Genomic DNA, 262,500 nt, shown 5'->3' with positions numbered 1-262,500 from the left:
CATCATCATCACCACCATCATCATCATCACCATCATCATCATCATCATCATCATCATCACCACCATCATCACTATCATCATCATCACCACCATCATCATCATAATAATAATCATCACTACCATCAGCATCATTATCATCATTACCTTATCATTATCACTACAACCACCACCGTCATCATCATCACTATCGTCAACATGATCAGCAGCAGCAACAGTAGAAACCTGTCATTTTATTTTGTGACCACTGTGCTTTGTGTGCAATCTTTACAGGCATTTACATTTATCTTATCACTAAGTGTCTAATATATGGAGGTTTTCCCGCTATTATTTCAGAAAAACCTGTGTGTCGTAAACATTCCTAACAACCGACGGCAACAGGCTTTCAACCGTACAACTGACACAAAGTATCTTATGAAAGAACACGTGTTTAGTACAAATCGCTAAATTTGTTTGACGATCCTCCTCTCGCAGTAATGTACTATGGGTTTGTTATGTATGATGTCAGAAAGAAAAAGAAAAGGGTATACATTTGTTTAATGATACCCAAGCATATAATTTAATTAAAAGTTATTTCGATCTTTAGGGTGGAGAGAGAGAGAGAGAGAGAGAGAGAGAGAGAGAGAGAGAGAGAGAGAGAGAGAGAGAGAGAGAGAGAGAGAGAGAGAGAGAGAGAGAGAGAGATAAGAGATAGGTACATAGACAGTCAGGCAGACAGGCATAAACGTTTGGTTCAGAAAACGCGTGACACAGAGAACGAGAGGCAGAGACACAGAACGAGAGGCAGAGAGACAAAGACAGACAGACAGACAGAGAAAGACAGACAGATAGGCTATTTTTCGTTCTAGCCAGTGTACCACGACTGATATATCAAAGGCCGTGGTATGTGCTATCCTGTCTGTGGGATGGTGCATATAAAAGATCCCTTGCTACTAATGGAAAAAAATTTGACATCCAATAACCGATGATTAATAAATCAATGAGCTCTAGTGGTGTCGTTAAAAAAACTACATTTTAAAACAATCTTGAAATAAAACTCTTTTTTTCTTTCGTCTATACTTAATCGAGTACTCTACTATTAAAATACGTACATCCCGCCCCACGTAAGATGTGGGTCTGCCTCGGCACAACCTGAAAGTACAACGTGCACGGCGACACCCCCTTTGCTCTTGTTCTTCACGGGTGTAGACGTTCACGCCGTTACATCAACAATATCACGATTCGACGGACAGATTCAAACTGCCGTTGACCCCCTACGACGACTGTTTATTGACTTAGGTTCGTTCAGCGACTCCCACTACAGATCGACTTGCGTTTGGCTGCATCTATACCCCTGAGGTATGCGTGTTCTTGTTACAGAGACCATCGCCAGAACCAGACTTTAGACTACCGGCATTCTTGATGGTCAAAAGTTTTACACAAAATACTTCAGAAAGGAGATGACATTATAAATACCCCGCCATTATCTGCATAATAATTAAATGACCATTTCCGCCGAGGTCAAGCTGTTTTCGCCCCGTCCACCGTGTCCGCATGAATACGTTTTAAAGTTGAATAATTACAGTTCTCCGCTTGTTGAGTAATTGAAATGGTATCCCACACAGATATTATAGCAACAGCTCTTTTCAGAGAAATGGTCTTACGGTAATTGCGCATAGCTGGTACCTGAGGAGTTACGAAAAGCTGTAAATATTTTCTATACCTTAAGTTTTCTATTAAACTCAAATACCTGAGGTCCTATTGAACAGAAAGTCCAATTCAGGCTGCGGGTGGGTGAGTCGGTAGGGGATCATGTTTGTATCAGCGTGTTGATATACCGGGGGCATTTATTTGTTTGGTGATGGAGAAGGTAGAGGGCGGATTTAATTCCTTAAACATTTGACTATTATCATGAATTCTTAAAAGGTTTTTGTTTTGTTTTATTAATGATACCACTGGAGCATATTGGTTCAAACACTATTTATTGCCGTTCTCTTTGCAGTCTGGGGTTAGACTATATTAAGGCCTCTCCCAGTTAAATATTATTTTGTTTAACGACACCACTAGAGCACATTGATTTATTCATCATCGCCTATTGGATATCAAACATTTGGTAATTCCGACACGGAGTTTTAAGAGAAAAACGTGTCCTTTCAGTAACAAGGGATCTGTATATGTATTTGACACACATACTGGACAGCACATATCACGGCTTTCAGTAACAAGGGATCTGTTATATGTATTTGACACACAGACTGGACAGCACATATCACGGCTTTCAGTAACAAGGGATCTGCTATATGTATTTGACACACAGACTGGACAGCACATATCACGGCTTTCAGTAACAAGGGATCTGTTATATGTATTTGACACACAGACTGGACAGCACATGCCACGGCTTCCAGTAACAAGGGATCTGTTATATGTATTTGACACACAGACTGGACAGCACATATCACGGCTTTCAGTAACAAGGGATCTGTTATATGTATTTGACACACAGACTGGACAGCACATATCACGGCTTCCAGTAACAAGGGATCTGTTACATGTATTTGACACACAGACTGGACAGCACATATCACGGCTTCCAGTAACAAGGGATCTGTTATATGTATTTGACACACAGACTGGACAGCACATATCACGGCTTCCAGTAACAAGGGATCTGTTATATGTATTTGACACACAGACTGGACAGCACATGCTACGGCTTCCAGTAACAAGGGATCTGTTATATGTATTTGACACACAGACTGGACAGCACATGCTACGGCTTCCAGTAACAAGGGATCTGTTACATGTATTTGACACACAGACTGGACAGCACATATCACGGCTTCCAGTGGACAGCACATATCACGGCTTCCAGTAACAAGGGATCTGTTACATATATTTGACACACAGACTGGACAGCACATATCACGGCTTTCAGTAACAAGGGATCTGTTACATGTATTTGACACACAGATTGGACAGCACATATCACGGCTTTCAGTAACAAGGGATCTGTTACATGTATTTGACACACAGACTGGACAGCACATACCACGGCTTTCAGTAACAAGGGATCTGTTACATGTATTTGACACACAGACTGGACAGCACATATCACGGCTTTCAGTAACAAGGGATCTGTTACATGTATTTGACACACAGACTGGACAGCACATATCACGGCTTTCAGTAACAAGGGATCTGTTACATGTATTTGACACACAGACTGGACAGCACATATCACGGCTTTCAGTAACAAGGGATCTGTTACATGTATTTGACACACAGACTGGACAGCACATATCACGGCTTTCAGTAACAAGGGATCTGTTACATGTATTTGACACACAGACTGGACAGCACATATCACGGCTTTCAGTAACAAGGGATCTGTTACATGTATTTGACACACAGACTGGACAGCACATATCACGGCTTTCAGTAACAAGGGATCTGTTACATGTATTTGACACACAGACTGGACAGCACATATCACGGCTTCCAGTAACAAGGGATCTGTTACATGTATTTGACACACATACTGGACAGCACATATCACGGCTTTCAGTAACAAGGGATCTGTTACATGTATTTGACACACAGACTGGACAGCACATGCCACGGCCTCCAGTAACAAGGGATCTGTTACATGTATTTGACACACAGACTGGACAGCACATGCCACGGCCTCCAGTAACAAGGGATGTGTTACATGTATTTGACACACAGACTGGACAGCACATACCACGGCCTCCAGTAACAAGGGATCTGTTTTGACACACAGACTGTATTTCTGACACACACAGACTGGACAGCACATATCACGGCTTCCAGTAACAAGGGATCTGTTACATGTATTTGATACACAGACTGGACAGCACATATCACGGCTTCCAGTAACAAGGGATCTGTTACATGTATTTGACACACAGACTGGACAGCACATATCACGGCTTTCAGTAACAACGGATCTGTTACATGTATTTGACACACAGACTGGACAGCACATATCACGGCTTCCAGTAACAAGGGATCTGTTACATGTATTTGACACACATACTGGACACCACATATCACGGCTTTCAGTAACAAGGGATCTGTTACATGTATTTGACACACATACTGGACAGCACATGCCACGGCTTCCAGTAACAAGGGATCTGTTATATGTATTTGACACACATATAAAAGATCCTTTGTTAAAATGTAGCAGGTTTCCTCCTTAAGACCGGCCTAGGTGGCGTCGTGGTTAGGTCATCGGTCTACAGGCTGGTAGGTACTGGGTTCGGATCCCAGTCGAGGCATAGGATTTTTAATCTAGATACCGACTCCAAACCCTGAGTGAGTGCTCCGCAAGGCTCAATGGGTAGGTGTAAACCACTTGCACCGACCAGTGATCCATAACTGGTTCAACAAAGGCCATGGTTTGTGCTATCCTGCCTGTGGGAAGCGCAAATAAAAGATCCCTTGCTGCCAATCGGAAGAGTAGCCCATGTAATGGCGACAGCGGGTTTCCTCTCAAACTCTGTGTGGTCCTGAATCATATGTCTGACGCCATATAACCGTAACTAAAATGTGTTGAGTGCGTCGTTAAATAAAACACTTCTTTCTTTTCCTCCTTAAGACTATGTAAACATTACCAAATGTTTGATATCCAATGGTCGAGTATTAATACATTAATGTGATCTAGTCGTTAACAAAACAAACTTTAACTTTTTTAAAGGTTTGAATTTTTGGATGTTTTTATTTATTTATTTACTTGTTAAAGGTAACTTGTAAAGAACATCAGTAATTTACCGTTCACCGAGTTTCCGGTCGTACTGCATCATTAGGGTCGGACACTGACTTGGACTTAGCTTCATTTGGTAATTGCCGTCGCTCTCGATTTTTTACGACGCTGTTATGTGTAGCGTCTGAATAAATTTACGATCTTAGCCCAAATAACTCATGTCGCGCGCTATAACATCATTTCAACCAGTTTTACGTTGCATTTGTTTGCACCTGTGTAATCTTTATCTTTATTCTTTCATCAAAATCCCCTTTTCCCCTATTTTGTTTTTGTTTTTTCCTTGATGTTTGGTTTTTGTTTAACGACACCACAGGAGCACATTGATCATCAGTTATTGAATGCCCAAATATTTGGTCATTTTGACATATAGTCTTAGAGAGGAAACCCGCTACATTTTTCCATTGGTAGCAATGGATTTTTTATATGCACCATTCCACATACAGGATAGCACATACCACGGCCTTTGATGTACCAGTCGTGGTGCACTGGTTGGAACGAGAAATGGCACATTCGGCGTGCGCTTTACCACATTGCTTTCTTAATCATCAGCTATTAGATGTCAAACATTTGGAAACTTTGTTGTGAAGTCTTACTGAAGAAACCCGCTACATTTTTCCATTAGTAACAAAGGATCTTTTATATTCACCATCCCACAGACAGGATAGCACACACTAAGGCACTGGTGCACTGGCTAGAACGAAAAATAGCCCAATGGACATTTCCTCCTAGAAGTCCATCGATTTCTCCTAATTCTGACAGCACCTAGTATTTTCATCGCTATTTCCTACCTTACTCCACGATCCTAGCCTTGTCTCGTGTTTTAGTTCATCAATTAATTAATTAATTAATTAATTAATCAATCAAATAAAGAATCAATCGATTAATTAACAATTAATTAAACAAGTGATTAATAAAGCAGACAGTTATCAGTCGATCAATCAATAAAATATCCGTTCGTCCGTCCGTCCGTCCGTCCATCCATCCATCCACCCACCCATCCACCATTCCATCTTTTCATTCATCCATTAATTCATCAACTCATTCAATCGTTCATTAATTCATTCATTCATTCATAAGCACACAATTAAATTATTCTATAATGTGATGTGCTGTGCTGTGCTGTGCTGTGCTGTGCTGTGCTATGCTATGCTATTCTAAATGTTGCATACATGTACTTAAATTCATTGTATGGCTGTTTTGCAAGGTATATTGGGGTTGGCAGAACTACGTATATATATACACATGTATATATATATATATATATATATATATATATATATATATATATATATATATATATATAAAAGGTAAGAGAGCTGGATGTAGCCCAGTGGTAAAGAGCTCGCTTACTATGTGGTCGGTCCAGGATCGATTCCCGTCGGTGGGCCCATTCGGCTATTTCTCGTTCCAGCCAGTGCACCACTACTGGTATATCAAAGGCCGTGGTATGTGCTATTCTGTCTGTGGGATTGTGCATATAAGACATCCATTGTTACTAATGGAACAATGTAGCGGGTTTCCTCTCTAAGACTTTACGTCAAAGTTACCAAATGTTTGACATCCAATAGCTTGGGATTAAGACAGCAATGTGCACTATTGGAGTCGTTAAACAAAACGAAGAACGAGTGCTAATATAAATGTAACTGTCATATGACGCCACCATTTTCTTGCAATGTATTATTTGGTTTGTTTACACTGTTTTCGTGAAACCATACGCTATTCATATCAGTTTAATGGAACACGTTAAACTTATCAGCAATCTGAATAGATTCGGTGTAGTGGAACCTATCGTTATTACGAAATGACACCACAGGAAGTGTACTTGTAATTCTTATATTGCAGATATCACATCTAATTCAGACAAGAATCTCGAAAAGAAGTCAGGGTCAGATGTTGAGGTATATCATTCGTATCTGCTGTATGTCAAACGCGTCTGCCATGTTTTTATAGTTATCCTTGAAACTAATCTTCGTTTTCTCTGTACAGATGTATTTAAAACAGTTACAGCACTATTCCGTGTCTTGTTAATGCGCATTAACCGAATTTCTTCAAAGGGAATCCATCTGTCCAATTTAAAAATGAGTTCACTTGAGTTGGTGTCATATTTTTGACAATGGATATATTTTACACGCCATTTACACTGGTTTTATTTTCGTATTTTTATATTTCTATTTTTACTGAAAATAAGCCACACACATTTAATACAGATACAAAAAGATATTTGTTATGACATCACAAACATAAACAGAATCTTAATGAGATTATGTATAAAGCCGTAGTTTCCGGTTTCACACCACCATTTATCGTGTCGTTATTTGTTGCAACATTTTAATATAGTCCGGTTTAGGAAATAGTTCCTCAAAATAAATGAATAAATAAATAAAAATAACAAATTAAAAAATTGTAATGTTTAAAAATACTACTAATAATACTATTTATTTTTGTTGCTTACAAGTAGGTTGACCTCTGTAGTAATTTAAATAACCCATTGGTTTTAAGTTACTTCTCATATGTAATACTAACTGATAACAATTGTGTCGTTTTGAGACGGCCCCTGGAAGACGGAATGGCTGAGTGGGCGATCATGTGACGCAACGTCACGATATAGGTCGGCGAACTTAGAATTCTGCTGTCCGGAGTTTGCCGAAGCTTAGCTGAATGTGGGTGCTGTCGGGTTTCTTTCTGTAGTGTGTGTATTAGTGATTAATATCTGATTCTTTTTTAATCAAGTAACTCGAAAATGGTCGATGTAAATGTATTTGACGTCAAACATAGGATTGTTGTGGTATTAGAGCAAAAATCTTTGACAACGTTTTGGTTGTCGACAATTGCCAAAAAAATACATAGCTTGGTCTCTGACTGTAATGAGAGCGTGTTTATGTCCAAATGTCCGTCTAGCTCTTTTACAGTCAGAGTACTCGGGCTAGCTTTACACCTCCACATGGCGACTAGCGGTGAACTCACTCTGGTTTGGAGCCGGTTCTGGAATGAAAAAATCCTCTCACCGTCTCAGGCAGGACACGGACCCAGTACCTACCGGTCTCGGTGGCGCAGTGGTTAAGCCATCGGACTACAGGCTGGTAGGTACAGGGTTCTTAAGGGCTCAGTGGGTAGGTGTAAGGCCACTACACCTTCTTCTCTCTCACTAATCACTAACCAACTAACAACTAACCCACTGTCCTGGATAGGCAAACCAGATAGCAGAGGTATATGTCCAGGACAGCGTGCTTGAATCTTGATTGGATATAAGCACGAAAATATAAGTTCACACACACACACACACACACACACACACACACACACACACACACACACACCAGCTTCTTTACTTAATAACCCATACATCCAATTTTAACTAGAGTGGTTTCTTTTTTGTTCGACAATAATGTTACTTTATTCGTTATAACGGTGTTTAGATTTGGATAATAAGCTTTAAAGCTCTAATCTAGCCTCACCATCTTATAAACATCTTCTACTAAAGTAAATACAAACACAACTGCACTTTTATTAAACTCGTGTGGCTTCGCTGTCAGAGTTTATGGCCATTAGCCTTGACACGGGATATAGTTTGTCGCCATTTTTATAAAGCCTTGTTACATTAAAAGGCGAAGAAAAAGCTTCAGTTTATTATAGTTTGTTTTGTTTAACGACACCATTAGATGAATTAATCATCAACTATTGGATGTGAAACATTAGGTAAATCTCAATACAGGAAACTCGCTACATTTTGTTTCCATTAGCAGCAAGCGATCTTTTATATTCTGTTTCTCACAGACAGGACAGCACATACCTTTTAGATGTCACTCAGATGTGTTTAGTGGTTAGTTGTTGGTATTCAGTGAGAGAGAAGTCAGTGTAGTGGCCTTACACCTACCCACTGATCCATTAAACATTGCTCTGGGTGACAGCAGGTACCGGGATGCGAACCTAGTACATACCATCTTTAAATCTGATTGCTCTAGCCATTACAATACCGAGGCCGATCTTCGTGAGTTGAGGGGTGTTGGCAATTTTGGCATGCTTCATTCACAGAATTGTTCAAGCACACCTGTCGTGGACACAGCCTCTGACTTCACCAGGAAGCTCCATCCAAGGCAGGACTCGGGGATTTGGGTGGATGACTTTAAATATGCTCGACCTAAATAATACATTCATTTTGTTTTTCTTTCTCCTGACGCCATTAGCATTGGACGATTTATTGAAATTGCAATACATACAAATTAAGCCACGGAACATATACCTGCGTGAAATGATGTATTTATGGTACAATAATCCACTGAACGTATGAATATTCATCTGTCACACAATAATGTCAGACACGCTTTAATATGCAAAGGGAGGAAATTACGAAAACCAATATAACCAGCTGCATTATTTTATATATGGTTATGGTTATGTTAAGTGATTGAAACATGATTGTTGAAAATGCTGGCACGATCAAGAGAAAGGTGCTGGGGTGCGTACTACTCCTCTCCCACCCACCGAAAAAAGTTAAAGTTTGTTTTCTTTAATAACACCACTAGAGCACATTGATTTAGTAATCATCGGCTATTGGATGTCAAACATTTGGTCATTTTGACGTATAGTCTTAGAGGGGAGACCCGCGACATTTTTTCCATTAGTAGCAAGGGTTCTTTTATATGCACAATCCCACAGACAGGATAGCACATGCCACGGTATTTGATGTACCAGTCGTGCACTGGCTGGAACGAGAAACAGCCTACCGACGGGGATCGATTGTAAAGCGACCGCGCATCAAGCGAGCACATTACCACTAAGCTATATCCCGCCCCTTTCCTACCCACAGATTTACGAAATGACTGGACAATCCTATGTGTATCAGAGGAATATAATGATTTCATTGTTACTAGGCGACGTATACTATTTGGTCGGCTTGGCGTTTCACGGGAAGATTTCAATATTGCAATGCCTGTTAAATACTTAGAAATACTGTGCCCTTTTAAAAAGTTACACCCCTCCCTTAATACTCTAAGCACACACACACCCTTGTGGGCGTACGGTCTTCCATTTTTGTAGGGGTGGGGGGCAGGCTGGTTTTTGCCCGAATTAAACGAAAATGCTCTATATAGGGTTGCAAACGAATCACAAAGCATTTTTACATGCATGATATCTAATAATATTGTCTGTATAATGATGAATACATGGTGAAAAGGTTTCAGGCCAGCTCATTTTGCTCGAATGTCTCCATCGTTTGTGTTCCAATTCAAAGATCTGCTCTAGCACTAGGGGAGGGAGGGGGTGGCATTTTCCCTTCTCAACCCCTGTATGTTACGTTTATGGCCCTAGAAAAATCCTGTATCCGTTCCTGCTGGTGTACGTGACAAATTAACCAAACGAGATTATGGATATGCCACGATGTGACGTGAACTACGACCCTGTATAAGAACCACCACAAAGACCCTAGCAACAAACCAGTTTAATGATGTCGATGTTAAGCCAAATAACTATGAAAGTTGGAAACAACTAACGAGAACATCATTCGACTCTAGCACCTTGGATTATTTAGTCTTAGCGACCAAAACCTGTATATTCATTAGATATAGCTTTACAGCCCCGATATCGATTTTGAGGTTAAATTCTTGCTTCGCCAGTTAATACTTAATAATGAAAACTGCAGATGCATCAATAATTTTAATAAACCCACATGTTATCGTTATCAACAGTTACAGGCACGGCGGAGCAGGGAGGAGGGCTGGGAGACTCTAGATACCCCTCCCCCAGTAATTCTGAACAAAAACATTATTGGTAGTAAATCTTAACGCAGATATGAATTTTACTTGTAGAATGCAGGAAATCGCATTTCAGGGCATCTAGTTTTCAAATGTTTACGGGGCAGCATACCCCCGAACCCTTTAGAAACTTTGCTTTGCGTCCTCGCCCAATGTCTACTTACTTTCGCCGTGCCTGAGTTATCGTATGAGAGAAGATCTTCTAAAAGCCAAGGCATTATTCCATACAGTATACTACATGTATAAGGGATGGAGCCTTGACTTGCGAAGATGACGAGACAACAGAGAACTTTAGTTGTTTCCTAAGGCCGTTATTGCTCACACAATAGCATACAAGGAACATGTAACATAACATTTCGTAGTGACAAGATGGGGTCTACAGGAGATAATAATATAATAAGCATTCCCTCTCTCTCTCTCTCTCTCTCTCTCTCTCTCTCTCTCTCTCTCTCTCTCTCTCTCTCTCTCTCTCTCTCACTATTTCTGCCTCTCTCTCCTTCCTTCTCTTACTATCTCTCCCTCTCTCTCTTACTCTATTTCTTTCTCTCACTAACTCTTTTACTCTCTTTGCCTCTCTCTCCCTCCCTCCCTCTCTCTCTCCCCCTCTCCCTCCCTTTCTCTTTTACTCTCTCTCCCTCTCTTTTACTCTATGTCTTTCTGTCTCTGTCTCACTCTCTCTTTTATTATCTCTGCCTCTCCCTCCTTCCTTCTCTTACTATCTCTCCCTCTCTCTCTCTTACTCTATCTCTTTCTCTCACTCTCTTTTATTCTGCCTCTCTCCCTCCCTCTCTTTCTCCCCTCCCTCTCTCTCTCCCTCCCTCCCTCTCTTTTACTCTCTGTCTCCCCCTCTGTCTCTGTCTGTCTGTCTGTCTGTCTGTCTGTCTGTCTCTCTCTCTCTCTCTCTCTCTCTCTCTCTCTCTCTCTCTCTCTCTCTCTCTCTCTCTCTCTCTCTCTCTCTCTCTCTCTATATATATATATATATATATATATATATATATATATATAATATATATAATATCTCTCTCTCTCTCTCTCTCTGTCTCTCTGTCTCTCTGTCTCTCCTCCCCTCTTGGTAGGAATAGCCTATATGGTGACCAGCTCCCTTCATTTCTCTCTCTCTTCTCGCTTTCCAACTCACTCTCAACAAAGTTCAGTCTCAATAATAAGTGATTTGCCCTAAATATCCCCCTCCCGCGTCCAACCTCTCATTCGTCTTGTAGAAGGTTTTGCATACATGTTCAGAATTCAGCAACGTATCCGCCATCTAATGTGAATCATATGTTTGCCTTAGTAACACACTAACTGGAAATGCGCTTTGAGCAGACAGCATATCGATACATAATAAACATACACGCATATTCCGGTATTGACCGACATAATTAATAATAATAACGCGTCATCGTGTTACATATATATTATGTTACAGTACGCCATGTTACTGAACTCAGTGGTTCATTAACTAGCGATTTATTGTAATCCTCCATTTAATGAATAACACATGTTCGCTTTTGCGATCCCGAGTGCAGTTTAGTCCAGTGGTAGAGTGAGCGTAAGTCCAAGGTGCTAGAAATGTTGGTATCAGCCCAATCCAGGACAGTTCATGAAATGGTAATAAGGCCTTCCCTACCCCCTGAGATCATTTCCGGAACAGCCCTGAAACAGCTATCAGTCGTTCTACTAGAGTTTCTTTCCGTTCCAGGTATCAGTGTACGGAAGCCCATTGTGAATATATATGCAATACCTAGGTGAATATACGCAAGACGTTTGCAAATATATACAATACTTTTTCAAATATACACAATACGTTTACATATTTACACTGTATTTTTGCAAACATACCCGATGTTGTTGAGGTTTGGGTTTTTAAAAATGTTTTTGTGTGAATATAGGTCATATTATTTTGCAAAAATACGCAAATAATATAAAGGCTGCAAAAGTAGTTGATGTTATGATATCACACGGCAGTAATTCACATATGTGTGCCATGGATTTAAAGACATTTGATTGGCTTCTTCGCGGTGATCATCCGGTCATCACAGACATATCATCCGATGACCGAAATTGATTGTTTTGTGACGTATAAGCTAAACTTGAAACGGATTGCTCTTTGATGCATTTGCGCAAGCGGGAGCGGGGTTTAGCTCAGGCGGTTAAGTGCTTGCTTTAGGTGCTTGCGTCGGAGGATCGAACACCTCGGTGTTAGGCTCAGACTACCAACTGCCAGCAGAAAGTTGGCCAACTCGACGGTTGCGTTGTAATTTGCCCAACTCCCGACTTACGAAGGGTGCGTTCAGGTTAACAACTAATGGACTATACGACGATAATCGAATTGTAAGAGCGCTATAGACAGTCGTAGAAATCGTGACAGCAGAAAGTTGGCCAACATTTTTATGACAGTTGGTAGTCTGACACTAACATTAGATACAAAATAATCATTATCTTGTAACTCATTGTTTAAGAAGGTATTCAACTGGTGTTCGCTCGTTAAATGAACAGTACCAAAGGGCCACTCGTGTAGAATTCTCTATGCATTCATTCTGAACGTCAAATTGTACAGTATCATAAAATACCATAGGCGTCGGAAGTGGGGTGGGTTGGCACGGGTCACTGGTCCTTCCGATTCTGATAATAATGCACCTCCATCCCCGCTGAAAGGTGATTTGCTGGTCCATCCAGATGCTGGAATCTCCCGACCCCTGTGAAGACCGTTTAAATGTTTTGACAAGAGTTTGTTTTGTTTAACGACATCAGTAGAACACATTGATTTATTAATCATTGACTATTGGATGTTTATATGCACCTACCCATAGAAAGGATAGCACATACCACAACCTTTGATATACCAGTCGTGGTGCACTGGAATGAGAAACAGCTCAATGGGCCCACCGATGGGGATCGATCCTAAACCGACCGCGCATCAAGCGAGTGCTTTACCACTGGGCTACGTCCCGTCCTCTTCGTGTTCGAGTGCACGCGTGTAGCGTTTTCTAGACCGTGAGTGGTCGCGGACGGGCATGCCACATCGATTCAATGATCATGTATATTAAATCGATCGCCAACGCTTGTCAAATTCCTCCTCCTAAACACGTCTCTCATACATGAAAATTAAAGTTCGTTTTTGTTTAACGAAACTGCTAAAGCACATTGATTTATTAATAATCGGCTATTGGATGTCTAACATTGCCATGGGTAATTTCTGACATAGAGTCAGAATCTTAGAGAGGAAACCCGCCACATGTTTCCTGTCCTACACGAATGACATATGATATAATTCGACTCGGAAAGCTGAACTCTAGACATCTGAAAAACTATAAAACTCCAAGATCAACATTTCGCTTTAGTATTTTTTTTTTTTTTTTTTTTCCCCGGATACGGGTTTGGCCGGAAGCGAACTGCCCGTATAATACCAGCTGGTTAGTTAAAAACTAATTCTCGAGCTGTACACGAACACGTAATTGAAATACTGGATTATCCAATCAGAGGGTCAGTGCGTTCAAGTGTCGTCGCGACCTTAAGGCACGCTTTAACGGGCTGACTTGTAGTAGCGATTTGTAAATTGACATCCACAATATTATCCAAATCCAATAATCTGCAAGGTGCATATTAATAGTTCGAATGTTTATGTCTTCAATATACAATGCATATCAAGAAAGAGAAACTAAGCTTTCAAAATGTTTACTTAATTTCGTGTATTAAAGCTATGGTGCGAATATAAGGTGTACCACTACTCCAATTAATTTCTAATCTACATGAAGTTGAATTCACATATTTTAGTGATTCACCATGACTATAGTCCGTCATTAGGAATCTCTAATGTGTGTGTGTGTGTGTGTGTGTGTGTGTGTGTGTATGTGTGTGGAGGCTGGGATGGGGGTTCGTTTGCGAGCATCGAGGACTCTAAGAGCCCGAATTCACCAGAAAGGTCCAGAGGAAAAAATACGAAAATATTATGTTTCTTCTGAAGCCATTTCCTGCTTTCTGGGTAAAGAATTAGCCCCATTACCGATGCGAAGTTTTCGGTTATCAAATCCTTGCGCAATTAACCATCTATTATGGACTGCATGCTTACTAAGAGCCGGGTTTGTATAACACGCCCCAGTGTAGACCCAACGAGAAGATTTCCCATTTCTTTATAATATAGCCTACACAAAACGCGAAACAGTTACCGTTCTAAATGTATATTATATTATATTATGCAATATATGCTTTGTTGGCTGTTAACGTTGTACAGGGTGACATTTAGCTACAACATTGACGAATAATTAAAAATGGAACAGGGCTTGAGAGCACTTTGTGTTACAGAGTGTCAATTTTTGACAACCAAATATTCGCCACGTATTGCGTCTAAAATATACATATTTTCCTAAATCTGATACCACATACCTCTAATTCGATTTCTTTTGAGTTTACTAATAACATTAAATTTATGTGTTAGTGACTAGCACAATTGCTACAAGGAGAAACCTGACGCCCCTATCCAAAACCGGCTCGGTGTTTCTTCTTGCACAGCGTTCGTACTAATCAGAAACACAAAACTTTAATGATAAGGAAGGAAGGAAATATTTTATTTAACGACGCACTCAACACATTTTATTTACGGTTATATGGCGTCAGACATAATATGGTTAAGGACCATACAGATATTGAGATAGGAAACCCGCTGTCGCCACTTCATCGGCTACTATTTTCGATTAGCAGCAAGGGATCTTTTATATGCACCATCTCACAGACAGGGTAGTACATACCACGGACTTTGATATACCAGTCGTGGTGCACTGGCTTTAATGCTAAGAGTGAACTGTAAAATAATCAGACTAAAGGTTTGTGACTTTAGATTTAAGAATCTATGTATTTGAGACACAGTATTTAACAATTGTTTGGTTATTAGAGACTCAGAAACTTCGAATTTGACAATTTTAACACTGAAAACACTCTAGCCTTTTTCTGACATTATATAAACGGAATAGTAGGGCTAGATGATTACTTGAGATAAACGATAAGATGAAGGGTGCTGACAATGGAACACCACATACAATTTTAATTTGTTGGTTGAAAACTTTGAAGAAAAAAAAGTATTACATGTAATTCGGAACAAGCTGTCTAATGGAAGGTGACTGGTCTGCTGTCTTCTGTTTGTGAACCGTGCTACTCTCTCTCTCTCTCTCTCTCTCTCTCTCTCTCTCTCTCTCTCTCTCTCTCTCTCTCTCTCTCTCCCTCTGTGTGTGTCTGTCAGTCTCTCTCTGTCTCTCTGTCTCTGTCTCTCTCTCTCTCTCTCTCTCTCTCTCTCTCTCTCTCTCTCTCTCTCGCTGTGTGTGTCTGTCTGTCTCTCTCTCTCATTCTCTCTGTGTGTGTCTGTCTCTCTGTCTCTGTATGTGTGTGTGTGTCTGTCTCTCTCTCTCTCTTATTCTCTCTCTGTGTGTGTCTGTCTGTCTCTCTCTCTCTCATTCTCTCTGTGTCTGTCTGTCTGTCTGTCTCTCTCTCTCTCTCTCTCTCTCTCTCTCTCTCTCTCATTCTCTCTGTGTCTGTCTGTCTGTCTGTCTGTCTCTCTCTCTCTCTCTCTCTCTCTCTCTCTCTCTCTCTCTCTCTCTCTCTCTCTCTCTCTCTCTCTCTCTCTCTCTCTCTCTCTCTCTCTCTGTCTCTCCCATTATATCTGCTAGGTTAGTATTTGAAGATTATGGATGTATCCATAGTTTCACATATATGGTGTTTTGAGAACGGATACTGATGAAGCACATGCTACAGACACTTTACCTCAGATTTATTTACTGAACGGCTGGAGTTAATTTAGTCCAGAGTAGGGTTAATTTGGTTTTGATACAGCTACAAGCACTCCTTTTTCCTTTCACAATTGCAGTTTTTGTAAATTATCACACGTGTGGCGAACAAAACATCAACATCAACAAAGGATGGTGTTCACCCACACAAAATATTCAATATCAATAATAAAACGACGGGGTGCACTCCATAAACATTCAACATCAAAAACCAAAAGGTGGTACACCCCCCCCACCCCCACAAAACAAACGTCAACAATCAAAGGATGGTGTGCACCCACAAAAATATTCAATATCAATAAGAAAATGATGGGTGCACTCCATAAACATTCAACATCAACCAAAGGACGGTGTACAGGAAAATATTATCCAACATTAACAAAAGGTGGGTGCGCACCCCAAACACATTCCACATTAACAAAAGGTGGGTGCGCACCCCAAACACATTTCACATTAACAATCAAAAGAAGGTGTGCACTTACAAAAATATTCAATATAAATAATCAAACGACGGGGTGCAATCCATAAACATTCAATATTAACAATCAAAGGATGGTGTGCACCCCAAAAACGTTCAACATCAGAAATTAATAGATGGGTGCGCCCCCATACACATTCAAATTTAACAATCAAACGAATATTCAATATCAATAAGCATACGAATATTCAACATCAACAATCAAAGATGGTACACACTTAAGTAACATTCAACATCATGAATCAAAGGATGGAACGCACCCAAAAAATCATCCAACATTAACAATCAAAGGATGGTGCGCACCTCGAAAACATTCAACATCAACAATCAAAAGATATCCACAAAAAAAAAAATCAATATCAACAATCAAATAATGGTGCTCACCCACAAAAAAATATTCAATATCAATAAGCAAACGACTGGGTGCACAATATAAACATTCAACATCAACCATCAATCAAAAATCAAAGGATAGTGCGCACCACAAAAAATATAAAAACATCAACAATCAGATGGTGTGGACCCCAAAAGCTTTCAACATCAAAAATAAAAGGATGGGTGCGCACCCTAAACCCATTCAACATTGACAATCAAAGGATGTGTGCACCCACAAAAACATTCAGTATCAATAAGCAGACGATGGGGTGCATTCAACATCAACAAAAGACGGTGCGCACCCCAAACATTCAACATTAACCATCAAAGAAAATCCCAAAAGTAAAATTTGAATGCTCGGCCAAAAATGTTTCAAGGTGATTTGAACAATTTTGACGGGCTGTCAAAATAAAGTGCGTCGGACTGTTTACCCAAAAAAATAAACATAAAATTTTGTACTGCAGCAAAAAGTTTTAAAGTCCGACTAAGCCCTTACCTGGAGGTAAAGTTCGCTGAAAGGTTGGCGCCTAAGGAGATGAGATGAACTGTCTGCCGTGGAACTGTGGCACAAGCTTCTTCCACCTGTGACTAAGCGGGGTTTTACCTCGCTCGACGTAGTGGGCGCCAGCGATGATCTTCAACACTCTGTGGACGGTGTTGTTATCCATATCCCTGATGGGGATCCCTTGTCTGTAAAGACCATCGTGGCGCCATGTCACCACAAGGCAGATAGTTTCATCGCGTAGGTCTGTGTCGTGGATCGCCACCTGACTACCGTCGGGGAAGCACTTGAAAGTTCCCTTTTGGATGCCACCCGGCAGTGAGTCCACATTGGTGGTATCGCCGACCAAGAACTTAGAGTACTGGTTGTTGATCTTGCTGATCTGTAAGCTCCAGGAGGCGAAGTCCCTGCCTCGGCCAGACGTACAAGGCCGTACCTTGGCTGGCTGGTCACTCGGGGGAGTGGCGGCCTTCCTCTTCGTAACTAATCCAGGCCCGGACTTGACGGGGGTCACCTCCCGTGGGGGAGTCGGCACCGCTGGAGTCAGTTGGGTCGAAGCTGGAGCGGGAGTAGCAGCTAGGCGGTTCCAACATCGCTATGTTGAGGTCCACCGCTGGTGACTTGGTCCTGGCAGGCTTTATCCAACATCAACAATCAAAGGATGTACGCACCAAAAAACATTCAATATCAATAATCAAAGGACGGTGCGCACCCCCCCCCCCCCACCCCCCCAAAAAACCCAACCCAAACAAACAAAACAACAACAAAAAACAAAACAACAACAATAAACAAACAAACACAACAACAACAACAACAACAAAAACACCATACAAACAAACAAACAAAAAACCAACCATTCAGCATCAACAGTCAGTGGATGGTGCGCACCCCAATATTGCCCGGACTTTTCAAAAATAAGTAGATGCTGAAATAACTTTAATAATTATACTGTCACGGGGATCCTATAATACCCATAACTGAATGAAACACGATTATCCAAATATCTCTTCTAACTGTATATCTATTAGATCTCTCTGTATCGGGCAGTATATACCCGCGTGGCTCGTCTCTAGGTATGAACAGAGATAAGATCTTATATAAAGTATATATAATATAGCACGTTTAGTTCACTAGAAAACACAAAAAAAACCACAATACACTTTGGAATCTGTATTAATCTACGCTGACAAATGTACTGCCGCAGTAGTTAATTAACAACAACAAATAGTAACAACCCAGAACTGATCACTTAATTAGTTAATCACTAGGTGTCTAGTTTATACAATATTATAATCACTTCACCGTGACACAACACCCACACGTGTGATTAATACAGGAATTACAACTCTATTCCTACCTGGTTAATTTTTAATTAACCCTTATCTACTCATTCAGTAACCTTGTAATACAGAATTAATACTGATACCTATCACAATAAAGACAATAACCTACAGTTTACCTAGGTCCTCTAGGATGACTGGTTAAGCTTTATATATATTAGAACAGTGAGCCTACAGTTTACTGCGTCAGATTACCGGCAGCACCGTCTAAATAATATTGGTATATTAAAATATTTAAAGTAACATCAATCACATCAAGGTTATACAACAGAGCAGAAATAATATTTACCAAGTCCAAACGGACGCGTTCCCTGGAAGCCTTCCAATATGTTTCTCCCTCATATCTCTAAAACCCTAGCTATTTATTAAAAAACCGAATATCGCCTGGGGGTACATCGCGGCACCGAATACCTACAAGTGATATTTCCACAGGGACCAAGACGGCAATTTTCTCTTAGATGGCCAGACTCACTGTCGCCTAGTCGCCAAAATCACGGTCGTAAAAACCGCACTCGCGGAGGTATTACGTAACTACTGGCCACATGGCCTCTGCAACTTGTCTGGGTGTGTATTGAAAACAGAACGACCACCGTCGCGCAAAGGTATTACGTAACAAAGTGCCCATCTGGGCTTAAGTGCATATTGGAACTGCACACGGCCCTCTAAAACAATTAATATTGCCACAGGCGAAAACAAATTTAAGAGCATGTTCCGTCACACACACCCACCTCAAAAAGGATATTTCCTCTACTCTAGGAATAGGGATATATACTACATTAAAACAAAAGGTGCGTTAACCGACGCATCCGGGCATTTATAACACATAGTAATAAGGTGACTACCAGTAATCACACTGAGTCTCTGAGTCCATGGTATACAATAAAATATATAAAAACAACACAGAAATCAAGAATATCAACACATTATCATAACGTTCAACTTCGGGACAGGGCATCAGCGATTACATTAGAAGTGCCCTTGATATGTTCAATGGTAATTGGGAATTCCTGCAGAAGAAGACTCCATCTCAAAACTCTGGTTGGTGGCTTTCAATCTGTGAATGAAAGTGAGCGGATTATGGTCCGTAAAGACCACCACTTGATGCACTGCCGATTTCACGTAGCTCTGAAAATGCGTCAGAGCTTGTACCATGGCCAAAGCTTCCTTCTCTATAGTGGAATAGTTCACCTGGTGTTTGTCAAACTTTTTGGAGAACAAACTTACAGGATGGTTCAGTCCATTTTCGTCTTCCTGGAACAGCACAGCTCCAGCTCCCACGTCACTGGCATCCACAGCCATTCGGTAGTCTGGTGCTGCCATCACGGGAGACGAGGAGAGCATCTGCTTGAGACGGTTGAATGACTTCTCGCATTCATCTGACCACTGGAACTTCGTTTCCTTCTTTTTCAGTGTCGCACGTTTTCCAGGTTTTCTCCGATAGGCATGCTGTCGAATCGGTGTAGCATTGGGTTCCAAGCGCACATCCTGGCTTAAGGTATTGGTAACCGTTGGAAGGTTCTGACAAATGAAAACATTGTCTTGTATCAACGTAGTCAGCTTTGCTCGCTGGGGGCTAAAGTCTGCTAGAATCTGGCTGTTGGTTAATTTGATCTCTGCAGTCTTGACGTCATCACAGGAAATTGAGTGACTCTCAATTTGGACCGGTAACTCTGGAACTATCGGCAGTCTGTCAAAATAACCTTTTAGCAAATTGATGTGACAATACCTACTTTTCCTAACCCTATCAGGAGTGTTTATCACATACCCTGTCTCATTAACCCGTTTGTGCACAACATAGGGCCCGAAATACCTGTTCTGCAATGAACCCCGTTTAATGGGAAGGTACAGCAGCACTTTATCCCCTGGTTTAAATTCCTGACTCCTAGTCTTCCTATCAAACACTGATTTTATTTTGCTCTGAGCATGGCTCAGTTGCTTCCTAGCCTTCCTATCTCTAACTCTCTTATTCATTAATACACCCTTGGCCTCAGTTAACAATATAGTGCGAGCTGCCAACAAACTTGGATCAGCCCCCAGCTCTAGGATTAACTCTTGTCTATTACAAGGTAAGTCCCCTCTATCAAACACAACTGGTTCATTTCCCCTCTGCGGGAGATCAACAGGTTCCACCACATTTAATTCCTCAGTTGACTTATCTACCATTTTACTGATAACCTCATCCACTCCAATTTCATGGCTCACACCCGTATCAGACAAATCACAAATATCCTCTGGGTCTCGTGTTACCCTTCTGGCCATAGCCCTAGTCTTTACACACGCAGGATAACTAATCTCATCAACCTCACACTCTTCTATTGGTAAAGGGCTGTCTTTAATTAACAATTGGTCACATTTCGGCTGACAACACTGACTAGTCAAATCATTACCCAACAAAACTCCTATGTTTTTAACAGGCAAGTCCTTCACAGCACCCATAATGACTGGTCCCGTCACAAACTTCGAACACAAGAAAACGTTATGTAACCGGACAACCATATGTTCTCCAGTAACCGAGGTTAAAGCAAAACTACGTCCTGTATCTGAATTCTCAATACCAGTTAAACACTCTGACGTTATCAGCGACTGACTACACCCGGTATCTCGATAGATTGATATTGCCTTTGGACTCAATTCTTGTTTCACATCACAAACCATACCAGTGGACACATACGGGTTTACTTTCTCTGCCATGGGACTAACCATTAACTCTCTCGCTAGCGGAGCTGCCCTCACTAAACCGACCACTTGCGCATTATCGCGTTTCCTTTTAAAACAGTCCCCGACAAGATGATTATCCTTTTTACAGTAACTGCAATGTGGACGAAAAGTTCGTGCATTGGCTGATAATGCAGGCCTATCCTTACTTTGCCCACCAGGTACATTCCTTGCCTGACTAGCTGACCAACTAGAAGACTCTCCCCGATAGTTACTTTCCCGGGAAAAACCTGGCTGAAATTTCTTCTTATCACCCTGTTGTAAAGAGCTACCCTGTACTGCCTGAGCTTTGTGTATTAACACGTAATCATCTGCCACTATGCCTGCCTCCTCTATCTTTTTGACATCACGATCCTCTAAATGAATACGTAAGCTAACTGGTAATCCATTTTTAATGTCCTGTAAGATCAACAACTCCCGTAACTCGGTATATGACTCTACCTGATGAGACACCACCCATTTATCAAACATTCCTGCCTTCTTAGCCACAAACTCACTATAAGACTGACCCTGCGTTTTTCTCAACTCGCTATACCGTAAACGATAATCCTCAGGTCGTAATTCATACGCCCTCAACACTGCCGCCTTAACTAGGTCGTACTGACTTGCTCGCTCATCACTCATTGAATTATAAGCTACACTAGCCTTCCCCTTAAACTTAGACACGGCTAACAATGTCCACTTAGACTGCGGCCAATTTAGCTGCTTAGCGACCCGTTCAAAAAGTTGGAAGAACATATCTACCTCCTGGTCATCAAATACAGGCACTGATCTATAAGCCTCCGACATGTTAAACCCATTTCCTGCTTCTCGTCTAACTTCTTCAGTATTCAATTTTAACTCATGTTCCACTTTTAATTTTGCTAACTGGAATTCTCTATCCCTCTCCTCTCTCTCTCTCTCTCTCTCTCTCTCTCTCTCTCTCTCTCTCTCTCTCTCTCTCTCTCTCTCTCTCTCTCTCTCTCTCTCTCTCTCTCTCTCTATCTCTCTCTCTCTATCTTCTCTATCTCTCTTCTCTATCCCTCTCTTCACTTTCTCTCTCTCTCTCTCTCTCTCTCTCTCTCTCTCTCTCTCTCTCTCTCTCTCTCTCTCTCTCTCTCTCTCTCTCTCTTCTTTTTCTCTATCCCTCTCTTCTCTTTCTCTATCTTTCTCTCTATCTAATGCACGTTCTTCTCTTTCGTACTCAAGTTTTTTAAAAGCTAATTGTTGTTCCACACTTAACTCATTTGTCTCTATCTCTGGAACAATCTCACTGTCTTCCATAACAAGCCTATCACCAAAAACTTCCTGGATAATAATTGTCTTTATATCACCTAAGGTTTTAGCTGATGTTAAATCAATTTCTCGCTCACCCGCGATTTCAACTAATTCGGCCTTACGTGCTCGCTTAATCTCCACTACACTGAGCGTAGGCCTATCCAGCTAATTCTTATCCATGTTTAGATATGACGCACTTATTATTAATTAATTTTCTAGTGAACAACGTTGCTACTTCTAGTTATTTGTAAAAATAATTTATAAAGTCCCCATTTACAAACAATACTGTTTTAAATATGCATGTCCCGTTTCAGATCCCGGACGAGCCCCCAATTTTCACTCGTGTCACGGAGATCCTATAATACCCGTAACTGAATGAAACACGATTATCCAAATATCTCTCCTAACTGTATATCTATTAGATCTCTCTGTATCGGGCAGTATATACCCGCGTGGCTCGTCTCTAGGTATGAACAGAGATAAGATCTTATATAAAGTATATATAATATAGCACGTTTAGTTAACTAGAAAAAAAACAAAAAAAACAACAACAACAACACTTTGGAATCTGTATTAATCTACGCTGACAAATGTACTGCCGCAGTGGTTAATTAACAACAACAAATAGTAGCAACCCAGAACTGATCACTTAATTAGTTAATCACTAGGTGTCTAGTTTATACAATATTCTAAACACTTCACCGTGACACAACACCCACACGTGTGATAATTGAGAAACGCTTCCAGGGGAACTTAATTAATAAAGGAATTACAACTCTATTCCTAACTGGTTAATTTTTAATTAACCCTTATCTACTCATTCAGTAACCTTGTAATACAGAATTAATACTGATACCTATCACAATAAAGACAATAACCTACAGTTTACCTAGGTCCTCTAGGATGACTGGTTAAGCTTTATATATATTAGAACAGTGAGCCTACAGTTTACTGCGTCAGATTACCGGCAGCACCGTCTAAATAATATTGGTATAATACAGTATTAAAATATTTAAAGTCACATCAATCACATCAAGGTTATACAACAGAGCAGAAATAATATTTACCAAGTCCAAACGGACGCGTTCCCTGGAAGCCTTCCAATATGTTTCTCCCTCATATCTCTAAAACCCTAGCTATTTATTATAAAACCGAATATCGCCTGGGGATACATCGCGGCACCGAATACCTACAAGTGATATTTTCACAGCGACCAAGACGGGCATTTTCTCTTAGATGGCCAGACTCACTGTCGCCTAGTCGCCAAAATCACGGTCGTAAAAACCGCACTCGCGGAGATATTACGTAACTACTGGCCACATGGCCTCCGCAATTAGTCTGGGGGTGTATTGAAAACAGCACGACCACCGTCGCGCAGAGGTATTATGTAACAAAGTACCCACCTGGTCTTAAATGCATATTGGAACTGCACATGGCCCTCTAAAACAATTAATATCGCCACAGGCGAAAACAAATTTAAGAGCATGTTCCGTCACATATACTTTTATAACTGACGAGTTCCACGTTTGTTAGAGAAATACACGTGTGCGTCGATACCATAAACAAACCTAATATTATATCGATTATTAGATAATAATATTGCTGTAACAAAAATGTTTTAAAACACAACAGTGGCTTTTTTTTTAATCGAAGCGTTTGGTGTTGAGGGTTGCTTGTTCAAATTGTAGCTTATAATGCTTTTTTTCTTCTGTTTAGGTCAGTAGTAGTCGTGGGCGTGGTTGCTGTTTCTTTCACGTCATTGTCATGACACATCCGTGAAAGTCAGAGAAATAAGAAGCGAATTGAGTCATAAGGTGGGGCGGGAAGGTGTTCAGAGAAAATGTAGACAACGGGGTCAGTCTGGTCCATATTCGAACCCCCCCCCCCCCCCCCCCCCCCCCCACTCTAGGTGTAGACCATGCTACGCCACTGTACGAAAACTTGCTCTACAAATCATTCAACATTAATGCATAAAAACTTGGAAGAATGGACATTTATATAATACATCTTTATTTAATTTCGTCTTTACATATATTTTAAGTACCTACAGAGACCACTCATTGTACATAACAGGTTTTTATTTACTTTATTTAATTGATTTTTTCCCCAATGCTATGCTGGAAATGATGCAGGTGTGAGTCTAGACTGGCGAGCGCAGTCTCTAGGGGATTCGGGCCATGCACCCCATAAATTATACTTGAAAAAAAAAATTCGCATTCAACAGGATGGTTCGACCTCTAACTTCCTCCACTCCTTCCCGCCTACTTTTTAATATGTATGTGTACCCATATCTAATTATATCGGACCTGTGATGCAGTTGACTATACAAAGAGCTCGTTGGAATTTGTAACTATCTCTCTCTCTCTCTCTCTCTCTCTCTCTCTCTCTCTCTCTCTCTCTCTCTCTCTCTCTCTCTCTCTCTCTCTCTCTCTCTCTCTCTCTATCCACGCATGCACACACACACATACACACACACACACACACACACACACACACACACACACACACTGTCTTAATGGTAAATATATGATTCACCAATCAACCCATAACTAGTTTCAGTCGCCACCTCGTCTTTCTTGTTTTAATTTAGTTACAAGGAACAGTGGCTGGCATCTTCCGACGTCTATAAAATACACTTTATGCAAAACAGTAAGGGTACGTAACCCATGTACTAGGTAGAATGGTGTCTATAAAAGATTCCTTTATTACAATCAAAAATGCCAGATGATGGAATGGTCACTGCGAGTTAAAATTCTTCTCTCGTTATCTATGTGGCAGGCACGGTGGCGCAGGGAGGTCTGGGGTGGGTGGGGGTGGGGTGTCTCTAGCCCCCAATAGGCTAATTCTGAATACAAATATTAGTAGTCCTAGTAAATCTTAAGGCAGAATGAGTTTTACTCGTAGACGATTAAAAATGCAGGAAACAGCACTTTAGGACATCTAGTTTTCATACTTTTACGGGGGAGCATACCGCCGAACTCTCCTAGAAACTTTGCTTTGCGCCCTCGATCTCAGTCAGCCCCCCCCCCCCCCCCCCCCCCCTCCAATGTCTACTTGCTCCTGTCGTGCCTGTGTGGCTCTTAGCCATGTGCCCGATGCCACATAACCGTAAATGAAAGGCGTTGATGGTGTTGTTCAAATAAATATTTCTTTGATTTCATAACAATTGTCTAACTGTTATTTTTTGTGTTGGTGTACATCTGATAGCAACATGGGTAACCCCCAGGGTAAGAATAGAGTTCTGGTAGAAGACCTTTGTAGTAGTAGACCTTGAACATGAACATAGACATGCCACCTTTTTCAACTGCCACCTTGACTGTCTGTGATATCTGTGCAAACAATTGTCTTTGTAGCTGTATTAATGGCTGGTGTATCAAAAGCCGTGGTATGTGCGCTGTGATACTATTACATATAAAACAATGATACAATATGTCAAAGGCTATGAAATCGAATCTTTGACCTTAAAGTTGCGATTTCAAAATTGTATAATGTCGGCTTTCCACCAAAATTATTGATTAAATTTTATTTTGAAATGTAAACGTGTATCTTACCATGCCCATATAAAAATAAAAATAAATTAATTTAATTTACCGTTACTAGTAAAATAAAAACGTTTTTGGAGAATCTTCGTTGGATGATTGTTAAAATTGGATGTGTTCAGTTGAAACGAACATTTGGTGACATCCAATAGCCGATGATAAATAAACCAAAGTGCTCTAGTGGTGCCGTTAAACAAAATAAACCAACAAACTATGCCAGGATATGTTGCTGGCAAGATCATTGCGCAACACATCTCTCATTGCGCAACACATCTCTCTGACGGCGCAACACATCTCTCATTGCGCAACACATCTCTCATTGCGCAACACATCTCTCTGACGGCGCAACACATCTCTCATTGCGCAACACATCTCTCTGACGGCGCAACACATCTCTCTGACGGCGCAACACATCTCTCATTGCGCAACACATCTCTCTGACGGCCCTATCTGGTTGAGCACTGACAGATTTTATGAATTCTTTACTTCATGATTTGTTACGAGATCGATCGAGCGGCACTGCCCATTGGGCTATTTCTCGTTCCAGCCAATGCACCACGACTGGTATATCAAAGGCGGTGGTATGTGCTATCCTGTCTGTGGGATGGTGCATATAAAAGATCCATTGCTGCTAATCGAAAAGAGTAGCCCATGAAGTGGCGACAGCGGGTTTTCTCTCAGTATCTGTGGTCCTTCACCATATGTCCGACGCCATATAACCGTAAATAAAATGTGTTGAGTGCGTCGTTAAATAAAACATTTCCTTTCCTTTCCTTTCGAGTGGCACTGAACAAGACTTTGTTTACAAAGTATTCAAACACATAACAGGTGGGGGTTTTATATTCTCGAACTATTTATGCAAATATTATGTGTGGGACTGATTAACATGTAATTATTTATTGAAAAAAGGTTTAATTTAAAAAAAAAAAAAAAAAAAAAAAAAAAAAAAGATGGCACATGCACCTATGATATAGCACCTTTAATATTAGCATATAGTATTTAAATGCCCTCTTTAAGATCACACTGCTGATGACGATTCATCGTTTAGCTTTTTGTGTAAGTTTTAAAGTTCATTGTGTTACCTTTGTTATCACTTCTGGATCAACCAGCAGCGATTTCATTTTGACATCACCAACTCCGTTTCAATGTCTGGAAATTAGTTAAGCCATCGAGCGACCTTTATATTTCAAGGGACCTATTGCGGTGTCTGGCCGTCATTAGCAGACGTCTCTTTGGTGACATTAAAATCACAAATTCTAGTTTCAACCCATAACAACTGACACTAAGTTTAGTTAATCTGCAAACGTGTAACACATTTGGATAAAGTTACAACAGAGAAACAAGAGTATGACGTTGAGACAGGAAATTATCATTTAAAATAGACCAGAACTAGACTCCATAACCATTACTTCTCAGACGTAATGCATTTTGTGGTATTAGAAACACTTCGGTTGTTTGGAAATGGATAATCTAAACAATCTAAACGTTGGGACTTTAAGATAGTTTGTAAGACATTTTAATATATATTTTAAACAATAAAATGTAAGTAATGTTCGATTTCAGTTATCACAAATGGCTCTAATAGTGAAAAATATGCATTAGAGTTTAAAAACTAGGGTCTGTCCCTTTAAAGCTGGTATACAGTGAATCGCTTCACTGACTCAGTGGCTCAATCATTGAGTTTAATAACATATACTGAACAACAAAAGAAACGCAAATAGTAATTTAGTTTTATTTTAATTAATTTAGATCTATTCAGTTTGAATCCCGTTAGTTTTTGTGTAAAATGCCGATTACAAACAAAGCTATATTAGTCTGGAATATAGTTTCATTAATGTTACAATCTCTATAGGACTCCTGACAGGTTTTTAAACAGTTTATGGTAATTTAGAGGCTATCTCCATGGCCCCCAAACATTGTATTCCTAGTTTATGTTCTTCAAAATGTAGTAAGCCATTATCTCCCATTCATTATATTTGATTAATTATATGACAAAACAAAATAAGCTAGCCATATTTTGTTTTCAGATTAACAATAAACGTGGGTCCCGTCAGTGACATTTTACCAAGTGGTTTGTAGCTCCACAATTGTAGCATGGTGCAAGATGGCAAAGTACCGCAGTCTTCACCATGAGCAAGATCACAAAATAGTGCTAGGCGAGCAATCAAGTGGTTTCAATAAAAAAAAAGTATTAAAAATATTATTGCTTGTGATAAATTTGCTGCTGTCCTAAAACGTCCCAGGTGAGTGAAGGTGGGTGCAAAGGATCACCTGCCGTTCAGGACTGGCAGTCCAAATGTTTGACATCCAATAGGCGATGATTAATAAATCAACGTGCTCTAGTGGTGTCAACAAAACTATTTTTTCCAGAACTGACAAACGGGCGCGATGTAGCCCAGTGGTAAAGCGCTCGCTTGATGTGCGGTCGTTTTGGGATCGATCCCCGTACGTGGGCCCATTGGGCTATTTATCGTTCCAGCCAGTGAGTCACGACTGGTATATCAAACGCCGTGGTATGTGTTATCCTGTTTGCGGGATAGTGCATATAGAGTATCCCTTGCTACTAATGGACAAATGTAGCAGGTTTCCTCTTTAAAGCTATATGTCAAAATTACCAAATGTTTGACATCCAATAGCTGATGATTAATAAATCAATGTGCTCTAGTGGTGTCATTAAACAAAACAAACTTTAACTTTTTTAGGACTAATAAAGACCATACCCGGTACTGTGTTGAAACTTTCTGAATAGTTTATATGTATTGGATACATATGACAGACAAGGTATAAAACGCATATTAAATATTGTGGGACGGGATCAGGCTCAGTCAGTAGAGTGCTCGCCTGAGGTGCTTGGGTCATAGGTTCGAACTTCCTCAGTGGATCCATTCTCTTATTGCGATTTTTCCCATCCCAACAACTGCCCCATGACAGGTATATCAAACGCCATGGTATGTGCTGTCCTGTCTGTGGAAAAGTGCATATAAAAGATCCACTGCTGCTAATGGGTTTCTTCTAAAGCCTAGATCACATTATACGAAGCAACGCAACTCAACTGTCGATATGAGTCACATCGTGTAGTGTCTATTGAAAAAAAACCGTCATCTGCCACAGATTTTTATTTAGCCCGATGGCATTTGACATGACCGAACATGTTACATCGCAGACGATGGCTGTCGTATAGTGTGAACGATTCATGGCTCACGACACAACACAAATGTCCAGTTGAGTCACATCATATGTTTTCTAGGCTAGACTATATGTTTGATTTACCAAATGTCTGATGCCCAACAGCCAATGATTAATACATTTTGTGCTCTGGTGTTGTTAAACAATTGAACTTTATCTTTATGAAATATGGTGTACTGTCTTCTAAATAAGTGTTAGCGTTCTTATTCCACATTTACCATAGTTTGACACCTAATGGCCAATGTATTTTTCGTGCTGGGGTGTCGTTAAACATCCATTCATTCATTCATTCATTCATTCATTCATGTCCCACAAACCAAACTGGAGATTTTTCAGACAATTAAACTACACATGCAACAAAAGAAAACAAAGAGGAGATGGTGCCAACAGGAACATATTTTATTTATTACCCCTGGCATTCTAAAAGTTTCAATAGTTGCTAGGGCAAGTGAGGCAGGCATGTTAAGTTCTGTTTAGCAGTTTTGATTCCATTAAATGATTTTCAAATGTTTTTAATTTAGTGGTTTAATAGGACTAGTCTATCAACAGTACTATGTACAAACACAGTATACATGATTACAAAGTAAAGTTCAAATAAATTAAAAAAAAGAGATATAAATAAATTAAATAATTCACAAAGTGCTCTACTGTACATTGTGAACAATCCTACTTCTACTATCACACATTCAGTTACGTAATGATTTCACACAATTCCATCAATGTTTTCTGTTCCATACTATGTTCAAAGGGTTTTCCCTAATTTTCTAACTAAGAGGTCCCTGAAAGAAAAGTAAATCTGCAGTTCATGGAAAGTCCTTGTGTATGATCATACAATTTAAAATAAACTATCATTGAGGAACTTGTTTCCTGAATTTCAAATGCAGTAACAAATTACCTACAAATGAACATCTGCAGTCTACAGAAATCCCCTATTGAGGATTAACAATTTCAGTCTGGGCCTGTTTGTTTTTGGATGTTGTTACCAGAGTTTAAAACACTCTTTAACATGTATATGGAGCAAAATGACCCCACAAATAATTATATACCACAGTGGATTTTGTCTAAACCAGATTAAAGGATGACAGACGAAAATCTCTGGAATACAGTGTGTTGGTTTAGACAGACATTTCATCCAAGTCATTGAGACCATGTGATCGTGATGGTTTACACACTGTTCCCGATTAATCAAAACAGAAACCCAGTTTACACAGAAATCGGGTTTACACAGATGCCGGTTTGCACAGAGTCCACTGTGATATCTATATAAAGAAAACAGGAACTCAACTGTTTCCTGTTTTAGGGAAAACCCAAATGTCTTGTCTCCACATTTATGGTATAGGAACAAATGACCTTACGACAAGTCAAAGACACAAAGGTTTATAAATCATTTCTGCTAATCAGAATTCAGAAATTTCAAACAGACATCTTACCATAACTGTTTAAAACTTAAGAACTTTTTAATCATAAAAATGGAGACAGACAAAATCCAGATATTAATCTGGGGCTGGTGTTTGTTCAGACACAGAAAAAGACGAAACTTGAAATGAAGTTTCTGTTATTTCACAATAAATATAGCACCACTTGAAACAGTCTTCCTAAATCATTTTACATATACCACTCTTGACCTTGATCATCAGTTTAGAAGTACTTCCTACTCGTCTTTAAAAGTTAAAATTATTAACAGTCATAATAAATACATCAAACAATTAAAATCAATACAATAAATTATTAAATTATCAAATCAAAACAAATCAAAATAAGCTTGCGGACTACGGATAATCTGCTATTTGAAAAAGTCAAGCGATAAGATTTCCTTTTCACAAGAAACATTTAATTTCACAACAACTATTTCAAAATGCAATGTCCACAGTAAATATCTGACTGAAAAAAACTTTAACTATTGAAAAAATTCCTTACTAAATAATAAAAGCAATGAAATATAGTCAAGTTTGTCAGAAACCACTTTTAACAATTAATCGTTATTATTGAAGTCTTTATTTACTTTTCATTGAAAAATAATCAACACTGTAAACATCATGAGATCACACACCAACAATACTAAAGAAACTGAAAACAAAATGCACAGACTGTTAACACTTTCTCTGCCAAAACTGTCTTAAAAACTCTAAAATAATTTTACAATTTTATTGCAAACCATAGGCATCGAAATATCTGGCCCCTCCCCTGTTAAAAGGTGGATTAATATATTACTGGCACCTCCAGTTGGTGGCATCTTTCAATGCCTACGCATATTTAACCCAAACCGTAAAGTTGATGCACATGATACAAGTAATATGTATCACAACTTTTCAAATAACAGAGCTGCATAAAATAATACATAATTACAGCTAGCCATTATATAAATATTATACATACTGACACTGACAGAGAAAGTGTTAATTAATCGGTTTATTATTTATATATGAGCTCATGTACAGAGAGAGAGAGAGACTTGTGGTTAGAATATTACCTATACACAACAGTTCAATATGTACTAGTCGAGGCCCCGTACGAGAGAACATTGCTATAAACAACTTTAAAATTCACCCACCAAAAAATAAAAGACAGCTCAGACCAGAGAAACACACTGATAAATTTGTCCAGAGTTGACAGAGGCTCTCGTAGTGGACCCTTCTGCTGAATTCTTCTCTCGTAGCGAAAAAACTGTTTGGGTTGAAATTTGAAGTATTTTTCTGTATCTGACGCATGATCACACGGAAGGTTGTCGAAAAGGGACGGGACAGAGTCAGAGTGAGTAAATATTCAACTCTGAGCGGCCGTGGCAGCATCCTTCGCCTCCTCGCCCTCCAACTTGCGCTCTAACCATTCTGGCTTCTTAGACTGCAATAAAAACAAAACAACAACAAAAAGAGTTAAAATTTGTGTTGTTCAATGACACCACCAGATGACATTGGTTTATTAAAGGCATATTGTCACAGACCACTGACCTATTTAAAGGCATATTGTCACAGACCACTGACCTATTTAAAGGCATATTGTCACAGACCACTGACCTATTTAAAGGCATACTGTCACAGACCACTGACCAATTTAAAGGCATATTGTCACAGACCACTGACCTATTTAAAGGCATATTGTCACAGACCACTGACCTATTTAAAGGCATATTGTCACAGACCACTGACCTATTTAAAGGCATATTGTCATAGACCACTGACCCATTTAAAGGCATATTGTCACAGACCACTGACCCATTTAAAGGCATATTGTCACAGACCATTGACCTATTTAATCATCTAACAAAGTATTACTTGAACAAAAATTATTTGATTTGTCACTAAATGTACTTTACTCAACCATCTTCATAACCACCATACTCCATTTATTAATGATATTTTGTAAAAATAATTGATGGCAATAGTCCATAATTAAAAAACTAAAATTGCCAAGAGGGTTGACATGGATTTCACTCCATCATGGTTCAGTTAAGGTGATGTGATAGCTACATTTGGTTTCCAACAATTAATGTGATTTTTATTTATTATCCATTTTTAGAGAAATAAGGTCCTTAAATCCGTGACTGTATGCCTCTAATCATCGGCTATTGGATGTCAAATACTTGGTAATTCCCATATATACATTTTTCCATTTGTAGCAAGGGATCTTTTATATGCACTATCCCATAGACAGGGTAGCACATACCACAACCTTTGATATACCAGTCGTGGTGCACTGGCTGGAATGAGTAATAGCCAAATGGGCCACTGATGGGGATCGATCCTAGACTGACAGCGCATCAGGCGAGCACTTTACCACTAGGCTACGTCTTACCCCGCAATAAAAACAAGTATGGAATGTTACATAGTGTTGGGAATCAGTCAGAATTTTATCACAGTGTTAGGAACTGGTCGAATTTCATCATAGTGTTTGGAATCAGTTGAAATTTCATCAGTGTTTTCGGAACTGGTCGAATTTCATCATAGTGTTGGGATTCAGTCTGAAGTTCATCATAGTTTTTGGAATGAGTCTGAATGTCATCATAGTGTTGTAAATCAGTCTGAATGTCATCATAGTGTTGTAAATCAGTCTAAATGTCATCATAGTGTTGTAAATCAGTCTGAATGTCATCATAGTGTTGTAAATCAGTCTGAATGTCATCATAGTGTTGGAAATCAGTCTGAATTTCATCATAGTGTTTCATCATTGATCATTGATCATTGGTACAATAATTTTGCACCAACTGATCAATAATCATTTAGTACAATAGCAAACTGATCAATAATCAGTTAGAAAATTAAGATATATTAACGTAAGAACGATTCTGAATTATTAGGACCATGCACCTATTGTCGTGTTATCTAGGTCATTGCTTTGTACATTACACCAACTGATTATTTCTCAGTGACAAATTATGATTTTGTTGTGAGTGGGAATTAGCGAGGGGTATAAAATAATTCCCAAACAAGTTTCACAAATGTCGCGTGGCACTAAACAAAATGTGATAATTTATTATCCACAAACTGTGATGTATAACTCACGTTAAGTATGACTTTAATCTCTTTCCAATCAATGTTAATAACATTCAATGAGGTCATCCAGTGATGCTGAATGATATCAATTTTATCAATCATAACTGCCACAAGCTTGCAGCTGCTATAGTGACATCAAAGGTGTGCCATAACTGTTTTAATGTATTATTATGACCCATGCCATAAACACAGCATTGGTAAATATGATATTTATGTACCACAAGGGTAATAAAATAGTCACTTGTTTCCAATAAGAACAAACTACAAATATACATACATCTTCCTTTTCATCCAGTGCAAACTTGTTCTGGCCTGTTGATTTAAGATTGCTACGGAAATCTCTAGATTCTTTCTTATCCAGCTTGGCAAGTCTGAAGCAGAAGAGTAGAAAATGGCATCACATACTGAACAACAAAAGAGACGTAAATGTTTTAATATATATATATGAAGAGTTTAGGCACAAAACGTGATATATCCATTTTTTCATTTTCAGTAAGTGATTTTTTTAAATTGGCGTATATCGCGTTTTGATATAAAAAAGAGGGATTTACCCAATACAATTTCATAAGGATCAATCTCGTTTTGCGGCAAATCAGCGGGCCTACGATTAGCCCTTACTGACATACAATAATGGCTTTAACAAAAAAGAGAAAGAAAATGGTTGATATCGTGTTTTGTGCCTGAACTCTTCATATATATATATACATGTATATATATATTTGATAAATTAACTCGGTAAACAGACTGTGATAATCAGCCTAAAATGTCCACATGGCATTGATAATTTTAATAGACACAAACCCAATGGGATTCAGACTGAATAATTTAAAACAAATTAAAGGAAACTAAATTAATACTTAGAGTTTGTTTTGTTTACAGTTTAGTAGAGAACAACTATTGTGATAAATGGCATATGTAACAGCCATCCATTGTATTCTCTACAGCAATAATTTATTGGTTAAAACAATTTGTTAGAAAGTAAACCGTATATCTAATGGTCACTCATTTAGTATTTTCTTCAGCATTGTTAAACTGTTTTAGATACTTTTTGTTTTTTTAAACAATTTATCGTAAGTAAAATGGAAGATGAGATAATCATACATGTATACATCTGTCTCTTTGGGTGGTTTTAGGTTTAAAAACGGTCTACTTTTCACAGGCCGCTATTTCAAACCCTGAAACACCCTAAAAACCTTGACCGTAAAGGTCGTGTGAGTCTGCATATACAGTACTGATAGATTCCGCTCAAGTTCAGAGTTTAAAAATGAAAGGCTACTGTAACACTGAACCTCAAAGCCAAAAAAGGACCTGTACCTGCCAGGGGTGGATCCACGAGTTTGTGAAAGAGGGTGGTGGTGCCAGACATGGTAAGGGGTGTAAACTGGCCTTGGTGGTGTCGTGGTTAAGCCATTGGACATAAGGCCCGGTACCAGGTCCCACCCAGAGCGAGTTCTAACAACTCAATGGGTAGGTGTAAGACCACTACACCCTCTTCTGTCTCACTAACAACTAACCCACTGTTCTGGACAGACAGCCCAGATAGCTGAGGTGTGTGCCCAGGAAAGCGTGCTTGAACCTTAATTGGATATAAGCATGAAAACAAGTTGAAATGAATGAATGAATGACAAGGGGTGTTTCAACAGGCTTTGTTTTGTTTTATTTTTGACACTGGCAAAACCGCAGGGGGGTGGGTGCAAGCCACTCAGTACCTCCCCTTGGATCCGCACCTGCCTACCAATATATGAAAGAATGCCAATAACATTCTTAAAGAAAAAAAAATGTATCACTTACTTGCTTTCTGTCTTATTGACTTTTCTAAGGACGGGTTTGATGCTGAAAGAGAAAAGAAAACAGTGTCAAAAACAGCCATTTAGCCTTCAACATATCTATAAAATAAGAAAACAAAATATGGTCAAAAACGGTTGTAAAATCTGTCATGATAAATCTGAAATAAAGGAAAATATTAAACAGCTAAGAAAAAAGCTTTGAAATATTTAACAATTTATGATGGGGAGAAAATGGAAGCTTAGTTAATGAAAGAGTTCAACAACAAAAGAGCTACACAAGTAAATCATTGGGAACGGATGTTTGATGACACCCAGGCATGAAAATACATCGGCCATTGGATCTAACTGAAAAAACTATGCTTTCAGTAAATATATTTAATTGTAACCGTACTATTTTACTCATCAGTTTAGAAAAAGATTTGGTCCAGGATTACAGGCGTCAAAGTCATGGGCAGAATTGTTTGTTTGTTATTACATAATGTTGCTGCTCAAAGAAAAATCACTAGCTTTTTACCTCCAGTTTAGAGTATAAAATTATTATCTGATTTTACTACTTAAAATATAGCACTTACTTATTATTAGATGTTTGATGCTCAGGAATTAAAAATTGAACAATAATTTCTCATTTTAAATATAGTAAACTGAACAATAATAATAAACTTTAAATACAATCCTTAATAAGTAAATATCTCTAAACTAGTGAATGAGCATTTTTGAAAGATAAAATCTAAACTCGAAGAAGTTAAAATTACTGATTGTAAAGGAATTAAATGTTTTATGAATTTTCTGATGAATAAAAGATTAATACCCAACATAACTGAACTCAAACAATAATGAAAACTTTCTTATCTAATATTGGACATTCAAAATAATAAAGAACTATAGAATCCAAATTAGTTTTGTTTTGTTGTTTTTAATTTTGTGCTTCCATAAAAATTACTCTCTTTATTGAAAATATTTTGAAAACTAAAATCTTATATAATTGAAACCATTTGGTCTATTTGTATACAAATTAGTTCAGTATTCAGATATTTGATTTTAAAGTCTGTTGTAAATGTTCCATCTAGAACATGAAATATAGCCTTCAATTACATTCACAAAATTAAATGACCAGGGGAATTAACTCTTGTTGAGGAACTGACCTGATCGAGCTGCTAAAACTGACTGGCTTACAACTGATACTGGGAAATGAACCTAGAACTTGCTGGTCTTAAAATCAACAGATTAACTACACTATTGAGGATTCTTTTTTTAAAATCCCAATAATATCAATAATATTTTTATATTAGTTGTGTTTTAAAACCAGCAATATGTTTTATAACAATAGTATTTTATCTCAGCAGTATTTTTAGTCCAACAATGTTTTCATACCAGTACTATTTGTATGGCAATATTATGTTTATATTAACAGTATTTTATAAGAATGTTTTAATACTAATATCAAACAGAATTTTGTACACTATATCCTCCTTTAGCCAATCATCATATTACAAATTTCATGTAAAAACCTGAAATCTTTATTTTCTAACATACAACGCCAATTCAGTTATTGATGGGTAAAAAAGTTAAAATGTATCTTGTTTAGTGACACCACTAGAGCACATTAATTTATCATATCCTACTGGATGTCAAACATTTGGAAATTCTGACATGTCTCCAAAGTAAACCCGCTATGCTTTTCCTTTAGCAGCATAGGATCTTTTATATGCACTTTCCCATAGACAAAACAGCACATACCATAACTTTTGATACACCAGTTATGGGGCTTTGGTTGGAACAGGAAAACCCCAATGAGTCTGCCAAGGTGGGTCAATCCTATGACTGTAGTGCTTCTAGATTATGTTAGCCTCACTCTCATAGCTAGTGGTATTCAGTGATGGGCTAGTGAATAAATACTATAGCGTTGCCCGACGGCTAGTGAATTTTTTTTGTCAAATGCTCTATTTAAGTCTATTTTGTATATATGAATATCCTGCCTCCCACCCCTCAAATCTATGGATTTTTAAGGTCAGTCTCCCTCTTTAGGTGACATATCCGATATTCCTAATAATAAAATTGTATTTACATAAAGTAGGGCTAGTGAATTTTTAATCTTGGCTAATAAACTTTTAAAATCACTGATCCCCTGGACTGAAATACCTTGGGCGAGTGCTATACAGGAGATATATATCAATGAAATAAAAAATTTAAAATGTTGCCTTTTATTTATTTATTATTTAATTTTACATAAATATTCAGATTTTGGTTTTGTTCCAAGATATTGATCCTGATATCAAACTACAAGAACAGGTAACATATATCCATACACTTCATACATTACATAAATAACTCTGGTGATCTTAAAAGTGGATGGAGAATTGATGAAAATAAGTGACAAACAATATTACTGCAAAAGAATAATTAGCATATGTCGATGAAAGTAATCAACTTAACATTCTAACTGCTCTGTGTAATTATTACAAAATACATTTACTCTCAATGTTAAAAACTCCACCTGTTAATAATGATTAAATTATCCATTTACAGAATTTTATGAGAAAAGTATGTAACAAACTTGTCCATGAAAGTAATCTGCTTAAAAATCAAACTGATCTGTGTAAATATTAAGACACAAAAAATCATTGTAAAGAAAACTCCATCACATCCTCTGACGCCATATAACCGTAAATAAAATGTGTTGAGTGTGTTGTTAAATAAAACATTTCCTTCCATCACATCCTGATTAAATTTCCTATTTACACAACTGTATGTAAAATACCTGATTTATGAATAGACATAAATTATTATACACATGTAATCAAAACTGATCAAATTTAATAAGATGCACATTTGTATATGTATGTAATAAAGCTGTTAATTGTCTATTAAATAAATATACTTAAAAAACAACCTGTTATTATACTGAGAATACTAGATACCAGAATCTTTAACACAATATGTAACAGAGAAACATTCCATATGGCATTTACAGAAACATTATTATATTATGTACTACAATAAATTCATTTATAAACTGGTCTACAAAAATTCGCAAATTCATTTACAGACTTTATTTCTCTACTTTTCCGACTTAACATTGTTTCAAACATGGATTCATGATTAAATTATTATTAATAAATGAATTATGAAATATTAATTGCCTAAATTAAGCACACCATCAGAAAGGTTGTTAATAATCCCTTATATTTAAAACAATTAACAGTAAATGTGATAAAAAAAACTGTATCACAATCCACATGTACAAACCAGCTAATGAATTTTGGTGTCAACCAGTGCATCACACAATGCCACACACACACGGGTCAACATGACATGCTGGCTATTGCTCTGGAAATTTTGGTTTTCTCATAACCGTTTTAGTTGTTACCTACTAGTATTCATTTTGTTCTACAAAACAGCCAAATTTTTTTATTTCAAATAACATAGGTATTGGTGGTTTTGGTGGTGGTGATGGTGAAAACCATTTCAAATAACATAGGTGTTGGTGGTTTTGGTGGTGGTGATGGTGAAAACCAGAAAGTTTAATCACTGTGCATAAAGCACAACCTATAGGTTAACTTTAACAAAAAAGAGAAGTTTTTATAAAAGAAAGACTAGTAAGTTAGGGGTGACAAGAAGGAATCGGGAAAGGAAAATATTTCTGGCGTTTGAGGATGAAAATGTAATTTTGTTGTCCTACTCTATATAAGTAGGAAACAAATGGATTGCGACCCTTCACTAGAGTCTGTGCACACCCTTCACTAGAGTCTGTGCACACCCTTCACTAGAGTATGTGCACACCCTTCACTAGAGTCTGTGCACACCCTTCACTAGAGTATGTGCACACCCGTCACTAGAGTCTGTGCATACCCTTCACTAGAGATTGTGCACACCCATCACTAGAGTCTGTGCACACCCTTCACTTGAGTATGTGCACACCCTTCACTAGAGTCTGTGCACACCCGTCACTAGAGTCTGTGCACACTCTTCACTAGAGTCTGTGCACACCCTTCACTAGAGTGTGTTCCCCCCCCCCCCTCCATCTGGTAGCTCTAAAATCAGGAACACCAGAAAGATTCTGCAGATTTTCAAGTCTGCTTAATATGTTAGCAAACAGACCACCAAACACCAGCATGAGGCACGATGGATCGCAGACTCAAACACTGTTATTTCCTATTCCAAAAATATACTCCAGTACACCAAGTACAGTACTATCCTTGGTAAAGCTGACCTCACCATGTAAGGGGAGCTATCACTCTCGCTCTCCATCACACACCTGAGACTGGTCCAAAGAGAGTAATTTTTAACTCCCCTTAGCTAGTTAATTTATTTGGTATCAACATGGTAATATCTTAAATGGCTCCCCATAATCTAAATTAGGGGAGCACTTAATCATTCCCTTCAAATGTTTTCACACCTAGGTGTAATAAAGGACCCTTGCTGCTATCTTAAATGGCTCCCCATAATCTAAATTAGGGGAGCACTTTCTTACTCCCTTCAACTGTTTTGGCACCCAGCTCTGGTAAAGTGTAATGAAAGACCCCTTGCTGCTATCAGTTGTGTAAGGGCTTGCTCTGGCAGGAACCTGTGTCCACAACGGGCATGTGCTACAACAGCTTGCTCTGAATGAGCATGTAAAACACTTTGACCGTGACTGTGACCTTATCAATAAGAGTAGCCTATTCGATAGCACATTCCCCTCTCTGACATTAAGAGATCTGTTCCGTAACACAGCATGCTACAACAATAGTAGAATATAAGCAAAATAATAAATTAAATCATCAAATATACAAAATGTTAAATTAAATTAAAATTAAAATAAATTTAACACAAATTTAAAATCATGGCAGATCAGCACTAAAGCATCAACCATGCATGGAGAATCATGGGTAATTATCGGGCACCAACTAAAAAAAAAAAATATTGAAAAAAAAACCTCCCTGAAAATGAAACTGCACAAAACAAACAAATCTAACATCCACTGCAGCCGGTGATTTGTCTATGAAAGCAGCCGAGTTTGTCTATGGATTCTACCGGGGTTAGACTAGGCTTGTCCAACGTACACCAAGTGGGAGTACTCACAATTTGCCTTTGGTATCATTAACTTTCAGTGTTAATTCATTGATCTGAAATAGAAACCAATCAAATTAGAAAGATTTTGCAAATATATATACTTACAATTTGCCTTTTGCATCATTAAATTTGAGTTGTAAATTATTGATCTGCAAGAGAAAGCAAAAGAATTATGCATAGTATGATACAGTGGTTGAAAAAGTTTGCAAAATAATTATATATTGTACAATAGTAGTCGCAAATGTTTACAAAATAATTACACATAGTATAATAGTGGTTGAAATGTTTGCAAAATTATATTTTAAGAGAATACATTTTTAGATGTATTCTTTTGTGATACAAGGCAAGAAAAAATTAAAGTGTAATCCTGTGGCTACAAAACATTGTTCCTCAAATGTAACTTCATGCATTTTCATGGCATTGGAATATAGGTAAAACTTAGCCTAAGTTCAGATTTTAAAAAAGTTTCACTAAAACTTTTTAGCACATTGAAAACATTACTAAGTGTTGACAAAAAACAGATGACAACATAGGAACAGAAAATCTCTAGCTTCTAGCCCAATTTAGGTTGTGTAAACAATTTATAAATGATTGAAAACAATTAAATGATGATTGAAAATGTCAGAATTAGTCATACCTCAGTCTTGATCATAATATTGTTATTACGTGTAAGGTTTCACAAGAACTTAGAAGAAAAACCCCAGTTAAATGTTCTAAGAAAATCTCTAAAATTAATGTGACTACTCATTAAGTGAAACCTCAAAATCTTGATTGTATGTGTACAAGTTTCACAAGAATTTAGATTAAAACCAGTTAAATGTTAATAGAAAATCTCTAAATAAGTAAGATTTTAATCTCTTAAAGTCTTTATTATATGTCTTAATTAACCTTAATTAGTTTTATGTTGAGTGATACCTCAGTCTTCATTGTATGAGTAAATGTTTCATAAGAATGTATTAAACAGTTAAATGTTGATAGAAAATCTCTAATTAGTTTTATGTTGAGTGATACCTCAAAGTCACAAGAATGTATTAAACAGTTTAATGTTGATAGAAAATCTCTAATTAGTTTTATGTTGAGTGATACCCTAATGTCACAAGAATGTATTAAACAGTTTAATGTTGATAGAAAATCTCTAATTAGTTTTATGTTGAGTGATACCTCAAAGTTACAAGGATGTATTACACAGTTTAATGTTGATAGAAAATCTCTAATTAGTTTTATGTTGAGTGATACCTCAGTCACAAGAATGTATTAAACAGATAAATGTTGATAGAAAATCTCTAATTAGTTTTATATTGAGTGATACCCTAATGTCACAAGAATGTATTAAACAGTTAAATGTTGATAGAAAATCTCTAATTAGTTTTATGTCAAGTGATACCTCAAAGTCACAAGAATGTATTAAACAGATAAATGTTGATAGAAAATCTCTAATTAGTTTTATGTTGAGTGATACCCTAATGTCACAAGAATGTATTAAACAGTTAAATGTTGATAGAAAATCTCTAATTAGTTTTATGTCAAGTGATACCTCAAAGTCACAAAAATGTATTAAACAGATAAATGTTGATAGAAAATCTCTAATTAATTTTATGTTGAGTGATACCCTAATGTCACAAGAATGTATTAAACAGTTTAATGTTGATAGAAAATCTCTAATTAGTTTTATGTTGAGTGATACCTCAATGTCACAAGAATGTATTAAACCGTTTAATGTTGATAGAAAATCTCTAATTAGTTTTATGTCAAGTGATATCTCAAAGTCACAAGGATGTATTAAACAGTTAAATGTTGATAGAAAATCTCTAAATAGTTTTATGTTGAGTGATACCTCAATGTCACCAGAATGTATTAAACAGTTTAATGTTGACAGAAAATCTTTAATTAGTTTTATGTTGAGTGATACCTCAATGTCAAAAGAATGTATTAAACAGTTTAATGTTGATAGAAAATCTCTAATTAGTTTTATGTTGAGTGATACCTCAGTCACAAGAATGTATTAAACAGTTTAATGTTGATAGAAAATCTCTAATTAGTTTTATGTTGAGTGATACCCTAATGTCACAAGAATGTATTAAACAGTTTAATGTTGATAGAAAATCTCTAGAATGTATTAAACAGTTTAATGTTGATAGAAAATCTCGACATAGTTTTATGTTGAGTGATACCTCAAAGTCACAAGAATGTATTAAACAGTTTAATGTTGATAGAAAATCTCTAATTAGTTTTATGTCAAGTGATACCTCAAAGTCACAAGAATGTATTAAACAGATAAATGTTGATAGAAAATCTCTAATTAATTTTATGTTGAGTGATACCCTAATGTCAAAAGAATGTATTAAACAGTTTAATGTTGATAGAAAATCTCTAATTAGTTTTATGTTGAGTGATACCTCAGTCACAAGAATGTATTAAACAGTTAAATGTTGATAGAAAATCTCTAATTAGTTTTATGTTGAGTGATACCCTAATGTCACAAGAATGTATTAAACAGTTTAATGTTGATAGAAAATCTCTAATTAGTTTTATGTTGAGTGATACCCTAATGTCACAAGAATGTATTAAACAGTTTAATGTTGATAGAAAATCTCTAGAATGTATTAAACAGTTTAATGTTGATAGAAAATCTCGACATAGTTTTATGTTGAGTGATACCTCAAAGTCACAAGAATGTATTAAACAGTTTAATGTTGATAGAAAATCTCTAATTAGTTTTATGTTGAGTGATACCCTAATGTCACAAGAATGTATTAAACAGTTTAATGTTGATAGAAAATCGTAATTAAACAGTTTAATGTTGATAGAAAATCGCTAATTAGTTTTATGTTGAGTGATACCCTAATGTCACAAGAATGTATTAAACAGTTTAATGGTGATAGAAAATCTCTAACTAGTTTTATGTTGAGTGATACCTCAGTCACAAGAATGTATTAAACAGTTAAATATTGATAGAAAATCTCTAAATAGTTTTATGTTGAGTGATAGCTCAAAGTCCCAAGAATGTATTAAATTGATAAATGTTGATAGAAAATCTCTAATTAGTTTTATGTTGAGTGATACCCTAATGTCACAAGAATGTATTAAACAGTTTAATGGTGATAGAAAATCTCTAATTAGTTTTATGTTGAGTGATACCTCAAAGTCACAAGAATGTATTAAATTGATAAATGTTGATAGAAAATCTCTAATTAGTTTTATGTTGAGTGATACCCTAATGTCACAAGAATGTATTAAACAGTTTAATGTTGATAGAAAATCTCTAATTAGTTTTATGTTGAGTGATACCCTAATGTCACAAGAATGTATTAAACAGTTTAATGCTGATAGAAAATATCTAATTAGTTTTATGTTGAGTGATACCTCAAAGTCTTGCTTCCTGATTTTGACTTCCCAGTCAAAGACTTCCTCCTCCAACACACAGATCTTTTCATGGAGTTTCTTACACAGCTGCTGCAGGTCAGCTAAAACATGGACAAACAACAATCATGTCACTGTTTTTTTCACTCTATCACCAATGTATTTAATATTTACATTTTGTTGCAGAAATAAAAATAAATTAAAAACAATTTGGGCTGACAATAGACAGAAATGTTTATGTAGGTAACCAATGATTTTTGCCAGCTATCTGTTCTCTTAGAATAAAGATAAAATTATTCTACAATTAAATCTGTTAAGCAGTTATCAAGGCTAGAATCTAAGAATGGTATTTAAAAAATGGTTCTTTAAACGTTCATTTCTACTCCTGGACAGGATATTTTATTTTTCAGAACATTTTGATGGATCAAAAAATTAAATATTTTCTTGTCTTCATAGAAGATTTGAATATTTGGGGTAGTAGAAATGGTTGCTTTATGAAGTATTAATAAATTAAAGGAAACCAGAGCACTAAATTATTTTCATTAGTAGAAAAGGATCTTTTATATGCACTTTTCCTCAGACAGGAATTTATATTTCAGGCAAGGGGCACTGACTGGGGTGGGAAAACTCCCAAAAGGTCTTTCAAGATGGTTCAGTCCTATGACCAAATCACCTTAGGCAAGTGCTCTACCGATTGAACTAAATCCTATCCACAAATTGAAAACCCCCCAATGATTGATGTTATTAAGAATTAGACAATCCCAAGTCGCCAGCTCTATTGTATATTTAAGCAAACCAAAGCTATTTTAATACGGTTGGGTTATTTTGAAACACCAGCTGATGGACATTGACGTTAAGCTTTTTAAGTATAACTAGATTATGAGATTAGCAAAGCAAACTCGAATCAATCTCATAGCAAGATTATTAGCTCTTAAAAGCTAACAGTAAACTTCACGATTTCATGGCGGAATGGCACTTGAATCGTTGTTATATATTTATTTTATTAATATTCACAATGGAGAATTTGAATTTATTTTCAATATTGTTGTTAATAACAGTAATATGAACAAAAATAAATAGTAATTACAGAAAAAGCATATGAAAGTAAAATAAAAATAAAATGATTAGACAGTAAATGATAATATCAATTAATCACAACATTAATTACGATTTGTTTTCTATAACAAAAGTATATAAAATAAATAATTTTTAAAAATAAATAAATATGTTTTGTAAATAAATAATTAATTAATTAAACAATTAAATTAAGTGAAGTGAAGTGCATAAAGAGTGTGAAAAATTAATGACAAAACAGATGCCAATAGCAGGGCTTCTAGAATTTTTATAAAATTCACTAGCCATGGGATCAGTAATTTAAGAAATTTACTAGCCACGATTAAAAATCCACTAGCCCTACTTTACTTTAAGTAAAATAAATTCTTGCTAATTGAAAGTAATAATTGGATATGTCACCTAAGGAGGGAGATGGAACTTAAACACACTAAGATTGGGGGTGTGTAGGGGTGGGAGTGGGTTACAGGATATTCATATTTAAAAAATAAGACTAAAATGCAGCATTTGATAACTTTTTTTCACTAGTTGTTGGGCATGGTAATATTGGTTATTTACTAGCCCAACATTGAATATCACTAGCCATGGGTGTGGGGGTACCATAATCTAGAAGCCCTGCCAATAGCTACAATTAAATAAACTTAAGTTTTAATAACAACTATATACCAAATATACTGATGGTCAAAACATTAAAAAAAATTCCATGATTAGACATGGGAATATGAAAAAATATTCACAAGGGACTGAATATCTAACATGTATTTTCCCAGATACACATTTATGTCGAACCATTACCAACCCATCAATACTTTTAAATGTTGGATCAAACGAGGTACTGTTCTTGAGACAACAAATATACTACAAAGACTGAGTAAATGATGCATTTTTTTTTCCCCACCCCCCCCCCTCCAATAAAATTTGAATATTACAGACTGTCTTAAGTCTACAAAGACTGAGTGTGTATATTTTTTTAGCAACAACGTTTTTGAATTGTGTGTATTAAATTTAAATTGTACAACAAAATATACTTTTACAGAACATTTAATTTAACACTGAAATGATTTTAGATTCATAATTTCACCTTAACAATAATTTGTAAGAGCAATGTTTTTCAGAATATTGGTGTAATTGGCATGTTATGCCAAATATGCATTACAGTAAGTACACTTAAACTGAAATGATCTTTTTGTTCATAATACCTCTTGTTAACTAAACACTATAAAGCAGAATTGTGAAGAATTAAAGGTCTCACCTACCATAAACTGATTAAGTGCATAAGAATTAATTTGGAGATAACATACAGGATTAATCTAATTCTTTACAAAAACAGACACTTCATTAAAAAAATATATATATCATAATTTAATAAATTAAAACAAAAATTGACATGCACTTTTATAGATGTTAACTATAAATTGTCCATCAAAGTTAAATTGTCCATCAGTATATGTGGTAATATTTTCTATATGGTAGCTAGCTTCAAGTAAAATGTTTAACATCACCCAATTGTTCGAGCACACCAACCTACCAACTGCAAATACAAAGATTCCTATAATATTCAGTCACTGCTAACAAAGTTTACAAAGTCAAATACACGTTCTTTTAATAATAAGTTGATGCTATTATATTTCAATGCAGTCCAAGAAAATAAAGCAAGTAATAAAAATCACCAAGATTTGGAAAAAAACACTTAAGGTATGTTTATAGGAACATACCTTATGTCATATATTTACTTAACAAAATTGTTTTATTTCATTTACTTGAAAAATAAGAATCTGTACATTTATACAATGTATCAGTCAGTTTATTAAAATACTTCATTTCTATCAATTAGTCTGTCAAATAGTTCACTGGTGTGGATCAGTTTATTCACAAATTTCATTCTTATAAATCAGTTTATTAATAAATTCATTCTTATCAATCAATTTATTTATAAACGTCCTTTATTCAATTAATTTATTCATAAACTTCATTCTCATGAATCAATTTATTCATAAACTTTATTCTTATAAATCAGTTTATTCATAAATTTCATTCTTATCAATCGACCTATTCATAAACTTCATTGTTATGAATAAAATTATCAATAACTTCATTCTTATAAATCAGTTTATATATTGGATTGCCATAATCAGTTCTCTTAATCTTCATCTATATGAATCAATGCATTTATATAATTCATACCGGCCTCGGTGGTGTTGTGGCAGGCCATCGGTCTACAGGCTGGTAGGTACTGGGTTCAGATCCCAGTCGAGGCATGGAATTTTTAATCCAGATACCGACTCCAAACCCTGAGTGAGTGCCCCGCAAGGCTCAATGGGTAGGTGTAAACCACTTGCACCGACCAATGATCCATAACTGGTTCAACAAAGGCTATAGGTTTGTGCTATCCTGCCTGTGGGAAGCGCAAATAAAAGATCCCTTGCTGCCTGTCGTAAAAGAGTAGCCTATGTGGCGACAGCGGGTTTCCTCTAAAAACATCTGTGTGGTCCTTAACCATATGTCTGATGCCATATAACCGTAAATAAAATGTGTTGAGTGCGTCGTTAAATAAAACACTTCTTTCTTTATATAATTCATTTACATGATTAGTTTTTTATGTGCTTCCACATACTCTTATTCATTAAACATTCCTTCCTGAACAATCAAATGGTGAAATTATTAAATCAAGTCGTTAATATGTATCAATATTGGACTTACAACAGATTTATTTATGGCAGTTTTAAGAGAATAATGAAAGTTTGTTTTGTTTAATGACACCACTAGAGCACACTGATTAATTAATCATCGGCTATTGGATGTCAAACATTTGGTAATTCTGACTCGTAGTCAATAGACAAAACCCGCAGCAAGGGATCTTTTATATGCACCTTCCCACAGACAGGAAAGCACATACCATGGCCTTTGACCAGTTGTGGTGCACTGGTAGGAATGAGAAAAACCCATCCAGTTGAACGGATCCACTGAGGTGGTTTGATCCTGTGATGCAAGCACCTCAGGCAAACGCTCAAACCGACTCAGCTAAATCCCGCCCACTAAGAGAATAATGAATAAATGAAATGTTTTAGTGATAAAACACATTTCTATTGACCATTATATCATGTTGGGCATATGGTTAGGTACCACATTTAAAAAATAATTCTGCAGTTAAAAATAAAATAACTGAGTGGCCACTGGCTGTAGAGAGGGCCAATGCCAGAGGCGGATCTAGGGGGGACCCCCCTAAATTTTGTGACAGTTATAATTTTATTACATATTAATTTTCTTTTCTTTTTTACGATTCCCCTCCAAACCTCCCCCATAGTTCCCTTGGCATTCCGCCTCATGTCACTGGAGCCTCCCATAATGGATTTTTTGGATCAGTCATTGAATGCTGTATACCTTGGTTCATTCCAGTAGTGTTCAGCTCAGGCACCTGGGCATTGATATATTTCTCCTTCTCCTCAGCTTTTTTCTTTGCCTCATTTCTCAAGTCCTCGGCAGCCTTTTGCATAATGAGTTTCTACAATGGGAGACAGCACAATTTGACATTTCAATGATTTAGCTCTAAATACACTTGTCCCTTTTAAATTGATTATTTCAATGATTATAGGTCTAAAACCACTTTTCATCAGCCTAAAATGATTATTTTAATGATAAAGGTCTAAAACACTTGTCATCAGGCTAAAATAATGACATAATAAGTTTATACAGCAGAAGATAGCATTTGACAATTAGTCTCTATAATAGTTCAAGTCTAAACATACTGTCAGTAATCTAAATACAATCAATAGATCTAAAATCACTGTATGAATTTGTGCATTTAACAGTTAGTCTAATGATAGTGGTGAAAACACACTGTCACTAACTGTAAGTCTAACTGGGCCTGTCATCAGGACCAATGAGATTCTGTAAATCCGGCACATTTGGCAATTTTGTTACACTTTCATAAAAAAATTACATCATCAAAACAAGATTCACATCATTTCCTTTTTAAATAATAAACAAAATAAAACATTAAATAAACATCCATTAAAAATCCATACCAAAATGTTGGTAAACTATAAAATAAATCTATGTACTCTTTCTATATTCAGAAAATAATTGTATTTCTATTCTGATATTTAATAGTGTCAAAACTAAATATCCAACCATGAACAACATAATCGGCCACCCTTTTTATCAATAGCAATGAATTAAATACTCTTTTTTTTGCATTAATATATGCATTATCTGTTTTGCTGGAATACAATCAATATAAAGACAAAACAATTAACTGATCTAGACCCCAATGCTTTCCAATTAACTAAACATTAATGAACACTCTGCCACCCACCCAGCAATCAACCGAGTTTGAGCAGAAGAAAATTACATGCACTACTAATATTCACCAGCTACCCCAAATACACAGTATTATCATGATGGTACTAATATCTGTCAGCCATGATACACAGTATTATCATGATGGTACTAATATCTGTCAGCCATGATACACAGTATTATCATGATGGTACTAATATCTGTCAGCCATGATGGTTTAGGTCCCTGGTGTGCAGCCAGGGGTGCATGGGGGTATTGGCCCCTTGAAAAACAATTACCTCCCACCACCTTGAATCTGCTATTGCGTGCATGAGTTAATTCAGTATCTATGCCCCTCCCTTAAAAATTGAATGTCCTCCCAAAGGACACCAGCTGACTGGACCTGTGATGGGTACCAAGTAACCAAACCGCCTCTATCCACGCACACAACACCAATTGTCTATAACTACTAAACTAAACTTCTAATTACCAAAATAACCCTAAACTATCATATAAGTACGGTAACATCCAAACAATAACAATATCGCCTCATCCCGTAACTCCATCTTTGCAAGACAAGGATGCCAAACTGCAGCTGTAAACCCTATCTTCATCTTGGCAAAGGCAGACACAAAAACTGGCATCAGAAATGCTATATGTCACGGATGGGATTTGCCATACTAATTTAATGTCAAATGTTAGACATTTTCTGATTGGTTGAAGATGTTATCACATGATTGATCTAAAAATTATTTCTAATACTGTATATTTCAAAACTTAGCATAGGTTTCTGACATCAGTTTTCACAGCCATCATAGAAAATATGGAGTCTAGGTACAGAACAGCAGCAATAGCTTGCAGAGAGGATAAATCAATCATTAATTTAATCCCACCCAACACAGCTATCACCACAAAGCTTTTTTCATTAACCAATCAGCACTTTGGTGTCATTAAATTCCTACCATTCCGATTACAATGAAGCAACAAGTTAACCATACAGATATTTTAAATGAACTGAAGTTGAAAGTTTTATACTCTCTAAAATAATAAGCAGTCTAGTTTTATAACAAAGACACTAGCCCACCACCATACTAAGTACAGGTTTTATTAAATGTAAGATAAGTGGAAACCTATACTTTTTGCTTACTGAATATGTGAACATGATGTAAACATTTTTTTTATTAATAACTCATTGGAAATACTTCATCAATAACTGTGATTATACCAGAAAGATGTTATTTCTTGTAACATACTAAATATAAACAGCCAATGGATTTTTTTGTTTGCCTTCAAAAGGGTAATATAATAAGTGATATTTTACTTTTTTCCATACCAATACAAAGCCCAATCTTCTTTCCAACAGAACACTTGGATGTAAGTATCAAACAAGAATATATTGGTGGCATCGTCACAAACTGCATATTTAACTAGGTGACAAAAACAGGTCTAGGTTTAAAAAAAAGTAAAATTAATTGACAAAATGAGTGAATAATCATGCGAACAAAAGCCTCATGAAGTTGCAAGTTAAATTATTGCAAACAGAACATTAATTCTGTTAATACAATCACTAGTTGTATTAATCAATTAATTAATTATTCAAACAGCTCATTATTAGTAAAGCAACCTTAATATATTTGTCAAACATTTCCCTCCTACACAAAAATAAATAAATAAATAATTCAGCTACGTGTAATAATGAAAAACAAAAACAACTTTGGAGGAAGGTGTGTTATTCAACAGAATGAAAGACAGCTCTCAAACGAGAAATAATTTTAAAATATTTTTTCTCAACCATGGCCATTTTTGTGCAACTGAATTTATTTTTTTAATAATTATATTTCAATATTAGTTCTTATATTTATTTGTTTAGAAATGCTATCCTATGACCTGACTTCCCCATAACAATTTTAGAAATTTTAGAGTTTTTTGTTTTAGTTTTTTTGTTGATGCAATGGAAGGGGCCATTATGTTTGAGTTTAGTACAATGGAGGATGTCTGGGACGGATATACCTTAAGAAGTTTCTTCTTTTCAGGTGAAAGGCCGCCAAGACCTTTCCTTTTTCCCTTCTTCTTCTTTGCCTCCTCCTCTTTCTTTCGGCGAATTTCCTGGAGTGGGAGTCGAAGAGGAAGTTAACAACAGGTGCATTGTGGTATAGGGGATGGGTCAATTGAAGGCCAGTTTTTAGATTAAAAAAATACAATTACATACTCACACTTCCTTTGGGATCCCTGCTTTCAACATCTATTTAAAATGGTAATATGTAAGGAGCTGCTAATTTAATGGAAAAAATATATGAAGCTCATCACATGATTAACAAATACCATTCCCAACCTTATGTAGCTCCTGGGAGCTTTTTGTCCAAACAGGAAATAAATTATTATTCAACTGAAAAAAAGTTTGAATTTGGTTTTGTGTGTCAAGTTTTGTGTATATGACTATATGTATGTATGCAACTTTGAATATTTGGAGACCGACAAGGTTTCAGTGCTTAAGAATGCAAGAAAATCCACTAAGCCAGAAATAGCTGTAAGACTTTTTAATTTGAAAATTGAAATTTGAAATTAAAATAAGAGAAAAAGATAATAAAACCTATGTTTTTGTTTAAATGCCAGGCCACAGTAGAATATTGAAGTGAGAGAGATAGAGAGCATTTTATTGGTTACAGTAACAGGTTTAGATGGTATTAGCACAAGTATTAGTGTATTAGGCTTCTAGTCTACAGATGTGACAATGTGAGTGTGTGAGCACATATTGACAGACAGACAGACAGACGACAGGACAGCAGGGCCAAGTGCAAGGTGTCAGACAACATGAGGGGATACCCGTGGCCAAGACACGAGCCGAACAAGTTTAGTAAACTGCAAAATAAATCATTTTAATCAAAAACTAAATTCATTTCCGCTCAGTTTGACAAATGTTTTTAAAAACTTGGAAATTTAACCAAAAATTAAAAACTTTTCACCAAAAAAGAATCTGTTATTATTAATTTTTTTAATAAATTAAAAAATTACACCAGTTTTTCAACTTACAGTAAAAAAAATTCTAATTTGTAGTAAAAATAGTTTTTAAAATTATTTCACGGTGGTAACGAAAAAAGAAGCTTTTGTTAGAATTGGACAATATTAGGTTTGAGCGAAAATAAATTCATTAAATGTTTTCAAGACAATGAACAAAACAACATGACTTGTTTGCAGCAGGCAAGATTTGGCAATATACTGGTGCATGTTAGAGCGGTCGCCAGCCATTGATTCCAAAATATATCTTCTGCTGTGAAGGCAGAATGCTAACTGATTCCCTCCCTTTAACTTTTTATACCTGTGTATTTTCTTCATATAGTTTCTTACATGTACCTTTCCTCAAATTAATAATTTCAAAGTTATAATTTAATTTAAAAATACATATTAAATACATTGTTTTATTTCATTTAATAATGATTTTTAATATAAATAAATCTATGTCATTATAATAATACAAATATACTTTACAAAAAACAACTCGGCATTAAAAATAAAAACAATAAATAAAAATGAATATGTCTTAATTTTCAGCATTAAAAAAATATATTACAATTACTATTTCACAGAAAAGTGTTAATTATGACAATAAAATTTTAAAATAAGAAGTTAGTAAAGGTTTTATAAAATAATAAAATAGAGAAGCAATAGGAATTCTTCTTTGTGCCATTTTAATAAAAAAGACGAAACGGTTAATTCAGCTGTTATCTGACATCCATTGGGTTTTCTTAGTGCACCTCAAGGGTTTTCATTCCTTGTCTTTTATCTAAAAGAAAGCTAGGCATGCCTATTCCCAGTATGACGACAATGAGGCAGTTCTCGTTAATATTTATTACTCAGTTTGAACTGCAAAGAGACATTTAAAAAAAAAAAAAACACTGGTGTGATAGAATGTGGCTGGCAAATAAATAAAAGTTTGTGATTCATGCCCTGACCGGATACTGAAATTTGTGTAGAAAATAGTTTTTATGTTGGGTTTTTTTCCTGCTTCTTAAGCCTGAAACCCTGCATTTCTGCCATTTATTATTTTGTCACAAGATTGCTTTGTTTTGAAGATTATTTCTATCATGAGACTTGCTTATGTCTTCTCAGTAATTTGAAAAAAGTCTAACAAACAATTATTCATTCATTCATGACATGTAATACAAACAGTTTAAGATATATATATTTGGAGATAATAACGGAAGCTATTTTATGTAAATACTTCACAAATATCATTTGATAACAGGCATAAAATAATAATAATAAACACCAAACCTCTTCCCCCACCCTCCCTATTTCCCAACAAATATAAAACAATGGAAGAAAAATACTGATAGTAGGCCTTGGCTGAAAAACCACTGATCCAAACGAAACAATTTTACCGAGAAGTAATTTAAATATCATACATTATTGTTGTGTTCAAGTCAATAAATGTCATAAATGTTACCCTGGGACGGTTAAGGGAGGGTGTGTGTGTGGCCAACACGTGAAGGCAACACAAGGGAATTATGTATAGATATGCAATAATGAAGAAAACCAGTTGACCATTCCACTGAGTTTAAAAGCTTATATAATTTAACCAACAGATTGATGTCTGGGTCATGCTCAAGGAATTTATTTTAAAACTAAAATATGCATGAATGTGGGAGAGAGGTTATATTCCATTCCAGAGACAGGAATTTATATGTTATGATAAAATGAGGTGGAGGTTGGGTAAATAACAGTATTTGATGGAAAGTATTACTAAATATTGAAATATTGGGGTTAATCTAATTCAACAACACTTTTAGACATGATTGCATATTTTCATGAGCTGATGCTATGAAACGAATGTGATAGTTTGTGCATAGTTCAATCCACTGTTGGAAATTTAAAGATAACAGAAAATTATGAAATCTACATTCTCATGAAGACTTTTTTTTAAAAATAGAATATAACTTGAGAAGAAACAATATCCTCCAAAAATTGTTCATTTTGATCAAAATTGTCTTTGAAATTACAAATCAGACACTTATATGCTAAAATTGCCCACCTTCTTAAAGCTTAAACAGAGGTATATACATTTAATATAATGATGAACTAATCACTTATCTTTAGATTGTAAGATGTGAAAAAACATGAGCAAGTCTCGTCTAACCCTTTGCAAAACACAATGATGCAATAAAAGAGTTACCTCCTCCTGCTCTTGGCGTGCTCGCTCTAATTTTTCTTCCTCCATTTTGGCTTCTTCTTCCTAAACATAACAACAAACACATTTAACTCCACTTCTAGAACCCAGCCTTCATTATCTTGGCTGTTTGAGTAAAGAAATAGATTCATATCTGTGGACGAAATTCTGCTGTCCTGACCCACTTTTGCCAGCGACAAAAGTTTATTTTATTTAACGACACCACTAAAGCACACTGATTTATTAATCATAGGCTATTGAATGTCAAACATATGGTAATTTTGAGTCATAGAGAGAAAACCCACTATATTTTTTTCATATTTTCATGAGTAGCAAAGAGATCTTTTATATGCACCGTCCCACAGACAGGATAACACATACCACGGGCTTTGATATACCAGTCGTGGTGCACTTAGCCGGTGAATATCAACAAGGGCAGGGAGCTGATTTTGCCTCGGACTTATGTTTTAGGACCACACAGATGATGAGAGGAAACCTACTACCAACATTCCATGGATTATTTGTTTCCTTTACCAGCAAGAAATCTTTTATGAGCACTATCCCAAAGACAGGACAGTACGTACCACAGCATTTGCAACACCGGTTGTGGTGAACTGGCAGAAATAAGAAATAGCCCAATGGGCTCACTGACAGGAATGGAACTTAGATTGACTGTGCATCAAGCAAACACAATACCATCGAGGTATGTCTGACCACTTCAGTTACTTTGAGGTGTTTAATATAGCCTCCTACTTTGAATACATAGTGAACACACTGATTTCAATGATTGTATTTAACCTGTGTGTGTATATATATATATATATAATGGGCAGATGTTCATAACAGCCATGTCTTTAAAAATCCTTTGAGTAGCCTGTAAAAACACATTTGACTATACACACACACATACACGCACGCACGCACACACGCACACACAAACAAACACATGTATTAAATGGAGCACACACATGTATTAAATGGAAAATAAATCACCAATTCATATCTATCAATGATGACTGTGCTAGCAGCAATATGATCTTTTAAGTCCAAATATATTTTCACTTACCTTTTAGAAGAAATGTCTTTGTTTGACATATGTCCCAGTAAACCAAACCAGCTGACTAACTAATCAAGGCAATGCATGCATATATAGTGAACATGCTTAACATGCATTATAATGGCACCATGTACACAAGGTAGTAAACACCATGTTTTTATTATTACCTAGCTTCTAGATTTTTTTTTAGAATACACTAACCATGGGATCTGTGATCTATGATCTTAAAATTTACTAGCCATGATTAAAAATTCACTAGCCCTACTTTAATTTAATACAATTTTACTAAATAATAGTAATAATTGGATATGTTACCTACAGATGGAGATAGACCTTAAAAACACTAACATTGGGAGGGGGGGGGGGGGGGGGCGTGCGCAGTATATTCATATTTACACAATAGACTTAACTGCAACATTTGACCAAAAATATTTCACTAGCCGTTAGGCATTGGTAGTTATTTACTATCCCAACATTGGACATCACTAGCCATGGGAGTGGAGCTACCATAATCTAGAAGCCCTGTTATTATTATCACATAGACTCAGCTAACTGATTAGTCGAAGCTGCTCATAATGACTAGTCATCTGAGCTAAATCATTCAAATCTAATCTACAACAGTAAAATATCACTACATAAATACATATAAGAACATGCAAAACATAAATTAAGAAAAATAACTTCTTTTTTACTTTACATCTAGTTCAACACATGCAAAATGTGCCAGTACCTGATAACAAATATGTCAGCATATTTTATAGAAAAGCATGCTATGTCTGTAGATTAAAATGAGTATGCAACATTTATTTAACTACACTGCAGTCTACTAAAAGTGAAAATCTCATGCAAGTATACCCATAGACAGATTTCCCACCAGTCTGCAATACAAAACACAAGACTATTTGTTGTATCAAGAGTAAATCAGAAAACATGTTATAAGAGTTCAAATAAACTGATAACTGTTTTTAATATCTTCTTGGGGTCATAGGTTTTCCTTGCAATGAATCATGCAGTCAAGGCATGTTAGGTTTGTATTTCACAGTATGTTGTTTTTACATTATTCAGTGTCTATTTTACATTATCTCCCAGTTTTAAAAATGAATATAATTTATGGTTTCAGAAAATTAGGAGGAGAATTTAAGTTTTTGTTTCTAAAATTGGCTATTAGGAGAAGAGTGTTAATTATGGTTTCCGAAATGGTATATTAATGTATTTACTATTGGTAAATAAACAGTGGAAGACATTACAGAATACTTACATCATCAAGGTTCAAGCTGAAAGAGGCCAATGACAAATCCTCTTGAGATTGTCCCTGATGGGGTGAAGACCAAACACGACCTTTGGCAATATCATCTTCGGTTACGTTCATCGCCAGTGACTGCATGTCAAGCAAGCTTTCAAAACACAGCATACTTTTCTCAGCTGCTGTTGCTGCACTCTGATGTGCATCGTTCAGTGCATTGGTTACAGAAGATTTTGCACTGAGCATTTCAGATTTAAAAACAGACTGTGTGCTTAATGATGAATTTCTTTTCTCGAAACAAGACACCAAAGATTCTAGAAGTGGCTCATTAGAAGCAGGCAACTCTGATTTATGTTTTGGCAATTTTGTTGACAGATTCAATTTGCTTGTACTTGCTACTTGTTGAGAATCTAAAAGAATGTCCTCAGACATCACTGTATTAAGTCCACCTACAATTACTGCATTATTACAGTGCAACATCTTTTTAGTTGTGTCTTCGCTGCCCATTTGAACTCCCACAATTTGATCTTTAGCAACTGATGCTTGTTGCTTCTTTTGAAAATAATTATTATCTGTAGAGCAATCTGTCTGATTCTGGGTGTTTCTTGACCCAGAAGATCCTGTATCATCTTTGGATTGACAATCAATGCATGAAGCATTCACACCTGGTGAACATGAAGTGCTTCCAGCTTTTGGAATTGTCCCTGATTTTAAAGCCTCATTACTTTGGTGAGATGATTCTGTAAGTTGTTGCCAGTGTGACAGCACATTCTTACTACAATTTAAACTAGTGGATTCCCGAGGAGATTGTTTGGACAGAGAACCATCACTTGTCTGTTTGAACCTTTCACAAATGCTGGTGACATAAGCACTTTGAAACTCACTCTGTAAAGACGCAACTCTTTCAGCTTTGTTTACTTCTTCTGAAGTTCCAACATCTTCTTGTGAAACATCTGAATGTGTTTGTCTAGATTGATCCAAATGCTCTTTAGAATCTGGCATCCTGGAATCACTTACAAATGAGTTTGTTCTTGGAATTGTAGATCTTCTTGAATACATCTTATTTGTTGAGGAAGAACTGTGAGACTCATGATTAGTTTCCTGTTTGAATTTTGAAGCCATCTTTGTCACAAATACATTGGGATAATCAACATTCTGTTCACGTTTGTGTTTTGATGTAGAGGTAGATCCCATATCATTCACTGATAAAGTTTCTGATAGTTTCTGCCAAGTTGATTGAAAAGAACTTCCAGATGTCTGAGTTTCTTCAGAAAACCTTTTTTGCAGTTCTGTAATATCTAAACCAGATGAAAGCCTTCTGATCTGCATTCTTCGTTGAGTCTTCATTTCCTTAAGCCTCGATGCTTCACTTTCCATTAAATCTTTTGTCAGTTGCTCAAATTTTTCTAACACACTGGTGTTATCTACACTGTAATCTTTTGTACATAGCATCGTTTCAGATTTAATGTCTCTTTCGACATGTGTCTTATCCACCACCGCTGGAGAATTGCTTAGCTTTGGACAGGAATGTGAATGTGTTAAATTGTTTTCTAACAGAAGTTTGCTTTTTCTCAAAGTAGGTTTGGGATCCCTGCTTGTTGATGAATTTGTTTCGGTACTGAATTTAGGACATGAATTTGAGTATGATAATGTCTGCCCAGATATCCTTTCTCTGGCTGACAGTTTTGGAATGCTTGGCATACCACGTTCATCGCTTGTCACACCACGTTCATCGCTTGTCACACCATGTTCATCACTTGTCACAACACGTTCATCGCTTGTCACAGCCGTTTGCTTCTGCAACTCTGGATGCTTCTGAACCTTGTTCTGACACACACCAAGGTCCAAACACCGAGGTAGTTTCGACCCAACTGATTTCTCTCTCTGCATTGTGTTGTCTGGTGTACTATCACTGAAGAACTTTGATTTGAAATCTGAGACCCGTGAACCAGACATTGACCTCCTGAGTGGTTTGTTTTTCACAGAACACTTCTCAGCTGTTTCTGTGACTTCTCTTGACATAGCTTCAAATCTCTGCAGCAGGACATCATACTTTGACACTGATGTTGCTTCTTTTGGAAACTCTTTTTCCACAGGCTCTAATGGATTTCTTTTAGAAATATTTCTCTGTGTGTAGGAAAGAGATAAACCTTTTGCATCATTTGTGTTTTGCAAACTTTCTTTTAATGATGCCATACTATGCTGAATCGTGGGTGTTTTTACAATATCTGATTTATGTGTTAAACACTCTCTGTTGTCACAAACAATGTTATCTGAGGCACCAGCAAGATGTTCCTGTTCTTTGACATCACAAGTTCCCAACATTTGCACTTCAACACTTTCCAGCTTGTTCACTTCTTGAATTTGCAGTTTTTTCATATCACAAGTTTCCACCATTCGCACTTCTACAGAATCCAGCTTGTTCACTTCTTGAATTTGCAGTTTTGTCATATCGCAAGTTTCCACCATTTGCACTTCTACAGGTTCCAGCTTGTTCACATCTTGAATTTGCAGCTTTTTCACATCAGGGATTTTATGTACTTCAGCAGACTCATGATCAGATATATTAGGTTTGGTCTCATTACCATAGTCTATGTTCTTAATGATATTTTCTTCAACATTTCGTTTACCTGACACTATTGTACCTGACACCTGTTCATCATCACAGTCTCCATGCTTTTTATTCCTCCATAACAGTTTAATGGAATCAGTGTCATCTTTGCTGAGATCATTTCCTTCCTCTGCATCCAACAGTCTGAAATGGTTCTCATTATCTACAGCCACAGAATCAAACTGCCCTGTAACTAAGCAATCAATATTTTCTGTAGTCCTTGCTGTAGGCTCATTACTTCTTTCACTAGTAGCAACACCTGTATTCAAACTCTCAAAAGTCTCAAACTTTGGAGCAGATTCAACTTGTGATATTTTCATAGTTTCTGTTCTGTTGGTTTTGTAATCACACTCATTCATCTCCAGTTCTTGTCTTGCTGCTAAAGTGACATTACCAGATATCATGACTGACTCCAAATCACCAATCGTACAACTTTTCGCAACACGACTGGTACAGATTTCTGCCTGAAGTTGGTGTTTTGCAACAGACTGTTCAGAAAGTGACTTTATGTTTTCAATCCTTTGAAGTAAACTAGAATTGCCCACGATTGGTGGGCCATTAACAACTGGTGCATCTTCTATGCTTTCATTCACCACAAGTTGCTGATTAGATCTGTAAGCACCAGTATTCCAAGTGATCACATCATCAGAATCATCTCCGTCCAGACAGTATTTCTCACGAACTGTCATCACCCGCTTTGCAGAACTTCTCTTTCGTTTTACTTTGGGTGATAAAGATTTCTTCCCCACAAGCTGCTCAACCTGTTCACTCAAAGGATAACTTCTCAGGAGCTGGTTTGCATTCTGCCGAGCCTTAATCACACCAATTAGTTCAATCTGCTTCTGTTCACGGAACAGTTTCTCTTTCCTGATGTGTGTCAGTGTGGAACTTGGATCTCGTTTTGATTTTGAAGATGAAAGAGTGCCATCATGAGCAATTCTTTGATTCCCCAGTGTAGAGTCCATAGAATTGGCAGCAGTTCTGTTCTCTGTGTTGTTTTGTGACGAGGCAAACAGAGACTGAGTTCTCAGCCACTTCTGACTGCCATAGAGGTCTTGTTCTGACTTGGCTAAAGATGCATAGTTCTGTGACAAACCATCCCTTGCCTGCATATATTCACATACACAACTTAAATGTTTGAATGCTTTTACAAGTGAATGTCATAAAGGAGATTAATGTAATCTGTGTAACCTTTCTCAAATAGAACTGTATTATTATTATTATTATTATTATTATTATTATTATTATTACTAACAGATAATTGCATTTTATTATTATTATTACTAACAGATAATTGCATATGAGCATAGTTATGTTATTATTCAAACAATTACAAACAACTGAACATTAAAATGTTATTCTTCAGATCAGAATAATTAAACGACAAGATATGACACAAAATATTTATTTTAATTAAAAATATTACTTAGTCTTGTGTAGAAGTTAGTATTATTTTCATATTATATAAGTTGCTAAAGTAAAAAATATATTTAAAACCAAAGCACTTACACTGTCTCCAAGATCACTGATTCTTCTGTTTTTGGTTTCTAAGGAAAAAAATTCAGGAACACTAACTCTTCTGCAATATGATTTGCTAAATGAAAGTCTTGGTGATGGCAATATTGGAGTGATCTGATCTGAATCTCTTTCTTGATTGTCTATGTTCAGAGATAACCTTTTATCTGTTTTGTCAGCATTCATGGATTTTCTTGTTGGTGTGTCTGTGATCAGTGATGATTTTCTTGAAGCACCTGATGGATCAGATGAACAAGACTGCCATGGTTTGGCTGTCTGGTTCAGTATCTGTATTACATGTTGTGAGGAGTTATGCTGCAGCTTGTCCAGACTGCAGTCACTTCTATAATGTGAAAAGTGTTTAAACAAAGCTGGTGCACTCTGAGTTTTCATAAATGGATGGAGTCTTTGGCAGGCTGCTCTAGTGAAACCATCTTCAGTGTACACACTGGATCCCGACTCTGAAATAAAGCTGGAGTTAGGAGAAAAGTCATCTGAACTGAAAACAGAATGATCTGGGCTGTCTAAATTGAGTTTCTGCTTGAGGTACATGCCGATCTTTGGAACTGATGAATGTCGTTTTTTCTCCGGTTTAGTCCAGTTATGTTTTGGACTGTTGTCAGCTTCACCATCCAAAGTGTTGTTATTTCCATAAGACATTGGCAGAGAGCTGCGGTGTATTCTTAACCAGAGTGGTAGATGTGATGGTTTCTGGGCAGGAGGTAAAGTAGTGTCTTCTGGTTGCTTTACGTGTTTGGGTTCTGGCAGTTCTGGATCATCCTGTTTATTCTTCAAAACCTGTTTTTCCCACAATTTTGACTTTTCAAGTTCATTAAATGGAGGAAGGACCTTTCGCCCAATCATCATGACAGATTTCTTCACTTCATTAACTTGACCTGTAAGGTCAGGTTTTGTTTGGTTTCTGTTAGAACTCACATCTGTCTGATCACTTAATCTTTCTGATGAAACAATTTCACAAGAATTTGCAGAATAATCTGTGAAAACTGGGCTTGACACATCATTAGACTTCATAGCCATGAAACCCAGTGAGTTTATATTATCTTTCATCACTGGACTCGACGAAGAATACAAATATGTTTTGGAATTAAAGTCTTTAACAGAACTTTGTAATGGAATATTGTTCCAAGCTGTTGATGTCTTTAGACTGCTACTTTGCTTAGGTTTCAGAGGTAAACTTTCTACCACTTGTCCAAGATATGCTGAAGCTGATGCTTTTAAGATCATCTGAGCATCACTGTTTTTATTAAAAAAATTCTGGGAATCTGGCACATCAAGTCCTTTGTCACCACTAGACCAATGGTTCACCTCCGCTTCCAGAGTCTTGTTGGTTGATTCATGAAGTGGTTGGAGAGAAGATGGGTAATTAAGTGTAGATATTGATGTTCTGTATCTTGGTGACACAAAAACTGAGCTCTCAACAGGTGGTTGCATCTCCACAGTATGCACAGTAAAACCCTTCTCTCTTGTCTGTGTACCCAACACCATCACTGCACCTGGTGTCAGTTTAGACACTTCTTCTTGAATCTGTTCATCCACCATTTGGCTTCCACCTTGCAATTGTTCATCCACAGCATTATACACATATCCCTCTAAGTTATATGTTAAATCATGACCAGACTCACCTTTTAAACATTCATTTGTCCTCAAATGCAGATTTACATTTCTGGTTTCTTCAGTAACAAATGGCTGATGTTCTACAATATCTGAAACTATTTGAGTGTGTTCATCAATGTGCTTAATGTTTAAATATACAGACTCTGAGTCTTCTTTCTTTGTAACATTCACATCTATAATCTTCTGTGACTCACCTTCCACATTTTTCAACTCTTCAAATATTGATATGGTTGCCTCACATTTACATTTATCATCGAAACATTGTGTAGAATCAGGTACACTGTCAGAACACTGAGACAGATCCATTTCTCTGTCACTCATTGCCATGTACATATCTCTCCTTTTGATCTCATTACTAGGTCTTCCACCACTGTCTGATATATTAATGTCATTCAACACATATCCAGAATTTTCAGTTTGATGTCTTTCTATATAATTAATTCCTTTATAATCTGTGTCCGAATAGTCATCCTTTTGCTGTTTCTCAGTGACAGAAATATACACAGTAGAATTCTTGTCACTGTCAGACTGATCAGCAGATTCCTCAAAGTCCTCATCATAATCACCCGTTTTGCTTGAGGATGAAAGAATTTCACTCCCAAGGATTGAATCTAGACTGGTCTCAGACCCTTCACATTCCTTTGTTGTTTTGGTGATCACCTCCAAAAGGTCTTTATCTTCATCACCATCAACATCATCATCGTCGTCATCATCACCAGTGTTCAATGAGAATTCTTCACTGTAACTATAACTACCATTATACATGTCTTCATTTTCAGTACCTTCATCAATGGTTTCAAAATGATCAATGCATGTTGTTGATGTAACCACATCTGAACTGTCTTGCCATGAAGTGTCCTTATCCACAGATACATAAGAGCATTCACAAGTCAGCTTACGCTCCGCTTCTGGTTCTGTTTCTCTGGGTAATTTGTTAAACTGGCCTGGAGAATCTACACAGTCAACATCTTTTGAACTATCAAGTCTCCGAGGTGCTGAAACAGCTTCATAGTTCTCTTTCTGACCAGGATTTTCTATCCAAATGGGTGTGACTTCAGATACCAAACTGGAATCTTGACACACAAAATCAATCTCTACATCTAAATAAACTCCATATTTCACACAACAATCATTCCTATCTTGACGTCCAGCATTGAAAGTGGTTTCACCACTGTCGACAGTCAAGTCAGTTTCATCTTTACATTCATCACTGTTGAATCTTACTGAGGATGATGATGATTTCTCTGAAATCTTGAAGCTGTCAGTTATACTACTGAGATCCTCATCCTGAACCAGACTATCCTGGGGAAGTCCACCACTGAAACCATCCGGCTCAGAAAGCCCAGCACATCTATCAGTGGACTCTATAGTATCAATAGTAGAACTCACTTCAGAAACATCAGCATCAGCCACAAACAAACAGGCCTCACTCTTCCAGCTAGAAAGTGTCCCATTTCCTCTGTTGTCAAAATCTGTGTCATCAAAACTATGTCTTAACCCGTTTTCTTCATTTTCATCAAAAATATTATCTCCTGGTATTCCACAATCTGAATCATAGTTCTCTACATTGTTGCTCTTGTGTTCTATAGCCATTTCAGCATCACACAGTTGGAACTTATCTGTTAAATGAACATCTGAGTCATGCATACATTCCTTATTGCTGCACACTGATTCAGCTGCAATTTCTTGAGTCATTCTGACCAAACGAGACCCATCATTGAAGCTTTTATAAAAAGCAATGGCTGCTTCATTACTCTCAGTTTCCTTCTGTCTGATTCTAAAGTAATCTGAGTTTCCATCTTTTATCTCTTCGCTGTTATTTTCATTGATAACATTTTTCCACAATTCATCACAGCTATTGTCCACATTCTACAGGTTGGGGAAGCATGCAAATAGAGAAGAGATAAATGCATTTTAGTAATAGGAGCCACAGCTATTGTCCACATTCTACAGGTTGGGGAAGCATGCAAATAGAGAAGAGATAAATGCATTCTAGTAATAGGAGCCACAGTTATTGTTCACATTCTACAGGTTGGGGAAGCAGGCAAATAGAGAAGAGATAAATGCATTTTAGTAATAGAAGCCACAGTTATTAACATGAAAAGGTAGCCTAGATGGACTATTGTGCACTTATCTCATACTAACATGCAGTCCTATGATATATTTTTGAACAGATTCATACCTTCAAACTAATAACGTTTGCTTTTTTAATGCAATTTGTTCACAGTTAAAATTTACATGATTATTATAAGGCATTAAATGAGCATATTAACTGACTAGACAAAAGGGAAAAGTGGAAATAATTGATTATAGTTTCTAAGTGAAGACCATGTACATATTTTACCACTCATGTTCATATACAATATAACATTGTATTATTATAGTTAGTAACCACTGACTGCATATAAGCTAAATGCTCAGTAAGCTAGATTAGTTTATCTGTAGAACAAATGTATAAAACAGAGCAGAGAAAGCAGTCATGCACATACAGAAAACTCACACATGCACACTTACCTTGTAGAAGTTCACATTCTGTACTTTCTCATATATATATTCCCTTTATTCACTTCTAAAACAACATCTGTTCCAACTTACCCACAAAGACATTACTTTCAAGACATTTACTTGCATAACATACCCTGAGGAATAAAAAGCACCATTTTTCTAACAAGAATCTACAATGGTTGCCATCAAATATACTGAACCACAAAAAAAACCCACACGTGAATAAATATTAGTATTAATTTAGTTCTCTTTAATTTATTTTAAATTATTCACTTTGAATCACCTCAGTTTTTTTTTAGCTAATTCTATTAAAATTGTCAATGCCATGTGAACAATGTAGGCCCATTTTGACAGTCTATTTTAAACAGTGTTTGGCAAATGTTTGTCACTTTGGTTTGTGTCCTGTGTAAACTACAGTAATACAGCTGATAATTTCTACCAGACCAAATATTAACTAGCCTGGACCAAGGGCTAGTGGATTTGTCAAACCCGGACTATTTACCGCTTTAATCTATCATGAAAAAAAAAATAATAATAAAAAATTATGTTTCTTTTGTTGTTCAGTATATATGATCCCATTATGAGAAGAAAACAATTCAGTTTTTCTTCTGACAAATTAAAAACAGCAGCTGACTCTATGATCACAAAATGGCAGCCAATCATCCCTCCATGTTTGTCAACCAGTTGCTCGTCCCTCTCCAGCCTCACTTACCTTGCGTTTTCGTTCCTCTTCTTCCTTCTTTCCTCGTTCTTCTTCCTCTCGCCGTTTCTGCTCAGCCTCCTGCTTCTTTCTCTCTTTCTCTTCCTCTTTTCGACGAGCTTCCTCTTCCTCCTCTTGCTGTTGCCGCCGGCGACGTTCTTCTGCTTCTGCTGCTGCTGCGGCTGCTGCTTCCTGCGCTGCGGAGTCGTCTCCTGTTTCTGCTGGTTCCTGGCAACATCAATGTTCACAACAGGGTCAAACAATGCAATGGCCTCCGTGTTTCTTATTCGTAACCAGCCACAGGAAAACATCATTTAAATGACCATCCTGAGGTTTTAGCAATTTGTAACATGTTTAAGGGGTGTTCTCATTCTGCAATTAGTCGCATGTAATCAAATCATATTGTGAGAACATCTAAATCGGAACGACTTTAGTCTCATGCGTTCCAATTTTAGATGTCTGACAAATGGTATGTAACAAGTCAGTGCAACTAATTGCATAATGAGAATGATGCCTTAGCCATGTAATGTTTTATATTTGTAACATTTTTAATAGGATGTATCACCCAAATGTATTTCATATAAAGCAATATATATCCATTGTCTATTTTAATTTGCCACAAGCTCAATTGATAAAAATTATACATAGTTTATGCCATCCAAGAAAAGCAATTAAGTAAATAAACAAAATAAAACTGTAATTAAAGGAGAACTCTCGATTATGAGTGGTGCTGTTATCTTATATAAAAACAATTTAGTTTATTTTACTATATTTTGATGAAGATGTAAATCAATGTTAGTAATTAACAAAAGATTAAAATAATAAACATAATAGTGTTGGAAATTGAAAAATGTCTGCTTACATTAATATCTTGAGCTGAATGATTTTGTTTTAAAAATACATGTATATTTAAAAAATACTCACTATTTAAAAACAACATGCACAGAATAAAACAAACGAAAGCAATATATGCTTACTGAACAAAACTCTGAATATATAGAAGCACAATTCAGCAAGTATAACGTAACAACATAGTGAAAACCACATCAACATCCAAATATATTGCTGTCATCGCTCAATCAAAATTACACTGATGTTTTCATGAATAATTAAAAAAATTCATACCATCATATCTATTATTATGCCAATGATTCTCCATATATATGAAGGAAGGAACAAATGTTTTATTTAATAATTGCTCTGAATACATTTTCATTATTGGTTTTGAATTTTGAAATTTGAATCCATCAATCAAAAACCAACAGTGGAAGAAACCTCACTGTGCAAGCAAGTGAAACTATTTTTGCCATTTTGCTATCTGTATGCCATATTTGTTTTTGTTTCTTCATGTTCGTTCTCGTTGTTTGGATTTTTTTCTCACTAGGGTACAAAATACTATCATCTACAAAACAACCACAGGAAAGATTTCAACTACTAATGGTGGTGGGGTGGTATAAACAGGAAGCTGAACAATTCAATAATGAAATGGTGTCACACAAAGTGAGGTGCTGCTGATATAGGTAATTATAATGTATATTCTCTAGAAGGCTCTCATGATGATAACCACACTGAGTATACCTATGTGATACACATATATACTACATTCTACAAAGGTGATAACCACACTATATATACCTATCTGATACACAAAAAACACTAGATTCTACAGTGGTGCCAGGTATATGGTAACACACGGAACTACTAACACCTGCTGTACACACAGGATACCAGACAAACCTCTTGCTTAGGTTCTTCCTTGGGAGTTGCATCCTGGGTAAATTAAATGAATTGTCTTTGTTATAGCTCAAATTCATAGCAATATGTCATCACAGTGTGGAACAAATACGGTATGTTACTAAATGCATATAGAAATATTCAACATGCTTGAAGTTCAGTTATACAAACATAAACATGCTTCAAGTTATATATACCAATACATATGTATGAACCAATTATTGTTTTTGCTTTTTTTTTTACCTCTTACCTCTTGCATACATTAAAAAATAATAATCTAAATTTGTGTAAAATGTACAAGAATTAATCATTATGTTTAGATTGTATACTATATAATTTATGTCTGGTAGATTTTATTTTTTAAATTATTACTTTAATTGAAAATTAGGTTATGTTTTCCAAGCATCTTTCTTTTAACCACAGCAGTACATCCAATGTACTACAGTATATATTCAAGCCACGTGAATCCCTAGTATAATTGCTAATGTTGGATTTCTCAGAATATTGTTTTAAATAGAACAGCATACAATGATAGCTATTATGATAAGTTCTAGTGCCAATAAATATAGAGCTAGACATTAAGAACATAAACTAAAAGTAAAATTGCTTCTATTATGGTATATGATATATCATATGCAAATAATTTTCTTTGAAAGAAAAACATGTACATGTCAACATACAGCCACAACAAACAGTGACAACAGTAAAGCTTGCCAGTACAGGACACAAATTACAACACTGAACATTAACGTGGAAAAACATGGTTTCCAATTCAAAATAACATAAACATTAATTGTTTTACTCTAAAGTGTGGATGAACAGATGGAATAAATTAATGGGCAGAGGTATTGTCGGAGGTAACTTCTAAAGGGCAATAACACAAAAGAAATCTCATGGGGTGGGACAAGACTGGTTTATGTACTCTAATCACGTGATAACTTTATAGATGGGGGGGGGGGGGGGGGGGGGATGAGATAGGTTTTACTATCACATGTATATCTAATGCAGACACACCCAAATGACAACAGATAATGAAGGCTTCAAATTTAAATATAAATTGGCAGCAGCATACTTTCTTTTTTTACACTATTTCATAAACCAATAAGCAATATATGCTTACTGAACAAAACTCTGAATATATAGAAGCACAATTCAGCAAGTATAACGTAACAACATAGTGAAAACCACATCAACATCCAAATATATTGCTGTCATCGCTCAGTCAAAATTACACTGATGTTTTCATGAATAATTAAAAAATTTCATACCATCATATCTATTATTATGCCAATGACTCTCCATATATATGAAGGAAGGAACAAATGTTTTATTTAATAATTGCTCTGAATACATTTTCATTATTGGTTTTGAATTTTGAAATTTGAATCCATCAATCAAAAACCAACAGTGGAAGAAACCTCACTGTGCAAGCAAGTGAAACTATTTTTGCCATTTTGCTATCTGTATGCCATATTTGTTTTTGTTTCTTCATGTTCGTTCTCGTTGTTTGGATTTTTTTCTCACTAGGGTACAAAATACTATCATCTACAAAACAACCACAGGAAAGATTTCAACTACTAATGGTGGTGGGGTGGTATAAACAGGAAGCTGAACAATTCAATAATGAAATGGTGTCACACAAGGTGAGGTGCTGCTGATATAGGTAATTATAATGTATATTCTCTAGAAGGCTCTCATGATGATAACCACACTGAGTATACCTATGTGATACACATATATACTACATTCTACAAAGGTGATAACCACACTATATATACCTATCTGATACACAAAAAACACTAGATTCTACAGTGGTGCCAGGTATATGGTAACACACGGAACTACTAACACCTGCTGTACACACAGGATACCAGACAAACCTCTTGCTTAGGTTCTTCCTTGGGAGTTGCATCCTGGGTAAATTAAATGAATTGTCTTTGTTATAGCTCAAATTCATAGCAATATGTCATCACAGTGTGGAACAAATACGGTATGTTACTAAATGCATATAGAAATATTCAACATGCTTGAAGTTCAGTTATACAAACATAAACATGCTTCAAGTTATATATACCAATACATATGTATGAACCAATTATTGTTTTTGCTTTTTTTTTTACCTCTTGTATACATTAAAAAATAATAATCTAAATTTGTGTAAAATGTACAAGAATTAATCATTATGTTTAGATTGTATACTATATAATTTATGTCTGGTAGATTTTATTTTTTAAATTATTACTTTAATTGAAAATTAGGTTATGTTTTCCAAGCATCTTTCTTTTAACCACAGCAGTACATCCAATGTACTACAGTATATATTCAAGCCACGTGAATCCCTAGTATGATTGCCAATGTTGGATTTCTCAGAATATTGTTTTAAATAGAACAGCATACAATGATAGCTATTATGATAAGTTCTAGTGCCAATAAATATAGAGCTAGACATTAAGAACATAAACTAAAAGTAAAATTGCTTCTATTATGGTATATGATATATCATATGCAAATAATTTTCTTTGAAAGAAAAACATGTACATGTCAACATACAGCCACAACAAACAGTGACAACAGTAAAGCTTGCCAGTACAGGACACAAATTACAACACTGAACATTAACATGGAAAAACATGGTTTCCAATTCAAAATAACATAAACATTAATTGTTTTACTCTAAAGTGTGGATGAACAGATGGAATAAATTAATGGGCAGAGGTATTGTCGGAGGTAACTTCTAAAGGGCAATAACACAAAAGAAATCTCATGGGGTGGGACAAGACTGGTTTATGTACTCTAATCACGTGATAACTTTATAGATGGGGGGGGGGGGGGAGATGAGATAGGTTTTACTATCACATGTATATCTAATGCAGACACACCCAAATGACAACAGATAATGAAGGCTTCAAATTTAAATATAAATTGGCAGCAGCATACTTTCTTTTTTTTTACACTATTTCATAAACCTCCAGTTTTATGAGTTTATGTTACTATGTTAATTATTAAATTAAAATATTTTAAAAGATAAAGTATTTTTTTTGTTGCGATTATACAATAATGTATACTGATGTATACTAATGTATATTGACTACAATGAAAACCCTCATTCACAGTACATGTATTACTAGAAGTTTGTTTTGCTTAACAACACCACTAGAGCACATTGATTTATTAATCATCGGCTATTGGATGTCAAACATATGGTCATTTTGATAGTCATAGAGATAAAACCCGCTACATTTTTCCATTAGTAGCAAGGGATCTTTCATATGCACCATCCCACAGACAGGATAGCACATACCATGGCCTTTGATATACCAGTCGTGGTGCACTGGCTAGAGCCTACCAACGGGGATCGATCCTAGACTAATGGCACATCAAGTGAGCATTTTACCACAGGGCTACGTCCATCCCACACCACTGATATTCAATCGCACTTTACATTTTTGTATTTTATAACTACTCTAACTGCAAATTAAATGTTCCTTTTTTTTGTTCCACCAGTATATATTACTGTCATCAAATAACGTGTTTACTACTTGTTTAAGCAGCAGCAGCTTTAAAAACTTGAGCAAAGTATTACAAACAACAAGTTCCTGCATAAAAATAGCTTACAAACATATCAAATAATACATAAAGACTGATAGACTGGCAGGCAAACAGACAGACAGACAGACAGACATACAGACATGGACTATTCTATTGTAGTGTTTCTCAACCTTTCCAGTACTGGAGATCAGCTGGATATTTTCCAAAACTGATGTTGGCCATTATTAAGATTCTAGATAACTTTTTCTTGCCCATGCAGTAGTTAGCGCTTGCATGCAGCTAGATACAGTGGTATGTGTGGGGCAACTGACATTGAACTCATGTTTATTCATGACTCATGGTTTTTAGAATTCAGCTGAATTACTTGTTTGCCAAGTTGCAATTTGATGCTGAATCACCATTTTCATAATGTTTTAACAAATAAAAGTAATATTTTCAAGTTTATATTTATGGTGAAATTGTTACATTTTTATGTCATTAAAGAATGGAGACTGTATTTTTGTACAATGAAGACTACATTTTTGCAACTATGCTTAACGGAGTTTGCAGGTGAAGTTTTGCAAATGGGTCAAGAACAAACAAACCTTAGGTTTAGTTTATACAATGAAGTAAAAGGGCAAGAAAAAGAATCAGCCACTGTGTGAGGTATAGACAAGGCAGTTCCAACCTACAGGACAAAATGTTATTTGTAAAGCTCAAAAACATTTTGTCTCTTGAGCTGGACATATCTTATATATCCCTTATAACAGTGATAGAATAGGTTCTGTTAAATTGTTACATTTGTTCATATGATGGACCAGGGCTCAAACGTAAGAATTTGTCTCCCATAGCAATTTAAAAAAGAATTGCTGTGGTCAAAAAGGCCCACGGACGGCAATTTTGAGCCTGTCTACGGCAATTTTTTAAAGTGACTTTTGCAGCAAATAAACATGACTGAAAGGTTATTTTGCTGTATGAAGACATATTTCACATGTGCAAATGTTATATACAGGCAGATAATGTACACCAGGTGAATACATTTTGCCATTGTTGAGGAGTTTTACCAACAGCACAAAAGTGCCATTGGTGATGCTCCCTGCCTACAGCAATTTATATCTCAACAATGGCAATTGGCCATTGCTGTCATTAACTTTGAGCCCTGATGGACTAATCAAGACAATACTGAAGACCACCCTGCACTAAACCATGGCCATATAATTGAGAAACACTGGTCTACGATATGGCATCACGTATATGTAAAGATAAGGCATCACTCCGGGTGTCATGGAGTAGGCTATGTACTCAGTTAACACAGTGACAACATGGAAATACTGATGGCACATTCCTGTAGTTACCTCGTCGTCCCCACCCCGGCGTCTACGAGAACGCGATGATGTTACTTCCTGAAATGTGACGATGATCAATGAAGAAATGAACAAAAAAGAGTAGAGAAAAAACAACAAAAAAACAACACCATAGCTATGGTAACAGAACAAGGCCCCGTTCCACAAGATAACCTTCATGAAACACGACTCAGAAGTGTTTATAAAGTAGCATTATAGACTATGGGATTGGGATGATTAATGTATCTTTTGCAAACAGTATTTGACCTTATTTAGAATTAATTATATAAATATGGAAAATGATCTATTAAATTAAAAAATACAGAAACCTGTTACTTTCAAACAAAACATCAATTATTACTGGAAATTATTTCACCAATTTAAAATAAAATTCACCAATTGTTTTTAAAATTTGCAATTGGCGAATTTGACAATGGTGAGTGCCAAAACTATAGTCCATCCCACAGAGATTTTTTTTTTCATACTATGGAATTTATTACAAATTATTCATTTATGAGCCAAATGTTTTCTAAATTGCACACAAAAATAGTTGTTGTTTTTTATATTTCCAAAACACTAACGTTTTTTCTTATGTCAAACCAAACTAAAATTATTTACAAAATATATGTTTGTAGGAGGATGGGACAGTCTGCATGCTCAAGCAGCGACTTCAACAAAGCAGCCAGCAAATGTTTAGGTTAAGTATACCTCTTGCTTGAGAGTTTTTTTTTTTTTTAAAGGAAATGCAGTCATCTGTGATAAAAGTACATTCTGATACTCATGTGGCAGCTTAATCCAGGTTTTGACTGGAAGTTCAAATATTACTTGAGGTCTGTAATGGAAGTCTAATAATACTACTTTAAATGATCAAAAAATAAAACAGTAAACAGCATGCACAAATGAAACAACTGTGGAAATTGAATATTACCAAAACATACTTTTTATAATAAATGTGGTAATTTTGTTAAATATTTGTTGTTACAAAGCACATAAAATGTATGTCATATATATTTTTAAACCTCTTCTTTTTAAGATTTTGAAAATACTACATGACAACATGTAGTTTACTACTGCTTTTATATAAGCTATTGATTTAAGTTCTAAAGGTTCTTTTGTATGCATTTTCCAACAGAAATGATAGCATTATATGGAAGTATATACCAACTGTGGAGCATCGGTTGAAACAGAAAAACCAATGGGGGTTCCGTGGGGCACACTATACTGATGCTTCTCAGGAGTGGCAGTCCTCCTATTATATAGATGAGGTACTAGATAGAGATTCATGGAATCAACCACTATTTTACTAAATGCCCATTCAACTCTGCATTGTGCAGAGTTATGGTATTATGGTTTTGTCATTCAGACTGGTTCAACTTTTCAGGGGTAAGCGTGGAACAATTTAATTTCTAACAAAACATTATTTTTGAAAAACAATAATATTCTCATGCTAATATAAACTCAACACTCAAACTTTGAAACAGAATGAAGAAAGAATGATGTGATGTCAACTCAGTACTAAACTCACCAACATTAACAATGTAATAAAATCTGAGTTTAAATAAACAAAAAGACTCAATCAAAATTAAACCACTTCAAATCAGATTTTAATAAAAGGGAAAAACCAGAATTAGTAATAACCACAAAACAAACCCCTTAGGCTAACTTAGAAAAACAACTTTGTTTACAATAGCATAATCCATAACTTTAACAAGCTAAGGTGATATTTGAAATTAAAAAATTTCAATTATTAGGAAAAACACTTCATGCAAATGAAGAATTTATGACTGAAATAGTTTTTTCATTATCATTTACATGTATTTCCATTTCAGAAGTCTGATTTCCTTTTCACATTAATTTCGTCTTCTTTTGAATGAGTTTAACATTTAAAAAAATGTTAATTCTCAGAGGAATTTTTTTAAATGTTAAATTCATCTTCTTTGAATAACATTTAACATAAAATATGATTCCTCAGGGAAACATGACTCTTTAATTTTTTACATTGTGTCTAGTTTCTTTGAATAATACCTTAATAACTTTTTTATGAGTGAGTCTGGTAACATTAACAGCAAACATTTTTTTAAAGTCATGTATATTTTTCATGAGTCCAGTAACAATAATAGTAAACAATGTTTGTTTTTTAAAAGCTGGCCTTAATCATAACTGATAAAATATATAACAAAACACTAGAAGTAATAACACAACTGCAGTGACGATGTTCTGAGAACAGGTTCTGAAATTAAATAAAGTGGTGTATTAAAGAGTGACCAACCTCTGCGGGAGTTTCGTCGTCACCTCCTCGGTTACGTCTGCTACGACGACTGCTAGTTTCTTCTTCAGCAGGGGCGTCGGCAGCTCTGAAAGAAGCAAACACAATCAACTAATTTATCTCAACGTCTGTTTTAAAAACCTGTTTTTGCCTTATTAACTGATCTACTGCTAAAAAGTCCAAAGTTCAGTTTTGCTTCTGAGTTTTTGGCAACCACACTTCTGTCATTCTGAATAATTTAGATAGCCAGTCTAGAAATGTTCTTCCATTTTACACTGCTGATATATCAAGGGCAAAAACAATCAGTTTGATTATTTCAACTTTCAGAAACATCCTGTTCTGCCTTTTCTAGTGATTTACTAGTTGTTCTTTAGTTTTTGACAACCCTATTTTTTTCATTCTGTTCAAAATCTGCCAGTTTAAAAATAAAGGATGTAAATATTAATTTTAATTGTTACTGTTACTATTTTTATGAACATTACTGAAGTTTTAATCAAAATTATCTTCAGGGAGCCTGGAACTCGCTGGGATCTACCGGTAATAGCCTAAATGATACTTTGTTACCATAACACTATAGAGGATCAAAAAAAAAAAAAAAAATTTCCTTTTCTTTTTCTTTAAATGTCCTTGAAAATACACATACTAATAAAATTTTAAGGTTCTGATATGTTTATCTTTAAAGTTTCACATGTATATGTTAATGTTCAAACAATGCTGATTTTGTCTTCCCTTGACTGTTGTAGTAAAATTAATTGACATTTTAACTCATTCAAATTGGAGTTTATTATTTTCACAGAAATCAAATGTTTATTGAGTCAATCTGGAATAGTAAACCAGTTACTTCTCAACAGTCTGAAACTATATACAATGTATAAAACCACAGACAGAAAGTGATGGATGACAAATATTTGCAAAGTAATTTATTAAGTTAGTATTTCTAAAAAAATAACTAATTAACAGTAAAGGTATGTAACAATAAAGGTATCTTGTATTTTACATATTCCAATTTATTTTGAAAAGTAACAGAATTGTTTTAATTTTGATTTTAAAAAAATTGTTTAGTTATGAGAAATAAAATATAATTATGCTTTTGTTATAGTTTGCTTCTTTTTTTCATTTTTTAACTAAAGATGGAAGATATAAAAATAAATCATTAAAATTTATTAAGTTCTTATATACTCAGAGAATTAGTTTGAATGTAATTTTTCATATAAAATAAATTACTATTTTTTTTTAAACTTGTGAAAATGACAAAGAAAATGACATGTTTGTAATGAACAACTGAAGAATGCTTTAGCAGCAATGGATGTGTTCCGTATTAAATTTTGCTACTACGTAAACAAACCAAACCAAACAAAAATGCACAAACACAAACTCTTTATAACTTATCTACAAGTATAATACCATCATGCTGAATACCTGTATTAAAACAAACATGTAAATATCCTATGTATTTCAAATCCTCAGACCTACACTGAAGTTTAGAATAACTTTGAATGTGTCCTGTTTACGTCAGATTCAACATTCAAATGATGTAGAGATGGAAATGTGTGCAAATGGGTAAGCATAAATCTAATTACTGTGTAAGGTGCAATGAATAATTCAGATTAAATTATCTTGAAATGTGGCAAGTAGGGACCTTTTATATTATCTAAATAACCCATTATGATATACTGTAATAAACCATTAAGGTATGGATGATAACCTATTATGGCATACTCAGTAATCTGTTGGGCACTCCCAACAGCCAATTAAGGTACAGTCAATAACTCTGGGTGGACATATAGCCAAAGACTCTATAACATTTAAGATATATCCAACATGAAAAATAGTAAAAACTAAATATTGTTAATTTGTTAATGAACTCATCTGTTTTATTGTTTCTGTTTCAAAATGAAAATTAGTATGCACAAACATCTTTAAGTCTCAATTAGCATATTAATTTCTATATTGGTGTGAGGATAAAACAGACTATTTATACTAAAATTGTACTTAGAAATGACTTATGAAAACTGAACGATTCATAAAGTAGGAATAAGCACCATGATATTTTCTTGTTGGTCAGTCAAGATTAAAAAATGATGATGTTGTTGTTGATGTTGTTTTAAATGTAATGTTTAGCCAAAGAATTAACTTCCAGATGTGTGCAAGTTAATTGTTTTGTAGGGGAGGATAATAATAAAGGTGAAATACTACACCATATTTGACACAGAGAAGAGAAATGTTGGCACTGGGCCAGCCGGTCTTGCCTGAGTCTCGCTTCCCTTCGCTCACGGCGCCTCCTCTCAAGGTCATCCTCGCCATTTACAGCGCTAGATTCACTCACTTCTCTATATTAACCATGACAGAAAAAAGTGTTAAGCCAAAACATGAGAGAGAGAGAGAGATGAAACAAGCAGGGAAAATTATCACTCCTGGAAAACAAAAACTTCAAAAACCATCCATAAACAAAACAAAACCAAAAAAAAGAAAAAATGCATTGGGTAAAACACTGCAATTGAGTTTAATTAAATCCATGTTTTGTTTTGATAGCCGACTATGGGGAAAAAGATTAAATTCATGTATTACAAAAAAGTCTTTCTTTTTTTTCCATAAGATTTTCAATTCCAATTTTCTTTAAAACATGAACTAAACTACATGTATTTACTATTAGAAAAATTACCTTGTAATATCGATTTACTCATTTTGAAAACGTTTATGTTTTTTCAAATTATGTTTGATGATAAATTAATATTCCAAAAAAGATTTGTATAGTCATATTTTATTTACTACTGCATGAATAATAAAATAAATATGAAGATAAACATCAGGTTATTTCAAACTACAAAACATGGATATAACAAACAAAACCAAAGAAAACCACATTGGCACTTGATTAAATCATTGCTTTGTTATATTTTTACTGCTTGATACAGTATGAAGTTCAAACAACTCATTTTGAATTTAGTATTTCATTGATATTATTCATATATAATAAACATTTGCATATAAAAGGCATCTACAAAGAAAACCTTTACTATGAGCAATGATAAGGCACTGAATGTGGTATTTATTTGGTTTCCTATTAATGTTCTAAATTTGATTAAAAACACCATCACACACCATTTTTTTTTTTTTTTTAAATCAATAAAACTGAAATAAATATTAAAGGACGCTAGTCAAACGAAATTTAAACAGAAATTATAAAACCAACTATAAAAGGAAATTCAAATCAAAATACTGCACAACCAATGTTTGAATATAAATTTCAGCTACAACATCTTGTAGTAAAATGTCATTAACAGTGTTTGCATAATCCTTTGAAATACGTCATATTTTTAGAAACATTGTATGGTCAGATTACTTAGTAAATGAAACCTGTGTATTGCAGATACATTTATTTATCTCCTTCCAAAATGATATTCCTTTTCTAGGCAGAACAAGTCAGCATTTCAGTAATCTATTTTTTATTTTAATTAATATATTTTTTATTATAAACTCAAGTTAAGGTTGGATACTACCTACCAGTATATACATGCATATGTATAACACAGTAGCTATAAATTAGTTTTGTTTACTGGCACCACTACAGCACATTGATTTATTAATCACGGAGTATTGGATGTCAAACATTTGGTAATTCTGACATAGTCTTAGAAGTTAGAGAAAACCTGCTACATTTGTTTATATAGCAGTAAGGGATCTTTTTATATGCATTTTCCCAGACACAGCAGCACATACCATGGGGTTTGATACACCAGCAGCGCATACCATGGTGTTTGATACACCAGTCATATGTTGCACTAATTAGGACAGATTTGTTTTTCAGAGAATAGGTACCCCGAGGGTTAAAGTTAGAGTTAAAGTTTGTTTTGTTTAATGACACCACTAGAGCACATTGATTTATCAATCATTGGCTATTGGATATTTTGACGTATAGTCTTAGAGAGGAAACCTGCTACACTGTCCATTAGTAGCAAGGGATCTTTTATATGCACCATCCCGTAGACAGGATAACACATACCACAGCCTTTGATATGCCAGTCGAGGTGCACTGGCTGGAACGAGAAAGAACCCAATAGGCCCACCGACAGGGATCGATCCCAAACCAAATGCGCATCAGTGGATTTAAGTAATGTGTACATACACACATGTACATATTGATGTACCATCATGTCATTAATGTTAGTTATTTTGAGGAACACCACTTGAGCACACTGATTTTATTAATCATTGGCTATTGGATGTCAAACATTTGGTAATTGTAACACATAGTTTTCAGAGGAAACCTTCTATATTTTCCCATTAGTAGCAAGGAATCTTTTATATGCACTTTCCCCACAGACAGAACAGCAAATACTATGACATTTAATATATCAGACATAAGTGGCTTAATTTTGGGGGGTGAGTATATATAGTTGATACATTTTGCTGATACATATGGTTTATACTTCACTTTTGTCATACCTCTTTTACTTACTAAATCCTAATGATTCATTAATACGAATAAGAATATGAATATATCACAAATATTTTGAAAAATATTAACAACTTATACTTCACTCATGATGTAACATATCTGTGATTTGTATGTTCGATAACATCATTTGTATGTATTTTGTACAATCTCTATTTGGGGCGTTTTTGTAAATACTGAATGAGTGAATGATTGTAAGCATAAAATATAATTAACAGTAAATATAGTTCACATATGATTGGAATTGGTATTTGTAGTATAACACAGCTATTTTTATTTTCTTTCTTGTGTTTTTTTATGCATGAATTATTTTTTGAAATCTGGCACAACTAGGGTTTTAATTACAATTTCTGGGTATGTAAGAAGGACAAAAAAAAAATCATTATGGCCTAGAAATATTTCAGCTGGTATTGCGACCATACGCCATTATCCATTTTTAGGTCCTATTTTCTGTTAAATGTGTATCGTACATACATTCTAACGGTAAACTTGTAAAATCTTTTCTTTTCGTTTTTGCATCAACTGAAAGCTTTGATATAGCCAGAGAAATAAAACTGGAATTTATTTGTTTTGTTTAAAGACACCACTAGAGCACGTTGATTTATTAATCATCGACTATAGGATATCAAACTTTTGGTAATTTTGACAAGTAGTCTTAGAGAGAAAACCAGCTATATTTTTCCATTAATAGGAAGAGATATTTTATATGCACCATCCCGCAGACAGGATAGCCCTTACCACGGCCTTTGATATACCAGTCGTGGTGCACTGGCTAGAGTGAGAAATAGCCCAATGGGCAAGTGGAATTTAATGCCCTGGTGTACATTTGTGTTTCTATACTCTTCAAAAGAAGAAACGCAAAACCACATTGTCGTAACATTTGGAGAATTGATTTAATTATTGAATGGTGAGTCCGATAATTACCAAATGTTGCAGGATTGTTCACAATGAAGTCATATAGTGATAGGACACACCACCAAGGTCAAGGTCATCAGTCAATACCGGGTTGGCCTCCGCTTGTGTTGACATCCTCAAGTGTGACGTCCCGGGGGATGAAAGGCTGCTGCCATCGAGGGGCTGTGGTTGTCCTGTCGGTCCAACTGGTTTAGATGCTCAATTGGGTTCATGATATCGAGGCCAGGAGGACATTAAGTTGTTGTTCTGTAGGATCTGCAAAACGATGTGTGGCCGGAGGATCTTCAATGTAGCCCTGTGCATTCAGGTTGCCCTGCACGTGGACCAGGTCATATTCTGCCAGTGTGTGATACAAGAATCTGTCCACTTCCTGCACGCAGTTTGCCGCATAAGTTCACCACGACGCCTATACACGCGACATCTTGCCGTGAGCAGAAATCGGGACTGTCACAGACAGGATGAATCTGCACCACTGCAGTCGGAGTCGATGGTGTTGTGGTGTTAAGTAACTGGACGTCTGGCACGAATTCCAAAGTAGGGGTTCAGTTCTGGTCGGATATCCTGCCACAAACCTGGTATGAGAAGGCTGTGGAGGTGTGATAGTCAATCGTTCCCGAAGGTGGCGTACCCGGATGTAGCGGTCCTGCCCGGGGGTAGAGATGAACGGTCCCACAGTCTGGAGATGGTGCACATGGAATTCTGGATTCGCCTGCGTCTAGTCGGCCGATGGCATTGTTTCTCAGACGTGTATCCCATGCACTTTTATACTGTCGGTGTTCATGTTGCATGTGCAGACAACGCACGTGCAGTGGTGACATGGTTTGCATGTGGCTTGCGTTTTTGCGAATATTCACATTTTGAAACTTTATGTAGCTGCGTTTTATCATGTAACCGTGGGAATGTGTTTGGGACATGCAATGACCTTATATTCACAAAGCATGAACTAGGAAAAACAACATAAAATCGGAGTTATACCCATTTGTACCCTTTTGCCTTGAGTATATATATCTGTCTGCAAATGTGCCAAGGTTTCATCAAGTCATATTCTACAACATATTCTTAAATCCTCCACCATGTGTGAAGTAAACATCGAGACCTGCCTGGGTTTGGCACCGAGACAGGACATTAAGTGGCATTCTGCACAGGGCACTTACAGCACAGAACACTATTACATAACAGAAGATGTATCACATTCAAGCAGCTATATCTTGCCAGTGCATTAGCCATGCTACATGAGATGACCTCCAATTTCTGTGTAGTACTTTCCTCCAAGTAGTCAGTTGGCACCACTTTGAGAAGCCTAGATTACAGTGATGCACACAGTGAAACAATGCACATAAAGCTTCCAGGTCCATGGCTCAGGTTACTTCCTGCACCTGAAAATGCTGCTACCATTTCGGAGAATGACAGGAACTATGCACCTCATCCTTGACTACGAACCACCATAACATATGGCAAAGCCATGATATTCAGCGCACAGCTCGGTGGTAAATCCGGAAATATGTTTTCTCGGTGAAAGAAAATAAATGTTAATAACAGGCACAAGTCATCAGTTTGTTAATGGTCAGTTGAAGAAACTGTATAAAAAGCTAAATATTTACTTTGGATTATTACAAATGTAAAATTTAGAGAGATTGGGGTGTGTGTGTGTGTGTGTGTTAATATGAACTTACACTTTCGGAAAAAATTTATTCATTCTTGGTGCTTATGCTATTAAAACATCTTTAAAAAAACCTCAACAAAACCCATGGGAAATAATTTGTTACTTACTGATATTTACTTTAACAGTCATCTACATTTTGAAAGTTGAGTGAAAGTTTCTTTGGAAATTTCAATTTATTTTATTTAAAGTAATACGAAAAGTATAAACCATAAAACTAACAATTAATGTTTGGTTACAAACAAATTCTGTTACAAGTCTACTGTAACAGAAAATTAGAAGTAATGTACATGTAGTAGTTCTTCATAATATTAAACCTTTTCATGTTTACTGATATACACGTATATAGCAGGTTTGCTTTGACCTATTGAATCAAGACAATATTTTTCCCAGGTGGGATGTAGACATATGACTGGTGCATATAAAAGATCCCTTGCTGCTTTTTTTGGTAGGATGAATGTAGGGTGGCAGTGGGTCTATCTCTCTCTCACTCTCTCTAATAAGTATCATGTTGCTTTTCAATTTTTTGTTTATCTCATTCGCTAATGTTTCTCTTTAAATGAAAATCCCCCCCCCTCTCTCTCTCTCTCTCTCTCTCTCACACTCTTTCTTATTCTCTCTCACTATCTGTCTCTCTTTCCATCTCTCTCTTTCTCTCTCTTGCTCTCTCTCTCTCACTGTCTTTCTTATTCTCTCTCACTATCTCTGTCTCTCTCTTTCCATCTCTCTCTTTCTCTCACTATCTTTCTTTCTTTCTCTCACTATCTCTGTCTGTCTCTATCTCTGTCTATCTGTCTGTCTCTCCTCCCTCCCTCCCTCTCTCTCTCTCTCTCTCTCTCTCTCTCTTCTCTCTCTCTCTCTCTCTGTCTCTTTCTCTTCATGGTCCATGCAAGTTTTTCCTTTGTATATACACATGTATTTTGCACCCAAATCCCTCTTAGTAAAAGTTTGTTTTGTTTAATAACACCACTAGGACACTGATTTATTAACTATCAGCTACTGCATGTCAAACATTTGACAATTGGGATATGTAGTCTTCAGAAGAAAAAACTCTACATTTTTTCCCCATTGGCAGCAAGTAGCCTAATCTTTTATATAAACATTTCCACAGACAGAACAGCACCTACCACAGTCTTTGACATACCAGTTGTAGGGATTGGCTGGTATAGGTGAAAAACACAAACAGAATATGGGTCCTCTAAGAGGATTCGATCCCTCAACCCAAGAACCTCAGGCTATGCCCTACCAACTTAGCTAGATCCTACCCCATTTTCCTCTTAAAGAGCTTGAGTGTCTTATTAACTGCTCATAATAAAATGTAAACTATTATTTCATAATTTAGTTTGACAGTTTATGAAGGTAATTAACCCACTGTTCCCCTAACTTTACCCATAAAAGAGAAAAACAGATCTCCTTTTAGTCTTACTGTAACAATGTATACAAAATTAAAACGTTTATCCATTTAAAATACAATTAGTAACAATATAAAATACTATACATAACTAAACTGCATTAAGTTTGTTTTTAAAAATATTTTCTTTAATTGTAAAACAAGAGAGATCAGTTACTTCTGCAGAACTATTTCATGAAAAAGTTCTGTTTTGTTATTTGCAAAAGAAGATAAATGTTTGGCATAAAAAGTAAAGTGATGCACTTGAAGATTGTCTGTTATTTCATCTGCAAACTGTGTGAATCAGTGAAGTTGATGGTTTAGGAAGATAAACGTTTGGCATAAAGAGTTAAATGATGTACTTAAATGTATCTACAACTGTCAAACATGCAGAACATTATTGGCAATAAAAAAAAGATTTAAGGGTTTCCATTTTAATTATTCCTATCAAATGAACCGTGACTAGTTTGAATAGATTTATATAAAACATTTGTGATCATATCCAGTTACATTGATTAAGACTATCTTTGTACAAGAAAAAGATGAACTACCTTTATATCATTTACAAAATATACAAATTGCATATAGTCTGGATGGCAATTAACTCTCTGAATAAATGTATGAAGCATACACAGAACCATCAGTTGTGATCCAGTCAGTTTATATCAAGTCTATATTTGTGCTAGTAGAACATGAAGAACCTAAATATTCCTATTGAAAAAGTGTTGACATGAATACCTTTATGAAATATAAGCAGAAAAAAAACACCTATTTGTGATCAAACAGTTTACATCAAGATTATATTTGTGTTAGCACAAGATGAAGAATATAACTAGTCATTATATCATATACAAATTACATGCAACTTTGATGATAATTAACTCTGATATCCATGCTACCTTTTACCAATAAGTTTCAAGTGTCTTCACTCATGTGAAAGAGATTCATATTTAAAAGCAATAAAACATTCCACACACATTTATCATCATCATCATCAATGTGCAAACAAAAAACAAAAACAATACAACAATTACCTTCAAAATGTGTTGAAATTTGTGAGACAAGACAACAGGAAATGTCGAAAGGAAAATGACTGCCTATCACCCCTAAAAGAAGACACTCTTCAGAAGAAAGACACAGAAATCTAGGCTGTGTATCCCAGAGTCCTGCAGTGTAACTAGTACCGGACCTGTCAACCAGCCAAGGACAAGCTACCTTATTGAGACGTACAGTGGAGGAGCCGTCTGCTGCTACAACATACTATAGTAGCAGACAACAGTCGCTGGATCATGGGCAGATCTCATTTCACTCCTGTCCCCAAAATAGCCGCTATCACAATTATGCACACGGGGATGTTCCCAGGTATGCAGTCATGGGTGCTGTCCTGTCTGTGGGCTTGAATGGCGCCAACAGAGGATTGGATGACAAAGATGTCCATCCTGCATGCATGCACACATACACCAGTATAATATGCCATGACATTCCTATACTAACTGCCACTCTTTAATCAACACCACATGGGTCAGATGATAAAAACTGACTGTAAATAAAGCTTTTTTGTTTCTTTCCCTGTCCATTGATGTGAAATAGTTATACTTACATGTGAACGTGACAAACAACAGTCCTTGGTCTGACACTGAGTTTGTGGGGAACAATTACGAGAAACTCTTATGAGCCAAGACAGGTGGTTAAATATTCAAGCAACCTGACCCTTGAGATACCTCAAAGAAAAGCAAGCCCAGCAGCTAAAGATATCTCCAGGTAAGCAGCACAGGTTGGTGATGTTTATGATAATTATTCACAGAACTGGATTTCCACAACTTTGCATTGTAGGTCTGCCACGCTGTGTTAATAAACTGATAAAAATCTTTAGCCACAGCTGCTGTGTGAGTATAAACAAATTAATTACAAAATACCCTAAAACCTAACTCATTCTCTCTATCTTCATAAACATTAGAAAAAAACCCATCAAACTTAACTCATTTTCTCTATCTTCTTAAAGATCAATATTTTGCTTTGAATCTGATATAAAAGTGCTTTAGACGTTTTTGCTATGACTTTTTCATGAAGTGTCATAAAGGTTTTTGTTTTGAGTATGTCATAAAGTGTAATAACAGATACAATTTAACATACCCTTATATTTATAATTGCTACTGACAAGTATAACAGAATGTTTGCTTCCAAATAGTAACTGACTAACAGTCATTTTGTCTGACATATTTTTACAATGGTAAAATTCTTTATCTTTGTAGGTTTAAATGTTTTTGGTTTTGTTAAGAAAACCCACATTTCACTGGAAAAATTATTTATTGATACAAAAAGGTACATGTAGTATCATTAATTCATATTATAAGTATACATGTATATAAATGAGTATTAAATTTTTGTTGGGGCCTTAAATGCATTGACTGCAGTAGTCCACAAATTAAACAAATATTAGACCACCACAAACAAAAGTGATTTTACAGTATATCAATTATTTTTTTTCTTCTGTTTAAATTCATTAGTTAACATAGTAAAAATAAAATGAAGTTTTTAAATTATTGAAATATTGAACAAGGCACCAAGAGATAATTAATTATATTAAAAGATATTTTTGAAGTATTGAAAAACCAGAAATTACAATGAATATATCTTGTATGTTATAAATTATGAAAAAACCTAACATGCCAGGACTGTGCATATATATATATATATATATATATAACAGATGCTGAAAGCTCATTATTTGACTACTATCCAAGGATTGAAATAAAGGCAACTGTTGCTGTTGTGGCAGACTTCCAAACTGTGAAACAATTAAGATTTTGTGATAGTGCTGTAGTGTAAATATTAAGCTAAAATATATTTCCCTTGATTTTAGTACATGATGCATTATAAAATACATCTCATATAGAAAACTGTGGTAGATGGTTATCATACAGTTGAATACATGTTTACAAATGGGAGTACACTTAACAAACTGTACCATACATACAAGTGTATGTGTATGTGTTTTATAATTAAAAGACACTTTTCTGTCTTTGCTGTAATTGTAACAGGTCTTTGACTAAAAGAGCCTTTTCAATGATTAAAATTACATATTAAAACATTTTCTTGATTAGAGTACTGTAGTGTTTCTAGTAGCTAAAAATTCATTTATTTCCTAATTTACATTTTTTCTTATGTATAAAATTATTGGGAGTTAAAATTCATTTCAAACAACTAGGAATGCATTGAATATATACAGACACTGATATTCCATGAAACAATGTAATATATTGTTGTAGTCATCAAAATGGCTCTATTAGTTAGAAAATGGCAGCAAACTCAGACACTGATATTCCCTAAAACAATGTAATATATTGTTGTAGTCATCAAAATGGCTCTATTAGTTAGAAAATGGCAGCAAACTCAGACACTGTTATTCCATGAAACAATGTAATATATTGTTGTAGTCATCAAAATGGCTCTATTAGTTAGAAAATGGCAGCAAACCCAGACACTGTTATTTATGCAAATGAATGGGATTTAGCTCAGTTAGTAGAGCACTTGCATTATAGGATCAAACCCCCTCAGCAGATATACTGTTGGTGTTTTTCTGCCCCATCACAACCAGTACCCTATGATGACTGGTATATATATATAAATATATAAATAAAAAGATTACTTGCTGCTAATGAAAAAAATGTAGCAGTTTTCCTTTAATGACTACATGTCAGAATTACCCAATGTTTGACATCCAATAGTTGATGATTAATTAATCAATGTGCTCTAGTGGTATTGGTAAAGAAAAGAAAGTGTATCAACAGAATCATACATACACGGTCAGACTTCCTCAAACAACCATGTCTATTAATTAAACATAAAGAAACTTTAAAACTGCCATAAAACCACTTTAAAATTGCATGAAAACCACTTTAACTGTTTTTTGTGTCTGTGTTAGAATGGTTTCTTTTCATAACATCCAAACTAATAGTAGTGCACAACGTATTTAAATTGAAGGCACTCTGCACTGTCACGTTATGTAAAAGTTAACACTACTTTAAAACCACCTAAATCATCTAACAGCATGGCATATACCTGCATTAAGCTGGCATCCACCTTTAAGTTTAATGTCTGTTTTCACTTAAAAGCATTTAATACCATGTTTTCGCACCACATAAAATACATCGCCAAAATACTTCATTTGCTACCACGGAGTAATAATGATAAGAATTCCACTACAGCATGGCGTTAAAAATACAAGCAGTGCCAATATTTTCAATACAAAAAAGAATTCAGTTTCTGCCAAAAGGATTCCTGTATTTGGTGTCTGGTTATCGTGACTGATGAACAACAAGCTCTATCTGCCTGCGTTTACTGCCAGAATGGAAACAGTTTCACTGATGAACTGAACAAATGGGGCGAAAACACGTAAAATGCTAAAGTCGAAACAGACCTTTAGAAACTACTATATTTCAAAGTCTTAAGTGAACTTAACACAGATTATACTGTTTGAGTATCTACATAATTAGTTTATCACTAAATTATGCAAAATGTTTATTTGTATTATATATAAAATATTTGTAATTGCAAAGATATACACACAGATATGCTTGAAGTATATGAAGACTTATTTAAATTGTTTTTATAAAAAGATAAATAACAGAGATAAGTAGGTGTATATAAAAACATGTAATTAATTATACGGATATATGTTAAGTATATAAAGATATAATATGTGAAGTATATAGATATATAAATAACATATAGGTGAAGTATACAGATATAAGTAAGTCTAAGACTGTTATATGTTAAGTATATACAGACATGTATGCAAAGTATATAAGGTAATATGAAAGGTACAGAAGATAGATAGCAGATATGTAGATATATATTATATATATGAAGTATACAGATATAAGTAAGTCTAATACTAATTCATGTTAAGTATATATATATATATAACAATGATATATGCTAAGTATATATATATAAAGATGTGTAATATGGATATATATGCAGTATGTAGAGAAATAAGATTGATATGTATGCAGACAAAGCATCATAACATAATTCTTACAGATGTCTTCTCCAGCTACTGGTAGTTAGTCTGAAATGGGTGCATACATTAACATATATTAACATATGTTAATTGGTTCTAAGCTAAATTGGATTTTTACTGTTCACTGATATTAAAAACAAACCACCTTTGGTGATATCTGCTATAAACATACAAGAGACACTAGAACTGGATTGTATCATTTAAAGGGTTTTAACTGTGCAGGTTGAGATTAGAGGTGCACTATCATAGTTACAGGTGCCATATAACTTTGTATTAATCAATTACACACACACACACACACACACACACACACACACACACACACACACACACACACACACACACACACACACACACACACACACACACACACACACCAGTAATCTTTGGATAAAGAATTCAGGAGTATCAAAATTGTATTGTGCTTTCACTGAACACGACTCTGTTCTGTATGACATGATTCACATCACAACAAATCATGTGAAATTGGCAAATTCACAAAGTTCAGCAAGTTGATTGCCAGGTGCTAGACAGGGCTACAGGTCAGAGATAGATGAGTTGAACAAAGACATCCAACTTGTCGGCATAATGTTATGGAGTGTTCACCTGAACTGAACATGTCAAATTCCAATGGCTGTCCTTAAAAGTGGGTGACAAATATTTAAGTGTGAGCCCCATAGTTGAATATGCAATGTTTACATTTTAGAGCAAAAGTTAATACATAATTTTGGTGAGAAGCGAGTTTGAGACTCCATTTTAATGTACTTGCATATAGAAGATACACATCTTGACGGGGTTTTCCACCCACTTTTTTTATTGTGAATTCTTGCACACGTCTTGAAATCAAGTCACAACTTTGTATAAATGTACAGTAAATTAATGTACTGAGATGCAATTCTGAATAAACTTCAGATACAGGAATCAAAGGTCATGGGAAATGGAGCTTATTTTTATCAAATGTAGTAGAAATATGAGATTTGCTTATGTTAAGTTCACAGGAACATTTATAATTAAATAAGGTTTTATGTAATAGCAAACATTACCAATTATGTTACTTAAGGATGAGTGATATTATTTATATTGTACTTTATATATAACTTGGAAATAGCTTAAAATATTGAAAATATCATATTTTGTCATAAAACAGAGACACAAAACAACACAAAGTAATCTATTTTATAATAGTTCTGAATTAAGGATATTACTGACATTCTGCATTTAAAAATGGACAATGCATTTTAAACTGCTAAGTCTTATACCTATTATGATTTTTCAAGATCACCAATATTATGAAGATGTATGCAGCTGAATCCTAGATCGCACACAATGATTTTTAAAAATGTAATAAAAGTAAAAACTAAATTTCAAAACTCATTCACAAGCTGTAAAGGTTTAAAGAAATTATTCAAACGGGATGTAACATTAAGGGAGTGAGCATGCACAATGGTGGATGAGGGTAGATGATTGCCAGTAGACTGGTACTCGACTATGTGAATGACTGACAGTAGACTAGTACTCACTCATCATCACCGCGTGCACGTCTGCGTCTGCGAGCCTCACGACGCTCTTCAGCAGAACTCATGATTGGTCAAAATTGGTCAACTAACGAAACTCTGAAAAAAACAAAGCATAACCAACAATGAACAGACAGGCAACAGATAAATGAGAAAGAAATAATTGGTCAACCAACAAAACTTTAAAAAACACAACAACAGCCCAAAACAGAACTCATGATTGGTCAAAATTGGTCAACTAACGAAACTCTAAAACTCTGAAAAAAACAAAGCATAACAAACAATGAACAGACAGGCAAGAATTAGTGCAAAAAAAATAACTGGTCAAGTAATAAAACTGTAAATAATAATAAAAATTGAGAACATAGCAATCAGTGAACAGACCAGTAACAAATAAGTGAGAAAGAATTGATTGGTCGACTAATGGAACTCTGAAAGCAAAACATAACCAGTAATAAATAGTCCTGGTCAAAAATACAAAGCATAACCAACAATGAACAGTCAGGCAAAAATAAGAGATAAAGAAATAATTGGTCAAGCAACAAAACTGAGAAGAAAAAAAACACACCCTCAAAACAGAACTTATGATTTGTCAAAACTAGACAACAAAACCCCTGACCCCAACTAAAATAAAAATGTACAAAAGCCAACAATAGAGAGATAAAAAGAAGTGAGAAACAATGACCAAAATAAGTTGAAAGACAGGAGGAGCTGCCTAATCAGGACAATGGAGGCAAGACATGGCCTATTGGTGACGTGCTCGTCTAGTGTGCAATCTATCTAAGATTGATCCTCATCAGGGGTGGGGGTGTTCATTGGAGGCTCATTGGGCTATTTCTTATTCCAGCCAGTGCTCCACAAGTGGTGTAACAAACACCAAGGAATCTATCATCCTGTCTGTGTCAAGGTGCATATAAAATATCTCTTACTACTAATCAAAAAGATGCAGCAGATTTCCTATCTGGTTATCTGTGTGATCCTTAACCATATGTCTGACTCTATATAACCATAAATAAAAATGTGTTGAGTGTGATGTGATGTTAAATAAAATAGTTCTTCCTTCCTGATCACAGATGCATGTGTGTGTGTGTGTGTGCACGTGCACATGCGTGTGTGTCTTTGTGTCTGTGTGCGTGTATGTGCAGAAATTGTACAGGGAGTCTAGCAAAGTTTTTAGGGGGTTGGACCATGCTTCTATAGAAAATACATTGAAGAAAGGAAAATATGCTTGGAGCAGGGGGTCAAACACCCAAATTCCCTCTTCCCCCTTTGAACATGAGCCTGAATTGATGGCTTGACACCTAAAGCTGGTGGATTAACACTTAAAACAGATGGCTATTTATTATAAAACAATTCATACTACCAGAGATTTGGAGAAATAGTAAACTTAACATCCAAGACAGGTCACTGCTAATTGAGGTATGGTATTTGCTAATTAAAGATGGCTACTTATGTGGGACGGTTTCAGTATATTTCAGTACAGACATTCAATTCAAATCTATTAGAAAACTCACAGTCACTGTGACCCAATACATATTAATATAAATGAGATTTCATTAAAATTTACTCATTAGTAATTTTTCATTACCTACTCAGGGCTCTGGGTGAGCTAAACATTTCGCCTAATTATCTATTAACTTTAAAAATGGCAGAAATCGACAGGTTTTTTTTTTTAAATGTCAATTATTACATAAAATTATTTCGCCAAATTAAAATAAAGTTTGCCAACTGCTTTAAAAATTGACAATTGGCAAATTTGGTGTGTGCCAGAGCTAGCCCTGTTACTTGTTTTGTAAGTTTCATTACTAAGTTTATTTATTGCAAATATTTTCAGATATAATGCTAAAATGTATTTGTTGACAACTAACAAAAATGAACCACACATTGACACCTACCTACCAAGTCATTAAACTTGCTCTGGGTGGGAGCCAGTATCATGAGGCGAACCCAGTATCTACCAGCCTTGAATCACATGACTTAACCACTACTGTTACACCACAGAGGCCAGCTGTGCCATTGTAACATATTGTACTGTCTATGCACATCTGTTGTGAACATCCTTGATGGTGTTTTGTCTATAAACATCCTCAGTACCATACAGTTATTATACCACTAGCCTTAAAGCTCCAATGACGAGCAAGTATTAACGTCTCTAACGTCTCTGTGGAGAGGTGTAAGACCACATATAATAAAATATAAAATGAAATTTGAGCAACTACAAACATTAGGAAGGAAGGAAGGAAATGTTTTATTTAACGACGCACTCAACACATTTTATGTATGGTTATATGGTGTCAGACATATGGTTAAGGACCACACAGATATTGAGAGAGGAAACCCGCTGTCGCCAATTCATGTGCTACTCTTTTTGATAGCAGCAAGGATTTAATCAATGTGCTCCAGTGGTGTTGTTAAACAAAAATAAAAAACCCTCCCACACCACCCAAAGGAGGACTGCCACTTCCTCCTGTATTTGGCAAATACAGTTTCAATGCACTGTTAAATCAATAAAATTAAGGAATTTAATTTTTGAAAATACTTTACAAATCTACTTGTGTAATGCCTGTAATACTAACAGCAGAATGGCTGCAACATCCACCAGCTGTAACATAACAACAATAAGATAGTTTGTGTATGAGTGTGTGTCCATGCTTACCATCTGGTACTCCTCAAGTTTTGCCACCTGATACAATATTAAACAAATCACTGACATGTATACTTATAAGTAAACAGGGAAGTGGAAGCAATTAACTACCACAAAAAGAAATATGATAAATAAACTCAACTTAAAAAAAAAAAATTCCCCTACCACACATACCAGTACACAAATTTGATAAACATTTTGCATCAGCAATTGAACAATAAAAATACAGACTACAGACTTGACTTAAACTGTATTTACGTGCCTATATCCTTTCACGGTTCAGGCACATCCATCCCAAGCCAAATATCTGGCATGACCAGTGTTTGGGTTATGGGACAGAACACACTACAGAGCATTTACAAAATATATACATGTGTATAAATATACATATAAAACTTATAAACAAGGTACGCACCAAAAAACCCATCACTATTAACTAATGGCTTAATAAAAGTTTGTTTTGTTTAATGACACGAGTGGAGCACATTGATTAATTAATCATCAGCTATTGGATGTCAAACATTTGGTAATTCTGACATTTGGTAATTTTTCTTAATGTAGCAAGGGATCTTTTATATGCATTTTCCCACAAACAGGAAAGCACATACCATGGCCTTTGACCAGTTGTGGTGCACTGGTTGGAATGAGAAATGGCTTAATAATAACAAATGATGTTAGAATTTTACAGAGATCTGTTCTAGAATCAATGAGGTATGCAGGAGTCATTGTAATTCTTCTTTTATACCTGTTGAATTTGCTGCAATTATTTCTCTATGCAAATTTTTGTGGCTAGTGGGTATATATAAAATTGCTCCTGCCCTTCCCCCATCCCTCCCAATCAATAGGATCAATTCCAAATAGCTATTACAACCCCTGCAATTGCCCATGGCAATCGGCAGTGAAGTGGAGATTTCTGTGGAGTTTTTAATTTTTCACAGCATTTATTTTTTGCAAAGGTTGTTTTACATGATAAAATATTTCTCTACTAGAAATGGATTTACAATTAGCGTATGCAAATAGACACATGTCTGTCTTCATTATTAAAAAAACCCCATTATTAATAACAATAATTAAATTATTCAAAATGGGCTTATGATAGTATACTAGTAGGCCTGCACTAACAAAAATGCTAATAATTTTTTTTTTTTTTTTTATTGCTGTCCTTAACAACAAATGCCAGAATCATATAATAACAAAAGAACCATTACAAATAACACAATAATTAAATTATACACTATTTTAATGAAAAGTACAGATAAATAAATTCTTCTTTTTGTTTATTGTTGCCCTTGACAGGCGTCTGAAGATGATATCAGGGGGAGGGGGGCTATTTATCAATTTTATTTTCAACTGGTGGAGCCAATGCATTATCTTCAGACACCCCCCATTCAACATCCCACTTCCACTGTCTATGAATGCCAAACTCATATCATAAAAATACATTACAAATAACACCATCATTAAAATATCCAAACTGGGCTTATGTTTGTATACTATATGCCTGAACCAACAGTACAATATAAACACTGTATACTAGAATTGCATTGCATCTCATCTCATCTCTCTCTGACACAGAAAGATAACAAAGATATAATCTTTCTCTCCTATTCACAGAAAAAAAAGGTACTCCCCACCCAGGTGTGTAGATAAAGACGGCACCCTCCCCCAAGTCCTCCCCTGTTCTGCTATAGACCTATTTCCCATAAACACCCCCATACCATCTGAACAATTTACTTCATTACAGGATAGAATCTCTGCTGTAAGTACTGTCTGCCATCTTGTTTTTGCATTGCAGGTTGCCATGGTGCCAGCGGTGCCGGTACAGCCAGTGAGGAAGGCTTACTAAATAAGGCATTGGCATGGCCAACAAGGAGCTATGGAGGAAGCTGATGGCCTGTCTGCCACTATGAGAGGAATGCACCAACCAGAGCACATATTGGGTTTCTGTTTTGGTGCTTTCTCCAGCACTGCTCCATTCCCTCCTACGCTGTGTGCGTGTATATATACTAGGACAAAAAAAGTTTTCCAGTTTCATACCACTGCATTGTACTTAAATAAAAGTAAGCTACATTCAATGATGTTACAGTTACACAATTCATTTTGTATTGAAAATCTCCTGTTATTTATTACTGACAACTGATGCCTCAATTACATCCAGTGTTGGATTTCACTTTGAAAGTAAAGTTTTCTTTTATAATAATAATAATAAAATAATAATAATAATTTTATTTAATGAGGGTGACATGTTTAGCACATGCTAATCTTCCACTAAGCCCCCAGCAATACATTAAAACACTGGAAAAGAAAATACATGTATACCAAGTACTATACTATACTATTTAAGGATATCTACCAAATAGCTAAACTTTTTTGTCCTAGTATATATATATATAAACCATTCAACACTCTTATCTGGAGTTCAGTGCACAACCAGATGTGCATATCTTTTTAAAACAGATTTTTGTTTACCTAATTCTGTTATTTAGTACAACGAGGCATAGTGTTTTACATAACATATACATGGTGTTCTAGTAAACATATCAAATTAATAACGTACATGCTTAATTCACAAATGAACATTTTTCAAATCACTAGACACTACTTTTTACATTTGAGACCAAATTATATAATAAAATGAGTTTAGGTTGAAGGATCAAATTCCCTTGATGAACAGATTGGGTTTTTCCAAACTGGTATATCAAAGACTGTGGTAAGTTCTGTCCTGTCTGTGGGAAAGTGCATATAAAAGAACCTTTGCTGCCAATGGAACAATAGTATAGGTTTCCTCTAAAACTATATGTCAGAATTACTAAATGTTTAACATTCAATAGCTCTAGTGGTGTCGTTACACAAAACAAACATTCACTCTATAAAAGTTCAACTTTCACCTCACATTTGGTTACGCATAGTCTTAAATAAAACCCATTATATTTTTCCATTAGCAGCAAGGGATTTATCATATGCACTTTCTAATACAGGACAGCACATACCATGGCCTTTCGATATACCAGTTGTGGGGTACTGGTTTGGATGGGGGGAAAAAACAATCAGTGAATGTATCCACCAATACAAATAATAATTAATAGTGAAAACAAAAGATTACCACCTACATAGACAGAGAGAGAGAGAGAGAGAGAGAGAGAGAGAGAGAGAGAGAGAGAGAGAGAGAGAGAGAGAGAGAGAGAGAGAGAGAGAGAGAGAGAGAGAGAGAGAGAGAGATAGAGAGAGAGAGAGAGAAAAGAGAAAGCGAGGGAGAAATAATGGTACAAATATTACTCAACTGAAGCAATCACAACTCATGTAATACTGTTTTTGTTCAAATTAAATACCCAGAGCTCAGATAATTGTTTCCGAAACACCAAACTAGACACTAACTTACTGTTAACAACCATAAAACAAATCAATGAGGTTCGGTGGGGTGTATTAGGGACGCAATATGAATGAGACCGAGATTGGGGTGGATCTATTGGGTGTATTAGGGATGTGGTATGGATAGGGTAGACGAAGGGGTTGTTAAGGAATAGGAGACACTTAGATTAAGTATGTTTTTAAAAAATGAATTAAATGAAAAAAAATTACTGTATCGTCTCTAAAATTTATAAATTTCCTCTTAATTATTTTAAATGTTCTGAAATATAACACCACTATTATTAGTATGATGACCATGAATGCTGTTCAGTACAATCATCAGTAACAAAGAACTAATTGTACAACAATGACTTTTTGCACTTTACAAGGGAGATCTTCTATATATACATCTGGCCAAAGTACCGGTACTCCATTATAAAATACAACATGAGGTCCAAACAATACTATTCAGTGTGCTCACCATGAAGCATGAACAACTATGTTTTGCATTTTACAACATTGGTTTTTATACACGGTATGCGTTTTGCCAAATGACAGAAAAGCTGACAATTGCCATTAGAATCTATATATACCAATGAAGCATAACATCTATCGTCTTACCAGCACATGCACTCTCTAGGATGCGGTGAAAATGACAGAGCCTGTCATAAGACGTGAAGTATTAGTGCAGCAGAAAATAGCACATTTGTTCCATTTGGCACCAAGAAGGCACAACATTTATTTATAGCAGTTATGATAGTGCATCCAGAAAATATCAGCATTATCTTAATATCATAACGAGGTGCACAAAGTTATTGTTCATCTTGTATGACCTTTCCTCTTAATCCTATTTCAGCATTCTGACACTGTATCATGCAGCATTAGAAATAACAAACACAGTTTGGGATAAAACAAACAAACATACTAGCAGATACATGCAGCTATTTAATCGGTTTAATCTAAAACAGGTAACATCTTTTCACAAAAAAGGCCATACCTAGGGGATGTTGAGTATGCATGCACCCAAACAGACTCACAAGGTTTATTTAAAAAAGAAAGATTTACAAAGCGAGTGTCTTTTACAATGTCAACACCCACAAAGGTCCTTTTTTAAGAGATACACCCCCCACCCCCACCAAACAAATAAAATCCTATGTCCAGGCCTCTGAAATATGTCAAAACATACTTAAATATACACACCTATTTAATATAAATTTTAAAACAAATCATTTTTAAAACTTGGCAGCATTTGCTGTCTCAGAATATTGTAAGACAAACAAACTCTGTATCTGACTAATCTCACGAGGTACATGTTTTCACTTAGCTATATAAGTAAGGAAAAAAATCATGTCTTCTCTATTAAAAAATAGTTTTAAAATAATTATGGATAGATGATAGTGGAAATAAAGTGTTATTACATAAATGAAACAAAAAGAAATCAAACATTCTTACATAAGAATATAATGTACTTACATGTACGGTATTAGACAAATTCAGAAGAACTTTCTTTAAAATTTCAATAACTAATACAGGTACAGACATGTGAAGGTAATAAAGCTGATAATAACAATTTAAAACTTGGTTCCTTGTAAGAAAATATTAATCAGATAAAAACCCAGAAGACTTACTTGAAGAGAGAAGGAGGCTGCCTGCTGCTACTGTCCAAACCACCGATCAAAAAGAAACCAGTGCTACCTTCTACTGCACTAATATTTGTATAAAACTGTACTGTTCCAAGAAATAAGCAGAAATAAGGGTCCACTGTAGCCGGTACACTGCGAAATGCTACAGTGTGAGTTACTGCCGAGTGCTGGTTTAGAAACTAGTACCACATGTCAAGCAACAACAGACAGACACATGCTCAAATTCCAAGAAGGGCAAACTTATATATGCTTACACAAGCCCACCAGATCAATGCAATGACCAGATATTAGAGAATCCTCTGTAACCAGTATAACTACATCCAATTTAGGTTTAAAATCTACATTAATTAGTTAATTACATGAGATCAGGTGGCGGAGGGAGCCCAGGAAGACTCAACTTGTCTCAGATTTCACCCGTTCTCGGTCTGGAGTATTTGTGGACTCGTTGATCTTGATGCTTCCCTGCCATTATCTGGCTCCTGATAAGGAAGTTTTAAATAATATTTTTGGTGAGATAAATGCTGACATCGTGCAGAGGTGGCTAATCTTAAATTACCAGTGAAAAGATTCCTTTATTGCACACATTGAATACCAATATATAGTCCATGTGAACCAAATATACTTCCCAGATAAAAATTCCTTTATTGCACACATTGAATACCAATATATAGTCCATGTGAACCAAATATACTTCACAGATAAAAGATTCCTTTATTGCACACATTGAATACCAATATATAGTCCATGTGAACCAAATATACTTCACAGATAAAAGATTCCTTTATTGCACACATTGAATACCAATATATAGTCCATGTGAACCAAATATACTTCCCAGATAAAAGATTCCTTTATTGCACACATTGAATACCAATATATAGTCCATGTGAACCAAATATACTTCACAGATAAAAGGGTATTTTATTTTGGCCATAATAAAATAAATGCTTGATTTTCATCCAAATTTAATTTAATTTTTATTTTATATTTCCAAGACTTTGGAAATACCACACATTGAGCATTATATATGTTTAAAGGACAAGAAAAAAGAAATCAAGGGCAACTCTTTATCCTTGAGGTGGGGGAAATTGAAAATCCAAGATTTATTTTAGTATGGCCTGTAAGTTCCTGGAAGATAAGGGCCAGATTTAGTTGAGTCAGTTCAGTGGTTGCTTGAGGTGCTTGCGTTGCAGGATTGAACCACCTCTGAGAATCCATTCAATTGATTCGATTTTGTCTCATTCCAACCAGTGCACCACAACTGGTCAAAGGTCATGGTATGTGCTTTTCTGTATGTGGGAAATTGCATATAAAAGATCCCTTACTGCATTAGAAAAACATGTAGTGGGTTTTCTCTAAATGACTACATGTCAGAATTACCAAATGTTTGACATCCAATTGCTGATGATTAATAAATCAATGTGCTCTAGTGGTGTCATTAAACAAAAACAAACTTTAACTTTGCAGAAACATATAGGCCAACCTAAAAACAATGTTTGTTGTAACCTGGCTGACTGAAAAGAATTATTAAGTATTACTGCTTTATTAGTTTGATTTTTAAGGATGGTATTGGTATGATGTTTAAACAAAATTATATATGTTACATATATTTTTTCTAACAAAATTCTTAATATTATATTCTATTTGGTAAAATTTGTTTTGTTTATTGACACCCACTAGAGCACATTAATTAATTAATCATCGGCTATTGGATGTCAAACATTTGGTAATTCTGACACGCTGTCATCAGATGAAACTAGCCACATTGCTCCTAATGTAACAAGGGATCTTTTATATGCACTTTCCCACAGACAGGAAAGTACATACCACAGCCTTTGACCAGTTGTGGTGCATTGGAACGACAAAACCCCTCAAAAGTTGAATGGATCCCGTGAAGTGGTTCAATCCTGCGATGCAAGCACCTCAAGCGAGCAGTCAACCAACTGAGCTAAATCCTGCCCCTCAAATTCTATTTGGATTCTTAAAACTTTGTCACAGGAATCCATGGGAATCCAATTTTAAAATGTACACCTGTACTAAATGATTAGCAAATTGAGAACTTGGTGCTAATAATATTTGTTTTAATTATTATATTTTCTAATAGATATTGTCTGAAACACTGAATTTCACATCAAAGGTTCTGGTATGTGCTATTCTGTCTTTGGGATGGTGCATACAAAAGATCTCTTGCTAATAATTAAAATAATGTAGCAGGTTTCCTCTCTAAGAGATCCAATAGCTGATTAATAATCAATGTGCTCTAGTGATGTTGTTAAACAAAACAAATTTTTAACTACCAACAGATTTTATTAGAATCTAACAGAATCTTCCTGATTTTAATTTATGGGAAAATTTCCAAATTCCCAATAAAAAACAATGTTTTCTTTACTAATTTTTCATGGTTCTATGTTCTACATCATCTCTGATAAAACACTCCAAAGAGAATGCATATTACTATACAGTGATCATCATATTTGTTATTCAAGCAAAACCAGAATTCAACATGATGTGCAAAAACATGAAAATGTTTACATCAACAAATCATTTTATCACCATGGCTGTTTATACTTCATACTTATTCACTGTAGATTAACACATATTAATGGTCCTGACATGCCAAATTCGCTTTCTGTAACGTACATGATTGCACCTTGAACCCACGGTGGACCCATTGAGCTATTTCTTGTTCCAACCAGTGCACCATGACTGATACATCAAAGAACATGGCATGTGCTATCCTGTCTGTGGGATGGTGCATATAAAAGATCCCTTGCTACTATTGGAACAATGTAGCGGGTTTCCTTTCTAAGATGATACATCAAAATTACCACATGTTTGACATCCAATAGCTGATGATCAATTAATCAATGTGCTGTAGTGGTGTCGTTAAACAAAACCAACTTTTTTTTCTTCTGCTGAATGTTATATTCAAGAAAATATAAGGTTTTTCAGAATGTTTTTTCTAAGTCTAAAACTAACACCATCTATAAACCTTATGTTCGAACTGCGGGGCGAGTCGTAGACCCAGTGGTAAAGTGCTCCCTTGATGCGCGGTCAGTTTGGGATCGATCCCCATCAGTGGGTCCATTGCGCTATTTTTTGCTCCAGCCAGTGCACCACGACTGGTACATCAAAGCTGTGGTATGTGCTATCCTGTCTATGGGATGGTGCATATAAAAGATCCCTTGCTGCTAATCGAAAAGAGTAGCCCATGAAGTCGCAACATCGGGTTTCCTCTTTTAATATCTGTGTGGTCCTTAACCATATGCCCGACACCATATAACCATAAATAAAATGTGTTGAGTGTGTTGTTAAATAAAACATTTCCTTCCTTATGTTCGAACTGAGCAAATAATCAGGACACAGTATTTTCTGCCGCAATGGAATAACACTGCAGCCAGAATATTTTATGCCTGGAATGTATCATTGCTTACATCAGCAGCTGTGACTGTGATGTAATGTTGGGTAGCATTTCCTTCTACCAGCATACATGACATGTAACACACATTTATAGTTTTGTTCTGTTCTGTTGTTATGTTAAAGGGACACTGTTATGAACAAAAAATAAAAAGTTTGAGACTGAAAAAAGTTAAAAGTTTGTTTTGTTTAACAACACCACTAGAGCACATTGATTTATTAATCATCGATTATTGGATGTAAAACATTTGGTAATTTTGACATATAGTCTTAGAGAGGAAACCCGCTACATTTTTCCATTACTAGCAAGGGATTTTTTACATGCACTTTCCCACAGACAAGAAAGCACATATCACGGTCTTTGACCAGTTGTGGTGCACTTGTTGGAATGAGAAAAAATTCAGTCAGTTGAATGGATCCACTGAGGTGGTTCGATCCTGCGATGCAAGCACCTCAGGTGAGCACTCAACCGACTGAGCTAAATCCCTCCCAGTTATGTTATGAATGCAGAGTTAAGGAATACAGTTGTAATTTTTGTTTTAGTCTTAGAGGAAACTCAGTACATTTTCCCCATACACAGCAAGGTATATTTTTTAATGCGTACTGATACAGCAAGGAAAGCACATTCCATATCCTTTGATATACCAGTCATAGTGCACTTGTCGAAACAGGAAAAAAAACCAGTCAGAGAATGGATTCACTAACGGGGTTTCAATCCTATGACGCAAGCACCCGAGGTGAACACTCTACCACCTGAGCTAAATCTCACCACAGGTGATGGATGTGCTTTTTAATAATATAAAAATTTTAAAATTTTAAAATATATTTCTGGTTTCAGTTTGTAGTTCATGCTACATTTTGAAAATGTTAAATTAAATAAAGGGCAATGGCCTTAATTAAAAAAAATGTTTATTAAATAAGAAGTTGACCAAAAAATATTCAAGACCTACCATGGATACTGGTATGTAGAAAACAGAATAAAGGTTAATTCTAATTTTAAACATTCAAATATGACTTTTATAAGTGAAAAAAAGAAGAAAGAATGTTTTATCTTAATTGCGGTTATATGGTGTAGGACATAATATGGTTAAGGACCACAAAGACAATGAGAGAGGATACCCACTTCTTCCACTCTATGGACTACTCTTTTCTGTTAGCAGCAAGGAATCTTTTATATGCACTATCCCACAGACAGGACAGTACATACCATATGGCCTTTACTACACCAGTTGTGAAGCACTGGCCGGAATGAGAAACAACCCAATGAACCCACTGATGTATTTAAATAAAGAGTAGACGACAATTTAGTTAATTTATGATAAGAAAAACACAATTCTTTTTACGGAGCTTAACCCAACAGATGACTATCAAGTTCTTTGCAAATTTCTATCAGAAGTGAGGCATAGAAATGAATGCTGCCAGAATTAGATGCTCTTACAGAAAAAATGGAGGAGGAAAAAAAATCAGGTGTTTTGGCAATTAGCCAATGTGTGGAGGTAGGCTCAAAATATCACCAGTTACATTGTTGGAAGACACTTTCACATCTATGCTCAAGCAAAACCATCTGTGGGTTGCTATGGTAACTCTCATGTAATACATATCTGCGTCTGCTCATCCAAGAGTATGGTTGCTGTCATATACCTAATTCCATCACATATCCTGGAGAAACGTCCTGTGTTCATCTTAGTTTTATCTCAGCACTACACACCAGACAGCACATTCTGTTACTAATTATTCATGCTACAAAATCACTAACCGTTCTGCAGCTTATAGAATGCAATATTAGAATTGGCATAGTTTGATTTTTAATAGCTTTGCATCAAAGAGTTCTACAATAAACTGGTTTTCATATTTTCATTTACCAAACATTCAATAAGACGTGAAAGCTATATTAATTTATAGATTTTACTTAAAACATGATATGGTTGCTACAATAATGAAAATGAAAGCAAAATTAAATGTTTGACACTGAACGAATGAGTTTGTTTTGTTTAACAACACCACTTGAGCACATTGATTAATTAATCATCGGCTATTGGATATCAAACATTTGGTAATTCTGACTCGTAGTCATCAGAGAAAACCCGCTACATTTTTCATAATGCAGAAAGGGATCTTTTATATGCCCTTTCCCAAAAATGAATGAATGAATGAATGTTTAACGACACCCCAGAAAAAAAACCGCATTGATTAGTGGGTGTCAAACAAAGAAGAATATGAAAATTATTTATTTTAAAAGTAAAAATTATGCAATGATGTAAAAACAGTGTAATAAGCTAGAACAAGATACAAGAATTTCTGAAAAAAACCCTCAACACATCATATAATGCTTTGGTGTTTCGGCTACAAAAGAAACACTCAAAATCTCTTTTCCATATTTTGCATATCAAGTTTACTGTTTCTTCTCTTCTAAAACTATTTACTTTACATCCAGAAGAAAAGTTAGAACTGCCTTTTGTTATGTCTTGAAATATAGCACCAATTACTTATTCCCTTGAAAAAAAAAAGTTATTAAAAGTCACTTCCTGGAAATAAAAAACAGATCACCACAACATGCTACTGATTACAGAACATGCACTGAATGTCTCCTTAATTGATATAATAGGTGTAACTTGATACATTTTCTACTAAAGCAACTCTTGGCACCTGAAATAGTCATTTGTCTTCTGATGGGGGAGGATGGACACAAGTCAGCAATTGCAGGATATATTTGCAGAAAAAAACACATTTGTGTGCACCAAAAGAAATGGTCTCAGACCAACTGCAAAGTCTGTAAATGGTTGAAATTTAACAAAGATGATGATACATCATAATTGTGTAAATCATTTCATAATGTTATATAAGAATGACTAATAATTATTTCTTGAAAATAATTTATTTTTCCTTCATTACTTACATGTGTATTAAACATATACCGTGTGCTATATTTGCACAGGACCGTTTCTCCCACAAGTATATACTTGTATAAAGTTGTTTTTCATGTACAAGTTTTTAGCTTGGTCCAGACATGTGTACATATGTTTTTAATACCCAACACAGTATGTGTAGTTTGTATGCAATAGCTGAAGTGATATTTTGTAATGTTATATTTTATGATTATGATTCATTTAAAAGTCCACATTATGTAACTTCATATAGCTGATAGGTTTACCACCTGTTGGCCAATCAATCCAATTCATCCACTGAATAAATATTTTTTTAAAAATAAAAAATAGATTATAATATCCATTTCTGGTCAACTGAAATACATTAAAAGAAGCCTAAGTACGTAAATGCAGTGTTGTTATTGAGAGGAGAATACCATATTTGTTCTGTCAGATGAAAAGCTAAATTAACATTTTAACTGATGAAAGACTGGCAGTGAGAACCTTTCTGCACATTCACTAGTAACTAACGTGACTTATGGGAGGCCAGATGAACATCCCTACATCACTGGCAAGGTTATTCAGTACAACACCGATTGGTATTGGACTTTTCTTCTGTAAGATTCTTACACCAATAAGATATTAAGACTAAGATGCTGATCCTCACCCAAGGCAGTTGAATTACCCCCCCCCCCCCCCCCCCCCCCCCATGGACCCATTCTCTGATCAGTTTTGCCCATCTCTTGGTACAAATGGTAAAAATACACACACAAACCCATGGACCCATTCTCTGATCAGTTTTACTCATCTTTTGCTATAAATGGTAAAAATACCCCCCTCCCCAATGGACCCATTCTCTGATCAGTTTTACCCATCTCTTGGTACAAATGGTAAACACACACACACAAACCCATGGACCCATTCTCTGATCAGTTTTACCCATCCTTTGCTATAAATGGTAAAAATACCCCCCTCCCCAATGGACCCATTCTCTGATAATGTTTACCCATCACCTTGCTATAAATGGTAAAAATTACACCACAACCCTGGACCAATTCTCTAATAATTTTCCTTTATCCCTCGCTGCAAATAGTAAAATGTAGTGGGCTTCCTCTATTTTTATGTCAAAATTATCAACTGTTTGACATCCAGTAGCTGATGATTAACAAGTCAATGTGCTCTAGTTGTGTCATTAAACAAAACAAACTTTAAAATTCACATAAACACTTTTCCATGAGTATCCATCTTTATGGAGGCAGGACATAGCCCAGTGGTACAGAGTTCGCCTAATGCACGGTCAGTCTAGGATCGGTCCCCATCAGGCTATATCTTCTTCTAGCCAGTGCACTAAGACTGGTATATCAAAGGCCATGGTATGTGCTATCTTGTTTCTGGGATGGTGCATATAAAAGGTCCCTTGCTACTAATGGAAAAATGTAGTGGGTTTCTTCTCTAAGACTATATGTCAAAATTACCAAATGTTTGACATTCAATAGCCGATGATTAATAAATCAATGTGTTCTAGTGGTGTTGTTAAACAAAAAACCTTTCATCTATTATATGTAAATATATCCTGTGACTGTGAGTGATGATGGAAAGGAGCTAGGTAAACCATACTACTGGTATTCAAATACCGCTTGGGCTATACCAAATATGTCACAATAAACAATTTGTGTACATCTTAAATGTGTGCAACATGTTATCACTGAAACTGTGGTTTCGATACAACGCCATAGTAGTGCATGACAACAGTTAGATTTGTCATCCACCAAACACAAATGATTCCAGATATCCCTAGTGAAAGTTGAGTATTGTATTTGCAGCAAGACCATGTGAGAAGAAAGTAAAGTAAAGTTTGTTTTATTTAACGACGCCGCTAGAGCACATTGATTTTTTATCTTATCATCGGCTATTGGACGTCAAACATATGGTCATTCTGACACTGTTTTTAGAGGAAACCTGCTGTCGCCACATAGGCTACTCTTTTTACGACAGGCAGCAAGGGATCTTTTATTTGCGCTTCCCACAGGCAGGATAGCACAAACCATGGCCTTTGTTGAACCAGTTATGGATCACTGGTCGGTGCAAGTGGTTTACACCTACCCATTGAGCCTTGCGGAGCACTCACTCAGGGTTTGGAGTCGGTATCTCGATTAAAAATGGGCTGGGATCCGAACCCAGTACCTACCAGCCTGTAGCATCCTCCACGACGTATGCAGAAAGGTCATCCTCCATGTGGGGTCAGAGACATGTGGGGTTTCCATTCCAGCTGGAACTTCATGATTTATATTATCACTGGCAGGTGCTGTCTTGTCTCTGGGAATGTGATTACAAAGGAATCCTCACCGTCATGCTAACCATGAAGGATAATCTGTGTGAGGGCAGTGGGTTTCTCCCTTCAGTTTCTGGACTGTGTATCACAATTACTTGATGCTTCACACCAGCATGCATGAGCTCCTTCAGTTTCATGTATGTTTAATGTTTATATCCAAATAAAGTTTTCATCAAGTGTAGACCTCATCGGTTAAGGGGAACTATCACTCTAGCTCCCATCACTCCTCTGAAACTAGTTCAAGGAGAGTAATTTTTAGCTCCCTCTAGCATGTGAATTTATATGATATATTGATATCTTAACCGCTTGATGTGCGGTCGGTCTGGGATCGATCCCAGTCGGTGGGCCCATTGGACTATTTCTCTTTCCAGCCAGTGCACCACGACTGATATATCAAAGGCTGTGGTATGTGTTATTCTGTTATTATGGGATGGTGCATATAAAAGATCCCTTGCTGCTAATCGAAAAGAGTAACTCATGAAGTGGTGACAGCGGGTTTCCTCCCTCAATATATGTGTGGTCCTTAATTATATGTCCGACACCATATAGCCGTAAATAAAATGTGTTGAGTGTGTCATTAAATAAAATATTTCCTTCCTTCCTTTCAATAATCTAACTTATTTTCACTGCAAGGTTGGTGAGTGGGTTTCTCCCTTCAGTTTCACTGCAAGGTTGGTGAGTGGGTTTCACCCTTAGTTTTCACTGCAAGGTTGGTGATTGGGTTTCTCCCTTCAGTTTCACTGCAAGGTTGGTGAGTGGGTTTCTCCCTTCAGTTTTTACTGCAAGGTTGGTGAGTGGGTTTCTCCCTTCAGTTTCTGGACATTTTATCACAGATATGTGACACCAACATGCATAAGCTGCTTCAGTTTCATTTTTTTTTTTTTTTACATTATTTAAAATACAAAAATCCAATTATTGTTCTCACTGAGGCTGGGTTGGAACCAGTATTGGGAAGCTAACACAGAACTTACTGACCTTCAAACTGATGGCTAATGAAGCTATGCCACCAAAGTTTGTTTTGTTTAACGATACCACTGGAGCACAGTAACTAATTAATCATCGGCTATTGGATGTGAAACATTTGGTAATTTTTTTACGTCTCAGAGAGGAAACCCGTTACATTTTTCCATTAATAGAAAGCAAACTTTTATAAGCACCATCCCACAGACAGGTATAGCAGTCATGGTGCACTGGCTAGAGTGAGTTATATTTTTTTTAATGCAATACATGTATTTTAAAGTTACCGGGTACAATTTAGGTTTTTGAATCTAAAAATATAGCTGAACTGTTTCTAACTCCCTTAGTAGGGGACTGGCCTCGGTGGCGTCGTGGTTTGGCCATCGGTCTACAGGCTGGTAGGTACTGGGTTCGGATCCCAGTCGAGGCATGGGATTTTTAATCCAGATACCGACTCCAAACCCTGAGTGAGTGCTCCGCAAGGCTCAGTGAATAGGTGTAAACCACTTGCACCGACCAGTGATCCATAACTGGTTCAACAAAGGCCATGGTTTGTGCTATCCTGCCTGTGGGAAGCGCAAATAAAAGATCCCTTGCTGCTAATCGGAAAGAGTAGCCCATGTAGTGGCGACAGCAGGTTTCTTCTCAAACTCTGTGTGGTCCTTAACCATATGTCTGACGCCATATGCGTTGTTAAATAAAACATTTCTTTCTTTCTTTCCCTTAGTAGGGTGTTTATGGTATGTCAATTCTACAGAGGTTCAGGGGTATACTCCCATAAAAACATTTGAAAACTAAATATCACAAAATGATATTTTCTGCATTCTACAAGTAAAATTCATCATGACAAAATTTTAATGCTGGTACTGGGTGATTGCCAATATTTAGTTTTTTGTTGATTTGGTGCCTGGGTCAAAGAAACCCAAGGTGATGACATGCCAGTTACTATGACATTTGGCTATGTTCCCCAAATCACATACAGCAACTTGACAGTAAGAGAGACAAATTAAGGACAAGAGCTATGGATTTATCATGCTGAAACACAAGGGTTGCATTCAATACATAGGTTTCATCATGAGTACTGCTAACAATTTGACTGGTTTCCAACTTGTCACATTCATTTAACATTAAGCACAAAACCGAGGCTGGCTACAGCATTAATATTCCAAAGACACTGCTGGCAAAATTATAGATGACTTTTGTGTACTAATACATGAACTTGTATATCCTGGTAGGTGGTCCGACAGTCCTGTGAAAACGTCATTTGTAGTATATGAACATGTATACACTGGTAGGTGGTATGACAGTCCTGTGAAAACGTCATTTGTAGTATATGAACATGTATACACTGGTAGGTGGTCTGACAGTCCTGTGAAAACGTCATTTGTAGCATATGAACATGTATATACTGGTAGGTGGTCTGACAGTCCTGTGAAAACATCATTTGTAGTATATAAACATGTATATACTGGTAGGTGCTCTGACAGTCCTGTGAAGACTTCATTTGTAGTATATGAACATGTATACACTGGTAGGTGGTCTGACAGTCCTGTGAAAACGTCATTTGTAGCATATGAACATGTATATACTGGTAGGTGGTCTGACAGTCCTGTGAAAACATCATTTGTAGTATATAAACATGTATATACTGGTAGGTGGTCTGACAGTAGTATATGAACATGTATATACTGGTCGGTGGTCCGATAGTCCTGTGAAAACTTCATTTGTAGTATATGAACATGTATATATGAACATGTATATACTGGTAGGTGGTCCGACAGTCCTGTGAAGACTTCATTTGTAGTATATGGACATGTATATACTGGTAGGTGGTCCGACAGTCCTGTGAAGACTTCATTTGTAGTATATGAACATGTATATACTGGTAGGTGGTCCGACAGTCCTGTGAAGACTTCATTTGTAGTATACGAACATGTATATACTGGTAGGTGGTCCGACAGTCCTGTGAAGACTTCATTTGTAGCATTTGAACATGTATATACTGGTAGGTGGTCTGACAGCCCTGTGAAGACTTCATTTGTAGTATACGAACATGTATATATACTGGTAGGTGGTCCGACAGTCCTGTGAAGACTTCATTTGTAGTATACGAACATGTATATATACTGGTAGGTGGTCTGACAGTCCTGTGAAAACTTCATTTGTAGCATTTGAACATGTATATACTGGTAGGTGGTCTGACAGCCCTGTGAAGACTTCATTTGTAGTATACGAACATGTATATACTGGTAGGTGGTCCGACAGTCCTGTGAAGACTTCATTTGTAGTATACGAACATGTATATACTGGTAGGTGGTCTGACAGTCCTGTGAAAACTTCATTTGTGGCCCACTGCAGAATAACATTACTGGTGTTACAGGCCTCTGATAATTGCGAGAACGATCGTTTTGTTCACACATTGCTCATGCAAATCTAATTTTGCATAACCTTTTTTTTTTTTGTGCAAAATTTGGAGCACCATTTACTTCGGTATAACAGGTTGCACAAAAAGGAAATGGGTTACTTGGATTATTTCTGCATAACCGATAAATGAGTTATGTTGATTTTCATGACTGAATAGTAGGCTGTTTTTAAATCCACTTTTGCTATAAATAAAAATTGGTGCTTTAGTATTTTGCAACACCACAGAGTGTTCATGTTAACTGAAGACAAAAGATTCCTTGCTCCTAATGAACTGCATGGTCGGTCCAAGACCGCTTCCTGTTGGTGGGCTCACTGGGTTATTTCTAGTTCCAGCCAGCGAACCACGACTGGTATATCAAAGTCTGTGGTATGTGCTATCCTGTCTGTGGAATTGCACTACTAATTGAAAAATGTAGTGGGTTTCCTCTCTAAGATTATATGTCAGAATTACCAAACGCTGATGATTAACAAATCAATGTGCCCTAGTGGTGTTATTAAACAAACTTTAACTTTTTCAGGAGTTGGGTTACATGCCCTTTTGACCTTGGTCCCCACCCTAAAATATTTCCTGTATCTGCCCTTGCAGTCAATGACTATTCTCCAACCAAGCAGTATACCGATGCATACATATAGGCAAAATAAAAAAACAACAAGCTAAAGTAAAAATAACAATAAACATGCACCCCAAAAACACCCACCAAGAATGATTGTTGAAAAACAAGAAGCAATTTTTGCAAGTCAATGACTCCAAGGCAAGCACTAAAAGCATACATAAATCTGTCAAAGTCCACCCACAGTGCATTCATATAGGCATCAGGAAATACTAGCAACAGTGACCGGGATGGGTGGGTATCCACAAATATTGTAACTTGCCTTTCAACTGTGTTGGGGATGCATTTTCCCCAGAGACGGGACATGTGCATGTGCAAGAAATTGTGCAGGGTGGGGTTCTAGACTGTGGAAAGCAATGTTTTAAGGGGGTATTGGGTCATTGAAAAATACATTAAAAAAAAAAAAATCCTTGGAGCAGGTGTTTTTTTAGTGTCTTTGGGGGGGGGGGGGCTAGTACCTCCCCCCCCCCCCACCTGCCCTGCTTCCAACGCCTGTGATTCATGTGGTTGAGAATCCAAGTTCACCTTCAGTCTTGACACGATGGCGTACATGTCTTGGTAACAACCCAAGTAACATCATCGAGAATATCTGTGGAAATCTATTGCAGATGGAGATTCACATACCACCAGATAGCGGGAGATATGGTCCCTTTGATATACAAGTACCTGATAAAATAGACGGGTGGCGGTTGCACAATCTGATTTATTACTGATTACCAATGACAGAATTTCTCTTTCTCATCCAACGTACTTGTTACTTGTTTTTCAATCACATTGTAATTTAAGGATTCAGTTGTGTTGAATCTATTGATATTCTGGTGTAATATGTTTTTGTATCCTGTTTTTTGTTTGTTGTTGTCTCATGCATGCTGCTCCCAGTGTGGAATTTTATTACATGCAATAAAGCTTATCTTATCTACGGGTATTTTATTTTATCTGTATTTAAATAAGGTGTTCTCTACACTATCTTATTTTATGAGTATACGGTTTTGGGGGGGTTGTTTTTGTTTTTATGTGTAAGTTTTATGGGCTGCTTTCTTGTTTTTCTTCTTCTTTTTTTTTTTTTTTTGTTTTTTTGTTTTTTTTTTTTTTTGTTTCAGGAATGTATCCTTCATAATATGACCAGCATTTAGATACAACAATATAGAAATTAGACTAAATAAACTACAAGTAAACCATAACCTTCTGCTGCCACACAGGCTACTCTTACCAAGTGGCAACAAGGAATCTTTTATGACATTACATACCAAGGTCTTTGATGTACCAGTCATGAGACATTGGTCGGGATGTAGAAAAACATGAATGAATGCATGAATGAATGAATGAATGAATGAATGAATGCATGAATGAATGAAAGCATAACAACACCCCAGCACAAAAATACACATTAGCTATTGTACATCAAACAAAGATAAGTATTCGGTATACCATGAATATGATTATGTACATTAAAAATAAAAATTCTTACAATTAATGCGAGACAAAAGAGAGAAATTAATCCTATGGCTCATCCCAGCCCAGCCCACCCTTTCACATTGAACTATGCCCTACCTCACAAAGCTAGTTTAGAGTTGTAAAATTATATTTATAGTTTTCTTTTGTTTCATGACACCACTAGAACACATTGATTTAATAACCATCAGCTGATCAATGTCAAACATTTGATAATTGTAATACTTTGTCTTCACAGGTAACATTACATTGTTTCATTTGCAGCAAGGGTTCTTTTTCCAAGATAGGATAGCACATACCACAGTCTTTGATTATACCAGTTGTGGGCACTGGTTGGGATGGGAAAAACCCCCAATGTGATTCGATCCTACAATGAAAGCACCTCAGACGAGTGCTCTACCAACTGACTCGCCCCAGAGGGCGGGAAGTAGCCCAGTGGTAAAGCGCTCGCTTGATGCGCAGTCAGTTTGGGATCGATCCCCGTTGGTGGGCCCATTGGGCTATTTCTCGTTTTAGCCAGTGCACCATGACTGGTATATCAAAGGCTATGGTATGTACTATCCTGTCTGTGGGATGGTGCATATAAAAGATCCCTTGCTGCTAATCGAAAAGAGTATCCCATGAAGTGGTGACAGCGGGTTTCCTCTCTTATTATCTGTGTGGTCCTTAAACATATGTTTGATGCCATATAACCGTAAATAACATGTCTTGAGTACGTTGTTAAATAAAACATTTCTATCAATCTTTCTCACCCCAGATGTAAAATTAAATGCAGCCATGTGTAAAAGACTCAGTGACTGATAATTAAGGTAATTAGACAATGCTGCCAGCCCATCAGGGGAGTGCAACAACATGGATTGGGAGGGGGTGGGGTGGGCTCCAATGGATCCAAAAACGGGGTTCGATCATATGACACAAGCATCTCAGACGAGTCTTCTACCAACTGACTCTCGCCCCAGATGTAAACATGAATGTAGCCATGTGTTGAAGACTCCGTGACTGATAATTAAGATAGTAATTAGAGAATACTGCAGACCCATCAGGGGAAAAAGAACAAAGAAAGAAATGTTTATTTAACAATGCACTCAACACATTGTATATATGGTTATATGGCATCAGACATATGGTTAAGGACCACGCAGATATTGAGAGAGGAAACCCGCTGTCGCCACTTCATGGGCTACTCTTTTTGATTAGCAGCAAGGGATCTTTTATATGCACCATCCCAGACAGGGTAGTACATACCATGGCCTTTGATATACCAGTCATGGTGCACTAGCTGGAACCCATCAGGGAATACACCAAGCTGGTTGGGATGGTGTAAAAACCCAGTGGATCCACTAACGGGGTTTGATCCAATAACCCCAGCATGTCACACTAGTTCTCTACCAACTAAATCCTGCCCCAGATGTTATATTAAATGTAGCTATGTACAATGATAATTAAGATAATTGAAGAATGCTGCCAGCCATCAGGGAGTACAATAAGCTGGATTGGGGGTGGGTGGGTGGGGGGGGTCTATGGATCATCCAAGGAGGTTTGATCCTACAACACAAGCATCTCAATCAAGTCCTCTACCAACTAAATCATGGCCCAGATGTAAAGTTAAATGCAGCCATGTGTAAAGGACCCCATGACTGATAATTAACATAATTAGAGAATGCTGCCGACCCATCAGGGGAGTGCACCATGGTCTTCTGATCCAGATGGTCTTACCTCACTGGGTGTAATGAGCCAGGCCTGCAGACAACAGACGTAGCCTGTGCACTAAACTTGCATCCTCCGAGGTGCGCTGCCAATCAGCAGTGTGCATGCATCTTACAAACTCACGTCTGCTATAAATACCAGTTAGTGCTGCTGGTATTTTGGACATAGGTTTAGTCGGTCACTGGCGAAGTCAGAGGCTGAATCCGGGGTGGGCGTGCCTGAACCCTAATGGATAGGGGCACGTAAAAAGAGTTGTCTGTCTGACATAGGTTTAGAGGAAAGTGAGTGGGTGGGTTTTGGGAATCTTGAAGCAAACTTTCACAATGACTTAGTCTGTGATGGTTTTTTGCTTTGGGTGGCATTTTAACATCATGTATCCTGACATTATAGGAAGTTATTTTTAAAATTTATTTGAACTGGTATGAAAAAAACAAAAAACATGTTTGTTTAACGACATGACTAGAGCGCATTGATTTAGGATATAACCATATGGAGTTTTTAGATTTGTGGGTGTTATTGTCTATTTGATCCTGCAAATGTCATTTTTGACCGAAGGCATTAGCCCGAGGTAAAAAATTAAACATTTGCGGGCATCAAATAGACAATAATACCCGCAAATCTAAAAACTCCTTATGGTTATGTCCATTGTAAACTGAATTTTCAATGGAACTAACTGTATATTTGGTATTTCTTGAAACATAATACCTGGCTATAATCTAACTGTAGACTCTTAAACCGTCAACTTGGCCTGTTTCAATTCCAGGTGTTATTTTCATTTGATCCCAGAAAAAGAATGTAATTGACCAATCACAATACAGAACACACTTGCCATCAGTTTACAATTATTAATCATCAGCTATTGGATGTCAAACATTTGGTAATTTTGACATATAGTCTTAGAAAGGAAACCCACCACATTTTTCCATTAGTAGCAATGTTTGATATGCACCATCCCACAGACAGGATAGAACATATCATGGCCTTTGATATACCAGTCACAGTGCACTGGCTGGAACGAGAAACAGTTCAATGGGCCCACTGATGGGAGTCCATTCTAGACCAATGGTGCACTGGCTGGAAGGAGAAACAGTTCAATGGGCCCACTGATGGGAGTCCATTCTAGACCAATGGTGCACTGGCTGGAACGAGAAACAGTTCAATGGGCCCACTGATGGGAGTCCATTCTAGACCAATGGTGTACTGGCTGGAAGGAGAAACAGTTTAATGGGCCCACTGATGGGAGTCCATTCTAGACCAATGGTGTATCAAGTGAGCGCTTTACAACTGGGTTATGTCCCGCCCCTTTGAACTGGTGTGAAAAAAAGAAAGAAATGTTTTATTTAACGACGCACTCAACACATTTTATTTACGGTTATATGGCGTCAGACATATGGTTAAGGACCACACAGATTTTGAGAGGAAACCTGCTGTCGCCACTACATGGACTACTCTTTCCGATTAGCAGCAAGAGATCTTTTATTTGCACTTCCCACAGGCCATCTTCATAAATCAAGGCTAATATTCGTTCCTCGTATTCAGCCTTGATGCATGTCGTCAAGAAATCGTGCCACAAAATGCTTAAATTTCATTGGATGCGATGAGATCTGATTGCAACGAATGACAACGCTCCTTATAGATTCCCTTGTTATTGTAAACAAAGATGGCAGCATCAGCGTCCGGCGGTTAATTTTTGATATTGCTTTCAAGATTGTCACATGTTACCGATGCTGTGATTGGTCAGCGACGTCATCGTGTAAGGGACATAATCGGTGTTACAAATTTTCTTCCAACAGAGGGCGCTAGTAGTGGATATCAGTAATCTTGACTACATGTATCAAGGCTGAATACGAGGAACGAATATTAGCCTTGATTTATGAAGATGCCCACAGGCAGGATAGCACAAACCATGGCCTTTGTTGAACCAGTTATGGATCACTTGTCAGTGCAAGTGGTTTACACCTACCCATTGAGCCTTGCGGAGCACTCACTCAGGGTTTGGAGTCAATATCTGGATTAAAAATTCCATGCCTCGACTGGGATCTGAACCCAGTACCTACCAGCCTGTAGACTGATGGCCTAACCACGATGCCACTGAGGCCGGCTGAACTGGTGTGAGTTTTTACACATATTTGATTCCCATATTACCAGTGTACTTTTAAAACTACAAATTCTTGCATATGTATTTTTCAGTTTTCCTTTTAACAAATTACTTTTATTGTTCCCTCTATCTATAATTATTCACATTTAAGAGCTACAAGTAACACCATCCATTAGTCATAAATATATAATTTTATCAAATATTTCAATTATTGAAATATGTTAGTTTTTCAATAACTGTAATCTTAAAGGGAAAGTCCTGAGTTTACAACCATTGTAAAATGTCTCCGACCAATAGAGCCTTTTTGATGACGTAACATACAAATTAAATACATTTTCTTATTTAAAATATTAGTGTCTGTGTTTACCAGATATTACCTCCCAATATTTTGGACATATGAAGAAAAAAATATCACAAATTAAAGTAAAAACTGAGTGCTACAAACACATTCGATATACAGACACTGGTATTCTAAACAAGAAAATGTATGTAGTATGAAATGGTAGTCATCATCAAGGCTGTGTTATCGCAAATATTTTACAATGGCTGCAAACTCAGGACAGTCTAAAGGCTAAAAGGACTTTATGTGCACATTCAGAGCAAGCTGTTGTAGCACACGCCTATACTGGGCACAGGGACCGGCCTTGGCCGGATCTCTCTGTCCAGGACAGGAAAAAGGTGTGTGTGTGTGGGGGGGGGGGGGGGGGGGGGGGGGGGGAGGTTAGAGAAGGGACGCCTGCTCTGGCAAGTGCAAGGGAGCACCAGCAGTCCAAGTATTGGTGACAGGCGGAGTGTAATTGGTGCTATGGAATTTTGAATGTCCCGTAGGATTATGCCAAAAGAGAAAGAGGTGCGCGTATACATGAGGGAAATTTGGCGCAATTTTGATGGTCCTTCTAATTGAAACAATCAGGACAGTCCCTTGTCCCTTTAACATGAATTTTATAACAAACTTGTCAGTGTATGTCAGTAATTCATCAATATTCAATATACTAGTAATGTGTTTAAGCTTGGCATTAATAATACAAATTAAACTGATCATCTGATTATTAACTATTTCATAACAATTGATTTACAAATTGAAAATTAGAACCGGTTACAAAATGATACATATTTCTTTAGGACTGAATGACTGACCAATCAACAAAAGTAGGTTAAAAATGTATATTGTTCACACATATATGCTACATTATTTGTGATTCATCAGTGTATTTGTGTCTGTATTAAAATTCAATATGTTCAATGATAAATAAAACAATTTTAAAAGTTTAAGGTATATGTAATTTTGTTTGTTTGTTGTTGTTGTTTTTTTGGAATGGGGTTTATAGTGTAACTATCAGTTGAATTTCACTGCCATACATAAGTTTTTACCATGGAACAATATTTGCCAAATACATTGTATACCAATTGCTATGTACATATCATGGTCTATTATAAGTAAAGAGATCAGAGCCAAGAATTAAATGTCATTTAGGTAATGGATAATAGAAAATGCAATACAGACATGCCAATTGTTTCCCAGTTTTCTAATTCATGTTGAGCAATTTTGATTTTGTCTTGTACAATATGTTTATACCATACAAAGAAAAAAAATGTTATGTGCCTTTTTTAAAACTTGTTTTCTGGCACCCAATTAAGTGAAGGTCATTGACTGCAAACATTACACCAGCTTGTAGCACGGGAGCTATGATAAGCAATAACTTCATGGCAATTGCACTTTCCAAACATGATTATCTATAGTGCAGTTGCGGTGAATGGTTGTTGCATGATCAAGTATGAAAAAATGTCAAGGCCTTGATCCTGTTTGTTTTAAGTTCTAAGAATCCAAACAGTGCTCTGCCTCAAGCTCAAGGGTAATGTTCACTAGCCAACGTCTGTAGAAGCACTTCACTATCTGTAAACGCTATAGGTGGAGCTGTTACAAGGGCAGATAAGTGTGAAATCCTGTTAGTGCAAGTTCTGTAATATACTGGCATCACTCTTGACCTGCACACTGATAACATCATGATGTAAATGTTAGCACCACTCCGTTGGTATGACACTGATGGTATGATGTCAGTGGAGTTTATTACATCACCACAATTCAATCTCATTAAGACAATCACCTGTACTCACTTCCACAGCTATGAAACCGTCACTTCTTGATATACCCGATGGAGAGAATACTAAGCCATTGTTTTGGTATCACATGGCAATATTTCACACGTGACTTCCATACACAATAATCAAATACTGCTATGAAAAACAAAAGCAATACTCAGTATACTGTGAAACTCCTTAAACTTAGACTCCCGTAAACCAGGCCCAAATTAAGCGAGCTAACGTTTCAGTAACTATCTGCCTGGTTCCCAACATGTCCACTTGTTTTACCATGAAGTGAAAAAGCCAATCTAGTGGACTGTTTTCAGCTCGGTCTGGCTAAACACAGCCCTGAATTATCTCAGAACCACATATTTTTCATGAACATATGTCAACCCTTAAAACTTTTTACTTTTTACTTGGTCCCATGGATGTCTGGTTAAAGGGACATTCCTGAGTTTGCTGCAATTTTAAAGATGCTATCGACTAAAAGAGATTTTTTAACTATTGCAATTACATATCAAATATATTTCTCTGCATAAAATATTAGTAGCTGTATATTAAACGTCTTTCTGATCGTTCTAATATTTGTACCAGGTTAAATTTCATTTTATTTCCTAAAATAAAAATTTTCGTACGTACAAAATTATTTAAAGACCAAATCCAGTTTGGGCTTCTTACAAATATTAAGACACTGATATTCTAAACAAGAAATTATATTTAACATGTAAGTTTAATCGTAGAAATATTTTATTAGTCAAGAGACATCTTACAATGCAGCAAAGTCAGGAATGTTACTTTAAGAGGGATTTCACCGTGTTAAAAAACTATGGTAAAATATACTTAAATGCATTAAAAAACCCAAACACTTGTCAGGCACATTATCCAAAGCCCCATTTTACGAAGCCATCTTAACATCACATTATGCAGCTATGCAGTTAAGATGAGTTTAGTGCTAAGATCACTTTGTAAAATGGGACCCTGATTAATTTTTGATTGGATGGTTTCCTTATATTAAAGCAATGAATGAACATTGTATATGTATTAAAGGGACTATCCTGATTTTTCAGCCCCCAGCAAGACTTCTGTTTGTTTCCCTCAACAAAATAAACATACCCCACTTTTCCTGGTCTTTTTTAGAAACACTTTCTTACCTTAATTAACAAGTTTGAAATGTAAAACATTATATAGGTAAATACATTTTGAATGATCTTTGGCCTATTCTTTTTAATTTTGTTTGGCCGCTGGGAAGAAATAATATATTTGTACGTATGAAATTATTGTATACTAAAATCGATACTGAGATGCTACAAAATAATCACAATGTCCATAAATGCATTGGTCATAGAGATATTCATATTCCAAGCAAGAAGATGTAAATAAATTGACGTGTTAATACTGTAAAAATATTTTATTTGCCGAAAACATACTAAAATAGCTACAAATTCAGGACAGTCCCTTTAAATATGTATTATCATTGTGTATGTGTTAAATACTCACAAATGAAACAGTGGAATGCTGGGGAAAGTGCACCGGCTGCGTATATCAACGCCAAGATCCCCTGAAAAGTGTAATAATAATCAAACATACAATTCATAAACAGTAATAAACACAAAAATCATATTAAAATCTTATTTCTGGTTGAACCAAATTTTAAGAAATTATGTATGTGGCAGAACGCCAAAAAACTTTCCAGGCAAGTGTGGCTGGTCACTTGTCTTTCCTGGTATAGACTGCAAATCCCAAAAGACTTACCTCACTAAGCAGGAATTTCAAATCATTTTAGTAAGTCTTCCACATAATGTACATGTCTAGTAACTTTTAGTTTCAATAAGAAAACAGAATGCTGAAACGATCCTGTCCAACACTTGTAGATGTTTAAACATGGTACTCAATAAGAATATAAAAACTCCAGACCAAAATGGCTTCCATTTCAATTGTGCACTGATTGTATTTGGGTTGTGTGTACCACAACACTGCATACTGAAGTTTACTAAGCAGATTAATGGTAACATACTGGAGATAATCTAATCTAATACAGAGTAATCCTGACTTATTATGTTCTCTTAACTGAAACAGGTTTAGCCAAGCAACAAACTTGGCAAATATGGGAAAGGTCTGCCAAACCAAATTGTTTCTGCCACATTACCGATGTATACTGGAAATGCAGAAATATTCAAATAAATGAAAACTTGTTGATCTTTACTATATAAGAGAAAATACTGCAATAATGTATGCCTAACAAGACCCAAGTTGACATTATACACAATATGCAGCTGTATGTTACATCAGTGACAAAAACTCACACTGCGGCATGGTTCCAGCAGAACAGAATGTTTGGTTTATTTAACGATATCACCATCTACATTGATTTAATAATGACCAGTATAAATTAGATGTTAAACATTTTGTATCTGACATATAGGAATCCCACTATTTTGTTTTTCATTAGCAGCAAGGGATCTTTTATATATCTTTTCCCACAAACACATACCATGATCTTTGATATACCAGTCATGGGTCCATGGTTGGAATGAGAAAAAAATCCCTAATTCCTAAGTCTTCAGAGGAAACCCACTATATTTTATCATTTTAAACTATGGCTGTTTGCTGTCTAACATATAGTTAAATTGACATTTGGTCAATAGAAAAAGAAAGTTAAAAAGTTTGTTTTGTTTAACAACACCTCTAGAGCACACTGATTTATTAATCATCGGCTATTGGATGTCAGTAGAAAAAGAAGACACATCCTCTGACCATACAGACTATTCTTAATGATAAAGCAGTAAGGGATCTTTTATATGCACTTTCCCATAGACAGGATAGCACATACCACACTCATTGATGTACTTGTCATAGGGCACTGGTTGGGATGGCAAAATAATACACTAATGTCCAGGGTGATTGATCCTGCTATCCATCACATCTCATGTAAAAAAAGTTTGGTCACACTGGGAAGTGCTTGAACCTGAGATTGGTTTAAATATGGAGATAAGTTAATCATCTTCAAGTATGTAGGTCATACTCTGAATTTCCCATCAGGCTATTTCTCGTTCGATATTCTGTGGGATAACGCATATAAAAGATTCCTTGCTGCTGACTGATCGAAAAGATTAAAAAAAATATTCCACTACCTGGGGTATATATTTATAGGTTACTAATACATGCTTGTATTTACATGTACAGTACATGTAGTATGAACTGAACACTTACCATTATGCCATTTTATTTTGTATAACTAATTTACCATTTGTGTACCATTTGAAATTGCTGAATAATCGATTCTAGCAATGTATTTTTTATTTTGTTTTTCAATAGTGAAAATGGTCACAAAAATCAAAATAGGATTATATTATTATTATATTATATTATATTAGCGAACATTTTTGGCACAACCCCTTTTGAGGTTATGCAAATTTTGACTTTGCAGAGGCTTGCTATGCAGTAGTCTCTGTATTAAACAGGCCCATAGGAATTACATCTAGAGTTGAGGGTGGGGGTTGGGCCACAACCCTCTAGTGGAGGAAGCACAAAACCATACATTTTCATTCTCAAGTGGGGACACAGGTCTCCTCATCCCAACCCCCACCCCATTCCTACTGAGCTGTTAAACTGCATCTAAACCGTGAGCGATATATATACTCTTCAAAAGAAGAAACGCAAAACCACATTGTCGTAACATTTGGAGAATTGATTCAATTATTGAATGGCGAGTCCGATAATTACCAAATGTTGCAGGATTGTTCACAATTCACTCTAGTCCATTGTGAGTAAGTGATAGGACACACCACCAAGGTCAAGGTCATCTGGAGTCAATACCGGGTGTGGCCTCCGCGTGTGTTGACAACTGCCTGGCACCGCCTGCCCATTGAAGCAACCAGAGTACGGATGACGTCCCAGGGGATGGTGGCCCACTCGGCCTGCAAGGCTGCTGCCAGCTCGGGCAGGGTCTGGGGCTGTGGTTGTCGCTGTCGGAGGCGTCGGTCCAACTCGTCCCATAGATGCTCAATTGGGTTCAAATCCGGTGATATCGATGGCCAAGGAAGGACATTAATGTTGTTGTTCTGTAGGAAAGCCGTTGTGAGACGTGCTGTATGAGGCCTGGCGTTGTCATGTTGGAACACTGCGTTGGCGTTGGCCATAACTGGAACGATGTGTGGCCGGAGGATCTGGTCAATGTAGCCCTGTGCATTCAGGTTGCCCTGCACGTGGACCAGGTCAGTTCTGCCAGTGTGTGAGATGGCTGCCCACACCATGACACTACCCCCGCCGAATCTGTCCACTTCCTGCACGCAGTTTGCCACATAACGTTCACCACGACGCCTATACACGCGACATCTTCCATCATGACGTCGGAGTAGAAATCGGGACTCCTCACTGAACCACACCTGTCTCCATCGCAGTTGAGGCCATTGTCGATGAATCTGGCACCACTGCAGTCGGAGTCGACGGTGTTGTGGTGTTAAGATGACACCTCGAACTGGACGTCTGGCACGAATTCCTACCTCACGTAAGCGGTTCCGTACGGTCTGGTCGGATATCCTGCGCAAACCTGGTATTGCTGCGGCTGTGGAGGTGGCAGTAGTCAATCGTTCCCGAAGGTGGCGTACCCGGATGTAGCGGTCCTGCCCGGGGGTAGTGACCCGTGGTCGACCGGATCTAGGGAGGTCACGTGTTGATCCATGTTGCTGGTAATGGTCCCACAGTCTGGAGATGGTGCTTGGGGACACATGGAATGCCCTGGCAACGGCCGTTCTGGATTCGCCTGCGTCTAGTCGGCCGATGGCATTGTTTCTCTGCGGTTCACTGAGACGTGGCATGTCCTGGATTGTCAACTGTCGGCCAGATACAGAGGCCAGGCAAGCGAACACCCTGCACTTTTATACTGTCGGTGTTCATGTTGCACGTGCAGACAACGCACGTGCAGTGGTGACATGGTTTGCACGTGGCTGCGTTTTTGCGAATATTCACATTTTGGAACTTTATTGTACAGTAGCTGCGTTTTATCGAATGTAACCGTGGGAATGTGTTTGGGACATGCAATGACCTTATATTCACAAAGCATGAACCGGTAGGAAACATAAAATCGGAGTTATAACCCATTTGTACCCTTTTGCGTTTCTTTTTTTGAAGAGTATATATATATATATGTAACAAGACTGAACTGCATGTGCATAGAACATTCAACTCTTGAAGCCCATGAGTAGCAGTGAAAATATTTGTACAGTTGCACTATCTTCATCTTCGTTAATGACTTCTGCTTTCAGCATAAACCACACCTGACAGGGGAAGTGATTTCCCAGTGCAGCTTCCCTATCAATTTTTCCATGTCAATTATTATCACCCAGCTATTCCTAGCTTGGCCAACTGCCAAGCTCTCCCTGGTGTATTTTTTTAGAAGTTATTTTCATCTGAACAGGAATGTGTCTGCCCCCATGTGTGTGTGTATGTGTGAAAGGAAAGGTTCTACCAATGAAGAGTTTCGCCAGTGTACCTTTGGTGCCATCAGATATACACCGCTTACCGGTCTGTCTGGCAAGAAGAATACAACATTGTTTAAAAGCCTGCCGAGCAGAACCTGATAATCATCATTCAACATGTTCTCCAGCTGTAAGACAATCCTGCTTCACTTCTCCAGGCACAAACTGGCAACCAGTTTTGTCAGTATTAAAGGTGCTATAGGAAAAGTTGCATTATGATGGCGTCCCATCAAACTTATTTATCAACTTATATGATTTGAAATGTAAGTGCTGTGCCTTCAAATATATACCCATACAAATTACAACTACATTTAATTTACTAGTAGAAAAAAAATATTTTTGATAATTTCAGGGCTTAAAACGGCCTGTGGTCAGGTCACCAATAGCGACCAATATCCCATTTGGGTAACTTAGATATTAAAAAATAAAGGTATTATTCACCCAAATAATATTATGTAGGCGATCTTCTTTAGAGCTATAACATATGAGCTACAATTAATATTTGTATTCCACATTATAATCTTGCTCGTGGTTCTCTTACCATAATTTGCTAACATCCATTATTATTTTTTGGGCCACCATATTTTTTCAAGCCCTGCAATTCTTTAGTGGATGACCAACAGAATTGGTGGAGTTCAGTTAAGGAAAACACTGTAACATTATGCAAGGTGGATGTTGCCAACAATTTTGCTGTCTTTGCATAACTCATCTGTCTTTGACAGCCCTATCCAGCAAACTTTTCAGATTTTGTGTATTTGCTGATTTCATGATTTGTGATAAGATAGAAATCTAGTCATACTGAAGACAACTACATGACATATAAGCTCATTACAATTCTGTTATTCCCGAATTATTTATGCAAAGATTATGTGGGTTTGTTTAATTTGTACATGTAGTTATTTATTTATCAAACGAATGTAAAAACAGCAAAATATGGCACTAGTAACTAAAATGTATCATCTTTAACATTAGGAAGGAAGGAAATGTTTTATTTAATGATGCACTCAACACATTTTATTTATGGTTATATGGTGTCGGACATATGGTTAAGGACCACACAGATATTGAGAAAGCAAACCCACTGTCACCACTTCATGGGTTACTCTCTTCGATTAGCAGCAAGGGAACTTTTATATGCACCATCCTACAGACAGGATAGTACATACCACAGCTGTTGCTACATCAGTTGTGGAGCACAGACTGGAACGAGAAATTGCTCAATGGGTCCACCGATGGGGATCGATCCCAGACTGACCACGCATCAAGTGAATGCTATATCACTGGGCTACGTTCCGCCCCCTTTAACATTAGGCTACAAAATCATATACCGGTACATGTATATAGGTAGGAATACCGGTACATGTATATAGGTAGGAATACCGGTACATGTATATAGGTAGGCATACCGGTACATGTATATAGGTAGGAATACCGGTACATGTATATAGGTAGGAATACCGGTACATGTATATAGGTAGGAATACCGGTACATGTATATAGGTAGGCATACCGGTACCTGTATATAGGTAGGAATACCGGTACATGTATACAGGTAGGAATACCGGTACATGTATACATGTAGGAATACCGGTACATGTATACAGGTAGGAATACCGGTACCTGTATATAGGTAGGAATACCGGTACATGTATATAGGTAGGAATACCGGTACCTGTATACAGGTAGGAATACCGGTACATGTATACAGGTAGGAATACCGGTACATGTATATAGGCTACCGGTACATGTATATAGGTAGGAATACAGGTACATGTATATAGGTAGGAATACAGGTACCTGTATATAAGCAGGAATACCGGTACCTGTATACAGGCAGGAATACAGGTGCCTGTATATAGGCAGGAGTACCTGTATACAGGTAGGAATACCGGTACCTGTATACAGGTAGGAATACCGGTACCTGTATACAGGTAGGAATACCGGTACATGTATACAGGTAGGAATACCGGTACATGTATACAGGTAGGAATACCGGTACCTGTATACAGGGAGGAATACCGGTACCTGTATACAGGGAGGAATACCGGTACCTGTATACAGGGAGGAATACCGGTACCTGTATACAGGGAGGAATACCGGTACCTGTATACAGGGAGGAATACCGGTACCTGTATACAGGTAGGAATACCGGTACATGTATACAGGTAGGAATACCGGTACATGTATACAGGTAGGAATACCGGTACATGTATACAGGTAGGAATACCGGTACATGTATATAGGTAGGAATACAGGTGGAAAATAAACCATTATTATTCCTCAACTCTACCATTAAACTGAGCAGTACAAATACAGTTTAGGCTTGCTTATCTAGTGCTGGAAATTAGATGCAATTTTAGGATCAATCATTGGTTAGCACAAGCCAAGAAATCTTCAATAATCAATTAAAATATAGATTCCACTTTCAGATTAACTTAAATCTGTTTTCTACTTTATGTCAAACATATTAGAAGTGTATTTTTAAAAAGATAATTAAAATCTTCCTAATTATAAATAAATGAAAGAAAGAAATGTTTTATTAAATGAAGTACTCAACACATTTTATTTATGGTTATATGGCATCAGACATATGGTTAAGGTCCACACAGATTTGGAGAGGAAACCCACTGTCGCCACTACATGGGCTATTCTTTCCGATTAGCAGCAAGGGATCTTTTATTTGCGCTTCCCACAGGCAGGATAGTACAAACCATGGCCTTTGCTGAACCAGTTATGGATCACTGGTCGGTGCAAGTGGTTTACACCTACCCATTGAGCCTTGCGGAGCACTCACTCAGGGTTTGGAGTCGGTATCTGGATTAAAAATCCCATGCCTTGACTGGGATCCGAACCCAGTACCTACCAGCTTGTAGACCGATGGCCTAACCACAATGCCACCGAGGCCGGTTATAAATAAATATGCAAGACATTAAAAATATTCCAACTACTGTTGAATAAAACAATCTAAATGTTTAATTATATTTCTACTGGTACTTAATTTTCTCTTGCAAATACTAATTAAAAAGGCATTCTGAGAGTACTTCCAAAGGAATACCTTTCTCCTACCAGGTTCAACACATTTTCATAGTTCCTAAGTTTAAGGGCCATAACTCTTTCAAACATGATTGGAACTACATAATAATGCCATACATAAAATTTCAGCTCAATGTCTCAAGGCATTGTGAAAACAATGGCTAGAAAACTATATGTGAGACACATGGACAGACAGACAAGATGAACAGATGGAGACAAAACATTTAGTACCCTCCACTTAGACAGGTACTAATAACATGTTTGTTAAATAATATACAATACGGGCCTCGATGGTGTCGTGGTTAAGCGATCGAACATAAGGCTAGTAGGTACTGGGTTCGCAACCCAGTACCGGCTCCCACCCAGGGCAAGTTTTAATGACTCAGTGGGTAGCTGTAAGACCACTGCACCCTCTGATCTCTCACTAACCACTAACAACTAACCCACTATCCTGGACAGTCAGCCACGATAGCCGAGGTGTGTGAGCCCAGGACAGCATACTTGAACTTTAATTGAATATAAGCATGAAAATGTGAAATGAAATAAATATACAACTGACAGTCTTTGAATAAAACAGGCGTATGGTTCAACCTGATTAAAATTAGCTCCACTATTACATGTGGATCTAACACCAGCCAGTTGGAGCTCATGTCCACCAATCAAAACCTTACTTGCAGAATCCTGCCAGTGATTTAAAAATAATTTGAAAACATTCCAAATTATCCTGAGGGTATATGATATGTTTCATGTGAATTACGAATGCCTTGTTTAGACCAGTAGAACTAATTTTAATCGGATTGCTAACAACACTGCGTAGTCCCCAATGTCCAGGTAACATTTCGTCTGTAAATAATAATTTAAATATTGACCAATCACACTTCGCCTTTTATAACGTTATTTGGGAGCATACAAATTCTAAAAATATCGGGCGAGTCTATTTTAGTGGCCACAGTACAGCGAACCATACCAGTATGTACGGGGTGGGTTATCAGTCTTCAATTTTACATTAAAAATAATTTATTTATTTATAAAAAACCCCAACTAATTCAGTCTTCAGTTTTACATTACAAATTATTTATTTTATAAAATAAAACATGTTTTAAGGCATTCGTAATTCACACGAAACATGTCGTATACCCTCAGAATAATTCGGAATGTTTTCAAATTATTTTTAAATCACTGGCAGGATTCTGCAAGTAAGGTTTTGATTGGTGGACATGAGCTCTAACTGGCTGGTGTTAGATCCACATGTAATAGTGGAGCTAATTTTAATCAGATTGAACCATACGCCTGTTTTATTCAAAGACTGTCAGTTGTATATTCATTTCAATCAGATTGGCGTATGGTTTAGCTCACTCAGTAGAGCACTTGTCTGCGGTGCTTCGGTTGTAGGATCAAAGGCTGTGGTATGTGTTGTCCTGTTTGTTAGAATTAAAAAATGTTTGACATACAATAGCTGATGGTTAATTAATCAATGTGCTCTAGTGGTGTTGTTAAGCAAAACAAACTTTTGAATAAAAAGTACTGTAAATTGAATGCAAGTTAAACACACACATAATAATGGAATTGGAAGAGACATAACTGTGTGTTATACTTGGCTGTACTAATCATAAGGCATGTCAAATCGGGAAAATGATTTAAGTGCTTGATGAACTTTAAACACCCCCCCCCCCCCCCCCCAACTAAAACATCAAAAACTGGCCATACTAAGAAAATGTGTAGTGTAAGGGGAGCGGAAGCATATTCATTGTGTAGTGTAAGAAATAATCTTGCAATAAACTTTAAACAAATCACTTATAGTCTGTCCCATCCTCCTACAACAATGTTTTATGTAACAAATTTCAGTTTGGTTTGACGTAAGAAAAAAAGTAAAAGTTTTTGTATTCATTTTAAAAATCAATCGGATCAGAAATAAATAATTTGTAGTAAATTATATAGCATGAGAAATGGCGTTCCCTGTGGGAAGAACTATAAATATAAAGCCTCCAACACCCCCTCCCCCCTTTCCAACTCAGCCTGCAAACGTTCCCGCAGACACCTTTGTATGATATATATCGATATAATTAATGAAAATCCGATTATTCTTAAGACCTCCTGATCGTCAAAACTTTGCTAACATAATCCTGATTTATTATGCAAGAACTTCGCGCAACAGGGGTGTAAGCGGCTTTTACCCGTTTTTGGTTTTGCACGGCACTCGTCTCGAAGAATGGGCGCAATGACGTCACATAAACGACCAAACGGTATCGACATTCTACATGCAGTAATATCCGTCACGGATTACCCTAGTCTTTGTAAACCGGCAACTAATTTCGTATTAATAAAAGTGATGTATGTGTATCAATATTTCATGCAAACGATAAATTATTATTTCACATATAAGTTTTAAAAACAGTTAGACACTTACCAGATGTGTAGACGAAACGTTCCAACCAGTTGCAACTTCTGACAGGGAAAAGATAATTGTAATAAACTACGGAATTAAAGAGTGGGAGGGACCATTATTTGGCTAACCTACTGACCCACGTGAACATATTCGAAAATGCTATTGGTTCGTACAAACGTCAATCAACTTTGCTTTCCTAAAAGGAGAAATCGCGCTGCCAAAGCTTTTAGCATGTTTACTAAAGTTTCCGACTAGGAAACAAGAAATTATATTTTTGTTTATTATGTACAGTACTTAATTTGATGTCGAAAGGAAGACAAAAAGTATTATTTTCAAAATAACACCATGGCATATTATCGTTATCGTTTAGTGGTCATAGTTCAAATATGGTAGTGAATAACATGACATCCAAGAGAACCAAATACTTTATAGTGAAGCACGGTACAGCGTGTAATGCTTTTTCTCAGTAAAAAAAAAGGGAGAACAAGACAAGCGAGAATGAAAGAAAGAGATAGGGGGAGGAGGAGAGATAGAGAGACAGACTACGGTTAAGTTCTATGACTTCAGTAACGCTTGCTTACCTCATCTAATTTACATAATTACATTTTTTTTTTTTTTTTTTACATAAATGTGTCCCATCACATTAGCTCATATCATTAATGTTTTACTGTTTTACAGACCTTCAAAAATGCTTAATATCAAGCATTATAGCCTACTACACCAAGTATATTAAAATTCATAAAGCTAATTGTCTAATAATAAAATTAAGTTTCCAAAAGATCGGTAAATTAATAAATGTAATTATATCTAACACAACAATTGTTGAGATGTATTTTATTATTATTATTTTTATTGTTTGGCATTTTGAAAAGTTGTTTTGCATCGCCCACTTTAATTTGTTACTGAATATGATAAGCTCCTGTATATATAAAAGAATTTAAGGGTCAAAAATTTATAACCAAATAAGTTTCAGAGTGTATTAGATTGATGATGTAAACTACACCAAAATTTTTATTTATTGTTCCATATTTACAAAAAAACACAAATAAACGTCACTGTATACAAGAAAGTCACATGACATGCTGTCAAAGTTGAAGGTTGTCAAACATGGATTTTACACATTAGAACATTCGTTTAATAGTGTGTGAATCCACCCCTGGCGCGAATACACTCGACACATCGTTGCCTCATGCTGTTGATCAGACGTCTGAAGAACTCTTGGGGAATGGCCTACCACACTGCCATAAGAAGTTGACCCAGATCATGAAGGTTGGCCGGAGGGGCATGGTTATCCCGAACTCTCCTGCCTAATTCGTCCCAGGCGTGCTCTATTGGGGCCAAGTCAGGCGAATATGCTGGCCAATCCATCCTGGCGATACCTTGTTGTCTGAGAAAGTCCGTTACCACCCTGGCGCGGTGGGGTCTGGCATTGTCATCCTGCAGAACTGCCCCGCCGCCAATCTGCTGAAGGCCTGGGAAAACCAACGGCCGGATAATCTCATTCAGATAGCGGATTCCATTCAGATTGCCATCCACCACATAGAGGGGGGTCCTGTGGTGGATAGAGATGCCGCCCCACACCATGACGCTGCCACCACCGAACCGGTGACGTTGTCTAACGTTAACGTCAGCGAAGCGCTCCCCAGAACGTCTGTAGACACGAACCCGACAGTCGTTGAACTGGAGACTAAACCTGGACTCATCAGTGAACATCACTCGACCCCATTGAACACGTTGCCACCGCAGATGAAGTGTGCACCAGTGACGTCTGGCCTTCTGTGACGTGGTAGGAGTGGTGGTCGAACAGCCTGGCGACGGCAGCGTAGATTATTGGCTCTCAGACGATTGCGTATAGTTTGATCAGACACTCGAGTTCCAGTCGCAGTCCGCAGATTGTCACGTAATCGGCGTGCAGTGGTTGTGCGTTGACGTAGAGCCATATTGGTGATGTAGCGGTCCCCTCTATTTGTAGTGCTTCGGGGTCTTCCCGAACGTGGACGATTTCGAACAGAATTTGTTGCTTGGTACCGTTGCCACAGTCGGCCAACGACACTCTGACTGACACCAAGTCTCAGAGCAACATTTCCTTGCGTATTGCCATCCTGAAGCCAAGCAATAGCCCTTCCTCGATCTTCGATAGTCAGTTGACGTCGTACCATTGTCAAATTTGAAGTGTGCACCGTACACGAACGCAAGCTCCAATTATACGGAAATTCAGCATTGGGAACATGGAATACACATGCAAAGCGTTCAAATGAAGCGCTTTGTGAAAAAGCAAGTTATGGGCACTTAGCAGACCTTTCGCTTTCGCCCTAATTTACGTGCAAATGTAAGCATGTTTTCGCCATTAGAACTAGTCGACAGTGTCAATGACAGTGGATTTTAATTCATTTATGGGTTGCTTAGACCCACTTTCGTCAAAATGGAAAATACCATGCGTGACATTATGGTCTAGCTAATATAATTGACATTCAGAAAATAATGTCGAAAATATCGTCTGACCCTTAAATTCTTTTGAGTAGTATATTATTTTCAATTCCCGTAGATTGCCTTTAACGTTGGGCCGTAGCGTATATACATTTTATTCTGTTATCATTCTGTCAGTCAGCTAATACATCGATCGAATTATGTAACCGAAATATTAAAAATCAATCAAAGTTAGAGTCGGACGCATCATTTAAACCATAAGCGTATGAGACAGGGAGACAGGGAGGCAGGGCAACTGCCCCCATGTACTGGAGAAAAACCTCAAATTCGGGCAAAAATGATAGAGATATTTGGGGAAAATGTGCTAACCTGAGACCTTTTTACCATGCATTTCCATCATTCTACCATTAAAATTAGTTGTAATCCACATAAAAATGCGTAGTAATTCGTTTGCAACACTATATAACTGTTTCATAGCAATGCTAATATGAATAAACGTTATTTTCCAGATTCTGACATTTGTTTTTAATTCGGGCAAAAACCAGCCTACCCCTTACAAAAATGGGAGCCCGTACGCCTATGACTTAGACCGTAGTCTGAAAAAGATCGAGTCTAAACCAAGATACCCTTTCCGAGTTTCCTGCCATTGTTAAGACATTTCTGATTTATACAGTCCAGTTAACGACTAAAAATCACACATATAAGGATAACGAAAACCAAATACGCTGTATAGAACATTGAAACAACAAGTTTCTCTGAGGCCATAAAGTTATATGTATAATTTCGTAGGATACACAAATATGGATACGTTTCTATTTAACTCAATCCTGTCTGCTTTAAATGACCTTGAAAGGTGAAACACGATAATGAATATAAAAAACTATGCTAGCTGTATATTCACAACATGAGTTTGTAAACAAATCAAACAAGAATGTACAGAGAAGAAAACTATGCCAAGGTAATTTGTACTTCTCTCAGACAAAACGACTATCTAAACTTTAGATTAAATATTAAAACAATGTTGCAAGGCTGGTGTTTATATACGTGTTTGCATAGTTGGGGTAGGCGTCAGTAGATGATAATAATAAAACGAACCACAGAGCTAAATGCAACTTATCCCCCCCCCCCCCCACCTCCATGATTCCGTATGAGTTATAAAAACCATGGAAAGAGAAAACTATCAGTTAAGGGACCGTTCAACAATTATGTAACGCAAACATTTTGCTATTTTATTTTTATCCCCTCCACCATGTAACATTAGGGCCAAAATCATTTCCCCTCTAAAATTATTAACAGTTAATACTACCCACACCTTCCACTTCCGTCATTACGAAGCAATTTGGCCAATGTCATTTGTTTTTGTTTGTATTTATCAGAGCTTTGAATAGTAGAAAACTTACCGGCTGTATTTTACTTCAAGAAATAAAAACACTAAAAAAAGAGACATTTGTTTTACAAGAGTTACGCAACTGTTGACAAACACCCCTCCCTCCACGTAATGTTTTGTAGAGAATCCCATGATACCTATCTCCCCATTAAAGCTTTAAGAAATTGTTGACCCGGTGTGTCTTGAACCTCAGGCAGATGTGTTAAAGGGACGGTTCTGAGGTTGCAGCCACTGCAAGGTTTTCCCACCCAACACTTTTCTTATTTATAACATCAGTGTCTGTATATTCAACGTGTTTGCGTTCATATGCTAATGTCTGTCTAAAACGTTTTTAATACATACAGAATTATTTGGAAGTAAAATCTGGTTTGGGCTACTATAAACATGATGATGACAACAAACAACTTATTTATTCTCAACAAGTTTGTTTTGTTTAATGACACCACTGCAGCATATTTTTCATTGGGTATTGGATGTCAATCATTTGGTAATTTAGAGAGGAAACCCACTACATTTTTCCATTAGTAGCAAGTGATCTTTTATATGCACCATCCCGCAGACATGATAGCACATACCACAGCCTTTGATATATACCAGTCATGGTGCACTGGCTGGAATGAGAAATAGTCCAATGGGCTCACCGTCAGAGATCGATCCTAAACTTAGAGCACTTTACCACTGGGCTACGATCAGCCCCTTATTCTCAACAAGAAAATATCTTTAATGTGTAATTTTAGTACTCAAATGTTAGCTGTTAACATGTTACAATGGCTGGTAACTCATGATAGTCCCTTTAAGAGTCTGCTATAGCTATTTTGTACCAGCAGTGACTCAGCTGATGATTCACCCAACACCAAGCCAACAGACAATATACAACAATCTTTGTAAATGTGTATATTTATTTTTCTAAAAATATATATTATTTAAACACAGATTGTTTTACCCTTTTGAATTGTAACAAATTAACACAGGATGTCCACAAAAAAAAATAATTAAGATTTATTAACAATTACCATCAAGATTTCAAACTATGGTATTGCACATATAAACATACTGACCCTCATACCAATTGTTTACCCATGTTGTTTATTGAACGAGTTTATAGTGCACAATATTATTTCGGTTGAGTGGTATAAATCTTGCACACTATGGAGTAATAAATAACATGGAAAACAACTGGTTTGTGGTTCAGTACTTATTTCATATCATCTTTGTGTATTATGATTAACAAAGGTTTAATTAAATGACACAGCTTTTCTTTGCTGGACAGTTAGTCGAATGTTCTGAAATTGACAGAATGTTGAGCATCCTGGCCAGGGACATGACATCATTCGAAGTGAACATATTTTCAATAAAATAATTTTTTTATTGCACGGTCAGAATGATTGTTATTATTACTATAGTAAGATTAGTTGGGTACTTAAAACAGACACATCTGTTAATCCTCAGGGTTGGTAAACGACAAAGTTTTCAAAGGAAATCTTGATAAGAACGGTCTGTACTTTTTTGTTAATTTATCGATGTATAACAGTCACAAATAGTATAAAATTGCATAGCTTAGTGAAACGATTTTATACTAAATCTTTCACTTATACATTGATAAATTCACAAAAAATGACCAACAATTTTTGTAATTACAAACAACACAGCTTATTTAGTTAAAAATACACATAAATCAGTTTCGAACGTCCTGTCAATGACACTTTTTATGTAGCGATGTCTCATCTGACGTCATTTTCTGAGATTTATTAAAGGATAACATCCAGATTTTAAACAACGTCATCCAATCAGAATACAGGAAATCATGTAGCAGCTTAAAGTTAATAATTATATATATATATATATATCTATATGAAGACAGGAATTTGACCGATTCAAAGTGTATTTGGTAGGAAATTCCATTAAAGTTAAAGCATAAACTGGGATCTTGATGTTTTCATCCAATGTCTAAAGACTTTTATGCTTCTCTTAGTAGAATGTGATATGTGGACACAGGATTGGATATTGTCTTTCATTCTTGACACAAAATTATCTCAGGGGGCCTTGATGAGGCCAAACATAGGTCCAGTATTATCAAATGATCACTCTTGGATCATTCAGAGAGTACAATTCACCAAAATCAAAAAGAATTTGTCATGACATTTTAAGACAAATTAGTCAAATTTTGCATATTCATGACACATTTGGCACAGTCGGTCCATGAACATATGTTTAACGACATCCCAGCATGTAAAACACACCGGCTATTGGGTGCAGTCTGTCAAATACAAAGGATTAAAAACAGTTTGTGAATGCCCTGCAGCAGGATGTGGTTGACACTATTTGTCGTAAGACTCCAGAAAGTTCTTACAACATCGGTAACATTGTTCATATACTTGTTCAAATCCATCAATGGTACCAGCCTGCAAAGATAGAAAATAAATGATTAAATTTAACAACAAGAATACCATGGAAATAAACGTCTACCATAAAAATTTCGGTGTTCTGTGACGAACATCCATAGGTGCAACTATAAACCAAGTTTCATTGATCTAGTACTTAAGAGTTTGAAAAATGGATCTAAATGTGAAAATTTAAGGCAAAAGTTAACACTGCCATTGTATCCGTAGGAAAAGTAATACCTATATCTCACATGTTTTTACTCTGTAATGACGAGACAAAAAACAAAACAGAATTTTTCAATGAAAGTAAATCATCACAGAAATGTTTAAATAATTAGCCAATTCAGTTGCCAAAACATTTCCTTTTTAGGTAATTTCAATTTGATACCTTTAAACTTTGTTGTCAGAAATTTGTTTTTAACTGGTACTTTTAAGAGATTGAAAATAATGAAACATGTTGCGGGTTTCTTCCTACTATATGTCACAATGACCAAATGTTCGATGATTAACTAACCAATATGCTCTAGTGGTGTCATTAACACATTTGTTATTTATGTTAAAATAAATAAATAAATTGTGTCATACATTTGTCATTTGATCTAAATTTAATGATCCTATTTTGTTAGTTTTTGTGGAATGTTTGTAAAAGGACCATTCTTCTAACCATTTACTAAAATATTAGTGTTTTATATATTTAAAAAACACCAAAAGACACCCAAAATAAAATAAAATAGTAAACCTGATTTGTGTTATAAATCTATACTTACAAAATAAGGGTCAACTATAACAAGTTGCTTCTCTGGATCGTATTCCCCTAACAACTTGAGTTTAGCACTGAACGGAGATTTCGGTTTAAAACTTTCAACATCACTGAAATACAAAAACATTTTTAAAAATTAAAATTAAAATATTGGATACCCAATAGACGAGTTGCTTTTTAAAGATTAGATTTATTTTAATTACATACAAACATAGGAATTAAATCAAATAAACAACATAATACTTGAGAATGGAATAACAAAAACACAACTATAATTTTTTTCTTTCTTATGCCCATTTCATGCAAGATGCCCCACAGTAAAACATATGGAAAGTTCATTTGCAAAATGATATAATTACAAAATTTCCATGTTTATACGATTTCCTCAATTCTGACTGGACTACGTGGAAGAAAAACTGAATGTTATCTTTTGATAAACCTCAGAAAATTATGTCATTACGCCAGCTGGGACGCCATTACGTAAAACGGGTCATGGAAAAGACACTCTATGTATTTTAACTAAATATGGCGTGTCCAGGCACTTGTGCATAAATTTTAGAAGAGAGGGGAGAGCTAAACTGTGGCTAGTGAAATTTATGAGCGGTTAAGACATGATTCCCCTTGCTTGATCAAGGGGAGGGTTCGACTGCCATAACCAACCCTCTACACAAGCTCCTTTCTTTGTAATTATATAAAATCTGTTTGTAATTTTTTTTAAATGAATTTATTGATGTACAACTGTCACAAACTGCATAAAATAGCATAGCGTAGTGAAGGATTTTTAACTAAACACCTCAGAAAATATGTCATTACATCAAATGGGACGTCATTACACAAAGCAGATCATGGGAAGAATGGTAGAAACTGATTTATGAATTATGTGTAGTTTTAACTAAATAAGTTGTGCTGTTTGTAATTATAAGAATTGTTCGTAATTATTTTGCGAATTTATCAATGTATAACAGTAATTTTTTTTAGTATAAAACCACTTTGCTACACTATTCGATTTCATACAATTTGTGACTGTTATACATGGATAAATTCGCCAAAAATGACGAACAATTCTTATATAGATCTACACTGAGAGGCATAAATAATACAATGGGTACTTCACAGGGGGTGGAGGTGGTGGTGGTCAAAGCTGTCAGCTAAACCGACAGTGGCGGCCCATCCTCCACCTGCACTAGCGCCAATGGAAATGGGACATGAGGTGGTTACGACGCCACTATCCAGCCCACCGGCTTCTCCAAAGGTTGTTGTTGTGGCAGATACAGAACGTGACTCCAAGAAGAGGAAGGTATCAGAAAAAGCCTCGCCGACCCAGCCCGAAACTTGGAACATTGCTTCCGACAAGCTGCCTCACAAGTTCCGTGGAGCTGTGATGGGGGGAGTATACCCACATCTCTCAGCTCGGCCCTTACAAAGTCAACAGCTGGTGACCATTACCATAAGGTCAGGAGTGGTGGTACCAGTTGCAGCTACATGGGCCCAGTGAGACGTACTACGTCACATTGGAGCGGAACAGGGTGTACCGTCAAGGATTGCTGAGGCACGACATGGATAGCACCACCATCCTTTCACGTTCTCCGCCCTCCTTTCACGTTCTCCGCCCTCCTTTAGTTTTCTGTGCCCGTCTTTATTTTCAAGCACACTACTATATTTTCCAGCACCTATCTCCACTATTTCCAAATGCAATTTTTTTTCCACACATAAAATAACACAATGATCAACAAGGAAACAAGCCGCGTCGTGTACGAAAAAGCAATTGACGAAACATTTACGACAGTGACTGTAACGTAATTTAACAGTATTTTTAACAGCCTCTATTTTGTCCCATAGCTGTATCCATTTGTATATTTAATACACACAATAAAAGTTATATTTTATTTTAGCAATGAAAACATTTTTATTTTTTACGGATTCGGCAATCTCCGATTGAAAACCCCCCACTTATTTGAGCCACATTTGTCACACGATCAGAACAGTCATTCTGTCTTTTGTTTCCACTAACTATCATCTGATATTTTGTCCTCAATTGCAGATATAATTGGTTGTAACTGATGATTTTTTCTTTCCGTCATTCCATTATTCTGTTTATTCAACAGTTCTTTATAAAATATTGTAAACTTTTCATTTTTGGGGGATATCACTGCTTATAAAAACGGAAGTGGCAGTGTTTATCATTAAAATCATTTATCTTGGGTGCCAAATAATATATACACCGCCTTTACAAAAACGAAACTACTTTATATCAGCTGGCGATAATATTTTATCACAGCGATCAATTAAATCGATGAACATAGAAATAACAAAAACATGTATCCGACATTAGGGGATCACTTTAGAAAAATCTTTATTGTTTTTCATATATCTTGAAATTATTATTAAAATAATATTAAAACTTTGATCAGTTCAACAAAACCGGAACTGCCCGTGAATGTCAGACCGATAACATCTTCGGTTCAATTAAGACAAGTCTACTTGTATTTCGTATAAACTTTCTTGCATTTTTTTTACAATATGGTAACCCCCTCGCTCTTATTTTTCTCCTTTCTTTTTTAAGGGTGTGGTGCGGCACAGATGCCCTCCTTTAATTTTCACCCAGCAAGAACACTGCTCATTATGGTAAAATGTTAAAAAGACACACAAAAAATGGTTGCTTTATAGGCAACACGTGCAAAACGATATAATGATATAAGCTTGTACTGAAAAAACTAAAGGGTTAAAAAGTATATATAATGGAAAATAAAAAGGATGTTACCAAGTCTGTATTTTATGGTAACCTGTCAAAGAGTTACTCATACCTGAGGTTGTCATGATCCATCCCAAAGATGTAGTCAAACGTATTAAAATCTTCTCGTTTTATCTGAAAAATAAAATAAACAATTACTGACAAATCATCAACCATTACAAAGAAAGAATGAAAGAAAGAAAGAAAGAAAGCAAGGAAATGTTTTATTTAATGACACAATTTAGTTACCTAGCATTGAACATGGGGTCAAAGACCACAGAGATTAACAGAGAGAAAACCTCCTGCCGCCAATGATTACAAATATTCTTGGCTCAAAGAAATGTCCAGACAGACAAACAGTTGTGTGTAGAGTGAAATATCTTTACAATGACATGTACATCATCTGACTGAAAACTAACATGACCAGGGTTTTACCAGTACATTTATTTGATAACTATAAACCTTTTATTTCAAACTGGGGCAGGATATAGCTCAGTAGTACAGTGGTTGCTTGATGCGCAGTCAGTCTGGGATCGATCTCCATTGGGCTATTTCTCGTTCCAGCCAGTGCACCACGACTGGTATATCAAAGGCCATGGTTTGTGTTATCCTGTCTGTGGGATGGTGCATATAAAAGATCCCTTGCTGGTAATTGAAAAAGAGTAGCCCATGAAGTGGCGACAGCGGATTTCCTCTCTCAATATCTGTGTGGTCCTTAACCATATGTCCGACGCCATATAACCGTAAATAAAATGTGTTATAAAACATTTCCTTCCTTCTTTTTATTTCAAACTAGAACTCTTATTTTTAAGAGTATACATACTCATAATACTGCAAGATTAGCATGCATAAAATTGTAATGATTACTACTTGATATCAAACGGTCATAACTGAACAAAAAAATGCACTGTATACGAGGTGTAAATATAACTACATTTGTGTTGATATAGATATATTATATGTCAGTTTAACAGTGCACAAACTGGGACCATATTACAACTTGTTCACTTCATTTGCCAGTTTAAGCTGGCTATGGTTTACAATAAAAAATATAATTACATATCAATTACATCAGCTGAAGAATGGATTAAAACAGCCACCAATTTGAAATGAGCAGCTTCCCACTTTGAGACATAATCAACAGCCTGGGGGCATTCACGGTTTAGGCTAGTGAATTTAGTGAATTTGCTATGAATATCTGTCACCAAATTGAAATTTCATTTAGCCAGTCTGCAAAAATTGCAGAACATACATAACAACAGATTATTTTCGAATGAGCTTTTTGGCTAACAACAGCTTAAACCCTTGGCATTAACCAAATATCCCTTCAAACAAGAAAAGAAAGGAAGAAAACCACTAAAGAGACGAACCTGTCTTCCTGTATGTTTGTATCCCACGATGCCGTTCTTCTTGAGAATCTTCATGGTGTACTCATGGGGTGCACTACCAATGAACCAGTCCCCGATACCAGCACTGTCAATAAGCCACTGAAGGAAAAAACTAAACAAATAATCAAAAAAATAAAATACACATACAATATCAGAATATTTCATAATCGTCCATAATGCATTCACGGTGTACAAGTTCATGGCGTAGACTATCAATAAGGCAGTCAATATGACCACTGTCAATAAGCCATTAACAGTACCCCTCCAAAAAACCCAACAAAAACCCAGACCCCCAAATGTACATTAGAATATATATGTATCACCCATGGTGCACTCGCCGACTAAGACTGCCAGTCACAAATAATGGTACTGTCAATAAGCCAACAACATTTACCCCCCACCAATACATCAGAATCATGTATCATCAAAATCATGTATCACGCATGGTGCACTAACTGACTAGACTGCCTGTCACAAATATGGGCACCGTCAATAAGCCACCAACAGTAACCCCCACCCATAATGCATACATCAGAATCATGTATCATCTATGGTGCACTCATACTGTACTCATGAGGCAGACTGCAAATACAATGACTGAGTAATATCAGCAATTATAATATATGCACACATATGCAAATCTATCTACCTACCTATACAGAGGTGTACTTGGGGAAACAAACTACCAATGAACAAGTTCCTTAAGAAAATCATGTAGAGGGGGAAATCTGCTGAAGGGAAATAACTCTGTAATCTCTACTGGTCATGGACATCTTGTACATTATGTATACATACAATTATTTGCCATTGCCACATCAATTATTGAAACTTTTCCATATCAGGAGATACAAGTAATGCAGCTGAAACTTTAAAAGGACTAAGCACTTTTTCAGTTACAGAAAGCTCTGTGATCAGCCTCCAAGGCACAGAATCATATTTGGAATCCACTTCCATCAAATATTTACCCCCCTGAAATGTATTCATGCCTTACACCCTCCACCCAGAAACTACATAACATCTATAAAAAAAATGGTACAATCTTCCTTTAACGAACATCTGATATGCTGATTAGCACACCTGTGCATACAAATTTGGATAAATTGCCAAATACAAACTTCAGCAATTTTAATACAATTAAAGTTAAAGTTTGAGGATATTGAGCACACTGATTTATTAATTCTGACATACTGTCCTAGTGGAATCCTGCTAAATTTTTCCATTAGCAGTACTTAAGGGATGTTTTATATGCACTTTATGATAGACAGGACACAGCATACCACAACTTATGCAATACCAGTTGTGGAGCACTGGTTGGGATGAGCAGTGTTTCTGCCAGAAAGACATTTTTGGGTATGGCGCTATGGGTTATGGGGGGCCTACCCCAGAAAGAAAATGGGTTAAGTTTAGGGTTAGGGTTAAGAAAATCATACAGTCATAAGAGTTATTAATTTTGTCAAAAGGTTAACTTAAAAAAATTAAATCTACAAAAACATTTGGGTACGACGCCATACACGTTTTACCCTCTGGCAGAAACCCTGAGGGAAAAAAAAGAATCCGAGAAAAGATCCAGCGAGGAGATTCAATCCTATATGACCCATACACCTCAGGCAATAAAATAAACATACATCCTTAAACCTAGTTTCCATAAAATCTGTAGTAGATTGTCAACTGATGCAGCATCATAAAGACCAAAGAAATAATGAATAGAAACAGTTGCAGATGGTTTGTGTTAGATCTGTCCAATGCAGATAGCGACTATGTTGTTATACAAAAATATTTTTGGTCTGTGTCGGTCTGCATTGACTGGTGACCGGCTACAGAGTTTATGGAAACTGAGCTTTATGCACACCTGTTCAGCTTCACCTTTCTGTTGTACGAGATGTCTCATTATCCCTTCTGCCATCGTTGATCGGCATATGTTACCTAGGTAACAAAAAAAACAATAAAGTAAAATAAATACTGATCTCAGGGACAGATACATGATTTATCTAGGGAGGGGGCGTAATGTCAAAAACATGAACCTATAGTATTTTTAAACTAGCATACATCATATAAAGGTGATTCCCCCCACAACAAACACAATCCACACGTTACATCTTCCTGACTAAAAAGAAATAAATCCATTATAATCGCAGGATTTTCACATTCAAGGGAGACTGTGTACACCACAAACATTTGATTATTTTAAAACTCACTCTGCATGAGTGGAAGTCGGTACCGAGGTATGAACTCAGTACCTAGCAGCCTTAAGTCTTATCCACTACACCACCAATGCTGGTGAAGTTATATGCAAAATTCAACTGTATATATATGTTTCCAGCTCTGTGAACAAGTAATGATTTTTTTTTAACACCACCACTAAAGCACCGGCTATTGGCTGTCAAACATTTGGTAATTTTGACATAGAGTCTTAGAGAGGAAACCTGCCACATTTTTCCATTAGTAGCAAGGGATCTTTTATATGCACCATCCCACAGGCAGAATAGCACCTACCACAACCTTTGATAAACTAAAGTGGTAAACCTAGATCAATCCCCATCTGTGGCCCATTCAGCTATTTTTTGTTCAAGCTAAATCATGACTGGTGTATCAAAAACTGTGGTATGTGCTATCCTATCTGTGGAATAGTGAAAGTAAAATCCCTTACTAATAATCTAACGGAAAATGTAATGGGTTTTATCTCTAAGACTCAGGGTTTCTGCCAGAGGGTAAAACGGGTATGGCGCCATACCCAGATTTAAAAAAATTTTTTAACCTTTTGACAAAATTAATTACTCTTATCATTAATGTATAAGTTTCTTAATCCTAACCCTAAACATAACCTATTTTCTTTCTGGGGAAGGCCTCTCACATCCCCTGCTGACTGTGGTTGCATTCAATTCCATAGCGCCATACCCAAATATTTCTTTCTGGCAGAAACACTGAGACTATATGTCAAAATTACCAAATGTCTGACATCCTATAGCCTATAATTAATAAATCAGTGAGCTCAAGTAGTGTCGTTAAAAAAACCCTACTTTATCACCTAATTGAGTGATGAAAATAAACTGTGGTGCAAGACCAAACAAGGTAAAAATGTAGCAACTAAATAAATCAATGATATGATTATATCTTTAAGTAAATGACAGCCAACATAAATATGACAGTAATGAAGCATGTTTTGTCAAACAAAATTATGCTAATTGTGCATTACCGAGGCAGAAAAACAGAACCGATTTCTTTTTACCGGGGGCCGACATTGTTTTTCCCACAATTCCGTGTGCAGAAATTCAGCGTTGACTGGTTTGCAGGCGTAACTTGCACTCACACTGTAAAACAGGCACTAAATGCGCGTCAAAACAAATATTGGTCGGTTCACCTAATCCAACATAATGGCATCTAGAGAAGAAAAACTAACACAAAAGATGTCATGTTTATCTTTTTATTGACTGGATACTTTTATTCTGCCGAGTTTACCACCAGTTCGTTGTAGTGTGGATTTTCATAACAGAACTGAAAAGTAGGCATTTTCGTTTGCGAAACATGTCTGCTTGTGAAAATATTCTCTTGATATGGTGTGGTAGGAAATGAAGAATGTTCTGTAGTGACAGGGGCCCCGTTAGTGGCAGTGTTGATCGCAGTTATTGGACAACATTAATAACAATTTAAGTCTTTTAAATTTTTGTTTTAATGTACTAAGCTGACGGTGTAAGTTTAAAACAAATACAGGCTAAATTTAGTCTAGTAAACTGCTGTCATCCAGTACAGCCGAATTCCCAATTAAGTGTTGTCTTTGCTGAGAGTCACAATGTGACATTTAAGTGTTAAATAAAAAAGGTGTGCTTTAAAACGAAAGAATTGGAGTTGGTTTTGTTTAGGTGAACCAGTGTAACTGAGTGTTGTCTGTCGATATTACTCTGTTAATGTTTTTCAAGAACGTTACCAAATTAGACGGTATTGGATCTGACAGTGACACAGTGTTTTAATTGACAATTTAATGTCTTGAAAATTCTTCTTCGAAATACGTCTACTGTGTTACATGTTTAGAATTCTAAAACATTACTAACGTATATAATACTAAGAACATCAAACCAAAATGTCAACAAACTTTATATTATTATAAACTGTGCAGCATGTGTCATTTTGGAAATTTCCTGGTTGTGTATTAATCATACTGGACACCCATGGCTTCAGGTCGACCTGTTCCTAGCAGCAGAGCTCCTAGACCTGGGCTGGCTCCTAAGCCACAGCCGCCATTTCAGCAAGGAGCAGCTGCAGCGGTAGCTGCAGCCAGTCTCCTTGGACCACATGGACCTCCGGGACAACATCTTACAGATTCCCGCGCCAAGACAGTATTAAAGGAAGCTGTTGATGCAGTTGTAAACAGCTTTGCAAAGCATACTCATGGTTATGGAAGAGGTACAGTACTAGTATTAACATAATTAGAATTTAAGTATGTGTATTTTTAAAGACAAAATATCTCAAGCCTCTGAAAAAAGCAATAGCGATAATTTTGTTCATGCATCTCTTGCAACTGACTAGTTGTGGGTAACATTAAATGGTTTATCAGGCCTGTAGGAAGGATATCTGGAATGAGTGAGGGGGTTGCACAACCTCTAGTGCCTGGAGGTCACAGCCTTCTTAGTGGGGGGGGGGGGGGGAGACCAGCCATATTTTTACCTTTATTTATACATTTTGAGTAGGAGTCGGTACAAAAAAAATGTTTTGGTCCTCAAGTGTTGGGAGGGGAGAAGGCTGTTGTATAAGGGCTTGGTTTATGCCAGTTTTTTAATTTTCAGATATCTGAATCTAGTCTACATGAGTACATTTCCTAATTGTATTCATTTCTAAACGTTTAATAATGGATTTCTACTAAATGTATAGTGGTAAAATCAACGTTTCACCAGCTACATATTTTAAAAATTGCATTATAACAATTTGTTATGACTCATAAACTAACTTATTAATGTAAAGAAGAGGATTATTTTGTAATGATGTCATAAAGACAATTTCGCTAGTGTACATATTATGATAAATGTATGGAATATATTAAATATTTACTAATTTTAAAGTTGGAAATGAACCTATTCTTTGATTAGACTCCTGGTTATCAGTACATACATGTAGGAAAGCCAGGGCATCTAGATTATGGTAGCCCCACTCCCATGGCTAGTGATATTCAGTGTTGGGCTAGTAAATAACTACTAAGGCTAGTGAAACAAATATTGCAGTTAAGTCTATTTTGTAAATATGAATAACCTGCCCCCACCCCAACCCCCAATGTTAGTGTTTTTAAGCTCTATCTCCCTCTTTAGGTGACATATCTGATTATTACTATTATTTAGTAAAATTGTATTAACTTAATGTAAAGTAGGGCTAGTGAATTTTTAATAATGGCTAGTAAATGTTTTAAATCATTGATCCCATGGCTAGTGCATTTAATTTTTTTTCTAGAAACCCTGAAAGCTGATTAAACATCTCAAATTACATGCAGGGCTAGCCCTGAGTCAGCAGAACATTTTGCCAAATTATCGATTAAACTTCAAAATTTTATAAATGCGCAATTATTTTGTACCAAAATATTAATTAATGCATGAAATTCTTTCGCCAAATTAAAATAAAATTCCCCAGATGTTTTTAAAATTCGCAATTGGCGAGTGCCAGAGCTAGCCCTGACATGTAATATCTAAGTTAGACCCACAACTGGTTCGGCCACCTAGCTCCTGTTATTGGCTTACCTAATGACATTGATGATCAGCTGGTGGTGACATTTATAATGGTTATTCTTATTAAAAATCTCACAATTTGCTGTGAAAAAACAACAATAAGTTGAATTAGAAGAGGGATAACACTAATTTTAAGAATTAATTGTAATGCATTCAGGGATTCTAGAATGTTTTTTAATCCACTAGCTATAGGATCAGTGATTGAATTTGTTTTACTGGCCACGATTAAAAATTCACTAGCCTTACTTTACTTTAAGTTAATACAATTTACTAAATAATAGTAATAATCAGATAAAGAGGGAGATCTATATATCTGAAAAACACTAACATTGGGGGTTGGGATGGGGTCAGGGTATTCATATTTACAAAATACTTAACCGCAACGTTTGACAAAAAACAATTCACTAGGTATCAGGCATGGTAATAGTAATATAATCTAGAAGCCCTTCTGCATATAAATGACATGTATACAGTACTTACGATACATCTATATATATGATAAATGTCATTTTAAACATTTTAAATACATGTAGCTGCAGAACCTATATCTGTATTTATATAATTAATTTAACATGTTTAATTTATTATCTCCCTGTGGAGTCTTCTGAGTTTATTAAGCGGATTCCGAAATGAGACACCATGATTCCTCTATATATACATATATTAATATATTTAGTGCTACATGTTACCTGTTGTGTAGGTAGTAGTATCTGTCTAAACTAGTGGTTAAATCAGCTTGATTAACTGTTATGTGTGTGTACAAGGACATGTACCTGTAATGGCTAGAAGCATAACTGTGTAAATTACCAATCCTTGATGCATAGTACATACACGTGTAGTCAGTGATATTTCCCATTGTAATGTCCAGGGTAGATGTCCTAAATACGCAGGAACTACTTAATTACCTTGTCAGATGCCAACAACTGACTGCCAATCCTAAGCACCTACAGGCAACCTGTGTGAGAAGCCTAATTAACCTGGCTAAATGAGGTAATTACAGGTAGAGGCGTGCATACACCTGTTGAGAATCGTATTCATAGTGCAGGTGTCATCCTCGTCTCCTGCTGGTGTTTTCAAACATTTTGATCCTTTTCATTATATCATAATGCCTCCCCTCCTTAAATCTCCATATCAGTTTATCAGTATATATATATATATATATATATATATATATATATATATATATATATATATATATATATATATATATATATATATATATATTGATTTAATTGTAACATACAGTTTTAAGAATATTTTTTTGTAGTATAGTAGTGGTCATCTGACCATACATTTAATTGTACATGTATGTTACTTGTAGTAGTTGTACTTGTACATACTATACATGCACATAAATCTCTCAGTATATGTACATGCCTGTGTGTATACAACTGCCAGCTGACATGCAATATACATGTATGTTACTTGTATGTGTACATGTATTAAATTACATGAAATGAAGAGATTGATGTCCCAACTGCCAACAGGTAAACTGGATACACTTATGTTAGTATGTAGCAATCAATTTTACTTTTGATGAACTTTCCTATTTAAGTACATATTTATTACATGTTAACATATATTCAGGGACTTCCATCATTGATATATGTTGACACATTCAATGCCTATGACAGTGTGAACATATGTACATGTAATTTTAAATAGATACACAAGTTTATCACACATACAATGTACAGTATGAGTACATGTAGAACATTTTAGTTAAATACCAATAGTAAATATTGGATTCCAAACAATTATTTACATGTACACATGTATGTATCCTTTAACATTACAGACTCGGTCTCCATGTAAAATGTGCATAATGATTTAAGGCTTTATTATAGGTACATGTAACTTGTAAGTAGGCCCCCAAGAGAATATCACAAAATGGCACCATAAAACTTATTTCCTTATTACAACCAACCATTTTTCACAGTTGCTTTTTTAATATTGTTACAAAACATAACCTCTCTAAACTACTTACCCCTTAAAACTGAACTTTTTACTTGGTCCTGTGGGTGTCCAGTTTAGAGGGGTGTCCGGTTTAGAGGGATGTCTGGTTTAGACCGGTGTTCGATTCAGAGGGGTGTCACTGTATTTGATATTTCACATAGCACTTTACACACTGATTTACTAAATTATTATCCACATGGTTCAACCTAACAGAGTTAATAAAAATCATACAAAGCACACATGTAAGAACAAGTATAATGACGTAATTTTGGGAAGCGATGTCATAATGTGATGTTGCTTCCCCAGTCCTAGCTCCGACTGTGCATGTGAAATATGACATCATTTCATCATCTCCTTTTAGTTGTGGCTGAAACATTTTGCTGTTCATAAAAAAAATAACAATAATATTATGGATAATAAAGAAATTATTACACATGCGTGTCTATTGTACTAATATTACGAAACTCGTGCCAGGATTTAAATATTACTCTTGCTCGGACAATACAAAAAACCGGAGACTTGTTTAATAAAATCAGTATGACACACTGTAAGCTCATATAATAATGTGTATTGAGAATATATTTCACACAGTGGTACGAGGTTGTGATTTCAGTGAATATTTGTGATTTCAGTGAATGTTTGTAGAATGTTTGTGATTTCAGTGAATGTTTGTGATTTCAGTGAATGTTGTGGAGGCCCTGCAGGAGTTCTGGCAGATGAAGCTGGAACGAGGCGCCGATCTCAAGAATGGTGCTCTAGTGGTGTACGAGTCTGAGCCGTCTGCCTCCCCACCCTACGTCTGCTACGTCAGTCTTCCAGGCGGAAGCTGCTTCGGAAGTTTTCAGGTAGTAGTTTTTCTTTAACAATACTATGTAGATGTTCCAAGTTAAAAATTAATAACCCATGTATTTTTTTTAATACTATATATAAAGATTAGTTTATACATGTTTGTTAGGCATGCACTACAACAGCTTGCTTTGAATGTGCACGTAAAACCCTTTGATCTGACCTGACCTGTCATATTTGTTAAAAACATGGTACCAGTTTGTGTGTGCACTTTTTAATATTCCTTAATTCAAAAAGAATTAACTCCATTGGCTTGATTTTGATAAGTTTTGTTATATAGCTTGTTGTCCAATTAGAGACGCTTGGATTTTATCACCTTTTGTCTATGTCTGTTGTTCTGTCAGTCAGTCCGGCACTCTGTCTGTCTGTCTGTCCCATATATAGTTTTCTATTCTTCTTTTTTCACAATGGCTCATTATATTGAGTTGAATTTTTAGTTTAGCTTTATCATATCTATAGAGTTAAAGATCAAAATTAGGACATTTCTGACAAGAGTTATGACCTCTGAACTTGGGAGATATGAACATTTGTTATGCCCGGTAGGGGACATGTATTGCCGTAACAGTACTCTGAGAATTCTTGTACAATGGGTCTTTTTCTTCTGTTTTCTCTTGAGCTGTTCACCTTGTCACATCGAATACAGGTATATGCACTTCTCTCAGCATATGGGGTGAGATGTAGCCCAGTGGAAAAGCGCTCGCTTGATGAGCGGTCGGTTTGGGATTGATCCCCATCAATGGGCCCATTGGACTATTTATCGTTCCAGCCAGTGCAACACGACTGGTATATCAAAGGGCATGGTATGTGCTATCCTGTGTGGGATGGTGCATATAAAATATCCCTTGCTACTAATGTAAAAATGTAGCGGGTTTCCTCTCTAAGACTGTATATCAAAATTACCAAATGTTTGACATCCAATAGCTGATGATTAATAAATCAATGTGCTCTAGCGGTGTCGTTAAAACATTAAAACTTTTTCATTTTTTTTTCCTCTCATCTTCTTCAAAAAATGCATTTTTAGCCTGCTTCCTTAGACATGCTTCTTTGCATGCATTGAATCATGTTTCATGACTATCACTAATGCCTTTTAGTAGTTAGGAAGTTTGGTGTGTGTTAAGTAAGCATGGAACAGTTTAAGGACACAAACACTGGATGACAAACTTTTAATACAGTGTTCCTGTTAGAATGGGGAAACAAGAGAAAAAGGTAGAAATGGTTTATCTTAATCAATCAAGACACAGATACAACATGTACATGTTGATTCAAGATTTGTTTATTGATGAAATACATTTTCAGTTTTGAAGATTGGAATAATAAATGTACAGAAAGTTTAATAAATAAAGAATATGAAGATGCACAGCTTATATGTATTGTCTTAGATGATTTTTATTTCTGAACACCACTTGTATATATATTTTCTTAGATGAATTATAAACAAAGATATCCACTTAAATTTAGACTTTTGCATTGATTTTTGTCATCCAAGGTGTATGTACATTACTAGTTTTATATCACAATCATAAAAAATTATGTTTATTTTGCAACACATTTATTAGGACATAAAGAAAGTGTTTATAAATATATTTTAACTAGATATTTGTTATGCTTCGTGTATATTCTTGAATTCTTGTGTCTGTGTATTGGGATCTAGATAAGACAAGCAGTGTGTGTGTGTGTTGAGGTGTACAGTTAGACAGAACAAGATTCTACAGATTGTTCAACAGTTGGCATTAAGCCAACTCACAGGTACAGTCTGTGTACAGGCTTGAGTCGACTTCACTTGCCGACCTTCCTAATGCGATTGTATGGCTTTCTCACTCACCACCACCAGAGTTGAAATAATATTTATTTACATATCTTATTTACACGATAGAAAGGCTTTTTACATTCTTCAATCTTAATGGAAAAGATTTGTTAGAGATTAACTTTTGAGATCAAGACGGAAAGGAAATCTAAATTGTAGATGCAATGATCAAGTCTTGATAAAACAAAAATGAGAGAGAAAGACAGGTAGTGTCTTATACAAATGCACAATGAGATCTTATTGTTAACGCTTTTTTGAAATTACAACCTGTGTGTTTGGATGAGACATTTATTGAGCGTGATTGCCAGGTTTTGGGTAGGAAGTGTTAACATTATGAGATTCAATCCCAAAATACATGTATCTATAGTCTGTCCCATTTATTAGCGTGATTCCCAGGTTTTGGGTAGAAAGTGTTAACATGAGATTCAATCCCAAAATACATGTATCTATAGTCTGTCCCATTTATTAGCGTGATTCCCAGGTTTTGGGTAGAAAGTGTTAACATGAGATTCAATCCCAAAATACATGTCTATAGTCTGTCCCATTTATTGAGCGTGATTGCCAGGTTTTGGGTAGGAAGTGTTAACATTATGAGATTCAATCCCAAAATACATGTATCTATAGTCTGTCCCATTTATTGAGCGTGATTGCCAGGTTTTGGGTAGGAAGTGTTAACATTATGAGATTCAATCCCAAAATACATGTCTATAGTCTGTCCCATTTACAGAGTTTGATTGCCAGGTTTTGGGTAGGAAGTGTTAACATTATGAGATTCAATCCCAGAATACATGTCTATAGTCTGTCCCATTTATTGAGCGTGATTCCCAGGTTTTGGGTAGGAAGTGTTAACATTATGAGATTCAATCCCAAAATACATGTATCTATAGTCTGTCCCATTTATTAGCGTGATTGCCAGGTTTTAGGTAGGAAGTGTTAACATTATGAGATTCAATCCCAAAATACATGTATCTATAGTCTGTCCCATTTATTGAGCTTGATTGCCAGGTTTTGGGTAGGAAGTGTTAACATTATGAGATTCAATCCCAAAATACATGTATCTATAGTCTGTCCCATTTATTAGCGTGATTCCCAGGTTTTGGGTAGAAAGTGTTAACATGAGATTCAATCCCAAAATACATGTCTATAGTCTGTCCCATTTATTGAGCGTGATTCCCAGGTTTTGGGTAGGAAGTGTTAACATGAGATTCAATCCCAAAATACATGTCTATAGTCTGTCCCATTTATTGAGCGTGATTCCCAGGTTTTGGGTAGGAAGTGTTAACATTATGAGATTCAATCCCAAAATACATGTCTATAGTCTGTCCCATTTATTGAGCGTGATTGCCAGGTTTTGGGTAGGAATTGTTAACATTATGAGATTCAATCCCAAAATACATGTCTATAGTCTGTCCCATTTACAGAGTTTGATTGCCAGGTTTTGGGTAGGAAGTGTTAACATTATGAGATTCAATCCCAAAATACATGTCTATAGTCTGTCCCATTTACAGAGTTTGATTGCCAGGTTTTGGGTAGGAAGTGTTAACATTATGAGATTCAATCCTAAAATACATGTCTATAGTCTGTCCCATTTACAGAGTTTGATTGCCAGGTTTTGGGTAGGAATTGTTAACATTATGAGATTCAGTCCCAAAATACATGTCTATAGTCTGTCCCATTTACAGAGTTTGATTGCCAGGTTTTGGGTAGGAAGTGTTAACATTATGAGATTCAATCCCAAAATACATGTATCTATAGTCTGTCCCATTTATTGAGCGTGATTGCCAGGTTTTGGGTAGGAAGTGTTAACATTGAGATTCAATCCCAAAATACATGTCTATAGTCTGTCCCATTTATTGAGCGTGATTCCCAGGTTTTGGGTAGAAAGTGTTAACATGAGATTCAATCCCAAAATACATGTCTATAGTCTGTCCCATTTATTGAGCGTGATTCCCAGGTTTTGGGTAGGAAGTGTTAACATTATGAGATTCAATCCCAAAATACATGTCTATAGTCTGTCCCATTTATTGAGCGTGATTGCCAGGTTTTGGGTAGGAAGTGTTAACATTATGAGATTCAATCCCAAAATACATGTATCTATAGTCTGTCCCATTTATTGAGCGTGATTGCCAGGTTTTGGGTAGGAAGTGTTAACATTGAGATTCAATCCCAAAATACATGTATCTATAGTCTGTCCCATTTATTAGCGTGATTTCCAGGTTTTGGGTAGAAAGTGTTAACATGAGATTCAATCCCAAAATACATGTATCTATAGTCTGTCCCATTTATTGAGCGTGATTCCCAGGTTTTGGGTAGGAAGTGTTAACATGAGATTCAATCCCAAAATACATGTCTATAGTCTGTCCCATTTATTGAGCGTGATTCCCAGGTTTTGGGTAGGAAGTGTTAACATTATGAGATTCAATCCCAAAATACATGTCTATAGTCTGTCCCATTTATTGAGCGTGATTGCCAGGTTTTGGGTAGGAAGTGTTAACATTATGAGATTCAATCCCAAAATACATGTCTATAGTCTGTCCCATTTATTAGCGTGATTCCCAGGTTTTGGGTAGGAAGTGTTAACATTATGAGATTCAATCCCAAAATACATGTCTATAGTCTGTCCCATTTATTGAGCGTGATTGCCAGGTTTTGGGTAGGAAGTGTTAACATTATGAGATTCAATCCCAAAATACATGTCTATAGTCTGTCCCATTTATTAGCGTGATTCCCAGGTTTTGGGTAGGAAGTGTTAACATTATGAGATTCAATCCCAAAATACATGTCTATAGTCTGTCCCATTTATTGAGCGTGATTGCCAGGTTTTGGGTAGGAATTGTTAACATTATGAGATTCAATCCCAAAATACATGTCTATAGTCTGTCCCATTTACAGAGTTTGATTGCCAGGTTTTGGGTAGGAAGTGTTAACATTATGAGATTCAATCCCAAAATACATGTCTATAGTCTGTCCCATTTACAGAGTTTGATTGCCAGGTTTTGGGTAGGAAGTGTTAACATTATGAGATTCAATCCCAAAATACATGTCTATAGTCTGTCCCATTTACAGAGTTTGATTGCCAGGTTTTGGGTAGGAATTGTTAACATTATGAGATTCAGTCCCAAAATACATGTCTATAGTCTGTCCCATTTACAGAGTTTGATTGCCAGGTTTTGGGTAGGAAGTGTTAACATTATGAGATTCAATCCCAAAATACATGTATCTATAGTCTGTCCCATTTATTGAGCGTGATTGCCAGGTTTTGGGTAGGAAGTGTTAACATTATGAGATTCAATCCCAAAATACATGTATCTATAGTCTGTCCCATTTATTAGCGTGATTTCCAGGTTTTGGGTAGAAAGTGTTAACATGAGATTCAATCCCAAAATACATGTATCTATAGTCTGTCCCATTTATTGAGCGTGATTCCCAGGTTTTGGGTAGGAAGTGTTAACATTATGAGATTCAATCCCAAAATACATGTCTATAGTCTGTCCCATTTATTGAGCGTGATTGCCAGGTTTTGGGTAGGAAGTGTTAACATTATGAGATTCAATCCCAAAATACATGTCTATAGTCTGTCCCATTTATTAGCGTGATTCCCAGGTTTTGGGTAGGAAGTGTTAACATTATGAGATTCAATCCCAAAATACATGTCTATAGTCTGTCCCATTTATTGAGCGTGATTGCCAGGTTTTGGGTAGGAAGTGTTAACATTATGAGATTCAATCCCAAAATACATGTCTATAGTCTGTCCCATTTATTAGCGTGATTCCCAGGTTTTGGGTAGGAAGTGTTAACATTATGAGATTCAATCCCAAAATACATGTCTATAGTCTGTCCCATTTACAGAGTTTGATTGCCAGGTTTTGGGTAGGAAGTGTTAACATTATGAGATTCAATCCCAAAATACATGTCTATAGTCTGTCCCATTTACAGAGTTTGATTGCCAGGTTTGGGTAGGAATTGTTAACATTATGAGATTCAATCCCAAAATACATGTCTATAGTCTGTCCCATTTACAGAGTTTGATTGCCAGGTTTTGGGTAGGAAGTGTTAACATTATGAGATTCAATCCTAAAATACATGTCTATAGTCTGTCCCATTTACAGAGTTTGATTGCCAGGTTTTGGGTAGGAATTGTTAACATTATGAGATTCAGTCCCAAAATACATGTCTATAGTCTGTCCCATTTACAGAGTTTGATTGCCAGGTTTTGGGTAGGAAGTGTTAACATTATGAGATTCAATCCCAAAATACATGTATCTATAGTCTGTCCCATTTATTGAGCGTGATTGCCAGGTTTTGGGTAGGAAGTGTTAACATTGAGATTCAATCCCAAAATACATGTATCTATAGTCTGTCCCATTTATTGAGCGTGATTCCCAGGTTTTGGGTAGGAAGTGTTAACATTATGAGATTCAATCCCAAAATACATGTCTATAGTCTGTCCCATTTATTAGCGTGATTTCCAGGTTTTGGGTAGAAAGTGTTAACATGAGATTCAATCCCAAAATACATGTATCTATAGTCTGTCCCATTTATTGAGCGTGATTCCCAGGTTTTGGGTAGGAATTGTTAACATTATGAGATTCAATCCCAAAATACATGTCTATAGTCTGTCCCATTTATTGAGCGTGATTGCCAGGTTTTGGGTAGGAAGTGTTAACATTATGAGATTCAATCCCAAAATACATGTCTATAGTCTGTCCCATTTATTAGCGTGATTCCCAGGTTTTGGGTAGGAAGTGTTAACATTATGAGATTCAATCCCAAAATACATGTCTATAGTCTGTCCCATTTATTGAGCGTGATTGCCAGGTTTTGGGTAGGAAGTGTTAACATTATGAGATTCAATCCCAAAATACATGTCTATAGTCTGTCCCATTTATTAGCGTGATTCCCAGGTTTTGGGTAGGAAGTGTTAACATTATGAGATTCAATCCCAAAATACATGTCTATAGTCTGTCCCATTTATTTAGCGTGATTGCCAGGTTTTGGGTAGGAATTGTTAACATTATGAGATTCAATCCCAAAATATATGTCTATAGTCTGTCCCATTTACAGAGTTTGATTGCCAGGTTTTGGGTAGGAAGTGTTAACATTATGAGATTCAATCCCAGAATACATGTGTCTATAGTCTGTCCCATCATCCTACAAAAATGGGTTTTGTAAATAATTTCAGTTTTGTTTGATAGAAGAAGAAAAGTAAAAGTGTTGAAAATATTCCAACCCCCCCCCCCCCCCCCATTTTGTGTCCAATTTAGAAAACAATTTTTATGATTGTGAGTAAGTGTGTGTGTGTGTGAATGTCTGTGTACTAGTAATATGTGTGTAATATATAAAGAATACTAAATGAGCTTGCCTGCTGATCATCGAAAGCGAGTCAGATACCAACACTTGACGAGTTTCATAAAAATGGTATGACAGGCAAGCTGGTTTAGTATTTTATCTATTACAAACCAACTGCAAACAAGCCGCAATGCAACAAGTAAGCAGATATCGAGACCTACTATATACATGTTATTTTTCTACGAATTGGGTCAGCGAGTGATCTATGTCACGCTCACGTCATGCCAATATTACATTAGTTAGATATTGAGTGATTGTTATGACATGAGCAATATCTTACACTGGTGTGTAATAAATGTGTAATATGTGTGTTTGTGTGTGTGTATGAGTGTGTTTGTGTATGTGTCTGTGTGTAATATGTGTGTCTGTGTGTGTAATATGTGTGTATGTGAGTGCATGCGTACGTGTGTAAAAAACATTAATGAATCCCCCCAAAAAGTCACTCTTCTAAGCCTGTAATGTCTACCTGAATTGTCTACCTGAATTTAAAAAAAAAAAAATTCTCTGGGTATTAAACTTGCCATCATATTTTTCTGTACTGTAATTTTTTTTCCCGCTAAATCAAAACACATACACAGCTAGTTTTAATAAATTGATGTGTTTTCGTTAAAGCTGCAATGATTCACTCATGTTTTTAGTGCACTAAATACATCCTGTCTGCAATACATATATTCATTATTCAGTACCTAAAGAACTGAATATATTATATTCTTTTAGTCAATGTATGATACCTAAATACATACCTAAAGTACATAAATAAGTATCATACATTGACTTAAGTACGTTTATGAATACGGAGCCTGGAGTTTATAGAAAAATTGTTTCTGGCAGTGTATTGGTAGTTTATCAGCAAAATCACAAAATGTTTTTGCCAATAGCAATTTTAAACCCTGTAACTTTTGCAGTGAATATAAAAACAAAAAAATTATCCCTCTACACAACAGCAATAATGTTTACCCAGTGACAAAAAACTGCCATCCATAAAAGGCCCTGACCTATGGTAAAATTTCTTATTTCAACTGGCAATTGTATTATAATGTACGTAATCCATCATTATCATGATTACTAGTATAATAAATGGTGTGTAGCTTATTACTTTTACAAATAGCTAGTTGAAGACATTTGTGTACTCATTGCTCAGGGTAGGAGTGTGTGTCTATGTGTGTCTTTCTTTGTGTGTGTCTGTCTGTGTGTCTCTGTGTGTGTGTGTGTGTGTGTGTCTCTGTGTGTATCTCTCTCTCTCTGTGTGTGTGTGTGTGTGTGAAAAGAAAATTAATGAATAAACCTTTGTACTATACATGTTATTGGCAAAATCCTGTTTATAATGTACATGTAATAACGATGCAGATAACAAATTTATTTTCCGATTATTAAAAATATGTGCGTTCATTTTGGTTTTAAGACAACAATATATTTATAACCTTTATAATTAATCAGTAAAGAATTTGTCATCAGTTAATACCACAGATTACTGAAGTGATGAATAAATACAATATACACCGACACACACGTAGCTAGCTCTCAAATCTATCAGACATTCATCAATAATAACATAAAAGTCAATGGGAAAAACTTCACTATCATGGGCCAGTGACAAATAAATGTGAACAATAAATTTCCATGGCTTATCTCCAAAATTTGTATTCAGAGGTCAATAATAAGCTATACGTACAAGTGTATTTGTTCATGGATAAAAGGAATTGCCAGTAGAAGGAGAGGTTTTTTTTTCTTTTCTTGTTATTGCTATGTATTAAGTGATCCGTGAATGAAAGTATTGCTTCGCACTAGTATACACGCTGTGCCTTTCACTTGCCTGAAGTGTGTGAGATACATCGCACTAGATGTAGAGATAGAAACCACTTCAAGTTAATTATATGTATATTGGATGCATTTGATTGAAGCAGTTACGGTGCTTTTTATGAACTCTACTCTAAAATTTATGTTTCCTTAACAGTGTCTGTCATGAATATTATTATTATTATTTTTTGTTTTTTGGAGGGGACCTTAGGTTACTTTATTATTCTCTAAAAGAAAACCCCACCTGAAACAGTTGATGATTGTACCTTTTGAAAGAGTGGAATGCAGATTACTGAATAATGCAAAGAAATGCAAGTCTCAATACCAAGTTCCTTTGTTTGACATAGTGGGCCATTTCCAGGTTCAATCACTGCCCCACACACACACACTCACCAACTGATATATTAATTTCAAAGACTGGGAAAATACACATAAAATATGCCTAGATCATTGGGGTTTTTCTTTACCATTGTGGACTAAGTAGGCCTATATTGCAGTTACCATGTGTTACAGATACCAGGGGTGGGATTTAGCTCGGTCGGTTGATTGCCTGCCTGAGGAGCTTGCATCATAGGATCGAACCACCTCGGATCCATTCAACTGATTGGATATTTTCTTGTTCCAACCAGTACACCACAACTGGTCAAGAAAGAAAGAAAATGTTTTATTTAACGATGTACTCAACACATTTTATTTATGGTTATATGGCGTCAGACATATGGTTACGGACCACACAGATTCTAAGAGGAAACCCGCTGTTGCCACTACATGGGCTACTCTTCCGATTAGCAGCAAGGGATCTTTTATTTGCGCTTCCCACAGGCAGGATAGCACAAACCATGACCTTTGTTGAACCAGTTATGGATCACTGGTCGGTGCAAGTGGTTTACACCTACCCATTGAGCCTTGCGGAGCACTCACTCAGGGTTTGGAGTCGGTATCTGGATTAAAAATCCCATGCCTCGACTGGGATCCGAACCCAGTACCTACCAGCCTGTAGACCGATGGCCTGCCACGACGCCACCGAGGCCGGTCCACAACTGGTCAAAGACCATGGCATGTGCTTTCATGTCTGTGGGAAAATGCATATAAAAGATCATTTGTGACTAATGGAAAAATGTAGCGGGTTTCCTCTGATGACTACGTGTCAGAATTACCAAATGTTTGACATCCAATAGCTGATGATTAATTAATCAATGTGCTCTAGTGGTGTCATTAAACAAAACAAACTAACTTGACATTTACCAAGTGTTACAGTTACCACATGTTACAGTTATCCTATGTTACAGTTACTACATGTTACGGTTACTACATGTTACAATTATCAAGTGTTACAGTTACCACATGTTACAGTTACCACATGTTACAGTTACTACATGTTACAATTACTACATGTTACAATTATCAAGTGTTACAGTTACCACATGTTACAGTTATCAAGTGTTACAGTTACCACATGTTACAGTTACTACGTTACAGTTACCACATGTTACAGTTATCAAGTGTTACAGTTACCACATGTTACAGTTATCAAGTGTTACAGTTACCACATGCTACAGTTATCAAGTGTTACAGTTACCACATGTTGCAATTACCAAGTGTTACAGTTACCACATGTTACAATTATCAAGTGTTACAGTTACCACATGTTACAATTACCAAGTGTTACAGTTACCACATGTTACAATTACCTAGAATTACAGTTACCACATGTTGCAATTACCAAGTGTTACAGTTACCACATGTTGCAATTACCAAGTGTTACAGTTACCACATGTTGCAATTACCAAGTGTTACAGTTACCACATGTTGCAATTACCAAGTGTTACAGTTACCACATGTTGCAATTACCAAGTGTTACAGTTACCACATATTGCAATTACCAAGTGTTACAGTTACCACATGTTACAGTTACCAAGTGTTACAGTTACCACATGTTACAATTATCAAGTGTTACAGTTACTGCATGTTACAATCGTTATATTAAAAAAGTAATTCCTTTCTTTTTTTTTCATTTTACACACTGGCATCATGAGGGACCAACTTACAATGTTATTTCCCGCCACCCCTGCATTTACCTTTTATTTTAATTTTGTATTCAGATGACAGCTTTCTATCACCTGTGAAATTATGCATTCAGCTGTGCTTTAACATGTGTAATGATGTTTTATGCTTCAGAGACCACAGTACAGTGAAGGTCTTTTGTTAGTTTTGTTCCTTTCAGGTACAGAGTTAGTAAGAAAGCATTTTACAGATGGATGTTTTTAAGTTAGTCACTGTATTTTCAACTGAATGCCTTGCATTTTATGAGTTAGATAGTTGTTGTGTAGTAAAGCATATCGAGAGACAGTTTACTGTTATCACTAAGCTATTTAGTTCTCTGCGTGCATCGTTTGTTATTAATGTGGAGTTATTGCAAGTTGGATGGTCATGACTTGATGCCTAGAGAGTCAATAATGTTTTTATTATCCCCATATCTAGAATGTTTACAATATGCACATGTATGTAATAGCCCATCAGAGAACCAACTGGACTATTTCTTGTTCCAGCCAGTGCACCACAACTGGTATATGAAAGGCCATGGTATGTACTGTCCTGTCCATGGGATTGTGCATATAAAAGATCCCTAGCTACTAATGAAAAAATGTAGCGGGTTTCCTCTCTAAGACTTTATGTCAAAATTACCAAATGTTTGACATCCAATAGCCGATGAATAATAAATCAATGTGCTCTAGTGGTGTTGTTAAAAAAAAAAAAATTCTGTAATAGTATTACCCGGTAGTCCTGGTAATGGTTAAGCAATTGGTCTTATGATTCATAGGTACTGAGTTTGTATCCCAGTACTGGCTCCCACCAAGACTGAATTGTAAGTTTTAACACATTTTTATCTATGGTTATATAACGTCAGACATGGTTAAGAATCACACAGATACTCTTTGATTAGCAGGGCTAGTAGGTCTCAGCACCCGTATATGTAATGTCTCGGTGGAGATCTATACAGCCATTACATTTACCTCCCTCTGACTAACCACTAACAATGAACCAGTAGCAGAACTTGAAATGGCCTGTGCCAGGTCGCCAAATACAACCAAAGTCCCGTTTGGGCAACTTACATATTAAAAAATAATGGCTTTAGTTGCCCAAATAATAATATTTGGGCGATCTTCTTTTTATAACATATGAGCCACTATTGATAATGTTATTACATATATTTATTCCACATAAAACCAGATATTTTTGGGCGAGTGTCAAGCCCTGACCAGTAGCCAACCATTAGCCACTGTCCCAAACAGACACCCCAGGCAGTTGCTTGAACCATTGTCAGATGTATGTGTAAGAAAGAAAACCAATTTCAAATTTATTTATTTTTGCTCTATTTAATGTAACAACCAGAGCACATTGATTTATTATTCATTGTCAATGTCAAACATTTTGGGCCGAATTTACAAATCCTCTTTTTCTTTAACACAGCTTTTTAAGCATTGTAAATGTATGTAGTTACGTGTAAGTCATAAACAGGTGTTTAAGCATTGTAAATGTATGTAGTTACGTGCAAGTCATAAACAGGTGTTTAAGCATTGTAAATGTATGTAGTTACGTGCAAGTCATAAACAGGTGTTTAAGCATTGTAAATGTATGTAGTTACGTGCAAGTCATAAACAGGTGTTTAAGCATTGTAAATGTATGTAGTTACGTGTAAGTCATAAACAGGCTTTGTAAATTTGTCTTTGATGTTTCTGACATATAGTCTTGGAGGACAAACCATAACACCTTTGCGGAGCCTTTGATATACTGATGTACTAGACATATTAATTTTACCTGATTTAATTAATTAAATCCATCCATTGCTGATATATTGAATGCCTTGGTGCATGTATGTGTGACATTGCATATATATATATACAGTCCAGTGTGGCTATTTAGCATTGTAGCAGTCATCTTCTCATTATACAGTGTTTGACACCTACCGGTATAGCAACTGATTAAACAGTGTGCTAGGGTGTTATAATAAACCACCAACCTTTTGTACATTGTGTGTGGTGTATGTTTCTTTGAAAACCTGTGAACTTGTACACAGGATGTATATGCATAGTTAAATTACCATACTAGCATGCAAGACTTCAAGTTGAATAAAATCATGAGGTGATTTGGTATCATTGACCTTGAAATGCAGTCACAGTGGTGTGTTTGTGGACATTTGCACAGGTTTTGAAGACTGCAAGTTAAAAAAACAATCGTGCCTAAAACTGATGATTAAGTTGAAATTGTTTTTCCTTTCAGAACTGTGCTACAAAAGCTGAAGCCAGACGAAGTGCTGCGAAAATTGCCTTGATGAACTCTGTATTCAACGAACATCCTTCTCGTAAAATATCTGACGACTTTATAAACAAAGCAGTGGCTGATGCTTTGGCCTCATTTAAGGTAAATATATAAATACATACATACATACATACATAAATATATATATCATAGTCTTCTTTACTTACAGGGGGCGGGACATAGCCCAGTGGTAAGGTACTCGCTTGATGCGCGGTCGGTGTGGGATCGATCCCTGTTGGTGGGCCCATTGGACTATTTCTCATTCCAGCCAGTGCACCACGACTGGTATATCAAAGGCTGTGGTATGTACTACCCTGTCTGTGGGATGGTGCATATAAAAGATCCCTTGCTGCTAATTGAAAAGAGTAGCCCATGAAGTGGCAACAGTGGGTTTCCTCTCTCAATATCTGTGTGGTCCTTAACCATATGTCTGACGCCATATAACCGTCAATAAAATGTGTTGAGTGCGTTGTTAAATAAAACATTTCTTCTTCTTTACTTACATTGTATTTGTACTTGAGACAGATTCATAAGAAACTGACATTTTGCAGTTAAACAGAATTTAAGAAAGAAAACGACTTCAAAACCCCAACTAATTTTTATGAAATAATCAAATGTGCCACATTAGTTACACTATTAAAGCACCACATCAATATTCCGTCATTACTATCTGTAGCACGATTATTAAAACTAGACAAATACCTTTCAAAATCTTTGTATTAGCTAACTATTTGTTGTTTTTATTACTACATGTAAATAATAACAGCTATGAAAGTAATATGCAGTTATATATAACAGCAAATGAGATGTTCCTATTCATATACTTACATGTATCTTTGTTTGACACCCAATAGCCAATGTGTAGTTGTGTGCTGGGGTGTCGTTAAACGTTCACTGAAAATAATATGGCTTAATGGTGTGTAACTAAATTATCTTTTTACAGTCTCAGCGATTGTACATAGTGACCTGTATTAAATTGTTTTAGATGACTACATTTAAAATATTGTTTCCAGGCACGCAATCAATAATAAATACAGGAAAGAAATTGCAAATAAGGAGAACGGTATCACACAGCTAAACATGAAACAAAGGAACATAAAAAGAATTAGGCTAAATAATAAAAGATGAGTGGAAACACTCACACTTTCCATTTATGTGTGAGCATGAGGTGAGCTTTAGTGACGGCTCACCTGTCATAAAGATTTCCACACTACTACAGAATGTATAAAACCTGCTACAGGCTTTTGCAGAAATATGCAAAGTTAATTATTCTTTTAAAAACCTATTTGTTCCATGAATCAGATTTGTTAAAAGAAGAAATGTAAAACCCCTCCCAGGCCCTCCAACCTATGAATCCCATTTCATTAATTACTGAGACTTCAAATTTCTACAATGGAATAATAACACCTGGCTATATTTTATCAGGTTGTGTAATATTACTAACAATTGCTCGTTATCTCAACTAACAAAGGTTTCAATAACGTTTTCTAGGGAAGCCGTGCGGATGCTGAAAACCCCAACACGGGTATCGGAGCCTTCAAGTTCATGCTGGAGGCGAACCGCGGCCGGACGATGCTCGAGTTCCAGGAACTGATGACGGTCTTCCAGCTGCTGCATTGGAATGGGAGCCTGAAGGCGATGCGTGACCGCAGCTGCTCACGACAGGAAGTCCTCGCCCACTACTCACACCGGGCACTGGACGATGACATGCGCTCACAGATGGCGCTCGACTGGATCGCCCGTGAGCAGGAGGCTCACACGATCATCCCCCAGGAGCTGCAGATCGCGGAGAAGGAGCTGGAGGCGGCGCGGCTCGCGGGCAGAGAGCTGAGATTCTATAAGGAGAAGCGAGACATCCTGGTGCTGGCCATGAGTCAGATCGGACCCGTTGAGAGCATCGCTTGACGAGATTATTGTTACAGACGATGGGCAGAGTGGTGCTGATGTTTGAAAACAGTTTCGTTGGTGTTCATGAGGTGGCCATTTGATTTTAACAAGATATTTTACTGCCGGCCATGAGTGAGATCGGACCCGCAGAGAGTAATCACTTGACAAGGTTTCAGTGGTGAGGAGTGGAACAGTGCTGGCTGATGTTTAAAAACAGTTTGGTTGGTTCCTGTTGTGGTTATTCGAATTAACAAGATATTTTACTGGTGGCCATGAGTGAGATCGGACCTGCTGAGAGTATTACTTGAGGATTTTTTTTAGAGACAGTTTAATTGGTATTCCGGATGTGGCTATGAGTCATATTGGAACTGCTGAAAAAATATTCAAGCCTAGCTCTGCCACTCCAAATTAGCCAATTGTAAATTTCCAAAATTTGGTGAAATTATTTCTTGCGTTGACAAATATTTTATCGAAAAAAAAGATTTGTGGGTTTCTGCAGTTTTTGAAGTTTCATAGATAATTTTGGGAAATGTTCTGCTCAACTAAAGCTACATGTATTTCTGATATTGCTTGATGAGATTCAGTCAGTGTTCAATGACAGTGAGTACCACTAACATTCGCAAACAGTTTAAAGTTATCATTGATATAAGAAGACATTTTGGTGCAGGCCATAAATTGGACTGGACCTGCTGAAAGTATTCTGTGATGAGATTTGGACTGCAAATCAACATTGGGTAAGGCTGGTGTTCATGAACAATTTGGTTGCTTCCCAGTGTAGTGATTTGGTTTAACACGAACCAGTCAAACAAATGTTTTTCTGCTCTGTGTGGCTGAACGCAGCCGGAGTCTTTCGTGAACAATTTGGTTGCTTCCCAGTGTAGTCATTTGGTTTAACACGAACCAGTCAAACAAATGTTTTTCTGCTATGTGTGGCTGAACCGGCTGGAGTCTTTCGTGAACAATTTGGTTGGTTCTTGATGTTGTCATTTGAAGTCCAAAAACAATATATAGGGATCATTTTGTCTGACTGGTCTTCAGCCTTATTTATTTTTAGCTGGCATTCGGTTGACTTGCCATCAACTACAGCCAACTCAGCTGCCAACATTTTCTGTATTTTTGATCAGATCTGAAAAAAGTGGTTTTAGAACTCTTAAAAAGTATATAAGTCACTGTTATTGAGTGAGATAATGCCTTTTACTTTTTCTTGCCTTATACCTCATTTTTGAACGAAAAGCCTGGCCATGCTGTAGGTCACGTCTGAAAAGCCATGCTAGAGGAGGTAGATTTGAATCACAGTTGGTGGTGTATGATGTAGGCGAAGGCTTAAATATTAACGGGACAGACCCTAGTTTCAGCTCATGAAAATTAACACTAAGTTTGCTTAATCTACAAACCTGTAACCCATTTGGATAAAGTTACAATAGAGTGAAACGTGAGTCTGTGACTTTGAAATGATGAAATACTCTCTAAAAATAGACTAAAACTTGACTCCATAGTTACCTCTGGGACGCACATGAGTTTTTAAAAATATTAAAAATTAATTTTGTGATATTAAAAACAGCAGGATGACCAAAAACACTTTGAATGTATGGAAATGTATAATCTAAACAATAAAATCTAAGTAAAGTAGGATTTCAGTTATCAAAAATGGCTCTAATAAAAAAAATATGCCTCAGTATTTAAAAACTAGGGTATGTCCCTTTAATGAAGAGGATTTCTTTGAGCTGATAAATATTAACTATGTGCTGTGCATCCCCATTTTAAATAAATATTAACTATGTGCTGTGCATCCCCATTTTAAATAAATATTAACTATGTGCTGTGCATCCCCATTTTAAATAAATATTAACTATGTGCTGTGCATCTCCATTTTAAATAAATATTAACTATGTGCTGTGCATCCCCATTTTAAATAAATATTAACTATGTGCTGTGCATCCCCATTTTAAATAAATATTAACTATGTGCTGTGCATCCCCATTTTAAATAAATATTAACTATGTGCTGTGCATCCCCATTTTAAATAAATATTAACTACGTGCTGTGCATCCCCATTTTAAATAAATATTAACTACGTGCTGTGCATCCCCATTTTAAATAAATATTAACTATGTGCTGTGCATCACCATTTTAATGAGTGTAAGGCATACATGTTTTTGCAAGCCCTCATTCCCCTTCGTGAAAAAAAAAAAATTCTAAGGCATCTTTTGATCAACAGTTTTTTCTCTCTCCTTTACATAGTTTAAATGAGAGATATACATGTAGATATTAAGTTCTAACTGTGGCAGTAATGGTGTCATAGTCGTCAACTTTTGCATTAAAGTTTTACGTTAAAGTTTTGCATTTAGTTCAGTTTCTTGCAAACTGTAAGCCCTAGGTCAGTGAAACTTGGTTTGTAGTTGCACCTGTGGATATTCTTAACAGAGCATCGAAACATTTTATGGTTGGCAAGACATTAATTCTGTTAAATTCTTGATGTTTGTTTTAACTCCAGTGATAGAAATAAGAAGAATTTTTCACTAGTCCACCGGACAAACACATCTAGAAAATGACTTGTCCGACAATATTTTCACTTGTCCAAATAAATAGTTTGTTTTATTCAAGTACAAGGACAATGTTTTTCATTGCTCAAAATGAAACTTGATTGAATTTTTTTTACTTGTCCACTGTAATTGACAACCACCAAGGTACATTTTATTTGTCCGAGCAGATTTTCACTTGTTAGGACAAGCGGACAAGTGCTTATTTCGAACACTGAACTCTACCCCCCCCCCCCCAAAAAAAGCGTAAGCTTTATACACTTGTGTGTGAAAATGTTAATGTTTATGAACAACCTCGTATTCATGTCTGACTCCATTGTATTAAAGTGGCATGCACTGCTGACTATGATCCAGCAACTAGTTATGGTGAAAATAGTATTGTCTGGGGAATTATCTTCAATCTCAATGTGAGGACCTTGCTTTGTTTGATGTTTAGTACTGTGCTGCTATGGAAACGATGTATTGGTGACCGAAGAACATTGTTCAAGCAATCATGTGATGGAAATTATTTTAGCATACTGTTAGAATATTAGCTCTTATTACATCATGCTAGGACAGATTAGCAGATTTTTGTCTTGACAGTAATTTTAGTCAACACTAGTCTTTTTGTTCTGGCTGCCCCATTTAAACTCTTGTGTGAACTCTTTTCATATATTTGTTTTAATGAGCTAGTTCATATTAAATGTTAAAGCATTATGGTACCGAAGGTTTCTTGTGTACGTTGGCTTTATTAAAACTTGGTATGTCTCAGACCAAACTTGTTCTTCTGATTGGTGAAAATTCCTCACACAGGTACCAGTTTAATAATAAATATTAATTAAATTCAGCATGACATACGTTGTAGCCAGACTGTCTGGTCAAATTACACAGTGTGCAGACAGAAAAGCCATTCTTTTTCGTTTTACTTCATTAGGCCTTGGATATCAGTCATCACAATAAACTCATGATGTTGCCATGGCTACCAATTATGATATCTAGCTTACAAATCTTTCTACAGATTTGGTTTATTTAGAGCTGTATAATCATGATTCCAATATGTACATAAAGTGAGACGTTAATAATTTGACTGTCCAAAACTGTGGCACTAAAATTCAAAACATGTGGTATTACTGTTACAGCATGGTTAGTTTGTTTTAGAAAAAACAACCAAAAAGAAAACCAGCTATATGTACATAGATGTAAATATGTAAAAATATTTTGTATTAAACTGCATTATGTTTTTATAACACTCATTATATAATAGATAATACGCAGTTAGCAATATGGTCATACCTATGCTCATTTGTACATAAAAATGTTTGTGTTTCATATTTTGTTACTAAGTGCAATTATTAATGAGCATGTTTTTTTTTTTTTTTTTTATTTATTTATTTTTAATTTTTTTTTTTTTTTTTTTTTTTTTTTTTTTTTTTAAATAGTATATTTGTTGCTTCACAGTGTTATTGATAGTTTTGTTAAATTATTTTAAGCATGTAGTCTGTATCATTTGTAGAACTTCAAAATTATATTTAGAGTCCTTTATTATTTGTTGGTTGTGCTATTTGTCAAACTTCACAGTTCTGTTTTTGTTTTATTTTATTCAGTGGTCGTTAACGATATATTTTTTTTATTATTGTGTAATACCAGTCTGGCATCGGACAACTATTTGTAAGATAAAAAGAAAATCTAAATCCATTTGTCTCAATGACAGAGAAAAGTGCAAGAAAATAGTTTAAAAATACAATTACATTCATTGGTCATACTGATAAGATTTCATACTTGTGCGATTAATATTAAAATTAGGCCAGGGCTGGGGATCTACGGTACTCCTGCCCTTTATATTTTATATGAAGACACATTTACATAAAGGGCTTTGTTTCAGTATTGAATTTTGATATCTTTTTGTTTTCACAAAATCAAAACTACTTGTAATTCGGTCGTATTTGAGATGTTTTAAAGTTAATAATTAACTAATCATGCTTGTTAATGACTATTTTGACAGATGTTTTTACACTTTATCATTTCATATTGTTGTGATTTTCAGTAACTTAAATTCAACATAAAGTATTAAATGCATTATGTTTTCAAATTATGGTATATCATGAAGAGATTGTTACTGTGATAAAAGGAACAAACTGATAAACCTCAGATTATTATCTCTATAGCTTGACTTAAAACCAGTTCAAATCCTTTATTTTGACATACAAGTTTAATGTACAAGATTTTTATAACATTCAGTCATATACTTATTGTGTTAGATATTCCTTTTAAATTTTAGTGTACACATAGCAATAAGGTACAATAGGTGCGAACTTTTTAAAATGATCTGTTTGAAATTATATATACATATTTATACTTTACTTAACAAGTAAGACATTAAAAAAGGCATCAGCATTGATTTTTATCTTTACAAATGCTGTTTCATGAATGTCTCTGTCATTGTTTATTTATGTGTTCCAATTTAGATAAAGAAAATACAAACACAAGTGCGTAACACCATTGTTACTGCCTATGAAATAACAAATATTTCTTGTATTTTTGCATGTTTATTCATTTTTATTACAACATATGTTTCTCTTCATTGACAAACCTATGTCTCAGATATGTTTTAAGTTATTGTATTTTTATTAATAGTGGCTTATTAAGTAAATCATTTTTTGTTTTGTTAATAGTTACTTGTTGCTATTAATCTGTTGCTAGTAATCTAGAATCTGTATTTTACTATATTTAGCTCCAGAACAAAATAGTGTATTAAGCATAATATATATCTTGCTATATAGAAAGCTATAGTATTTCAATAAAAATTACATCCTTTGTTGTGTTTGTGTTATTAGTGGATCACATATCTGTAGCTGACGAACTCCCTACATCGGGTCCATTGGGCTATTTCTAGTTTTGGCCAGTGCTCCACAATCGGTGTAACAAAGGTGATAATATGTACTATCCTGTCTATGGGATGCTACATATAAAAGATCCCTTGTTGCTAATTGGAAAGAGAACCCAGTGTGTTGCTACAGTGGGTTTCCTCTCTCATTATCTGTCTGACAGCATATAACCGTAATCAAATGTTTTGAGTGTGTCGTTAAATAAAACATTTCTTCCTTCCTTGCTGCCAACAGGAGTGCAGCTTCTGAAATTCCTTGATCCCACCTGATCAGTTTCCTAGTCTGTTACTAGTTACATCAGTAAAACATTCCACACTATCACTGACTTTGCCTGCATTTCAATACAGTTTGTATATGTTCTATATATATATATATATATATATATATATATATATATATATATATATATATATATTCTATGTTCGTATATATATATATATATATATATATATATATATATTCTGTGACAATTGTTTAAATACTGAAAAGGCTACACAACTGCCATGTAGTGGGATAAATGATCATGTGAGAAATTAGGCTGTTCGTGGGGCAGGATTTAGCTCAGCTGGTCGAGTGCTCGCCTGAGGTGCTTCTGTTGCATGATTGAACCACCTTGGTTGGTGGATCCATTCAACTGATTGGGTTTTTTTCTTGTTACAACCAGTGCAGCACAACTGGGCAAAGACCCAAAATGTAGCAGGTTTTCTCTGATGACTAAGAGTCGGGAATTACCAAATTTTGTCATCCAATAGCCAGTGATTAATTAATCAATGTGCTTTAGTGGTGCCATTAAAACAAACTTTTAACTTCTTTTTTTGGTCTGTTCATTGACACACGGTTGAAAAGCAGGTAGTAAGGGAGCCCATAATGACTGCAAATGTGTTGTACCAGATAATACCAGAAGTGATGACCAACAACAATGTCTGCATGTCTGGAAAAGAAAGGAAGGAAATGTTTTATTTAACGACGCACTCAACACATTTTATTTATGACAGTGGTTGCAAAACAAGGCGTCGCGCGTCGCATGCGACGTTTACTACCCTCATTTCCGACGTCTATTTTTGCCACAGTTGCTGAGACTCCAGTTCATATTTTCTTGGTTCTTGTCTGAATGTATAGATCAGCTTCTATGGGTTAATTTCTTCAGGAAAACTTTGAGTTTCCCACGAATACAACGTCCATTACTGCTCATTGCCTTTGTTTTTAAAATATATATTTTTTTTGATTCATGAGCACACTAGACCCAGTGAGTTTCCGCGACTGCAGAAAACGGATAGAATTCCCATTGTGAAACGGAATTTAAATTTTTTACTATTTTACTATTGCCACACGCTGTAAAACTGACGATTGACCCGTATGCAGTACTATTACTATTAGTATTGGCAAACGCTAGACTGGATTATGCGCTTCACAGTAAACCAAATGGTCACATTAGGAACCAATCAAATACTTTGCGAACGTTAGTGAAATGTTTGCTGGCTGAACTTGGGGCTGGTTTACTGCTTAGTCTGTTGCGCCTGCGCAGATGGGACATTTTTTTTTTCCAGGAGTAAGTTTAGCCAGCGGTTTGTCGCTAATGCTTGTCTTGGAAGACAGATTTTTACGCTACACATTAAACCGAAGGACCATTTCGGGAACCACCAGTCAAAATATGTTTGCAAATGTTTAGCAAAAAATGGCTGGCTGAACGTTGCAATGTTACTTTATTTCCGCTGTGTCATGCGCATACTTCAATTTGCAGGTGTTCATTTGTCAAAGAGATGATAAAATAAATGTTTACATTTTGTGAACCCTAAGCCCCGTTGAATACAGCAGTGCACTTAATTGTTGAACAATCATGCTTTATGTAGTTATTACAATTGTAGCCTTTGCTCCTGATGTATTTTTCACTACTAATATGTAGGCTTACTTTGATTTAATGACAAATGTCGATGCCAGTCAATTTTCGGACCCTTTAATTTGTCACAACTTATGTTAGTTCAACTGTCAATTACATATTGTAGTCTGAAACGGAAATGAAATGGAATTTACAAAAACATGAAACGGAAAATAGCTCTTTTTTTTTAATGGAAAAACACTGATTCATACTTGTTCTATTCATGGGCCAACAATTTCATCAACTATATGCATTACAAGTGGACAATATTGCACACTTCTGTGGTAACAGACTCCGGCCCGTAGAGACCCCCCCCCCCCCCCCACCCCGTGTGCCCCAATTATTGACTGTCTGTAGCTCTCATAAACCCCCAACTCCTACTCTGTCGGTTCCAACGTCTACTAGTACTTCGTTTTGCAACCGCTGTTATGGTTATATTGCATCAGACCTATGGTTAAGGACCACACAGATAAAGAGAGGAAACCCACTATCACCACTTCATGGGCTCTTTTCGATTAGCAGCAAGGGATCTTCTATATTCACCATCCCACAGACAGGATAACACATACCACAGCCTTCGATATACCAGTCGTGGTGCACTGGCTGGAGCGAGAAATAGCCCAATGGGCCCACCGATGGGGATTGATCCCAACCACACATCAAGCGAATGCTTTACCACTGGGCTACATCCCGCCCAGGAAAAGAAAGGAATATTCGACACTTGGTCGAGAGAGGAAGCCTGTTGCTGCCACATAGGCTACTCCTGGTAAAGCAGCAAAGATCTTTTAACTGCACTTTCCCTGTAGAACAGTACATACCAGCCTTTGTTGTACCAATTATAGGGCACTGGTTGCGATGGGGGAAAACTTTAGTCCATTGAATGTAATCAATTCAACAACTCATTACACCTTGGGTTATTGCTCTACCACTGAGCTACAACCTGTTGTGCCCAAACACACTGGCGTAGCCAGGTATAACTAACAGGGGTGTCTGAATGAATCTGACATTGAGGCGGCAGAGAGGGTGGGCATGGGAGAGGTGTTCCCCTTTTTGCAGATGGTCCTGCAGAAGGCCTGGTTGGGGGGGGGGGGGTGTTCCTGTTTGAAACCTATCTACTGTGTCTTCTTGCCTTTAAAACGTAGTGGATTTCCTCTCTAAGACTCAGAATTAATAAATGTATTAAAATAAATAAATGTCTAGTGGTGTCTTTAAACAAACTTAATGATAAATTCATCACACTGTCAACCATGAACAACGTTTATTTTACCGTAATAGAAATACATAGACTCATTCTGTTAATGTTATGGCTAATCAATGCGCGTTTTCATGGGGACTCATTCTGTGTTGTCAATTTGTGATTATTGAGTTATTTCCCTTTGTCCGTCACACTGTTTCGAAAGCGAAATACGGAAGTGCCACGTGTAGGTGTCAGCACTGACATTTTACGTGAAAATGGCAGCCACACTGAGAGAAAAGCAGACGGCTGCATTGAAACGTATGTTAAACTTTAACCAGCTTCCAACAAAGCAGTCATCGTCGGAACCTCAATGGAAAATCCTCGTTTACGACAGGTTTGGCCAAGATATAATATCTCCCCTGTTAACGGTGAAAGAGTTACGCGACATCGGAGTAACTCTGCACTTGAATTTACACTCCGACCGAGACCCCATTCCAGACGTACCGGCGATTTATTTCGTTATGCCAACGGAAGAAAATATCCAGAGAATATGTCGAGATTTGAACAACCAGCTTTACGAATCATATTATTTCAACTTCATATCTGCCGTATCGCGTCAGAAGTTAGAAGACATCGCAAGCGCCGCAATTCAAAGCAACTCTGTGGTTCAAGTTGTTAAAATATTTGACCAGTATCTCAATTTTATATCATTGGAGGATGATTTTTTCATTCTCAGACACCAAGACAAAGATTCTATGTCTTATTACAGTATAAATAAGGGAGATGTCAAGGACACTGAAATTGAACATACAATGGACACCGTAGTCGATAGTTTATTTTCGGTGTTTGTTACACTAGGCGTTGTTCCAATCATTCGATGCCCACGCGGAAACGCTGCGGAAATGATAGCAGAAAAGTTGGACAAAAAACTAAGAGAGAACATCCGGGATGCTAGAAATAGCTTGTTTGCTGCAGAAAGCATACCAGGTCAGTTCAGTTTTCAGCGCCCTCTACTGGTACTCCTAGACCGCAACATTGATCTTGCAACTATGCTACACCACACGTGGACATACCAGGCACTAGCACATGATGTTCTAAACCTTAAGCTGAACAGAGTGGAAATAGAAGAAGTTTCGGAAATCCGATCACAAGCAGGTTCCCCAAGACCACTGAAAAAGAAAAAAACTTATGACTTGAGCATGAACGACAAATTTTGGCAAACGCACAAAGGTAGTCCTTTTCCAACAGTCGCAGAAGCTGTACAGAAGGAACTGGATGTCTACAGGACACAAGAAGATGAAGTGAAGAAACTAAAAGCGGCCATGGGGTTAGAAGGGGAGGACGATTCAGCCATCAGCATGTTGTCAGACAACACTGCGAGGCTGACATCGGCTGTCAGTTCTCTTCCCGAGCTGCTGGAAAAGAAACGTCTCATAGACATGCACATGAATATTGCTACAGCACTGCTAGACCAGATCAAAGGGAGAAAACTAGATATTTATTTTGAATCCGAGGAGAAAATGATGAGCAAAGCGTTATTGGACAAATCACTGATGGATTTGATTTCTGATCCAGAAGCGGGAACACCTGAAGATAAAGTTCGCTTGTTTGTCATTGCCCTCTTATGCGGCCCACCCATGTCCGAAGCCGAGATCGACCAGTATTGTGTCGCACTGCAAGGAGCTAATTGCGATGTCGCGTCTATCCAGTACATCCGTCGATGGAAGGCCTACGCAAAGATGACCGCAGCCCCCAGCCAGTATGGTGGAGGGGGTATCAGCACGGTCAGCATGTTCTCCACACTCGTTTCGAAGGGCTCCCAGTTTGTGATGGAAGGTGTGAAGAATCTGTCGGTCAAGCAGCACAGTCTGCCGACCACTCGGATCGTAGATGCCCTGATGGAGCTCAAATCTCACCAAGATGTTGACGAGTACAGATACTTCGACCCCAAGCTGCTCCGAGCAGACAGCTCGTCCGTGCCACGGAACAAGTCACCTTACCAGGATGCGTTTGTGTTTCTTGTCGGCGGAGGAAATTATATTGAGTACCAGAACCTTATTGACTATTCCAAGCACAAGTCGGTACCCAAACGAATTGTGTACGGGTGCAGTAATTTGGTGAACACGTCAGAGTTTTTGAGACAGCTCTCGCACCTTGGCAATGAAATCTGAAAGTTGTACTACTACTGTTTATTCTAATTTGTTTTAAAACGTACGAGACTAACATTTGTCAAGAGAGATCGATAATATCTTGAACTGTTAAATTTATCTTTGTTACTGCATAAAATTTATTGTGCTTGCTCAACACACACTTTGATGTGACATTTTTTAATACCAGGTTTATCATTACTGATATTACATGATATGGGAAGTCTTCATTATTCCTCTCCCTCCCCCCCCCCCCCCAACAAATTTTCAAAGTATTTGTTAGAGTAGGGTTAGGGATAGTTATGCACAGCCCTCTACTTCAACTTTTCCATCTAGGAGTCTGATGGCGCCTATTTGTATTTTCATATAGATAGTATAAAATGTTTTAGGGCGCCAAATGAAAAAAATTGTCACTTATACGACCAAATCAGTCACAGTGTATATACAATATCTTTTAAATAATTTTATTCTATAAAACCAACATAAGTTTATATTTTGTATTCCAATATCGCTATGCTTTGTCTTAGAATAAATAGCCATTTTGGAATTCTGTGTAATGTTTCCACCACAAAGATGCTTTTGTGAAACATTAAGCACAGAAGACAGAATGTGAAATTATGGGACTTTTAGTTCGTTTTATTCCGTAGATGTTCGGTTCATTCAATCACAGTACACCTTTGGAGGTTTATAAGTATTAAAATACAATGTTAATTGTACCACTGTGAGGTCACGTGGTAGGAGTGCCTGGCTACAGTACCCATTGTCTGGAGTTCGAATCCAATACTTAGCATTACGTCATTTGTAGTGTTTAATGCAATATTCAGTTCATATTGCTAATTCTATACCCCAAATGGGGAGTAAATACAGAAGTCTTTCTGTCAGGGGACCAAAATTCTAGATGAATTTATATGATCAATAGGTTTTCGAACCTATTTAAAATAATAATAAAATGGATAGAATGTGTGTATTAAGCCTACTAATATTGGTTAAAATTTTATCATATATGATCAAGTGAGAAGCAGGTCTATAAATTAGTCCAAAAATTAACTTTGTTTCAATTGCAATGTGGAAAACTTGATATGAAATTAAAAGCATGAGTATTGTCACTCGATCAAGTATTTTACAATATTTGCAATACTGTAAAAAAAAAAAATATGGATGCAAAATTACTTATATTTGCTGCATGTCTGTGTCAATTTTGAGCCTTGCAGTTAATGTGAAATACTGACTTATTACTCAAGCAGTATCTGTATTTGCTGAATGAGTTATTTCCCTTAATTTAATTTAAAATACAATGTATGTACATTTTTCACTAAACATTTACATGCAAGTTCATCATTGTATTCAGGAATTTTAGACTGTAGCGACTGAAGTTTATAAGTGGGTCGAGTCATACTCTGAAAATTAATATTGAAAAAAAAATATTTGCTTAAGCATGAAGGGGTTTAATAACTTAAAAAAGAAGAAGAATTAATCATTGCAGCATATTCTGTGCAATATTGGTTATGCTATTATCATTTAACTATTTTCAGAATAGATTTAATAAACATTATTTTGTTTACCTTCTTCGATATTTTGTTATGATCACTAACTACGCCACATGAAAAGTAGTAGTCTCCATTTTAATACCAAGAGGCGGGCTGCTGTTTGACTGGTTTGTGTTGCAAACTATTAAAAACATGACCGGCATGGAGAATAATACATGAGTGGCCGTTAAATACCATTTATCTTACAACGAGATGTTTTAAAATGTATCTAACGAGCGAAATAACCATAGTTTAAAATGTGCTGAGGTGTCATTAAGCAAAAGAAATATTCCTTTCCTTTCTAGCCCTAATGCTTAAACTTTTAAAGATAAATTAATATTTACTTTTAGTTGACTCATTATGCAACTTTCCGACTCCATATAACCGTAAATAAAATGTGTTGCATGTGTCGTTAAATAAACCATTTCCTTCATTATGCAACTTTGACACTTCCTTTTAATATTGAAATTATACAACCTAATATAAATATTAATACATTACCTTCAGGTCATACAGGTCAAGAAAACCCCAGAGGAAGGTATTAGGATGTACCGTAATAAAAATCAATATTTAATTAAGACAGATCAGCAGTTTGTGTTACTGTTCGAGATATCTACACCAATATTCAGTAGATCTTTGGTCATTATTAATTAAAGGAGTCTTGAATTTGCTGCTATCAGGGTTTCTGCCAAAGATTAAAATGGGTATGGCACCATACGCAAAGTTGTCTGCAGATTAAAAAAAAAATTTAAGTTCACTTTTTGACAGAATTCATTAGTATGATTTTCTTAACCCTGATCCTAAACTTCACCCATTTTCTTTTCTGGTGGAGGCACCCAAGACCCCCTGTTGATTGGTTTCATTTAATTCCATAGCGCCATACCCAAAAATTTCTTTCACGGACTAAATAATTTTTTACGTATAAAAGTATACATATCACAATGAAAATAACTGGTACATGTACCAACATTAGCACACAATCAGAAACATACAGGATATGCAGACACTGGTATTATAAACTAGAAAATAAATGTATTCAATCTGTGATTTTAGCCACCAAAAAGGCTCTGTTAACTGGAAACATAATAATGACCAGCTTGAGTGGTGTCGTGGATAAGCCATTGGCCAAAAAGGCTGGTAGGTACAGGGTTCGCAGCCTGGTACCGGCTCCCACCCAGAGCAAGTTTTAACGACTTGATGGGTAGGTGTAAGACCTTACCCTCTGATCTCTCACTAACCACTAACAACTAACCCTTTGTACTGGACAGACAGCCCAGTTAGCGGAGATTTGTGTCCGGATGATGTATGTGTGGATCACTTAGTCCTGGGTGTAAAACATCAAACACTTTACTCTATAAAATACAGCTACATGTAGTGTCTTCCTGTGCTCTGTGGTGGTGTAGTGGTTAAGCCATCAAACAAGGCTGGTAGGTACTAGGTTCGCATACCGGTACCGGCTTCCATCCAGTGAGTTTAACAGCTTGGTGGGTGGGTGTAACGCAGATTTCTCTCTCACTAACCAGTAACTAAGCACATAAGAGAGGACCAGGCACATTTTCAGGGCAATAAATGTTGTGTATATATACATGTTTGTGGATGATGATTTATTTTTTAAAACATTTTAACAAATAATACATTATTCTATTAATAATTGTGTCATCAGTATTTAGAATATACTAGTAGTGTTGGGTGCAAGTTAACGGTTTGGTATCTCTTTATAATCTATAAGATTGTTTACCTCAATCTTATCGAGTTAAAACATACACAAGAGTTAGAAACATGTATATGATATATGTTCTGTATCTCACAGAGTTCAAAATATGTACATACTACTGCACATGAGTTAATGTTTTCATCAAAATCATTGTATATATTGGTTTACATGAGTAAAATATTTAGAGACTGTACTGTTGATATGACAAATAAGAATATAAATAATATATCATCCTGCATTCGATTATTTTTGTTTTGTTATACCCATTTTGAAAACCACAAAACAAGGTTAAACAAACACTTCAGCATGTGTTTAAAAACTAGTCATTTTGGTATCTGACATTTGTGGTTATCTTTTGTCACAATGACTACTACTGAACAGCAGCAAGGGACCTTGTTATGTTCTTTCCCGAAAACAGGACAGCACATATCACAGATTTTGATATATATTGTATCGTGCTGGTTAGAATGGACAAAATCCCAGTGGGCACACTGAAGGGATTGATCCATTGGAGCTCATTGGGCTATTTCTCGTTCCAGCCAATACACCACGACTGGTATATCAAAGGCTGTGGTATGTGGTATCCTTTCTGGGATGGTACATATATATATAAAAGATCCCTTGCTGCTAATGGAAATATTTAGCCGATTTCCTCTCTAGGACTTTGGCCCATTGGGCTATTTCTCGGTCCAGCCAGTGCATCATGACTGGTACATCAGATGCTGTGGTATGTGCTATCCTGTTTATGGGATGGTGCATATAAAAGATCCCTTGCTGCTAATTGAAAAAGAATAGCCCATGAAGTGGTTACAGTGGGTTTCCTCTCTCAATATCTCTGTGGTCCTTAACCATGTGTCCGATGCCATATAACCGTAAAAGAAAATGTGTTAAATGCATAATAAACCATTTCATTCATTCCTCTCTAGGACTATACGTCAAAATTACAAATGTTTGACATCCAATAGCCAATTATTAATAAATCAATGTGCTCAAGTGTGTTGTTAAACAAAACAAAACTTCCTAAAGACTATTGGAATTAACAAATGTTTGACATCCAATAGCCAACGGTAATTAATCAATGTACTCTATAGTGGTTTCATTACATAAAACAAATTGTTTTGTTGCTTAGTGATAGGATTACCCTATAGATGTAAACCGAGTATTTGTGATAGGATTACCCTATAGATGTAAACCGAGTATTAGTGATAGGATTACCCTATAGATGTAAACCGAGTATTTGTGATAGGATTACCCTATAGATGTAAACCGAGTATTTGTGATAGGATTACCCTATAGACGTAAACCGAGTATTTGTGATAGGATTACCCTATAGACGTAAACGGAGTATTTGTGATAGGATTACCCTATAGACGTAAACGGAGTATTTGTGATAGGATTACCCTATAGATGTAAACTGATTATTTCAATCATCTTATGTTGCACACCAAATAGCTGTTGTTTAAAATGTGTTAAGATGTCATTTGGAGCGGAATGTTGCCATTCCCATCGTGGTATGTGTTATGCCGTCTGTGGGATGGTGCATATTGAAGGTCACTTGCTACTAAATTACCAAATGTTTCACATCCAATAGTCGATGATTGATCAATGAGTGCTCTAGTGTCATTAAACAAAACAAACTTTTAACTTTCATTTAACATCCCTTTCTTTTTCTATTTCCCATTCCAGTCAGTACTCTACGAGTGGTGTATCAAACACCTTGGTATGTGCTGTCCTGTGTCCCACATGTATAGGCGCGAAATGTTAAAAATTACTTTCCTAAGATGTCGAGTCTCAGGATAGAATGCCATAGATATATATAGATATTTTTTTAATTGTCAACCAATGCCATACAGTTGGTACATATACACTACGCACACTTTACACATATCAGAATTAACAAAATGTTTAACACCCAATAGCCGATTATTAATAAATCAATGTGCTTTAGTGGTGGTGTTAAACAAAACAAACTAACTTTTAACTTTATACACACTACGCACACCATACATACGGGCGCATACACAAAGGCACACATTACACACCGCATTCAACGACTATGCAGTCGACTCGAGGATAATGCGTGACAAGACGTTTGATATGCCAGTCGTGGAATACTAGTTAAAACGGACACTATTGAGAAAATTCGACCATATGACTATGGTGAATATTTTCAGTAGTGATCAGAAATTGGGGAGCGGGTCGTAGCCCAGTGGTAAAGTGTTCGCTTGATGCGCGGTCGGTTTAGGATCGATCCCCGTCGGTGGCCCCATTGGGCTATTTCTCGTTCCAGCCATTGCTCCACAACTGGTGTAACAAAGGCCGTGGTATGTACTATCCTGTCTGGGATGGTGGATATAAAAGATCCCTTGCTGCTAATCAAAAAGAGTAGCACATGAAGTGGCGACATCGGGTTTCCTCTCTATGTATGTGTTGCGTCCGTTCCTTTGATCACAAACAAATTATTCTTCACCAAAACAAAATAATAATTGTTTATTATCTGGGCATAATTAGAAATCGACTAATGGCCAGAAACTGGTAATTGATTTGATGTTTTCAATACACAGCCCCCACCTCCACTCCCTCCTAAATCGTGGACGATTCGTTCATTTTTACATCGTATTTGACCATCTGTAGCTATTTAGTGTTTTATTCATATTTTGATGTCGTTAAATATTAATTTATTCACTAATTCAGTTGACGGATGAAACCTTCCCAATATTTGTTTATATACTCTTCAAAAGAAGAAATGCAAAACCACATTGTCGTAACATTTGGAGAATTGATTTAATTATTTAATGGTGAGTCCGATAATTACCAAATGTTGCAGGATTGTTCACATTTCACTCTAGTCCATTGTGAGTAAGTGATAGGACACACCACCAAGGTCAAGGTCATCTGGAGTCAATACCGGGTGTGGCCTCCGCGTGTGTTGACAACTGCCTGGCACCGCCTGCCCATTGAAGCAACCAGAGTACGGATGACGTCCCGGGGGATGGTGGCCTACTCGGCCTGCAAGGCTGCTGCCAGCTCGGGCAGGGTCTGGGGCTGTGGTTGTCGCTGTCGGAGGCGTCGGTCCAACTCGTCCCATAGATGCTCAATTGGGTTCAAATCCGGTGATATCGATGGCCAAGGAAGGACATTAATGTGTTGTTCTGTAGGAAAGCCGTTGTGAGATGTGCTGTGTGAGGCCTGGCGTTGTCATGTTGGAACACTGCGTTGGCGTTGGCCATAACTGGAACGATGTTTGGCCGGAGGATCTGGTCAATGTAGCCCTGTGCATTCAGGTTGCCCTGCACGTGGACCAGGTCAGTTTCTGCCAGTGTGTGAGATGGCTGCCCACACCATGACACTACCCCCGCCGAATCTGTCCACTTCCTGCACGCAGTTTGCCGCATAACGTTCACCACGACGCCTATACACGCGACATCTTCCATCATGACGTCGGAGTAGAAATCGGGACTCGTCACTGAACCACACCTGTCTCCATCGCAGTTGAGGCCATTGTCGATGAATCTGGCACCACTGCAGTCGGGAGTCGACGGTGTTGTGGTGTTAAGATGACACCTCGAACTGGACGTCTGGCAGGAATTCCTATCTCACGTAGGCGGTTCCGTACGGTCTGGTCGGATATCCTGCGCAAACCTGGTATTGCTGCGGCTGTGGAGGTGGCAGTAGTCAATCGTTCCCGAAGGTGGCCTACCCGGATGTAGCGGTCCTGCCCGGGGGTAGTGACCCGTGGTCGACCGGATCTAGGGAGGTCACGTGTTGATCCATGTTGCTGGTAACGGTCCCACAGTCTGGAGATGATGCTTGGGGACACATGGAATGCCCTGGCAACGGCCGTTCTGGATTCGCCTGCGTCTAGTCGGCCGATGGCATTGTTTCTCTGCGGTTCACTGAGACGTGGCATGTCCTGGATTGTCAACTGTCGGCCAGATACAGAGGCCAGGCAAGCGAACACCCTGCACTTTTATACTGTCGGTGTTCATATTGCACGTGCAGACAACGCACGTGCAGTGGTGACATGGTTTGCACGTGCCTGCGTTTTTGCGAATATTCACATTTTGGAACTTTATTGTACAGTAGCTGCGTTTTATCGAATGTAACCGTGGGAATGTGTTTGGGACAAGCAATGACCTTATATTCACAAAGCATGAACCGGTAGGAAACATAAAATCGGAGTTATAACCCATTTGTACCCTTTTGCGTTTCTTTTTTTGAAGAGTATATTTCGTGCACCGAAAAGCACCATCTCGTTAGACGTGAGTCACTGCGTTCACTTCTGCCATAATAAAATATGTTTAAAAATAGTCCTGAAGCATTTCAAGAAAGAGAGAAAAAAGGAATGTTTTACTCAACGATGTCCACTCAACACATGTTTATTTACTGTTATATGACGTCTAACATAATATGGTTGAAGGACCACACAGATAATGCAGGGTTTGAAAAATCTACCAGCCCTCGGTCCGAGATGGTGACATTTTCAACTGTATTAGTAACTGAATAACGAGAGAGAAAACCAGCTGCCTCAAAGGGCATGGTCTACTCTTTTTCGACTAGCAGCTAAAGTCTGAACCAAAATGTTAACAACTACGATAAATTGCTCTCCTGCTTTTATTTTTCGTTAGATTTTTTCCACATTTTGTCTTGAAAAATCTTGACAAAACCATTACAATGACACAGATTCCACATACTAGATGACAAACATGTCAGCTATAGGGTCTCCACGAGTACTCGAGTACTCGAGGGTACGGGTCGAGTCTAGCAAGCCTCGAGTCCACTCGCAGGACTCGAGTACCCGTACAAGTGAGACAATGTAGAGCAACTATTTCAGCAATAACAATAATTATTTGATTATCTGCTAGTTTCTCTTTCTCTTTTTAATCTGTCCCCCCGTCCGTCACAATACTGAACGTATCAACCGGTTTCCAAATGCAGTACTATGGGATGATTTGACATCCATGTTCAGTGCTGGAATTAAGATGCATAATGCTATTTTACTTAGGGGAGACCGGGGTTGGTTGTCACACTTTTTATGTAGATGACGTTTTTAAATTTGTAAAATGTTATTGTCAATGTATATCCCTCCCTGGTTTTAGTGCTATATATCGGCCATATACTGTAAAAGTTAAGTTGGCAAAGGTTAATTCAAAGTACAACATATTGACCATTAAAACATATAACAATTTTGAGACAACCTGCCCCATTATGAGGTTGGTTGTCACTATATCTTGCCATGTGTTCTAATTACCTGTATATATTAGATGTCCTTGTTAGTAATTCTTCAGATAACCACTAAGCAACTGCACTGTCTTGGACAGACAGCACAGATAGCTGATATATGTGCCAGGGACAGCGTGCATGAACATTATTTGGAAATAAGCATGAACACACATTAAAACGAAAGGAAGGTAAAACTTTGCTTATACATTTCATAATAAAAACATTTTATTAATCAAAATTAAGTTACTAGTGTTAAGCAAGATCAAGCATGGCCTAACGTAGGCTATAGTTACTTCTTTTTGTTAAAGCATATAGGCCTACTCTAAATATATACAAGGAATTTTCAAATTTCATTACTCTATATGGAATTTTCAGTTTCATTGCATAAAATAGTTTGACAATGACAAAATAACACTTTCTTAAAACTAATTAATTAAAAACAATCAAACAAGAAATCCCTGTAGGGACACAATGCATTAACAATTGCAGACATTCAGTTATCATCAGAGCATGAATCGCAGTTATGGCAAATATAGAGTTTTTCTCCTGATGTATACGCATTGTGGGCGTTGTGGACCCAAACCTCTCTTGGTCTGCTGTTGGAATAGGGTTCCATACAAACAAGACAAAAACATTCATCTTCCTCTTCAGAAGAGTCGGAAGGTACCAGATGTATACCTTTTGTCTTCTTACCACATTTGGAAGTTGAGTAGAGTATATCTTCTTTTCTTTCTTGGGAGAACATGGTCGTTTTTTATTTTCTGTCTGAAGCGCATTTTTTATTGGTGTGTCCGTTAAGATTACAGTTGTTCTTTTACGACTTGTTTTCTTCACACCTTTTCTAGCTGGAGCTTTCGGTAGTGGTCTCAGATCTTCTGGTAAAGTTACAGTTTCATTTGGAATGGAGTTAAGAGGTGGCCTATTAAGTGGGACATCAGAAGCAGCACTGGGTTCTACCATACTGGAACCATTACCACCGTTGCTGGAAGATGTGCTGGGTCCATCGTCAGTAACCATAAACGATCCATCATCAGTGTCTGTAGCTGGGGTATTACGTGCAGGCATTGGACGGTCGGTCACATACCCTGGAGCAAATTCAGAATCTGAAAACATCTCTGTTGTATGGGAATATTCCAGCTACTTTAAACCCAGCCTGAACATTGTTTGCTGTTGCAGCAAGAGGATAAGCTGTTGCCACTATACCAGGTATATCATATATTGTCATTGTTTGTCCTGGGTGACTTAGCATCCAAGCATCAGAAGCAGTATTGATATATTTTTTGAGTGGTCCATATACTGATCTGTCAAGTGGTTGCAACCTATGTGAGCAGTGAGGTGGAAATGATAGCATAGTGATACCATTTTCTTTGGCATAGTTCAGACCATCAATGGAAAGATGTGACTCGTGGTTATCTAAGAGCAATAAGCATGGTTTTTCCATGGAGTACTTGGAATATTCCACAAAATGTTTCAGGAAATCTAGGAAGTTGTCCTCCTTCATCCATCCAGATGGATTAGCACAACCTTGACTTCCAGTCGGTCCATTTGCTACGAAATGTTCCCGAAAATTAACGCGAGGAAAAATAAAAAATGGAGGAATACTATTTCCTGTTGCAGAAACAGCACGCGCAAGAGTAACAAGCGTGCCTCTCTCCACAGATGTAATGGAACCAATCTGTTTGAATCCACGACGAGCCACAACTTTGTTAGGTTTTTTGGACTGTTGTAACACCCCGTTTCATCCATATTCCATATATCACCCAGGTCCAAAGTTGTACCGCTTCAAAACAACTGACAAATTATCAAAGAATGCACCAACATTTGTTTTGTTAAAACCGCTAGCTCGTGCCAAGCTTGTTGCCTCCGGTTTGCGGATTGACAGACTTGGATGGCGTTTAAGAAACCCTGTGAACCACTCGGCACTTGCGTGCTCCACATCAGACCAAGTGTGGTGGATTTTCAACTTGTTAGCCACTGCCAACTGATAACCCAGTTTTCTTATTTCTTTAGGTGAAAGACCATGGTATATATCCGAAGCCTTTTTGATATAGTCGACCAGTTCTTCTTGCAATTCTGCAGTGAATACCAATCTATTTTGAATGTATCCAACTGACGACACAGGTAGAGTGCTACCTCTACAGTAGCGGGTTAAAGTCCGATAATTAATCCCTATGTCTTTTGCAGTTTCCCTTATGGACCTTTTGTACAATTTCACCTGTCTGACCGCTCTAAGCATGACATCCGGCGAGGTCAATCCTTTTTCTGTTTTCTGTGTAACTAAAAAAACAAAAACATTAAACAAATATTGGTCAAACATAGATAACACATAAATTATATCAAATATAAGTGAAGTTGTTGAAACTTGCTTTTAATAGAACACACACACACACACACCACACACACACACACACACACACACACACACACACACACACACACACACACATTATTCAGATGTGACAACCAACCCCTGTCATTGTGTGACAACCTGCCCCACAACGACCCATGGACAACAATTACTATCTGCCTGGCTGGTGTAATTGTCTTGGGTTTCTACACTTGCACAATAAGAAGAATACTCCAGTTTCTGTTTAACTTTGTAATAATCTCAAACAAAACGTATTACTAGTTAGAACTATGATATAACAACATGCAGAACAAAAAATTACTTACAGTATAAAAATATCTTCAAATTGCCAAATCTCTTCAAAGTATCAAGTCTTCTCTGTAGTTTAAATATAGCGGGGTTAAAACATTTCAAGGGATATAACTCCGTTAGTCACATACGATTATGTTGTTTATTTGGAAAGTTATGGCCCTTGTGACAACCAACCCATGTGACAACCAACCCCGGTCTCCCCTATATTCCTTTGTCTCATTATCATCTTGTGTAAGTGTCGGGTACTCGGGTCCGGGTCGGGTTTAACCCTCGAGTACTCGGTCCAATATTTTGGACTCGTGGAGGCCCTAGTCAGCTATATCGACTTCGCTGAGATCGCATAGGGTAAAAACCATGTAATTTTGTGCCGGCTGCCATTTTGACTTTTTATGGAATATTCTCCAAGAGGGGTGAAAGGATATGATTTAATCTAATAACGTCATAACATTTTTGATATAATGGCAAACGTGATGACGTCATATTATTTTAAAATTTATTAGTATTTGTTTAAGGATACCTCTAGAGATCATTTATTTTATATTAATTATGTCGCATACTTTGGAGGCTTTCACCCGTCTTGAAGAGTATTCCATAAAAAAGCACAAATGGCAGACGGCAGAAAAATGCATGTCTTTTGCCCTATGCTATCTCAGCGAAGTCGATACTGGCGACATCGTTAGTCTCATATGTGGAATCTGTGTCACTGAAATGTTTTTTTTTCACAATTTGTGTCAGGAACAAATTTGGGAGAAATGTAACAGTAGGTAGAAGAGTAATTTATTGTAGTTGTTAACAATTTGGTTCGGACTTTAGCTATCTTTTACACATCCTGTACTAGGATGTAATTTTAAAATGTACGCCTGACATCATTATAATTCTGAACAAACAGTGACATCAAAGGAAATGAAAGGAATGTTTGTTTAACAACACCTCAGCACATTTTAAAATACAGTTATTTGGTTATTTCGACATAAAGAGAAATCAAGGAAACCTGCTGTCGCCATATAGGCTAATCTTACCGATACAGCGAGGAATATTTTATGTAAGAACATTCTCATAGACAAGACAGTGTATACCACGGAGTTTGATGTACCAGTCGTGGGGTACTGGTTGGGACGGGGAGAAAAGCGATCTATTGCACCTCAGGTGAGCGCTGTATCACTGAACTACATCTTACCACCCTCACACCCGGTCACACCCAGTCACACCCGGTCACACCCGGTCACACCCAGTCACTGTCTTGAGACATTAGAAGATCCAAGAAGACCCCCAGGGCTGAGTTTGGCCAGACAGCAGAAAAACGTTCACTACACTGCTTCATGCGCTTCACGTTAAACCAAATGGCCTCACTGGGGACCAGTCAAATAGTCGCTGAACACGGTGCAGATATTATATAGATGTATAAATTTAAGAAAGAAGGACTTCGCACCTTTAACGAATAGGTGGGTTGGGCCAGGAGGGATGGGTAACGCGCATTGCACACCCTCAACTCAGAAACGATGACCTTTTTTGTGTTGAAAGTCTCTCTTTTAATTTACCCTCCCCCCTTTTTATTGCCACCCATCATTTAGATTAGGTCTGGCCCTATATTGATTTAATAATCAGTGTATAAACAGGAAATTTTTTACGGCTTTCATCGACATATCGCCAATTAACCTTTTCAGTAATAATATCCGATTTCACGTCCAACACGCTGTGGAATTGATCTCTCGTAAAGAGAAACACTAGTTTGGGATTAGGTAGCCCGCTCGTTTTTAACATCACTATAATACTGGGGACTAATTCACAAAACACTCCTAAGCAACGTCGAAGCATTGTTGCATATCTTTTTCTTTTTTTTTTACATTGCTCTGCGAGAACGCATATTTGCGAGAGATTAATGAATTAGAGCTTTGGGCCTGCATTTTTATAGGAATCTCTAAAATATACAGACAGAGAGAGACACACAGATGGAGGAGAGAGAGAGAGAGAGAGAGAGAGAGAGAGAGAGGAGAGAGACAGAGAGACCGAGGAGGGGAGGGGAGAGACAGACAGGAGACAGGAGACAGGGAAAGGGAGAGAGAGGAGTCGGAGGAGAGAGAGAGGAGAGAGGTGAGAGAGGAGGCCCGAGAGAGAGAGAGGGGAGAGAGGAGAGAGAGAGAGGGAGTGCAAGTGAGAGAGAGGAGAGGAGAGGGAGAGAGAGAGAGAGAGAGAGAAGAGGAGGGAACACAGAGAGGAGAGCGAGAGAGGGAGAGGAGACAGACAGGAGAGGAGAGGGGGGAGATGGAAGAGGACAGAGAAGAGGAGGAGAGAGACAAGGGGTGAACAGGAAGAGAGGAGGAGAGGGAGGAGAGGAGAGGACAGAGAGAGAGAGCGAGGAGGGGAACCGGGAGAGGTAGGAGAGAGAACATGGAGAGAGAGAGACAGACAGACAGACAGACAGGAGAGAAGAGAGAGAGGCATACAGAGGAGAGAGAGAGAGGAAGAGGCAGGAGAGAGAGAGAGAGAGAGAGAAGAGGGAGGAGAGAGAGAGGAAGAGAGGGGGGGGGAGGGAGAGAGAGGCAGAGGGGAGAGGAGAGAGAGGTTTTTTGAGAGGAGGAGGAGGGAGAGAGAAATGGAGGACACAGAGGAGGATAGGAGAGGAGAGAGAAAGAGAGAGGAAAGAGAGAGAGCGAGGGAGAGGGAGAAGAGAGCAGAGGGAGAGAGAAAGAGAGAGAGAGAGAGAGAGAGAGAGAGAGAGAGAGAGAGAGAGAGAGACGGTTATAGTATGAGAGAGACAGACAAAGACACCGACACCGACACAAACACATAGCCGGACACAGCCACAACGACAGACACACAGGCATAGACAGAAGAATAAATAAATAAAAATGCTATGAAACGATGTTGAGTCGACTGACAATCCTTATTGATAAACACTTTACACAGGGCAGCGAGATCTCGTGTTGTAAAAGTCGACAATAATAATATGGACATTCGCTCCAACGTGAACGAGCCACCACATTATAACCGAATGTCATTTCGGAAGCCGTTTAAATAAGATATTAACTATACATGCAAGTAGGCATGTGTGCATTGTGTTGGCAAACACTCCATTGGTCGGGTATAAATAGGGTTACGATATCTGTGTTTGGTTGCTACAAAGAACGTAAGCTCTGTTGCACTTGAACGAACGCAGGCCATTTAACCAGACAAGGTTTCAATTATCGGGTGTGGAGGTAAGTAATTATTACCTATTATTACCGACGATTATACAAACCGTGACCGTGAGTTTGGGGGGTATTTCGTAATTAAATATATGTAATATTAGCATTTCGACCACAATTCCTTAACCCCTTTGCAATATGATTCCCTTTCTCAGGACTTAGCAACGGGTCGCTTTTTCCCTAGCAACACGGTTCATGCTGGTATAGTACACGGCTTTTAACAGTTTAAATTACGTAACATTGCTTAATAAATGTATTAAGACTGATATAAATCACATTACACCTTTTACACAATGACCAAATGGGGATTGGCGATATTTTAAAATTACTTGTCGCATAAAGAATGATTTATAATTTTAACACCGCCCCCTCACTCCAACCCCAAATGTAATTAAATGTAACACCTACCATAAGCTGGTAGAGAATCAAATTTTCTGCATGGGTATCTCTATAACTCTATAAAAAATACTGCCTGTGCATAAATATTTGCATAAAATTATTATAAGCAGACCCCCCCCCCCCCCTCCAATCACCCCCACCAAAGTGGTTTGGATAAGTCCTTAATGGAGGCTTTTCAACAATTATGTAAAGCAAAATTAGACTATTTCCCCTCCTTAAAAAACGCTTTTTTTAACGGGTTTTTGAATGTCAACGTAACGAATTTCACAAACCCCTGGCCTTCCTCCCTTGATCGTTACATAAATACTGGACCCTTATTAGGCTGTAGCTAGTACAAATATGCATGGCTGTTTTTGTTCTAAAAGGAAGGATGATTATTTAACGACATAGAACATTTTAAACTACATATATTTGGTGTCTAACATATGGCAATTTCGAGTCTTAGAGATAGTAGAAACCTGCTGCAGCCACACGGGTTACTCGTGATAAAGTTTGTTTTGTTTACCGACACCACTAGAGCACATTTATTAATTAATTATCGGCTATTTGATGCCAAACATTTGGTAATTCTGACTCATCAGAGGAAACCCGATACATTTTTCCATTAGCAATAAAGTATCTTTTATATGCACTTTCCCACAGACAGGAAAACACATACCACGGCTTTTGACCAGTTGTAGTGCACTGGTTGAAACGAAAAAAAACCCCACCTATCAATTGAATGGATCCACCAAAGTGATTCGATCCTGCGACACAAACACCTCAAGCAAGCACTCAACCGACTAAGATAAATCCCGCCCTCTACTGTTAAAGAAGCAGGGAATGTGTGCCCTTTTTCATATACACGATAGTACATACCACGTCCTTTTATATACCAGTCGTGGGCAACTGGATGGGACGCGAAAAAACCTGACTCCACTGAGGGCGATCGACCCTGTTACCCATCGCACGTCATCCAAGCGTTTATGGCTGTTTGGTGTCTAACATCAGGCGCGGATCCATGCTTTTTGAAGGGGGGTTGGGGGGTGGGCTGGACATGGTAATAGGTTTTATTTTATTGTTTTTTTTTTAAGTCTGCGAAAAACGTGTGTGTGTGTGTGTGTGTGTGTGTGTTTTGTGTGTGTGTGTGGGGGGGGGGGGGGGTCGATCCTTGGTATCCTCCCCTTGAATCCGCCCCTCAACAGAATATAGTTATTTCGACTCTTGGTCTCACGAAAGAGAAAGTAAAACACCCTGCAGTGTTGTATTGCATAATGCATGCAATATACAATCAATGAAATATGTATTTTATATATATATATATATATATATATATATATATATATATATATATATATATATATATATATATATATATATAACTTTCAAAACTAATTATTGTTACAATAGTATATGTTACAGATATATATGACGTGATCGCGATGGCCACATTGTATGAATACAACAGAACACATAATAACCGACTAGTAGATGCAACGGAATGATTGTAACTAAATCTGCTTCTTGTCGTCACGATTGGAATATCAAACATACAGTTTGTACAAGCGTATATAGCTTTAATACATACAATTTGTACAAGCGTATATACCTTTAATACATACACATTTCCCAACTTGGACGACTCATATTTCTACTTTAGTAATTTTCGAGTTCCCTGGTAATATATAATTAATATGTTGATGGGCAGTTCACACACCATTAAAAGAAACCCGATATACTAGTAGATCTAAGCTTGTTTGTCGTGTTTGCGGCACTTGGGATTTTTCGTCTTTTATTGTGTATAGCGATAACCATCGTATGTCGACACCGTTTAATACGAAGTGTTGGTACACTGAACACCATTGAACACGCACCAACTAATGTTCTGCTATAAAACACACAATAACTCAGGGCCCAATTGTTGGCTTGTTTATTGCCTACCAGAATACATCCAGTTATATACAGAATCAGATAAAGGAAAGGAAATGTTTTATTCAACGACGCACTCAACACATTTTATTTACGGTTATATGGCGTCAGACATATGGCTAAGGACCACACAGATATTGAGAGAGGAAACTCGCTGTCGCCACTTCATGAGCTACTCTTTTCGATTAGCAGCAAGAGATCTTTTATATGCATCATCCCACAGACAGGATAACACATACCACGGCCTTTGATATACCAGTCGTGGTACACTGGCTAGAGCGAGAAATAGCCCATGGGGCCCACCGACAGGGATCGATCCCACACCGACCGCGCATCAAGCGAACGCTCTACCACTGGGCTACGTCCTGCCCCCAGAATCAGATAAATGCATTAATACTTTTCTTGTATCATTTATACTACTACAAATCTGATTGGTGCTTTCTCAGTGGAATTCAGTATAGTGCAGCATAGGGTATCAGAGGACTAGGGACCCGCCCCGCCCTGCCCGCCCTAAAATATTCAAGTGCCCCTTTTTATTTTTTTCCCACCGTTGGGATGCCTTTTTTCACGAGTTGGTCTGTGTGCCACTTTCCAGTTAGTCCCCCCGCCCCCCCCCCCCCACCGTAAAAACGCCAATTACAGATCCGCCCCTATATCTCTGTCATGGACAGAACTCTCTGGCGAAGTCAGAGGTTGAGTCCACGACAAGCGTACTTGAACAGTTCTCTGATGGAAGATTGCCAATAAATTCTTATAAGCTTCAGGTGCATATGCCAGGGAAGGGTGTTGGGGTATACATGTCCTAAATTCGAAGTACCCAGCAAAACATTCTATGTTTAGTCTTTGAATACAATATATTTATTGGATTTCCAGTAGGAAACATGTCATTTTTAGTGTATTTTCGAATACTGTAGGGACCTTTTTAAACGTTGCATCCCCTTCCAGAACCCAAAGAAAGACCACACATGAAACCAAAGCACCTTCAGTTCCAAATCGAGATGAATGAATTGATAAAAAAAATAAAAAAAAATGGATGAATGAATGAATGAATGAATGAATGAATGAATGCATGTTTAACTACATCCCAGCACGAAAATACACCTCGCCTATTGGGTGTTAACCAAAGGTAAGTATATGAATAGGAACATACACCTTGACATGTCGTAGTTATGGTGGTGCAAATATGCCAGACAAATAGGAAAATGTGGCATTATATATAGTTGGAAATTTGTACACGTTGTATTGCACATTTGTTTCGCTGAAAAACACTTTATAATATTAGGCCCTAATGTTTTGTGGTTTTGTGTGTGGATTTTTTTTTTCAATTTTAAAAACTGCACTTCCATACGTACATACCTCCATTTATTTTATAGTTGGTATGTCCCTACGTGTACCAAAAAGGCCTGTGACACAATCAACCATTATTTATATGTACCCGCGTGTACCTTCTCCACCCTCTCCTACTTGAACATTCTCATTAACGGAGCTACTGTAAATTAACACTAGAGCATACAATGCATAAATGAAACCAGTATAAAAAAAACCCAGAGTACATAAATGTGACAACTCATTGAAGATATATTGGTAGACTTCAGGTAGAATAGACAGACGATATAAGCACAAGGTACACAACTGTTTATTGCGTACTGAAACATGACACGTGAACAATGTTATTATATATTTAACATCGATCCTGGTAATACCCCTTTATGTCTGTATCCTGAACATGTCTCATTGATATCTGTTGTGTCATGCAATAACTTTCAACAATGCTGTTTTTTAAATTTCATTTCTATAGAGTGACTCCTAATGCCAGTTATACAAAACTACACTTTTGATATGCGTTTTTCTTTATTCCTTTTAAACAGTAATACATAATAACTGTAACAAATTTAAAACGCACAGTTACTTTCCTCAAACACAAAAGTTAAAAAGTTTGTTTTGCTTAACGACACCACTAGAGCACATTGATTTATTAATCATCGGCTATTGGATGTCAAACATTCGGTAATATTGACGTATAGTCTTAGAGAGGAAACCCGCTAATTTTTTTCCATTAGTAGCAAGGGATCTTTTATATATGCACCATCCCACAGACAGAATAGCACATACCACGACTTTTAACATACCAGTCGTGGTGCACTGGCTGGAATGAGAAATAGCCCCATGGGCCCACCGACGGGGATCGATCCTAGACCGACCGCGCATCAAGCCATTTCTTTACCACTGGACTACGACCCGCCCCTCAAACATAAAAGAGTCGACACTCAACCAGTGTCGTGTTCAGGAGGCCGAGCGCTCGCGAACAATTTGACTGGTACCATCGTCTTTTGTCGTATCACATTCACGTAATGTTAGGTGCAAAAACCAGTCTAGCGTGAGCCCCTGAACATGATCTCCCCTCTCCCCACAGAACTCCCCACAGATCTCACTCCTGTTAGGAACTCGGCTCATTTATCTTCGGCAAACTCAAATTTGCCCTTTTTACAATTTTGTGACCCCCTTTACAAAATATTGGACCCGCCCCTACCTGAGCCAGACAACTGAAGACTTAACAAGAGGCCATAACTCTGTGGACGCGATCTTAGAAATAAACATAAGAACTGATATTAATTTGTTTTATGATTATTAGGTGGACCCTTTTCTTTGCTTACTGACTCACAACCCACATAATAAATTTTATCATCTGAACTTTGTCAATATTAAATGTTTTGTTCAATATTTATGCTTTTTGCATTTTAAAACACAAATTTCGCCATTGCTCTACATCGAAATGGTTTTAAAAGAGTCGTTGATAGCATGCTACAAGCATATTTCTAATCTAAGTCAACGGCAACACTGAAGTTTGAAACGTTTTCAAATAGACAGGTGACTTAAAGTACTATTCCAGATATATGATGTATTGAGCTATATCAATCAAGATATTATTTAATACGATTAGAAAAGAAAAATTAAAAAACAAAAATATATACCGGTATATTTTCCATTTAAAAATATTCCCCTGAAAAACAGAACCAGTTGAATTCGTTTCGGACACATTTTATTTACGGTTATATAGCGTCAGACATATGGTTAAGGACGACACAGATATTGAGAGAGGAAACCCGCTGTCGCCACTTCATGGGCTACTCTTTCCGATTAGCAGCAAGGGATCTTTTATATGCACCATCCCACAGACAGGATAATACATACCACGGCCTTTGATATACCAGTCGTGGTGCACCGGCTGGAACGAGAAATAGCCCAATGGGCCCACCGACGGGGATCGATCCCACACCGACCGCGCATCGAGCGAACGCCGTACCACTGGGCTACGCCCTGCCCCTTCCAGAAACACGACCATCTCTAGAAAAAAAGTGCGTACGCTAATAATAATAATAATAATAATAATTTAAAAAAAAAAAAAAAAAAAAATAATAATTACAACAAACAGAAGATTTTTTCCCCCCTACTATCGAGCTAATATACCAATTGATTTTTCGTCACATTCCTGGAAACAAACCAATTTTTGAAAAGGCCTAATAAAATCAAACGTTGTATTGAGATTTCATGACAAAGCACTTGTAAGCAGACTTGTGGTGTTTGTGGTTCGTGAAGGCATTCACCCGTCTACAGCACTACAAACATCCCACATGGTGTGTCAGACACCAGTATAAACCAGACTATCGAGTACCTGGCAGGTTAGGACGACTTTCCTAACAACTATTGATTTAAGGGCGGTGCAAGGATTAATTGCTGGGGAGAGCAGGGTAGAGAGATACTTTTTTTCTTGTTAATTATTATTTTGAGTATGCAGTATTCATGAAATAAAACTTATATTAATTGGCTTTATTTGAGTTAAGGACGATTTCAGTTATACAAACAACAACAACAACAGCACAGCAACAGCAGCAACAACAACATCACAAAAGCACCAAATAGTATTAATAATATAGATGTTTTAATGATGATTTCTAATTAGGACTGTATATCTGTATTTGTTCTGTATCTTGGCTCACTTGATGCGCGGTCGGTTTGGGATCGATCCCGTCGGCATGACTGGTAAACCAAAGGCCGTGGTATGTGCTATCCTGTCTGTGAGATGGTGCATATAAAAGATCCCTTGCTACCAATAGAATATCTGTCATAGACAGAACACTGGTGAAGTCAGAGGTTGTGCCCACGACAGGCGTGCTTGAACAGGTCTCTGATGGAAGCATGCCAAAAATTACCCACACCCACAAATAGAATAGCGGGTTTCCTATCTAAGACTATATGTTAAAATTACCAAACGGACATCCAATAGCCGATGATTAATAAATGTGCTCTAGTGGTGTCGTTAAACAAAACAAACTTTAACTTTAACTTTCGTGCATGTGTGCGTATGAGTGTCCCTTAGTGTGTGTGTGTCTGTGGTGTGCGCAGTGGCACATAAGTCGTGTTTCAAGCGTCATGCGTCGTGTGTGTATAGTATGTTATCTGTTATTGACATGAAAATCGACCATTGGAGTTACCTAATACAAGTTTATTTCATGTATATTATACCAAAGATAATAATTAAGAAATAAAAATAGACAGGCTATCTTCGCCCACGTCTCCCATACATTAATTCCTTGAACCGCCCTGGTCAATAGCTACACCATTCACGACCCCATTCACCGTTACAAGCAAAGCATTGACTGCATATAATTGGCAGATTATTCACAAGTACCGTGTACACAGGCGCTTTCCAATCACTGGTGTTTTGTGTCAAATAAAATTGAGTGTCTTCTGCACAACCCATGCTATACACAACCAGTGCAGTATATATATACGTCGCAATACAGTCGAGGCCAAAAGTTAAGCAACAAGGCGACGACGACGACGAGTGAATCTTTTTATGTAGGCCTATCTTTCTTTGGCGGATCTAGGGAGGTCTGCAAATTCAAATTGCCCTTTTTAGAATTTTGTCTTTATGAGGTATGAACAAGATACCCAGAAAATTAATATGAATGAAAGTAAGTTTCTATAAAGGCCGTGCAAATATTTTATAAAAAAAAACCCTTTAAAAATAAGCTTAGATAAGGTTTGATGTGTGTGTGTGTGTGTGTGTGTGTGTGTGTATGTGCGTGTGTGTGCGTGCGTGTGTGTATGGTGTTCTTAAATGATTACCATACAACATAAACACAACAGGTACAACATAAAAACTTCATATTAAAGGGACACACCCTAGTTACAGTTATTTGTTAACCATTACGGCGTTGTTTTTCGCTATTAAACCCCATTTTTCACAAATAAAATTGCACTTTACTTACATTTTATTATTTAGAATACACATTTCCATTCACCTGAAGTGCTTTTTGGTAATCCTGATGTTTGTAAAACCACGAAATGCATTTTTTGAATTTTTTCACAAGACGTGTTGTCGAGAAAAAACCGTTAAGCAAGCGAGGTCCAATCTATTTTTAGAGGGGATATTTCCATTTCAATGTCACAGACGTTGGTATATCACGTGACCGTTATCATTTTGGTTCGATTTGTTTTCTCCTGCACGGTTCGCGCAATCAACATCCGATTTGTTGTTGTTAATTTGTGAGATTTTTCTTCACAGTTCGTGAACATTTTCAGTAACAATAAAGTTCAGACAAGTAAGTGTCTCAATACAAAACGTTACAAACCCTTAAAACCAATAATTTTGCTACGTCTTACGATATCTGGAGAGGGGATACAGCCAGGACAGAACAGCTGGAACATGTCCAGGAGAGGTGAAACGAACGCACCCCAAGTCTGTGAAATTTGTCGTGACGTAGGCATTGTTGTGCTTCGAACGACATCTACCGGTGACATCAGAATACTAACGTTCAAAATTATTTCAAGCAATTGGGACATGGGGATTCCCATGGTATTTATCGATATAAAACCTGCTTTTTCACTCCATTTGATAAAAAACGTGATCTAAGTGTGTTACAGGTTTGTAGATTAACCAAATTATAATTTATTTTCGCTAGATGGAACTAGGGTGTGCGGCTTTAAGCAGAAGTTTCTTTGGAAACTTTGACTTATAAACACATGAGGCCGAATGTGTCTTACACGCGTGTAACTGCATATTTACAACACCTAAACACCTGCGTTTACGAAAAACAGACTTCATGAATTTGACCCATGGTGTTTTTCACGAAATGACCGCCAGATGCAAGTGATCTTTTTGAACTGAAAACCTCTCAACGAATGCATCTATATTCAGTCCTAATTGATATTCGAGGTTCCATTTACAGGTAGAAGACTGTAATGCAAAAAAAAATGTCGTTCTAATATGTTCAGCCGTACTGACAATCCCCGACAAAAGTTTCCAATCTAGCAATTTAGAGTTAGTCCGACTTAATGTTATCTCGTCATGTGTTTCCATGCCGCCATTTTAATCAAACCATGCACTGGTATACGTCCCGGGGCTTATCAGTTTCATAACTGACTGGTTTAGCAGCGTAAAAGAACGGTTCACTGGGTTTCTATTGTGGTGTATTGTGTGCCCCAGACAACAGTGTCAGAATGATTACACGTATTTGTTGACTGAAATGTCGCGGGGTTGATAGCTCGTGTATATCAGACTACACTCCACAAAGCCCCGAGAGAAATTCACGAGTCCGTGAGCTAGCGGTCGCCGGCTAGACTGGTTTTTGTTTTGTGCCTAACATATTATGAATGCGGTAGAACAAAAATTAATGAAAACCAGTCAAATTGTACACGAGCTCTACTTGTATTCATACTGTACACGTCACTGTTAGAACTAGCTTGTTCAAGGAGGGTGGTGTAGGGCTGAGGTGTGTATCTTATTGACTAGAACGCGAGCCTTCATATTCCTGATCTAAGCACGCTACTTGGTCGAGTTCAGCCAGATAATTCACAGAGCAAACAGCCGCTAGCTAAAACGGTTTTCACGGTTCACCTTAAACTGATTGAACAGATAGTATTATACCAATAAACTCATCTGCGAACGCTCGCGTTGCTTGCAATCGCTGAACGCAACCCTGGCGTGCTGTCTGGGTGCAGCACTATTGTACTAAGTAACATTTGACAAAATTCGATGTGCTCTGGTAAACCTAAGGGTGGGGGACAACAATGGTAAAGCAATGGATACTACCGTGGCTGTGATTGGTGAAATACGTGAGAGGTAAAACAAAGTTTGCTTTGTTTAACGACACCATTAGAGCACATTGATTTGTTAATCATCGTTTATTGGATGTTAAACATTTGGTAATTTTAACATATAGTCTTAGATAGGAAACCCGCTACATGTTTCCATTAGTAGCAAGGGATATTTTATATACACCATCACACAGACACGATAGCACAGCCACTACCTTTAACATACTAGTCGTAGAGCACTGACTGGGGCGGGACAAAACTGTAACGTACGAGGTGCCACTTAAATTAGCTTGACAAATTTTGGTGCGGGACTAGTATATATGTCAACGACAAAAAAAACCCAGAAGAGTTGTACAAAGACAACAAACTTGTCAAGAACATTAACGTTACAGAGGATTCTCCTTAGCTGAATGCGCCCGATTTTGTCACTTGTTCCCCAAATATTCTCCAATAAAGTTTAAATTATTTGGTTATAACTTGGTATGGACATAAAGTTGAAGGTATAATGTTTACATTTCGAAGCAAAAGTCAAAAAGTAATTTTGGCGGGAAACACAGGAAAGTTTGAGACAGCACCTTTAATATGCTTATCAAATAGGAGACATACCCCTCCCCCCCCAAAAAAAAAAAAAGAAAAAAGAAAAGAAAGAAAAAAAAGAAGAAGATTGTCATGTGTCATTATTACAGAATATAAGAGCTAGACCTATATTAGTATTAACATGTACATGTGATTGTGTGTGATTCTTGTCTAGTGATAAATGTTCCACGTATCGTCTATTTTGAGGGGGGGGGGGGGGAGAGATAGAAGGAAAGGAGAAAACAAAATGGAGAAACGCCAAGAATACTATCCATACGTCGACTCGTAGCTTTTCTTTACAGTAAACGATTCTATAGATCCGATAGGTTTTGAGCTCTAGGTGTTGTTATGCAAGCATATTAGCTTCTTTCCAGTTAATACAAAACAGAACAACTCCATCAAAAGCATATTTTGAATTCGCTAGCATTTACCAGCTATTCTTGACACCTAATATTTGGAATAAGGGTTCGCTAAGATGAAAATTATAGGTTTTGAACCAGATTCATACAAATCGAACGGTCAAGGAACGGCTTTAGTCGTTTCAATGAAAATCACTTTCAACCAACATTAGGTATTATAGTCTAGTGGTATGTAAGACATATTTATCCAGTTTAAGTTTTAGATTAGGGTCGGATATGCAAGGTTTTCTTTCTTTTTCTAGACTAGGGGGACACAATCTCCAGTGGGAAGGGATGGCACAAAACAGATTTTTATCTTTATTTTATATAGAGCTGGACAGAAACCCCCACAAAAAACGCTGTACATTTTAGTCAACGATGGACACCAAACAGCCGTAACGTATGTCTAAGGTGCAGTGGGTCACAATGTCGATCCCCCATGGGTTCGTCTCCTTTATCCCAGTCAGTGCTATATACGATATATCAAAGGCTGTGGTATGTACCGTCCTGTCTACAGAAATGCACATAAAATATTTTCTGCGTTTTTGGTAGGAGCAGCCAAGAACGTTTGGCTAGAAATGAAAAATTACGAAGGACAACCAGACCAACGAGATGCCAGTCTTATAACGCTCGCCTGAGGTGCTTGGATTGTAGGATCGAATCCCCCTCGGTGGACCCATTCTCTAATTGATATTTGTCTCGTGACAACCAAAAAACCCACAAAAACGTTTGTTTTGTTTAACGACACCGCTAGAGCACATTAATCATCGGCTATTGGATATCAAACATATGGTGATTTTGACAGTCATAAAGAGGAAACCCGCTTAATTTTTCCATTAGTAGTAAGGTATATTTCATATACACCATCCCACAGACATGATAGCACATATCACAACCTTTGATATACCAGTCATGGTACACTGGCTGGAACGAAAAATAGCCAATGGTCCCACCGACGGGGATCGATCCTAGACCGATCGCGCACTAGGCGTGCGTTTTTCCACTGGGCTACGTCCCTCCCCGTGACAACCAGTGCCTCACGGCTGGTATATCAAATGTTGTGGTATGTGCTGTCCTTTTATGTGAAAGTGCATATAAAAGATTCCTTGCTGCTGATAAAAAATGTAGCTGACTTCCCCTGAATGATCAATATTCTAACATCCAATAGCCGATGAATTATAAATCAATGTGCGTTATTACGTGTTATTCACTCCTAACAAAACTTATGAAAACGGAGATTCATAGGCAACTGAAAACTCGACTGTTGTCTTTGATGTATATATTAGAAAGCAATTTATTGAATGTTTCAACCAGATACAATACTGAACAATGTTTTTGTTTTTGCGGACTATGCACCTTTAATCAATTCAACACTTTCGAGGTAACACAATACCATTTGTCGCGTCATTACTTGTTGTAGAATCTTAATATAGGCCCTTACCTTTTCTGACATCCAACAGCCGATGATAATTTTTGTGCTGAGGTATCGTTCAAAACAACATTCATTCATTCCTTAATATAGGTTAGTTTAAGAAACTGTTCATTAAAAATAATATAAAATACTAAAATACCTTTACAAATCTTTCTTTGATGATTACAAGTAGGTTGTCCTCTGTAGTATTTAAATAACCCATTAGTTTGAAGTTACTTAAATTTTTGTACTAAACCAGTTATATAACAGCATAATGAGACGGCGCTCTAACATAAGGGTGGATAACTCACAATTTTCGCTGTCTATCTATGTTGATTTTTTTATGTGGAAGTTACGAAGCGAATGACTTCCTAAAATACAGCTGTCACGTAGCTCTTTCATTGCCCTATGTTTCATAGAATATATCCGGACATAGAAATTGTATTAAAGTGCATGCAAAAGTGAATGGTGGTGTGTAACCTTCAATCTTTTCACGCGAACAACATATATTCATACAATCTCAGCATGTGTGGTTACATGGCTATGTTGAAAAGCCTATTGCACGAGTGTAAATAGGATTTTGACGTAATAATATATTGTAAGTCAATTAACGTTGGCGCAGTCCATTGTCATCAAGGCGGTGCTAGGAAACTGGTATCCGTTTTTTTTATGATATACAAACACTACATTAGCAATTATACAACTGTTAGTTCAATGGCCGATTGTCATTGCAAATAAAACACGTTTCAAAGTGTTTGCTTAATGGCCCGCCCTATTCTGGATTATATAGTGCTTGAGATATATACCAGAAACGTAAAACCCAACACAACAATATTTCTGTTCACAAATAAAAACATAAAATAGTCTCTTCACATACACAATTCTGTTGGGAAATGAGAACGTAGTCAATAAATATTAGTTTTGGAATACCCACTTTGGTTATAATTTACCTAGTGAAACCTTGTAATAATCTGAATCGGTATAAAATGTCAGTGGTCCGAAGTATTCTAAAACCTGCAATAAAATATGATGGAGCAGAAGGTATATTGCAAACAAACTTGCCATTTACAAACAAGATTGTTTTCTTTAACGATACCACTAGAGCACATTGATTTATTAACCATCGGCTATTGGAAGTGGAACCTTTTGACATATAGTCTTAGAGGAAAAGCGCTACATTTTCAATAGCAGAAAGGGATCTTTTATATGAATTCCCCACAGATAGGGCACTGCGGCCTTTGATAGTCATATAGCAGTCGTAGGGCACTGGCTGAGATGGGGAAAACCGCTACATTTTCAATAGCAGAAAGGGATCTTTTATATGAATTCCCCACAGATAGGGCACTGCGGCCTTTGATAGTCATATAGCAGTCGTAGGGCACTGGCTGAGATGGGGAAAACCGCTACATTTTCAATAGCAGAAAGGGATCTTTTATATGAATTTCCCACAGATAGGGCACTGCGGCCTTTGATAGTCATATAGCAGTCGTAGGGCACTGGCTGAGATGGGGAAAACCGCTACATTTTCAATAGCAGAAAGGGATCTTTTATATGAATTTCCCACAGATAGGGCACTGCGGCCTTTGATAGTCATATAGCAGTCGTAGGGCACTGGCTGAGATGGGGAAAACCGCTACATTTTCAATAGCAGAAAGGGATCTTTTATATGAATTTCCCACAGATAGGGCACTGCGGCCTTTGATAGTCATATAGCAGTCGTAGGGCACTGGCTGAGATGGGGAAAACCGCTACATTTTCAATAGCAGAAAGGGATCTTTTATATGAATTTCCCACAGATAGGGCACTGCGGCCTTTGATAGTCACATAGCAGTCGTAGGGCACTGGCTGAGATGGGGAAAACCGCTACATTTTCAATAGCAGAAAGGGATCTTTTATATGAATTTCCCACAGATAGGGCACTGCGGCCTTTGATAGTCATATAGCAGTCGTAGGGCACTGGCTGAGATGGGGAAACCCGCTACATTTTCAATAGCAGAAAGGGATCTTTTATATGAATTTCCCACAGATAGGGCACTGCGGCCTTTGATAGTCATATAGCAGTCGTAGGGCACTGGCTGAGATGGGGAAAACCGCTACATTTTCAATAGCAGAAAGGGATCTTTTATATGAATTTCCCACAGATAGGGCACTGCGGCCTTTGATAGTCATATAGCAGTCGTAGGGCACTGGCTGAGATGGGGAAAACCGCTACATTTTCAATAGCAGAAAGGGATCTTTTATATGAATTTCCCACAGATAGGGCACTGCGGCCTTTGATAGTCATATAGCAGTCGTAGGGCACTGGCTGAGATGGGGAAAACCGCTACATTTTCAATAGCAGAAAGGGATCTTTTATATGAATTTCCCACAGATAGGGCACTGCGGCCTTTGATAGTCATATAGCAGTCGTAGGGCACTGGCTGAGATGGGGAAAACCGCTACATTTTCAATAGCAGAAAGGGATCTTTTATATGAATTCCCCACAGATAGGGCACTGCGGCCTTTGATAGTCATATAGCAGAAAGGGATCTTTTATATGAATTCCCCACAGATAGGGCACTGCGGCCTTTGATAGTCATATAGCAGTCGTAGGGCACTGGCTGAGATGGGGAAAACCGCTACATTTTCAATAGCAGAAAGGGATCTTTTATATGAATTTCCCACAGATAGGGCACTGCGGCCTTTGATAGTCATATAGCAGTCGTAGGGCACTGGCTGAGATGGGGAAAACCGCTACATTTTCAATAGCAGAAAGGGATCTTTTATATGAATTTCCCACAGATAGGGCACTGCGGCCTTTGATAGTCATATAGCAGTCGTAGGGCACTGGCTGAGATGGGGAAAACCGCTACATTTTCAATAGCAGAAAGGGATCTTTTATATGAATTTCCCACAGATAGGGCACTGCGGCCTTTGATAGTTATATAGCAGTCGTAGGGCACTGGCTGAGATGGGGAAAAAACCAATCAGAGAATAGGTCTACTGAGGTGGTTGACCCTGCGATGCAAGGACTCAGACAAGCGCTCTGCCGAGATAGCTAGATCTCGCCACTGCCATTTACAGTGAAAATAATTCATGTTATTGTAAGCTTTGAACGTAGGTCATAATATGTCAGTCTGAATGTATACGTGTAAAGGTATGGAACCGACGATGTACATTCAGTTATGTCTTTTAAGTGTGTCTCCTATGTTTGGTAGAAAAAGAAGTCATGCTATTTGTCTACTGTAGTTTAGGCAGGTTACCAGTATCATAATTAGCAATTCTTACAAATAACCATGAAGTGGAGTAATGAAGCCATATTTGTGTCCATGGGGATTCCACTCTCTTTCCGTATGCATAATGTAGTTGTCACACGTTTGACATGTATGAACGAGGAATAGCTCCTGATTTTCACTGTGTTTCTAAACCACGAGTTGATCACTGTCAGTCCAATATTAACACCCTATTCAGAAGTTGCCATTAGCCATGTGCACCATGATGTAATATGTTTAGTCGCAAATGCTGTCAGCTTGTAAACATATCTCTTAAATAATATTTCTATACAGAGCTATGATTTTGATGATACTAATGACTTGTGCTAAAGCGGTCCCCTGATGCGTGGCCGGTTTGAGATCGATCCCAGTCTGTGGGCTCACTGGGCTATTTCTCGTTCCAGCCAGTCCACCGCGACTAGTGTATCAAAGGCCGTGGTATGTGCTATCCTATCTGTGAGATGGTGCAAATAAAATAGCCCTTCCTACTAATAGAACATGTAAAAAGAATTTGTCATCCAATAGCCGATGATTAATAAATCAATGTGCTCTAGCGGTGTCGTTAAACAAAACAAACTTTAACTTTTTATTACTCAGTGACACAACGCCATCTCACATTTCCTGTTTAATATTGATGGTTCTCGCGTAACCGAAGGTACATGTACTTAATGAAACTTGAATGAAGTGATACTGGTGTTTTGAAAACATTCTTTTCCACTGTGTATCCTGTCAGATTACCTGAAAAGAATCTGTATTAAGTCTATAGATTTGAAGATATGTAGACATATATATACACGGTACACGTATATACTCCTACGGTAGCAGACTAGGATGTAGCTGTTTCAAATACGACTGGAACATTTGGTGTTGTAGGATCCTTTACAAATTTGTTAGTGCTTATACACCTTAACCTTAAATTAAATTTCACACAAATGGATGTGAAAACAGTTTTACTGTTTGAAACAAGAAATTATGTTTGAGAAAGAACTATTGACAATGGTGAAAGAGAACCAAATACTTCTAACACGTTTAGTATTTGATAAACAAATACACTGGCGTAATATTACGACTCTTGCGACATGCAATAAATTACGATACAATACAGCTAATTAAAACGCTGAAAGACTTAGTATTTCACGAATGCACAAACACATGCAAACATACACATACACAAATGCAGTGACACACAGACCCTTAAGAGTCGATAACAAATAAAGAAATCATAGTCTTCTTGACATGTGGATAAATCATTCATGGATATTATCGCCCGTGTAGTGATCCAATCCTCGTTGCTGGGGAAAGCAATGAGTTACCCACGCATGCTTTAAGACAGTAATTTGTGGAAACACACACACGGCCATGATTGGTCTTGGGGTTTTAAAACCTTAACGAGGTTGCGAAATAATCCTATTCCATGCAAGCTGGCCAACAAAAGATTACGTTTTTCCTCTCGAGTGAATTAGTAAAACAGTGAGGCGATATAATATAATAACTTAATCTTCTTTCTTTTACCTTTTGTGCAGGATTTTGTTCGCCGGAACTGGAAGTGAGAGTGCGAGCGCGTGACCAGTTGCTTAGATACGGTTGTCCCGGGTGTACTGGTACTACAGGCGACATAACCATTTTACTTGAGTATAAAACTGCAAACATTATTGACGTTTGGTATATGTTCTAATTCTATCAACTTAACAAAACGTGGCCACAATGAGTCGGTAAGTTTTTTCTTTTAGTTGTTTATTGTATGGGCCTAATCATTACTCTTGATTACTTTTCTGATTTAGTTTTTAAAAGTTAACAATTCACTTTCCTGCATATCTTTTTGAAAAATATTGTAATGCATTGTCATTAATAATTTGTAATACGCACTTGAAAATGTTTACACCTTACTGAACTTCCAATATTCTTATTGTAAAACCGTTAAATAACTGGCAGTCAATAACTTCCATACTATTTGACCTCTGCACCTCATCCATATTTGTATATCTTCCCTTCTTACAATATTTAGTAGCCATCTGCCCCGGAACCAACCATTGGCAATGTCAGAAGTTGGGCCCACGGTAGACATGCCTGAACCGTATTCCGTATTATATTTCCTTCCTACAAGACTTAATTCCCTCCTTCCCCGGATCCAGCCACTGGCGATGTTAGTAGTTGGACCGTGGGTGAACATTTGTGAATGTTCAGAGTATATGGGCATGCCAGAGCGTACCCTGACCCCGATTGCTGTCTGCTGTCAGCACACTTTTTATTTACTCAAAAACATAACTATTCCTAGACCTCTACTCCCCATCCACATTAGTTTATCTTTCCTTCCTACACGATTCAGTATCCCTTTCCTCAGATCCAAACTAGCTTGACCCTGACTTAGTATTCTATGTCTGCTGCCATCAAAGTTTATTTATTTAGTCAAGAACCTAACTATTCCTTGACTCCTCATCCAAATTTGTTTGTCGTCCCTTCCACCACGATTTAGTATCCATCTGTCCCGGATCCAACCATTGTCGAAGTTGGACCCAGGGTGGAAATACCTGAAACGTATTTGTTTATCTTCATTTTTCACATGACTTAATACCCTCCTGCGCCGGATCCAGCCACCCTGGGCGAGCGTATCTGAATCTTCAGAGAATATGACCATATCAAAGACTACAATGATCCTGATTTAATTTTCTACGTCTGCTATCATCACAGTTTCTTTAGTTAGCTCTGTAAATCTTGTATTACGCCATTATTTAAATCCATTACTTATAACCAGTAATTGTACACTGACATCGGATGATAACTAAAACAAGTCTACCCCGTGGCACTAGTTAGTAACCGTAAATCATAGGTGTGATTAGCAGTTGGTTAGTGATATTTGATAACTAAAACAAGTCTACCCCGTGGCACTAGTTAGTAACCGTAAATCATAGGTGTGATTAGCAGTTGGTTAGTGATATTTGATAACTAAAACAAGTCTACCCCGTGGCACTAGTTAGTAACCGTAAATCATAGGTGTGATTAGCAGTTGGTTAGTGATATTTGATAACAAAACTATCAACAAAAAGAATGACAAATAGTTGTCGGTAATGGCCACAATAGACAGGTACCTACCGAGAATGCAGAATCAAGGACTGATATATAGTGTTGGATAACAAGCAACTAAGAGACTCGGAAAAATGTTAAAAGATAGAAACAGATTGCATGAAAACGTGAAAGAAAAGTCAATTTAAATAGATGATGTGCCAAGGTTTTGTTTACTGGTCTACAAATAAAATAACTCGTGACTCCTCTTCCATTCCGCACCTGGCGACAGGGAGGCCGCATAAACTATTTCCTCCACGATTGGTATATCAACGGCTGTGGTATGCACTGTCCTGTTTTGGGAATGTGCAATAGCTTAATACTAAACTGTTAATCTATCCAGATACAATTTCTGAGCCTAAATTGACGGTTTGTAAATTGCGCACAAAAATTGTATTTCTTTTAAATTTCTAAAACACTTTTACTTTGTTTCTTACGTCAAACCAAACTGAAAATATTTACAAAAAACATTTTTATAGAATAATGGGACTATAGAAGGCTTACCACTGAACAATGGTAATCATTTTAATTCTTCCCCGCAGTACGTGTCACAAGTAAAAGCGGAATGTTCAGGAGAGCGAGCGATCGCGGTCGTTAGCTAGACTGATTTTTTACGCACAACATTAAACGAATGTTATATATGATAGAAGACGATGGTTCCAGTCAAATTTGTACAGTTTACCTCATTACATTTCGATGACGTCATTAATGCATCATAACGTAGTTCGGAAAATTTACGTCAGAATGGACAACCAACTTTTATACAAATGGTTTAATTTAAAGCATAATTAAATTGTATTATTCTTACACCTGCAAGTGGTACCTGTCAGTCTTTCACTTACACACAACACATATTTAAAACACACACACACACACACACACACACACACACACACACACACTTAAACACTACAAACAAGTTATTTAAAGGTTATTTTGTTTAACAACACCCCTAGAGCACACTGGACAATCTGAGAACAAAAATCGAGCTGTTACGTCATAACGTCTCTGTGTGACGTAAGCCGATTGTTCACGTGACAACGGAGCTATGTACTTTCCCGTTTACAAATCAAAATTTTACAAGGACATCTCGATTATCAAGATACCGGTATAATGGATTGTTCTCATCTGTCAAAAGCAGCCCAGGCGTAAGTACCAAATGTCCTCACTCTCAGGGGCGTAGCGTGGTCAGGATCTGGGGGTGGGCGTTCCAATATAAACCTAGCGGAGCCTTTGGTCTACATTTCCCCCAGGTTACTTATATGGATAGCCTAATGCACTGTAAATTATTATTTTATCTTCAGCGGGGTGGGTGAGGGGTATCATCCGAACCCCCCAGTTTATGCCCCTGATTCCCACCACTGCCAAGGATCCGATGGAAAAAAACTTGAAATAGGGATGTAAGCATACAATATAAGTTACTATGATAAACTTATAACGGCATATGGGCCCCTATTTAAAAAAAAAGAGGTTAAAAGTTTGTTTTGTTTAACGACACGACTAGAGCACATTGATTTATTCTTCTCTGTAACATTTTGAACACTAGATGTCCTGAAATGCAATTTCCTGCATTCTACAAGTAGCCGGCGGCGGGACGTAGCCCAGTGGTAAAGCGTTCGCTTGATGCGCGGTCGGTCTGGGATCGATCCCCGTCGGTGGGCTCATTGGGCTATTTCTCGCTCCAGCCAGTGCACCACGACTGGTATATCAAAGGCTGTGGTATGTGTTATCCTGTCTACGGGATAGTGCATATAAAATATCCCTTGCTGCTAATCGAAAAGAGTAGCCCATGAAGTGGCGACAGCGGGTTTCCTCTCTATATCTGTGTAGTCCTTAACCATATGTCTGACACCATATAACCGTAAATAAAATGTGTTGAGTGCGTCGTTAAATAAAACATTTCCTTCCTTCCTTCTACAAGTAAAATTTATCTCTGCGTTAAGATTTACTACCAATAATATTTTTGATTCAGAATTATTGGAGGGGCTAGAGCCCCTTCAGCCCCCCCCCCCCCTGCTTCGCCGTGCGTGACGGACCTGATAGTTAGTATTAAAATAGGCGTAGATTAGGCGAACGATAAACAACCTAGACATGAAAAAAAAGAAAGAAAAAAAAAGAAGAAAGAAAGAAAGAAAAAAGAAAGAAAAAGAAAAGACAAGAATAATCACTGATATTTGTTAGTGTAAAAGTGAAATATAAATTGTTTATTCAGACCGGCGTCGAGACAGTTACACTCCGCAGGAGGAGGGTAAGCACTTCAAATAGCCCAGTGATCTGGCCAGGCGCGTGTGCAGGAAATTCTTCAGGGTGGGGGTGGAGTCTAGACTGCCGAACGACGTTTGTGGGGGTGGGGTGGGGAGGAGGGTCGGGTCAAATATATAAAAATATATAAAAATTGCTTGGATCTCGAAGGTTTCGACCCTCAGCCAGCCCCCCTCCTCTGCACACGCGCCTGGATCTGGCTCTGTGCTTACAAAACATTTAACAGTCTGAACGTTTACGTCATAGAAACACCATACAAATTATGTGCAAAAGCCCAGGCATAGTCCTGACTTTAAATGTTTTATAAGCACGGGCGTTGAAGTAGTATGTAGATTACTTTACTTTAGTTCTTGCTTATGGAACGGGTATATAACTCAATACCATGCAGAAAATGTTAACTTTAGTTCTTGCTTGCAGAAATGATATAACTCAATCCAATGCAGAGATTTCTTTTTCACTTTTAATTCTTGCTTTTAGAATGGTCGTAACTCAATACCACACAGAGAGTGTATACTTTAGTCCTTACTTGTGGAAGGGAAATATTTCTATCCCATGGAAAGATTCTTTTCTCAGTTCTTGCTTGCGGAACTTGTCTAAACTCATCACCATGCAAATAATCTTTATTTCTTGCGGGTGAAACGAGTCTAACTCAGTATCATAATTGACTAATTCCTAAATCTTCAATTCCGTTTTATTTCAGATATGAGTGCCCAATAATATTCAATCTTGTTAAATAGTTTTACTTGTAACAGTTTTAGAATTCTAATACATTATAGATCATAGAAAGTATTGTTTTTACAGTAGTCATAAGAAAAAGTCTGTTAACACAGTCGGCCCTAATTAATTATTCGATTTTGGTTATTTGTGTGTGTATATATTTATATTGAAACATTTGTAGTTTAACGCAATTTAAACAACTTTGTTTTTACTTATTGTTTTTATTGATGATTTAGTTTGAGTAACAGTCGGCTTCCTGTCTCTTTATCTCACTGGTTTTGGTATTTCTCAAATAAGTATCTTGTTGCTTTTCAATTTTCTGTTTATCTCATTCGATAATGTTTCTCTTTAAATCAAAATTTACCCCTCCCCCCTCTCTCTCTCCCTCCTCTTCTCCTTTCTCTTTCTCTCTCTCTCTCTCTCTCTCTCTCTCTCTCTCTCTCTCTCTCTCTCTCTCTCTCTCTCTCTCTCTCTCTCTCTCTCTCTCTCTCTCTCTCTCTCGCTCTCTCTCGTTAAAATTCACTTTATTATCAATTGCAATTGAGTCGTAATGATATGTTTCAAGGTGAAAGAAATGAAAGAGGGAGAGAAAGAAAGGGTAAGACAGTTGGTAATATATTTATATTACATGTGTGAAAAGGTTCCTTTTTAAACAAGTTATGATGTAATGACGGGATTTGGGGAGGGGGATTTTCCCTAATCACGGAATAACATTAAAAATTAATCTTTAATTACATTACGAAACTACAGAAAATCCAGGGTTAATTTAGTCTTCGTTGTGTTTTTCAGTGGTCAGTTCTGGAATATTCATTGACAGCGTTACATACTAAGTAGTGTTATTTCACGACTTACACCCGATGTATTGTTCGTTCTGGGGTGTCGTTAAACATAATAATTCTATTCTATTCTATTTACGACTTAATTTTCATATGAAAAATGTTTTAAGGAATGTCCTTTCATATTCAACAAGTTAAAATTACGACAGGTTACTAATTACTCGGTTTGAGAGCTACACAAACAAGGTATACAAACAAAAGCTGGCCCAGTGACAGATAATCTGTTTTAAATCACACCAGACAGCTTCGAGTGGATCTAAACTGGTTTATGACGTTGCCGTAATACCTCAAATAATTACCATTACAAACTGTAGATAAAGGAACAGTAACTAAGAAAACCGACACATGTATAAAGTTGTAATCATTTGTTCATTTCCCTGCGCACGTGCTATTAACAATGATGTTGAAATTAGTTAATAATAGGCCAATTAGTTTGCTGAAATACTAATTTCCTGTAACGGAATTCAAAATAAAGGATAAAGAAGAGAAATAAACTGGTTTATAACTATAACAAAAGCTAATAATAATAATAATAATAATAATGGTGATGATAATAACAAATAAGCCTTTTAAAGTAAAATTAAATTTATAGTAATGAACTTTAAAAAATACAAAAGAGAAAATAACTGGAATATAAAAAAGGAAATAATGAGAAATATTAAAATAATATTTTATTCATTTGATGAACTAATGCCCCCAAACCCAACCCACCCCCACCCCCCACCCCCACCCCCCACACAAAACAACAAAAAAACAAACAAAACAAAACACCCTACAAAAAAACAAGCAAATAATGCCCAACCCAAACCCAAACCAAAAACAAAACCACCACAAAAGATAAGAAAATTGTGATAAAAAATCAAATAATCATACTTATTAAAGCAATATTACTATTTATTTAAATTATGTATTCTGTTGTTATTAAGTTATTTAAATTATGTATTATGTTGTACAAATTTAAGTACACGTTTTAATTATCAACGCACGTGATTGTCATTGTTACAAATATCTTTAACTTCCTGCCTCATACCAATGTAGTCGCCGGTGGCACCAACAAAACAAACAGAGTGTTTCGTGCGGCTAATGAACACAGCTCTGTAGGATTGTTCACAAATTAATCACCAGAGTATCCGTGTTACTTACCGAGATGTCGAGCGATTAGGTGTCCAGGAGCCAGCTCGCTCCCCGCGGAGGCTAAATAATTAAAGCCACATTTGCCTTATTTCGAAATTAATACGAGATTTCCTGTTGCGTTCCTCTGATATTTGGAGTCGGGAACCCGAACACTAGTTCAGTGGTAGAGCGCTCACCTGAGATGCGATTGATCGCAGGATCGATCGCACTCGATGATCGCGAGTGTTTCACCGGCGCAACCAGGGGTAAGTTTATCGCTAATGCTTGCTAGTCAGGGGCCCATTTCATTAAACATCGTAACTTTACGTCTGATACTAGCAGTTAAATACCGGTCGTGCGCTTACACGTGTTTGGAGTATTTCACGCAGAAAATTACACCATGACGAAAGCTGGGAGTATTTTAAGGACCCAAAAAAAAGAGAACAAAGTATGTGTTCTTCTAACTATATTTGTTGAAGTATAATAGTAATAAGAATTGTGGTTTAGTCGTAGATTTACGTTTACGTGCAAAGCTAGGCTTACGTTTTGTTAAATTGGGCCCTGATTTTTACGCCAGTCAGAAATGGAAAGAACCAGTCAAAATAGTTTGGAAATATTTAGAACAAATCGGTTGGCTGAACTTAGGCCAGTGTCCTAGACTGGTATACATATATATATATATATATATATATATATATATATATATATATATATATATATATATATGAGAAAGTACATTAAAATGTTGTGTTTTTTAAATAATATATTTTTTTTTTTTTAAATCCCGTGCTAATTTTTCAGTAGGAGTAGCCTGCGTAGCGGCAGCGGGTTTCCTCTCTTTCTGTGGAAACTAAGTGTTAAAGTAACCATACGCACTACACATATTGTTACTTTTCACACAATTTAAAGCCTTGGCTTTCAATAACACAATGCTATCAGTGTCTGGGTTTTACCTACGGACTTAATCTTTCTCTGCACATGCTGACACATACTGATTACATTCAAAGTGGATTGTATTCACACTTGCTACCGACGTTCTTCAAGCCAACGTATGGTAATTACCGCCTCACCCACCCACCCTAAAAATAGAAAAAAAGGAAAGACCCCCACCACAACAACAACGCCACCAACGCCATCAAAAATAAAAATAAACATTAAGAAATATATATTAATGTATTTAAATATTTTACAAAACGACAAAAACATCACCATGGCAAATTAGTATCTCAGTACAACACAAAGTCGAACGGAAAGTTATTAAATGTTCACCCACGGTGAAAGGCTGCAAATGACAGTCACAATACATGTGTGCAAATATATATATATATATATATATATATATATATATATATATATATATATATATATATATATATATATATATATTATTTGGCACGTCAATTTGGTGGGTGGGGTTTCAATTCACAATCTTCAGAATTCAGGGTGGCAGTGCCTCCCACCGACCTACCCCCGTTTCTGAATGATATGGCTTCAAATAATGTATGAGATTTCTGCCAACAATAGTGTTTATATACGATGTACTATGTAGCTCAACATGGTACCTTTATTCAACTAGTATAAATGCTAGTAATTAAATTTAAAGTTTGCTAAGAATAAAGTAATGACTAAAAAGCAATTAAAAATGGTGTCACAGGGTGTCATAAATGTCGTATTCTATCAGTAAAGATAATTATTATTGAAGTTTGTTTTGTAGCCTATATTTTATATAATAAATATATAGCATTTGCATATTTCGTTTCTTTTTAAAATGATATTATTATTATTATTTTGTTTTACACGTTTTTAAACATCATTTATCTGAATTTCAATGAATAAAGTAATTCACCCGAAAGTTAAAACCCCCCAACATTTTGTATTTTTCAGCCTAGCATATTACGACTCGCCTGCCATTGTGCGCACGCGCAGTTGTACCCCGATGACGCCTGAGATGTCGAAGATTCTCCCGTACGTGACGGACAAGACGATATCGAAACACCTCGGCTCGTACGGCGGATACATGGACCTGGGACACGCCAACTCCTACTTCAACCCGGCCACGTACGTACACGCATAGTACACGCACAATACACACATAGTACACGCACAATATACGCGTAGTACACTTATAGTATACTTGCAGTACACTTGTAGTAAACGTGTAGTAAACGTGTAGTATACTTGCAGTACATCTGTAGTACACATGTAGTACACTTACAGTACAATTATAGTACACATGTAGTACACTTACAGTACACGTGTAGTACACGTGTAGTACACGTGTAGTATACTTATAGTACACTTGTAGTACAGTTGTAGTACTGTCGTATCTTGTAGACAATTATTATGCGACACTTGTAACGTTATTATTTTATGTTGTTACAAGAATCAAAAGATTGTTTTGTTTAACAACACCACTAGAGCGCCTTGATTAATTAATCATCGGCTATTGTATGTCGCACATTTGGTAATTCTGACTCGTAGTCATCAGAGAAAACCCGCTACATTTTTACATTAGCAGTAGGGGATCTTTTATGTGCACTTTCCCACAGAAATGAAATCACATACCACGGCCTTTGACCAGTTGTGGTGCACTGGTTGGAACGAGAAAAATACCAATCAGTTGAATGGATCCACCGAGGTGCTTTGGTCCTGCGACTGAGCTATTAATGATATTTAAAAAAATAAATAAAAAAATATAAAGGTATTATAATAATGAAAAAGTTTAATGTTCAACGTGTATGTTCATTTTCTTTTACCACGGATGTACTAGCTCACTCACTCTTCCTCTCTGTTTTGTTTGTTAGCCTCCCCTCCCTCCCTCCCTCCCTCCCTCTCTCTCTCTCTGTCGCACTCCCCCCCCCCCCCCCCCCCCACCTCTCCATTGCGCTCGCTGATTCGCCTCTATTGCATGGTTTAGAAGCAGAACTTTTACAATGTTACTCCTTATTAATCTCTGTGTGCAATTTTTTATTTAAAAAAACAAACAGAAATAGAAGTGTATAATAGTGTATTGATTACACCGTATTGCAGGAGGACCGTGTACTCGCGCTACTCGCTAAACGACTGGAGCACGTCCAACAGCCTCAACTTCAACCTTTCCGATAAAGAGCGATCTTACGCCGAACGGCTCCGAGCGGACGCGTGGCGCGCTGTCAAGGAGACGGACGCGAGGACACGTAACAGGCAGCATGACGTCACGAAACGACTGGGTACGTAAACCTCGGATCTCACTCCATACTTTTCAGATCCTGTCTTGGCTCAAATAACGTTTGTTATTAATATGAGAAAAGAAATGATACCGAGGCCCCATTGTTATTGGTATTGGTGTGGTCTCCAGGGACGATATAGCACGAAGGCTATGCAGTAAGGCTCCTTAACCCAGGAATTGTTTACTTTCCGGATACTAACCTCAAATTTGGTACAAAGTTGCCTCATGGCATACAATTTGAAAATCTACCGAGACCCCCTGAACCCCTTAATCGATTTTGACATATAAAATACCACAATACTAGTTTTCTGTCTTCATTAATGTAAGAACCAAAAGTACATTGTTTATATGCACGTGTCCCGGTTATTAAGCAATGTAAAAAAAGTAAAAATAATAATAACAAAGAAAATTAAATCTTTGGTTAAAATTATTAATTATTTACAACTCTTTGTTTAATTTATGAATTATGCGAAACGGATAAGTTACGTATCTCTGGAACTAGGGTTAGTGAATTTAAATGGCTAGATTTCTAAGCCCTTCGTCCTCATGGACTTATTGTCTTTTTAGGTAATGAATGTATTAGCTATGTTTTTGTTCACGTATACGCAAAACAAGCTTAACAAATTAATACACGTGCCTTAAATGAGTCTCTGCTTTTGATCAGACAGACAATCTCAATAGATCACGTCAGATGAAAGCAAACTGTACTAGCTACTAACCGCGATGACGTAATACTGAGTACTACCCAACCAAGTAACAGATTACTGTTTTATACGATATTTTTCATTATGAAATGTGTGAACGATATATCTCCTGAGGCATGTTCATATTGGCGAGCGCTTGCTGTCGTTAGCTAGACTGTTTAAAAAAACAAAACAAAAAACCCACCTCTATTATTACAGTTTATATTGAATATTTTCATCACTTTCCATACAATGTAAATTGTTTTCCCTTTTTAATGCTATATGTATTACATTTTAATACTTGTAATGCCTATGAACTGTATGTTTACGGCTAATAAAGTATAGTATATTAATGTTTAATGAATGTGATGTGATAGAAGACGATGGTACCAGTCAGATTGTTCGCGAGCGCTCGCCCTCCTGTTCACGCCAATTGTTGTGTTGACCAATAATTACTTTCTGTTGCCAGGTGAACGCGTGCATGATATCGTATTTTGGCGGAATGAGCTAATAGATGAAATAGATTGTATGGAAAATGAACGGAAAAACCTCAAGGTATCGAGACTCCGTTGGGAGTCACCGGTGCATGTCCCTTGTAATGGCTCAACGCTAATTAACCTCCAAACGCTTAGCTACTAGCTTAACACTTAGAAGTCTTTTTTGTTTCTTGTCTATGTCATTTAGCAAGTGCAACTGCGACAAACTGAGTTTCTTTGCGAAGGCGAATATCAGATCACAGATACTATGGAGATTTTATATTAAGAAAATTAACTCAGACTCCATTGTCCAAGTAGAGAGAAGGTATCAATAGTTTCCATTTGCCTCAGTGGTGCTAAAACAGTGGATTTTCTTTCCTCTTTGAACAATCAGATTCCGGAAGTGAAAATAATCTAAATCTGATTGGTCAAGAGACTCAAGAAGATACGAAAGTTGCCCAGAGAATGACCAGGGCCCCGTTCCACGAAGCGATCTTAGCGCTAAGATTACCTTAGGTGTATAGCTACCCTATGTACTTAAGATGATCTTAGCACTAAGATCGCTTCGTGGAACGGGGCCCTGGAGCCTAATTCGCAAAGCACTCTTAAGTTCTTTTACTTAGCATCATCGCAAGTCTTATTGAATTGTACTGCAAGATCGCACAGCTGGCTGCGAGAGTTTAGTGAATTAGGCCCTAGAACATTGAGAAAAGAACAAAACAGTTTAGGAAAAAGACAATTGGTTAACAAATGACAAATATGTGTTAACAGAATGACAAAAAAGTATACAATAATGACATGAATGTTGATCAGAACATAAAAGAAAGTTTTTAAAAGAATGACCAAAATATTATTAAGATTTTGACCGCAACAACGAAACCAAATATCAACAACATGAAAGTTATTTCACTGGTTTGATTTAAATTAACATGGACAAGTGCAAATGGAGACTGCGATACCTGTCCTAATAGCTAACATATTATAGACAGAGCGTGTTTGATTTAGTTTTCAAGAACAAATAACCAATGTAAGCATTCTGTGATCAGAGCAAAAACAACCAAATTATAGTAGGAATCTAAAGCACAAAAAGTGTCTTGTTTAAAAAAAAAAAAAAAAAAAAAAAAAAGAATAAAAAAGAAAAAAAAGAAAAAGAAAAGCGTTTGAAACATCATGGACCATGTTTCATGTCGTGTAATATAGTCTTCACAATTCTTGTTCAGACCTGCGATTTCAAAATTTACATATATAATTCTGTTCATATTTCATCCTGATCGTGAAATTGACACGTATTTTCGTACTTTCATTCTTAATTTATGTTGAAACCTGAGCAAGCCTTTCCCAGGAGAATTCAGTTTGTCTTCTATTGTTGCACAACAATGTCTACTATTTTGTCACATGTTTCTTACCCCCCAGGCGAGCGAGTCTATGACATCACGTTCTGGAAGAGCGAGCTTAACGGTGAAATTAACTCCATGGCCACGGAAATAGACAATCTCAAGGTAACGCACGGTTCTTTAAATCATTAAAACGACGCGATCGATACAATGTGGCGTGAAATGCGCTGACAAAGAAAAAAAAAGAAGAAAAAAGAAAAAGAAATAGATCAACTCTTTACTTACATTGATTGATTAATTGATTGTATACAGATCTGTTTCTTTGATTAATCACGATACTAGTGTTGGGAATCGGTTAAAAGTTCATCATCGATTATCGGTTATAATCGATGTGCACCAAGCGATTAACTTTCAGTTATACGGTCTGTTACAATTATATAAATATAAGTGAACATTTAAATATTAGGACTATGTTCCTGTTGTGTCCATCGAGGGAGACTGCAAATCGCTAATTTTAGGTTTAATAACTTTTCAGTGTCTGTTTTCGTTACGTACACAGGGAAACAAACCCATACCTAAACCCTGCAATTAAAAACATGCTGTGAAAAAAAAGATATCGAATATAAATGCACGGAAAAAATATATAATGATCCCGCGGAGAATACCGCAGGTTGTCGAAGGCAATTGCAAGGGTTGCATATCCCGGCATATTTAGATCAATTTCTTCATTCAAATTGTAGGAAAATAACAGTTAATATTTTCAGTGACAATCGATTATGGATTAGTAGAGCCCAACCCATCAATTATCGATTTTAATCGATCATCGAAGCAGCACCGCTTCATTCACTGAGATAACTATACTCTAAATAAACGATATTTTACCATGTTTTAATTCTCACATTCAAGGACAGTTTTCAAAGTTTTGTGCAGTCTGGTTTTATGTTACCATAATCTATTCGAAAATATGTCACAAAAACTACTATATTAATGTCTTTCAAAGACATACCTTTAAACTATTACTACTAGTAACTAGTTACAGAACAGTGGTCGTAAAGGGGAACAATCCTTTAATGTCAGTGATGTCTGTTACTTCGGAAAATAGTTCCGGTAGCTTACCGCGAGCGATGTAGAACGTTACAAGCGGGAAAGTCCGCTTAATATCATTAATCAGCAACGGGTTAAATGTACGTGTATGTTATAAGCAAACAGATAAGACTGTTTATTAAAAACAAATTGTACATTCCACGAAACGTCCGAAGTCACTGTCAGTCTTATCAGTGTAGGGACTTCGTGTGCACGTGGCGTCTTGACAACGCTTGTATTCCTGAGCGCGTTTTATTAATATCGAATTACGCGTGTAGATGACGGAAAACGTGTGACAGATTAGCGCGATAAAAGGTCACGTGACTGACAAATGTCGTTGTCAGGGATTTAAAATGTAAAATCTGAATGACAAATTAGAACAGAGTGAAATCTGCCGAAACCAACCACCGCAAGCGGCATACTCAACGCGGCCTTGTTTAACAAGTGGCCTTTATACAGAGTTGACTATATTCCGCTGTGTGCAAAAGTATGAAACGCCCTTTGTAGACAAGCGACATACTCAACGCGGCCTTAATTAGCAAGTGGCCTTCATACAGAGGTGACTATATTCCTCAACGTGGCCTTAATTAACAGTTGCCTTTATACAAAGGTAACTAAATGCAGTTGTACAGAAGAGATTTGTGAAGCGCCCTCTATAGTCAAGTGGTTGTTATACAAGGTGTTACCATCGAGAAGTTCCACTGTAACTCAAATGGACTCGCTGTCTGTTTTTAATACTTATAATATACTGTACTTATATTATACTTATAGTATACTTATATTATACTTACTCTGCTTGCGAATTTCAAGATCTACCTAATACCTTTTTTGCTATTTTAAAATAAAATCTTGCTGCAATATATTTTCTCTACCCTCTGTATGTTTTCGTTAATATGTTTTCTTTATTTTTATATCTCTGTGTGTATTTTGAAGTGTAGTATAGTGCAACTATTACAGGTACATTGTAGCTCAGTTCAGTTTCTTTTGAAATTTAATCATTTAGCCTTAAATACCTTTGTTGTATTAGTGTTTTTTTTTAAATGTAGACTTCACTAACATTTACATCACATAGGTACGCAAAGATTCGTTTATGTCGAACCATTATTTTGACCAATAAGCGACGTCATTTTACTTGCGCACACTCGTTTGGTTACTTAAATGCCAAGAAGAATTTTCTCCATGTTAAAAAGTACGCAATATTCAATATTTTTATACAGTCAAACTTCGTTATCTCGAGATTTCAAGATAACTCGAGGTCGGGAAATTACTCTATATAGATATATAGCATAAGTTTCACATACATCGATATATCGAAGTTTGACATCGCGATAGCGAAATTTGATGCTATTTCCAGGATATGATATAATACATGCCCATTAAAAAAATTAATTAAATGAAAAAGACCCCCCCCCCCAAAAAAAAAAAACAACAACAAAAAAAAAAAAAACAACAACAACAACAGAACCCCACAAATAAACAACAACAAAACAACATAGTAATTACAATCAAATAACTACACATGCTTGTTGTAAGATCTGTTTTACCAGATTATAAATTAACATAAATTACACAATAACTGTTAATTGAAAAAGACATCACGACACAGATTTCCTAATAGTACTAATATTTTACTGATACCGTATATCCTGTTGTATAAGACGTGTTTGTGGTATTCTCTACTTAGGAGTACAAGCGGTCGTTGGAGAAAGCGCTCGCCGACACGGCCAACCCGCTACACATCAGCGAGGAGTGTCTGCTGCACCGGGAGAAACGACAGGGCATTGACCTCGTCAACGACGACGTCGAACGATCGCTGTGCAGGGTAAGTTTTTTTGTGAGCGACCACGGGGGTTAAAGTTCGTTTTGTTTAAGAGACACCATTAGAGCACATTAATTTATTAATCATCGGCTATTGGATGTCAAACATTTGGTAATTTGACATATAGTCTTAGAGAGGAAACCCGCTACATTTTGCCTTTAGTAGCAAGGGATCATTTACATGCACCATCCCATGACAGAATAACACATACCGCAGCCTTTGATATGCCAGTCGTGGTGCACTGGTGGAATGACCACTGGGGTCGTACCTTGCCAAAAATAACCTGTGTGTATTAGGGGGTGGGGGTGGGGGTGTTAGTAAATGGAATCAGCGCAAAGTAACATTGGCTTTAAATAAAAAGAAGGCGGGGCTGGGCTACCCTTAACACAACTGGGGGACGAAATAAACCAGAAACAGCTTATTACAGTTAAGTATATTATTATATGAAAGTGGGTACTGTATATATATTAACTGTAACATGGTACACAGACACACATGTCTTATATTATAAATGGGTAGTTTTAAAATGAGGAGGGACCAAAAAATTATGGGGAAATCTTATTACAGTTAAATATATTATTATATGATAATGTGTACGAATAACATTTTTGGACCCACTAATGATTTTGATGATTTGACTATTACAGGAAGTTGGTGTCATCAAGAAATGTCAGGCTAAAATGAAGAAAGTTCTCGACAAGGCTTACATCCAGCTGAAGTGAGTTTAACTGAAATACTCCGGTATTTGATGACTTAAGCTTTAGATTTCAATAAAATAAAACTAGGCCTACACGTACTTTAAAATCTATTACAGTGGGCCCAAAGAATTGAGGTGACGTAGAAGAGCTATGTCATCCACTTGAGGGCCACATAATTTCCTCATTGCTATTTGCATATAAAATAATTACCTTTCAAACAATTGACAATCATCATCCCTATGGTAGCTATTCGCGTTTTAGAACATCCAAAAGAGAAAAATGTCTTGAAGACTATGCCCCAACGCCCCTCCCCCCGAATAGCTCTTGTCCCTCACCTCACTCCTATTTATATCTGGTCTGTACAGCTATTCGTTTTTTTTTTTGGTGTTCCAAACTTGAAAAAGATTGAAAGCAAACGTTAGGAATTAGAACTTTATTTAAAATTAGAGTTAGGACTCGGTTGGAATTATATCATCGACCAGCAGTTATAACTAGTTTGCACCAACCGATCAACTTTCAGTTATACAATCAGTTAGAATTATAGGAACGCCAGAAGGATTTGAATTATTATAGCCATACCGCTGTTGTCGTATTAAACGGGATACTCCCTACAAATCACTCATTTTACCTTTATTTACTATTCAGTATCTGTTTTTCTTATGTACATGTAGGAACAATTTCCCGCAACAATCGATTACAGATTAAGTTGATATATATTTTTTTCATCGACCATTACATTGATAAAGTTCATAGCAAAACTCCATCACCTTAACTATAGGAACAATTTCAGTTAACATTTTCCGCGACAATCGATTATAAATATCAATATTTTTATTGTCTTTTTATTTTTATAAAATCGATCATTACATCGTTAAAGCTGAACCGATTTATTTTCGATTGTAATCGATGATTGGAGCATCAGTAATATAAAATGCTTGTCTTTGTGTCTTTAAGGATGAACCGCGCGGCCCAGCACGCGCTGGAGATTGACGCCAAGGACAAGCACCACGCCCAGGGCCTTGACGACCGCATGCAGCAGATGAGGAACGGCTCCGGGGGCATCGGTTATCACCCCGGCATTGAGACCATCGACAACACGTACGTCCCTAGCCTTCTAGTATCTACAGTACAATTGGGCTGTTTCTACTTCTAATACTATATTTATTTGTAATGTGAAAGCATATTATGTGGTATGGGATGATTGTTTGGAAAATAAAGCAAACATGATAAAAATAAAGTTTGTTTTGTTTAATGACACCACTAGAACACATTGATTTATTAATCATCGGCTATTGGATGTCAAACATTTGGTCATTTCAAACATCAAACATTTTGTTAATGTAAAATTAATTATTACAGCATTTTGACTTAGTACTAGTATGTATTTTCTTTGGTGATATTTCAAACTTGAAGATATGGGTTTTCTTTTTCTTTTGTGGTTTCTTTTTTGTTGTTGCTTGTTTGTTTTTTTGTTGTATTTGAAAAAAAAATCTAATTTTTTATTGGTTTGTTTTTGTGTTTTATTTTATTGTGTGGGTTTTTTTTTGGTGTTTTTTTGTTTGTTTTTACTGCAGAATTAATATCCCATTTTTTGTAACTACAGAGTTACAATTCCGGTCTCGTGGGCTCGCTACACCCAGGAGAACATCGCCAGATCCCAGAAGGAGAGAGCTTCGTCCGAGCGTCTGCGTGGCGAGATCGACAGCTGCCTGCGCTCATGCGCAAACGAGATGTGGAACAACTTCAACTCTGTGAACAACTCGTTCAACACGAGAATCCGCGAGACTACCGACACACGAAACAAGTTGCAGTCGCACTTACAGAGGGTGAGCGGACTGGAGCTTTTTTAACGACACCACTAGAGCACATTGATTTATTACTAGTAATGATCGGCTATTGGGTATCAAACATTGGGTAACTTTGACATATGCTTTTAAAGAGGACACCCATTACATTTGTTTCCATTAGTAGAAAGAAATATTTTATATGCACAATCCCACAGACAGGATAGCACATACCACGGCCTTTGATATACCGGTCGTAGTCCACTGGCTGGAACGAGAAATAATCCATGGGTCCACCGACGGGATCGATTATTTACGGTTTACCGATCGCGCACCAGACGAGTGCTTTACCACACACGATCAGCACAGACAGACAGACAGACTGATAGAAAAATGACTGATCTATAACTTGCTACGGATAATGTTCAACTTTTAAAACTTGCCTTGTGTTTTATTTTAGACTCGAGACTTTTAACAGAGTCTGAGACTTTAACGTCATAGCAACGCCATACAAACTGCATGCATATGACGTCATTATACCTTGAGTCTAATATTAATCTTTTACAAGAGCGACGGGCCCCATGCTTATAAAACATTTTGTCTAGCTTCAGAACTGATAATTAATTAACGTCATAGCAAAGAATAATAACGCCATATAAAGTGCATGTCATGTAACGTCATTAGAGATGTCAAGTTTTATAAGCACGGTCCCAGTCCTAATTGTTTTAAAATGCAGTAAAATGTATTTTACTCATTAATTACTTAACAAGAAATATTTGTTGAATATAATTTAAATGCACGTTGCTACATTTACTACGAAAATTACTACAAGACAGGAGTCCAAGGGAAATGAATGTGAAACCGTAACAAAATATATTCATCCATTCACTTCGTAAGTAAAGAAACCAAACATACAGAGTATACACATATCGTTTATTAATTATTTACTATAAAATCCTTTATTTTTGTAGACTTAAATTTTACTGGTTTTGCTAAAATACACATTTCAGTAGATACTCAAATTCGTGGATCAAGAAAAAGGTACTATATCTATGTATACATGTATTATGTTTTCGTTGTGTTCTTAAATTCGTTAACAACATTAGACCACGACTTATTTGAAAATTAAAGCACCACGAATAAAAGTGACTTCACAGTATTGATAATATTCCCCCTGTCTGTACGACTGCAGACTCTGCAAGAGATCTTTGACATGGAGAAGAACGTCGACTTGCTGCGAAAGGCGATCCAGGACAAGGAGAGGCCCATGAAGGTGGCGCAGACTCGCCTGGACGAGAGGACTCGCCGCATCAACGTCGAGCTGTGCAACGACCCCGTCATGAAGTCGTGAGTTAACTCTTAATATACTGTCATCAAGTCGTGAGTTAACTCTTAATATACTGTCATGAAGTCGTGAGTTAACTCTTAATATAGTATCATGAAGTCATGGGTTACTCTTAATATACTGTTGTGAAGTCGAAAGTTTACTATTTTTAATATATTACTGTCACTAAATCAGCAGTTACTCTTGTTAATATTCTATCATGAAGTCGTGAGTTACTCTTCTATATATTCTGTGATCAAATCGTGAGTGACTGTTATTATACTGTCATGAAGTCGTGAGTTACTCGTCTAAATATACTGTCATGAAGTCGTGGGTTACTATTCTTCATACACTGTTATAAAGTCGTGAGTTACTCTTCTTAATATATTAAAATCAAATCGTGAGTTGCTCTTCTATATATACTATCATCAAATCGTGAGTTACCATTCTTAGTACACTGACATCAAATCGTGAGTTACTCTTCTTAATACAACATCATAAAATCATCAGTTACTCATCTTAATACATTGTCATGAAGTCGTGAGTTATTCTTCTTAATATAGTCATGAGTTGCAGTTTTCAATATAATATCATGAAGTTGTGAAAGTTACTGTTGATAATTTTTAATTACAAAATCATGAGTTACTGTTCATAATATATCGTGAGTCGTGAGTTACTGTTGAAGATATCATATCATGAAGTCGTGAATTATTTTTGTTAATATACTGTCACCAAGTCGTGGGTTAATCTTTGTAACCACCTTAAAGCAAACATTTAAAAAAAATCTTTGTAACGAATGGAATGCATTATTTTGAACATAATTTAGTAATTTGGAGTTTTCTCCTCTGACCCACGAGTGATACTGCAACCGTAATGTTATAGCGGTTGTTAACAATACCGGAAATGTTAACATCTGTATTTGAACTCTGTTCAGTTTCATTATTATATATACAAATGGTCTCTGGTAATTAGCCTAAAAAACAGAAAGATAAAAGGCCGAGTTGGTTAGAGGGTTGGTGTGGCAATGTGAAGTATTCTCTTTGAAGCTGTATGTATTGGTATATTTATATTTTGTATTTACTTATTTTTATTTTGTTTAAATTATTATTTTTATTTGTTTTATTTATTGCACAAGCGTAATATTTATCATCCTAACTTTAACGTAATTATTGGTATTTGTATTGTAACTCACTACACGACTGGTTTGGTTTCTGTTTGTATTCGTGTCTGTTTTGTGCCTCCAGTCATGCTAGCGTTGGCGAATAAACAGGTTTTAATTCTGATTCTTACTGACTCTGATTCTGACTCTGAATCTAATTCTGATTGTTACTGACTTTGATTCTAATGCTAATTCTGATTCTTACTGACTCTACCCTGATTCTAATTCTGATTCTGACTGATCCTGATTATCTTTGACTCTGATTCTAATTCTAACTCTGACTGTGACTCTGATTCTGACTCTGACTCTCGTCCACAGGCTGCAGAGAGAGGTGAACGAGATCCGTGAGTCTGTGAGGATCCTCAAGGAGCGACTCAAGAGCTCCGAGCTCAGCCTGGCCAGACTGATGAAGACCAAGTCCACCCTGGAGCACGACATCGCCGTCAAGGACAACACCATCAGGATCGACTCGCAGTGGTGCATGGGCATGCGCAAGGGATTCCCAATGGATCCCAAAGTGGGTCCCATCTTCCAGATGCCCACCTGCTAGAGGGTGGCCGCCATTCTCTGGAATTTGAAACATTTATAATCTCATTATCTTGTCGCTCTGTTTTTAGTAACCAGATTACCGTATGATCCTAAACTGTTTGCCCATATACAAAAGAAAAAAAGAAGAAGAAGAATCAGTCTCGGGGGGGGGAAAAGTGATGGATTACGGAATTTGAAGATTACTCGGCAAAGATTACATAAATTATATGTATATTATTTATAAATATATATATATATATATATGTATTTGTTAAAACCAATCTGCTTTTTTTTTGTACAAAGATTATGTGTAACCTTTCCTCCCCAGGCTTTTCTGGAAGGCAGATTTAAGATTTATATATATTTTGTTTTTTTTTGTAGAAATATCACGGTAGTCTAAATCTCTCTTTATATATAGTTAATTTTTTGTAGTAGTAGTATAGTTTATTACAATGTGGATGCTTCTATTTATTAGAAATTTTGTGTGAAAGAATTAGAAACATCGTTTTGTCTTTTAATAAAATCTTTACTCACCAGTCTTCATATTGGACTAAAACTCTATCAAATTGTGATTGGACGATCTTGCCTTTTCAATAACAAACAGTAAACTATAGCAAACTATTTTTTTGGGGATGGTTTTATTGTTAGAACATTTGTTTATGCTCTTTTATAAATCTTTACTCGCCATCCCTCATAATATTATTAGACTAAAACTATTTTAAACTGAGAATGGACAATCTTGCCAATTCAATAACAAGCAGTATTACAACAAACTATTTTGTAGTGTTTTCTTCCTGGTGCTGTGCAACTTATATAATCTTTAAAAAAAAAAACCCCAACCCATATGTATGTTATTCACATTTTAAAAAATCATTTTACACTCGCGTGCTGTGATATATGTGTACAGTATTATGTGGACGGTATAGCTTTAAGCGTTTATTTTCGAATCACTCACGTTTCCTTTAATACCTAGCGTTGTTAGATTGATAATGGCGGTATCTGCCACAACTAGACTGGTACCTAACGCTGTTAAGACTGGTTACTTACCGTTGTTAGACTGGTACCGATCTGTTTTCGTGTAATCCACTTAAAAGACCATAATTTCTTTTAGGGACAAATAGCGTTTTCGTTTTAAACGTGCAACTAATAAAATTCGACCATCAGTCGTAACATAGCTAGATATTAGAGGAAATACCGACCACGTTTTGAAATTTGTTTCGAATTCTCTTTTTCCCAAAGATTTGTTGCAATACGCCGGAATCTTGTCACAATATATTATATCGTATAACTATAATTTGCTCTACATTCCATTTTCATAGTAACTATGTTTGTTTTTCAGTTGTGTGTATTCTCATTTTCATTGTTTGGCAAACAAATATTTATAAATATATACACATATATTTTAATTTCCGGCGTTTGCGGCGTGTTTTCGCCAAATGAGCCTTTTTCTTTAAGACCATTCAGTATTATTAGGATCCGTTTGCGTTAGATGTCGTGTGTTGAATGTATGTGGAAACTGGTTTGATTTGTTCTTGTATTTAAAAATATTTATAACAGCATGTTTCATTAAAATCTATAATATCCGTAAATAAGAAAAAAAAGTCGAACTTGAATTTGAAATTGATTTTCCTTTTAAAGACACAGACCCTAGTTTCAGCCAGTGAAAATTGACACTAAGTTTTATTAATCAACAAACATCTGGATAAAATGATATTAAAGTGAAACTAAAGTATGTGATGTTTGAATGGGGACATACAATCTAATAAGTGAAAATCTGTTATATTTGAACTTAAGGTAAGTATATGCAACAATGCTATCAGAAAACAGCCATATTTTAACTTAAGAAACTGATAAAAAGACAATTACTAGTAGTAAGTATAAAATAAAACATCTCCAACAATTTAAAATAAACATGCACCAACAAAATACTTTGTACATGTGTGCGTTGTTTTGTTTTTACTTACAATGCATTTATGTTGCTACAGTAGGATTTCGCACAATAAAGGTTTTTTTGTTCACATCAGTGTTTTTATGTTGTTTTTTTAATTATTATTTTAAAATTCAAGCGTGTTCGTCCTGTGCCAGTTTCTATTCACAGAACAAAGCGATACACTGTTCGTTGAGTTGTTTAACAACACAACTAGAGCATATTGATTTATTAATCATCGGCTTTTGGATGTCAGACATTTGGTAATAGTATTAGAGGGGAAAGTCGCTACATGTTCCATTAGTAGCAAGGGATCTTTTATATGCACCATCCCAGACAGGATAGCACATACCACGGCTTTTGATATATATATATATATATTTATATATATACCAGTCGCGGTGAGAAATAAATATGTTAATACCTTTGTCCGGTATTAATTTTGATTTAGTAAACTAGTCTTGGAGTGGCAGTTCTCTTTGTGGGTGCAAGAGTTGAAATCTCAAGTACATAATCTCCTCTGGAGTGGCAGTCCTCTTATAGATGAAACTTAAAAATACCCGTATATGTCTTTATTTTTAAACCATAGGCGGGCATTTAGGATGCCAGGGACTGGCATACATAATCTGAGGTGAAAATTCATAAAAAAACCTCTGGCCTTCAACAACAGAGAGATAGAAATATGCAAACTGACCACTGACAATGATGTCGGACAGATACTCGTGTTTTTGTTTGTTTATTTATTTATTTATTTATTCCACACACACATAGGACATAATTAAATGACGAAGATTCACAAAGTCAATCTGGTTCCCTAAGTGAAAATACACAATGATGAATATTTACAATATTGATGAAAAAAAAAGAGATGGGAATTCACAAAATGATAAAAACAATTGTGATTTTGTAAACCATCATTCCAAGTTAATAACACAAATTCATATATATTTTTTAATATCTGAACTTGCCGGAGAAACGCCACAAATCAATTTGTTATTTCCTATTAATCTTTCCAACACGGTTAAGTCTGCAAAACCTCACAGATTTGCCAGGAGGAGTTTTTCCCCTTGAGTAAATTTTGATTGGTTTCTACATGAAATCATCTTCATAAATCAAGGCTAATATTCGTTCCTCGTATTCAGCCTTGATACATGTAGTCAAGATTACTGATATCCACTACTAGCGCCCTCTATTGGAAGAAAATTTGTAACACCGATTATGTCCCTTACACGATGACATCGCTGACCAATCACAGCATCGGTAACATGTGACAATCTTGAAATATCAAAAATTAACCACCGAAACCTATTTTTTAACATATCGTGACAAACACGACACGTTTCCACGGACGCTGACGCTGCCATCTTTGTTTACAATAACAAGGGAATCTATAAGGAGCGTTGCGATTCGTTGCAATCAGATCTCATCGCATCCAATGAAATTTAAGCATTTTGTGGCACGATTTCTTGACGACATGTATCAAGGCTGAATACGAGGAACGAATATTAGCCTTGATTTATGAAGATGACATGAAATTATTGAGACCATTTTTAAGTTGTAAAATTTGCAGATATTCTTATGCAGGCTATCTCCTGCAGTATTGCAAGACAAAAAAAAAAAAAAAAATGTTTTATTTAACGACGCACTCAACACATTTTATTTACGGTTATATGGCGTCAGACATATGGTTAAGGACCACACAGATTTTGAGAGTAAACCCGCTGTCGCCATTACATGGGCTACTCTTCCGATTAGCAGCAAGGGATCTTTTATTTGCGCTTCCCACAGGCAGGATAGCACAAACCATGGCCTTTGTTGAACCAGTTATGGATCACTGGTCGGTGCAAGTGGTTTACACCTACCCATTGAGCCTTGCGGAGCACTCACTCAGGGTTTGGAGTCGGTATCTGGATTAAAAATCCCATGCCTCGACTGGGATCCGAACCCAGTACCTACCAGCCTGTAGACCGATGGCCTACCACGGCGCCACCGAGGCCGGTATTGCAAGACAAAAACACATACACATATGTAAGCTCGGTGCGAGCTGGTCTATAATACAGCGGACACGATTTTCAGTTTATTAATTTAAACGCATGTTTCAAAGATACAGTTTGCTTTACGACACCACTAGAACACATTGATTTATTAATAATCGGCTACTGGATGTCAAACATTGGGTTTTTCACTAGTAGCAAGGGATGTTTTATATGCACCATCCCACAAACAACACAGCAGATGCCACAGTCCTTTATTTACCACTCGTGATACACTGGCTGTAACAAGAAATAGCCCAGTGGGCCCACCAGCAGGGATCGATCCCCGATCGACCGCGCTTCAGGCGAGCGCTTTATCCACTATAATATAACAAGTCAAAAGCGTTAAATATTCGGGCCTGAGGCGGGAAATGGAAGTTGGTTCAATATTCAACATTGAACATTCAAATTTGAATTTTGTTCTGATAGAACAACAGTCAACATTCCGTATTGAATATTGTTCTAAAATATGCAACATTCTTTGACTGACCTTTCATCCACGGACTAAGTAAATGTACGTACACTTCGTTCACGCATTAAATACGTAACATACATACATATATATATTGGTTTTTGTACGTACAAGTTGTATTTGGAAGAGTGGAAATAGGTAAATGTGAGCATATTTATTATTATATACATTTTTCGCCACTATACTGCATACTTATATGGCGGTCTTTGCCTCACATATTCACTTCCAGAGAGAGAGAGAGAGAGAGTTCTCTTACTTCCAGAGATAAAATTTATTTGTTTTGTTTAACGACACCACTAAAGCACGTTAATTTGGTAATCATCGGCTCATATATATCAAACGTTGATAATTTCGACATATAGTCTTAGAGCGGAAACCCGCTACATTTTCCATTAGTAGCAAGGGCTCTTTTATATGCACCATCCCACAGACAGAATAGCTCATACCACGGTCTTTAATATACCAGTCATGGTGCACTGGATGGAGCGAGAAATAGCCCAAATGGGCTCACCGACGGGGATCGATCTCAGACCGACCGCGCATCAAGCGAGCGCTTTACCACTGCACCACGTCCCGCCCCTATTTCTAGAGCTGTAGGTATCTGTGTGAGTTGTCCCTATCCGTCTTGTAATAAACACAGTAGTTATCCGCCCACAGATGACTCGGGACGATTCATCATCCACAAGATGTTTTTTTTTCCACTTATTTACCCCACACAGACTAAATAATTGTACGTACGTTTCTTCCACGCATTAAATACATAACATGTAGTTTTGTGTTCGTGTGTACAAGCTGTATTTGGAAGAGTTGGGATGACGAAAATGTGAATGTATTGATTATTATATAAATTTGTTTCCCCACTATAGTGCGAATTTGTATGGCGGTCTTTACCTCGAATATTCACTTCTTGACATGTAGAAGTCATGGGCGCAAGTGTCGACTTTTGCCGGCCCCATCGTTTGGGGTGGGTGGGAGAGGGGGTCGTCCGCGCTGGCATGTGCAACCGGGGTTTATTTCGGTGCTCTTGAATTTGCAAATGTCCCGTAGGATTATGGCCAAATAGAAAATGTTGCGTAATTTCTTGAAGGTAATATAGAATGGTTCATCAAAATTGAAAATGGAGCTAATTGGTTTATTTAACTTGCTGGTCCCTTTTGGGATTGCAGCCGGTGTAAAAGGAACGCAGGTCCGTAGGAACCAAGGTCCTACGGACTTCGGTTCCTAGGAACAGTAGTCCTATCGGACCTCCATAGCCTAGGAACCATAGTCCTACCAGGACTTTCATACCTGGGTGCGAGTGCAAGTGCGTATTAGGGAGCCAGTTTACTTCTGCCTGGCTCGCCGTGGAACGTAGTGCAGTGGTACTGAGCCATCACTTCTGTGGCTGTGGGTAATTTGTGACATGCTTCCTTCAGAGAACTGTTCAAGCATGCCTGTCGTGGACACAACCTCTGACTTCGCCAGAGAGTTCTGTCCATGACAGGTGATCACTTGTACAAAGTGTTGTCATATTTACAGAGTGGTCAGCACACCGTGTGAGTGATCCCTATCCGTTATGTAATAATCCATTTATCTGCCAACAGGTGACTGGATGATACGTCCACATATTTATAGAGTGGTGGACACCCAGTGTGAGTGATCCCTATCCGTTATGTAACAATCGATGTATCTGCCAACAGGTGACTGGATGATTCGTCCACATATTTATAGAGTGGTGGGCACCCCGTGTGAGTGATCCCTATCCGTTATGTAACAATCGATGTATCTGCCAACAGGTGACTGGATGATTCGTCCACATATTTATAGAATGATGGGAACCCTGTGTGGGTGATCCCTATCCGTTATGTAACAATCGATGTATCTGCCAACAGGTGACTGGATGACTCGTCCACATATTTATAGAGTGGTGGGCAACCCGTGTGAGTGATCCCTATCCGTTATGTAACAATCGATGTATCTGCCAACAGGTGACTGGATGATTTGTCAATATATTTATAGTAGTGGGCACCCCGTGTGAGTGATCCCTATCCGTTATGTAGCAATCGATGTATCTGCCAACAGGTGACTGGATGATTCGTCCACATATTTATAGAGTGGTGGGCACCCCGTGTGAGTGATCCCTATCCGTTATGTAACAATCAATGTATCTGCCAACAGGTGACTGGATGATTCGTCCACATATTTATAGAGTGGTGGGCACCCCGTGTGAGTGATCCCTATCCGTTATGTAACAATCAATGTATCTGCCAACAGGTGACTGGATGATTCGTCCACATATTTATAGTAGTGGGCACCCTGTGTGAGTGATCCCTATCCGTTATATAGCAATCGAGGTATCTGCCAACAGGTGACTAGATGATTCGTCCACATATGTATAGTAGTGGGCACCCCGTGTGAGTGATCCCTATCCGTTATGTAACAATCGATGTATCTGCCAACAGGTGACTGGATGATTCGTCCACATATTTATAGTAGTGGGCACCCCGTGTGAGTGATCCCTATCCGTTATGTAACAATCGATGTATCTGCCAACAGGTGACTGGATGATTCATTCACATATTTATAGCAGTGGGCACCCCGTGTGAGTGATCCCTATCCGTTATGTAACAATCGATGTATCTGCCAACAGGTGACTGGATGATTCGTCCACATATTTATAGTAGTGGGCACCCCGTGTGAGTGATCCCTATCCGTTATGTAACAATCGATTTATCTGCCAACAGGTGATTCTGGACGATTTGACTCGTCCACCAGATTTCTTCTTTTTTTCAGTTTTTTTGTATCTTATATTTCGTTCACGAACTAAATAAATGTACTTAGTCGACGCATTAAATAAATAACATATATATTTGTGTTTTTACGTACAATTTGTATTTGGAGGAGTGTGGTTGAGGAATATTATATAAATTTGTATATAGTTTATGTATTGACGGGGCGTTACGTTGTAAATTACCCCTGAGCCATCCTGAGTTTGTTAAATGTATGTATCAGTGGAAGAGGCAGTACTGAACACCTCTCTATCATACAATAATTATTCTACGTTTAGTTTTAAAGTTGTACGTCCGTTGATCTTTTCCAGTGCAGTTATAGCGGTTAGTAGATTGTGACGTGGCATACCACTGTGCATTATTTTTGAGCCACCCTATATTATTTATATTTTCATAGACATACATTTAAAATTGAATTGTAGATGTTCAATAATGTTGCATATTTCATAACAATATTCGATACTGAATGCTGAATGTCGATCTATCAGAAAAAGATTTAATACACAATCCTTCCCATCATACAACACATACACTCATCCTCCACTCACCCCCACACACGAACACACACACACACAGAGACACACACACACACACACACACACATATACATACACACACACAGACACACACACACACACACAGACACACACACACACACAGAAACACACACACATATACACACACACATACACATACACACACAGACACACACACACACACATACACACACACACACAGACACACACACACACACACACACACACACACTGACACACACACAGGCACACACACACACACACACACACCTCCCCTCCTCCTCCTCCCCCCACTTGTCATCACAGTACAGTGTATCTGACAGCTTGATCTGGCCGTGAACGGTGAACGGATCGCCGGGATGTCGCGGCGCTACCCTAATCGTATTTGATCTGTCGTATTACGGCGAGGAAAAACCCGCCGGAAATTGAAGCACAACGTCAATAATGCTAGCAGAGTCGCCTCCCACCTTTCCTAATCCCAGTTAAGTGTCTCCGTGGCCGAGAAATCAAACGCGCAGGTCAGAGACGGGCAAAATCAATGTGGCCAACGATTCCTCAGACATCGGCAATATTGTTGTAACAGAAGTCATCGCGTAAACCCTTCGCGAGTCGTTCTCAGTGATCACCGGTAAAGAGGGGGAAGAGCACCGCCTGGGCAGTGCAGATGAGTTCAAGGGGCATGCAACGATTACCTAACGATCTAGGGGTAGTGGTAGGGGTGTGAGTGGGTAGTGCTCAGTGATCACCGGTAAAGAGGGGGAAGAGCACATGAGTTCAAGGGGCATGCAACGATTACCTAACGATCTAGGGGTAGTGGTAGGGGTGTGAGTGGGTAGTGCTCAGTGATCACCGGTAAAGAGGGGGCAGAGCACCGCCTAGGCAGTGCAGATGAGTTCAAGGGGCATGCAACGATTACCTAACGATCTAGGGGTAGTGGTAGGGGTGTGAGTGGGTAGTGCTCATTGATCACCGGTAAAGAGGGGGCAGAGCACCGCCTAGGCAGTGCAGATGAGTTCAAGGGGCATGCAACGATTACCTAACGATCTAGGGGTAGTGGTAGGGGTGTGAGTGGGTAGTGCTCAGTGATCACCGGTAAAGAGGGGGCAGAGCACCGCCTAGGCAGTGCAGATGAGTTCAAGGGGCATGCAACGATTACCTAACGATCTAGGGGTAGTGGTAGGGGTGTGAGTGGGTAGTGCTCATTGATCACCGGTAAAGAGGGGGAAGAGCACATGAGTTCAAGGGGCATGCAACGATTACCTAACGATCTAGGGGTAGTGGTAGGGGTGTGAGTGGGTAGTGCTCAGTGATCACCGGTAAAGAGGGGGCAGAGCACCGCCTAGGCAGTGCAGATGAGTTCAAGGGGCATGCAACGATTACCTAACGATCTAGGGGTAGTGGTAGGGGTGTGAGTGGGTAGTGCTCATTGATCACCGGTAAAGAGGGGGAAGAGCACACGAGTTCAAGGGGCATGCAACGATTACCTAACGATCTAGGGGTAGTGGTAGGGGTGTGAGTGGGTAGTGCTCGTTGATCACCGGTAAAGAGGGGGCAGAGCACCGCCTAGGCAGTGCAGATGAGTTCAAGGGGCATGCAACGATTACCTAACGATCTAGGGGTAGTGGTAGGGGTGTGAGTGGGTAGTGCTCATTAATCACCGGTAAAGAGGGGGAAGAGCACCGCCTAGGCAGTGCAGATGAGTTCAAGGGGCATGCAACGATTACCTAACGATCTAGGGGTAATAGTAGGGGTGTGAGTGGGTAGTGCTCAGTGATCACCGGTAAAGAGGGGGAAGAGCACCGCCTAGGCAGTGCAGATGAGTTCAAGGGGCATGCAACGATTTCGTAACGATCGGGGGAAGGGTGGTGGTAGGGGCGGGGAAGGGTGGTGGTGGTTAATTTTTATTGATCACAGATAAAGAGGGTGCAGAACATCGCCTAGGCAGTGCAGATGAATTAAAGGGGGGGGGGGTGTGTGTTAATTCTCACTAAGACTTAAACTGTATTTACGTGCCTATATCCTTTCAAGGTTCATGCAACGTCAAATGCTCATTAATCACCGGTAAATAGGGGCAGAGCACAGCCTAAGACAGTGCAGATGAATTAAAGGGACAGTTCAACATTTACGTAACGGCGCCAGTGGCCCCAAATGTACTTCGCTCTCAAATTAATTTAAAATATAAAGCCTTTAGACGTCTGAACTGGCAGCGCTACAAAGTGGCAGTCCTCCGACAGAGAGACTTGGAACCAAATGAATGAATGAATGAATGCATGTTTAACGACACCCCAGCACGAAAAATACATCGGCTATTGGGTGTCAAACTATGGTAATGCAAATAAATAAAGTGATGATCAACATCAATATAAAAATTCAAGACAAACAAAAACAGTGTAAAGAACTGTGCAAAAACACAAATATCACAGAATTTTACGGATACTGAATTTTACTCAAAACTTCAATTTTGTGCTGTATTGGCCATTCTCAAAGAGAATGTTACACCCCTGCACCACGGTGAGGTTACAGCACACGCAGGGGACTTGGAACCATGTATGATGGCTAAAATCAGCTCTCCTTCGTAGGCAAAGCGCCCCACAGTGAGCCATGGATGGATCCCCTCACTCTCTATGAGCGTATTTTGGAATCAGTCTTGTACAAAAATACATTATTTAATATGCCTATGATAGATTCGTAATCGTCGTGTATGTAACGGCTTCTATTATAACATCTTTTGGATTCCATATTGTGCAGAGATAGAGTACTGAATTAGCTGATGGCAGATTCGTAATAGTCATGTGTGTTACTGCTTCTTTCAACCAGTTAAAATTTTATATTGTTTTGTTGTAGTACAGGACCCCGTTTTACAAAACGATCTTAGCGCCAACATCCACTTAAGTGCATAGAATGAATGAATGAATGGATGTTTAACGACACCCCAGCACAAAAATGCACATTGGCTATTGGGTGTCATAAATGGTAATTAAGTGCATAGAGTAGTAATGCACTTAAGGTGATCTTAGTGCTAAGATCGCTTCATCGAACGAGGCCCTGGTGAGTAGATTAACACATGTTGTCGTTAATGTTCTCGTGGAAACAAAAGACTTTTCTTTTTGACGACGAGTGGGTTTCCGTGGAAGTGATGGTTAATGGTTATTGAGGTCCTTCGGTGCCAAAACCAGACTTATAACATTGAGAGGATGCCATACATGCACACTGGCCAATTCCTCTTTATTCCATGAAGGGAAGGAAGAAAGAAAGAAAGAAAGAAAGAAAGAAAGAAAAAAGAACAAGTTACACCCAATAGCCGATAGGTATATCTGTGCTGGAGTGTCGTCCATCCATCCATTCATTCATTCATTCATTCATTCGTTCATTATTTCATTCGTTCATTCATTCGTTCCCTCGTTCCTTCATTGACTATTCATAAGAACCGCACCTTTAATATATTTATTCTAAGAGACTTCAGCAATCTAATTTAGTGATGTTTTTGAAGTGTGCTGCCTTACTGTAGATTGCGATCTGTTATTGAAATATGCTGGCTTGTTGCTAGAGATCCATTCATTCACATATTCCAAGAGTAAACGGATTCAGCGGAAAGCAATAAAAAATATTGCTATTTCCGTTATGGTCTAATATCGATACGGATTCGAATTAGAGTGCGTGTGTGTGTGTGTGTGTGTGTGTGTGTGTATGTGTGTGCGTGCGCGTGCGTGCGTGCGCGTGTGCGTCTGTGTGTGCGTGTGCGTGTGCATGTGTGTGTCTCTGTGTGTGTGTGTCTGTGTGCGTATGCGTGTGCGTGCGTGTGTGTGTGTGTGTGTTTGTGTGTGTGTGAGAGAGAGAGAGAGAGAGAGAGAGAGAGAGAGAGAGAGAGAGAGAGAGAGAGAGAGAGAGAGAGAGAGAGAGAGATAGATAGTACTTTGGATTCAGTACTTTGGTCATTATAACATATATAAAACTGAATCAGGAAAACACACCTTGAAATAAACAGCGATTGTATTGTTAGCTAAATAAATAAATAAATAAATAAATAAATAAATTAATTAACTAATTTTAACTTGATTTTCGTACTTGTATCCAATAACGTTTAAGCACCTGGTAATGTACACATTTAAAATCGCAATAATTATTTGCATACAAAGTTTTATGAAAAGAATCTATAAACAAGTGTTTAAAACATAACATGTAATAACCACAAATTTGTAATTAATTTTTGTTGCCACAAATACTTAATCACGTTACAGTCTAGGGTTCAAGGATGCTGCCCTGGACATGCACTTCCCCACTATGCTGTCAAAACGTGTTCCATACGGAAACCTGTATAGGGATCCGAACCCAGTACCTTCTTCAACTCCAGTGGCTTAACAGCTACACCACAGAGGCTCTTTCAACCACGGACGTTCGGGTCCTGGTTGGAGTTTATGGGTGTTTAGTTAGTATCACTCGATGGAACGAGTCATACCCTGTATTGTCGGATATATCGAGTATCAAGTTTGTTTTGTTTAACGACACCACTAGAGCACATTGATTTATTAACCAGCGGCTACTGGATGTCCAACATTTGGTAATTTTTTACATAGTCTTATAGAGGAAAGCCGCTACATTTTCCCCCATTAGTAGCAAGGGATCTTTTATATGCACCATCCCACAGACAGGACAGCACATACCACTGGCTGGAACGAGAAGTAGCCCAATGGTCCCTCCGACGGGGGTCGATCCTAGACGGACCGCACACCAGGCGAACGCTTTACCACTGGGCTACGTCGCAGAAACGAACTTTTCAATCACATTTGATGACTCGATCCTTTACTTTAAATACAGGGTTTTTATGTATAATTTTAAAAACAAAAATCAAAGCATTCTATTTTTTCTTTCATTCCGGGTTTCATAATTGGCTTTTACAACAATAACACTGCACACAACTGGTGTTATTATTCGTGGTGCTGTTCAGTAAGGAATCCACATTATCCGGAGCAGGTCATCAATATGGCATTACTCCGCTGATAGGGTAGAGATACACATAACGAGATATACCGATTTCTAAACGATGTGCCGATTTCTGATAACGTACCAGTCTGCGTCAGAACCCAAGGCGATCCGGCCACGTCCAAACAGACATGTAGGCTACAAGATCAGAAAGTCAGCTACAGTACACCTGTATTACATTGATTTCACTTCTTAATTGATTGGGTGCTACTTGTATGCATTGCGTCAGTGTGTTATACTCCCACGCAGATATTGGAACAGTCAACTAATTGTTTTTGTTGTCCAAGCAACCTAGTAAAATAGTTTCTATAGAAGTAAATTGTAAACAAACGTGTTTATGTATACAAATATATAATATACACAGTCATATGTCGATAATTCGAAATTGAAATAGTTTCTATAGAAGTAACTTGTAAACGAACGTGTTTATGTATACAAATATATAATATACACAGTCATATGTCGATAATTCGAACTTGAAATAGTTTCTATAGAAGTAACTTGTAAACAAACGTGTTTATGTATACAAATATATAATATACACAGTCATATGTCGATAATTCGAACTTGAAATAGTTTCTATAGAAGTAAATTGTAAACAAACGTGTTTATGTATACAAATATAAATATACACAGTCATATGTCGATAATTCGAACTTGAAATAGTTTCTATAGAAGTAAATTGTAAACAAACGTGTTTATGTATACAAATATATAATATACACAGTCATATGTCGATAATTCGAACTTGAAATAGTTTCTATAGAAGTAAATTGTAAACAAACGTGTTTATGTATACAACTATATAATATACACAGTCATGTCGATAATTCGAACTTGAAAAAGGACAAAAAAGTTTGTTTTGTTTCACGACACCACCACAGCACATTGATTTATTAATCATCGGCTATTGCATGTCAAACATTTGGTAATTTTGATAAATAATCTTAGAGAGGAAACCCGCTACATTTTTGAAAAAGGGGAAAGAAACAATTTGAGTTTTCGAAGTTAATATGGACCCCCCCCCCAAATTATATAGATATAATTTTTTTTTTTACCTGATGACACATAAAAAGCAAACAACAAGAACGACTGCGAAAAAAAAGAGGACAAAAAATCCCCAAAACCCCCCCTCCACCAAACCCCCCCCCACCAAAAAACAAAAACCCCAAACAAATAAACACCAAACCAACCTCCATAAAAACAGCAAATAGCAAACAGCAAATAAACAAACAAACAAACAAAAACAACACACAAAGCCCCGACAATATAAGCTATGGTTTATTTGTTATTTTCTGTATCAAGCAATTCTAAAATACGTCCTGAATACAAATCCGTCTGGCCAAAGAAAACCCATTTCATTCTGAAAAATCAGTTCATTCATAAAATCGATATGAAGAAATAAAAACATTAAAAATATATGATAATCATATTTGTGCATTTCTTCTATTTGTCTAAACATAATAATTATAATATTTAAAAGGTTCATATTTCGAATACAAAAGCTCCTGTTGAGCCAAGGCAGAGCTATTGGATGGAGTCGACAAGTCGTCGAAACTGTGGAAAAATAACAAAACCCGTCCATTAACCTCGCCCAGCAACCCGTCAGAACATGTCATGATAACAACACACAATGGTGCCAGCTCAAGTCAACACACCACCATTCGTCATGTCACTACTTTCGATTGGATTGGATTGGATAACGTATTAACGTGCCTATATTCAATTAAGGTTCAAGCACGTCTCTCCCGGACACAATCGTTTACTTCGCCAGTGACTGGGTCCAGGACAAAAGAGGGATGGGGGTACAGTTGGAAATAGGCTGAATTGTGAAAATAGTAATTAGTGAAAAAGTTAATAGAATTTAAAAAATAAAATAGAAAGTTAACAAGCCAAAAATAAAAAGGAATTGACTGCTCGACCGAATATTTATATAATTTGGAGCATTTTAGAAGGACAGTCCAAAAATAAATAAGAGAAAGAAGAGAGGATCGGACTATTTAATAATATTAAAAAAGAAGTAATTTCGAAATAAAATTTCGAACGAAGGTCTAAAAGTTTAAAAGTCCAATCTATATGTCCACGTGTGTGGCGTCTTTAAGGCCATTAAGATGCACAGCTTGTAGGGTCGAGATGGGTTGCATCCCGTCAAGAAAACCCCTAGACTGACAGCCATTAAACGTTGAAGGTGTAGTGCTGTGCTGAACTACAGATCTTGAGAAGCCGGATCCGTCTGAACGAGAGATAACAGTATCAGACTAGGGTATAGTCCAGTCGTCATGGTTGGTATAGTGGTGCGGAAGGATACGGAATGGTATCAATATAAAACAAAGTCTAGAAAAGAGTAGTAGGGGCCGACCAATCTCCCAGTGCTGCTAGAGCAGGCTCGGGCATATAGAGACTAAACACGAACAACCGTGGCGTTCTACAGAATGGCTGCCATAGACTCACGGAAAAACAAAGAATTTTACAAAAAGGAATCCAACCTGGTGGTGCAGGCTGTCGAAACGAGAAGCGTTCCAGCGTTCAATCAGTTCCAGTGACCGCATACATCGTAAATTGTCAATTTTCTGTAAATTATTATGAATACTTTTAAGTCTCCCGGCTAAATACCTTTATGAATATGTATTTTATGTATGTATGTATGTATGTATTTTTATATTTTGAATATCTCTAATGTATGTAGGGTTTTGACTTAAACATACATATATTCAATGACGCACTGGCACAGGGGATATTAAAATCCTTTATTGCCCTCACAAATTTCATCATGCCGTTACCGAGACCCGAACCTGTGGCACCCAATCGCCCGCAATTGTTGGGCCGGAACGCTACCAATCAGACCAACTACGTTCCACGTGTATGTATGTATGTATGTATGTATGTATGTATGTATGTATGTATTTATGTATGTATGTATGTTTGCATTTACCATAGTTTGACACCCTATAGCCGATGTATTTTTCGTGCAGGGGTGTCGTTTAACATTCATTCATTCATTCATTCATTTTTGTATGTATGTATGTATGTATGTATGTATGTATGTATGTATGTATGTATGTATGTATGTATATGTATATATATATATATATATATATATATATATATATATATATATATATATATATATATATATATATATATATGTTTGTTTATTTATTTATTTATTTATGTGAAATACTTATACGTTTGCCATCTTGTCAAAATATATGCATAATTGTATTATGTACCTCATATGCCGTGGCTTACGGCCTGAGAGTAAATCAAGTTCAATTCAGTTCAGTTCAGTTCAGTTCAGACAAAACATGATACAGTTATTTCGACACTTTGACATTGGTGGTTAATTTTGTATTGAAAAATGATATATACTTAATAATGGCTTACTGGGATGGATATTATTACAGAACATTGCGATGCATCCGCAAACATCAGGTACGTTTATTTCTTCAGTTCTAAGACTAATTCATGACTGATAACAACTGTGCAGCTGGCATAGCGCCACGTTATAACAACATGTGGCGGTGCTCAGGCATGAGGGCTGTTAACTGAAAACGTTCGTAGTCGGCCTATGTCGCTTGTTTTTTTTACACGGTACTTGCCAGTTGAGAACACTCCCTAAAATGACTAGTCACACGACCCTCTCGATAGTGTTGTATTTTTCACAGGATATATTCTGACATAGGAATTGTATTAAACTGCATGGAGTAATTAATGGTGGTGTGTAACCTCAAATCAAAAGCAAAATAACACAGTGCCAAGGCATAAGACAAATGATATAAAAAAAATACTACACGAGTGGCCGTAATGCTAGGCCAGACTGCTAACTGTCACGACGAAGTTGGCCAACTCGACAGTTGCGTTGTCATTTGCCCGACTCCCGACTTACTACGGGTGCGCTCAACCAATGGATTATACGACGAGAATCGAGTTGTAAGATCGCTCAGACTAGCAACTGGACAGTACTAGAAGTCGTGGCAGCAGAAAGTTGGACAACTCCTTCGTGTCAGTTGGTAGTTCGAGGGTAGCATAAGTCAAGACAGGAACTATGTTGCCGAATTTACCGGTCTTTAACAAAAACTAAACATTATTTAATTTGATCACCAAAAGACACGTATTAAAGTCATATGTTCCCAACTTGATCACTGTATAGTGTTTCTGTTAACTAGTGACCTTTATAAAACAATATGGAACCCAACGTCTTTTCTTGCTTTAAATATCAAAGTTTTTATAACTTTAAAACACTGTTACAATCTGACTGAAATCAGCTCAATTGGTTATAGACCAGATAAGCCGATTTTAATCCGGTGGACCTCGGTGGCACTTGACACTTTCTCACTTGAAATACTAACGTGCTTTAACTTTTAAAAAACCATCGGTCTACAGGCTGGTAGGTACTGGGTTCGAATCCCAGTCGAGGCATGGGATTTTTAATCCAGATACCGACTCCAAACCCTGAGTGAGTGCTCCGCAAGGCTCAATGGGTAGGTGCAAACCACTTGCACCTACCAGTGATCCATAACTGGTTAAACAAAGGCCATGGTTTGTGCTATCCTGCCTGTGGGAAGCGCAAATTAAAGATCCCTTGCTGCCTGTCGTAAAAGAGTAGCCTATGTGGCGACAGCGGATTTCCTCTAAAAAAAAGTGTCAGAATGACCATATGTTTGACGTCCAATAGCCGATGATAAGATAAAAAAATCAATGTGCTCTAGTGGCGTCGTTAAATAAAACAAACTTCTTCTTCTTTTAAAAAAAGTGACACTTAACAGTTTCATATTTCGTCTTAACATTTAGATGACATTTTGATATGACTACTAAAGTTCTCTGTTATGTAGTCTGCTGACATTTTCACGTGTAATTCGACCCGTATTATGATTTCGGTTTAAAAGTTTATTTTCAAATATCTAACGAATGTATGCTATATAGGAGTAGATTTATTCATTTTGTTAAATTTCTTCTTTTGTGAGACGTCAATGTAATATTTGTGTAATGTCCCATCAATACCCTATATTCATCTTGTGGGTAGTACTAAACCAAATAACATCCGGCTGGGTCAAAGTTCGAGACGCACACAACATTTGATAGAACAGTTAATATTACAAGTCCTGTCATTGGTGATAAATGAGAGTGTGTTTGTTGTAAAAAAACATTAGTTGCATCTGTATGCAATTTTATTTCATCTAGTGCCATTCTGTCAAGTAGCTTTATGCTTGAAACATATATGGGGTACCTGTAAACAAAAAGTACTCAAATATTGTCTTTAAAATGAAGAGCTTAATCCCCACTTTTGTCTGATTTACTTTAATGGTGAGGGGTGATAGCATTTATATCCGTGGTGTATATGTCGATTGATAAGCTGCAAGTAGCAGTTGTAGCCACATATGTTACTATTGTCGTCTATGGGATTTGATTTGGTGGTATACACCCTGTACATACTTTATTTTATCTTTTAAGTGATAATGTTTTACATATTTTTCAAAACCAACGGACTTGACGACTGGCGGCTGTGGATACACTTTAAACTAGTTTAACTAGACTGGTATAACTAAACTGGTTTAGAATGTATGTGTCAATGCGATTTGTTCACTATACCGGTATAGCTAAAAAACTTCGGGCGGGATTTAGCTCAGTCGCTTGACTGGCGTGCTTGCGTCGAAGGATCGAACCACATCGGTGGATCCATTCAAATGATTGGGAGGTTTTTTTCGTTTCAACCAGTGCACTACAACTAGCCAAAGGCCGTGGTATGTGCTTTTCTACCTGTGGGAAAGTGCATATAAATGATTTGTTTCTACTAATGAAAAAAAAACCATGTAGCGGGTTTCCTCTGATGACTTCCTGTCAAAATTTCCAAATGTTTGACATCGATTAATTAATCAATGTGCTCTAGTGGTGTCGTTAAACAAATCAAACTTTAGTTAAACTGATATGTAACCCCATCATTTTAAATGTAAAGGCTAAGCCACACGATACGAGTGACTAGTATGAGAAAAGTCACGAGAGAAGCCGACTGTGACAAAAACGTTACGATTTCATCCAAATCATTGAATAGTATAGGCAATCGGCTATTCTCGTGCAAGGCACTCGCGTCGTGTAGCGTCGGCTTAAGTGTGAACGCATACTGTTATATGTAAGGTCTCACTACACAGATCACTTCCGAGTGAGAGTTCATTAATCACGGTCCACTATAGTTCCTAATTGTGACACAAGTTATGGTTCACATATTCACTTCTAGGAAATGGTGAAGAATTAAAACAATATCTATGTTTAATGGTTAGCCTTCTGGCTGTATTTTGCCCATGCTAATTTGTAATATTGTGCATTGACCTTTTGGGACATGGATGTATAGCGCAAGAGACAGTCGGAGTGAATCGGTTAATGAACCACCTGTTCGGACCGGTACTACAGTCAGATGCGGTCCTATAGCATAAAACTAAGACGGAAATGTTCTCAATTTTGGAGTGAAAATAAATGCTTATATAATATATGTTCGCAATGGTGTATGTTGTTAGTGCCAACGAGAACCCGTTCTATTGGCAATCTTCATGTGAAATTGGGCAATTTAACATGGGTTTCAATGACAGATGACATCTGTGTAGTGAGACCTAAACTAGTATAAGCGTGACAGTGACGTCACAGTCAGAATGGGCAGTAAGAGCGTTAGCAACGGCCTAACATATTTTGCACATAAATATTTGTTTTCATTAACATTTAATATATTGCAATATTTTATTAAAGGGACATTCCTGAGTTTGCTGCAATTTTCAAGATGTTACCAACTAACAGAGACTTTTTAACGATTGTAATTACATATTAAACACATGTTTCTACATAACAAGTTAATGGCTGGATATTAAACGTGTTTCTGATCGTTCTAATATTTGTACTAGGTTAAATTTCATTTTATTTCCTAAAATATAATTTTTTCGTACGTACGAAATTATTAGATGACAAAATCCAGTTTGGGCTTCTTACAAATATTAAGAAGACCAGAAACACATTGAATATACAGACACTGATATTCTAAACAAGAAACTATATTTAATATGCAAGTTTAATCGTAGAAATATTTTATAAGTCGGAAACATCTTACAATGCTGCAAACTTAGGAATGTCCCTTTAATGTCTCGAATATACAATAGATATTATTATTTTGTTAATTAGAGCCGTTAAAAACCTACGAGAGTTTCGAAAATATATGATGAGAATGATTCAGCATTGTCAAGAGGAATGAATATATGATATAATTTAGCATATTTCGCGTTTTAATAAATACTAAACTTTCATGTTCCGAACATTAGTAACTATAGTAACATTGCTCTGCATAAGCGCATTTCTCGTGGAACGAGCTTTAACGTAGTGGATATGCTCATCTTTAGCGAACACCTAATATGACATCATTACTGTTTTCACAGTGGTTAATGAGAGTATTCCACCACAGTTAATATATACTGAATAAGAAAAGAAACGTAAACATTAATTTAGTTTTCTTTTAAAATTTATTTAATATTATTCAGTTTCAGTTTTGTGTCTGGTAAAATTATCTGTATCTCGTGAATATTTTAGTCTATTTTGGCAGTTTATTTACCAAATAAATTGTATCCTTAAACATATATACACTGAAGTATATGCGTTTCTTCTGTTGTTCAGTATATATACATATATAGACTGTGTAGAGATTCGATAACGGGAACCGGCCTCGGTGGCGCAGTGGTTAAGCCATCGGACTACAAGCTGGTAGGTAAATGGTTCGCAGCCCGGTACCAGCTCTAACCCAGGGCGAGGTCTTACGGGCTCAGTAGGTAGGTGTAAGGCCACTACACCCTCTTCTCTCTCACTAACCACTAACCAACTAACAACTAACCTACTGTCCTGGACAAATAGCTGAGGTGTTTGCCCAGGACAGCGTGCTTGAACCTTGATAAGCACGAAAATATACGTTGAAATGATAATGGGAATTATTGTTCAGATTTACAACCCACGTCTAAAGTGTTGTACCCAAATAGCAAAGTCTTAGGATAAAACCCGCATAAGAAACAATGGTTGTTGAGGGCAAAAATGTAAGTGGGGGAGAGAAAAAAAACATGAAACGAAAGAATGGTTCTGATAATTATCTATAATTAATAATAATTCAGAGAATAAACGGTGTATGCTTCTGGTATATTTTAATGCTACTTACCCCAGGGGAAGTGGTTCAAATCCCCACACACTGCACTTAAAAACTTAAAAGATTATTATTTAAACTCCACTGAGCGGAAATGCCAAATGACAGAGTTAAGACTAACATAGATAAAATAGCGTAGGTGATGACACGTTAAAAACAAAATATTAAATATCATCTATCTCTCTATGAAATATTAAAATGTCATCTATTTGTCCATGAGGTGGTTATGTATACCATCTTATTCAAATGGTGAGTCTTTGTGATCCATATAAAGCACACTATTTAAAAGAAAAGTCATTTCATTATTCTTTAGTAATTCAATATACGTTTCTAAAACTAAACACAAATGAAACCATGTACATTCAGTCGTCACAAATACGTGTTTCGTTTATAATTTTAACAATGAATGAATGAATGAATGAATTGATGAATGAATGTACATTTTTGTATGTATGCATGTTTAACGACACCCCAGAACAAAACTAGAGATCGGCTATTGGGTGTCAAACAAAGGTAAGTATATTAAGAATATCAAAATAATTAAAAATATTTTTTGTTTACAATTATGTAAAATCAGTGTAAAGAGTTGTGGGAAACATACAATACAATACAATACAAATACAAATACAATACAAATACAAATACAATACAAATACAATACAATACAATTACAATACAATACAATACAATACAATACAATACAAATACAAGTACAATACAATTACAATACAATTACAATACAATACAATACAAATATCAAGGTAAATATATTAAAAAAAATTGTCCAATACAAAAATCAAAGTGAGTATAATTTAAACCTATGTACAGAAATGTTTTAAAAACTTCAATATTAATTCTAGGTGGAATTTAAATAATTCCAAAACATTTATATTGCCAAATAGGTCGTTTCTTTAGGGTCCTTTAATATAAACGAATGCGTCAATGACGACGACGACAACAACATCAACAAGAAGAAATATAATAAAAAGAAGAAAAAAAACAAAAAAAAACAAAACAAAAAAAACAACAACAACAACCCCCCCAACAAAACAAACACACAAACACCCTCCAAAAAACACAACAAAAAAAACACACGAAAAAACCCTAAACAAACAAAAAACCCAAATCTCTAAACAAAAAAAGAAAAAAAGAAAAGAAAAACAAAACAAAACGAAAAACAACCCCTGCTCACCCCCCCCCCCCCAACCCCCCAAAAAACAAAACAAAAAGAAAATGAAAACAACAACGACTAGCTTTCAACAGCTGTTATCACAAAAATCTCATTTGCATAAAACTTTGATATTATTTAAGTACGAACGTTCGACATTTAGTTGAAAAAGCTTGCAAACAAAATTGCGAATAATGACTATTATTACCGGTCTTTGAAGATGTGTTTTGTGATATGCACCGGGTTTTAACTATCACTCGTTACACCAAGTACTAAAAGGCTTTCGTCAAGCCAATGTCTTGTGAGACAACATCGTTTGGTCGGTTAATAACCTTGTGTTGCCGGTTTTCGTTGTGGTGGAATTTAATTACGGGTTTTGGCACAGAAGTGGTTCTTGTGGACGATTCAAGACAGGTGCTAGAAGATGTCGTAATATGTTTGGCACTTAGATTCTCAACACAGTGTAGCCTAGCGACTCTCAAACAGAATAATACAGCATGATGAAGGGACTCCATAAGAAAATAATATAGTTTTGAAAATCTATTTTTTTAAAAGGAAAGTTAATTTTCAACTGCAAAGAATATATAAATCCGAGACCAGTCTAACACACTGGCGGCGGAAGCGGATGGTGGCGGAGGGCCCCCTGCCCCCACCCCCAACTCTTAACTCCCCCAGTTGAAAATCAGATTAAAATACCCCAGTCGCTGTAATCTTCCGACGCCAAAGTCATTATAGACTTTAAATAAAACATTTCTTTCTTTTCTTTGGCTTCATACAATTCAGTTGGCAAAACGCATAAACATTTTAGCGATCTGATTACAAGACTGTTTGACAAACGGCATGTAACATACACACTATTGTGCTGTCAGGAAAACCAGCCCTGATTACATGCAATCTGACTCCACCAATAGACAAGTTTTAATCTTATTGAGTGTGGATCTAACATGAAAAAAAGTACAGACAAAGAGGAAAAAGGGCCATCTTTTGAATAATATCTCCATTAGTCAGGCTGTTATACGCGTACATATATGAATGAATCCGAAAACGGCACAATATCTCAAAATTTCGCTCTATAGACGGAAATCACCGCTGCCGGCCTGTCGATTTATCTGTCGCTGGCCCATCGAACGTCCATATCGGTGGCACCAGTTGAAATTAACGAAGTAATATTGAGCCAATAGCACGACCCTGGGAGCACACATAACAAGCGAGAGCGCCCTAACTAGGATATCGGATGAAATAAAGAGTTATGAGATAAGAAATTTATTTCTTGTGGCAATTGGAAACCACTTGCTCCATCCATGACATGAACAACACACGCCCACGATATCTGGTGTTGAAATAGTTCTAATTAATACGAATAAATAAACCCAAGCTACCTACCTGCCCACACAATTCGTACAGAAGATTAACGGACCATCTTAGAAGTCTGGGCGTAGACGGGGGTGGGTTGTCACATGGATAGAGAATTAATACGAGTAATACACAGAAGATTTGACACTGCGATTCCGAACAATCCGATTGAAAATTCTTCTAAACTAAATTTACTACCCTCTAGACTACTTACCTTATACGGAAAACAGTATTGTGTGACAAACTTAGTACCAAGTTAACCGTCGATCATAAATAAAGATTATTATATTAGCTTGTGTGTTGTGCTGATTTTACGAAACGAGTGTCAAAATTTTTGTATTGCCTGAGCGAGAACGAGGGTAATACATGAATCCTGACACGAGTTTCGTAAAATCAGTACGACACACACGCGAAAGTAATAATTTCTTTATTATCCATATTATTATTGGTGTTTAAAAAAAAATGAATAACAAGGACCGTCTCAAAATGTTTTAATTACAACTAGAATGAGACAACGAAATGAGGTCACATTTCACATGCACAGTCTGAGCTAGGACTGGAGAAAACAACGTCATGTTATGAGGTCGCTTCCCAAAATTACGTCAACACACTTGTTATTTAAGGATTGTCTGTTATTTCGTTTACGTTCATCGAGGTATGAACCCCCCCAACCCAAAATTATCCGCAAACTGTGTGAATCGGCGAAGCCGTTCTCACATAAGTTTGCGGATGATTTTTTTTTTTTTGTAAAAAGAGAAGGCAAAAAAAGGTAGAAACTTGAAAGACAAGAGGAAGAAGAAGAAGAAGAAAATGAATAACAGAGAAAAGCTTTCGATACTAAAACCATCAGTTATTTATTTTTAAAAAGGCTAGCCAAGGTGCCAAGGTTTCATCAAATTCTTTAAAAAAACAGTGTATTTTTCAATATGCAGTTTGTCATTTAGTATATTTTTAAGGGCTTCAATACTTAATTTGGCAGTTTGAATTTTCATTCTATGTATATAGTATGTTACATTAATAAGTAGCCAATTATAAAAATATCTTTGTCATCTGCAATTCCAAACAAAACAGTTTTTCATTAACATGTGCGCATTCGTAAAATAAGTATTCCAATGTTTCTGGATGAACATTACAAAAATTGCAAATATTTGTGTCTATATATTTAATTTTATATAAAAAAGAATTTGTTGTTAATATTCTATGTACAATTTTATACTGAAACCATAATAAGGAAATGTCTTTTAAAACTCTAAATGGTAAGCTATAATAGTGTTTGCACGTCTATGAACAAAACACACAACCTAATTCCGAGTATTTAGTTTGTGAAGTAGGAACTGCATTGGTCTTGTTCAACAGTTTATATATTGCTTTACTTCCTTTTTATCTTTCAAAAATAGTCTTAAATTAAAAGGGAAAATTCATGGGTACAAATAGTTGGTTATCAATTTTTATATTGTCTATAAAAGTTTTAATAGCTTTTATTGAAGTTTCATATTCTAAGAAATTTGATTTAATGTTATAGCTTACTTTACATGTGTCGAAGTTCATAAACCGTCCATTCTCATTAAATAAATCTTGTATAATTTTTTTCTCTCAACATAATGTGTGTACAATATAGGTTTGTGATCTTTAATTATATAACTATTTAATCAAATGTTTGTACTAATTATTTCATCGTTATTGTCCCAAGTTTGTTTTTGTTGAATCCTTATCCATCTCAGTAATACATTTTTCCAGAATTTATTTTTTATTTGTTTTTGTCATCTTTGAATTTATCTCCAAATTTAAACATATCTTCTGTCTTTAATTTTGTTACTGGCTGGAATAAAGTTACCCATTTTGAATCATAAGTGAAGAGTCTTTTTATCCAGGAAGCTTTTAATGCCATCATAAAATTTAAAAAATTTTAACATTTTAATGCCTCCTTTGTTATAATCTTGTATAAACATTTATCGTTTAATGTTTTCAGGTTTATTTTGCCAAATGAAATTATATGATAGTTTATTTATTTGTTTTGTTATTATATCTGGCGGGTTTGGTAGTGAAATAAGTAAACGAGTTATTTTTAGTACTATTAGAGTTTTAACAACAGTAATTCGACCTAAAACAGTTAACTTTCGTGATAACCAATGTTTTGTTAACGTTTTCATTTCCAGTACCTTTTGTTCAAAGTTATCAACAGTGATTTCTTCAAGACTGACAGAAAATTTACTCCTAAAGTTTTGTTCCCCCTATATTAGCTTCCATTTTACATCGTGAAATACATCTTTAGAAAACTTTTTACTACCAATCCAAATTACCTTTGTTTTTAATAATAATGTATTTTCAAACGAGAAACATTTGCATATTGATCTAATATTCTTAAAGTACTGTCCAGGGATTCGGGCGATCCATCTAAAATGAAGGTTGTGTCATCTTCATATTGAGATATTACATATTCTTCACCTTCTATGTTTATCCCTCTTATTTCTTTAGAATTTCTTATAATATTTTTTAAAATGTTTTAGTTTCTTCTAAAATATGTTTTTTGATCAGTTATTACTTTACGATTGTTAAGTTCTATTCTAGAAATAAGTTTACTATAAAAGTGTTTTGATTTCAAACTGCAGAAATATTTTGTAAGTTTCTCACCTTCTTCAATCCACTTTGCCCTGGACCTGATGAACTGACCTTTTAGCTTGTTTTTTTTCTTCTAATTTCTATTTTTTCTTCTTCTAATAATTTGGAATTTATATTTTCATCCTCTTCTAAAATATTTATTTCATCACAGATGTTTGCTTTCTTAATGTTTTCGTTTTTCTTTTTAAATGAAGAATATGATACAGTTTTCCCTTTTATCGCCATTAGCAAAACTTCTAAGAAGAGTTGGTAATTAATTGTGAACTGTATATTTTCATTTAAGATTTCATTAATATTTTAAAAATTGTATACAGGTAATACATATACAGGTAATACATATACAGGTAATAGATATTGACAATTAACATATTTTATGGTTTCTTTAATTATTTCAACATAGTTTTTATCTTTAAATAGTGAATTATTAATTTTCCAAAGTCCTTTACCCTTTTCAAAATGACCTAGTTTTAGTTGTAAAATAACTTTAGAGTGGTCGGACCTATAACTACTATTTATATGCACCTTAAAAAAAAAATGTCATTAAATTTTCAGATAATAAAAATAAATCTAATCTTGCCTGTTTTACTGTTTTTTTTGTCCAAGTATACCTTTTTAATTCTGGATGAAGTTCACGAAATGAGTCCTTAAAACCAAACCTTTCGAAATTTTCTGATATGTTTTTCTCTCTGGCTTTTGTATTATTAATATGTGCATAAGTTTTTGTATCTAAATTTTGATTAACCACAAAATTGAAGTCCACACATATAATATATTTTTCATTTTCAAATTCTTCATTAATTTTAAAATCTTTTCATAAAAATCTGTCATCATTGGGACCATATAAGTTGACAAGTGTGATCCTCTCCCCGTTCATAGTTATATCAAGTACTATATAGTTTCCATAGATATCTCTTTTCATTTTATGTAATTTATATTCGAAGTTATTATTAAACATAATAGCAACGCCTCTCGCATTCCTAGAAAAAGAACTAAATATACATTTAAATCCCCACTGGGTTTGTATATAAGGTTCTAATTCTACTGTGAAATGTGTGTTTTGTAAATAATATATACTAAATTGTTTTTGTTTTAAATAATTCAGAACATCCCTTGTTTTTTGAGGAGTCAGTCCCCAATCCCTGGCAATTTACTGTAACGATTTGTAGACAAGACATATGACTGTATTTTCAGAGTGTGAAGCCAGTAAAGAAATTTGTTCTAGTTTGGAAAAAAGAAAAGTTTACATATGATATATCAAAACTAATCCTAACGATATTTACACTCGCTAAAATCAAAATGATATGTTTGTATGATAGGTTTAAGTAGAGTAAAGAAAGAGGTAAAAATATAATACATGTTCTCTTAAAACCCATTGGTGCTTCATCGCATTAGCATACTAGACACACATGTAACTTTTAAAGCTGGGTCAAAACAGCTGAATATAAGGTCATGATGCAAATAACTACTTTAAAGTCTACTGAAACATCGACAATATATAAATACACACACATATGTACGCATTTACATACACACACACACACGTTTACACACACACACACACACACACACACACACACACACACACACACACACACACATACTTTCTTTCACGTCCACACACATTCTCTCTCATGCACACACTCACGTACACTCTCACACTGTCTCACCCACACACACAGAAACTGAGTGACACAGACACATATAAAGCAAACAAAGCACCCAAGTGGTTCAATAACTCAGAGATCATGAGATGAGAATAAAAATCCAATTTTTTTTTTTTAAAGAATGAAAAAAGATAACAAAAACAACCCAACAACAAACAAACAAACAAACAAACAAACAAACAGAAACACCTGGTAGAATTCACTTGTCTTTGAAACTAACTTGATGTATTTCGATTTTCGTTTTAGCCGGACCGCACGTACGCGCCGCATTCAATATATATGAGCCTTAAGAATCGCAAATTGAAAGCATGTGCTGGGGGTATTGTTTAATAATCATTCCAGTTATTTGTTTTTACTAGTAATTAACATAATACAGAGAGTAATGCTCTGTGTGTGTGTGTGTGTATGTGTGTGTGTGTGTGGTGTGTGTGTTGGGTTGAGTGGGGGAGTGGTGGTGGTGGTGGTCATAATGTGAATAGCAATGTTTCTAAGAGCGGGTTGGATCATGCCTCCCCGAAAAAAGAGAACATTTGCTTTGACACAAAACTGCTCTAGATGTCAGTACAACACATCCCTTTCTTCTAATCACTGGGATGGCAACCTATATCAATTCTCTGTTCAGTGCTCACTTCATGAGCTTTATGATAAGTGTGACAGGATATGCCCGGAGACGGTTCAGTAGGGCAAGGTATGTTCAACTTTCACGAACGCCGGGCATCCTAATTGGTCAGTCAACGATTCATTAGTAGATGTTATTGGGGGCAGGTCGATATATGACTCGGTTGTTGTACAAAGACATAAGCGGACATAAAGTTGGTAGGTACTGGGTTCGCAGCCCGGTACCGACTCAAACCCAGTTAAGAAAACGAAACAAAAAACAAACACCGCCTCCCCTTCACCCCTACCCCCACCTCACACCTACCCCCACACCTCCAGGCTACGTAAATTCGGCCATAGATCAGGTCAGAGAGTTTTACATGCACATTCAGATATATCTGTTATAACGCACGCATTGTCATGGGCACAGGTACCGGCTTTGGCCGGCTTCTCTGTCCAGGACAGGAAAAGGATTGGGGTAGGTGGGAGAGGAGACCACACGCACTGGCAGGTGCAAGAGAGCACCAGCAGTCCGACCAAGGTCGGCCATACGTTAAACAAATACGGCTTTTAATTTAAAATATAAAGACCAATGTAGATCACGGTGTTCTAATTAGTATTTCAAGGCTCGGCAAGGAAACCAGCACACATTTCGTCACCTGCCATTGCCCCTCGCTTGTCGGATGTGAGCTTTAATCAGTGGGATATTCTCGCTGTTTGTTCCACGAAGCGTTAGCACTACCGCGTACTTGTCAGATCGCATCAAACCAGTAGAACTCATGGCGAAGGTCATAATCCGGTGGAGTATGAGTTGGAGAATCATAAACCATAAATGAAATGAAACTATATAGTTCTCTCTCTCTCTTTTATTTTTCATTTTATTTCATTTTTTTCTTTAATTTAAACGTTTTCGTTATAAAAAGATACGAAAGGCAATATTATTCGTAACCTTAATAAATTTCTTCCTGAATGTTTTTTTTTTGTTTCTTCATAATATTATGGAAGTTACAACACAACTTGTATCCCGTAATTAAGTTTAAAAAAGTTAAAGTTTGTTTCGTTTAACGACACTACTAGAGCACATTGATTTAGTAATCATCGGCTATTGAATGTCAAACAGTTTGTAATTTTGACACACACACACACACACACACACACACACACACTTAGAGAGGAAGCCCGCTACATTTTTTCACTACTAACAAGGGATCTTTTATATGCACCATCCCACAAACAAGATAGCACATACCACGACCTTTGTTATACCAGTCGTAGTGCACTAGCTGGAAGGAGAAATAACCCAGTGGACCTACCGACGCAGATCGATCTAGACAGACCGCGTATCAAGCAAGCGCTTTACCACTGGGATATGTTCAGCACTATGTCAACTAAACTGATTGGTCGGTTGGATCCCCGTCGGTGAGCCCATTGGGCTATTTCTCGTTCCAGCCAATGCACCACGACTGGTATATCAAAGACCGTGGTATGTGCTTTCTAGTGTGTGGGATGGGGAATATAAAATATCACTTACTACTAATAGAAAAATGTAGCGGGTTTTTGGGAAACTACATGTCAGAATTACCAAATGTTTGACATCCAATAGCTGATGATTAGTAAATCAATCTGCTCTAGTGGTGTCGTTAAACAAAACAAACTTTAACTTTAACTCGTTGTAAGAGTCCAGCGCCCTGTTAACTAAACTCATTTGGGAGCCCGCTATATACTGCCAGTGGGGACATTTTATATCAATACTTAAGGGAAGATGCGTCCCAGATATGGGTGCCATTCTCTGTTGAACTGTTACAGATTATGGCTGATTAAAATACATCTGTGACGTCACAGTATTGTCTCAACGCTCCATTATTTTTCAGTAATGGAAATATGAAACCCTACTTAATTAACCCACCAAAATCATTGGTGTTAAACTCCATACTAACATATATTGGCATGAAGTTATTACTTAGTGGTGTATTTTAAGTAGGGGAATATCCCTAGCGGGCTTCGTCTCCATTAGTTTTCAGGAACGGAGAGTTACTCGGACATTCCCCTATACGTAATATCCGTGTACTCAGATCCTTAGTTCCCACGTATGGAGATACGTCATACAATAACCGTCCTCTAGAATAAATCCTGATTTTTTTCATCCCCAAAACCCCTCCCCGAGATTAAAGTCCTAGCCTCTTTTTTATTGGCCAAAACAAATAAGTTTGCTACATGTACGGTATTTTCAATATCCTGCAAAATATTGAAATATAAATAACATTGCAACAATCCGAAGTGATATCCCAGTCCATGACAAAGTAAAACGGTATTCCCCCCCCCCCCCCGAGAAAACCCCCAAACAAAAAACAAACAAACGTGTTACAGTGGCATTTAAATATTTAAGCTACTGTATTTATTATCATTACACATTAGAATATATTACTAATTTTGTGATATTTATTATGTAAATGTTCAGGTAAACATTTGCCAGTGACGAAATGAGTATTGCATTGTTATTTTGTTGTTGTTGTGTAGTCTTATTCAGTTTACTCTCTGTGTGCCCAAATATTGATGATAAACAAGCAACAGACAATAATAATTACTATGGCAGTAGTGCTGTTTTTGTAACTAAATGCTCGTAAAAGAAATTGTAAAATTTAACAATAATCATTTAACACATTGCATATTATATAATATAACTGAAAATCCAGAATGGAATAAAAAAAAGTATTGTGCATTCTAATGATAAACATTTCTGATTGCTCATGTGCATGTATATCGTTTGTACTAATAAGCAAATGCTTACGGTAATAAAGAATTGAATTGAGTCTTCTAGTTTATAGTTAAATACTTTTTCTTCTGACCCAGAAAATAAAAGCAAAATATTTCTATTTTAGAACCGAATGGCCAATTAAAGTAAAATTTGTTTGATGCGACCGATCATGTACTGTCTGGTAGTTACGGCGCCGACATCTAAATGCGTTCATTATGACACATTTAGCCTGACGCTAAGAGGCCAAGGCACGAAAACCACCACACAATGTAAAGTATGACCTTGAATAACCATCTAAGTCTTGAAGGACTAGCTATAGGATAGAAAACCTGGCTAGCGATTTTTAAAGCAATCTTAGCGCTGCGGATTCGTGAAACCATCGTAGGTCACTACAGTACACGCCATAGTGACGTCATATCTTACGATAGTTTTACGATTTCGTAGCGCAAAGATTGCTTCAAAAATATGGGTCCAGGTCCCTTCAGTGTTTAAAATTGAAAGATTGAAATAACTTTAAATATTTAAATATAAAATACTAAAACCAATATTAACTTATTCACCTAATAAAAGATGTGCACAATATTTGGATTTTCTTTTCTTCTGTATCCTCTTTTTATTCGTTCGATTTACCTTCCGGCTTGGTAAAAATGAACATCCCGTAAAACCACTTATGCTAATCTCAGACTGCCAACTGTTACGACAAAGTTGGCCAACTCGACAATCTGTCGGCTTCTACGACTGTCCTGTTGCTGGTCTGAGCGCTATTACAACTCCATTTTCGTCGTATACAACTTCTACGACTGTCCTGTTGCTGGTCTGAGCGCTATTACAACTCCATTTTCGTCGTATACAACTTCTACGACTGTCCTGTTGCTGGTCTGAGCGCTATTACAACTCCATTTTCGTCGTATACAACTCCTACGACTGTCCTGTTGCTGGTCTGAGCGCTATTACAACTCCATTTTCGTCGTATACAACTGCTACGACTGTCCTGTTGCTGGTCTGAGCGCTATTACAACTCCATTTTCGTCGTATACAACTCCTACGACTGTCCTGTTGCTGGTCTGAGCGCTATTACAACTCCATTTTCGTCGTATACAACTCCTACGACTGTCCTGTTGCTGGTCTGAGCGCTATTACAACTCCATTTACGTCGTATACAACTCCTACGACCGATTACTTGTTATTCTGAGCGCACACGTCTAAGTCGGGAGTTGGGGAAATAATAACGCAACCGTCGAGTTGGGTAACTCCGTCGTCACAGTTGGTAGTCTGACCCAAGCATTAGATATGCCCACTGTTAGGATATACGTTATTTTTTTGTAGTATTATGTTTAATTCAGTTCAGTCAGACTGACGTCGCTAGTTAGTACGTTAGCTTTATTTACATCTGTACGTTTACTTGGTAGGAAAAAGGATGTCTGCAATAGAAAATGCGTGTTTTCTATCAAAAATTGTCCTTTCAATCTTATCTCTAATTGAAGAAGTCTTTTTAAGTGACTACGACAAAGCCATTATGGTATTCCATATCTTATCTCTTCACAATTATCATCGCCATCACCACTACCATCATTACCACCACCACCACCACCACCACCACCACATCATCATCAGCAGCAGCAGCAACATCAGCAGCAGCATCATCATCATCAAAATCATCATGATCATGATCAACACCGCAATCCACCACCACCACCACCACTGCCAGCACTACCACCACCACCACCATCATCACCACCATCATCATCATCATCATCATAATCATCTTCATCCTCATCACTAGTAGCAACATCGTTCATTTTGACTTCGCCAACCACTAACCAAAAAACAAAACCCAACAAAAAACCCCAACACAATATAAAAAACAATCGTGCCAATAACATAAAATATCAACTTTGATTAAACCGTTTCTGAAATAAACCAGAAGACCCTTTGAAGAAAATTAATATGTGACTGATGGTGTGTGGTTTTATTTTATACCGGACAAGACTGCACTAGAGCGATTTCTACCCCGAGGGAATACCACACGAAGCAGCTGAGATTTGCTAAAGGAAAATTTAATTTGTGGTTCACCTCAACCAACACTTATGAACTCCAAAACAAACTATGAGTCGCTTGTAGAGAGACATGCAAAATAGCCAATCCCCCGAGGAACCGAGACAAACAACAAGCAACAGTTGAATAATACTGAGTCCTTCAGTCAGATATATATTATTATGGTATTTGTTTTTATGAATACTAATTTCCAGGCAGATGCTCTTAGTAAAATCATTTCGATTTTATATATTCTTTGAATGAATTGAATGCCGAGATTTCACAGATTGTTTACTGTCGTCTATCGATTGATATTCTCATCACATCTGGCATAGATACAGGGGGGTTCGTGTGGATCAACGAGTGAGAGTTCGCAACAGAATCGACCAAAGCCATACAACTATAATATTAAAGACTGTCGTATGTACTGTCCTGTCTGTGGGAAGGTGCATACAAGAGATGAATACGGTGCAAGACGTAGCCCAGTGGTAGAGCGCTCGCTTGATGCGCGATCGGTTTGGGATCGATCCTCGTCGACGGGCTCATAGAGCTATTTCTCGTCCCAGCCAGTGCACCACGACTGGTATATCAAAGGCCGCGGCATGTGTATCCTATCTGTGGGATGGTGCATATAAAAGATCCCTTGCTACTAATGGAGAAATGTAACGGGTTTCCGTTCTAAGACTATGTGAAAATTAACGATTATTTGACATCCAATAGCCGATGATTAATAAATCAATGTGCTCTAGTGGTGTCGTTAAACAAAACAAACAAACGAAAATATAAGAGATGCGTTACTGCTATTTGGGAGATGTGTTGGTCATTTAGTGTTAATTCATCACGTCATCAACAAGAGAGAGAGAGGGGGAGAGAGAGAGAGAGAGAGAGAGAGAGAGAGAGAGAGAGAGAGAGAGAGAGAGAGAGAGAGAGAGAGAGAGAGAGAGAGAGAGAGAGAGTAGTCGAATACACCTACTCATTGATTGGTTTTGTTTAACGACACCACTAGAACACATTGATTAACTAATCATCGGCAATTTGATGTCAAACATTTGGTAATTTTGACTCGTAGGCATCAGAGGAAACCCGCTACATTTTCTTAATGCAGCAAGGGATCTTTTATATGCACTTAACCACAGGTAGGAAAGCACATACCGCACCAATTGTGGTACACTGGTTGGAACGGGGGAAAAAACCCAATCAGTTAAACGAATCCACTGAGGTGGTTCGATCCTGCAACGCAAGCACCTCAGGCGAACGCTCAACCGACTGAACTAAATAACCCCCACCTACTCATTGAGTCGTTAAAACTCGCTCTGAGTGAGAGCCGGTAGCGAGCTGCGAACCCAGTATCTACCAGCCTTATGTCCGGTGACTTAACCACGACACCACTTAAGTCGGTTTTTAAAACAACTAAATCTTCTGGTTTCATCAAAGTGTAGCTTACGAGATTCCACTTCAGTGTTTGTATCCCGTGTTTACCTTGAACACAAGAATACGCACGAAGATAGATTTCTGTCAACGGAGCCACAGCTGTTACAGCAAAGATAATTTCATCAGAGCTTTGATCCTCTTCATTGATCAGTAGCCAGATGCACGTAAACGCCCTCTGTACGTTTTAACAGTTGTTACTCTATCCTCTCACGTTACACACTTTTGACATGGTTCTCTCACAATGTCCAACTGACGAACACTTAAATCTTCAAGTGTGTAATATTACCCGTATACACCTTGTCACCATATACGTTGTATTTTCAATTAAAGTTTTATGCAGAAATAAACAAACTAGAATTTCAAAAAAAAAAAAAAAAAAAAAAAAAAAAAAGGATTAATAGCGGTCAGAAAGATTGAAACTATTAAATAGGCCTTGCGTATTATCTTATAGATTCTTTACGGTAGCAATGTTAATGTGTGAAAATAAAATGATATTTGTTTTAATTTGACATAATTGGTATCAATTATCTTCGCTTCAAAAATGGAACCATCTGTACTGACGTATTACTAATTCTAATCGAAGGAATCTAACGAAAAGAAATTAATAAAAGTTAACAAGAATAAAATGAAAAGTTTAAACAGATTTCTTAAAATCCACATTTATGACCAAAATATATATAACTGGTCTGGTGCTTTATAACACTTTTAGAGTTTTGACTACAGACTCTAATAGAGACTGAGTCACTAATGCCATGACAACGCCATACAAAATGTATGTATGTGACGTCACTAGAGATTGAGTCTGGACTCTAAACGTTTTATAAGCACGGACCCTGGTCTTTTGTCAGCGCACACGTCAATTTTGACACAGCGCGTTAACATTGTTTTTCTTTCAAAATGTTCGCGACAGCTGCACCAGCACAATCTATTCCAGGAATAATGCTGAACGTCTTCAAGTAATCGTGACTCACAATTACATATTGGATCCAAATGAAGTCATTGAGGGGCAAAGTCGAAGTCACAAACGTTTCATTGGCTATATGGAAAATATGAAGGAAATCATTTGGGGTACCAAAGCCAATGAGGAGGCGTTATGGCCATTGAGGAGGCATTATGGCCAATGAGGAGGTATTATGGCCAATGAGGAGGCATTATGGCCAATGAGGAGGTATAATGGCCAATGAGGAGGCATTATGGTCAAGAAAGAGGCATTATGGCCAATGAGGAGGCATTATGGCCAACGAGGAGGCATTATGGCCAATGAGGAAGTATAATGGCCAATGAGGAGGCATTATGGCCAATGACGAAGCAATATGGCCAATGAGGAGGCACTATGGCCAATGAGGAGGCAGTATGGCCAATGAGGAGGCACTATGGTCAATGAGGAGGCACTATGGCCAATGAGGAGGCACTATGGCCAATGAGGAGGCATTATGGCCAATGAGCAGGCATTATAGCCATAGGCAGAGACCAAGGCAGATATGGAGGACATAAACAACTGGATATGACCACCTTTTCTGCCCAATGCATGCTTCTAAAATTTAAATAATAAAAAAAAAATTCCAAGAAAAAAAGCCACATCACAGCATGAATTCTGGAACATAGGTCTAACCAGAAAAATAAGTTTTTTTGTCGTTAGCTATGATTAAATTATGACAAAACATAGTATGATCTTTCAAAGATTACCAATCAGTTAGAAACGAAAAGGAAAAACGGCTAAATGTAAATCAGTTTCTTAGGTTGGTCTTTGCACTTATATGTAAACCTTCGTGAGTCTCTGCACAAGGCTATACACAAAGATAATGACTAAAAAAATCCAAAATAATTTTCTTTGCTTCAGCACTTCAAGTTTAAATACATAATATATTTTTGGCAAACTTTAGTGTACGTTCATATTACGCGGTTTTAACTAAGCATTGGTCTAACGTTAATGCACTTACATTCAAAACTGTTGCAACCATAGGTTTCACAATTAACTCTGAGTATGTCATACAGCTAAAGCCATGTTATAAATATATTTCCAGGGGACGATTTCCACTTATGTATAGTTATTCATGCTTTTTGATTGTATTTAATTTTTTCATTTTTCATTTTCAATCTACATAAAGAGACTATCCTGAGTCTTTTCAAACGTTAATCATATTTAGTATTTCTGCCGTCCATAATGTTTGAGATAGCTACAATTTTATTTCGAACGTACGAAATTATTGGAAAGCAAAATCCAATTTAGCCAATATTGTTCCAGATTTGGATTCACACATCTATAGCCATGTGACTTTAAATTCAACACCCTAATTTCAGACGTACGTCCCTTTGCTGTTTCGCATAAAATGTATTTTGGGTTACTACAAACACCAGGTCAACCAAACAGCCATTATGTTAGAATTGCCATTAGAATTCCAAGGAATTAAATGTCTTGTCTACCATAAGCCAATTCATGATGTATCATTCAGAATTAATCTAGTCCTTCAAAATGAAATTAAAAAACATTTAATAACGTTTTAAACATGCACTGAGATGAACAATCATAGATTCAACTACTATTGATCTGGGACTTCTAGTTTGTGAGAAATGGAGAAATGGAGCTAATGGCGACAACGTCTTTCATATGTTTGTCTCTTTTATTTAACGACATTACTAGAGCACATTGATTTATTAATCATCGGCTATTGGATGTCAAACATTTGGTAATTCTTACACGCAGTCATCAGAGGAAACCCGCTATATTTGTCCTAATACAGCAAGGAATCTTTTATATGCACTTTCCGA

At 36.9% G+C, this 262,500-nt stretch overlaps 5 protein-coding genes and 1 long non-coding RNA gene across 27 annotated transcripts; 4 read left to right on the top strand and 2 right to left on the bottom strand.

Annotated features, from left to right (window-relative positions):
• Positions 1 to 30,059: 30,059 nt before the first annotated feature.
• On the bottom strand, positions 30,060 to 128,541 carry LOC121382258 (troponin I-like). Of its 19 annotated transcripts, none has more exons than XM_041511796.1 (19): positions 128,478 to 128,541; positions 119,058 to 119,118; positions 89,988 to 90,080; positions 88,486 to 88,515; positions 77,270 to 77,350; positions 75,024 to 75,108; positions 72,767 to 72,814; positions 69,764 to 69,796; positions 67,887 to 67,919; positions 66,162 to 66,377; positions 54,890 to 54,949; positions 51,730 to 51,825; positions 48,823 to 48,943; positions 46,970 to 46,972; positions 44,374 to 44,474; positions 41,116 to 41,159; positions 35,963 to 36,004; positions 34,449 to 34,542; positions 30,060 to 32,522 (listed from the first exon to the last, which is right to left on the bottom strand). In XM_041511796.1, exons 3-19 carry the CDS (start codon positions 90,047 to 90,049, stop codon positions 32,445 to 32,447), a joined length of 1,227 nt encoding a protein of 408 aa, XP_041367730.1. In that variant the 5' UTR covers positions 90,050 to 90,080; positions 119,058 to 119,118; positions 128,478 to 128,541; the 3' UTR covers positions 30,060 to 32,444. The 19 variants fall into 19 exon arrangements, with proteins under 19 accessions (XP_041367730.1, XP_041367729.1, XP_041367741.1 ...); XM_041511795.1 differs by lacking the exon at positions 41,116 to 41,159 and adding an exon at positions 41,020 to 41,063; XM_041511807.1 differs by lacking the exons at positions 41,116 to 41,159; positions 51,730 to 51,825 and adding an exon at positions 41,020 to 41,063.
• On the top strand, positions 85,000 to 94,803 carry LOC121382260. The gene is made up of 2 exons (XR_005959137.1): positions 85,000 to 85,202; positions 94,421 to 94,803. It is a non-coding gene; the product is annotated as an uncharacterized LOC121382260 (long non-coding RNA).
• A 4,610-nt stretch (positions 128,542 to 133,151) lies between the features above and the next one.
• Positions 133,152 to 142,807, bottom strand: LOC121380702 (low molecular weight phosphotyrosine protein phosphatase-like). The gene is made up of 6 exons (XM_041509653.1): positions 142,724 to 142,807; positions 141,380 to 141,453; positions 139,513 to 139,629; positions 138,216 to 138,277; positions 135,419 to 135,521; positions 133,152 to 134,672 (listed from the first exon to the last, which is right to left on the bottom strand). The coding sequence occupies exons 1-6, from the start codon at positions 142,767 to 142,769 to the stop codon at positions 134,589 to 134,591; spliced, it is 486 nt and encodes a 161-aa protein (XP_041365587.1). The 5' UTR covers positions 142,770 to 142,807; the 3' UTR covers positions 133,152 to 134,588.
• Positions 142,808 to 142,915: 108 nt separating this feature from the next.
• LOC121380398 (LIX1-like protein) lies at positions 142,916 to 165,073 on the top strand. The gene is made up of 4 exons (XM_041509193.1): positions 142,916 to 143,928; positions 147,873 to 148,036; positions 161,269 to 161,409; positions 162,799 to 165,073. Exons 1-4 carry the CDS (start codon positions 143,694 to 143,696, stop codon positions 163,210 to 163,212), a joined length of 954 nt encoding a protein of 317 aa, XP_041365127.1. The 5' UTR covers positions 142,916 to 143,693; the 3' UTR covers positions 163,213 to 165,073.
• Positions 165,074 to 171,887: 6,814 nt separating this feature from the next.
• On the top strand, positions 171,888 to 175,364 carry LOC121381174 (sec1 family domain-containing protein 1-like). Its single transcript, XM_041510350.1, has one exon. It carries the CDS (start codon positions 171,927 to 171,929, stop codon positions 173,820 to 173,822), a length of 1,896 nt encoding a protein of 631 aa, XP_041366284.1. The 5' UTR covers positions 171,888 to 171,926; the 3' UTR covers positions 173,823 to 175,364.
• Positions 175,365 to 188,025: 12,661 nt separating this feature from the next.
• Positions 188,026 to 227,251, top strand: LOC121380627 (tektin-3-like). 4 transcript variants are annotated; one of them, XM_041509531.1, is made up of 12 exons: positions 188,026 to 188,117; positions 204,673 to 204,861; positions 208,422 to 208,457; positions 213,022 to 213,195; positions 214,168 to 214,346; positions 216,918 to 217,003; positions 219,606 to 219,743; positions 220,388 to 220,458; positions 221,393 to 221,536; positions 222,042 to 222,264; positions 223,415 to 223,569; positions 225,024 to 227,251. In XM_041509531.1, the coding sequence occupies exons 2-12, from the start codon at positions 204,854 to 204,856 to the stop codon at positions 225,253 to 225,255; spliced, it is 1,446 nt and encodes a 481-aa protein (XP_041365465.1). In that variant the 5' UTR covers positions 188,026 to 188,117; positions 204,673 to 204,853; the 3' UTR covers positions 225,256 to 227,251. The 4 variants fall into 4 exon arrangements, with proteins under 4 accessions (XP_041365465.1, XP_041365466.1, XP_041365468.1 ...); XM_041509532.1 differs by lacking the exon at positions 216,918 to 217,003 and adding an exon at positions 215,498 to 215,583; XM_041509534.1 differs by lacking the exon at positions 208,422 to 208,457.
• The last annotated feature ends 35,249 nt before the right edge of the window (positions 227,252 to 262,500 follow it).

The sequence above is a fragment of the Gigantopelta aegis genome, chromosome 9 (assembly GCF_016097555.1).
Source record: "Gigantopelta aegis isolate Gae_Host chromosome 9, Gae_host_genome, whole genome shotgun sequence".
Classification (NCBI taxonomy): domain Eukaryota; kingdom Metazoa; phylum Mollusca; class Gastropoda; order Neomphalida; family Peltospiridae; genus Gigantopelta; species Gigantopelta aegis.
Note: the sequence above shows the minus strand (reverse complement) of the source record. Positions and strands in the feature narration are given on the sequence as shown.

Bases quoted from the DNA above. Each gene is read 5' to 3' on its own strand.
- LOC121380398 (XM_041509193.1), top strand. From the start codon at position 143,694: ATGGCTTCAGGTCGACCTGTTCCTAGCAGCAGAGCTCCTAGACCTGGG. The intron at 143,929-147,872 runs GTACAGTACTAG...TTGTGATTTCAG, and splicing joins TACTCATGGTTATGGAAGAG to TGAATGTTGTGGAGGCCCTG. The intron at 148,037-161,268 runs GTAGTAGTTTTT...TTTTCCTTTCAG, and splicing joins GCTGCTTCGGAAGTTTTCAG to AACTGTGCTACAAAAGCTGA.
- LOC121382258 (XM_041511796.1), bottom strand. From the start codon at position 90,049: ATGAGTTCTGCTGAAGAGCGTCGTGAGGCTCGCAGACGCAGACGTGCA. The intron at 72,815-75,023 runs GTTGGTCACTCT...GTCACATTTCAG, and splicing joins ACGACGAAACTCCCGCAGAG to GAAGTAACATCATCGCGTTC. The intron at 66,378-67,886 runs GTTTGTCTGGTA...TGATGTTGCCAG, and splicing joins AGGAAGAACCTAAGCAAGAG to GAACCAGCAGAAACAGGAGA.
- LOC121380702 (XM_041509653.1), bottom strand. From the start codon at position 142,769: ATGTCGGCCCCCGGTAAAAAGAAATCGGTTCTGTTTTTCTGCCTCG. The intron at 135,522-138,215 runs GTATGAGTAACT...TTTGTATTTCAG, and splicing joins ATGGATCATGACAACCTCAG to TGATGTTGAAAGTTTTAAAC. The intron at 134,673-135,418 runs GTAAGTATAGAT...CTATCTTTGCAG, and splicing joins TTATAGTTGACCCTTATTTT to GCTGGTACCATTGATGGATT.
- LOC121380627 (XM_041509531.1), top strand. The intron at 208,458-213,021 runs GTAAGCACTTCA...TGTATTTTTCAG, and splicing joins TTACACTCCGCAGGAGGAGG to CCTAGCATATTACGACTCGC. The intron at 217,004-219,605 runs GTAACGCACGGT...TTCTCTACTTAG, and splicing joins CGGAAATAGACAATCTCAAG to GAGTACAAGCGGTCGTTGGA.
- LOC121381174 (XM_041510350.1), top strand. From the start codon at position 171,927: ATGGCAGCCACACTGAGAGAAAAGCAGACGGCTGCATTGAAACGTATG.